The sequence below is a fragment of the Cygnus olor genome, chromosome 14 (genome assembly GCF_009769625.2).
Source record: "Cygnus olor isolate bCygOlo1 chromosome 14, bCygOlo1.pri.v2, whole genome shotgun sequence".
In the NCBI taxonomy this organism is placed as follows: Eukaryota; Metazoa; Chordata; class Aves; order Anseriformes; family Anatidae; genus Cygnus; species Cygnus olor.
In genome coordinates, this window is record NC_049182.1 from 4,524,347 (window position 1) to 4,771,777 (window position 247,431).

The 247,431-nt window shown below is 44.0% G+C and overlaps 10 protein-coding genes and 6 long non-coding RNA genes across 45 annotated transcripts; 7 read left to right on the forward strand and 9 right to left on the reverse strand.

Moving 5' to 3' along the window:
- Positions 1–338: 338 nt before the first annotated feature.
- Positions 339–41,628, reverse strand: KLHL3 (kelch like family member 3). Of its 3 annotated transcripts, XM_040573269.1 has the most exons (15): positions 41,493–41,628; positions 34,130–34,246; positions 31,137–31,243; positions 26,096–26,217; positions 18,663–18,825; positions 15,525–15,634; positions 10,984–11,100; positions 9,871–10,020; positions 6,822–6,939; positions 5,862–6,059; positions 4,970–5,071; positions 3,197–3,325; positions 1,517–1,657; positions 1,169–1,312; positions 339–983 (listed from the first exon to the last, which is right to left on the reverse strand). In XM_040573269.1, the coding sequence occupies exons 1-15, from the start codon at positions 41,504–41,506 to the stop codon at positions 955–957; spliced, it is 1,761 nt and encodes a 586-aa protein (XP_040429203.1). In that variant the 5' UTR covers positions 41,507–41,628; the 3' UTR covers positions 339–954. The 3 variants fall into 3 exon arrangements, with proteins under 3 accessions (XP_040429203.1, XP_040429204.1, XP_040429206.1); XM_040573270.1 differs by lacking the exon at positions 4,970–5,071; XM_040573272.1 differs by lacking the exon at positions 31,137–31,243 and having other exon boundaries at positions 41,493–41,627.
- LOC121077772 (translation initiation factor IF-2-like) lies at positions 34,131–48,688 on the forward strand. 3 transcript variants are annotated; one of them, XR_005824305.1, is made up of 5 exons: positions 34,131–34,246; positions 41,493–42,494; positions 42,728–42,882; positions 45,980–46,314; positions 48,522–48,688. XR_005824305.1 is itself a non-coding variant. In XM_040573273.1 (3 exons), exons 1-3 carry the CDS (start codon positions 34,244–34,246, stop codon positions 42,755–42,757), a joined length of 1,035 nt encoding a protein of 344 aa, XP_040429207.1. In that variant the 5' UTR covers positions 34,131–34,243; the 3' UTR covers positions 42,758–43,627. The 3 variants fall into 3 exon arrangements, 1 of the variants encoding a protein (XP_040429207.1); XR_005824306.1 differs by lacking the exon at positions 45,980–46,314; XM_040573273.1 differs by lacking the exons at positions 45,980–46,314; positions 48,522–48,688 and having other exon boundaries at positions 42,728–43,627.
- Positions 48,689–53,083: 4,395 nt separating this feature from the next.
- On the reverse strand, positions 53,084–55,345 carry HNRNPA0 (heterogeneous nuclear ribonucleoprotein A0). The gene has a single exon (XM_040573274.1). The coding sequence runs from the start codon at positions 54,989–54,991 to the stop codon at positions 54,047–54,049; it is 945 nt and encodes a 314-aa protein (XP_040429208.1). The 5' UTR covers positions 54,992–55,345; the 3' UTR covers positions 53,084–54,046.
- Positions 55,346–61,099: 5,754 nt separating this feature from the next.
- LOC121077656 lies at positions 61,100–76,573 on the reverse strand. Its single transcript, XR_005824225.1, has 5 exons — positions 76,205–76,573; positions 75,269–75,430; positions 73,688–73,798; positions 70,338–70,541; positions 61,100–66,778 (listed from the first exon to the last, which is right to left on the reverse strand). It is a non-coding gene; the product is annotated as an uncharacterized LOC121077656 (long non-coding RNA).
- Positions 67,890–72,962, forward strand: LOC121077652 (neuropeptide Y receptor type 6-like). Its single transcript, XM_040573034.1, has one exon. It carries the CDS (start codon positions 68,025–68,027, stop codon positions 69,147–69,149), a length of 1,125 nt encoding a protein of 374 aa, XP_040428968.1. The 5' UTR covers positions 67,890–68,024; the 3' UTR covers positions 69,150–72,962.
- A 3,144-nt stretch (positions 76,574–79,717) lies between the features above and the next one.
- Positions 79,718–110,808, reverse strand: LOC121077654. Of its 4 annotated transcripts, XR_005824223.1 has the most exons (10): positions 110,118–110,808; positions 107,600–107,688; positions 107,047–107,227; positions 104,138–104,239; positions 101,670–101,795; positions 97,313–97,497; positions 84,108–84,220; positions 82,566–82,648; positions 81,227–81,655; positions 79,718–80,875 (listed from the first exon to the last, which is right to left on the reverse strand). It is a non-coding gene; the product is annotated as an uncharacterized LOC121077654 (long non-coding RNA). The 4 variants fall into 4 exon arrangements; XR_005824221.1 differs by lacking the exon at positions 101,670–101,795 and having other exon boundaries at positions 84,133–84,220; positions 110,118–110,803; XR_005824220.1 differs by lacking the exon at positions 101,670–101,795 and having other exon boundaries at positions 110,118–110,803.
- MYOT (myotilin) lies at positions 92,897–124,378 on the forward strand. Of its 2 annotated transcripts, XM_040573028.1 has the most exons (16): positions 92,897–93,369; positions 102,993–103,066; positions 104,368–104,430; positions 104,935–105,076; positions 105,684–105,707; positions 106,255–106,374; positions 106,974–107,232; positions 113,740–114,339; positions 116,443–116,593; positions 118,040–118,138; positions 119,974–120,023; positions 120,575–120,707; positions 121,865–122,072; positions 122,546–122,711; positions 123,239–123,372; positions 123,789–124,378. In XM_040573028.1, exons 3-16 carry the CDS (start codon positions 104,368–104,370, stop codon positions 123,959–123,961), a joined length of 2,322 nt encoding a protein of 773 aa, XP_040428962.1. In that variant the 5' UTR covers positions 92,897–93,369; positions 102,993–103,066; the 3' UTR covers positions 123,962–124,378. The 2 variants fall into 2 exon arrangements, with proteins under 2 accessions (XP_040428962.1, XP_040428963.1); XM_040573029.1 differs by lacking the exons at positions 92,897–93,369; positions 102,993–103,066; positions 104,368–104,430; ... (2 more) ...; positions 106,255–106,374; positions 106,974–107,232 and adding an exon at positions 111,872–112,250.
- On the reverse strand, positions 111,243–120,009 carry LOC121077657. Its single transcript, XR_005824226.1, has 3 exons — positions 119,952–120,009; positions 116,943–117,063; positions 111,243–111,494 (listed from the first exon to the last, which is right to left on the reverse strand). It is a non-coding gene; the product is annotated as an uncharacterized LOC121077657 (long non-coding RNA).
- LOC121077655 lies at positions 122,546–125,464 on the reverse strand. Its single transcript, XR_005824224.1, has 3 exons — positions 125,063–125,464; positions 124,463–124,544; positions 122,546–122,663 (listed from the first exon to the last, which is right to left on the reverse strand). It is a non-coding gene; the product is annotated as an uncharacterized LOC121077655 (long non-coding RNA).
- Positions 124,450–140,453, forward strand: PKD2L2 (polycystin 2 like 2, transient receptor potential cation channel). Of its 4 annotated transcripts, none has more exons than XM_040573033.1 (14): positions 125,284–125,461; positions 125,575–125,676; positions 125,975–126,108; positions 127,485–127,564; positions 128,404–128,625; positions 129,294–129,522; positions 130,022–130,192; positions 131,724–131,905; positions 133,196–133,313; positions 134,064–134,165; positions 135,512–135,585; positions 135,684–135,753; positions 136,557–136,663; positions 137,144–140,453. In XM_040573033.1, exons 1-14 carry the CDS (start codon positions 125,422–125,424, stop codon positions 137,259–137,261), a joined length of 1,749 nt encoding a protein of 582 aa, XP_040428967.1. In that variant the 5' UTR covers positions 125,284–125,421; the 3' UTR covers positions 137,262–140,453. The 4 variants fall into 4 exon arrangements, with proteins under 4 accessions (XP_040428964.1, XP_040428967.1, XP_040428965.1 ...); XM_040573031.1 differs by having other exon boundaries at positions 125,285–125,461; positions 127,308–127,564; XM_040573032.1 differs by lacking the exon at positions 125,284–125,461 and having other exon boundaries at positions 125,594–125,676; positions 125,823–126,108; positions 127,308–127,564.
- FAM13B (family with sequence similarity 13 member B) lies at positions 139,226–199,491 on the reverse strand. Of its 14 annotated transcripts, none has more exons than XM_040573016.1 (25): positions 199,425–199,491; positions 175,613–175,779; positions 174,525–174,715; positions 173,891–174,103; positions 172,057–172,234; positions 171,319–171,463; positions 168,451–168,608; positions 161,641–161,682; positions 160,447–160,602; positions 158,528–158,663; positions 158,265–158,294; positions 155,801–155,868; positions 155,032–155,086; positions 154,468–154,615; positions 151,960–152,025; positions 150,576–150,786; positions 148,605–148,734; positions 148,051–148,132; positions 147,535–147,764; positions 147,088–147,171; positions 145,842–145,937; positions 143,508–143,591; positions 143,237–143,409; positions 142,727–142,828; positions 139,226–141,544 (listed from the first exon to the last, which is right to left on the reverse strand). In XM_040573016.1, exons 3-25 carry the CDS (start codon positions 174,679–174,681, stop codon positions 141,421–141,423), a joined length of 2,868 nt encoding a protein of 955 aa, XP_040428950.1. In that variant the 5' UTR covers positions 174,682–174,715; positions 175,613–175,779; positions 199,425–199,491; the 3' UTR covers positions 139,226–141,420. The 14 variants fall into 14 exon arrangements, with proteins under 14 accessions (XP_040428950.1, XP_040428949.1, XP_040428948.1 ...); XM_040573015.1 differs by lacking the exon at positions 199,425–199,491 and adding an exon at positions 187,604–187,760; XM_040573014.1 differs by lacking the exon at positions 199,425–199,491 and adding an exon at positions 185,811–186,071.
- On the forward strand, positions 191,967–197,141 carry LOC121077653 (thymosin beta-12-like). 3 transcript variants are annotated; one of them, XM_040573035.1, is made up of 3 exons: positions 191,967–194,211; positions 195,676–195,783; positions 196,800–197,141. In XM_040573035.1, exons 2-3 carry the CDS (start codon positions 195,684–195,686, stop codon positions 196,835–196,837), a joined length of 138 nt encoding a protein of 45 aa, XP_040428969.1. In that variant the 5' UTR covers positions 191,967–194,211; positions 195,676–195,683; the 3' UTR covers positions 196,838–197,141. The 3 variants fall into 3 exon arrangements, with proteins under 3 accessions (XP_040428969.1, XP_040428971.1, XP_040428972.1); XM_040573037.1 differs by lacking the exon at positions 191,967–194,211 and adding an exon at positions 194,240–194,776; XM_040573038.1 differs by lacking the exon at positions 191,967–194,211 and adding an exon at positions 194,808–195,358.
- Positions 199,492–209,890: 10,399 nt separating the features above from the next.
- Positions 209,891–216,042, forward strand: WNT8A (Wnt family member 8A). The gene is made up of 6 exons (XM_040573641.1): positions 209,891–209,961; positions 210,048–210,081; positions 210,292–210,430; positions 211,341–211,466; positions 211,628–211,770; positions 212,795–216,042. The coding sequence occupies exons 1-6, from the start codon at positions 209,891–209,893 to the stop codon at positions 213,353–213,355; spliced, it is 1,074 nt and encodes a 357-aa protein (XP_040429575.1). The 3' UTR covers positions 213,356–216,042.
- Positions 209,954–216,250, reverse strand: LOC121077960. The gene is made up of 3 exons (XR_005824388.1): positions 216,049–216,250; positions 212,082–212,220; positions 209,954–211,743 (listed from the first exon to the last, which is right to left on the reverse strand). It is a non-coding gene; the product is annotated as an uncharacterized LOC121077960 (long non-coding RNA).
- Positions 216,251–230,871: 14,621 nt separating this feature from the next.
- On the forward strand, positions 230,872–232,083 carry LOC121078061. Its single transcript, XR_005824444.1, has 2 exons — positions 230,872–231,585; positions 231,627–232,083. It is a non-coding gene; the product is annotated as an uncharacterized LOC121078061 (long non-coding RNA).
- Positions 231,256–240,543, reverse strand: NME5 (NME/NM23 family member 5). Of its 4 annotated transcripts, none has more exons than XM_040573789.1 (6): positions 240,127–240,543; positions 239,087–239,253; positions 237,034–237,239; positions 236,554–236,654; positions 235,423–235,541; positions 231,256–233,013 (listed from the first exon to the last, which is right to left on the reverse strand). In XM_040573789.1, exons 1-6 carry the CDS (start codon positions 240,494–240,496, stop codon positions 232,927–232,929), a joined length of 1,050 nt encoding a protein of 349 aa, XP_040429723.1. In that variant the 5' UTR covers positions 240,497–240,543; the 3' UTR covers positions 231,256–232,926. The 4 variants fall into 4 exon arrangements, with proteins under 4 accessions (XP_040429723.1, XP_040429727.1, XP_040429725.1 ...); XM_040573793.1 differs by having other exon boundaries at positions 240,443–240,499; XM_040573791.1 differs by having other exon boundaries at positions 240,076–240,127.
- Between the last annotated feature and the right edge of the window lie 6,888 nt (positions 240,544–247,431).

Here is a 247,431-nt window from a genome sequence, read left to right on the forward strand (position 1 = left end):
GGCAGAGGGTTCTCATTGCACGTGGTGTCTACATTAATGGCACTGCAAGGTATTTCTTTTGACACATAAATGCTCTATTATGAAATGGCATTGAAACGCTGGACAGAGTTAGAACTGGGGCTTTCAGCACAGCTGGCAACACTAGGAAAACACGGGGGTAAGGAATAGTTTCTATTCAAGCAGTATTTGTTTCACAGGAGCAATAAACCATGTCAGAGCAGCACACTTTCTGGGGTTGAGATGTTTTGTGTGGTGGAGTTGCTGAGACGTCAGCCCCAGTGAAGACAGAGCCCGGGAGGTCCCAGCATGTACAGGAAACATCATTCATGGCAAGTAGAAAAATCACATGGTATTTATTTCCACCATACGACAAGTATTTCAGGGATACATACAGTAGTCCAGTGGCATACACAAACATATGACTGAGACAGCGTCACACTCAAGCCAGAGCACCCTGTTCCAGTCCGTTTCTGCTGACTGCTTTTCTCAGTTGGTACTCAGAAGTTTCCACTGTCAGTAGTAAAGTCCACCCTCCAGGCACAGTGAGCAAATAGTTCAACCAATAATGTGAACGGAGCGTCAGTAGTGAAGAAATCCAGAAGTGTTCATTTTTTACTCACATGCCCAAACGTAGCAATTTTGTTTCACACAAGAAATTCAGTGCCTGCAGTTCAAAGCACAGTCTTTATCTCATGACACAAGCCATTGAGAAAAACAGTTGATTGCACCACATATAACAAGCAACACCTCGTGTCTAGCATGGAACACGTCCCCAGAGGGATTTTCACTTTGCTAAGCACTCCACTGCAGAGCAGATGATGTTTGTAACGTATCACTTGTCATGCGAAGACTGTAACAGCAATGAGATGGGTCAAGTCAGAGCTCAGTCATCTTCCCAACACCACCTAGCTGGATCCACTTCACTTCTGCTCCTCGCATTGGCTTCATTGTGTGTCACAATGGTTTGTGAATCACAGCCACACCTGTTTTAAGAAGGGGCAGACACACAGTTATCATAGGAGCAACTCCTGGGTTGCAATGTGGCTAAGAACATGCTGCAAAACCTAGGCCACATAAAGCACACACAAATTTAATATTTAAGCTTCAGAAGGCACAGACCTCAAGCTTATGAATGGCCTCACAGTCATGTCTCCCGCAGACTATTTACCTGCGTAACTCCTCCCCGTGCTCATGCTGGTTGGCAGTAGCGTCCACTTGTCCGTGATGGGGTTGTAGTACTCCACAGAGGCCAAGTTGCAGGAACCATCATCTCCTCCCACCACGTAGAGGAGACCATTCACTGCACACACACCTCAAAGCAGAGTGCAGACAGTTAGACGTGGGCTAACTTCTCCCCCATGACATTGCCTGCCATGTTTTGATTCATTCCCTAGCAGATACCTCATCTTCCATTTTTATTACTTTTTTGCAATATTGATTACTTATAGCACAACAGTCACATTAAAAACCACAGACAACTCCAACTAAGCACCGCAGAAAGGTTTATTGTGGTTACCTGCATTTCTTCTACACATATTCATGTCTGCTACTTGCTTCCAGGTGTTTGTTCCTGGATCATAGACTTCCACGCTCTTCCTGACTAGGGGACCGTCGTGCCCCCCGGTGGCGTATAGCAGCCCGCTGAGAACACCAACACCTGCCAAACAGAGCCCAGCGTTAGCCAAACATATAGAGGAAGCGGTTGCAAGTCCCTGGATCTGCTACTGGGTATTCCCTGAGCCTCTCCAAGGCATTTCCAAAACACTACATGTGTCTCAATACCACCCAGCACATAAACAACTCTCCACTCAGCTGCCAAGCTGCAGGTACGGCAGGGTTGTGCAGTAATCCTGGAAGATGCCCTGTCTTCCAGGGCTGAGCCCCTTCTCAGATCTCAGTCTCACAACATTCTTCCACATTTATTTCATTTCTTTAGACTGACTCGCTCTCTCTTCCCTTTGCCTTCCAGAGAGCTGCCATCTTCATCCCCACCTGCCTGACATTTTCTGCCATGGGGCAAACTTGCTTTTAATCTGATGGCCATTTCCAGCAGCTCTATTTCTGCTCTTCCGGTTGCCTTTGTGCCACTTGGCATTTGACTATATTCAGCTTTTAACAACAATTTAATACTTTAAGAAGTCCATAAGCTAATCTAATCAAGTAAACACTCTAAGGCTTCTCCACCTGAAAAGCCTCCCTGTGTAGTGAGACAGGGGCACAGGCAGAGTGGCCATCCCTGCCGGGAGAGGACTGCCATTCCCTCCAGCACTGCCTGCACTGGGGCCACCGCCGGGATTTGGGGACGCTCGTCCTCTCCTCCGCTAGATGTCAGCATGAGGACGGCAATGCCGGGAGCTCCGAGCACGGATTTCCTTCACCGAGCTGTACGACAGCTCAAATCATTGCTTTTGGTGTCATTATCAGCCCCTCCCCGGTGCCTGCTGGAGGGGCAAGTGCTGTGCACTTGGGTCACAACCAGGCCTTGATGTGCTCACCTTTCAGTTTGGGAAAAGCAAACTGTAAGGCTACTTGGCAGGCAAGGAAGAGCATTCGTAACACTAACCTTGCCACTCGTAGCTGTGCTCACAAAGCAGTGCTCAGAGCAGAGTGCTTTGAGCAAAGAAAACTCACCGAAGTCTACCTCAGTACAGGCATCAAGACTACAATCCAATCCTTTTTTCCAGCCAGCAAGGATACAAAAAAAAGTTTTAGCAGGGGCCATTTGAGTTTAATTCTGTTGCCTTGACTTGGTCTGCAGGTCAGCCAGTGCAGATGTGCTGCACCAGGAGAATCAGGGAAGATCCAGAAGGAAAATCCACCTGACAACCCCCAAACGACAGCAAAGAGAAGGCAGAGCAGCTTGACTTTCCAGTCCCTGGCTAAGCCTGCAGCTGGCAATTTGGAAAGACGACTCTCTGCTTACAAGTGAGATGCATCTGTTAGAAAAGCTACTTAGAAACACTGAACATTATTTCATTAATCTAGAAATTAATTTCAATTTGGCAGATTTTAATGAAGTCAGAAGAGCTGCTGAGAGCTTCCAAGCAATTATGGCTCTTCTCCTCATCAGGAGGGGGTGGATAACAGGTTGCACTTGCCAACCCAGCAATACTGAAGCATACTTTTCCTTCCTTTCCATGAACAGAGGAGAGCCCAGTGATTATCCACTTTTAAGAACACATCTTGGAGCCAGTACCTGCACCACTGCGCCGAGTGCTCATGTCAGCTACGTAGGTCCATTCGTTCGTGGCAGGGTTGTACTGCTCTACGGTACTAAGGCACTGACGGGATGCTCCATCGTAACCGCCCACGGCATAGAGCTTACCTGGAAAAGAAAGACATGGGCATTATTAGCTTTACGGCTACGACTGACAGCCTCGAGTGAGGACAGATCCTTGCTGAGGCCCTGGGAGACCTGCCCAAACCTGCTGGCATGTCTGGGGAAAACCCTATTGAAAGGATCTGAAGTAGACTCACAGACAGGCAGGCCTGGTTTTAAAGCTGTAAAAGCTGTCAACTAAGTCAAGGAAACATCACAACAGCAGCTTAATTAGAAGCCAAAAGCCCAGAGGGTTTTCCAAATGACTTGTTGGCCCTGGAGAAGAGTTAATATCAAAGCACGTTCTGCTGATCAAGCGTTTCCTCCTGTTCAGGTGCCACATAGCAAGGTGAGCTGTCAAAGGTCGATACTGTACATTAATTACAATATCACATGAGCAATAAATACACAATAGCTTCTTAATATAATACCTCCATGGAAACCTAGACCCAATTTTGAAGATTCTGGGCCAAATCAAAACAAACCAATGCTGCTAGTACAGCTGAGGCCAGCCTGTTTACTCGTGCCAAGTGATCTTAAGACAGAAGAAATCCCAGGAGACCTTCACAGCACGGTATGTTTATCCCCCCTGCAACTCAACTCAGTGAAACCTGGACAACAGCTACCTCATGAGAATATAAAAGCATAATCAGATGTCATGGGACTACACCATACACGAAACAAGACTGATGCTACACCAAAAACCTTGTTCACAGACCTGACTCATACGCTCTCCTCGTCTTCCTTTATCACCTACCAACTTTGTACACAGCTCCACTCACAGCCGCCTCGGGCTGTGATCATCAGATGTTTGCAACTGTGCTCCTCCTGTGCTGTTGCCTGCTCCACACCGTACTAATTGGAAACTGTTATGCCATGCTAAAGATAAGGTCAAACAAAACATTTCGTTTGCTTCAGAACTGATTTTGCTAAAGGAAGCAAAAGGTTCCTATCTAAATTGCTCCTTCTCCTGGATCCAAACCAAGTTGCTCAGTTCCAGCTCGTTCAAGCTGGGTGCTGACACATACGTGCCAACAGCTGCTGCTGCGATCCTCAAAGCGCCCTCCCTGCTCACCTCGCCTACTTCATTCCCAGGCTGCCGCAGTATCAACATTTGCTATCGTCAGTCCCTGGTCATTTACGAACCCAACTAAATTATGCCATGCATGCCTGAAAGCCTGATGTCAATAAACACAGGTTTTAGTATTCCTGCCAAACCACCAGCTTGGGCTGTGGGATGAACTATGCTCCTGTTCTCTTGCTGAGCAGATTTTCTGCAATGGGTGCTTTATCCACACACTGTCTGCTGATGGCAACAGTGTACACTGCATAACAGTTTGCTTTTATCAACCAGCAGCAGCTCAAGAAGAATAAGATTCAAAGAAACCGGCACACACCTAATGGCACGCACAGAAGGCATGGGCTGGTCTCATACAGGCCTGAGGTTCTTGGAAAGCTACACACGATTTTTCACCAAGATCAGAAGAATGGAAAAAGCTACAAAGATTATGTCATATATAATAAATCTTTACCAACTGAAGACAACTTAAAGAACAGATCCTGCAGTTGCTTCCTATTGCACTTAACCATTCAGGCCCCCGTTTGACGCAGTAACATTTGCTTGATGGAAATGGCTGCTGATTTTCTTACCCTCCACAACTCCAACTCCAACACTGCTTCTTCTTGTGTTCATGGGAGCCACAAAAAACCACTCATTGGTTTTATAGCTATAGGCCTCAACTGATGCCAGACCTAGTTAAAAAGGGGATACACAGGTTTTCTAATTAAAAAAAAAGAGAAGAGAAAAAGATTGGTGTTGCACTTTTCATCTGCCTTCTACCTCCTCCCCAGCCTGTAATTCCCCCCACACTCCTACAACCCAATTTTGCAGTCCCTTTCCTTTCGGACCGGGGCCAGCATGTTAACGCCACTTCTCCAGCAGCTGGAAAAATTGTTATCACATAGACCCTGTCCCGGGACACCAAAGTGGAGCAGAGTCCAGATTCCAAGCCCAAAAGTCACATTCTTTCAAGCATTATAAAATGTCCACACAAAGGTTTAAAAATTACCCCAGACCCTGTTGTATTGTACTCATCACCAGCTGAGATAGTCAGTTTAAGGCTAAACCAAGTGGCAAAGCTCTACAGCAGAGGTGTGAATCTAAACACGCCATTTATGCCAAACTCACTCCCAGACGCACATACCCCATAAAACGCCTTGTTCACATTTCATTCATGTTGCACAAATTTTAACTAAAACTGGGAAAAATCCCTCTTTTAAGAACAGAGTAAGAATGTTCGCATAAAGAACAAGACTGAAAGAACCGTATCACTACAGGAAAAAAGCCTTGGTGTGACATTCTGCAATTACTGAAGGGTCAGAGTGAGCATATGGTTAGGTATAACACAATATGCCCAGTCTCTGGCTCATTCTCCATAGAGAAATTGCTCTGGAGCCTCACTAAAGCTCTGCAAACTTTGCTGGGGACTCTGAAAACATTGTTTTGGATCAGGCACTGCCTGGTTTCTGTTCAGTCACCTACCTGTGCTGCCATCAAAGCCGCCCACTGCATACAGGAGATCGTTGAGCACAGCTGCGCCTAAAGTGCTTCGTCTTTCCTGCATGCTGGCTATGGAGGTCCACTGGTCCTTCACGCCGTCATACACATCGACCGTGCGCACCCTTAGCGACCCGTTAAAGCCCCCGACAGCATAAACATTGCCAGCCATAAATACAACACCTGGTAAAAGAGCAGAGGGATTTTATGCAGGTTTTACAAACATGTTAGGAACCAAGTATCATCAGATGTCTGCCAGGGTGTGTAAGACAGCAGGGAAGAGCAGAACGTGTGCAAGTCTGGAGCATTTTCTGCAGGTTAGGAGCTCTGGAGCTGAGCATGATAAAATACATATGTCATAAGGATAGTGAAATGCACATAAACACACAGCAACATAAGGCACAGATGGATTTCAGATCTGAATGAAAGGTTTTTCTGAGTCAGAGAGGATACCAAATGGTGATCCACATTCACATCCATCTCGCATGTCTTCAGATGAACACTCAGCTTACAGATCCAGTCTCCATCATCCTGTAAGCACACCGAGGGCCTGACTCAGCTCCTGTGATTTTCACTAGGAAACCAGCAAGGAAAACTGGATGCCTGTGGGCTTCCACGGCCAGTGGAACAGGAGGAGGAGGGGAAACGGATAGAGGAACAACCAGGAGAAAGAGATGATGAAGCAAGGGGACAGGCAGAAACAACCCCTATAAAAGCGGGATATCCACCTGAATGTGAAGGACACGTGCATAACGACGGAGGAGAAGGAATGGCAAAGAGCTGTTTGAGGCTGGGGGCAGAGAGGAAGGCGGAATCATAGAATATCCCGAGTTGGAAGGGACCCATAAGGATCATCAAGTCCAACTCCTAAGGGATTGAGAACACAACTGTCCAGCCCTGAAGAGCTGCACTGGGAAAATGAAGAAGGCTGTAAGTTCCCATTACCTGCTCTGCATCTCCGGGAAGGAAGCTCAGCGACCTGATCCCACCGTTCCTCCTCAAAATCATAGCACTCCACACTGCGAATGGCTTTGGGCGCTTGCCCGCCCACCACAATCATCACCTGGAGAGGGAAGATGAGAGCTGGGACACCTCAGACATCAGCCCAGGCAGCTGCTCTCTGAAAAGAAACCATCAGCACAACCTGGTCTAGAGCACCTGCCACCTAAACACTGCAAGGCCACCAAAAGCCTCCGCAGAGAGGGTTATTTAAGTCAGTTCTATTCTTGGGGAATAAAACTACCTACCTTTTAATGCAAACTAAGTGTGGCAGCCCCCATTAACCCTTCCTCACTGTTTCCGGAGTGGGCAACCTGCCCTATTTCCCCCCGAAACACAGAATTGCTTTGTACCACCGTGCGTGTAAGGCTCACTGCACAAGTATTTTTAAGTGAAGAAGATTCCAGCGTAACTTCCACAGCCAGCCCACTCTTTAGTCATTATCTCCATGGTGGTGCTAAAAATAATCGATGCCACTTAGCAAATAAAACCTGACAGCTGTATTGCCACCTGCAGGGAAGATGACACTTGGGGAAATCAGGACTATTAAGACCCAGGGATGCTGGACTGCTGAAGGAAGTGATTTGTCAGCTTCATTAGGGCCTTTGGCTCCAACGTGTGTTGATGCAAATCTAGTAATTAAGCCTTAAATTCTTCACATTAGGGAAGCGAAAAATCTACGTGAAGGTAATCAACAGCAAATCTCAGGGGCATAAGAAATCCTCTGCTGGGTCCGTCTAAGAGCCCACCTAGACCCAATCCCCATTTCTAGCAACAGAAATCAGCGGACACTGGGGGAAAACAAGAAGACGTGGACCACGTGCAGTGTGCTCCTTCCCAGATCTGTCCTGCCTGCCACCAGCAGCCAGGGGCTCTCAGCTCGAGGGCAGCCCACCGGCACATGCACAGGCAGCTTCCGAACCTCCAGCATTTACAAATGTCTCTACCTGTACTTTGTTCTGAACACGTTTCCTTCTGCCCCTCCACAGCTATGGAAAAGGAGGATTCGTTCCCTTATCACAGGGAACAGCAGGAGCAAACACTGCCCAAGACAACGCGATTTTTACAAGGCCGAGGAGCTGGAAGTGAGATAAGCGGGCTTCAAATATAGTCATAGACGATACTGGCTTTAGCCTCTGCAAGGCGCCTGCGGGTAGCTGAGGGGATAAGATCAACACCTGAGGTCACTCAGGTATGGAGCTCAACCCCCACCACAGCTGCTTTAAAAGCACAGGGCCAGACAACCGTCTGAAGTATTGCACGAGTATGAAAACAGTGAACTGTTTGATCTAGAAAGATGAAAACACGACCTTAGAAAGCAAATTCAGTCCAAGTTAGCAGTCTAACTACTAATTGTGTAACAGTCTCCCATGGAAAGCTACAGAACTTCAAACAATTACAGACTTGAGAGATTTCACAGCAAGACCAACAGATGAGCTCAGACTCTCAGCACCTGGACTGCTGGAAGATCAGCACCTTCTCCCATCTCTTTACAGTTAAAAAGAAGGGAGAACAGACCCACAGAAAATTTGGGTTTGTACTCAGGTCATGCTAAAGAATATGTTGAGAACCTCTGCAGTCACTCGATCACTGTTCATTTTTCATCCTTAACTTCTTTAGTCCTTGACAAAGGGTTACGTGGCCCTTCATGAAACCCCCGAAGCTATCTTCTACCAACGTCACTTCAGTACGAGCAGGTAGAATAGACAACACACTGACATGCTCTACAGAACTGCAATTTCTTGACAAACCTTTCAGCAGCTGAACATCTGAACACTCCCTCATAGCACAGATCTCATACACGATGCCACAGAACAGGCTCCCTATTATTTGTCCTTAGAAAAATAACACAGTATGGTTTTGACATCCTACAATCTCTGAAAAGCTTGTTAATAACTTCAGTGACAGTCTGGTGATGAACTGCATTTATCTCTGGGGCATGGGTTAAACAGTTTCTGTTGTCATTTTCTCCTCACTAACAAAGCAGAGGCCAGAGCATCACATGCCTCTGGGACAAACGCAGGGAGTAACAAGGATTATTTATTCAGTAGCTGCTTTGAGTCTATTGAAATTTGCTTCAGACTTCCTGCTCACATGTCTGGTTGCTGTTGTTTCCTGCTTTCCTGCCTTCTGATTAAGGAGACAGAAAAATGACAGGCACCGATGGTGATCCTCCCCAGCAGGGCTCCACCACAGCACTAGGAACCCGCAGAAATCTCAGCAGCTCTCCAGGCAGCTGCCTGCAGCCGCTGTTACCGCGGGTCACTGATCCTCAGGCCATAGCTCCAGGAGCAACAGTCGCTCCCCAAACCACTCGGGGCTCACAAAATGTTTTGAGAGCAGAGCCTTGTCCTTGGGAGCAGAGATACTGCTTCCTCTGTGGGCTTCTCGTTTATCAAACTTAATTATACATCCTCAGTGGGTATAGGCAATACCAGAAGAGGGAGTAAAGCGATTCAAAGAATTGAGTAGCATTATTCAACCAAGATCCGTTTTTCCAGCTGATTTCCCCAGCAGGTGATGGCACGCTCCCCTTCCACATCAATGACTTTTGCTCTTTAACAATACTGATGTAAACTCCTGTTATCTTCATTGACTGTATTAAGATCTGACCTCAGCTGATTTTTGCTTGTGTCTGCAGCCCTGCTCAGCCTCAGCAGATGATAGCTGCACATCCATTAACCCCTAGTATCCAAGCAGCACCAATTATAAAAAGACAGGGCCCATTCTCCGAGCAGTTCCTTCCCCTGGGCTGCTCACCCAACAAAAGGATTGAGGACTGGCCATAATATATAGGAAATACAACACACATCCTGCTGTCGGACTTTCCTCTAATGGGCTCAGAGCAATTGAAAACAAAACAATTAGGAGTTAGTAAAAGTACTGTGGTAAGCACATAAGCTCCTTTCAAAGACAGAAAACGCCACCAGTTATACTGTGAGAGGTGTCATGAAGTGACATTTCCCTCCTGTTTTTGGAAGGGAACTCAGCTTACCTTTGGCAGGCTAACAGGAGTCCTTGGCTTCGTTCTGGGATTCTTGATCAATTGCCTTTGATCCAGAGGAAGCAAATGGTATTTCATGGCCTCGATAAGGAAGTCTTTACACGTGTTGTTATTTTTGATTAAAGCTTCTTCTTCAACTGTCTGAGAACATGCACACACATGAAAGATCATTTAAAGTTAAGGACTTGGTATCTCGGGTCAAAAGAGAGCTTTGCAGTAAACACACTGAAACCAGAGCTTCTTTTCTGAAGCACCAACACAGAAAATGCAGAAGACAGAATGCCAGTTCTTTCCGAAGAAACAAATGCATTAACATCCAGGCTCCCCTTCTTCGAGTATCACTAAACAGCAGCAGTTCTCCCTCTATTTTATCACCCCCTGTCAAACACCTAGTATCTCAGCACAGGAGAATTTACCAGGAGTTTGGGTGCAAAATAATTTGAGTAAGAACTTTTAAGGAGAGGCAATATCTGTTACCGGATAAGAAGATACAGCTGAGACAGACATGGGTGCATCTCATGTGTATCAATTTTATTTCAATTGTTGATTTTTTTTAGACATACGCTGAAAGCATAGCAGTCAAAGAACCCACCAGCCTCTTCTTCGTGGATTCTTGGCTCATTATCGAGGCCCAGATCCCAGGAATTAACTTGTCAAGAACAATCTCTAAGTCAGACAACGTATCACCTGCCAGTCACACAGACCTACCTCCATAGATCCTGCTCCTGCACAGAGCACTTCTTAAGCCAAAACTATCACACATGCACTAGGGAAAAAACTGTACAGCCCTGTAAGAGCATGACCTGAATATTTTCTGGGTGAAAAATCCTGAGATATTTACTTTTAAATGCTTCCACCAAGACTGGCAGGAGCTTAGCTCTCAGCACTGCCAGGCAGAGCACAGGTCACATTTTGTAAGAAGGCTTCTGTGTGCATGCATGTGCACACACACAGATTTCAGATTCCACCCGGTTTTTCCATTATTCCTGTTTACAGACTGAGCTACATGCCAAAATACTCATCTCAGAAGCAAAGAGCCAAGACATTGATCAAGGAGCTACCATAAGCTTTAGTGCAATATTAATTACTTATTTGCAGACTAACCTGTACAAGATAATCTCTGGGCAAAAGGGGCAGGCGAACATGCTCCATCAGTTTAGCCATGTGCTCTAAGCGAGACTCCTTCTCATAATTTATCCAAGAAATAACCGCTTCAAAGACCTACACAGATAAAAATACAATTAATGTACAAAAGAGAACAGGCTTGCAGTCACCTTCCCAAAATCAGGAGCATTGTGATTTCGCAATGTCAAAGGAAGGAGATGCAAGATCCCTATCAAACAAACAGATGAAAAAGTCAGGACAGTATGCAAAGAGCTCAAGCACCACAGTAGCCAAGAGGCGAGCTGACCGTGCATGCTAATAAGCAACTCCGTATCTCGATGTGCTGTATCGCTCTCAGAGCTGAGCGTGTGTCCAGGACAATCATGCACCTCTTGTACAGTAAGGAGTACTGGAAGGCGGCCAGGAAACTTAATTAGCCTTTTGACATTTGCGGTGGCCATTATTCATGAAATCAGCCACAACGATTACTACTGATAAGAAAGATTGCCCCTCCTGAAGGAGCCTGCTCTCATGGCAAGTCGCTGCCCCACCATCATATTTAATCCATGCACCAGTTCCCCCCAACCCAAGAAACCCACAGGACAGATTCACCCCACTCTGCGCTGCATTTATTTCACCGCTCAAAATGCCCGGATACTACAGGCAGGGCTGCGCTTCCCACAGGGAAACAAGGGCACGATGGACTTCTGGTCTGAGCCCAAACGTAGTTTTATTTCTGGATGCAGCCCGCGCAGATAAGGACCCAAACTTTGGCTCCATGACACGCTGCGCACAAACAGCCCCCTGCAGCAGAGAGCCCTGTGCAACGGATAAACGCGTACGGAAGTGTCCTACATGATCCATGCATGAATATGCACGCACTTATATAACTGTCAGCCACACTCCTCCCCAAAGAAAGGCCTAAAAATGTCACTGGGAGCGTAAAAGGCTTCCTGAGAAAAGGCACAAAGGCAAGGGGGTGGTGCAGTCTCAGATATTGCACAGCAGGATATTGATCCTCGCGGTGGAGTTTCCTCACAGAGTCAGAATTAAATTCTGACACTTAACTCGTGCCTACGCGCAAAATGATGCCACCGATCCTGCTCTCCAGTTACTGGGGAGGGCCTGGGTGCATCCCTCCCGCACGCAGCCCGCGGTGCCGCTGCCCCCTCGCCCCAGCGCGCCCAGCCCAGGCCCCTGGCTTCAACTTCCCTCCGGGGTCACCGCCTGGTCAGGCCAATTTGCAAAGCTATTTTTTCCTTCTTTCCAGTCCCCCCCAGCAAACCATTCCTTTAGTCCAAGGTCAGTAATTTGACAGCATTAACTTGAACCTAGGGCACTGCCTCTCGGTCCCCAGTTGTTGCCGGCAAATGTATTTGCAGGAGGCACCGACGGCCGCTTCCTCGCACAAAGGAGAGGCAGAGTGCAAAGGGGTTTCCTCCTCTTTGCTGAACTATACACTTAAGAAAACAAGTCAGCAGTAAAGCAGGAGCCTCATTTCCTATGCCAACAAACGCTCTTGCTGAACTGCTTGGAATTCAGGAAGCTGCAGCAAGGATTTCAGCAACGCAACGGGGAGCCCTGTAATCAAACCCCAGCGAGCGCAGAGGAAAATAACTACTCCAGAACCTTGAAGTATTTTTAAGCACAAATAAATAAACAAACAAACTATTTCACTTTAGCTACAAGGCATTTAAAATGGAAACTAGGTTGTTAAGAGATTTTTAATTGCAAATGAGCATGGTAGGAGCATAAAGCAATGTTTAGCCTACAAACATGCTTTTCATTAACCTCTTCCGCACCAGCAGAACAGGTCACTGGACTGGAATATATCCAGCTGCAGATCAAGATGACAGTGAAAAATCGTTAAAGGGAGGTAAAGCAGTGGGTATGAGGAATTAACCCTCTCCGCAGCGCTGGAGACCATTCCAGAGGTAGGCACACGCTGACTACCCCGCTGTGCCTACTCCAAAAATAACAGAAATTTTAAAAGTCACCCACTGGCATCTCCTATTGGCTCTGATTTTAAGAAATGGGGAAAAAAAAAATCTGAATCTGAGACACTGATACATTTTCACAAAACATTTTCCCTCTGCAGGGAAAAATCCAGTTGTGAGATGCTCCCAGCACTGAGGACCAAATTCTGCATCAGCTCCTACTGCATGCTAGGATGGGTCAATTAATGGGCTCTGTGTAAAGTCCCCAAAATAAAAAATCCCAACTCTCTCAGAAGTTTTTCATCACTATTCTGAGCTGGCAGAAGCCATTTCTTGAGGGCTGGAAGCCCCTCCATTTCACTCAGAGTTAGTAAATATGAGCAAACATGATTTTTTAATAGTTTTTCCTTGCTTGCATACACTGCTATAATTACAGAGTAAATTAGGTCAGGTGCAGAAAGCACCAATAAAGCTGTCTTCAAAGTACTTAACTAGAGCAAAAGGAGCAGCCATGGACCAAACCCAACTTTTGTCCTAGGCCAGAAGGACCCGTGCAACTGCAGAGACTGACAACAGCAAGGGGGAGAAGGATAGAAAGGACAATAATCTCTGATTAAAGGGGAAAATTCCTCGGAGTAGTCATCTTACAATTATATCATTTCTGTGGCAGCAACCATTTTTTGTAGTCAAGGAATATTGTTATTGTTTTGTAGCCTAGGGATATTGTTATGCCAAAATCTGTTGAGGTAAAGAATACATTTTATTAGGTCAATTAGTATTAGTTGGGGGGTGGCAGAGGAAGGGGAGACGGTACAAGCTTTTGGGCACACACCTGGTCTGGAAGCATATTAGGGGCAACTCTGCCCTCTGGGGCTTGCTGCCTTCTGGCCCTGCTGGGACTCAGCTGTAGCTCTTCCACCTCCGAGAGATGGGAACGCCCTGGCTCATGGGCTGCACACATGGGACATGGCAAGAACAGGAGCCCGAAAGCCTCTCACGAAGTCTGGTTGGGACGATTTAACCCTCAGATGTTTGTAGCATTTGCTTGCTTACTACATCTTACTGCTGAAAAACAGTTATCCTCTGTCATGCACACACGCATATAAATGTGTGTGGAAATGCACATATAGATACACACCAAACGCATTAGCAGATAGGAAGAATAAAGGTCAGGAAAACTGCTCGTCTGTCACACCGAAGCTAATACAAAGCAGCAGCCTACCACTCTGCCCTCAATTTTCAGCAGGTCTTTGGACTCCAGCACATATTTCACGTTTATATTCAAATCCCATTCTCTGCCTATCTCCTGTTACTGGTAGCTGTTGTTTTGAATGTACAGCTTACGCTTCCATTTCCTTGCACTGACTTGTATATTCAACTTTTAGAACCATCTACAGAAACTCTGGCTTGATTGTATAAAGCTGAGAAGAGGGAGCAGACACTTTGATTTCTCTGGGCTCAAGGCCAATAAAAGCCTTTTAACAATGCTGCACAGGACTGGAAAAAGTGGTTACTAAACTTGCACTTCCCTTTGCAGACGGCTTGGTTCACGCAAAGCAATTCTGCCGGGAGTTCACACTATTTGTTTTTTCCCTTTTGGCCCTGCCTGTGTGGCACAGAGCAGCACCCCACCGAGACACCCACACTGGCCCAAGCCCTGCGGAAACGCACTCCCAGAGCCTCCCAGTTTGCTGGCTGTGGATCTGAACAAAGTGTATCTGCATCCACACCTCGTGTGCTGCAGGTTTCCTGGCAAGCTTCGTGACCCGTATGGGCCCAAGCACATGCACATCTGCAGCACGGATGGACTGGGCAGGATGGGTGCACATACCTTGGCCAGCTGAGGACACAACAGCAGCACCCAACACACCAGGGTCCAGCCCCACCCCATCAAAACTGGGGGCCTGAAGTTACAAGACAAGTGACCTTCAAGCTCTTCTGTAGCCTCTACAGGTGTCCACCTCCTTGTAGTGATGATTCAGAGGGGAAGACTTGAAGCACACAGCCCAGAAACCTGCTGCAGGTCATGACAAAGAGGACCTGGAGTTCCCTGAGTGCCACAACCACTGCTTGAGCCCCTTTCCGGGACTACAGACAACATGAGTTGGTTCGCCATTTCAGCCTCAAAACAACCAAAACAGTGCCTTATTTCCCTCTTCCATTAAAAAAAAATAAATATATATATATATTCATGATGTTAGAAAAATGTTTCCTTCCTTCTCAGTTGTGGACCTCCTTTACTCGTTCTGTTCAAGGTGCAACAGAAGGCAGTACTCCTCCCTGGCCTAGAGCAATTCACCTACTTTTGAGGTTTTACAACAGGTAATATGAGCTTTACATCAACAACAGATGGGAGGTTCCTAGTTGGAATTCAGTTCTGTCCCCCAGGGCTTTTGGAAGAGACACAGATCTGAGAATCATTATTTCCTATGAAGAACAACCAATTGAAGGTCATTTTAAGGAATTGCACTATTTTAAATTCTCCTTTCGTAAGCTCTGTTAGAAAATGGCCCCTAAAGAGCATAACACGAGAACAGTTTCCAATGTAATATCTAGAAACATTCAGCATTCTTAAATTCACTGTTGCTATATGATTTACTGTACCTTTTCTTCAGAGGAGACTGTGAGCTTGTCACTTGATATTAAACTGCAAACCTGGTCCAGACTAAGGCTAAGAAATTCTTCTCCTAGCATCACCTCAGGAAAGTGCTGCTCTGTTCAACAAATGAAAAAGGGGAACACAAAATTATAATGAAATCCATGTTTTAAGTCAATGGAAGGGCTACAGCATTCAGAGAACTGCTATCGTTACAGCTCTGGGCAACCAAGACAAACAACACACTGCAACTGAATGGCCGAACAAAAAGAAAATAGTCTCAGAGGAGGCTAAGAAATGAGATGTTATTTGAAGTAACACAAGCTCCATGAGACTCTTTTGTAAATGGCAATAAAACATAAAATGGAACTTAACTTTCTGCAAAGCCACGAAATACTTTCCAGTGGCAGATATGATCACTAGTGGCAATTGAGAAAAGCGTCGATACCTTCCCAAAGCAGTAAGTAACCTGGCTACCTTGAGATTCAATTCTTGCCCATTTCAACAACCTACTCAGAAGCAAATCTGCTCAACACTTAGATGAGAGGCTCCATCAAGGGTGTCTGATATTTGCAGTTATTTCAAGCAAAGCCCACTTTCAACATGCACCAGCCGAACACAGTTTGGTGCACACAAGCCAGCAGTGAATAGTGAAGGCTCCCAGAGCACCCAGCTGAATCTGTGTGCACGAAGGGACATAACAGAGAGATAGGCAAGAGGGAAGCCTCGTCCCACGCACACATACGGGATCAGTTTTTCTCCCCTTCCAACTTTTTATTTTTCCCCAAAAACATATAAATTTCAGCTTCCCCCTCTTCCAAACCCTCAGCATCTATCTTCCCAGGCAGCCTTGCCTCTTCCTACTCAGACTGCAACCATACACATTTCTTCTCCCTTTTTGCCTCCAAATTCCTCCATGCTGTAACTTCAGGAGCCACCTGAAAACAAAATACAGCCATTCACATCTCTGGCTGTAATCCCACACTGGAAGAATTCAGTTTGCAGCACAAGCCCAAAAGGGATCATCAAATCTGTCATGCTTTACACCTAACCAAAGGGCAGTAGGAAATAATTACTTTCTAGGAAAGAATTTCTAGGTCAAAATGGCCATTAGCTGGTTGAGAACAATTTTAGTTTTCCTAGCATTTCTTAGAAATACACATCAATTTAAGCTCACCTGCCATTTTCTATGTCTCATTTACCTTTGACTGAAACACAATTGTCAGCCACTTGATCTGAAGCAGCTTTTTTCAAGCCCTAACCCCTTTAGCTTTGAGAAGTTCAGACTCATATATCCAAAGAGCTCCCTCTGCAGTAAGATCTGCCTTTTGATTTCATCTCTGCAAAGTGCTTTTCCTGCCAAAAAACAGCACTGCAGGGACACAAGCTGGCACAACTTCCCAAGAGTATCTCCTTGGAGATCTCGCCCGAACAACTCCTTACCAATGCCACTGCTGCAGAGGGCACTTGGGCTTCCCCAGCCACAGACCCCTTTAGTCTGATGGGGACCAAAAACACCACAGCTAAGCCAAAGGCTCTGATTAAAAAGATCAATAAAGCTTAATACTGTGTTATGCTGGAAATCATATGAGATCTAATGAACTACTCTAGCCTTAAATACTTGAAAAACAGGAAATGCTCCCGCCACAGTAATCTGCATGCACTCTGACTTCTGGACACAATCTCCTGTTCATTCTGGATTGGCATCTGGCAGTAGAAAGATATTTGATCTCTTGCTATTTGTTGGAAGCGAGTAAAAATATTTACTGATTTTAATAAAGTAACTTGTGCCTGCTTCTATCAAGGCAGCTCCCCTACCTACTGAGGTTATCCATTGGCCAGAACCAAGCACTTCTCAAGGAACTGAGCTCACGCACGCAGGGGCTCTTGAGCCTGGGACCTCTGTCTTTGTTTAATGCTGTTACATAAACAACATAGCGAAAAGAATTTTAATGGCATTTTTATTAATGGAGTTCCATTAACATTACATGGGCTACTGTACTAACTGGGACTTATGAAGGCCAATAAGACAACAAAGCAGACTTTCTAATTGCCAAACAACCAAATAAATATACAGTGAATGCGCTGCTTGTTGGGTTAAAGATTAAACAGGGCCTGGAAGCAAGGATAATGAGATATTACAAGCAAGCCTTTACAAAATTAACCATTCCATCCAGGGTACCTTTTCCTCCAGGGGATAATACAGCCAAAGCAGCTGAAAAAGGTTTTACTTTTATTTGCAGGAGAATAGGGGAGGACTCGGTGGGCACATTTTTATTCCACTGAGCCTACTTATGGTCCAATTAAGGACAAAAACATACCCAGGAAAATGGTGCAGGACAGAGCAGGTGCTCTGGGAGAGAGCAGGTGTATTTTTGCCTATATAAATAGACACAAAAGCAGAAAAACAAACTGAGTAGAGAAATTCTGATCAGAGTTCAAGGGCAACTGTCCCAGAGGAGACTGGAAAGTGCAGGGGAGTTAGGAGTACGGGCCCACTTGGAACAGCTTTACATTTACAACGCAGACGAGGAATGCTGACAGCCATTGCCTGCGCCTACTTATTGCAACCAAGCACGCCCACTCTCAAGGAATTAAGGAAATAAGAGTTTATCTACCCATGGTGTAAGCTACCATTGCTCCACAGATCAGAGGCTCAAACTGCATGACGATTTGTTTTAGCTGAGTGTTCCCATTCCCACCCACAAGATTTAATTTTGCCCACTGCCAGTTATTCCTAGAGTGCACAAATCCCCAGCGACTGCTTCCTGCACTCAAAGGGCAGCACACCCTTTGAGAGGGCAATGGGTGAACACCAGCACTCCAACACCGTGCTGTGGAGCAGGAAGCCAAACAGCTTACTAGGAACCCTCCAAGAAACTATTTTGCAGGCTGGGATCCAGAGGATTGTACAGTTGGATTTTTTGTGTTTTGCTTTTTAAACCTTCTGTGCATTTCCCTGCCACCAAACTACATTTCACAATTTTACAAGAAGTCACAAGTCTACAACACAAAGTATATTCCCTTTCCTGGTCTAATACTAGAAGCATGACGAGACCAACCACTACACACTGACCTTGCTCAGCCTATGAGTTGCTGCACCTGCAAGCAGGTTTACCTCGACAAACAGACGACCTTTTCCTCACCTGCGTAGGCATTTGCCTGCTGCAGCAGCTCGGTACACGCATGCACATCTGCGAAAGCTCGAATTCCAAGGCAGTTCGTGGGATGCAGCTGGGATTGAAGAAAGTCACAGCAGTTTTTTCTAACATCCATCAGCTGCAATAAGCTAGCAGCCGGCAACAAAACCTGGAACAACAAGAAAGGGAAATCGGAGATAGCAACAGAGAAAGTTTAATTCCCAACTTGCACGAGTTAGATGCAACCCCCCTCCAGACAGGGACACATCACTGTGGGGTGTGAGAAAGAAGGTTAACGTTTCAGCAGTATTTATACACAGAATTTTCCATTCTCAGAGATGGAAATGGCTATATTGTGATGGGCTGAGAGCAGAGCTCTTCTCCTCAAAGGACTTCAAGTTGTGTAAGGGGAGGACAAAATGCAAATCTCTGCCTTTGCTGCAGCTAGGTCCTGCCCACAGATTTGATTTCGCCTGAAGAGCTTTATATTATTTGCATGTTTTACCATCACATTCAAAGCTGACACCACCCCAGCACCCTCAAAATCTCGAGCCTTCATATTTCCATCAAAACCATGCTGGCTTTTGAGCATGGTGCCCAAACTGCCCCACTAGAAAGGGAGACAGCAGCAAGCTCAAGCAGGTTCTGGTAACAGCAAGGCTCTGAGGAAAGATGGGGCCAACTATTCAAATCAACAGCCCCCGTTCTCAGCCACACAAAATCTGTGGACACCAGTGCTGTGGTTCATGACTGCATCTGAAAATGAGGTACTGCTTTGTACCTACAAAACCAAGGGCAGAAAAGAGAGACAAAACTGGGTCAGGACTGCCACATCTGCTGGAAAGACCATCTTGGAGGTCAATGAGCAAGGATAGGAAGTAGAAAATAACATCGGTCGGGATGTTACAGCCTGTGACATCAGCTACTTCCTTTCTTATGTCTTACAGCAACTGCAGACGTTTCTGATCCCAGCTCTTCCGTAGCTCTGGCTGCTTCACACATGGTCTTCAAACCGGGCATCTGTGCTCACCATCTGAGCACAGATTTCCGGAAAACTATTTCCAACCCCCAAAAAATGTGGCTGTTAAACAAAACAAGCAGGTTAACAGCACTCACCTCCTCGAATCTTGACGGCAGAGAAGGGAAAAAGACCTCCCCTCCCCGCCTGCCTCCCCCCACACTCAGTTTCCCATCAGGGCAGGACACTCACAACTCACTCACCCCAGGTGTTTTCTAAGCCTCTGACACATTCCAGCTCCAGCAGAGACCTACAGTACCTGACTGCTGCCAAGCAGCCACCTCAACAGGCAACAGTAAAAAAAAAAAAAAAAAAAAAAAAAAAAAACAATTAACCGGGGAGCCCATTTTGCCCCAAGCCTCTTGACGCCAGGAGGAGATTAGTTTGTGGTTTTGATTAAATCGAGATGGCAACGCTCTTGCAGTTTTGGAACCTAGCCGTGAGCAACTTTCTACCTGGCTGAACGAGCTCCTTCCAGCAGCAGAAAGGTGAGCGCCTGCCTTGCACGATGGATGGGAACTCCCTGCAGACTACCTGTGACCAGCCAGAGCTTCCTCCAAGCACACCCTACCATCAAGCGTGCCTGCAGATGCAGATGCCTAGCTGAAGCGTTTGGGGATATTGCCTCTGAGCTACTGTCGGTGATACCCACATGCCACATCCCCTCGGACATCCCAGTACTGCTATCCTGCAGCCTCAGGCTGGCTTGACAGGGCAGCAGAGAAGCAGCCTCACACCACTGCAGTTATTGTGAAAGGAGCATTATCATATAATGCTTTAGAAGTAGGATAAAAATAGCTTATCAACAGATGAGTGGATTTTCTCTTTCTTATTTCCCAGCTGAACATCTTACCACTCTACGTTTTTTTCTTTTTTTTTTTTTTTTTTACCAGGGAAGGCAAAAAGCAAGCAAAGGATATCCGCTAGCACAATGTCTGTTTCCTTTAGAAATAACAAGAGGAAATGCCCTGCCTAAACGTGCAGCAGGACCAAGCTGCAACCCCATTAAAATCCAGGCAAGTTACTCACTTGGGTCTGGATTTGGCGTTTAATATTTGAACTCCGACTACTGTGAACAATTTAGAGCACGTACTGTTCATCTGGTTTCTCCACCAGATCAGCCTCCTCACCAGATCCAGTCGTCTTTCAAAACTCTATCAAAATTACCTGCTATTGCTACCGAGACTGATTTCTTTGCTAAATAAATTATGTCCAGACCTCATCTATGGTACAAAACAGCAATAACCATCCATTTCTCCAGCTGTGCTCTCACTCCGCAGACTCTGTACCAGCCTCAAGTGTAACAGAACATCGTCTGTGCAATTAAACACTTTCATAAACCTTTGATGTCTCTGAACCAGAAACATCTTTCAGCCAAAAGCGATCTGTGTTGCCGTGAGGTTCATTCCATATTCAGGGCATTAACGCTAGGCTTCAGAGACTGGGGTTAGTTCCCTCCTCTGCCATGCCTTGCAGGTAACCTCAGCCAAGAGGCAACCTGCACTATTCCTCTGCAAAACGGGGCGAGGAGCGTTCCCCAAAGCAGAGACATTAAAGCTTTTAAGCTGCTTTGACAATTTAGTCAAATTGGAAGCCAAAAAGGGTGTTGGCTGTAATCCTCAGCAGCACATCCAGGGCCACAGCTGGGACCGCACATCTGCCCAAACAGGGAGACAGCTCCCGGGGGAAACCACGAGCAGAGAAACAAGCACAGCTCACATTTGCAGGGCAGGTTAAATGCTCGGTTTTTACTTAATAGCTCAACAGTGCACATGGAACAGAGATAAAACGGCATTATTGTAATGTGGCTTTCCAGCGTAAGGAAGGCAATTAAGGCTTTAACACTCCCCAGTTGCTACCAGGCAGTGCCAAGCGTGAACAATGGTGCTTCTACTTAAATGCTCCACCTGGGGTGAAATAGCCAAGGCAGCGGCACGCGTGGCAGGATCAGAAAGCCACAAACCTCTCCAGGAACAGGCATAAGAGGGGATACAGGGATGAGAGAGAAAACAGGGGAGTAGCTTGCAACTTCCCTCCTAATCTACCTTCTCCAACTTCACTGCACAGAACAGCTAAACCGTCTCTTGGTAAACAGTTGGATAAAAAAAGTGGAGGAGCACCTGCCAGGCTTCCAGCACAGTCCTCTGATGCCACACACGAGTTTCTTCTCACCTTTCTGTAAGGCCAATCTCATCTAGATGACTTCCTGAAGGCTGAAAAGGTCCCCCAGCCCACAACTCTGCCTTGCTGTTGGAGGACTCTCCAGCACCCCAGGAGGGTGATGCAAAGCAACGAGTTATTACAGCAGGGAGAAAACAGACCTGATTTATTGCATCTCCTAAAGCTGAGCTGAAAGGCGCTCTGCAAACTGTACAGGCTGTAGTTGCAGCTTTTGGAGCGCACAGAGGGACGGGAGATGAAATGACCCACTTAGCACCCTTCATCATTGCAGTACCCAAACTTCTTTTCTGCCCAAGACTCTTCTTCCTCTGTTTTGAAGTCCTAAGTCCTTTGGGAAACATGAGGTGGGGAAGCACACTTCTGAAAAGGAAGCGCTACAGATGCTAGCGAAGGTTTTTTCCTCCTTTCTTGAGACGTTTTTTATTATGATTATTATATTTGAATGCTGACAGTTTCAACATCTATTTCCCCCGGTCAGTTGATTTCTAGACATCTCTTCATTTTTCTTTCCACGAGCCATACCTCAGACTGCAGTAGTGTACAAGGACACCACACATGTGGTATGCTGCACCTCATTAATAGGAATTTAATCACGAAATCAGGTTAATCAGGACTTTTCCCAGGGAATCATTACAACCCTAATGGTAGTGACTTTCTTAATTGGAAGGGTAATTCTCAGGCTGCAAGTAATTAAGTGCCATCACTGAGGATGGGTACGAAGTGCTGAAGGAGGACTGTATTCACTGTCTACAGACAGAGGTTCAGGTGTCTTTACAGGAGCTCCTAGGAGAATGAAAGGCCTCCTCCCAGATCTCCATTCAGTGTCACAGCCAGCCTGGACACACCAACCCCATGATCTCCGGCGGCTTCAGCACTATTTCTTTTCCAAGATAAGCACACCAAGAACCTTATGAATGCAGATGTTTACCACACTGCGCTTCTGCGTGGAAAAGCGCTTTTTCTTTGAAGTGGAAGCCCAACTGGATCATTTTTATAATTTCTTGCCTTCCAGAAGGATATGGATTTCCACAGGTGCAGAAAAGTAACCTGTACCTGGAGAGGGAACTCCACACACAACTGCTCCAATTCTTGTGTCACTCGTTTCACCTTCAGATCAGGGACAGCTGTTGACTTCTGTCATCAGTTTTCTGCACTTTCCCCCCATTGTATTTGCTCACGGATGGAAAACCTTGTTGTTCAAGTCTGAATAAAACCTTCCTCCCTGAACGACAACAGCTCTGACCCACCTCGCACTGCCAGCCCATCTGCAGGATGTTGTGCTCCAGCAGCACGGCACTGTTGGCACAAGAGCACTGGGCTCTTATTTGCAGTGCAATATGTCTCCTGCCAAGCACAGAAAACACCAAACAAAGACAAAGCCAGCCAAAGCAGCCAACAACTCACCTGCTTCAGCAACGTGAGTGTGAGCATCTCTAAGCCTTCTAATACATGGCTAAATAATTCTCTAGCATGCTCTGAGATAGATTTGCTGGTTCTCCATACGCCAGCACCAGCGGAACAGCTTCGGGACACCTAACAACCAGTTAATGTCATATAACAATCTTTTTTCTTGTAATTTCTATAATGGAATTAACTGGCACGCATACCCAGAAATCACTTCTTCCATCTGCTGAAGAAGTCTGAACAACTGGGTGTCAAACTGCACAAAAACCCTTTGATGCACCCTCTTCCAGCTAGGAAATCGGAGCTCCGGACATGAGATAGCTGCTGGGAACTGAGGAAGTCTGACGACGAGATGGTGAAGGAACATTGCTGAAACATTGCAGACCGGCACCACCGAGGCACCCTTCCAGCTGGATGGCTGACGGAGCCGTGCTGCAGGAGGACGTGACAACGTAAAATACCAAAACTGCTCATGTCTTCCTAAGGCTGCCATTGTTAATCCACACCGAGGGCTTAATTGTTCACTTCGGTTTGCCTTTACCTGGGTGAACCTTTCTGAGGAATCACAGAATATTCTTTTATGTAGACTTTTCTCTCTGCGGCCATTAACCTGTTTATGGCATTCTGTTCAGTGGTTAAATACCCACAGATGGTATGGAAATTCCTCTTTAATCTTTCTATGGGCTTCATCACAAAATTCTATCAAATTCCACAAAACATTTTCAAGACAGACATTTTTAACATAACAAAATGGTCTAGTCAGTTGATCTTGCTCTAGATGAGCCTAATTTCTTATGAATTAATTTACCTCCAGACTAAAGAGTTATTCACAGTGTGCTTATTTAAATAAATCGTGAAGAAAAGGGAGTGCTTTATTAGACTGGGAAAAAGCTCATTGCCTAAATCTTAGTATTCACCAAACATATTTTTGATCATACTGTCTGAGAGATGTGAGCCAAAATATGAGGACAGGCACGGCTCTTAACTTCAACTCTCTGTAATCCCTAGGCCAACATAAGGCAGAATACGGTTAGGTTTCACTAAAAAAAATTATTTTTCTGTTTGATTGGAAATGCAACACCTGGACTTCTTGGGGCAGGTCTATCCTGCCAGTGCAGAGCAGGCTGGAGCTGGCCGTGCAGCCACCCTACTTATATGCAGGTGCAGCTCTACACGAGCACCGAGGTGCTCTCGTGGGGGAAAAGCTAGAGCACGTGCAGTAACTTCAAGCAAGCCTCTCTCCATGCAGACTGATAGGATCCGGCACGCCAGATGGCAGCTGGAGCTCAGCACATCCCACGTGCCGAGTGGGTGCTTGTGGGCCACCTAACAACCAGAGCAGGGAAGGAACGCATACGTTTCTGAAAGCACGTGGATACAGTCCTCACATTTCCCCCAGGAAGAGATGGCAGCTTGACAGGGTGTAAATGTCATTTCTCCTCCAGCAACAGGAGACCCCAGAAGTCCAAGAATCTACTCTGCTTCCCCACTACGTGCTACTGAAGTAGTGCAGGAGCTCACATCCTTACAACCTTTGCTACACACTGCAGTTAAGCACAGGACCTTGCAGTGGACAGGTAGCTCAGGGGGGTTTGAACATCAGCTTCTTTGCTGCAAAGGCACCTTGAAGGTCTCCTCACCGGTGGTCCCCAGGGGCCTGGCTTGCACAGCCTCACCGCAGGACAACCAGGGTCCACAATCTGATGTGATAAGAGCCCGATGTGACAAGAGCCAGGTCGAGAGCAGGCCAGAAAGACAAGTTTGTACCGCTGGAGGGCAGAAAGAAGACACCCACAGGCTTGGGTCATGAAGGATGGCCCAGGGCTTAGACCGCAAAGCAGACATACGTCAGGTTTTGCAGAGTTTCCTGCAGGAAGAGCCACACGCTACAGCACAGCAAGAACCTGTGCCCTCCCTAAGGGACCAGAACAGGCGAGCGTGTCCCATCCACAGCAAGAACTCAATTTCACGCAGTAAAGGACTTTGTACCAGTCTAATTTTGCCGTCTTAATTAGGTCAACAGAACGCAGGCAGCAGCATTTCCCCTCCCTCTCCCTCTCCAGCGAGACAGACACCGGCTGCTGATACCCTGCCCGATGCCCACATCACCGAGAGGACAACAACAGGCCTAAACTACCGCTTGCAAACAAAACCAGGGAACAACCAAAAAGCACGCCTGCACACAAGCTCCCAGCATCCCTTCCAGACATCAGTGGCTAAGTGCACAGCCGTTTTCTTACAGTCAAAGAAAGAGAAGAGAAAAAGCTTTACCAGCAGCCACAGCCATGTGACACAGACAACAAAGCACTCTTCCTTGCATCCTGCTTTATCTGTAAGGCTGCCTTTCAACTACCCCTTCCACTTTCAGACAAATATTTACCTCAAAGAACTGCAAGACAGAACGCACACAAAGAAGGGACGAATGCCCTCATTTTAACAACATATTCCACTCAAAGCTCTGCCAAACTAATCAAACCCCCCAGAAGAACTTAAAAACTAACAGTCAGATTCCTCTGCCAGGACCTTAAAACCACATTCGACTCGCTGCTTGTTTGACTGTCTTCTGACCTTTGACAGACTGACCCACAAGTCAGCAGCTTCTTGGAATGGAAATGCCTAAGCTCGTTATAAAAGCTTGATACGAAAGCTAAATGCAACATGACGTACGCGCAGGGAAAGCAGCAAAGTGCCTCAAGAGTGAACAAGGCTGGAAGGAGCTCTTTTAAGCTCAACCTTTTACTTCCTGCAGCCTGAAGAGATCACTCACCCCTCTCCAAGGCTTTTGAGTTTCAAGCTTCTGACTTGGGTTTCCACGGAGCAGCTGAACCAGACTCACCTGCACGTTCTCTTCCGTGACCTCTATCTCGGCTGTGTAGATGTAATCAATCAGCTTCCTCAGCGTCTGCCCGTCAACATCTTTTATCTCGATCTTCTTGGCTTTACTTTCAGACATGTCTCCTGAAAAGCATTTCAAAAGGACAGTCAGAGTTCGCTTGGCAGGAGCTCTTTTCAGCCCTTGCTCCCCGCACATCCAGCACATACTCCTGGTATCTAATAGACTGCCCTGACGCTATCCCTGACTATCTAAGGACAACTAGCAAGGCTCTCAGAACCTCTTAATGCAGCCTAAAGAGCACCTCAACATTGGAAGACACTAGTGTAAGATAAAAGTCATCAACAAATGCAACAAGGAAAAGAAAAAGCAGGAAAAGAACCTGAAAATTCACCCGCATTCAAACACATATAGGGGCTGAAAAAAACAATACAGCCTTCAGCCGTGTTTCATCACAGGGACAGACTCAAAGAGACCATGGACAAGCCTCAGGAGGGCTTTATTAATATATTTAAATATATATGGGTAGATGAATCATCTGCAGCAGCTGAGTTAGGGTGCTTTATGGTATACCCTATGATAAAAGAGTGCCACCCTCTTTCTTGAGGAATAACCTGACACCTGCTGAGGAAAACCAGCAAAGATCCAGTGTGCTGCACGCTTCTCCCCTAAATTATCTTGCTGTAACCTGTCCGCACAGCTGCACCTTATGAAAAGCATCTGTGCAAAAAGATGTCCTTGTCATCGCAGGCACCACGCACGCAGACCCTGTGCGTACAGGAGCGCATCCCGGTAACAAAAGCGCGGTGGGAAGGAGGAGGAAAGACTCCCCAGGGCCCCTTCCAGCATTCACACGCAGGGTGAGATCACCCAGCCCAGGCTTTAATCAGCAGGATCTCCAGGAACCACAGAACAGAAAGAGCAAGCTCCAGAGCAGAAAGGAAACGACAGATGAAAAAATACAGACAGACAAAGGACAGCTTGAAGAAACGTCAATTCTGAAACCAGGACATGAATAATCACTACTGTAAGAAACCTGGTGACTCAATACTGCTGTGGGATTAAGAGGAAAAATAGTTTCTGCAGCCTATGTGAGAAGTAATTACAGCCTACATCCCCACACCGAGCACAAGACGTGGCCGGGCACATTTAGTGCACAGCACACGGCACGGAGTCAGATGCCAAGGGGGGTCCGAGCCCGAGCAAAACCTGGAGCCTGGAAATTAAACTTCTGGGGCTTCACTTATGCCAATAAGGAGGTAAATAACAGGAGTCAGGCCAGACCATAAGTATTAGGAGGGCCAACACCACCCAAAGGGAAGTGGACTGAAATAATATTTGCTCCAACTTCTATTTTTAAAATCAAATAACATTTTATTCAGAGAAGCCCGTGAATACAAACGTACAAGTACAAAGGGATAAATGACCTACATTTGGGGGGCTTTCAAAGAAGGTAGGATTTTTTGACTGACAAAATAAACATCTCCCAGCACTTCTTCTCCCCCCCAAAAATCCATCTCCAGAGATGAGAGGAGGATTCTGAGAGCAGACCAGTGCACACCAGCCTACGCGGAGCTGGCGCTGCCTGCAAGGAGCACCCAGACAAAAACCCTACAGAGGCGAGGGGCAAAGCAGAGCAGCCACGGCACTGACAGCGCTCGCTGGAACCAGGGGCAGAGGAGAGGCTGGGATGCTCTCACCCATGATCGATACAGAAATAGCTCAGAGGGACCGATCCGACAACATCATCTGTCTCTGTGGCGCTCATGTGACACAGCCAACAAAAAATAAAGGCAGTGTGGGCTTCTACACCCACCAGCAAGCTGCCAGCCCTGCATGCTAACGTCCCCCACTGGCTCTGGACTGGCAACGTCCCCGTGCACCACCACCGAGGGGAGGCTCACACATGATGTCCCAGCAGTGAAGTTGGGACCGGACCCTTCCAGCCACATCCTCCTACCAAAAAAATAAAATAAATAAAACCCCCAAACCCCACACCCCTTTCCCAAGTCAGACCCAAGCCTCACCCAATACCCTAATGACAGAGTGATTCAGAGCATTAACAGCACCTCCCCTGGATGAGGGCTGTGCTGAGAATGAACCTAACGAGTGCTGGGCTGTGCTGCACATACCCTGACCCTGCAGCCAAGCAGATACAAGGGACAGAGTAACGGGGCACAAAGATGTGAAAACAGGCAGCGTGCCTGCAAGCTGAGCTTTTTTAGGGGAATTTACCTTACAGACACGAGGGCCTTGTGAAGACAAGTCCTTCATGCCCCATACACAACACCAGCGCTGCTCTCTCCCTTCCTCCTTGTACTTTTTCCTGCCGCCAGCCTGCTCAGCTCTTCAGCTTTGTCACGAGAGGCTGCTGTCAGAACTGCAGCAGCTCACAGCGCCTTGTTTACCCAGCACAGCAGCTTGCCCTGCCTCAGATTTACTGCGCTCGAGATGCTTCCCAGCTCCCAGCTTCTGTTGTTTCCCAAGTCAGAGATGTGCTGAAGGAGGAGGACTCACAAGCGTACTGACTACCAAGGCCACAGCCCCTCATGCACGGGGGCTGTTACAGATCTGAAAGGAAGACTTCTGCGCTGCCGCCTCCTCACCCAGCGCTGCCAAGATCTCCCCCCGTTTCTCCCAGGAACGGTCCCAGCAGCATCTCTGCAGTGTCTGTTGTCGTTCCTGAAACTATCACGTTTTATTCTACACTGATGGAAATTACTGCCACCAATCATCCCCACTCGGCATGGTGCCAGCAGGGACCGTCCATCCGAAATGCTCTAAAAAGCAGTAAAGAATTAGGAGGTGCTGGGTCCCATCTCTCCTTCAGTGGGGGAGGATACAAATGGAAAACATGCCTTTTTATTTTAGGACTTGCCAAAGCTATTGCCAAGAGACGTGCCTAACCAGAGGACACCAGGTGGTGTAAGATAGATCCCACGGTCATCACAAGGTCATCCACGAGTCCAAAATCAGGCCCAATCTACAGCAACAGCACCTGCAGAGCAGGCGTCAGACACGGGGGATGAGCCGTGGGTCTCGGTTTGGCTCCCGCTGCTCAAGGCTTTACACTGACCGTTCACTACCACGTGGCTGCCAGCACTGCCGGGGGTCCCCCCAGCTCCCCAAAAATCATTTCCTCCAGCAGGGACTCAGCACAAGCTGCTGCTGCCCCGTCCATCCTGCACCCGCCCTGCAGGTGCACGCACAGCACAGCTGTCAAGCCGCACTGCTGACGTGCAAAGCAAAACTGAAAAATAAAACGCAGCTAATAGCCAGGCTGCGATGTTAAAATCTCACCCTCCAGAGACTGAAACAACACACAGCTGGAAGCAGATCACACGCTCAGCCTTTGCAAGAGGAAGATCCGGGCCTCAGAAATCTAGGAGCAGCTGGACCGAAAGCGAACGGGGAGTTGTTCTCTGCCTGCCCTGCTGCACCCGGGACGGGCTGGGGGCCCCGCAGAGGCTGTCACCCAGCCCAGGGCAGCGCCGAGGCAGCCACATGATTGCGGCTGGTGGTTAGCTGATTACTGTTTAACTCACAGCGTGAGGGATTACACGTCCGGAGAATTCCTGCATGGAAACATGAGCGGCCCCGACCCCGCTCTGCACCACCGCGTTCCTGCTCAGGTGACCTCTAAAGATCAGAGGGCTTTCCAGTAATTTTTTTTTTTTTTAATTCTCATTAGGAATGAGCATCGCAAGTACTCCCAAGTCCGCTCCGAGGTGCCCTCTGCCAACAGGTGCTTCTGAGCAGGGCTTGCTCCTCTGCCTCCTCACCACAGCCAGCACCCACCCGCTTCCAGCTCCCTAGAAAACACGAATGCTTCCCCCTTCGCTCACCGCACAGGCAAGGCCACCATGGCAAACCTCACATCTCATCTAACATTCAGACATCGGTTTACACTTCAGCATTACATGCTTTTTTCTCCCCTCCATTAAAGAAAGGAAGAAAGGATTCCCAGATGACAGGCTTTCCTCAGAAATGCTGCATTCTGCTTCCAGCGAAGCAAAATAAAAGCAAGCCTAACCCAAAGGCTTGTAGGAGCAAGAAGCATCCACGTGGCCTGTTTCCAAACAGGTCCAAGAGCTCCTATCGAACTTGGCTTTCTCCTCCCCAAGGCCACAAACCAGGGAACATAAAACAGTGGGAAAACCTCCCAAAATGCTGAAGCTCTGGGACTGTAACCACCATTCTCTGGAGCATACAAATGTTTTATTTCTATTGGGTTAAGTCAGTTTCTATCCTGGAAAGGAGGGGCAAGGTAAAGGAAGAAAGCTAAGGAGCTCCTGACCAAACTGATAGTACTAGAAGGACTTAAATAAGCTGGTCACTCGCCTGCCTTGGGACTGACACAGCTCTTCTTGCTGTTCTGCCTGGGCACAGCCAGTGACAAGCACAGGCTATAGGTATCACACGAAAAGAGCAAGAATTTCGTCCTCTCCTTCTCTTCTCATTGAGATTGCATCTGCCATTACCAAAATACGCTGGAGTGCAACAACACCCCCTGCAAAAAGGCAGGGCTGCTAATACATGCTTGGATCTAGAGAACAACGGTGTTATTTCAGGCAGCAGCAACAAGTGCCATGGGAGATTAAACATCCGTGACCGCGAATAAGCGTCTGCAGGGCTGGGCCTTGAAACTACAACTTTTACGCCAGCAACTTCTTTGATGTGCACCACAACCATTAGGGCACTGCACATGTGCTTGATGTTAATGATGTGTGTTTTCATGACCCGAGCTCTTGTTAAGGAATTAAAAAGCATGCACCCAGCAAGTCGAGCCTCCTAATAATCTTCACGTGAGCCCTGTGCTACGCGCTCCCCCTGTAGCCACGCACCACTCCCAAGGCCACAGATTGTGCCTAAAAGAATTAGCCAAGGATGATCAGCAACATCCATCACACGCAGCGAAGTGCAGACCGAGCCGTACTTCTCTCTCAAGGCCATGCCTCCTGCCTCTGCTCAGCTCCTGCCGGAGGCACAGCAGAGCTCCCAGCCCCTTCAACCCGAGCGCAGGGTCTGGTGCAGAGAGGGGTACCTGTAAACATCGCACAAAAATAAGGGCTGCAGGCCGCAAGGACCACGCGGTGGGCTTCCATCTCCACAGTTTCAGCCACAATCACCACATCGCAGAGGAGCCGCTTGCTGGAAAAACACCAGAAAAGACAAAGATCATTTCAGAACTCCTGGTCAGAAAAAAAAACTACATTGGTAAAGCCCCAAAAAAGTAAGCAGAAGTCCTACCATTACAGACAAGGCACCTGAGCTCCTGCCAAATCCCAGTGCAAGGTCCTCCTGTCCTTCAGCTACCAGCTCCTACCAGTGCTCCCCTACAAAGCAAAGCCTGAATCCTCCTGACACTGCAACATTGACCACGGTTCTGTTGTTTTCCAGAAAAACTATGGAAGCCAAACAAGGTCTGGATGGGAAAGGGACTCCCTCCACCTCTCAAAAGTAGGGCTTAGAGAAGGTACAGAAGAGCTTAAGAGTTTGGGCACCACCTGGAGCCAAGCACCGGCAGATCTATAAAGCGAGTACCAGTCATGCAAGGAAACACTAGCAGTAATTTCATCTTTCCACAGGAAAAAGGTAGAGTGGAAAAACGACGTTATTTCTATACTTTCTTCCATGTTTGGTCCTGCAGACCGTGACCAGCAAAACACCTTCTGGTGCTGACCAGTGCAGAGGCTGCCCCAAGCCCAGGGAGGAGCAGCCCATCAGTGAAGTCTATCTGGGGGCCTGAGGACTTCATTTACAACAGGAATTAGTCTGGAATTAAGAGGCACCAGGATAAAAACAAGGGGCTCCAAACGAAAACCAAAAAACTTCGGAGCTCCCCCACTGACTCACTGTACGTCTCTGGCAAAGCCACTTCATTAATCAGTGACCTTTCCTACCAGCCCCACGTACATCCTTCGAGGATTCATTAGTTAATGTTTGCACAGGACTTCAGAGATGTAGACAGCTAGAAGTGCTCAGCCTCCCGATAAGTTGGTTTAAGATGTTTGAGCATACAAATGCAAAATAAGGGTGTTCTTTCCAAATGTCAAGCCTAAAAAAAAAAAGTTCCGTGTCTGTAAATCTAGATGTCGCCTTCTCCTCAGAAATGTTTATCACGATGCTCTGCTTTCTCTTAGGAAACCGCATATGAAATAAATACACACGGATCTTCTAATGGACTAGGTGTGTCTCCTTCTCCTCCGTATGTTGGAATACATGAACAAAATTATTCACGAAATGGAGGGCTACAGTTGGAAAACAGGAAGAAAGTAAGTAGGAACTGATAACCTTTGTTCTACTTTCAGCCCAGTTTGGAAGGATGACGGTGGTAATGGGAGCTCTTTAATAGTCTGTTAATGGAAGCTTCCCCATATCCTTCAGCTTATGTAAAAGATGCCCTATTCAATTCTTCTTTGGACTACAGTTATTTAAAGTACCACTCATGAAAGTTAATTTAATTTACATTTGAAAGCTACAAATTCCAAGTGAGCAACATATTGCAAATAGGTTAAAGGCTTAGCAAGATTCTTCTAGACCCTCTGTATGGGATTTCTTGGTGCATTTGCTTTAAGGCACTATTATTCAAGGTAGCTATTAACACTGATTGTTGATGGCTTAACGGATCACAAGCTCAATGCACAATACAATGGACACGAGAACTGTATATTCCAGAGCAGCAGCAGGGGCTGAGGAGGAGTACCCAGAAAAAGAAAACATCAAACAGGTGCTTAAGGGAAGCTTTTAATCTTGTATTTTTTTATCACTTGACCATAGCACAAGATCTAGCTAACTACAGGCACTAAAAAAACCTTGTCAGTCTCCAGCTATTCCCACTATGCTTCAATTAACAAAGGAATAATGGTAGCACAATAGATTTCTGAATATAGCTGCACAAACCTCTATTTTCAGATCTTTTGCTTTCAGTACAAAGAGAGGACTAGAGGGATACCAATATTAAAAAAAAACATACTCTGCTTCATTTAACTGTTACAAAGGAAAGATATTTCCTTTTTCTGTTCCTTATGCAACTGAGAATCGCTGTGTGACATCTGTGGAAGGAGACATTTCTAACCCTTCTCCATACTGGAGAACATGTATATTGGGAAACTACTTAATCTGCAAAAGAGAGGTGGCTCCTACAACATCTTCTAAGCACTTTAAGCATGCAGGAAGAGTAAATGATGTTATCTGCTTTCATCATACCATCTGGAGAGAGAGGGAACACGTACATTCACTTGTATGACACGTGTCTTTTCCACAGGAATTCTTTTAAAAATTGTGAGTCTGTGTTTGAATGGTAAAGGACTCGAACTACCTATAGAAACACCTGCTGAACTTGTGCCTGGTTGGGATAAGAGCCAAAAAACAATTCAGACTTGGCCACTGTCATCACATCAGTGACGCAGTGGTTCTTAAAAACTGCATTCTTCTCAGCCCCTATTCTCCCTGTACCTACACAGTTATTTAAAGACACCAAGGTGTTCTCTTTTAACCAATAATGGTATTTTTAAATTTGCAAGTAGAGATCTGAATTGTTGGGGTTTTCTTCCTACTTTGAAGTGCTAAGCCCAGACTGAATGACACTGCTAGTTAAACAAAATAAGAATGGTGCATTAATAATCTTTGGTCTGTAATTATGTGTAGGTGTCTTAATGTCTGAAATGTTCTATTACTGGTTTTCAGACCATTAGCTCAGCTAAGAGCACAGTTTACAGCTAAATTTGCTGTAAGTAATGGAAAATGCTAAATGAATTATCATCTATAAAAGCAGGATATTGTTCAGATAATGTTTTTGAGCCATAGCTGGCTTCCTTCCGACTGGAAGATAGACAAGTGTGAGACTGGGTACAGCAACCCATCGCAGAACAGCTGTATTGTAGCTGCCTCTTCCTACTAGCTTATTAATACCCTCCATGCAACCATTAGCTGTGACCAAGATGGCGGATATTTTCATTTATTTATTACGTCTCCCAAACACTTGTTTTAATCAGCATGGTCCCACTAAACCAGAGAGGATGCCCAAAAGTGTACCTCCGTAATTCATTCATGACCTTGAATGCCTTTCTCATGTGAGAGGGGTTGACTGTCACTGTGCGCTGGTCCTTTTCATCCTCAGCTGCCTCAGAGGATCGGGAACTCTGCTTAATGCTAAAAACAGGGACAAAAAAGAAGTAGAAAGTTTGATTCAGCAACACACAAAAAAAAGTATCCCAAAACTGCAGCACAGGGCATCACGCATGGAGTTATTACTTGCACGTTCGTTAGTCCGATCAGGTTCGCGCATGAAGAGCATCACAAAACGCAGCTACCTCTGCACGGATGTTGAGAGCCAACCAGCCCACATTTCAATCAGCAGGGAAGAAAGTGAAAAGGTGCCAAACACTCGAGGACAAAGCCCAGTCTTGTAGGCTGCAGTCCAGGAAAGCAGTATAAGTTGATATTCAAGCCAGAACATAATTGCCTTACCGAATAGAAATAGACTTCAGCACTGGGAACTGCAAGAGTACCATGGATACTTTAACAATCACACAGAGAAAGAGAAGTTGAGTTTTCCACCTTTGATCTCAAAAACCTAAGCATAGAATATATGCCTTGTATCTTCTGCTACAGAGGCAAGTAGAAAAGGACTACGAAAACTACCTGCAGATTTCCCAAGCGTTAGCTTTACAGTGGCCACATCCAATTTCCGTTCTAGAAATAAGTCTATTTAGTGCCACTGTAATATATAGAAAGAATTACTGAGCTAGACTTTCCTAGCAGAACCACAAGCTATATAGGTAATGTAAAACCAAACGCACCCAGTTATGTGCTGTTTAACCAGGCCAACAGGTGCCTAAGGCACATACATGTCCTCATTACTTTGTTCTGAGCGCTGGCTCTCTGTACAGCATTGACATAAGGTCAATATCTACCTCTATGATTTGAAAATGTGTGAAATCACTCAGAACTAAAGGTTTCCACCTGTGAAAACAGCAGCATTTTAGCGCAAGATAACTGTGCCGCTTAAATCCACAGCTCATTCCTCACACCTTCCAGCCGGCAAAAGCAAATAAGACAAGTTGAGCAAGGTTGTCCTTGCCAAAAACCAACCCCAAGTGAATGGCAGCCCTTGGGAGGTAATCTCATCGCCACCATCCACCAGGCTGAAGACCTACTCAGAGTTTTCCTTCCAAAGGACGGTCTCCATCAGCTTTGGGTTTGTCCCCACGTCCTTGTAACCCTTCTTAGCTGTGCTTGTATCATGATAAAAGAGGATGAATCAGGTTAACACAAGAGCCTAGGCAGCCTGGCTTTACCCGTAGATCATCTCTGAAAAAGGGTGCAAAGCCAGGGAAGCATGCAGGATCGTTCCCCAGAACAGTCAGATGGCCTCTACTCATGTAGGTATTCATGCACATATGCACGTATATACATGTGTACTCACACGCAGTAACTTTTCTGCTGAAAACCACAATTATTCATGATTCACTACCCCTTGACAATGTGCAGCCCTTACTAAACATTGCACTCTCCCCACTGCCTGCTCCTGACCGCCTCCTGCTACCGGTGCTGCATCCCCAGGCCCCACGAAGCTTGTTGTGCCCCCGGCCATCCTCAGGAGGCTGAACTGTCCTCCCCGAAAAGCACCGCGCTGAGTGGCAGCCAAGCTGCAAGCAGCTTGCATGCACGTCTGCATACTGAGCGGCCTCCAGCTTTGTGCCCGAGACAAAGGTTAGCCTGTAAACGCCAAAATCCGGCCAAGTCCAATTCCTTCACTTTGCTGAGCAAGTTAAATATTTCCAGCCATAAGCGAAGCCGCGAGGCTGAGCACAACACAACTCAGCACTTGTCTCAGATGAGGGAGACAGCTTCCCCGCCTGCACCTTGGTTGTCTTCCAATTAGCCTTGCACGGCCAGATAAAAAACAGAAAGGAGTGTACCTCTTGTTAAACATTTAGTACTCACGGGGCTGGCACCAGGCAACAACACAACCAGTTTTTCTGTCCCTGGAGAAAGCTGAAAGTGTTCTGTGCCAGCGGCACCCCAGGCATGGAGTTTCAGCAGCCTTCGGCTCTCACCCAGGTCTGCACGCCGCAGCGAGGGAGCCTCCTTGCCACAGGGACATAGCCTGATTCAGCTCAGCCTCTACGCTGTATCAATCAAAAGCCTCTGCTGAAACCTCAGGCCAAGTCAAGTTTGACCACAGCTTTAGAAATCCAGCGCAAAGCCTTGCTTTTTGAAAAGCCAGGCCTTCCCTTGCAGCACGCCAGGGCCAAGCCAGGAAAAGCAGGGCTCTTACAGTGCAGGCAACTTCACCAAGCTTTCAGTCTCCAAAGCTGAAACACCTACAGGAAGCAAACACATCAAGAAAAAGAAAAAGAAACAGAAAGAGGTGACAGCAGACAGCTGGGGCAGGCACGGCAGGGCCACCGCAGGGCACTGCTTGCGGTCATGGTCAGAGATCAACCTCACAGGATCCAAAATCAAGCCCTGCACGCAGACATCACGAGGCTTCTTGAATAGGGAAAAGCACTCTGCTGAGATTTATTTGTTAGCACTCCAATGCCAGAGACCAAAGATTCATTATTTTCAAACTTTTCAGCTGGCACAAGATACGGATCAGAGGGCACAGCAAGTTTCATTGAACACCAACGTAAATGTCAGATCAACAAGTCTCCATAAAGCCTTAACTCCGCCACCATTTGTCTGTGTATTTTAAAAGCAAAGACCTTACTTCTTTTGAAAAAGATCAATCAATTCTTCCTAAAAAGCATGAAAAGTAACTTTTTGAAAAGCATCCTGAAAGACATTCTCAGATTTACTAGCAGGGGTGAATTTTGCATTTTACCAAAGAGCCAAAGGTTCACCACAAGAAAATACTGCAGATTATCCGGTTAACAACTTGTTTCAAAAAAAAAAATTTCTTTTAATCAAGATATGCTATTTAAAGTTCTTTCCAAATGACTCATGTAAGAAACATTAAAAAAATAAACAGCCAAGAGCCTTTAACTCATTTTTGAAACTGAGTCAGATTCCATAGAATTTCTCTGCATTAATGTATGGAGGCTGATTTTTGTCTGGGAGAGAGATCTCACACCCTCATGCACGAACTCGCAGATATCACCGACACATTTCCAACATCGAAATGCAAGAACCTACATGCTCCAAGCAAATGCAACCTGCCACAAAAAAAAAAAAAAAAAGCTACCCCTGCGAAGACCAGAATAATGCATTACATAACCCAGACCTGAGGCTTCTCCCACTACGCTGAGAATTGTTATGCTTCAGAATTACTCCGTTATTTTATTAACGGAACAAAGACAAGGAGAGAACAAAGTCCTCGGATCAAAGGCACTGAGCGGGGCGTGCGGGATCCCACAGCCCGGCACACGGACGCTGCCCCCAGCGCCCCCAGTTCGAGGAGCTGATGTCCCACCACCCCAGCAGGACCGGCAGCCCGGGTGCCAGGAGCAATTTGTTCTATTCCTGGGCTATCTGAGGCCATGCACCGAGTGAATGGACAAATGACTTAATTTCCCTGGGCCAGATGAACAGCCTCGTTAGGGACACAGCAGGACTCTCCTCAGATGAGCGAAGAGGCCCGTCCTTTCAGAGCGCGCCAACCCCACCGCCGCTTCCCGTGTGGCTTTTCAACGCCGTCCCCGAGTCGAACAAACGCACCCCCATTTCAGAGTCCCAAATTATGTCAGCCAACTTAATAGCGCCCCATTTCCACCACGGTTCTCCTCTCCGAGGCTCACCAGCAGGGCTTGGCTCAAGCCGCCCGCAGGCTTGCCGCAGCTCCCGCCTGAGCGCGGCCGCATACCAACCCACGGCAAGGTATTTTAAACACCCATAACCCGCAGCTCTGCTGCGTGCATGCATCAACTATAAAGTTGGGTTGCCTTAGTTACCAGCAGTAATTACAGATGTCTTTGTAGATTATGTGAAAGAATAAAAGCCCTCCTTAGAGCTAAACTGTCCCCTTGCAAGATCATTGCCGCGTGGAGAGCTGGTAAACCCCAGGAACAAAAAATCAAGGCTCTGCCAAAATCAGTTCTGAGACAGGCTTTACGGGAGCCAGAAGTTCACCCTAAAGGAGGGGCAGTTTCCAGACAAGCTTTCCTTCAGAGCAGAAGGAAACCACCACACAGCACTGGGGGGCTCCGGGAGCCGCTCTCGTCTCCACAGGCCCAGCGCTGCCCTCACGGCTGGCCCCGTCAGCCCCGCGCCCCCACGGGCGCTTCGTGTCTCTGTGCTGAGATGAGTGGCATGTTAGCTGCAAATTTGCAAAGCCTTGGGCGCTTCTTTCTGGGATACTTTACAAACATCACTGTAAAATGTCACTCTTTAGTTTTTGACAGGTTTGGCATAGCTCCGATCGAAAAATTTGAAAGGTTCCTAATAGCAGCTACTAGTCTTCAAAGCTTAAACGCCACATTAAGATAAATTAGGACTAAAACATTAATTTAGTCCTGAAGTATTTTTATTTCTTTACTGTGATAATTCTTTAGAATCAATGACCAAAATCATGGAGCCAACACATTATGCCCAATAGTGTTATTCCTCAAGTCAGACACACAGTAAGAAAAGGAGGTCAGTGTAGCAGCATATTTATGAAATCTTAATTTCCGAATTTTTCTTTATGTATATCCAAGACAGTAAAAAATGTGATTGAAGGAGTTCAAACGCATGGATTTTAAGAGGATTTCAAAGAAACATTATTATTAAAACATTTAAGATAGAGCATAATGGAAAAGATTTTTAAATAACATTTTTATCCTATTTAGTTGAACTTTTTCAGTGCCTACATCAGCACAGAGACGTTAACTTAGACAAATACATAATTGGCACACAACTTACCCCCAGAAGTACATATCAATGGAGACAGGAGACCTCAGGGGAAAAGCAAACTTCAGGAACTACTGAGGAAAGTATTCATTGACAATAATGGAAGCAACAAAAAATAACGCAAATGACAAGAATACCATATGCTTTCTCCATATTTCTCAGAAAAATACTGTGAAGAGGCTACCACCACTCAGAGAGATATTTAAAAAACACAGATTTAAAAAAAATATATATTTTTCCTTTCCAAACTCAAAAATCTTGCACATAGAGACTCAGAGTACCAAGCCCAATCAGACACCATTATGTATTTTCTCCATAAAATGAAAGTCTCCATCAGCACAGTAAAAAGAATCAGGATTCTGGGATAACTTGTTGCCAGATGTGTACATTCAGGTTAAATCCCCCTTGCCCACGGCTGCTTCTGCCCCTGTGCAATGACATGGGCACATGACACCACTGAACAACTCAGATGTGCAAGCTAGCAGGATATTTGAGTCCTGGCAGGCTTGGGACCGGAGTCAGAGGTGATGCAAGCACCAGTAATGTGTTCCTCATGAACTACAAAAATGGCAAATTAAAAACCGGGGGAATTCTGCTGTCATAAAAGCCACAGAGTGTAAAATTTAAGGCCTAATCTGCATGACATATTTTTGAGTCGAAATGCAAGGCAAAAGTACAAAAACAGGAGCAGAACCTTCCCACAGAGCTGCCAGCCCACTCACCACCACAGCACTTATCAAGCAAGGTCATTTTCTAAAGCCTCCTCTCAAGTCTCGTTCAGAGCAGGCAAAGCCGCTTTGCTGCGGTTCTATACAACATGCCCTTTCCAACGAGAAAGCAAATTAATATTTCCAGCTTTCCTTGCCAGGAGTCAAACCCCACTTTGTTACTGCCTGTGACTACCTCCAGGCTTCCTTCCTCTTCCCAAAAACTAGAAATGAAAACAGCAATTTGGATAAGCATTCTTCACTTCCAGAAGCAGAAAGCATGCCAATGGGGGCAATCAATCCTTCGTGTCCTAAAACTGGACAGTCTAGAAAAAAAGAATGAGGCAAAACAACCCAGGAACTTTCCAGGTGACTTCTTCCCCGCTGAATTCCCAGCAAGAGGGCCCCGTGCAATATGGGGCCCAATATGTGACAGTGCCAAGGATGAGCACAGCCTGGGGGTACCAGAACAGCTCCTCTCCACTTCCTCAAACACTAGGCTCGTTTACATAAAGGAAAAAAAGAAAAAGAAAAAAAGAGGAAAACATTCTATAGCCTAACATCTAACATGCCAATATAAGATTTCAAGGCACTGGAAATTAATATCTGGATATTAATATTTCAATTTATACCAATAGCTGGTTATTCATGACCTTGCTGGAAATGGAAGCTGTACAGTGTAATTTAGAGAGACATGACAGTTGTGAAAGGGTGCATTGCACATTAAATACTCAAAGAATTGCAACTGTGGGGTCGCTTAAGGGTAGAAAACTGCCCTTCAGAGCCTGGGAAGTGACTCTGACAGGCTGCAGCAAGTGCTGTCCTTCAACAGAGGGAAAACACCCAGAATTTGGGGGCTGACCCCGGTTTAACTTTCCAATGTATCATATTTAAACAAAACTTGTGTCAAGCCCTGAGGATCAGTGCTACCAGCAGGTCAAGCCCCCTCTCTGTTCCCCTACCCCCTACAAGGTCACCAGCACAACTTGAAAAGGAAGCGCTCAGCATATCCTGTTTAAAAGAAAAATACAAAAAAGATACAGCTTAGTGTTTAGCTTGAAGCTGTACAAGTGTGCTTCTGGTGTACGAAAGGCACCCAGACAGCAGGGAGGAAGAAGGCATGCAGAGAAGGCGGCGAGTGCTGACCACCTCCCCGGGACCTCCGTAGTCCCTGAGCAACAATAATCTCTTTTATGCATTCAGCGGGCATTAGGTCGACTCAGAGCATTTCTGCACGCAGGTCTTGGAGCTAAATCGTCACCTTGCAGGAAATAAAGTACATATGGCCCAGCAAGGGTGCGAGGAACGCACAGGATCCACTCCTGCCTGCCCTACCACTCATGCTGTCTTCCACGTACACACAGGTACATCGACCCCCGAGGCTTCACAGGCGTTACAGACTTTCATTCATTAGCCAAAAAAGCACCATATACCTGCGGGTATGCCTCTGATTTAATTACCAAGTCAGCTGCCGGAGGTCCAAGCAACACACAAGGCAAACACAAGCCCAGCGCTCCGCGAGGTGTACGAACCCCTCCCACAGCACGCCAGCCCCGCGCCGCTTGTGCTCCCGGTGCAAAAGGCATAATTTTATTATTATTGATTTTTTTCTTTTAACCACCGCCCGGAGCAGTCTGCCTTCCCTCGCTGCTGCCTTCCAGCACGCATCTTGCCGACAAAAGCCCCGCTCCGCGGCGAGGCAGCCCGTCACCGTGACACTGCAGCATCCCCCGGGCGGCGCAGGGGGGATCCCACGGGGGGGGGGGGAAAGGAACCCCACCTTGTGCGGTGGATCCCACCCGAGCAGCGGGGCCGGGGCCGCCGCTGGAGCCCGCAGCCCCCGAGGCGGCACCTACCTCTCCTCCTCCATGGTGCGGAGCGGCCGGGCTCAGCGCCCCGGGCCCGGCATGGCTGCGAGCGGCCCCGGGCCGCGTCCTCCGGGCGGCTGCCGAGCGACGCGTCCCCGGCGCGCCCCGCCGCAGCCACTGCAGCCCGCGCCGCCCTCCTCCTCCTCCTTCTCCTCTCCCTCCTCTCCTCCTCCTCCTCCTCCTCCCCCTGCTCGCTCGCCGCTCGTCTCCGGGCAACAGCAGCGGCGGGGGCGGCCGCAGCTCCGCCCGGCCCGGCCCGGCGCTGGGGCAGGCCCCCGGAGCAGGTGGGGGAGCCGGGAGGCCTCAGGCTGCCCTCAGCCCGCCGCTGGGTTCCACACGGAGGTAGCGGCGGGGGGGGCTCTGGTAAGGCCAGGAATAGCCTCCAGCCCAGCCGGACGTGGTTCTTGTACAAATGGAGTGCTGGCACGCTGGAGGAGAGATTCCAGGAGTGTGGGCGGCCTGGTACAGGAGGTAGCGGAGCAGCCGAGGGATCGCAGCTCTCTGGGCAGTGCTCTGGGGACGCGCTCCGCTCCCTACCCTCGCTGGAAGAAACCACAGGCAAGCAACGAGGGCTGTCCTCAAAACTTCCCATCTTCTCCTTTCCTACATGAACAGCAGCCCCGCTTCACATCATTTCCAGTTTTGCCAATGATGATGATAATCCAGATAATGGGGAGGCTTCTGGATTTGGGCCTTCTACGAAGTCCACAATCTACCAGGCCAAACGCTTGCTGCTGTGTAGGGAATGTGGGCCCTTCTAAATTGCAGGTGCTGTGCAGCCTGAAGGACTGGGCCCAGACTTGCTGTTCTTACTTTCATCAGTATAAACAGAGGGACTTTTGCATATACTTTTTTTTTCATTTTATTAAAATAATTTCCTCAATCTTATTCTGCTACAATGAGGCCCTAGAGGTTAATTATAAAGACAAGAAACAATTGCTTTCTTCATTACTTTTCCATTTACAAGATGTGCTTGTGCAGTGGAAAGAGGTAAGCAGAAGTGCCCAAGAGATTTCTACTGCAAGATGCCCTTCTTTTTTGTAAATAGTTATCACCCCACCCTTTTACATTTCTCCTCCAATCCTTCTTCATACCAAACTAACTTCCATACATCCTTTAAAATATATCAGCAATAATGATTTCATAGATTTTATTGCACCTTCCACATGAGAATTTAAAAAGCTTGTTGAAAAACTTAACTGGTCATCATTCACATTCTTCAGATAAGAAAACCCGAAACACCTGGAGGCTAAAGGACTTTATCAAAGCTGCATGGGGATGGAGAGTCAAGAGTCCTGCTGTTTAAACACCATTTGGCAGTCCTCCCACAAACAGAAGAAATACAAGGCCATGAAGTCAAACCTCATACAGGTTTCAGGTAAAAGGAATGATTCCTGCATTTCCTTTTGAGAATCCTGTTAAACTAATTGGTTTAACACATTAGATCCTCAAGGACTTCCCAAGTGTCCGTGCAGTCTTACAGTCCTGATGCACAACGTGCAAAACTATAAGACAAGTTCAAATCAGAGAAAAGGCAGCAATACTAAAAATAGTAGTAATTTATCTAGAAAATGAGGGCTGGAACTTGTTTCCATTGAATAAGTCCCTTGACAGTCATAAAACGTTCAAATGCAAGAGCAAGTCCTGCAATTGCTGCCAAATACCTGTCTATTTCTATTAACACAGTTATTTAATAACAAAATAATATGCTTTCACTATAAAAATCTACACTTCAATCAACAGCCCAGGGTACGAGGCACATAGGGTGCACCAAAACAGCAAACCTGCTTTGTCCAGCCAACACTGTGCTCTACAAATGCCCACAGCAAACACAGGAAGGTAAATCCCAGCAACAGGAAAGAGCAAACCAGTGAATAGTCACAGCTGCGATGGAAAAAATGCACGTTCCAGTAATCAGAGATTACCTTTATAGTAGCCTCACAAAATAATCGTGCCTGGATAACACCACAATGTAAACATTTTTGGCTTGTTTTTAAATACAAAGAATGTTATCTTGAAAAAGAAGCTTTTTAAAAGGAATTAACAGCACTTGATGGGTGGAATTGTTCAAAAAAAAATCCTACTAGGAAGAATTTAGGACTATTTGGGATATCTAATCTATTTTCAATCACTGGCAACCATATAACTGACACTCAGTTTTGAAAGGTCCACAGAACATCCATGCAGTCAGTACTATGTACCATGGCCTACCAAAACCTTCCCAGATACCCGTGACAACCTTCAGATCTACAGTAGAAGACCAAACCCCACAGCTCTAATGAGCTGCAGGGAGAGATGAGGAGAGATCAAAGCATTGCCAGTGACCCTACAACAGTAAGGAACTACTTCAATAAAAATGCCAGAAAGGGAGGTAACAAAAACAATCCCTGCCAATCCCATACAAAATTCTCACCTGGACCAAAGTCTGGCAACTTGCTTTAACTCTGAGTTTGTCAGTAAAGCGCGCTGAGTGTTTCTAAGAATTTAATTCTGTGAATAGCACCAACATGTTCAGACAACACCCTGTCAAACTCCAAAGCTTCAGCAGAAGCCAGGAAGACCTCCCCTCCCAAAAATCCAGCAGCAAGCACTCTTTTTCTCTCTGCATCAAGGTGGAAAAAAAGGCCTGTCTGTCTCTGCAAGGTAAACTACAGGAGCAATGAATCACAGGATCATAGTTTAAAAAACAGTGCAAACAGTGATTCAGTAACAAAGGTGCCTCAGCAGAGAAGCCCTGAACATATCTGCTTCCAAATATCAAAACCCAAGGCTGTTACTTTTAACTGGATCGTTCCCTTCTTCCTTTTATGATATTCCTAACATACAAACAGCCATTCATATTAGTAAAGCACTGCCAGAATTTGAGCCCACCACTCTTATATTAAAAAAAAAAAAGAAAAAAAAAAAAGCTGCTCAAGTTTAGCTCCTGCAGCAACCCAAAGGGACCCAAGGCTGAAAACGAAGCTCTAGGAGACCTTCTAGGTAGGGACCTATCCTGAGCTGGAATCACCAATGTTTTGAAAGCTGAAGAAGTAAAAGACTCCCGCCGAAGCTGTGCTTCCTGAAGCATGCAATCTGTAAGGACAGAGGCCAGGAGCACCCACCCGAGCCCCCTCCACCCGCCGGGCCCCAGGAAGGTCCTGCTTGCAGCAGAGGTGCTGCAGGAGCTGTCACCGCTCCCAGACTCTGAGACTGTTGCCCTCTGCTGGCAGATATGCAATTTCTACACTCCTGTCTGCCACACTCCATTGAAATTGGGGTTTATGAAACATGCTTTCCTTTAATCTTTAAAATGAATCACCATACCTATAAGGATAGCGTTCTTTCTCCAACAGTTTCATCATAAAAATACCAGCTATAGAATAATAACCTGGCCACCTTCACCCCCAGGCTGTTATTTCTGGAGCACAAGGCATTAAACTGCTCACCCAACCCGGCGGTAACAATTAGCAGAAAACGGGTCTTCCTGCTCCTCCTCTGACTCTTTCCTGTAGCATAAAAAACTGATGTCACCCGCAGGCAGCGATGTCAGCAGCACGAGCTTCCTGCAGGTTATCATATTACATATGTATCGGAGACTTGCTGGAAGATTCTCAGACAGATGACTTAGAATTGAGCATGCAAAAGGAAAAAAATAAAATGCAGGAAGAAAGCTGTAAAAACAGCTCTTGTGGATGCTTGAACAAAGGTAAAGGTATTCAGGTGGCCTAAATGCTACGTCCTTCTGCCTAATGCTGCCTTAGTTTTGACTCCCATTTCTGCATCGTCTGAAGCATCCTGTTCTCACCACAGGCTGGACACGGGGACTTGAGCAAAACTTCAGGCTGTAATCCAAATGTGGGTCATTTTAAAGTGATTCTTTTTTTATATATCCCTTAATTCTTTCACAACTGCCTTTGGTAATAAGGGGAAGCTACCCATACGTTTCATAAAGATGCTGCATGGCTTCATGTCTGTATGCAGTAACTCAAACCAGCATGAAAAAAGCCATGCTAGTTCAGGACCTCCCTGCCTCAGTCCAGGTCCATTCACTGTTACTCCTTGTACACTTACTGCTTCGCTCTCTTCTTGATTTTTTTCTTCAAAAATTACTTTTTGTTGTTGTTCTCTGTGAAAGCCAGGAAGCAGCCCACCACCCTGGTATTGGAACACAACGTGCTGAATGTTAATGTGAAGGAGTAAATCACATTAATGACACTCATGAAAATTTTGGCAAGATTGCTTCCCATAGACACATTATTTCACCTGAACAGAAAAGGCTGTCTCATGCAGCATGCCTTCCTGGCAGATAACATTGTCCCTCAGTGTTTTCTGGGCAAACACCTTTTTTTTTTTTCCTCTCTTTTTCTCTCAATCTCCATAGCAATTCAGAATGGGAATTGTATGCCAAGGGTTCAGCTCGGTTTTCTGTTCGCTTAGAGAACATTCATAGTGCCCTTTTCAGGGCTCAACTTTCTCATCCTCTCTCCATGCAGAAATACACTCTGTGGGGAAGAAGGAAAACACGCTTAGAGAAGGCACCAGAGAGCACGGGGCACCAGCTGCTTGCAACACTTCTGGCCCAAAGCAGCACTAGCGCTAAAACAAGCCCAGCTCCTCCTTCCCAGCTTTCCTTCCAGAGGTGGCATTTCTCAACTCTCTCTCAGTTGGCTCCCACGTGCATGGAAAACAAGAGCTCTGCGTTGCCACCGGCTACACACAAACCCAATCCAACGTTTCCAAAACACGTGTGGTGCTGATTCACGCCTCAAGAGGCTTGAAAAGTAACGCGATATCTCCGAGCAGAAACCCAAATTCAATCCGGTGCTGGGTGAGTAAAAGAAAAAGTAACCGTTTCCAAAAGACACAATTACAGAACAATTACTTGCCTGTATTTAAAGTTCCAGAAAATAACAGACAGGTGAGCCTAAAATGAAAGAGGCATGGCAGTTGGCTTCAGGTTACTAACTGCTAAGGCTTGAAGCTTGATCCCCTTGCGCTCGTGGGGATCTCTCTTTTTCAGGAGCATACATAACCATGAAAATACTCCAGCAGCAGTCTAGCATTACTTCTCTTTCAGGATGTATTTTACTAAATATCCTTTGCCAGAGGCATTAGAAATTACAACTACAAGCAGTGATCTGGGGTGAGAAGTCCTGAACTTGCCCTCAGGACACAAAGAAGCTCTCTTCAGTAAAATAAGCATCATTATTCCAGCAGCAGTGAAAAGAATTAAAGAATCGCAAATCAAATCACACAGTAAAGGATTTTGTCACCTGGCAAACTTAAATGACAACTAAAGCCTGAAAAAGATACTAGATTACGACTGGAAAAATAAGACTGGAAATCTTTGAAGGCTCTGCAACCCAGCCAGGGAGCAGTCAGCGAGCCTGAAACCAGAGGACATCCCGTTTAAGGAGGCAGGGCACCTGAAGGATGAAATAGGAGTAAACTATTTCAAAACACAGCCGAGAGCACTGTGCTTTTATACAATAGCTAGGTGAGCGCAGCCTCCTCCCAGAGCTGTGCCCTGCCCTTGTTGCTGTAATTTGTTCATCAGGGTGTGTGGTTGGGAGAAGGAGGCTTGCCACTGGACCTGGGTTAGCATGCGGTAAAGAAAACAAGGTGATTGAGCCATAGAGAAAGAGAACAAGTAAAAAGAGCGTGAATCTCCAGCCCCAAACACTGCTTGGGCATTTTATCCAGCTTTGTTTTAAACTAAGACCATTCTGGAAGTCAGGACCGGACTCTGATCTTTCTCCTTCCGAATCAGTGCCTGCAGTCATTACACTCACGCTTCTTCCCGCCAGGATTTTGTGGAAACCAAGTTTTCTTACAAAGTAGAAGCAGACAGTTGGAAAACTGTAGAAACCAGCCAAAGTTACAGAAATGGCAGAGGTGACTAAAATGTTATTTATCTTTCATATTGACTGGATTACATACCAACTGGCTATTTTCAGAGGCACCTCTCCACATACCCTCCAATTCAGAACAGCGCATTTACAGCAAGTGCAGGGCTTCTGAGAGACCTAAACTAGTTGGCAATTGCACGCAATAAAGCAACATTTTAACAACACAGGTATTTTCAGATTCACCAGCTCATTCTATTTCTAAGGATTTTTTCCTGCAATGTTCATCAGTGATATGTACTTTGATGTTAGCAAGCAAATGTGCATCTTGCCATGTTTGCAGCTAGAAACTGAATAGCTTTCTAAATTGGTATTGATTCCTTACTGCATTGCACATGAGAGATATTTATAGTTGTATAATGAATGTAACGTATCAAAATTATAGTTGTACACGCTGTAGTTTTATTTTATTTTTAAGGAAGAGCTGTTCTTACCAAAAGTATCTTCCATTTGTGAAAGCATTCAGGAGCAACATGTTACATATCGGACTAAGAGGGTTAATATCCAGATGCCTCAGACAGATGGCATTATTAGTCTGCCTGGGCTTGGCATCTAGTTTTCAAAGTTAAGGAGCTTTGGTTACTTGGATGTCTGACAATCTGAGAATAGCCAGGGCTCTAAGCCCGATGCATCTCTAATAGCAATAGCCACCAGCGCCTACGGGACTTGGAGCGCAACTGTTTTCTTGTTTGCTAAGATCAGCTGCACTCAGAGTACTTAGCAAAAACCCTACTGCAACTTTTAGTTTAGGACTCCTGCTGGCAAAGGCTGACCCAACAACAGAGACCGCTACTTGAGGGTTTTTTTCTATCTTGACCAGCCCAACCTAGACCCGAAGTGTTTCATCTTTTTAACTATGTTCAGCCTATTCAGTAGATACACTTCAGGAAATAAAAGAATCCGAAGAATGTCTCTCTTCCTCACCAAACTACAGCTTCTTTACAGCCCTTGCTCTCTCAGCATTCCCATTACACTACATTACACTTCTTTCCTTTTTTCCTGTTTTCCCCACGAGATGGATTAGATGTTTTTAAGGGGAGCACAGATATGATTAAAGCACTCTTTGAACCATACAAAGAGAGGTATTAGCTCAAAAGTGACTATATTTCCTTCCCTTTGTATATTACAGAAATCAAAGAGCTCTGGGAGCAGAAAATGCAGAAAGGACCAGGATTTGTCAAAGGAACATCAAGGAGGAAAGCACCTAATTCCATCAGCTCCTTTAAAAGTTGGGGTATACAGGTAACTGAAAGAAAATTCCTAGGTAAAGATACATAGGAGAAAGCTTTTCATTTTGTTATATATATTTATATTCATTTTGTTATAAATACACCTCTTACACCAGTCAGCAGGCACATTTACATTGCAGTAGGAATAAATATTCATTAAAGGTAAGCAGAAGTAGAGGTTCTGTGCATGTGTGCATACACGCACATACCAGAAATAATGGAAGTGTTACTACTTCAACAGGAGACCTAAAAAAAACCTCTTCAACAAAAGCGAACAGTGCTTGTTGAGGCTGGCTCAAAACTCCTGCTAATGTTCTTTTAATTGTGAAAAACGTTTTAAAGCAAAGCAGAGATGTAACTGTTTATTTATGAAATACAAAAATAAGCCGAAAACTCATCTTTAAGAGATGCATACATCAGATGACAGAATCCATTAAGCTAAAAAAATTTTTTAATTTTTTTTAAAAAAAGATTTTTTTAAGGTTTTGTTAACTGCACCTATGGCTAAGGTGAAAGACTGAAATTTTCATAGTTACACTTTCAATCAACTAACATTAATTAAAGGTATTATATATAGACATACTTTGAAAGACATCAGAAATGTCTCCTCCCTGTTTGATAGCTTACAAAGCAGCAGTTCACAACAAAATGTATACCACAGGAACTGTTGATTATGTGATAAACTCCAATCCATAGCAGCTACCCCTCAGGAGAGGCAGCCCTTTTTAAAACACTTCGGTGAGCTGCCTCCTGTTAGAAAACCAATTATCTCAGACTGTAGGAGCAAAATCCTGCTCGCAAAAACATACTGTGGTTCTGTTTACCATGCGCACAACAGAACTCTGTCCTGAAGAGTTTCGTTGTTATTTTTGTTGTTTTTCTAAACCAAACTTCGGCATTTTAGAACATTCTGAGGTACGCAGAAAGAAGCTGCTCTATTTTCCTACTTGACTGGGAGGTTGGGGTCCCCAGCACCACTCGGGCTTAGACCCTTTTCAGCAGCAGCAGGAATGCCATTATATTGCGACAATAGTATCGGCTGACAGGGCAGGATAATAAACCTCTGTTCTGACCTACCCACTTTGGTCTTTGAACACCAAATGAAAGCAAAATTTGCTTAAGGGATCGGTCTAAGTGGCAAAAAAGAACACCATAAAGCATTCTGAGAACCTTAAATTACATTTTTAACCACCTTCAATATTTCAGTTGCACTCGTTTTTAAGGCCACTGTACGTGCACACAAGGTATCTGGTTTGGTTCAATCGCATCTCCTAAGCGCTCGCTCCCCCACCAGCAGGTCCCAGGCCCCTCTTCCCTGTAGGCAGAACCGGGAGCCCGAGAGCTAATGCGCAGCAGCTGCACCACTTGCACCTACTTCAGGACACAAAACAAAGCCGAAGCTTCAGTTCTGGAGAGTAAACATTGCCCACTGAAGTCTCCTACACAAGCCTGAAGGTCAGCGCACAGCTTTTATTTTGTAAAACTCTCACAGCTGTACCACACTTAGTGACCCACAGAGATTTTTTTATTTTGTCAAAGCTGTTTCAGCTGCTGCTTCTGTTCTAAATTACCTTCTCATCATCTAATGGTGAAAACAAAGGAGATGTGCTTCTACTGATTTGTGCGGATACCCGTCCATTAAACACACAGGTGTCGAGCATCTTTTTAATGCAGTAGGACTTTAAAAAGTGTATAGGCTAACGTTAATAATAAAAGGGTGTAGGCTAATTTTACTAGTCAAATAAAATTTACAAGTCATACCTGATGCAGGATGAAGAACAGATTATGCTTTGGAGTAGAGATGAATACTCTTTACTCTTAAGAAAACCACGTACACATCACACCACAGCTGTACTGCGATATTGCAGTCTCTGAAGAGCTATCTTTTGGAGAGTTTCTTTTTGCTCATGCAGATCAAAGATAAAAAGAACATCCATGTTTTAAGAAACCTACCACACTTTTACTTTATTCAACTTCAAAAGTAAACCAATTGCTCTCACTTCCCGTTTCTGACAGGTGAAACGAACAATCCTTAAGGGCCTTCTGTTCAGGAATGAACGAAGTTATTAATTTCAGACACCTCTATGCCAGAACTAAGCTACAAACTAAGGAACAGCAAACTGAAGTTAACCTTATTTCCATCTCTCTAAGACCATCCCAGAGCAACTTTGCAGCCTAAAGCTTTGTTTACGTGCCAGCTACCAGGTCAGAAAGTTACTGTCATTAAACACGTAAGCAAAGCTTTAGCACCAAATTTCTCCCTTTTACTATGTCATGTACTAGAAACAGATACATATTCAGAGAGATTCTTTTAGTCGTTGTCTCTTTAATGCTATCAAGTACAAATTTGTCTCTCTATATTCCATGCTACAACCCAGCATTACTGCCCCTTATTAAACAACCACTTACATGAGCCTCTGAAACATCCCCGGCACTGTCACAGCGGCGTTCTTGCTCCCTTGAGACAAGAGGTCAGAGCAGAGCAAGTCCCTCCCAGCTACTTGAGATGCTCACCACAGAACATTTTGGAGGACACCTTTGAAAGTTAACATAAATGACAGCCTTCTGAGATACACATAGCATGCTCCCTAATGTAGGTGCAATTTCTGGGATCCACTTTTTATTCTCTAAGACATTAGTCCTACAGGAAGACCGCTACTTACAATCAAATAGCATGCTTGAGCATAACTCTTTAAAATCAAGCTGTAACTTGGCAAAACTGTCAGATTTCACAAATGAAAAATATTTTTAAAATCTACTTGTTTCTAGTATCAACGGGTCCTTTTATGGCACACGTGAAAAAAAAACACAAAGCTATAGTTGGTGACCAAATCTCCATCCCCTGAGTCAAATGACAAGCCACATCACGAAGTGAATTTAACTGCCTCACTCAGACCAGGTTGTCCCTTGGTAAGATGAAGGCAGTCCATCTGACAGGGACCACATCACACACCCAGACTAACAGAACACCTGGAACTCAGCAGTCCACTTCAGCTACAAAAAGGAAAGCTGTGCTTCAGGTGAAGTTCAAGGATGACTGTCCAACATGGATTTAGAACACAAAGGTACGGTAAAACACCTTCAAGCTCAGTGAACTGAAATAAAACCAACCTCCTGCAGCTGCTCTGACAAGAGCCGGCACTTTACCAGTTGCAGTGTTTCACAAATACTTCTCCGAGGCGTCATGCACTGTCAACAACACATCAGTGTTGCTGGTTCACAACTGAGGCTGACAAGTGTTTGAGATAAAAAATATTACAATATAAATGCAAATTACTTGGAACCTACTTACAACAGCTAAGCCAAAGAGAACCAGTTTCACTGTGTAAGAGCCACAAGTTATCACACTCCAGAAGAAACTCGGCTCTTGGTTTAAATCCCAACGATACCAAAGGGTTGTCCTGTTCACTTAAGCAGGTAAGGAATTGAGTTTACAGTAGTTTTATTTCTAATAGCAACAAAACCACTCATTTCAACTAAAAATCAGTGTCAGGTTAGCCTGACATTAAAGACTGACTCTAACTTGAAATTTCATCCAAAATCCTTCAGCCCAGCGGCGCAAATCCCTAATTTCACTTTCCACTGGAATCAGAGGGAATTATACACCTAGTATCTTGCACACCTGGCACAAACGAAGATCAGCTTTTAAGATGCAGTCCCATGAAGTATCTAAGTGCTTAGAAACCTCAAGTCAAAATAACTTTGTACTTTTTAACTCCATGCCCGGTATCATACATACTCTGACTCAAGCATGTAAGGAATTCAATTCTTTATTTGATATCCATAAACCCATAAACGTTGCTATTCTATATTTCTATGCAGGAAGGCAGTTTTCCCCTAAAACATTATGCTTTTTAATAAACAACAAACTTTAATTCTATTGCGTGAAAAGGGCTACAAATATACATTTGTTAATCAAGCAGACTACACAAATATTTTTGCTTTACAACTGGCACCTATGTTACTGGTACACTTAGCTGGCTCATTTGTCATAGCACTTTGCCCAAACAGCTTCGATTATCACTTTTGGAAATATATGGGCAATTGCAATTATTTTAAAAATAATAATAATGTGCTGAGGCAGGTATTGCAAATTCTTTTTTTTTTTTTTTCAGTTGATACTCATGGAGCCCATCTTTATTCGCATGCAGATTTCATTTCACTCTACACCAGTCATCTAATGGCATAAAATAACTTTCGAGTGTCTAGTACAATCGTTAGCAAACCAATTTTACTCCTGCCGTAACGAAGCCTGCAGCAGCGGGTCTGCCATCCTGCCGGTAGATGGTGCTGCAAGAGATTCTCAGGGAACTTTAACGTAGGACAATAGTTGAGAATGAAAAAGTCTGTTAACCCGGTACTATGAAAACAAGAATGCATTTAATAGAAGGGATAAATGTCGACCCTTTCCTGTAAGGAATCATACACAGACAAACCAATAAGAGGACTTGAAACTAAGCAATCGGAAATTCTGAACATTTTATATGAATGAAGCACATGCTTAACACAAACTATTTCTTCAAAACTACACAGTACATACGTTGATGGAAAAGTCCTATAGAAAAAATTGACCAACCATGTCAGCACGTCAAACTGCCTAGTACAAGATGGTGGATGCACACAAACTGTGTGAGAACGAGTAATTAAAAAACAGACCACATCCATGGATTAGTACTTCAAAAATTTCTCTGTCGAGTGTTTGAAAACCAATAAATCCGCTAGGGGGGTAGCAAAAAAGTCGATCAGGACCTTTACTGGCAATAAAATATTTACTCTGAATACATAGAGACTTTAAAGCAGAGGAACACTTGCTTCAAACCTAGAAAAGCCTTAAACCGTACGGAATGGATCCTAGGAAAAAAATTAGACATGTAAAGGTCAATGAACACAATGATTTATTTAAAAAATAAAAAACGTAAAAACGATTTTTTTTTCCTCCTTTACAGAAATGTTAATTTCAGTCATGGGATCCGAGTAGGTTTTGTAGAAAAAAATGTAGTAGCCAGGTATCGAGTCCTTACAACAAAGAAAATTCCCCCGTAACCCTCCCCAGTTTTTACTCCAGATCAGCAAGACGCTTCCCACCCCGTACCCCACCCCAAAAAAAAAAAATTAAAACAAGACATTTTTCGTTGCTAGTATAAAAACGACCAAGGTCCAAGTAATAATAAAAAAATAGAGTCCATCAATGACTGTAACACAAAGTATGTGTGTGTGTGGGGCCCAGTCCATCTTCCGAGAGAAAAGAAGTGGCACAGGCAGCAGAGGCGACCCCCAGGGGGCATTTAGGAGCTGCTCCCACAGCGGGGAGGCATTTAAAAGGAGCTGCCCTTCGGCGGGCGAGGGGAGAAACCATTTCCAAGCTGCCCCGTGCCGGAGGGAGGACTCTGCACGCCGCCCCCCCGGCGGATACGGGCGCTCCGGCTCAGAAGGAGCCGCCCCCGTAGCCTCCCCCGCCATAGCCTCCTCTGTACGGTCCACTGTTACTGCGGCCCCCCCAGCTGCCGCCCCCTCCTCCGCCTCCTCCGCCGCTCTTCATGGGCCCGTAGGAGGACTGGTGCTGGCTGTAGCTGCCGAACCCGCCGTACCCGTTGCCGTAGTCGCCGCCTCCGCCGCCTCCTCCGTAGGAGCCGCCGCCGCCGCCGCCGTAGGAGCCGTACCCGCCGCCGCCTCCTCCCCCGCCGTAGCCGCCGTAGCTGTTGTAACCGCCGCCTCCCTTGGCCAGCCCGTTGTGGTCCCGGTTGCCGGATCCGCCGCCGCCCCGGCCCCGTCCTCCTCCTCCTCGGCCTCCCCGCGAGGGCCTGGCCGCGCCGCCGCCCCCCCCGCCCGCCTGGATGTCCTCCTTGGGCACGGCCTTCTTCACCTCCACGCGGTGGCCCTGGATCGGGTGGAACTTGACCACGGCCGCCTTGTCGGCCGCGTCGTGGTTCTGGAAGTAGACGAAGCCGAAGCCGCGCTTCTTGCCGCTCTGCTTGTCGGCGATGATCTCCGCCTTCTCCACGGGGCCGAACTGGCTGAAGTGCTGCACCAGGTCCCCCTCGGCCACGTCCCCCTTGAGGCCGCCCACGAAGAGCTTCTTCACCTTGGCGTGAGCCCCGGGCTTGGCCGAGTCCTCCCGGGACACGGCCCGCTTCAGCTCCACCGCGTTGCCGTCCACGGCGTGGGGGGACGCGGCCATGGCGGCGTCGGCCTCCTCCACCGCCGAGTAGGTGACGAAGCCGAAGCAGCGGGAGCGCTTGGTCTGCGGGTTGAGCACCACCACGCAGTCGGTCAGGGTGCCGTAGGCCGCGAAGTGCTCCCGCAGCCCGGCCTCCGTGGTCTGCACGTTGAGGCCGCCGATGAACAGCTTGCACAGCTGCGAGTTCTCCATGCCGCCGCCGGGAGCGGGGCCGGGGCCGCGCCGGGGCCTGGCGCCGAGGCTCCTCCTCCCGCCGGGGGGCAGCGCCGCCGCCGCTCTTCTCCCCCCCGCCTCCGTCTTGCCGCCTCTTCCCCCGCGCGGCGCCGCTTCAGGGCTGCGGCGGCCGCCGAGCGCTGCCTCCCGTCGGCCGGGCCCCGCGCCTCGCCTCGCCTCGCCTCACCTCACGGGCACGGCGCGGCCCGGCTGCTGCCGCCGCTCCCGCAGCGCCGGGGGGGGGGGAATGAGGGACGGGGACGGGCTCGGGCACGCACAAAATGGCGGCGGCTGCTCCTCGGGAGCCTGCCCGGCGACTGGTGCCCACACAAAGGGGACGCCGGGAGCCCCGCCCGCCCGCCCGCCGCCGCGCCACGCCCCCTCCGCGCCGCCGCGGCCAATCGGAGCGCGGAACCGGGGGGCCGCCCGCGATTCGCCGTCGGGGGCGGGACTAAGGCTGCGATTGACGGGCGTAACGGCGAATCGTAGAGCGCGACCTCCGCCGCGCGGCGGCAGAAGGGGCGGGGCTCGCCGCTGACGGACGCGGCGGGCAGCCAATGGAGCTGCTCCGTAACGGCCGCCGGCGCCGGACGCTCTTCGCGCGCCTCGCTCAGGGGGAGGGAGCGGGAGGGGGAGGGGGCGGGGCCGGCCCGCGCTGCGCCACTGCGTCAGCCCGGCGGCGGGCGGCCAATGGGCTCCCTCCTGCCCGGCGCGCGCTTTCTCCCCGGCGGCCCCGCCCCCGCGGGCGGGAGCGTTTGAAAGGCGGGGCCGGGGGGCGGTGGCTGAGGGAGCGGGGCCGGGGCCGCCTCAGCCCCAGCCCGGCCGCTTTGGTTTCCTTCTCCCGTTCCCATGAGTCCGGCTGCCGCCCCCCAGCCGGCGTTTGTCCCTTCTAACCGCTCCCGTGCACCTTTGCTCCTTTCCAGTCTCTCAGTCTGCAAGAGTTTTCCTTGAAGTCCCCGTATAATACCTGCTTTATGCCCCAGTTCTTGGCTTTCAAAAGCCTGTCAGCGCTGTCTCGTTCTCTACATCACCCAACAACGTGGGCATCAACACTCGCCACCACGCTGCTGGGACTGGCCTCGGAGGCCGATCCCAGGCTGCCCAAGAGGCAAACCACTGCTGAGCCTGGCCACCAACCAGCGAGCGAGTCGGGCTGTGGCAGCTGGACAAGCTGGTCACCCACCTTACCTTACCTTACCTTACCTTCCCGAGGCACATATGGGAAAGCCAGAGAGGTTTTCTGCAAACCAGAAATCCTGGGGACTGGGTCAATCAAAGCTGAGAATCAGACTTGCTTTCCAGCAAGTTCACCCCCTGGATTGCTGTCAGACACATTACAGTCTCCTGCTGAGAGAGGCTAGAACAAGCCTTCCCTCCAGTTCAGCCCCTGGTAACAGGCTGTAGCTGCCTCGGTTTCCTTGCTCGATCCCCTGACTGCCAGTGTTGGCACGAGGGAAGCAGCAGAACTGCAACATCCCCCGATTCAGATCAGCTGCTGTGCAAAACACACTCTTGGAGACTCAGATACCAGCACAACACTGACTGTGGCAGAAGGCTGAGTTAAGTACAGCCCCAAATGAAGGCCAGAGAGGCTGAAAGTTTCACCACGAAGTGCGATTCTTCCTTATTCCCCCTTCAGACAGTGTCAGCTCCTGAGGTTAACCCTGACAGGAAAATTCTGGCCTCATTTCTGTCAGCAGGCCAAGCTTTTGGTCTTTAAACTTAAAGGCCATGATTATCATCAAACAGTTCAATTAATATTTGCAATATAGTAATCCAATTTTTATTAAATTGTGGTTTTCTGCTATAGCCAAGTCTTTTAAGAGTAACATTTACATGACAGCAATATTAAATCTCCATGTTTGACTGCCACTCACAGGGAAAAACATCATGTGTTTAGATCCATTTATCTCAATGCATGAACAGACACAATCATTGTAGCTAGTTTAGAAAAGAGAATAGGCCCATAAAATCACTGAAATATTTGTGGTTTAAAAATAACCATACGCTACTCATTTAAAAAAAAAAAAAAAAGTTTTCCTAGAGGCTGTGTAAAAGTTCCACACAATTACAGGAAATACAGAAATATGTTTTGCCTACTCCTTATCGCAAAAACTGTGTAGCCCTTCCCAAGCTAAAATAATGTCTATTTCATGTAGAAAATAACCCATGAGAGTTTTATAGACTGTTAATAATTTACAGCAAAAAGGAAGAAAAATTAAGAAGAGCTAATTATGGACACCGTGGACACCAAGGAAAACGGAACGCTTTGTTATGGCTCACTTTTCTCCCTGAAACAAGAGGGACAGGTATGCCAAGGAAGAGATCAAAGAAAGAAGTCCCTGCTTCTGTCAGCAGGAGGACGAAATGAGGGTTTTTAAGACGTGAACAAATCACTAGGGAAAATTAGTAGCTGACCACATTCAAATATAACCCAAACATTTCCTCTTCATTTGCACTTCTCACTGGTTGATTTATGAAAAGGAACAAGTGATAAAAACCTTTAAAATATATATACCCATCTCTTGCAGATAGAAGTGTCTCCTCTGATACTACAGAAAGCCTTAGTGGGTAGGACCCATTCCTATGAACTATGTGCTCCTACTTGCTCCTGAAATGAGCCTTTTCCATCCAGTTGCTGTGAGCCACTGCAAACGTGCGATACACAGCACCTATGCAGGGGGCACAGAACCAAAAAATGACTCTCACGCTGTGCATGTGAGACGTCCCCTGTCTAAACCAGACAACACTCCTGCAGCTACCGCAGTTTCCCTACCTTTTTTTTCCTTATTTTTTTTAACTGTTTGTAACTACATATGATTAAATACCTAATACCAATCTATGTATTTTGAAGTTCTTAGGCAAACACCACTAAAAACAAATACATGCTCTTCCCCTCCTCACAGGGCAGTTGCAGCATTAAATCGTTTCAATGCTGATAGCAAATTACAGAATAAGAATGCATTGTTTAAGTTGTTCGTTTCGAACATAGGCTAATGCTGCACCTGCAGCACTACCTAAAGAAAATGCGTTTCTCAAACAAGAGTCACTGGTCAAATAAAGCAGTGTGTTAAATGTCCTTATGGGATATTTTAGTTAGTATTCGAATATTAGAAAGAAGAAAAAAATATATTGTTTTCAGGCATAAAACATTCAATTTATTCCAGTAGAAAGCATACTACCGAGATCCACAGGAGGGCATCACTGCTTAAGAGATCATAAAACAGGAATTTGAAGAGTTCATTTCAGGCATTGAGCTTCCGACCTTACTATATATTTTCAGTAAAAGCTGATACAAAATACATCATTAAGGAAATCATTATAGCATTTTTTATCACTAAAGACATATCCTTCTGTGATGCTGTTTAATGGGTCCAAATTTCTAAGACAGAAAAGGAATACTGAAGGAAAGATCTTCAGGGGCAATAGAATGATATTAAGAAGTCAAAAGCAACTCTTAAATTCTAAACATTCTGATTATTTAACACCTTGTATAAAAACAAAGTAATTGCCTTTTAATTTGTTTCAACCCCTTTAATCTCGTTTTTATCAGTGCTGTTGGCTTCCATAATCAACATGTGTTGTTGATTTGTTTGTTAGAACAATTTAAGTTTATCGATGGATTTTTTTAAAAATGAATTTAAGTACGCAGGTTTTTAGTAATGTAGTGCAATCCTCTAGATGTAGGTTTAGCTTTACCTTTCGGCAGACAGAATGCATATTGAAACCTACAGGATTCCTTCATGCAGGCTGTTTGCAGAATGAGTTCTGCATTGACATTATGCTCTTTGAAGACTATATTAACATTATTTTAATACATCCTGGCTATATAGATTTCATCCCAATTTTTTCTAAACGTGCATAGGACAAAATGGTCAGGAATAGAGGGGACTCAACCATAATTTCCTAGATCACTTGGAGATCTACACACATTCAGACAAGGATTTTTAATTTAATCGTATCAGAGAGGTATTATAAAAGACTCTTAGAAGTTTCACTCCCACCAAATCAGCACCCCAGGCAGAGAGTAATTTTGCAGTTAATAGGAAGAAATTTTTGATAAAACATGCAGCAGCAACAGAAACTTCCTCATCCTGGCCCCTTGCTTAAGCTATGAGTGTGAAGAACTTAAAAGAGATAAAACCTTCCTTGAGAAAGCTATTGTGTTTTTGGTTTTAAGGCAAAATATTTATCTATCTTTCATCCTGTTCTGCTGTTTATACGTTAATCTGCAGAAACTTCAAATCTGTGATCTTACTTTTGAGACTAGCATGAATTACCACTGCTTGGGACAGGGTTTGCATTGAAAAGAGTGATTAAAATGCACTGAGAGGGAACTAGACACTTTTACCTATCTGAAGTTTCAACAGGACACTCCTTGGGATAAAAATTTCTGTGCTGTGCAAATTCAGATGGGGAATAAAATACTTTACCCCTCTCCTTTATTTGCTTAATGTAAAATAAGATATTCTGCAGATAAAAAGGTATCTGTAGAATACCCCACAGGAACCATTTATTCAGTAAGCACTATCAAAAGTTTACCTTACTGAGCAAAATCTTCACTGAGTGCCTTGTAAGTGGACTGTGCTGAAAGAGAGAAACACATCTTTGTGAAGGGCGCAGGGGAAAGTCATCAGATAATCGAATTTGCATCCTCTTCTTTGGACTTATATTACCATTTTTCCTTAAATCCTGCCCTCCCTCTACTGTTTTCTCTGAAGCTCAATTTCTCTTTTCCTCTTTCATCTTTCCACTCGTCTGTCATAATTGATGATTTCCTTTCTTCTCCTTCCTAAAAGTTTATATAAGAGCTGGTCATAATTTGGAGTGATGGGATGAAAGTAAGACAGGAAAAGACAGTCTGAAAAGTCAGAAAAACATGTCAAGGATCAAAGAGTGTGGCAATGCTGAGACAGATGTGAAAGGGTAGATCTTTCACTATATCCTGGGCTAAGACAGACCAGGATCATAAGTTTTGCCTAAGGAAGAACAAATCCTGGAGCCAGCAGCAATATTGTCCATGCTCTGATCTTTTAAACCTGCAAATCTTTGTCTGTTTTATATATTTTCGGGTAAAATTCAAATCTAGTAGCTTTTTTTTTTCCCTTAGCTATTCGTAGCCCCCATCTATTTCCTGTTCCAGAGGAATCTTTGTAGGGCACTTTTTTGTCTTTCTTTTGCATGTCTGACATTTAGCTGTGTTTGAAAACAGCACCAGGAGTTATGCTATGAAGTTCAATACTTACCTGCCCGAAACCTGCTGTAAGATACCCATGCTGCTCAAGGAATTTTAAAATGAGGTGTATAAAAAGTAAGGCTTTCTAGACCCAATATAGCAATCTAGAATTCATATTTTCAATTCAGAAAAAAATATGTATATTACAGCTTGAAACATGCACAAAAAATTAAACAGAGTGATGAAGAGGAAAAAAACTTCTTTTGATTACTTAAGTATTTCTTAATTAACAATTAGGACAGTAAAAAATTTCATGGCATCAGAAATGAAGGATTTGATGCTCACAGCATTGTTATAAAGAGATTGTAGAATGGAAGGGAGCAGATACAAACGATCTTATTCCCCTCAAATGTGTGAGCTATTCAAGTAATCCATTCTTTGGCAGAGATCACTCTTGGAAAACATCAGCTAGAGAAGGTCTAGAAAGCTACAAAGGATTGAATCAGGGTTTGGAAAGTGGAAACTATTATAAAATAAAAATTAATGCAGTCACACTCCTATTACAATTACTCACATATCTTATCTCTTTTTCAGTAAGAAAATAGAAAAGTGACTTGGCTGACCCAAAAAATAAAGATGCTAACCTTAGAGCCAGAGAAGTGTATCAATCTCCATCTCAATTGTATGCCAGTTGAATAAGGTCCAGAAATTAGCTGAAAGTTCGTGGCATGATATCATTGTAAAAATGAATAAGCTATTATAAGTAACTCATTTAAAGTTAAAGCAGATTTTAAAACAGTTGACTTTTCATTCTAGGCATGACCTAATTGAGAGGTAAGGACCAGAATGAAGAAACAAGGATATTGTAAGGCTGTTCTTTAGAACTATGCGATACAAAGAGTGAAACCTAAACTCCAGATAGTGAACTTCAGTGATTTTTTGTGACAATTTCTTACAATTATGAAAAAAAAAAAATCCTTATTATGGATCAGTGTTTCAACTGACACGTATATATCAATCCTTCCTCATCTGCATTATCATTGCAGAAAAAAAATACAGTAAAAACTTAGTTGATTTTCAGACGTTGCTAGTTTGGTCAAATCAACCTATTTGCTGAAGAGATCTTATTGGCGGGTGACCACTCCATGTCCTCTGGCATAGCACATTAGAACCTAAAGAACTCTTTCACCTAGGAAGCTGATAAGTTGTGTGCATCCTTATGCGCATGCATACTTGAGAAAGCTACTAAGTGTAGCTTTCTCAAGAACGGGGATGCAACAGGTACAAAGACTGCTGCACAGCTGCACGCAGAAGCAACCAAGCAAACTAATGGGAAGCAGAAGGCTGGAGTGGTCAGCCACCAGCAAAGTCCCCTGCTGGGCAAGGAATCATGTAAACACCAAAGGAAAAGGTGAGCTTTGCCTCAAGGGACTTCTATGCTAGAGAATTCCTCAACAAGAGGCTGTTGCCACTACTACAGACATTATTACAATTTTAAGGCTGGAAATACTGTTTCTTATGGCTTCTGGTCACTTACCCTGACCTTCCACGCTGCCCACGGTGCGTATGCCATCGCGATAGCGTGTCTTCACTGTACCCAAGATGAGGCTTCGTATACGTGGACCCCGGTTAGCGATGAGCTGGCTGGCTCAGAGGGCAGTGCCAGGGCCCTGTGCTTGTCATGGTTAATTGCCACCTGACTTACAACTACCCTGGGAACATCCACCCGAGCTGAGGTCATGGCTCCAGCTGCAACAGAACAAGCGGCTGGGAAAAAATGTTCCAACTGGAATCACGATTCCAATATTATTATTATAATTGCAATAAATCTGATGAGGTGATTATCAGTATAATGACTCACATTCAGTATAATGAGACTCGGTACACTGATTATTTTAGAGGGGTTTTTGTTCATTTGTTTGTTTTGCAAACTAATACTGCAAACTAAAATCCCCCAATAAAACTCAAAAAAACACATCCAAACTCCTACCAGTTCCTACAATATAGAGGGATTTTTGAACCGTTGAAAACCCACAAAGATAGAGTTACTAAATTTACACTTGACTGGGCTTTACTAAGCCAGTCACAGTCTTATCCACAATGTATTTTTAATATTTTGTTATCAAGTTACATATAAAGGTTGCTTCTCACTAGTTGCAGTCCTGCCTTCCAGTTAGTTATCAATGTCTACAGATAAAGGACATTTTCCATTATTTTTATTGTGCAATTTAGAAATAACACAATAATTTACGTAACGTAAATAACATTCTGCTATCCATTAACCTTTTATGCAAATAGACACTACAGCATTTGGGTGAAAACAATATACCTGGGTCCCTTCACACACAGCCATCGGGTTCCAGTTAGCAGATCTACCTTTGACCTCGAGCACAAGCAGACCAGGAGCAGCTACACCCATAAGCCTCCGATGTCGGATGTGAACTAATTCACAACAGGTTACAATAAAATTAAGTCCACAGAAGGTAGCAGATTGACATGATTGTAAAATAAATGGGATCACACGTTAAACACTTCAATCCTTCCACAGATGGAGGACTGCACACAGTATTATATTAGAAACAGATGCCTATGTAGATAAGCAGTCTGATCTTTGTTTGAAATTTATAAATAGAATCAGAATATCTTTTAATTTGACTGACTTATTTCATTTATAAACAGATAATGCACTTTTATGGCTTGTTCTGATGCTCGTCTAGCACATTCCGTTTTTAGGTCTTGATTCACTTCCCGGGTTACTCTACAACCAGAAGCAGAAACTCTAGAGTACTTTGGAAAAGCTTTAGAATTTTTTTTTTACATAAGCAAAATCAGCAAGTGCTAGAAATATTTTTAAAAAGGTACGTTCACATTGCCCAGTCATAGCAGTTTGGCTAAGATTTCAGAATTCAGAGACCACTCTTAGAATAAAAAGCAATAGCCCAAAATAAAGAGAAGGAAATTTTAGAGGGAGGTGTTAAGTCAGTCTTCCTAACAGTAAATTTGGCACTTGAACACACAAACTAGGATTATCACTGATGTTTACAAAACAGGTTAGGCAAATGCATCACGAATAGATAGAAATATACTAGAAGCAGGGGATTGATCTGGCTGATCTCAGAGGCTCCCTCCACCCCAATTTCCCACAAATACCACAGCACAACCAACAATATGTTCAGCTCACGAGTTCCAACCTGCACTCCAAGCACAGCATCAGTCTTGCTTACCCCCAAATCCTACTGCTCTTCAAAACATTCTCTCCAAAAAACAGCAGCAGTAAGACAGGCTCCGGTACTCGCACGTTTTGTCTGCAAGTTTCGACTTCTCTAATGAACAGGGACTCCTCATCTAGTTTTCCTGAGCCTGCCCCACACAAACTCTGGCCCATTTCCTATTGCCTCTGCTTTTTCTAGCTCTGGAGAGCCCCAGGCTAGGTCAGCGTAAGAGACCGGGATACTGGGGGCTAAGTGGACCCAGGCAGGAATTGAAGAGTGCAAAATCAATACACCAAATACCACGTCCCAAGAAAGACTGGTTCATTTCCTGTTCCATAAACATCCACACTAAACATTTACTAGGCAAATGCTGAATGCTAATATTTGTGAGCAAGTGACTGTACAAAGTATGGACTTTTACTGGAAAAAGAGTAAGAATAATAAATCCCTTTTTCAACACGTCCCAGTGCAATGTGTCAGGCTTTGCTTTTCAGGAAGATTTTTACAACTGGAGTAAAATTTAAAATAGGAATTTAGAGTTAAAAATATGATGAACTTAACTGCAATAGAGCAAACGATACACTTAATAGGACGTGCATGCTCTAAGAAGCTTACTGTATTTTCATATCTCTGTCAGCTAAAAAAGCAATAAGCCCTCTGCAAATGTTTATGTATGAAATCCATTGTAGGGAAAACATTTGCACTACAGAGCAGATAAGATAATTGAAAATGAAATTGCAAGATAAGGTGTTTGACAGGGCGGAGGGAAGCAGCACAGTGGAGGAAAAACCATCCCCATGACTACTGGGCTTTTCTCCTCCCTGCTCAGTGCTGTTTGCCTCTTCTTGGATTCCAGAGCTTGTTTTATTCCTCAGCAGCCCTTCTGCAGCCTGGCGGATTCAAGCACAGTTGGAAATAGCGGAACTGTGGCTTGTTTCAGAAAAAGAAGAAAGGAGAGTTTAAGTATAGCTTTAGCAGCAGATGGCTCTGCTTTGGATCCTTTCATACACAAAGGAAATGCGTTTGCTGGCTTTGTAATCAACTCGAAAAGGGAAAAGAAATTTTGTTAAAGACAGTGTGGATATGACTTGAATTTTTCATCAGGTAAGAAGTTAGAGAATCTATAAACCTGAGAGAAAAGTTACTGAAATATATATTTTTAAAAGCTTATTATATTCTGTGCATCCTCTATTTAAAATTGAATGGAAAGTTTCATTCAGCTTTTATCTGTGCAATATTCTGGAACTTAATAAGCAGATGATATTTGCAACCAAAGTATTTACTGCTCACTGCAAAGGGATGGAACTATGTATTTTTAACATCAGTAAGAAAATACTTAGGAAAAGAAAGCTTTTTTAAGACTTATTCTATTATAGACTATGCATTCAACTTTATTTTGCTTACGCATGTTTTAGTAATGCTTCTGCATTTAGAGGAATGAAAGAACTGGGCTAAGTGGATTATCATTTCTTACATTGTTAAACTCACTATTTATGGTAGAGAATCTTTTTTGAAATGCATGGATTAGGGACTGAAGAAAGCAGCAGAGACATCAGGTTCCCTTGTTAAACACTGCAATCCATTTCTGACATCAGCTGGAGTTCCGGTTCAGGGACACTGATTCCTCTAATATTTGTTTAAAAAAAATACCAGTAGGCATTACAGCCGTTTAACTTTTACGCTGCAGTGAGTACTAGTGTAATTTATTTTCTAATGCTGTTAATACTCCAGATGTTTAAACAAGACAGATATAATTGTTTTATTGTTAAAGGAAATGTTTGAATTGCCTTTCAGAATGACACGAATTAAAGTGTCCACTTCTTAACTCAGAGTACAAAGCAAATAGAGAAAAGAAATTAATCTTTTTCCTGAGAAAAGCCTAGCAATGTAGATGATCAATGTGCCCAAAGCAAAAAACTGAGTGAACTGACCAGCAGGTCAGTGCGGGGACTTTTCCTTACTGGTAGGAAGTGCCAAAGAAGCCCAACTGTCCACAACGAATTCTTGGGAGAGGACATGCAGCACTTGCCATCAAACTGTTGGGCAACCATGGAAAAATAAGCGAGCAGAGCAAATAGCGCATAAAATATTACAAACCTGGCTCAGCCTCATGTCCTCTGAGTCCCCACAGCTTCTCTGGCTAGCACAAAAAGCAAGGAAGAGCAAAGCTTTCTTTGAGGGTATCTGGTTTCCAAGCCAGATGCCCTACTAACACCTGATCTTTGCTTAAAGGGCAGGTCCCAGGTCCGGGGGAGCCAGGCGAATACCCCAGGCAGTGCAAAGAGAAAGCTCTCCACTGGGACAAAGCAGCCAGACTTGGGACCCTTACACCTCTGGAAGCGGCAGCAAAGCTCATGGGGGCAGCATTTACCACCGGCTGGCCCCTTGCCTTTCCAGCACGTGCATCCTTCCATGTGATAAATCCAGCCAGGCAATTAGTGCTCCTCTAGGGAAAAACAGCTTACAGCACATTGCAGGAAATGTGCTGCCTGGAGCTGCCGTTGCCCAGGCACATCGTCTGGGTCTGCAGGTTACGACTACGCTAGCTTCAGAAACCCTGCAACTTTGCCTGGACTCGGTAAGAGGAGTTTTTGCAAGTTGGTGCACTGAGTAGGGCACACAGCTCCTGTTCCTCACCTACCAGACTCAGGACACCTGTAAGAGGTCAATTTGAGCCACAGGACTTCAACAGCTCCTGCAGCAAGGTTGACAAGGTTCCTATGCCATTCCCTCACTGCAGCTGTAACAGGGCCCAGCTGGGTTATTTAGGAAGACTTCAGGGCTTAATATTATCCCCTTACTACAAATTGAGTCATATTTGGAGCATCAACCACATATGGTTACATAAATCTACAGCCATTTCTCAGTCCAACATGACTACACTAAAATACACTATAAAAATACGTTTTAATCAGATTGACAGTGGTAATAGATTCTACAAAGGTTTGTTGGTGGTCGTTGTTTTTAATCCTAATTTAAAGAACCCAAACTGATGTCAAGCAGAAGTATGAGAATAAAGCAGTACAAGATCTAACTTTATGTGAAATATTCTTTGTGGGACACCAAACAGTTGTAAAATCTTAGTTCCCAGTTTAGCCTTGGACTTGCATTTAATCTTGAACAAGGCACTAAATAGTTCTTATTCCCTAGTGATTAAATAATGGCAATCATTTGTGTAAAAAGGCTGATGAATCATCTACATATAAACTTTATTTCTAGTAATAATAAAACATCCACCCATCCCTTCCTCTTTTTCTGCATCCTGTAACGTTCCTCTGCTCCTTCATCCCGTTGTCTCCACAGGACTCACAATACTTTGGTATTTAAGACTAGGGGTGAAGAATGACCTCCTTCCCACCAGTTCTCCAATAACTCCTACTACAAAAGAATTACGGTGAGAGTTTTGAAAGGTATATGTATAGAAGGTATTTACCCATCTTTAAATTTTAAAAGTAACTCTTACATCCTTCTTTTTTCCTTTCCCAGGTTGGAAACACAGTCTCTTTCTAGCCAGAAAGCTGGTGAGTCTTTGATTTCAGATAAACTTTTTAATTCAATGATAAATTCAAACCCATCAAGATTTTCTGCTGAAAATATTTCTTCCCATTGCTGTTAGTTTTATAACAACAGGATTGGGTTGTATCAGATTTTTGCTTGACATCTGTTAATGCTAGAACTGAAAGAAGAATCAGCTCTGTGTCTCTAGAGGACATGTTGCATTTAACCACAGAAAATGTTGAGGTTATCATTTGTCAAACTTGTCCAACAATGAACAGTGTGTAGAGAAATGAAAAAGATGATCTTTGGCAACTACAGGTATGGAAATGATTGGGCATACAACTAAGATGTGATCTTTGTTTGGTTTACGTTTTTCTCAGACAAGGTTGAGGAAAAAGGATATGCTACCTTTAACACATAAGTGAAACAAGAAACTCCCTTAAAGATGTCATTTGTAGAGGTGTCGAATATCACTTAAGCTCAAGCACACATCATTCTGGATTAAACCAGAGGGATTTGGTGTATTTGTTCACACCGCTTTGTAGTTTTAGAGAAAATGTAAGCGTGATGCCTAAGCTAGCAATGTGATGGCAAGTCCCAATTCTTCATTTTTTCTGATAACAAAAAAGCATCTGACTCTTCTCATTGGAATTCCTCAAACCTTGCTAAATCTTTGTCTGAGACGGATCTTAAAACATTTCACTTTGAAAAGCAAAATTTATCCAGTTAGTAAAAGAGGATTTGTATGAAAACATTCATGCAAGTTTAAACAGAGCTATCACTGCTACTTCTCATACACCACAGTCTGTTATAGCTCTGTAACAGTCAGTGCAGAACCTCAGGAAAGGAGCATCAACCTCCATTCACATTTCTATCGATACAAAACCACTAATACCAGACCACTTGCCTTTTTTTTTTTTTTTTTTTTCCAGAATTCTTCAGTGCTGTAAGTATTTATAACAGATTTGCTCAAACCTTCAAGGAGACCAAACACAAAGATAGAATCATGGCAATCACTGCCTTGGAAAGCTCCAAGCAAAACACCTTCTGAGCTTTAAGGGGAGGGACATGCTCATAGATGCAAAATCTTCATGGCTAAGTTTTGGCACAGGCTGGGAGATGCTTCATGATGGATAAAGCCATTCAGAATCCTAGTGAGATTTTATCTAATAGATCTATCTCAAACAGCAGCTATTCCCAGTTTTTTAACTTTGATACGTGCCAACCTTCCTTCCCTGTGGTATCCTTGCTTATTACAGCCTACACAGTGGTTACAACAGTGGGGCTTTTTGGAAATCTTTGCCTCATTGTTATAATAAAGAGACAGAAAGAAGTTCAAAATGTTACAAACATTTTGATTGCCAACCTCTCTTTATCAGATGTCTTGATCTGCATCATGTGTATTCCCGTCACAGTTGCATATACTTTAATGGACTACTGGATATTTGGGGAAGCTGTGTGTAAAATAAGCTCCTTCGTACAAAGTATATCTGTCACAGTCTCCATTTTCTCACTTGTCCTGATTGCTATCGAGAGATACCAGTTAATTGTGAATCCACGTGGCTGGAAGCCTAATATTTCACATGCCTACTGGGGAATCATTTTCATCTGGTTTCTTTCCCTTGTAATATCCATTCCTTTTTTAATATTTCACCAATTAACTGATGAACCCTTCAAGCATCTATCTTTCCATAGTGACTTCTATAAGAACAAAGCGGTGTGCATCGAAGCCTGGCCCTCTGTTACAGAACGACTGATTTTCACCACTAGTCTGCTGGTTTTCCAGTACTGCTTGCCCCTGGGGTTTATTTTTATCTGCTATCTCAAGATTTTTGTATGCCTCCGGAGGAGACACAGTAAAATAGATAGGATGAGAGAGAATGAGAGCAGACTGAGTGAAAACAAAAGGATTAATATGATCTTGATATCAATTGTTGTGACCTTTGCAGCTTGCTGGTTGCCTCTCAATATATTCAATGTTGTTTTTGACTGGAACTATGAGGCACTGATGAGCTGCAATCATAATTTAGCATTTACACTGTGCCACCTTGTGGCCATGATCTCAACGTGTATCAATCCCATCTTTTATGGGTTTCTCAACAAGAATTTTCAGAAGGATTTGATAGTATTAGTTCACCGCTGCAGATGCTCAACATCACAAGAGGAATATGAAAACATTGCCCTTTCAAATCTGCACACTGATGTATCTAAGGGATCCCTGAAATTAAACACTCCCCCTGTGGATATCTAAAATAATCCAGCAGCAGTTTCCAAAATTTTGTATTTTGTTGCAGATGACCTTTTTCTATAGGTCTTGATCCTGTTACCACTGAAGTTAAAGGTGGTTTTTGCCATTTAATTCAGCAAAACTGGGATTACGCTCCCAAAGGCATACTGTTAGCAGGTACTTTATGATATCATTAATGCTTAAAAAAAAAAAAAAGAAGAAAAAAAGAAAAAAAAAAAGCCCGCACTTCCATGAGTCTTAAAGATCAATAATAAGGAATTATCAACAGTATTAACATCTTACTTTTTAATCCACAATTTCCAGGTCACTGACATACTACCTTAGACCCACTGATGATGATCCCTAAGCCTCCACCAATATCTTCCTTTCAACCACCACACAGTTTACTTGGGGTTGATACCAGTTCAGACTAGAAATTGAACCTGAACACGAGAAAAGGCTAGAGTTGGATTTTTTTTTGTTAAATGAGCACTAATACAGGCCCCATTTGATGTTCAGCAAATTCACCTCAGATAGCTGCTGTTCAAGATGAGATACGTACTTAGCATTTCTCCTAAAAGCATTGTATTCTCCTCCAAACCACCAGAAGAGATCATTGCTTTTTCTGTTATCATCATCACCGGCCTTTAAAACAGACCTTTTAGGATCTCCATTATGAAACAGACATGCTATGAATTCAGAGTAACTCATTTGTTTCTTCTACTTATTCAGGTTATGGGTTTTTCTTTGAATAGAAAATTAGTTTTGTGCTTTAATTTCAAAAGTATCTTTTCCCACATCTCTGCACTAGCAAGAGATCGCACTTGAGGCAAATGCGGTTGTTTCTGTTTGGCCATGTTTGAAAACAGCTTCTCCTGTAATGCAGTGCATGGAAGTCCAAAGATGTAGCATTGAATACAACTTCTCTCCAACGAAAACATATTAAAAATCATTTTCCAGTTTGGTCATAAAAGTTAAACAAACATCCTAGAAGTCAACTTGCTTTCTCTCGTCCAAGTCATATAAATGTAATTGTCTGCATTGCTAAAGCCCTTTTCTCTTCTGAGTTTAAAAACAAAAAGCCTTGTTTTAACATTTGTGTGTAAAATTCCTTGCAATTTATTCCTTAACTTGAAAAATTTACTTAAGCAAAAAGAATTAATGTTCAGATTAAAATCAGATCCTTGATGTTTCAGCTACGACAAAACTTACCTTAAGGATACAGAATTCCCTTGGATAGGGACCAGCCTTTTCTGTATTCATAGAGTCCTTAAAAGATTCAGTCAGGTCATAGTTCCCTTGTTCTGCTTCTACATTAGTGCAGTCTGTCAGCATCACAGTACTCATCAGAGGAACTGTGAGAAGAGCCTCACAAGCTCTTACAAAAATGCTGGATTGGCAAGTGCTTCCTGATTCCTGCTGAGCAAGAAGACCTCACTGAAACCTATTAGGGCCTGATCCCACTGAAGTCCTGAGCCAGTGGTACTCACAAGAGTCAGAGTGAAAGAACTAGTGACAAGGTAATCAAGTATTTGAGTTACAAGTATGAATTAGTTTTGGAATAAAATAGCATGTTTTTTCTAATCAGATTAAATATAATGCATGTGAAGTAGAGTGCATTAATACACAGCTTAAACACCTGCTTTGTGTGTTACAGAAAGAAAACCAGGAGACAGCTACAGACCTCGTAACAATGATGATCTGACTATTAAGTGTACCTTAGTATTAATTATTTCCATTAACTCCAGCCCTCAGTCAGTTAAATCACTGGGCTCCCTTTACTGCTGATGCCCACCATCTGCTTGCCCAGCGCAACAGGCGTTTAAGCAAGCAGCAGGCAGCGCCTCGCAGCCAGCGCCGCTGCTGACACGCCGTGCGCAAACAGCGCGCCTGCTGCGTGCTCCTGGTGATGGGGACGTGATGGAGTTTGTTCCCTGCTACACAGGGTGGGACTTCAGGGTAAAGTAATTACCTCCGTGCCACTTGCTTAACTGAGAGCAAATGTGATTCAGGAATTTAAATTCTCTTGGAGACTCCAGTGCCCTACAGAAAGCCATCTGATATAGTCAGATCGCTCGCTGAACAGAGCGCTGCAACAAGTTACGGCAGCACAGCCGCTAGAAGCTGGGTTACCAGCCAGCTTGCTCTGAATTTGGGACACCAGTCTCTGTCTACCACAGTCTCTCTCATACTTGAGCACTGTTTACAGCTTCAGGACCCGTGATTAAAACAATTCACAAGCACATGACGTTCACGATATACTCCAATTCATCAGTATTTGACACGAAAGTTAAGATCACTCTGCTCTCCTTGTGGCAAACAGCTCAGACAGGATTTAGTGTTTGAATGAGGCCCAGCTGAGATTCCCGTGCCTGAACTTGGCCTAAGTGGCTCCCATACCAGTGCTGCCATCCCACCGACACGCTCAAGTCTGCTTAGATTTACAGTAAAGGTGTTTTTAGTTTCAGGCCCAAAAATGGTTTAAATACAGCCACGGAATAAACGCTACTCTAAATTATATGGTCAGAAGGCCAGCAGAACCTCTTGTGACCTCAAGGCCAGGAGTGCTGCTGGGTGGCCTCCCCTCACTGTCTCTCTGTAAGTGCTTAGGCAGTGCATTTCTGTGACATGAAATGGTTAGTGAAAAAAAAGGTTACCATCGCTTTTTGTGACATCACTTGTCTATTCCTGACATCCTGATCGGAGTTTAAGCAATCAATTTTTCCAGTCTGATTCTTGGCATAAGAGGGTTCTTCGTTACCAGGTGGAAGCTCTCTGAGCAGCGAGCCTGCTTCACAATCCAACGCGAATAATAACACTTGTGCCTTGATTTCTTGTCATTTCTTCCTTACACTGTCATTTGACTCAAGTGCTGATACTCCATGTTTGTTCTGAGCTTTCAGTTATCAAGTATCTCTTCTCTTAATGCTGTACTTTTAAAATTCACGGCTAAATGAACCGAGTACCATCACTGCGTGAAGACGTCACCCTCCATGCTGTACGTTCTCTTATTACATCCACTCACTTTATATGCAGTCTGATTTCTAATTTCCAGACAAATCAATGGGAGCGAATTGACTTTAATAGGAATAAGATCAGACAAAAAGTTACTTATTTTTAATACATAAGCATTATGGACTCCAATGTGACGTGTGACAGTGACACATGTACTGTGCAATATGAAATACTTAAAATGGCTCAAGTCACAATGTTGAAATGGCAAATGTTGCCCCGTACTAGGGAATGGTGAAAAAAAAATTTTCCCTTATGTTATTGGTATAAAGAGTCGATACCGTTTTAACAACCTTGCTCACCAGAATGTTGTTACTTGATGTAATCTAGTGGAGCTCTGAGAGCTTCCTCGGGGGAGCAGAAACATGGAAATGAATATAGGAAGCTAGACGGGGGTACCTGAACTCTCAAATGCTCTCATAATGTACAAACAAATTCTTAGCAGTGATGTTTAAAAAAAAAAAAAAACTTGCATCAGAGCTTCGTTCAAGTGGTTCGGTCAGGTAGACCATAACCATATATTTATAAACATCCTTGTAAATGAATATATCCTTATGTGTATTTGTATTTTATGGTTGATTGGTTTAACTGTAAGCACATGTAACTAGAGTTAGATACGTGGAAAATGACGTTTATTGTGAAAATGATTCTGTAGAACAGAGAGCTCAGTTGATTATCGATTGTGATTGTGTATGTATGCAGTGCCAATGATGTGTTATTTAAATACATTGATTCCTCCTGTCTACTGACAAATAAATATTACCCTGTATAAAACTGCTGCATTACCCAGCTGGTAAATATTATTGCTTATAATATTACTAGAACACTTCTTATGCAAACAGTTCTGGAAACTGCTTTAGCATTTCATATGTTCACTTGTTATATAAACAGAGATCAGTGAAAAATGAGGTACACTTGCTGTTTCCAGACGAGAAAAGGACTTAAAAGCACTTTAAATTCTTAGTGCTCTAAACGCTTAGCTAAAAATGATGCAAACACGCAAACAGCATTCTCAGGGCTCATGGTGCTGACAGCCCTTCTGGTGAAGAAGGGCAGAGTCATAAACCTGGGAGGCTTCAAGAGAATTCATGCCTCAAGGGCAGAACAACTTTTTACTACGGTACCTTATGATTTGTACTGAAATATGACCAATGCGTTTGGAATACTGTTTTACCAGACGTTTCACAGCTACATTAAATAACGTTTGCAATTTGTCAGAGTGGAAGTTTCTCTCCAGCAGATCAGGAAGTTTTATCTGCAGAACAAATACTGAGAGAACTTTTCGGAGTGCTGTATTGCAGCCCAATTAGTACATATTTGTTAAAACACAGTGGTAGAGGCCAGTTCTATAATTCATTCATCTCCACACACGGGAAAAAATCTTTTGCTTTTTCGTGTTTAAGCCAAAATCTTCACACCACATTTCCCTGCATTATCACTATTTATTTCCAGTTATGATAGAAACTCCCAGCGTGCAACAACGGCACATGTTACTGGGACCGATTCTTGACAAATTCTTGAAAATTATATATAAATAAAGCAGAACTAACCTCAGAGCAAGAAAGAGATGGCATAATTGAGACAGGACATGCTGTTGGTGGATGTATGGAGAAGATCGGGTAACAAAGAGTTCAGGGAGCTTCAGAAGTGCCAGAGGAGCTCTGATAGAGAAAGATGGACAAGCAGAAATAGTTGCGCTTGTCAGCAGAACTCAATATGACTTCTATTTTGTGTGAAGTATTTATTAGACTCGGTACCAAAATGTTTCATAGAATATAGAAAATAACCGCATCAGAGAGACACTAAACCAAATACAGCACATCCCCCAAAGGGGAAGGGCAAGCTCAGGCATGAGCCTGCTGCCAAGGAAATATTTTAAAACATTATTTTTAATAGTATTCTCACAGTAGAGCTAATCTATAACAAAGCTCTGAGTAACCTCACAACAAAAGGTCAGATGGACTGCGGATGTACTCAGAGGAACCTCAGACTCCACAGATGTCAAACGACACTGTCCTTTCAATTCTATGCTAATAACACACTTAAAAATGCTCCACAATGACAACCTTAGAATTATCTTGTCTACTGTTGCTCGATTTTAAACAAGGTTCCTTTGGCATATAGCTTGGTTTTCATGAAAATGCACTGACTGATGTCTTTTATTTCATTTTATAGGCTTCTCTATTAGTCACAGGCTATTTACATAATGTGATGGAAGTGGCACCTGTGTGGAGCTATTCCCTATGCAGAATTCATTTCACCCTCATACCTAGTGAGGAAAACTTGCTGCTTCATGTAGATGCTCAGGCTATAGCAGCTACTGGGAACTTGAATTAGTTCTTCCAACCAAGAACAGCTGCTACAGGAAGAAGTTCTCAAAGTTTGGGGTCCCACTATATAGAATTGCTTACACAAGACTGCCAGCTCATTTCAGACTGGAAACATCTGCAATGTTTATCTCCACAAAGGAAACAGGTGCCGGAGGGGTCTTGGAGGGGCACAGACTTCCCAGGCACACACCACACTCCTGCCTGCTGCACTGCCTCCCACTGCCACAGACGCCCGGGCCACAGCTACTCAGGTTGTCCCAGCACATTCAGATCGTTCTCCCTAGTCACCAATACAGGCTAACAGACCTATCCATTAACAGGCAACAAAAGACTGCTAGGGGGCTAAAATCATTTGGGTGGTATAGGTGTATCAGATGGTCCCATGCTTTAGATTCTGCCTGGAAGCCATCTCAAGACTTACCATCACTACCACTAGTAAAAACCATGCCATGACTGTGTGTGTGATCGTATTGCTATGTTTTCTCAAGTAGTTGACCAACGGAGGCCACTTAATCCACATGAGATTGTTGCATTGGAGGGGGGTTGTTTGTTTTTATAAACGCAACCGCTGCTTTCTTACTCATGAGAAGTGAATCTAGGCAAAAATAAAATTCAAGAATTTTGGTGTGAATCAAAACAAGAAAAGAGATCCCAGAACAGTCCTCCTACTCTCTTTGGTCTCTGCAAAGCCAACTGTAACAGTCTGTCCCATTCTTCTAAAATCCTCCTTAAAATGATTTAGCTGCCATCCCCTCCCCTTTCAAGCAACTCTGCAGGAACCAACCACCTTGCAGGCCTTACCTCTTCCTGCTGCCTCTCCGATGGATTCCACTATGAAAGGAGCTCTCTTCGGCTGCAGAAACGAATGCTAAACTGCCCAGATTTTGAGAAGGGTCTTGTGGGAATAACGGGGTAGAACAGGGCTAAACCAAATACATACAGGAGCTCAGACCCAGAAACAGTCTGCAAGAAAACAAAGATACGGGTTACAAGTGTCAAGAGTAACAGCATGGAAATATACACACACATTTAATTCAATACACTGTGGCAACTATCTGGGCTTTCAGTGCAAAAATGCTGTTTGGGCATCATTATCTTCAGAGAACATTTTTATAAAGATAAAAAAGCAAGGGACTATTTCATATTTAACTCACACGAGGGGGGAAATCCACACGTACACTGGAGTCGTGCCTGGAGAGGTACGGAATAGGGGCTCTCCTTGCAGGAGCTCAAGGCCACCAGGAATCTGAGATGTCAGCAGGGGACCCCAGGACTCCTCATGCACAACTTGGCTCTCCCAGCAAAGAGCCCGAGGCCACGGACTCCCCAGAGAATACCCCTGAGCACAGGCTTTACGGCAGGACTTGTACTTGACATTTGCACTGGGGGTCTCCAAGTTTATTTTGTTTTGAGGAATTTCAACACGAAGGTCAGAGGGACCTCACCACACCCACGGGACAAAACTTTGGGAGGATAATTAGTCCAACAGTCCCTTTGAAGGTACCCAGGCCTGATACCCCACTGTTTGTGCAGAATAGCTCCTATGAGTCAACCTGGCAAGGCTGTCAGCAGGCCTGATATCCCATCCAGTACACATTTACATTTTTGCATTTCAGATGGCTTGAAGTGTCTTATTACTTCCAGCTTATTATTCAGAGATCTTTCTGACAGTGCGAGCAGGTCAAGTTGTCACTCCCACCCAATGTGCCGTGCTGCTTGGGAAGCAGGCTTACATACCTCCTCCTTGGGACTCACAGAGCTCATTTAAACCAACACCGAAGATCTTGAAATCACAGCCTAGGCTTTCTCCTGAAATCGGCTCCCATTAGGATGAGTCCTGCAGGCGCCGTCTGTCTCCAGCTCTTTGTTCGAGGGAAGCGCCGGGTCGTGGGGCTCGCTCCAGAGCAGAGAAGTGCTTTCACTGGCCGGGCTGGGAGGAATCGTGGAATATGTCACACTCCAGCAGCTCTGAATGCTGAAACCTGGGTTAGTGACCGTAAACGTTATTCTAAGACGGCATTCTCCAGAGGCATCCATAACCTTTGAGCAGTTCAGAAGCTCCTGCCAACCACCCTTGTCAGGCAGAAAGCCCCCAAAATGAAGCACACCAAGTTATAACCATATTTTCAAGGACTCTTTATTAGGTAAAACCACCTAAAACTTGGCCTGCGTTTAGGTGTGCACACAAAACCACAGGCACATTACATCTAATTGTCTGTCTGTACTGCAGTTGAAATATCTGATGTCTTGTGCTGAGTAGGGACGCAAGGCTACTGGCTTCTAGTTAAAAACTAAGTCGGACCCCTAAAAAGTTGGCCACAGAATTAGTATTGAATCCAAAAGCAAAATCTGAGTTGACTGAAAGGTCATCAAACATAGGGAGATAATTACTGGTTGATGTTCCAGGAAACCCAGGCTCTGACACTAAATTAAGAAAAAAAAAAGCAGCACTGGAAGCCTTTGATGAACGTTAACAAAAAGATTCTTTCTTTCCCATCCCCACCACGCAAACAGACGAAGCATGGAGATACTGAGGGCATTATACAAGAAAACACCAAGAATCGTGTAAGCCTGAGCATCCTGTTAAACTTCAAGTCTTTTTTTCACTGACATACAGAACAAATCAAATATTTCAAAGTGAAAAGTCTTTTTATTTATTTTTTGTTAGTATGATTTACTTTGCTGACTAATCTGACTGTAAAACTTACAGAGTTGATTAGCTTTTTCTCATGAGGATTTGGGTCCTTGCCTCATTCCGAAATGACAATTTACAACGTGCTAAGATTCGAGGGGTGCTCAAGTTTTGGGAAAAGACTTAGTGGGGTAAGTGTTAAAAAAAAAAATTCAGTATGTTTCTGCATGGAGGGAATCTGCAGCAGCTGTACAAAAAGCATTTGAAAATAGCAACAAGATTATGAACAACGAAAAATTACGAACCATCAAATTAATATAATCAAGAGTCACAGTACCTCTATTGCTAAGAAATAATAGCTACTTGCATTCTTGGAAAAGATGAAAAAAATCAACTGTTAGTTTAAGAAGGCTTTCAAAACATGCAGGACCACAGAATCGCTGAGGATGGGAAGAGACCTCTTGAGATTATCTAGTCTAACTCCCCAAGCTCAGTAAGAGTATGATTATTCTTTTTCTGAAGCATAATTATAAGTTTACCTAATTAAAACTCAACAGAAAAAAAGGCTAAAGAGCTGCAATTCCTTTCCATAACATCCAAAGGAAAATAAACGTTCTCCATCCGTTTAGCTAATTTTATCACATTTTTGATCTGCCCTTAGTTAGTGGGGAGTCTGGGAAAAACATCAACTACTACTGCTAAGCTATGGGAGAAAATTCCTGCGCCTGGATTCTGCAATTGGTGCCAAAACCTAAGTTTTAGAATGCACTTGGATCAAACTGGCTAAAATGCCAAAAGCATAAGAACGGAGAGCAGCCTGGTAGCAGGGCTGGAACAAGCCAAACTCAACAGCGCCATGGAAGAAGATCAAAAACCTCAAGCTTCCATGCCCAGGCTTTAGCTGGCACTTCAAGAAGTGAAAGACTCATTTCATTGCCTAGAGTACAGGTTTGCTTTCTTTCCAGCTGGAGAAGCAATATCAGATTCAAAGCACATACAAATCCAGGCACACGGGTTTGTGAGAAGAGCAGCAGAGAAAGCAGCACAGGTAAAAGTAGGTCTTTGGAATAGGGTAAGGAAGAACACGGTGCATGAACCTGCAGAATAGTCGTATTATTATTGTTGGCTGGGATAATCTGAAGGGTGCATGGCACAATGCTGGTTGGACTACCAGCAAAAAAGATCTGTGGTGTGGTCAGCAGACATCTTGGCAGGATCAAAGGCTTGTTTTTATATCTGTCCATTCCAATTGCAACGTTTGAAGCCAGAAATAGTGCAGGCATAGCAGGAGCACCATATGGAGAGCCCACTCCTCTCAAAGGCCGGGCGAGGGAACGGGGGTCAGGCGGTGAGCTCTGCGCAGACAATCTCATTTCAACGCTGAGCGCTCGCTTGGGCGCTGCACCGAGGCTTCGGCTTTTAGAGCAAACACAATGCTAATCTGATTGTGCTAAAGGTGGCACACAGCAATACCTGCCTCAGGGAACAGCTCGATTGCTTTAAAGGTAAAACAAAGTCAGTATAAAAGGTTGACACACATTCCTTAAGATCAGATTTGACAGCCATCCTCCATACGTATTTAATACAAAACGTAGATGCCAGTAAATCACAGAACCTCTGGATTCTCATCATCTAAGGAAGGTCTTCTGGTCTTTTTTCCTGTCTCTCTACCATGTACCTTCGGCCAGGTAGCCAGAATGGGCTCCCCAGAGGGGTTTTTGGTTTTCTCAGAAAATTCTGCAGCATGAACTGGGGTGGAGAAAAGGCAGGTGGGGCTGGTGCAAAAAGGCAGCTGGAGAGGGGCCGGAGAAGAGCAGGGCTGCAGAGAGGCAGGAGCATCCTTGCAGCGGTGCTGGGCAGAGGGTGTGTGTCCCGGTGCGAGGGCTGGCCAGGCAGGGACGGGTCCTGGAAGCAGCAGCAGCCTGCATCACCCGGCCAGCAGCATGGGCGTGACAGCACCCGAGCAAACAGCCGCCATAAGGACAGCAGGAGAGGTTTCCCCCACACCTCCCATCCGGGTGAGCAGGCTGACCTTGGGCACGGAAATGTCACGGACGCATCGGAGCCCTTTCCTGGTAATTCGTCCGGACATCATCGCTCCTGCAGGCTGCGCCCCAGGACAGGCAGTACCTGCTTATCAGAAACTGGGGCTGACGTGCCTGGGCTGTTCTGAACCACAGATGGCTTAGAATGAACCTCACATGGAAAAGGAGCTCAGGGAACGTGGCCCCTGAACACAACCCCACCTGCCCTCCCTGCAGACCCAAGCTGATATTTATGGCAGTCTCCACATTTCCTCCACAAGTTACACCAGAGCTGCAGGATTTATTTGCTCGTCTACTTTTTTCTCCTTGTTAGTTGCATGACATCCTCTGCCTGACCCTCACCAGCAGCACAGCGTGCCCTTCAGAGCCCAAATGCACATCCTGAGGACTGGCTGCCCCAGGCACAGGGAGCTGGAAACAGCTCCCAACTGGCAAAGCTGGTGGAAAACCCAGTGCTCGTGAGTCCCCCACATCCAAAGTCGCCCACATACCAGTGTCAGCTTTAGGTGGCACTAAAAATAAAACAACAGCCTACCTAAACATATAAATTTCTACATAAATTGCTGAATTTATAGTTAATAGACTTCTGAGGATTTTTGGTGGACAGAACACATTTCAAAGCAGGTGATTAGGGATGTATAAAAATATCCTTTTTACTGTTCAGCATTTAGATTAACATACTGACTAGTTTTAACATCTCAGCAGCCATCCTCCTGCAAAAACAAACACTTTCAGTCCCAGTATAAAAGCCTTGAAAGGCCAAGTATTCACAGGTGGGATGACAGATGCAGAGGTTATTTCCTTCATATAGCAACAAACCACCTTATACCCCCTCAGCCGTAGGGAAGACAGAAATCTGCCCTAGGTAGCACTCACCAGCACACTGAGCACACCATAAATGAACCACTTGGCTTGTAGGATCAAAGGTAGGAAACGGGTCATTCTCTGGGGCTGTTAGGGATAGAAAAAGGTTTTAACCCAGGCTGAGTTCCTGAAATACACATAGGAAATGGATCACTCCTGTTTTAAAGCTCTTAACCTTAAAACCCATCACCTCATGGCCACTTCTAGCTCCACCAGGGCAGACAGCCTTCCAGAGCTCCTCTTGCTCTGCCTGGATTCTCAGTTTCCCTCTGCCACCTCCTCCTCTCCACCACTCCCTTGCTGGGAACGAGCAAAGATGAAGCTTCTCACCATATTTGGCAAGAACACCTACATGATGCAACTGCCCAGAACCAGGACTTAACAACCATAATTCACGTTTACCAAATCAGGACAATGCAAATTAAGATTTGGGGGAAGCAGGGAGGGCAACATTTAGGGACTTTCAGCAGCTGGAGTCTCTAGGTCAAACAAGTTGTTTCCATTCACTTAGGTAATTTTTAATTAAAAAAAAAAACAACAGCTACAAAGCAATGGAAATCAAAGGCCAGACTTTGGCACCATTAAGAAACCCAAAGGATTTTACCACCCTAATCCTCAAGTCTTGGGCTACCAAATACCCGAGGTTTCACCAGACTCATCCTTTGCCTTCCCAGGACTTTTGTCTGGGTAGAATTGGAGATTTTGTCCATCTGTCTGCACTTCCCAGTGGGGATGCTCAGATCTCTTCCGGGAAGGGTCAGGCTGACCACGTGTGCTGTAAACCAACTGCACCTGCACAACAAATCCAACTCTGGAGCCCAGCAGTTTTACTGCTCAAGCACAGGCCATCTGCTTTCCACAGCACACCTGACACAAGAGAAAAACTGGTGTCAGCTTTAGGATATGACAACAACCAAGTGCTACACTTAGTAAAGAGTGACTTGAAACCAGAATGAAAAAGGTGCTGCGTTCCCGCCCCCAGTCTCTGATTTAGGTAGTTCAGCAGGAGTTTACAGTCTGGACAGATTAAACAACTCGCACAGAAGACGCTCAAGCTTTCAGGTTTACACTATGAAGAACTTTAGATTGTGATAGCCTGTGCTTCTGGCATGCTGAGGACTCCAGAAGTTATAATTTGTCAAGCATACAGGAGGAGTTAGTCCCAGGAGCAGCAATAACCCCAGGTGAGGCGCTGATCACGACAGGGACATAACCAACCTCGGGGAGTTGAATAGGTGCCGGGCCTGGATTCGCATCACTCTCTTGGAGCCAAATTCAAGTCTGCTTTTCCTCGTCTACTGTTTATTCCACGTAAGTGCCAAATGACATTAACATGAAGGCTCCCTGAAATTCCATCTCAGTAACATTTAAAAACACGCTATTGATTTGTGTCTGTCTTGTGTCAAGACTTGTCAGCAAGCTGCTGTGAAGGACACGTGAGGAGAGCAGGGCACTCTTCAGAGACGCTCAGCAGCTAACTGCAGCTCCCAGAGGGATCCACACACTTCGGTAATCAAGATGATTCCATTTTCCCAAGCCAGATGGCTGATTGATCTGATATTATAGAGCACATGGTCAGACTAAAATGTTTTTTCACACTCCATTACGCAGTCTACTTCCAAGTCTAGTTAAACGTCTTCAGATCCTCTGGAGAATTGAAAAAAAAAAAAACAAAACGAGAAAAATAACAAAAATACATTACTCTCAAAATTGTCATAAGATACAGTTACGGCAATAGCATTGTTAAAAAACTAAGTCTTGATCCTTCTTAGGGAAATCAACGCAACATACAACTTTTCCTAGGAAGTATTTTGCTATTGGAATACTTCCAAAAATTTTGGATGTCACAAGGAATGGGCATTTGCAGGACAACTGCCTCATTTTACCAATAATGAAAGGCCAGGACAAGCTCAGCTCTAGACACCTGCCCAGGTCTGCTTGCTCTGCTTTGATTCTCAGAGCAGCAGCCCGTGGTCCTCAGGGCAGCCTGGAGGACCAGCAGTCTTGTTACTGGGAGCACTGCAACCCACACCACTCAGTTTGCCCATTTACCACACCTTATACTGACACTACTATAAAATACAGTGAAAGTCTTCAGACACCCTGTTATCAAGGAGTTTATGCAGCTGCATTTAGACAAAAACCCCAAACAATCCAAGCCTGCAGAGCTTTGAGCATGAGCTGCCACGCTCACCACTCCGCTAGTCAATCTGCAGTGGCTGCGTGTATTTTCTCCTTGGAGCCTCTGTGTAAATATGCAGAGCCTGGATTTATGAAACAATCCTTTTTCTTCTTTGCTCAGTTTTGAAAAGAAGGAAGAAAAATAACCAAGACTCTTTCCCTGTCTCACCCTTTTATTATATTGACATTTTGTCTTTTCTTTTCTTCCATCTCTGGAGACCAGGGTTAAAGTTTCAACTCAGCCACAAGTACAGTGCTTGATGGAATTGTTTCAATGCCTAATAATTATTTGTCCACACCATAAAACTATTATCTCCCAATCTGTCGTCATTCACCTTTACTGTTTGGCCAAGGCAGCAGGTTGCATTGGTCATACCTGAAGTACATGCTGGGCGGGTTAGAAAACACGGGAACTGCCTGCATGAAGCAGACCTTCGGCTAGGAGTACTGCTTGCTTTCCTGGAAGGAAAAAAAAAAAAAAAGGGACCAATTCAACACAAACATTAAGAGGAGTGATTACTTTATTGACATATTTCCTCCCAGCAGTTTATGGGTGCAAACTATTTTTTGCATTGAAGAAAAATCAAGGTCATATTATGCTTAGATTGTATCTAATTAATTTTTCATATTAGAAACATTTTCAATGCCAGATGGCTGATTTGTGGTCATTTAGAAACCAGAAGGCATCAGTCAGGAAAAGAAAAAAGCCCTCAACTTTGTTCACTGAACAACCTTTTTACCTTGCTAGTCAAATTATATTACATACTTTTGAGCAGGGAAGTCATTTAAGAGAAGCATGAACCTTTATGATTTTAATGCATCCATTTCCCTAACCTTTAGAATTATTCTTTCCCACTCAAGCCAAGACTCTCCCGGGTAAAATTCCCGAGCACAAAAATACTGACCTCTGCGCTACCTTTCGCTAGGAAGAAAGATAGCAAAAGATCTTTGGGTCACTGTTATCATCATCCCACTTGGTGACACTGAGAGAGATGCACAGGGAAACCTGGAGTCTGGCTCTCCTGTGGCTCCCGTTGTCGCCTTCAGGGTACAGTTTGCTAACTGGCAAACCAGGAGCGTCCCCTGGGGACAGCGGAGCAAGGACAGAGCTGCTGCAGCCCACACAGCAGCAACCAGACTCCAGTTTGTCAGTGCTGGGGCAGAGAGGAGCAAAGCGCCCAGCTCCCTCCTGTCCAGGTGAAGCCCAGGCTTGCACAAGCAGTGCAGAGGCTCTTCTGTCCTGCTTATGCCAGGCTACCTGCTGCTTAACATTTGCCAGAACATCATTGGGAAAGGAAAAAAAAGCGCTCCTTAATTATAGCCCTTCTGTCGTTCGACTCAGGGGTTTTATTAAAAGGGAGAAAGCACAGAGAGCAGCTAATCAGCTGCTCCAAACAAATGAAGTTCTGGAGATTGATTTTTCAAGTGATTAGCGGTGCAAACACGCGTTTTTCACAACTCAAAACCTTCGCATTTTCCTCCAACAGCTACTTTTATTAACCAAGAAAGGATCAGAAAAGGACAGTTAACAGCCTCAGATACAAATGGTTTTACCACCAGAGCACACAGATTTAAAAACCTATTTTGCAGCTTTGTTTTCCTAGTCCCAACAGCTCCACAGGTTCCATGCGCAGCTTTAATTAGAAGCCAGAGCCGCTGCTGTACCTTTGCACATACAATTCTTGCATGACAAAACATCCCTTGCTGGACAAAATGCCATTGAGCTTCGCACAAGCCATTCACTGTCTTCAGCAGCATCTTAGCACCGCTGCCCCTGCGCTCACGTTAGAAGCTCTAAAGACAGAGCAGAACAGCTGCCAGTGCCTTACAGGCTGAAACAGAGACTGGAGTAGCTTCGAGACAGACGATACACCCTGAAGTGAGCTAACACTAAGTTTGGTGGCATCAGGCAGCTTACGTATTTGCTGTGCTTTTTTCCATACCTGCCAGTCCCAAGAGGTATCGAGCACCTGCAGCTGGCAGCACCGCTGGGAATGGGAGCGCCGGGTGCTTGGCTCTCACGCAGTACAGCTGCAGGTAAAGCCGAGCCACGGAAATTAAGGTGAGAGAACCTGTTCGATAGATCACAACCTAGATTCAGTTCAGACATCCAAAAAAGGACAGCATTAACAAAATCATCATTGGTTTACCATTCATTGCCTGATTTTATGAAGGTGAAAGTTGTACAAGTTTCAGCAGCGACTTAATACCTTTCTGAGCAAGGGACTGGCTGGGGAACAATTTTGTTTGCATCCGCAAACAATTAACACATCTCCACTCCCTCCCTGGCTTCACACGTGCAGCTGCCAGAAGACAGACTTTTTCCTCCACGCGCTCTGTTTCACCATACCCAATATACACCCATATACTCCCCGTCCTGCCGCAGAGAAAAGGAATTCATTTCATCAGACGGATGAGAAAGTCCAACATGACCGCTTTCTGGCAGCGCGTGGCAATAGCATGTGGCCAGCTGGACCCTTGCCATACTGCAGGGAGGATTTTCATGAAATTAAATTGCCCCTAGCTCACAGTGGAGGAAGCATTTTCCACAATGAAGGAAGCACATAGAGACTGTGGATCCCTCAGTCCCCAGTAGCTGGAGGGGCAGGAAGGAGAGATGATGCTCTTGCTTCATTCTCACCAAAGCAACCTTTGCCAGATAATTCCGGGACAGGGTTTATGGCAGGTGTTAGACTCCATTCCTTTGACCTCTTACAGCTTCCAAGATGCAGCAGCAGTGTCCCTGGGAGGGAACAGAGCTCTGAATTCAGGGCACCGCTGCCACGCGAGTTGCTGCAGCGCTCCTTTCACCCACCGTGCTCTCATTACGCAGCACCACGGGGCATTCACTTACATCGGCAACGGCAGCTTCGCAGCCCTCCTGCAAGCAGGGGGACTTTGCTTCCAGCGAGATCCAGGATTTGCAATTAGTGCAGTTGTGCAGGACGCTGTTACTGAACCTGCCATTAACAACTACAGTTAACTGTTGGTGAGAGGACAGCATGAATTAAAGCACTGTCTGTACATCATACAGGTAGATAGAAACTACTGGCCGTCAAGATACCGCACGCTCTATCTCCAAACCCAGCTTTTTTGGTGCACTGCTTTTCATCCAGACCTGCGCGGTGATTAAAGCACACCAGTGGGACCAGGGTAGAGTAAGACCATATGGGTTCAAGATCTCCTTCCCTGCCCTCCAGGGTGAGGCTGTCTCATAGCAATCAGGGAATTCCTTCCACTCTCAATGGCAGGTTTGTTTTTCTTCCCCAAACTGCCAGCACAGGAAGCTCTTAGACCAAAATTTCACTCCCAAGAGAAGTTTTGTCCCGATGTGGAGCAGCTGGAAAGCCACCCACCGCTACTTTCTAAGAAGTGCTCTTTCAAAGAGAAAACTACTGGCTAACTGAGGGCTGTCACAAAACCCCACGTGCCTCAACCTCCACTGTCTGGCCCTTGGCACTGCTAGTGGAAGCAAGCACCAGCAACAGCCACACTGAACATATAGGGGACCTGAGAGTAAAGGTGGATTCCTCGTGCTTACATGGGCTCAGAGATAATCTCACCGCAGTTCTCAGTAGAATTAATTCATGCACTGTGTGCGCAGTGCTATCAAGATACGAGAAGGAATGGATTACATAAATACACATTTGTCATGGGGAGTGGAACAGCTGAGACCAATTTTCATTTTCATTTTTGCTTCTGCACTTAGATATGCTTTGCAGATATTTTCTTTCAGCAAATGATTCAATCCATCACAATTAAAGTAACACAATGTAATCTTTCCTTTAATTGTTCCCTTTCTGCCAGATATACAAGTTCAAAATACTTTCAAAATACGTTCAAAGTAACAGTTAAAATAGAAAGATTATTTTCAAAATTAGCACAAATCTCCTAATGGGTTCAGAATTACATGCTGGGAGTCTTGCAACGCATTGATTTTTGGTACTTAATTTTAAAAGATTTCCAAGGTACGCCAGCATGAATCTGAGCTGATATTTCCCAGGAAACTCTAATGGACTTGGGTATTCAAACCTCTCAGAAGATCAATCTCCTTTCTGGTGCGCTGCTGCAGCCACTCTCCTGCCCCACGTGCTCGGAGCAGCGGGGCCCAGCCGCGGCAGGGATGGATGGAGCAAGCCCTGCCTCCTCCTGGCAGCAGCCCACGGGCCCCACACCTCATCCACTTCCATGGCTCAGGAGCAAAGCAGTAGGGAAGGTCGCAAACACAAGATCAAAAGGACAAATACAGGGAAAGACGCCAAGCAGAAATGTGGACGGTGTCTATTACTTGCACAGCAGTGCTCAGGAAGAGGGAACGACCAGCCACGCTGGTCTGCATGCCCCAGCAGCTTTGCTCACTGCTAACTTGGGCAGGTTTGACCCACAACTTAAAAGCTTTTCCTGACTGTTCATAAGCTTGCACAAGTACATGTACACACAGCTAAGCCTGTCAAACGGCAAGTAAGAGCTATGCTCAGAACGTCTGCCCTCTCCTGTAACCAGGAAACGGGTGAAAAAGAGCAGTTCGACATCACCCTGGTTAATGAATGTGATTTCTTCTATCCCCTCCTTCCATCTCCTGACTTGTTTTCAACTCCCTTCCTTGCTGTACTTCCTGAATGATTGATTTCATGTCCAAGCTCCGCAACAAAGCAATGCCAGCACTGATGCTTATCAGGTGAAGAGCTGAGGACTTCCTAGCGCAAGGCAGACCGACGCTCTCAGCAGCAGCTGGGGACACCAAGCGATGGCGTGCAATGCGCACACGATGCCCAAGGAGCTGGAAAGCAGCAGCAGGTTTCCTCCCCGTGCTTCCCCAGTGCTGACAGTGGCCACCTGCTCTCGCACATGTCAGCTCAGGCTCACGCAGCACATTCTGGGAAGCAAATACACTAAATTGTCAGCGCTGCCTTAGGAAATTATGACGTGCCATCTTTGCAAGTGCTAGAGTAATTGTGCTTTCAGCGAAACTTGGCTCCCCAAATTGCAGAGCTGCTGGTAATAATTTTAACAGAAATGGCACGCGCCAGCATTGTAAGGATTCAAGCTTTCATTAGCTGTCGAAACAGGGTTTCATAGAGGCAGCACTGTTGTTTCAGGAACCCTTCCTCAATAAAGGATTCAGAGGAAACCATTACCCACACCAAGCTATAGATCTGCACGTTACACTAAAGCACTTGCCCTGCTCACCACAGCCATCCAAGAGCTCTGTAAGTACTCAGCGACGTGAAGGATGCTGAAGTAATCAGCACATTCAAACTCTTACCGGAGCAGGTATGCAGCTGCACCTGGAAAACAGCCTTAGAAAAGCAACTGGTGTAAAAGGAGTAAAAAATTCACAAGTTACACCTTTTGCAAATGCCTCAGCACATCCACCATGGAGCAAGCAGCGTGTGAGCACACATAAGCTTTCGTTGGTCAGGATGGGTGCCAAAACCAGTAACATCCTGCCTGTTAGGTGTCCCCCAGCTGAGTCTGCAGAAAAAGCAATGCTGCTTGTCCCCGCTGGGCTCGGGTATCCCTACATCGTGCTGCAGCACCCAGCACTAAGCTAGCCCAGAAGACACCAGCCGTGCCATGCCACACATGAGCATATGCTAGGGATGAGGAAAGGAGCAGGGGGACGGGGTGATAGCCCTTATCCCAAACCTCTCCCTCTCCTCCTCCTCCGCACACAGGACGATGCAGGTGAGCCAGGCTGGCAAGGCAGCAACGGGACACCGGGCAGATGGAAGTGGGGCTGCTTTCAGCACACAGCAACAGGCAGTGCCTTGCTGAGCTCAAACCACAGCTTTTGGAGTCGGTCCCCAGCCCCAACTGGTCTCAGCACAGGAGGAAGCTGACCGGTTGTGCAGTAACCCATGAGAAAACGCGGCTCCCTGCCTTCACGTAGGAGCTGAGGACCATTCTGCTCAGAACCACCGGATACAGTTATTTACAGCAGTATTGCAGAACCCAATTCCTGTGTGGCCAAACAGAGTTACTTCACATGGCTACTCTGCGCTGCAAACCTCCATAACCCTTTACTTACATACTCACAAATTAATACACCAGAACTTGTATTCTTACTTCTCATGCATACATTATTATTATTAGTCTACCCTATCTGAAGATGCTGGAGCTGAATGCAACGCATGTTTAAATCAATGAAAGATCTTTCCATCATCTTCAGCAGAATTAAATGACAATCTCGATGCCAAGATCCTATCACATTGTGATACTATTAATATTACGCGTATTAGTACGGGCAGCAAAACATAACATTATATCAAATCCCGTCTGAACAGAGTCTTATCAAAGACACGTCTGACAGAAAATACATCCTCCCAAAATAACCGCGGTATTTGCTAGTGGCACCCACGCAGTGAAGCACTGAAACTTCTCGGCTGCTTTCCAAGCTCCCAGAGCAGCGACGTCCTCCCGAGAACCCCGAGGGCTGCTCCGCTCTCCCTCCGCGCAGCCACAAGCAACACGTCCTTACTCCAGCTCTGTAAAGCTTCCCAAAATGAGCCCGGTCTTACAGGACCCACTTGGACACTTGTCCTGCTAAGTTTTGCCAAGCTAAAAGCTACGAGGTTTGGCAAGGTATTTGGGATTAAACACATTCAGCAGGTCCAACGCATCCCTGCTTTCCACACGCACTGTGACACTGGAGGCACCGCACATCAGCAACCCAGCTAGGATGTGCAAGCACGGATTTGTGAACTACAGGGAGATACCAGGCACTTGTAAACAGTAAAAATAACAAATTTAAATGTCTCTGCTGTGGCCTTGTTTTTACAGTTTAAATGCTGAGTAGCGTTCAGCTGCTCAGCTGAAGCAGGGCGCTGGTGCCACCTGCCGTTTGCTCGGGGCTGGCAGGTGAGCACCGGCAAATCAAATGACAACGTAACAAAAGAAAATGACATGATAAATTGAAATCTGGCATAAATGAAAATTCTTCAGATGCCTCGGGGTCTCCTGTGGCTGTTTAGGGATGAGAGTTTTAGACAAGATTTATTTACGTGGGAAATACCACAAGTGAATCCCTGCTGACACAGTCCTTAATGCCACCTGAAATTAGACAAAACGCCCCCCTCGAAGCAAAGGGCAGGATAAAAACAGATACACACGCCTACTTTTAGGGGACTGGGGGGGCTGGCTCCCCCTGCCAGGGGTGAGGACAGAAGGCTGTTACCTTGGGACAAGCAGCCAGGGGCCTGAGGGGCTGCAGACACAGGCGCTCACCCCGCTGGTTTTTGAGACGCCCAGTCTGAGCCCAGCCCTTACACAGAGACACCAGCTTGAGTTTGACGAGCGAGGATATCGTTTTGCTGGGGCCCAACTCACTTAAGACTCATTCACACCGTCCTTCCCAAGAGCTATTTTCCCTGACAATTGTGCTCTGCCACAAGCATTTAACCCACTGCCCAGCCAGAAGACGGGTTTCACGCCGACGCCGTGCCCCTTCCTGCAGGTACCAGCCAGCGCACGCCGAGACCGGTGCTGCACCGTGCAGAGGAGGCAGGTAGCACATCTCTGACACAGCACGGGCAATGCTGCTTTTAAATGGAGCCGCTGAGGCCAGCAGCACACGAGCAGGGTGCCTGGGGGCCATGCGGGGAGCGGCAGCTGTCGGGGAGGCACGCCGAGCACGCACAGGGAGCTCCTGCGAGAGCTAAAAACAGAGCGGGCAGCGAGAGCCAGGCGCACGCGATCCGCCCGCTGCACTTGTCGCGGCCGTCTCTGGCCGAGGCACACCACAAGTCCCTGCTCGGAGCCATTTCCCTGCCTCAAACTGCCTCCCGGGCACCCGGGGGACAAGCCAGTTGTAAGAGCAGTGCCGTGAGGGGACGTGGAACGAGGGCGTGATGAGCGCGATCCTTCGTGCTCCAGCAAGTCGCTTGCTGAGGGCAAGGCCAGGTTGAAACATTCCTCTCTGAAATGCCTTGGCTTTGGTTGGATGAAACCTGGACCCACACCCACTGGGAAGCTCTCATGAAATTCGGACACATTTTGTAGAGCTGTATCACAACACAGTCCGCAGAGGTTTGGTAGGACCCAGCTTGTGTGCACACGGTCTCTGTAGATACCAAAGTGTCCTACCTAGGGCTGGCAAACTTCCACAACGTTCCCCACTCCTCGAGTTACCTATACATAGGTCTGTATAGCTCAGACTGGCACAGCTTTAAGTTACAGTGGAAAATATATCAGATATGTCAAAACATCTGAAGTTAAACCTGAGGGAGTGGTGCCAGAAGGCATAGCTGTAAGATCATCCAACACGTGGATGCCTTAAGGCATCGTATAATAACTTCTCCATTACAACACTGAGCGAACTTTAATTTGAGACCAGTCAGACTAAAACACTGCTCCTGGGACTCAGTGCGTGGAGAACGAGCAGCACCTCTGCTGAATTGCTCACAGAAGTTAATACCAAAAGATGATTGAGGACATCTGCCAGCAATGCCACTTTTGTTACGTAAAGACACATTTCCAAATTACTCATGCTCATTTGCAATCTTTTTTCCACCACGCTTGCTCAATCCCCTTCAAGTCTTCAAACACGTGCCAGCATAATTTAGAAGGGCATTTGCCTAACAGTGACGTCACTGGAGATAATCTGAATTTACACCAATATGCTTGTGATAAACATCCAGGCCGGCTTATCGAGAGCATCACACCTTCTGGAGGATGATGGGTAACAGCAGAAGAAAGGTGAAACGTATCCCACTGTCCTGATGCAAACCCACATCACTCCTCCAAAGACAGAGGAGCCGTACCAACCCCAACGTGGATTTGGGGCAGTACCCCAGCAGGGATGGAGGCAGCCCAACAGTTGCTGGTCTCAGATGGGTTTGGCTGGGTTTAATCAGACAGACTTGGCTGAGCCTCCTGGTGAGTTCAGTCTCAGACTGGTTTGACCAAGTTTCACCAGCCAAACGTGGCCGAGCCTGCCAGTGGTTACCACCCACTTGGAGACCTCAGCAGTGAGAGGGGAGGGAGGAGGGCTTGGGGAGCCTCGTTGGGGAAGCCTCGTTGGGGGAGCCTCGTAGCACACACACTCGCAGCCTCTCCGCTGCCTTTGGACCACGGGCAGGCTGTGACACCTTCTGGCCGTGACACCTCTGGGTGACTTAAACCTCCCTGAGTTTGTCGGCGTTTACTTTTAACCTGCGATCTTGTCCACTGCACTTTGCTGAGGACCTCCTGGAGGAAGAGCCCCAGCTGTGCAAGGGGCACCGCCGAACACGCACCAGGTGCAGACACAGAAGCCTGTCCCCGCAGGCCTGCCTGCTCCGCGTCCCCTCTCCCCGCAGCTACCAAGCAGTTTCAGGCCTCTGACTGCCCGAAGTCAGTCACTCCTTGGGGAAGACCGGCTGGCACCTGCCAGCCTGCCTGGCGCTCCCCTCTCCCCCAAAAGTCCCAGCACCACCAAGCTCCCTCCCTGTCCCCGCTTCCCTTGTAGCTTCAACATCAGCTTGAAATCAGCTATGGCAAGCACAAATGGGAAGATGGGCTCGACTTTCTGGAAGTTTCTGCCTGAATATTAAATCTAAATGTCGGCTGTAAGAATTAATTTAATTCTTACCATCAAACCTAGCCTAGGCACCAACTCGGCAGTGAAGCCACTCAGTTTCTCCACAGGACAGGTCCATTTCTTTTCACGCTAAGACCACTTGTTACCCTGTTCAGAAACCCCCTCTGGAAAAAAAATTTAAAATTGTTCCTCATCTGTCTCAGAGCCTGACGTGGTATCAGTTGAAATGTCACTTCAAAAGCTCCTGACAAAGCCCTTCAGGAAGAAGGGCCCCCAGCATTTGCGACCTTTGCGCCAGCTGCTTGTCCATTTTGAGAGGGGTTTAGGATGGCTGGAATAGCCAGTTTCTTCCCACCACCCCTGCCTTTAAGCTTGTATCAAAAGTTCATCTGATAATTACACCATCGGGAGGTGAATAATAGTCTAAATTCCTCAGGCTAGACTGTCTAGCTGCAGGACCCGAGTCAATCCTGCTGGCTGGCAGCGGAGGTGCTCGTCCACAGGAGCGCAGAGCCGCACTTCTGGAGTTTGAGACACCTTCCTCGGAGGTCTCCGAGCACAGAGGAGAACTGGAGAGGCAAAAAGTATTCAGAGGAAGCAGGTGCAGCTCCCAGAGCATCCCTGCACCGCAGTCTATGATGGCAATATGATGGTAAACATCCACCCAAACTGAAAACCACCCAGAAAGCCTACAGGTGGCAAAGCTGCATCCCTGCCACAGCATTTAGAAAGCAACAAAATGAGGGTGGCTGTAAAGCTTTGCTTGGGGACATCTCGTCCTACCCGTGCACGTCTGCCCAAAGCGATTCCCCAGAGCACTGTGAAGCAGTGTTTTGGAGCACGGGAACGTCCCGGTGAACTCGCTGCACTGACACTGGGCCCAGACACAACCCAGGGCTGCAGAAATGCCCCGGCTCCAGCTCCTCACCTCCACGATACCTCACTGAACAACACACCTTGCTTGATATCTAAACATGTAATGGCAACGTGCTTCTGCGACAGACATTACTTCAGCTCCCAGGACTTTACACAGCTTCCAGACTTGGTAGAAGCCTAACACGAAACTGCTGGAGTCAGCAAGGTGTGAACTGGCTCCAACAAACGCGAGCTGTCCCCTGCATTCCTCGGCATTTGGAGAGTGGGAGCAGCTCCCAATTTCTTTAATACCCTGAGTAAATAGGAAATTGTTTACATTCCAGATCTGTATAAAAGCTATAAAAGCAGCCTGCTTCTAACAAAGTTTTGTCTCGCTTCTTTTTTCTTCTGGCCCCCTTTCAAAGCAGAGAATCGCAGTCAACCTGAGCTGGCATCCTTCCAGCACTCAGGAGCACTAACGGGGTAAATTGTAAGCGACTCCAGAGCTGGCCACTGTTGTATCCCAACACTGGGCCTGTTTTGTTCCAGCTGATGGTGCGGCTCTGCTGACTCTCAAACATGCTGGAGAGAATAAATTGCTGCAGTTTATTCCCATCCAGCTGACATTCCCGCCATGCCATCACTCACGAGCAGGGATCTGCACGTTAGAAATGTAACCCACTACCCCAGACAGCCTTCAGTCCTCAGAGAGGAGTGGGAGGAGAGGAGGCTTCCCACTTCAAGACTCAGCATTGACTCAATCTGCTGGCAGCAAGATCCCCAAACCCAAACTGATGGCTTAGAGGTGAGTAATACTTTAATTTCTAACATACTAATTACATTCTCAAGTTACGCGATAGCTTTTCAGGGGGTGGGGAGGAGAGGCAGGGATGTGATTTGCCATTTCTGATCGTGGTGCTCCCCTTTCTGGCACGCTGAGCTCTGCCTTACCTGCAGACCCTTTGAGGGCTGGCATTCTGGCAAACCAGGCAAGCCAAGCCCTCAGCGTGCCTGCCTGCACGAGCAGCTCTTACCCTCGTGCCCAGGAACCAGGCTGTCCTCCAGTAAGACTCTGGCTTCCAAAGCACAAGTGGACTCTGCTGACAGCCGAGAGGCATCCCAGCTCCAGAGCGTGTGTGCACGGGGTGAAGCCATGATGGGCTCTCGCCTTTGAACACCTCACTTCACTAACAAGTTACGTTGCAAGCAGCCAGTCCACCAATACTTTTAGTGTCTTGGGCTGGGAGAAGAGGCAAACGGTCCCCAAGGCGTTCAGCTGCTGCTTTACACTCAGCTGTGACGCAGGCTCAGGTGTGCAGCAGAGCACCTGCTGGGCTCCACAGCTTCTTCCTAAAGGTGACTCACCAGCAGCTAAAAAGAAAAGAGCAGGGACAGAGATGCTACAGGGAAGAGGGTGGCCAGAGAATATAATGCGTCTTTTCAGTGAGAGTCTTTTCATAGCACTGAGAACTGTGTGGAGCGGGGTTCCAAGAGCCACAGGCATGGGATTTGGATTTAGTCTTTCGCCCTGCTCCACCTTTCAGCAGCAGCAGACTGCTCTGATCCTCTAACAGCACATCGTTTGCAGCCACAGATGTTCACAGACCAGCAAAGTATCTCAAAGGTACCGGCATGAGCCACGAGAACACCTTGCCTGGGTATTCCCCTATAGCAGCCAAGGAGGCAGGACGCCCTGTTCCTGCCCTGGCCATGCAGCAGCCACAGCCAGATCATAACAAACATCTCGCACGCTCTGGTTAGGTCTTATCCAGAGGGCAGGGAAAACAAGGGACAGGTGGGGATGGGATTTTTGAGCCTTCCAAGTCCAGATGAAAAACCAGCTGAGGATCAAGCATTTCCTTGGCAGAGCAGGGAGCGAGGTGTACCTGAGGGTAGGACCAGCCTCTTGGCAGGACCTTCATTCTCGCTGTTGCCTGCATGGCAACTCATCCTTTTCAGATTTGGCTTTTCAGTTGTTATCAGTTAATGGATATGGGGTATCCAAGAGCTTTTTCCGTAACATTGTCTCATTGTGCTGTTGATTCAAAAGACAGTGAGAACATTCACTGGTTTGTCTTCACTGCCTGAGAGAGGAACTTCACGCATTCACCAAAAACAGTCAACAAGAACTGTAACTTGTCTCTACCTCTATTGCATGCTTAACTATAAAACTTTAAGCACATTTACCAACCAGCTCTCTCAATAAGCAAACTTTTGTGAGAGAGGGGAGCAGGCAGAGACAATGCCCTGGCTTTCCTATGCCTTGCACTGCAGGCAAGCCTTCAGATTATCATCTCCTAACTTCCAAAGGCTACGGCTGATGGGGACAACCCCTCGCTGCCTGCCGGGGCTGCTGGCAGGCTCTGGTTGCAGCTGGAGTCCCCATCCATCGACACTGCTGTAGGTGAAGCGTTTGCAGCACAGCTGGGCACCGCTGCCCCCACCCAGCAGACGCTACATGGGGCATTTCTGTTTTCCTGAGACTTTCCAGCCATTAAGCATTATAGCTTGCTTGCAGGACGCTTGAGCAGGAGTTTAGCAGACAACCTCTCTCTGTCCTTCTCTGGCAGACACAAACTTCAAGCCTTGATGTATTTTTAGGACTTTTCTACCTAGGAAGTTGGTGTGTCAGCTGCCAAAAAGACAGAAACCTGAGCACCCACTGAGATCACTTCCTAGATAGACTCTTCAGCAATCAGCACGACGTCTGGTAGATCAAGGGACCACCAGCAGTTTAGGCTCAGACCACCGGTGGCTTTCATTAGATGAACTTTTTACTGTAGACACCTTTTCACAAGAGGGGAGCAGAAAGTATATGACCAGAAAAGCTTTCCACCACTTGTAAACAGAAACAGGTACATGCTAGCATAAAATGCTATCTGGGGTGAGAAAAATAAGTCATGCCTCGCTTTTCTAATGAAATGGCACTAAAATCTGAGATTCTGGGCACTGCACCATCTGTGGTTACAAAGCTATTGCTCTGGTTTACATGGAGTCAAGCGCAAGCTAAACCCAGGCCTGGCTTTCTAGCTTGCCTTTGGGTGGAAGTGAACAGATTTGCTTTAGCAATGCACTCAGGTTGCTTGGCAGGCCAACAGGTTTGCACGACACCAGCTGCTTCCAGCTCAAATGCCCCACACGTAGCTAAAATTAGGCTGCTCAGATTTCCTGGAGGGGACTCTGCCGCACAGCCCGCACCCAGCCTTCACGTGGGCTCCCCAACAACAGAGCTCGCTTCTCAACACGAGCCAGGCACACACGGCATTGTCGAAGCCCACATGCCATTGCTCCTTGCTTAAACTAACCTTTTGCTCCCCTTGAACCTAGGGAATGGCATATGCCACTGTCAGTAGAGCCGATTGTGAGCGCTGAAACAGGCCGGTCTTCAGCTTCCTAGTGTCAAAACCAGAAGACACAGAGCAGGTGTGCCTTTATTGTGCATTTGAGAAACATCTGTGCAAGTTACTTAATTTTATGGAACACTTTGCCAGCTCCATTTTCTATGAAATGGCTTGGGTTTTGTAAAATTATTTCCCTTTAACGTTTTCTTTGACTGTACAGCAATGGCTTAATTTAGGCTGCTCGAATAATGACGACTTGGGGAACTGACACTTTCAATTACGTCGTCTAATTCTATAAACATGCCTCTAAACTAGTGATATTCTTATTATTTGCACTTTGCATGCATGATTTATGCTCTGTATAAAAGCTCTGGGGCTGGAATGGATTTAAAAAATCCAACACCCTACATTTTACAGCGCAAGAGGCCCCTGTTCTGTGCGACCCTGCAGCACGTGTAACGGGGAGGGCAGCACCAACTGCTGCAGCTCTCCCAAAGGTGGTTATAGGATGCACCCTGGTCACTGCAGTTTCAGATGACCACCAGGAGCCCTGCTGGCAGAGCCAGAGCTGCTGGCACAGACTCAGGCTCTCAGACACCAGCAACTGCCCCAGATTCTCTGGTGAAGGGATCAGAGACAGGGCCCAGCCCAGACGTTGGACCAAAGCGAGCAGTTACCAGCCCCTAGCTCTGCCCCTACCCCTCCAGCCTCTGCAAGAGTCTCACAAAGCCGAAATGACCCCAAAATCCCCTCCTCTTCCTGTTGCCAGTGCCAGCCACAGCCCCTGCTTCCCTCCGGCCACACAGCGCTGGTGTCCTGCTCTGCCACCACTTCACACTAAGTCATCCAAGACAACTCCACTGCTGGGGTGCAGCATCCGGCAGTGCAGTTCTTGCGCCCACACAACCTCCCCGGCCCCGGGACAGTAGCACGGGGATGGCTGTCCCCAGCAGCCAGACGGACACCCTGCTGCTGGGAGGCCAGCGAGCTAAAAAAAAAAACTCCTGGCATGTCAGTGAAACTGGAGACAAGAGAGCTTTAAATAACACTGGCCTCACAACGCAAACACTCTCAAGGGAAAACCTAGGTTTCGTGCTTAATTTAAGGGTTTAATCTCACCCAGGGAATTTGCTCCGTGTGTGGAAGCACTGGCACTGCCAGTCCCCACTGCTGGTGGCTCCACGGGCTGAACACGTGCCAGCATCACCGGTGTTGGTGGAGCTGACACCAGACGAGATTTAATACCAGAAATCACAGCGGGCACAGAGGTGAGGTGACTCACCCAGACACAGGGCGGTGCCTGGTGGCCTGAAGGCCAAGTGCCGCTGACCCTGTGCGGTGACTTCCCCTGTCCGGGGCACAGAAGGCAGCAGGGACAAGGTGCCAGGGTCAGGGCACAGAACTCACCTCTGCTTTCACCACGACTTTCTCTGCTGCACAGCAAGAGCACGGGCAGCTGGGTAATAGGGCAGGCAGGGTTCAGGAGGTTTGGTTCATCTACGGCTCCACCAGCTGTAAAACATCAGGGCTGCAGGGCAGAAGGATCTGACTGATGCTCAGGATTCGCTGTGGGATGGTCACCCAGGGCACACCTGTGTGACAAGAGATGACAGAAGCTATAGCAGGAGAAAGATATCATGCAGGTTCTGCGAAAGCTACCCCAGCTTAATATTGCTTCTGAGGGCAACTTCGCTATTGGCATCAGTCTACAGACATCACGTTTGAACGTGTTCCCACCCGAGGCCATGCTTTCTCTTGGTTCCTGTTCAATGCAATTTAAATGCTAGGTAAAAGAAAGAGGCTCTGGGACTGAAGAGGCTTTTTTTTTCCTCCATTTTTTCCATTTTGGTGATTACTAATATAGTACTGCCACCCCATGATGTGGCGGTCACAATTCATTCAGTGCTGTTCACAAAAATTTTCTTCATAAGTATCAGGTCTGGTCTGGGGAGAGCAGAGATCAGAACACACCACGCGCTGCAGAAAGTGCAGATGTAATGCAGAGAAACAGCAAGTCATCGCGAGCACCGGATAGCAAACCCCTGAGTCATGCACAGTTCCATGCGCTGACCACACGATTCAGATCTCCTAAGCCTGCTGGAATGGGATCTCCACCTCTTTGGAAGGTGTGCCCACATGAAGCACCGAGCTGGCTAGGCTGCGCTCTTCCTTGGCCCCGTTAACTTAATCCTCCTGATGACTCACAGCAAAGTCACCACCGCGCTCTAGGGTGACAGGGGCAACTGGCTGGCTGAACAGCCTACTGCAATTTTTTTCTACTTAAAAAAAAAAAAGCACAGGGGGTACAAAACCCCCATTTCTGGGATGTAGAGACCATTCCCACACGAGCATCACCCGACAGGAGCTGCTGAGGCTGTGCCCACTGCAGCGCCCGAACCACAGCTGCAGGCTGTGTTCACGGCACGAGAACCTTCCTGCTGAAGAGCCCCCTGAGACTTATTTTACCCCCTTTGGATCCTCATGATTTCAAGTGGAAGCTTAGCATCTCTTAAAATAAGCTCTAAGCGTCTTAATTTCGGTGCTTAAAAGGGGATTTGGTCACTTGGTTCTAGGAACTGTTTGACTCCAGTTTGACTCAAGTGTCCGATGTCCGTCGGCAGTTCAGCTGTCGCCCGAACAAGGGGTGGGACAGCCAGGATTTTCCAGCCCTGAGAAACAGCTGTACCCAAAGGAGGCGTGTGACAGGAGGGACAAAGTTAATTCACTCCCAGCCCTCGTCTGCTGCCCATTCCCAGCCGCTGGGTGAGAGGCCTGGCTCCTGCGGGGCGAGCACCCCGCTAGGCGGCCCCCGAGCCCCGCCTGGCGCCACCGGGCTCACCCCTAAGGGCTGGACCTGGGAGCCTCGAGGCAAGCAGAGGGCGACGTGGATGGAGAGGTGATGAGAGCCCCTCTTCTTACACCACACGGTGAGCAGGACGTGTACCCTGAGCGATAACACGCTGAGTGCGCGCGTGGCAGCACTCTGCCCACTGACGCCAACATCCCACAGGGTGGGGATGTGACATTCCTCGTGACACTCTGCTCTGTACAATGGTCAAACTCGTTTTAAGCTCACAGACTTCCAGGTATGGAGGCAGGACACACTTCTCAGCAGCTGTGCTGGTCTCCATGCTTGGAAGTCTTTGCTAATCCCACAGCAAACTTGTCCTTGGGAGCCAGCGCACCTTTTTGTCTTTCCTGGACAGCATATATAGAAATCCCCAAAGGACTTCCACCTACAATTTTTCAGATGCCAATCTAATGTCCTACCTGCTTAGAGGAAGGCATTAAAAACCTAACACACAGAACACGAACCTCTGAAATAGCACACTTAAGTGCTACAAGTCCTGAACATACGCTACAAGAACTGCCTTGGTATTGGGCTGCATTTCTATGATTTAGGACTCCCAACAAGCTTCAAATCCAAGCAGGACTTCGCAGTTTCTGTAAATACCTTACTGATGGCCACAATAACCTCTTCAGCTGTTTGCTTATTTTCAGAATATCTTAGCTGATGCAAGCCCACCCACCTCCCCATCCCAAGAGCAGCCATTAGGAATTCATTGCACAGCTTGAAACTATCACGGATTTCCCTGCCACCTAGCCTGTCATCTCAGGAGCCTTGCTGGGTTGGAAATGAAACCAATAAAAGTGCTCTTTTCTCACGTCCTACAGAAGCCTGGGTATTCACCACCACCCCCCAACACGCCAGGAACAACAGAGAAGCCACTTTCATTGCACGTAATCATGTCACCAAGTAACTTGTAACTAGAAAGCTCACTGCTGAAGTGGTGACGATTTCCCCATTTAGCCCTCTAGCACAGAAGACAAGCTCAAAACAGTGCTTTTGCCTTCCCACTGCCTTTGGGAAAACCTCATTCTTTGTGATCCTACTTTCAAATCCCTGTTAATTTGTATAGGGCAGTGCCACAAGACATCCAAGCGTCTAGCGTACGCTCTCAAAGTTTGAACAGCTCTATAAAAATAAGCAACACCCCCAAGCGCATGCAGACGGCTTGCAGAATGCATCACTCAAACTGACTGAAGGTTGCTATCCTGTATTTCTATTTCAGCCTGTTTTCTAAATAAAAGGCATGCCACTACATTAATATGCTGATGCAGTCTAGGCCTGCCCTCCCCTCTAAATGTAGATTCAGAATTGCACTCCTCCCTGCTCCCCACACTCTTTATAACGTGGTGTATTTCAGATGCAGCAGATGCTCATTTTGATCCTAAAACAGATTTAATGGGTTTTCCATGATATAAACACCTGGCAAAAGGGCTTCATGCAGCCCTAATACTTTCCTAACGCGATGTTAAATTTGTCCTAGTGTTGCATATAGCATAATTCTGCAGCCATGTCAACTATTCAGGTAATGCTAAAATGTCGTCATTATGGTTTATGTCAGCAGCATGATCTGTATGTACCTTGTAATCATTCTGGTGTTGGGTTGCAAAGGTCCCCGGACTCTTCATTTGGCTGAGTCTAATTCCATCCTCCTCACAAAGATCTAGGGTTACACTAAGTAAAGGTTGACATTTACAGGAGACACTAAGACTGCTGGAACGACTCGCCAAGGTAAAGCCCTGGCTGTGTATTCTTTCAAGGGCGTAAGCTGTGCAGTGCCAACGTTTCCGCTAGCCTGCTGTGCTCAGCGAGGCAAAACGGGCTGGGGGCACGGCATGCGGGGAGCCCAGAGCTGCGTGTGTCACCGCAGTGCTCCGGCAGCGCTCAGGGACAGCACCCCAGGCACCTGAGAACAGGGAGCTCAGGAGGGCCTGGAGCGATCGCTCCCCACGTAAAGGAAGGGAGGCATCAGGGTCCAAGTGCATTTACCCTCCTACGCTCATCCCACCCTCTAAAGCAGCACCTGCCAGCACATCCAGCACACCTGGAAGTCTCCTGGCTTACCAAACATCCTGAGCCCCTGAAGCATTAGGTCTCACGGGCAGCTTCAGACTAAAAGCTGCCTTTTTAGGTGATGAAGCTTATAAGTGTTTTGTGTTTTGTTTTTTTAAATCTATTCCCTTGAATTCTTCATTATCCAAGTCCAGTATTAACAGTGAAAACATCCAACACACTCACTAGAAGCAAACTGAAAAAGAACCACACAATGTGAGACAAGATCACAGCATCTAACACAGACCGTGCACAGAAGGATGAGTTGGTCTACAAAGCAGGGTGCTGCAAGCAACGTGATCCTCACGGATGGCTTGTGCATCAAACTATAGACACTTAGAGCTTGCACAGACAGACTTCTCTATCATGGAGCCTCCTCTCAATAAAACTAGGAGGACCCTGCTTTGGCAAGAGATTAGCTTGTCCTTCCTTGAGCTCGGTAACTGCAGCATCACATATGTAGCTTCTGGTATTCACTGGGTGAACGCTGACTGCTCTGAGTGCTGCATGGCACCAGTCCAGTTTCACTTGCAGGTTTGACAGCCATCATCTTTGGCCATGGTCTCTGCCACGTCAGGAGGTCTTAGCTGCAGTCGCCACGTTGTGAATAATGCCACACAACTATTTGTCTCAAGCACAAGCGCATAAGCTAGTGCTGGCATTAGCTGTTCAGAGCTAAAGATCAGAGCCCATTTTATCAGGGCTGGAAACTTGCCACAAGTGGGCCATCCTCTCTCTAAGATCTTGCCTCAGCTTCAGATAAGCCACAACCCACTTCCCTGAGCAAGCCTCCTGAAGCACCCCACCATGCTTCAGTCTTAAACCCCAGCCTGCCACAGCCTCGCTTCCTACCACTTCACTTACCCTTGCTCAGGGTACATCTGTTCCTTCTGCTTGTATGCACGCCTTCCTCAATTGAAGATCGATCATGGATTTGGAACAGCCAAAGAAGTGTTCCACAGAGTGGAACAGCCAGCAGTGACAGCGTGCCTACAGGACAATCAAGTCTTTCGTTGTACAGAAGTAAAGGGGCCGTAGGTCATACAATGCCGCTTTGTTAATGCTGTTTCAGTTGTGTGGGAAGACCTTTAAAGCAGATGTAAGCCCAGAAGTTCCTTTCACAACCTGCACATCTGATTTTTACCACCCTTTTTCTTTGGAGGAAAAAAAATCAGCCCATTTTACAGGTACTGAAAACCGACTACACTGCCCACCACCTGACAGACTGCAAGGAGGCAATGCCAACCAACACGGGGATCCAGGGTGGACTACAGCCAGCATTGGTTTGTGGCGGGAGCCCAGGGCAACTCAATAACATTGGCTTCCCTTGCCCTCCCTCCCACATCCAAGGATTTAGGATTATTCAGCAGTCCTTGCATCATAGCACAGCCCTGCTGATGGTTGTGTGATACAACCTTGGACAGGAGCCATCCTCGAACTGCTTGAGGGATACTTATAACTCAAGAGCAACAGACAGAAATATGAAGGCCATGGGTGGTCTAAGTACACGTGTAATTGCTCTGCTGGATCAGGGCCAAGGGCAGTGCCGCAGGTTTGAACGAGGCGCACAGTGACATGTTCTCATCAGGGATGTCCAGATGCCTAGAGCAGCCCATTGTCTCACGTAGCTGCCTACGGTTGTCAGGTGGCTGCACCAGGCCACTTCAACCAGAAAGCAAGCAGCCTTCTCTGTAATCTCTTTTGATTGTTTTGGAGAAGGACAGAAAGCAGGGAAAGAGAAGACGTCTCAGATAAATTATTTGGACCAAATCGTTTTGCAAAGCCTTGGAACAGTTCAAATGCGTACACTCATTTTGTTTTTATAGCCAACCGACCTGTTAGAGGTGCCTAAATCCCAGTCTGTGGAGGCACCACCATATCTCTGCACCGTGCTCCTATCTGCATCTGTTTAGACACTTCAATCAAAACACAGAAAAACCCTAACAGAACCCTGGAGCTCGATCTCACAGGTTAATTCTGTTCTTTGCAAAGGTGGCCTTGGTTAAACATCGCCGTGCTCTGGAGGTGACCTAAGCCTACTCTCAAATACTGAAGGATGCTATTATTTTCTTTGGCACGTACCACTTGCTCTCTGAGCAGCATGCTTTCTGTTCACAAAGCATAGCCATCGTGTCATAAGGAAAATGAGACAGCTCTAAACACACTGACTTATGTTTGTCTCTTCAGGTTCCCAGGGTAAATCTGAAGGCTCAGCCTCCTTGCAAGACTCAGCATCCTGGCAGGGCCAGGGGAATGTCACAGTAAGTGCAAACATTGTTGTGTCAACTATATTCGGCCTCTTAAAGTCTTTGTCACCATCCTGCCTTATTTTTCCCCCCCACACACACTAGGAAAAAGTAGAAAGCCACCAGCGTTTTGCTGACCACTGGTTCCTCAGCCATCTAGCAGCTGGTCAGTCCACCAGAGTTGCACCACCTTAATTCAGTCATTATCTATTAATCCTCAAAGAACAGTTTACACGTTTTTTAAATTATTATTTATAGTACCTCAGAGGTATTTTGTAAGGATCAGCTCACACACATATATTCAACAAGCGACAAAGAAGCAAAGGTCATCATGAATATCAAGATCTGGACCCTAAGCCCTGGAAAAAGAATTTCTGTCTTGGAACATTTCCTAGCTGGAATTGCTAAGAGAACTGATGGAGCAGGGGATAAGGCTGGAAATACTTGAGTGGCTGCCACACAGCTTAGCCATTTGTCAGCCTCCTTCAAAGATTCACTTCAGAACAGAGAGTTGATTTAGAGCACATACTCAGTCAAGAGCTGGGGAATTCAGACTATCTGGAGACCGACTGACATCTGAACTCAGGCTGGGAGGAAAAGAGCTGACCCGGGTTATTTTGGAGAAGAGAGAGATTATAAAAAAAGACCATTACCCCAACAAAACAAACCCAAACACTTCAGTTGCACGTTTATACGTGAGACACATGGTTCAAAAGTTGAGAAGAATATGAGCAAACATCAACACTCCACCATAGAACAAGGACATATCTTGCTCTGCAAGTATTTATCACATTAAAACTGCTGTTCTTGATTAATCAGAGACCTTATTCTAAGCTCTATGTCAGTTGAGCTCTAAGGAAAATGCCAAGACAGAGTAGCAACATTCCTTCTCATTTCTCTACATTCAACCTCATTGCAGTTACCAAATGCACCACAGATGACAAGTGAAACTAGACCTGGAAACAACTAAGTCAGGTACAGATCTCCGTAGAACAGGACAATTACTAGAAAGCAACACGGATCTTTACACAAACCACAAAATGTGGGCATTGGACTGGCTTACAATGTAAGACCAGCAACACTTACCAGTTATCAGCTCTTCTTTCTACTGATTTGGTGGTAATGGTCCAGTGACGCATTTTCTCTTGGAGCATTTAAACAGAGACTCTCCACTGGTTATGTATTAGGCTGGTGCATGAACAACAGAAAAAACACTGTCATCTTCTTCTGTTTCAAATAACGTGCCAGCAACACAACCAGGTTTCTGCAGATCAGAAATTCAAGCTAAAAAAATTGCTTTTCTTCACTATATATAGATGCAGAGTCCCTCGGCAAGCCTGATTGGGTCTTCCTATGGAAGCACACCTGTGTTTACAAAGGTAAAGAGCATACATTGTCTGAGCAATGCAGCCTGTTCTGTGACTTCAACTGCTAGCATTACATCTTGAGTGTTCTTGTTCTATCAGAAAATATTTATAGCTGTAATATTGGCTCATTCACATTTCAAAAAAGCCAACGCACTTAATTAGGGATGCTATCAAACTAGCATTTTAATTCGTAGCTGATCCAGACAGAATTACTCACATAAATTCATCTCATTTATTTCCTACAAAGAAGGCTGAAGTGGAAATCTCTCACAGAAACCTTTCTTATTGTGTTGTATCCAGTGGAATAGATTTTTTTTCCTGCATTTTTATAAGCACTGGTCTACAGGTGAAAAAACCTCCACTCACAAGCCTCTTCAAATACATTTAGAATTAAATTATTTTAAGTAAAATAGGGACACCAAATCATCTTCACTGAAGGGTGTATTGTTCCATAATAGTTGTTCCAGTGTGGAAATACTTTTGTCAGCCATTTAATGCTGATTTCTCCTCCCCCAGGGTCTACAAAACATAAGAGCTACAAAGGGTCAATTAGTGGTATTTGAATGTCGCATTCGTGCTACACCCACCTTACACGTTCACTGGTACAGAGAATATGATCAGATAACAGATTCCGCAGATTTCCGAATACTACGAAAAAGTAGGTATTACTATGCCTGTCTGATGCAATTTTACTGGGACAGGGACAAAACAGGAAGGAGAATTGCTGTAAAAATTAGGAGACGGTACATGTTCATAGAGTCTTGAGTTAAGGTTAAAAGTATCAGATGAAGTTGCAGGCAGCTGTGCAGAGTCTATGCTTCCTTTGACAATGCGTGAGCAGAGCAGGAGCAATGGGAAGAGACTGGCACAGTGACAGGGTACTGCTGAACCACAAGGGCACTGCCACTGTGCATTATAACTAATGATGGATTCAAGGAAAAAAAAATGAAAACATTTTAAAGAATTTATCATATTCCCAGGCATGAGGTCATAGCTCCAGTGGACCAAGTTCACAGCTGGACTAATTCCAAAGTCAGTGGAGCTGTTTCTATACCACCTCAGCGGAGGGGTGTTTGTACCATCGGGTCCCAGCCAAACGTTTCCCTATCCAGATGGTATTCCTTCTGATGGACAGAAAGGGAGATGTTCCCTTTTGTAATCTCACTGACAGCTGAGCTGGGAAAGGGAGAAAGGGATGAAGGTCTTTCTTCCAGTCTGGCATTATAACCATTTAATTTTATTTTTTTCTCTCTTATTTTGAGCAGAGGCTTGTTCATCATCAGTTCCTGGTAAGTACGCTGCAAATTTCTTTGTTAGACAATTCACTGGTTTACTACCTCAAGCTTAGTTTTCCCCACCTCATCCATTATGAAACAACCATGTTCAAAGGGTAGCCAGAAGACAGCATGCAATGTCAGGCAAAGAGTTTTGCTTTTGACAGAAGCACCTGAAAGGCCCCCAATTTATTCCACAACAATGAAATATCATCCCTTTTACATTCAAAGACACGTACCCTATAGTTAAGGGAAAACATATCAACTATGTGGCTTTTCTGGGGTTTAAACCCATGCAAGAGAATATGCAATTTAGCAAAAAAAATAAAAATATATATATATAAAATTGTGCCTTGTTTCCTTAAAGTCCCAGGAAGAAAGATCCTTCCTTCTCCTTTGCTCCTTCTGAATCCTTTGACTTCCTATGCTCTTTGCATCACTTTTTTGCATTTCATTGCTGCCAAGCCCCACCACATATAACAGTCCTTCTACAATGACCGATTCCTACACATTGACATATAGCTTTTATGACACAACAGCATGCCTGAATTTGTCATTTCAGAGGAAGTCTGCACCCTGGTCATTACAGAAGCTTTTCCCGAGGACTCTGGAATATTTAAATGTGTTGCTGAAAATGAATTTGGATCTGTAGCATCCAGTGCACATCTCTCTGTTTCCGCAGGTGAGCATATATGCATTTCTGAGCTGAGCAACTAAGCACAAGAGAATTAATTTGCTGCTGTTCAGTGTCAGGCAGAGCCACAGACATCTACCAACCAGAATTCAGACCCAAACACTTCTGTAGGCTCACAGAGAAATGCCCCCAAAATGCCGTCAGCTTGGGTGCTTCTCAAAGCTGAATGCAAGTTATTCTGCATTTCTGCTCCTGGCCCTTCCTCTTCATAGGTCAGGACAACAAGGTGCAGATGTAGATCTCTCTGACAGAGGATTCTCATCCCTGAGCTTCATCCCTTCAGGAATCCTAACTTAGCCCAACACACTGGTTGTATCTACACCTTGCTTATTGTAACACACAACTTGTCTGGCTTGCGCTGTCTAAACAGAACAGCACTTTGTGTGTAAGCCAAAGCTCACCAGCCCCAGCGAGGAGACAAGTTTGGCTAACGCAGCTGTGCAAGTTTTGGTTTACGCAGGGCACAGCCAGGTTGAACTCTCATCCACCTGCCCAGACACACTAGTTTCACTCCCTGTAACTGCAGCGTGCTGTACTAATGAACCATTACTGTTTTCTGCCTGACCTGGGAACAATTCTACTTCCAGGAGCAAAAGAGCTGGAAAGCTTTGCAGGTGCTGCCCGCTTGCCAGCTGTGCAAGTCACCATGAAGAAACCCACCTTCGCGAGGAACAGCCAAGCTGCAGGCAAGGACCGTGACGCACCCAGCCTGCCATCCTACAGCACGGACACCCCGGGGCTGGGGAACCGAGCGGAAGCCACAAACTTCGGCCAGATGAATTCAAAGAGTGAAGCTGAAGATTTTCACGGCGTTTATGAGAATTCACCTCAAGCTTCTCCTCTGCGGTAAGACAAAGAAAAATCACATCCCTTGGTTAGTTTTACACCGTACTTAGGGAATTAACTTTCTAGTCATCCCAGCAATACAACTGCAAAGCTCCTGTGTCCCATACCCCAACAGCTGAAACACACAGGCATGCAATAACCTGAGTTGTTTTCCTGTATGACAATAGGAGCTTGCAACACCAGCCTAGCTACACAACAGCACAGGCTCCGTTTGGCAAAGTATATAACAATCTAAGGCCTCGAGTAGGTGGATAATGGTATTTGCAGAAACGCCTATCTCTAAGTAACTTTAAAAGCATAGCCCCAAATAATTATCCTCTAAAAGGCCTTTGGCTCCACAGCAGAGAAAAGGGAAAGGTCACAGTACCTGGGAAATTTCAAGTAACTGCTCTCTTGCCACCAAGTTCTTCTGTAGCTTTGACAAAGTGGCCTCACCTCATGTTTCCATTCGCCACTCTGTAAAATAGCAATAAAGCTTGAGATGCTGTAAGTGTGGAGCAGATTGTACCTATAAAGTGCTCCACAGGGGACAAGTACCAAACGAGTAACCCACCGAATAGAAAGAAGACTGTCCTGTGTCATGGCAGGGCCTTTTCCTGCTCAGGAGATGGGGATTTTCCTCAAGAAAAAACATTTATTCTTATATCAAGACTCAAGCCAATTCCTGTCCCAAATACAACTCTCAAGTAACTATGTACTTCTGGCATTATTAGTTATGTTGTTTAACTATTCCAGAGAAGCCAAGCACGTTAGAACTTACATCTTCACAATTCCACCCCAAATTTTAGCAGTATTTTCCAGGTGTTTATTGGCATTAACATAGACCTCAAATAGCAAGAGTTAAGAGGTCCAAGCTCAGCGCTGCAAAGCAATTTCTTCAGTTCTGTTTGTGAAGCTACGAGGCAGACGTGTGCCCCCTCTCCCAGCTGAATGCCAGTAATGCATTACAGGGATACTGTTACATCGTGTGTAAACGGCTGGCTGTGACAGAAAGCATTCTCCGTGCTATAGATTATTTTTGGATGTGCTCAGCCACTTTAAACCAGTTGTTTTAACAATTCTGAATGCTCTCCTCCAAATTCACTACTGGAGAGACCATACTGCAATATAGATTTCTCTGTGCACAGGAACTTTTTACTACATTACTGAGTAAAAATGGGGTTTGCTTCAATAACCTGCAGATCCCCGTGTTGTCCATTTAGCCCCAAGCTCACCCACGAAACCCAGGCAGTCGATCTCTAGTGAAATCAGCTGGGACCCTACAGAGAGCCCGCTGCAGAACCAAAAGCCAGGCTGAAGCTAACTAGCACAGACTTCAGAGACTGCAGCACTGCCAAGCAGCAGAGGGCTGCCTGCCACCTGTGATGGTGCTGTGCATGTGCTGTCAGTGCCTTCACACATCACAAGCCAAGCACGTGAACGCAGCTCTGTATTCGAGTCAACTCACACCCAACCACCCCAAATCCAATCCGAGACAGAAAGGTGAATTTGCTTGGGAGTACCTACTGCAGACTTGCATCCCACTGCTTGTAATATTTACCTGATGATTATTTGGAACAAGAGCAGACTGTTAATTGTCTGCCAAGCAAAAATGAAAGCTTTTTTTTTTTATATATATAAAATCTCTGGCATAATTACCTTTGGGAAGGAATGGGGCAGTTGCAGACATTTGCTGACTCTCCTTTTACAACAGGACTAATTTTTCCATCCTCTCTCCAGATTGCTCAAAGGCAGCAGGCAGCCTGTACTTTGGCATTTCTGACAAGCAACACGTGAGGAGGCTCTTTTAGATGATACTTCAATGCTAAGGTTATGGCTTGCAGCACTGCCAGTGAGCTGTGCTTGGGTTTTCATTTTTAAAGTTCTGGTTGGTTTTTAATGCGATATCTGATGTCCTGCATGAAGGGATATAACATATGACCAAAATCTGCCATGTAATAGCTTTGAAAAAATGTGGTTTATATAAAATATTGACTAGTGTTAACTAAAAAGGCTAAGTAGTGTACAGAGCTGCAGAGTGCTTTCAGTTGGCAGCAATACTGAACCGCATTTTGGAAGGCATTTACATGCCTCAAGGTACAAAGAAAAAACTACTAGACTTTCTAGAAGTATCCAGCTATGAGCACTTAAATATTTTTGAAACACACAGCCTCATTGCCATGTGCTTTGAAATATTGTGAATGGGACTTAACATTGTTGCTGTTAAATTAAGCAATCATCTCTAATGATTAGCTGTTATTTTTAACTGCCTTGGTAGAAAGATTCAGCCATATAACTCTATCACGTACATGGTTGAAACTGTTACTGAAGACAAAAAGAAATACTGACAAATACCACGATGAATGAATGCAGTCCTTGTATTCATACTTCTCCAAACTATTGCTTAGCAACGGTCACTCTACAAAAGCTAGAAAATGCAGTTGGAGAAGACCGCAGCTACCAGCTCCTTCTTTCAAGGCTTTTGTAGCTACAGGTTACAGCATCCTTCTCATCAGCATTAAAAAAGCAGAGCAAAACCAGCCCCTGTTTGACTCTGTACAGATCATTATCTTTATTAAAGCCAGTTAACCCAAGCAAAGAAGAGGTTTCATGTGCTAAGTATACTGCCAGGTGTCTTAGGTAGTTTTTACAATTACTTCATAAATACACAGAAGATTCATAGCTTTTTCTAGACCTTTGTTGCTATATCACTCAAGAAACTAGGAGAACCTGATCAGAGGCACTGCGTCACCGTTCACAGAAAGGAAACTGAAGCAGTACAGAAAAGCTAACTGCTAACAGTGCTGCTCATGGTACTATTAAGTTACCCCACCATAAGCTAATAGATTCAGTCCTCTGCCTTTTTTATCACTTGAGCTTCTAGTTCTTTCAAGTTTTTTGCCTACCTTCTGGATGTCACTTTTTCCTGTTCCTTCTCATTCATACAAGTCTCCCGGTCGCGTTCAGCCTTTTGAGTGTACGAAGCTGTCCTCAAATTGATGTCTTGCAGCCAACTTCAGTTCTGAAAAGAGTGCACTGCACCCTCATTGAAGTCCCTGGGAAGCCAGAGAGCCTGTCTGAGCACAGAGCCTGACCTTTAGCATGCTCACAGCTTCCTACACCACAAGCGATCATGCTACACTTACTGTCTTTTATTTACTTTTTAAAGTACTCAACTCCCTCTGGACAAACTACACAATTTTTGTTCTTTAAAAAAAAAAAAATTAAAAAGCAACAACAAACAAAACAACCTCTCCAACAACCAGGGCCACACTTCCTCCCTTAATCACTTTCGTCAGGAGGAATTTAAATTAGCACTCAATTAACACCTGCTGTGTAGATTTAGTTCGCAAATACTGAGTTGATGTTTAAATACAAACCCTAAACGTGGATTAACTCTTGAAGACGGCTGTGCTGAAAGACTCACACGTACAATGAAGGGAGAGAAGAGGAAAGTTAAAGCCCACACACAGCCTGAGCTGCTGTACTTACAGGGCTGGAGGTTTTTTAAACAATAGTGTGGATGTTAGGCAACAGTTGCTAAAGTATAATTAAGACACTTAAACACTATAATGATAATTTAAGATGTAATTAAGCACTAAAGCCTTTGATCAAAGGGATACAAATCACCTAATCTACCAGCAGGATCTGTTGCTGTTCTGGTGAAAACAGCCGAGCTGGATCCTTAATTCCAAGTTAACACACATAATAATACCCACAAGTAGCAATATACCACCAAACAACATTTCACCATCAAGTATACCTAATTTGTGTTATTCATTGAAGGACTGACACTTCAGGCACACTTCTGATTATTCCACCCCCACGAGTGATGCCACAGCTTTCCATTGTGCAAGGAGGCCTGGGTACCGCTGTGCACTACGGCCAGCGGGTGCTGCTGCGGGGTTACTTCACCTGCATTTATGTCGAGCTTTCAGTATCTGCTGCCTTTAAGCCTTAAAAGCAGTGCCAAGTTTTATCACTACCGGGGCAATTAGCTGCTGTAGCTAACAGTTATGGTATATGAAGAAAGAAGGAGTTTCACTGAGATGCTTAACAAAGCAGGATTCGGGGGTGTCTCAGCACATAGCAGCAGCCCTCTGCTGCTGCCTGCTACAGGCAAAAGCTGCTCTTCTCTTCAGCACCTGCAGGACTTCTTCAGTTCTTTGCTTTCTCCTGCTTAGTCCCAGCATGTCACAGGGAGCAAGGCTGACCCTCAGCAGTTTGATCGGTGGGGAGGGCCGGGAGCTCCATGCCCACTGCTGCTGCCAGCCTGGGCAACCCTGGAAAACCACAGACTTCACAAACAAAGCCTCAGCTGCCGACTGCGTGGAGCGAGACCAAACAAATACCTGGGCTCCGGGAACACCCACGGCTGCTCCAAGTTGTGGCCCGACAGTGAAGCCACTCATCCCACAGTGGCCATGCAGGGCTGAGCCCCAGGGAACCATCCCAGCACCGCTCCTTTAGGAGGGGCCTGTCTCAGCTCCCCAAGTGAGCGGGGTCTGGGCCTCACTCCTGGAGGGGCTCAGCTCCTCCGTGAGCCTTGGAGGCCCAGCCTGGCGGTGGGGCACGGACACAAGGACTTGGGGATGCTAGGGCATGGGGATGCAAGGGCACAGGGATGCTAGGGCACAGGGATGCAAGGGCACGGGGATGCAAGGGCACGGGGCATGGAGATACAAGGGCATATGGCACGGGCACAGGACACGGTGATGCAAGGGCATGGTGCCGCCATGCGGGCAGGTTTTACCGCTGCCCACACTACGTGATTTGCTGACCACAGGCACCTGCCAAAAAATGAGGCTCTGGCCCTTAAATGAAGTGCCCCCAAGAGAGCTGGGCTGGTAGAGACTCTTATTCTGACACTGGTGTAGCAGGAGGACAGGCAGGTCCAGCGGTGTCATTTGTTGGCAGCACATTAAAGTCTCTGGTCTTATAATGCTACGCAGAGGGCTACTATGACAGTCTGTGTCAGTGAATGACAGCCCCTTCCCAAAATACTGGTTAAAGCCCAGGTGACAACTTCCAGGCTGTAGGTAAGGTCCTTTTTTTTTTTTCTTCCATCATTTTTTATTTCAAATCTGCTACTGAGCTGGCATGAAAAATTGCAATGCGACAACTAATGCTGAGATAAAAATGTACCTTTAAGGTACTGTGGGTGCAGAGAAGGGAAAAATGTTTCTTTTTTAAAGAAAGCAAAGGTTTTCTTACTGCTCTTTGTTTTCATCTGGTAAAGTCAAAAGTTTACTGTTTGTTTTCCAAATCAAGGTGGAATGATTTGAGGGCAATGTAACTTATCCCTTGCTGTGACGGGTGGATCTGTGCATCATGGGGCAGTGTTCATTTAGTATCTTATTTTACTGCGGTATTTTAGAAAAGAAAGTAAAGGTCACTTGCTGTACATAGCCTGTAGATGAAATGAATGAACCGGTACACAGGCAGTGATATCAAAGTGGTACAAAAACAAGATTCAACAAGTTTTTTGCACTAGTGAATGAGAACGTAGTTTGGATATGCTCCAAAAATTTCAGCTGGCTTCAAATTCCAAGAACACGACAAGGGGAAAACCAGGGAATTTTTACTACAAAACCTGTTTACTTACTGTTAATTTACAACTACTATTCGTAACTACTTTTAGGAAATGAAAGCTTTAAATCTTCATAAAACAAGAGCAACGTCTTCAGCTGATCTCCCCCCAAGGAATTTCTGACCCCGTGGATCCCTTCTTTGGGCTCTCCAACGAGAGGAATACAATATACTGTGTATATATAGCAGCAAAACAGCTGATCTCAGTGGGGCAAGATTACAATTTTTTCCAGCACATGTAACTGTGTGGATTTACATTCTCATTTTTTATTAGTAGCTTTTCATTTATTTGGGGGCGGGGGGGGGGGGGGGGAGGGCTGGTACTTACTTATCCTGGAGCTGAAGTTAGTTGTCAGTCTCAACAAACTCAGTAAGTTTGCTTAAATGAAACATTCCCCTTCTGTAAATTGGTGAGATACCAGGTTTAGATATCAATGACTTCCAAAATAAATGGAGGACCTCTGAGCTGCTTGGCGGGCCCTACTTTATCCTGGGGCTATGTCATTCTGGCAATTATTAGCCACAACAGCAAATCTCAGGAAATCTCTTTGAACAGAAAAACACCGTCCTCGGCATTCCAATCCCAAATCTCAATTTGATATAAAAAGATCTGAATTCAAAAATTTGGTGATGGGTTGTTGCAATAAGCCAGTTGCTATTTCTTTCAGAAATTACTGGGCTCTTGCAGATAAGATAGCCATGGTAAGCACTGCAGCTGGGTCTGATGGAGTGCGTGACTTGTTCTTTTAACCTGAAATGTTTGTATATTTTTGAAATAGCTCTAATCAATCCTAAATCATCTTATTTTAAGCTTAAGCTTTAACTGTCAACTGCCTGAACATAGTATTCTTTGGACTGCTAATGACTGCTCACAACATGGTATTTTTGCAACTTAAATTGTGATGTACAATTTACTTTATCTGTATTGTCTTCCTTAAGGGAAAATCCACACCAAGAAAGCCTCTATTCTGCAAGGCCAGGGTTCCATTCTATCCAGGAGCCCAGCCAAGACAGCTTTCGTGGCCTACCAGCTAGTTTTTACCCGTCACCTATCCAAAGCCAGTTATCACCAACAAAAACCCAGGACAGTCGTGAAACTTCTCCTATGAGTGTCCATAATTTCCCATCCGTTTCCTCTATGTGCCAACCAACCATGTTTAACTACGAACGTCCAAAACACTTTATCCAGTCTAAGAATGTGTGTCAAGGGCAACAGCAGCCTCCGGGACCTGCAACCTCTACAGAGCCGAGCAGACAAATCAAACAGTCCTCCATTCTAATACAGCCTCGTAACCCTAGTGGGCAGAAATTCTCCTCCTCGTCATCGCTGAGCTCTTCAATCACGCTCTCCTCGCCTTCCTGTAGTGCCCCTAAGGAATCCACATATCCCGTCACGCCTGCGTCTGCGCAGTCTCCTGCTAGCTCATCATCCGGGCAACGGCTTATATCCATGCCTAACCAACCCCCCGCAGCATTCCTGTGCTCAGTGCTACCCTCGCAGCCTGATTATAACAGCCAAACTCCTCCTGGGGAACCTCAGTAAGTATACACAGGCTGCTAACTTCCCCTTGCTTTAATCGGGCCTGGCCTGGCCTCTCCTGCGCACTGACCAACCCGACCCCAGCCCGGCCAGCTTGGCCGAAGCCAATGGTCCAGCTCCCATTGACTTCTGATGCGCGAGGCAGGGCTTTGCATGCGTGAAGTGAGGCGGGTTAGGAGGCTGAGTGCTTGCCCTTGGTGTCTCTGTGGGAAAGAAGGGTATAAATGAGGAATTGAACTGCCCAGCAGTCACGCCACTGGCTGTTGCACACGTTTGTCGGGCTCAGTTTGAACGGTTTAGTGTGATTTGATGGGAATCACTTGTTTAACGGTATCCAGAACAGAAGATAGTCGGCCATCTCAAATGAACTTCTCTCAACAAACATGCCTTGTGAACAGCGAGGAAGGTAGCAGTATGTTTCACATACTGCTGTTTCACAACATTACGATTCCTAGTAAGTCTCAGCAGAATTTTCAGGCTCTACATCATGATAGGACTCTACACTTCCCTACAATACAGTTTTCATTAATCATACGTACTAGCAGAAAGGCAGCCGCTTCAAAATTTTACCCCTTAAGACCAAAGACCAAATTCTTTCCTGAATAAGTATTATATCATTTTGCCTTTGGGCTGCAATCCAAATACCTCCCAAGGTCAGTGAGATCTCAAAGGGAGCTGGGTCTTGCCTTCTCACCAACTTGTACTCCTGCCAATATTAGCTGGAGGTCCCAGGGAAAGTCAGTGCTGAATATCCAGCAAAGGGTATTAGAAAGGTGATAGGGGCAGGGGGCTCATGCTGACCTGGGTATAAATATAGGTTTCAGTGTCAGTTTGTATTCAGGAAACCTGAACGTTCCTGGGTTGGGTTTTTTTGCTATTTTTTTTGGGTGGTTTTCGGAGCACAGCACTGTGGGAAGGTAAGACCAAGAGGGGTAGCTGGGACACTGAGAAGAGCTTTTTAAAACTCCTGCAGGAGTCCTTGTGGGTTAGCTATGCATCTGGAGTAACTGCTGGGATTTGTGTATGTGGGGGGAGGTTGTTTGTTTTCATAGCAAAGGGCTTTGGTACCTCACTATGCCTTTCACATAAGCTGCTCCAAAGAACTAAATGCAGCATCCTGTGAGTTGAGAAATCATTTTCCTAATTATTATACAGACGGGTAAATGGGGCATGAGACTTTATTAATCTGTTGGGCAATTTATTAAGTTATAACTTGGGCAAGCTATTAAGTCCAAGTAGTTCTGGAACACACATGAGAATTATAACTCTTCTGCCCTATTGTAATCAGGGGACCAAAATCCTAAGCGACCAAGGCAAGAGGATTTAGATACAAATAACTATGAGGCCCTGCTGTGTTTAAGGAATGGGGTTAGATCCTGTCAGCACAGAGTGCTGTGACCTCTTGTAGACCTTCACAACCTGGTGAGGGATGCTCCTCTTTTCCTAGCACCTTTCAGAATCAAGTCTACTATCTAACTTGCTGCCAGAGCCAAGACTTGATCGTCTCTTGACTATGGATTACAGAAGCAGGCTATGTGGGGATTGTAGCATGGCACCTAAAGACCCCTGTGGGATAAACTTAGTTATTGGACATCTGAACAGAAATACCTTCTGGGGCCCTGAAGAAGAAGATAGTAAATCATTTGTCCACACATAATGAACTAGTTTGTAACTCTGCTGTGGATTTGCAGCACCAAGAGCCTTTTTAGCAATCGAAATTGTACAGGAGTGAAGTTCTTGAGGGAGAACTTGCTCCTGGAGAGACTCTCCAAGCTCAGTGGAGTTCTCAAAACACCGCTAGCCTGGCTGCATGCATTCAAACCAGGACAGAGGCCACAGCAAGATTTCGGGATGCTGAATGGTGACCCACAGCAAGCGACTGTGACAGTGCTGTGGGATGACACTGAATGACTTGATTAGACAATGATGCTTCCCCCTAAGTTTTCTGTCCTCAGTCATGCCACCTAGCCTATCTATCTCCCAAATTCTTTACAGGTTCCTTTGAACCACAGTTTCTAGGTAGCAGATTCACATTTGTGTCTATAGTGAACAGCCAAGCAAGCCTACAGGAATAACTTTGTTTCCTCTTCCTGCATGAGTAGTTACTCAAAGCCAATGTATAACAAACAAGCTAGCATCAACTCTATGCAGAAGACGTCTGACCAAGAAATTCGAGGAACAAAAGAGGCCCTCATCCAGGACTTGGAAAAGAAACTCCGGTGCAAAGACAACCTTCTCCAGAATGGCAACCAGGTAAGGGAAAGCTGCTGACTAAAGAACCAGTTTGCTCTGCCCATGTTTCACCCTGCATTCCAATCCTGGAGTTAATAAGCTACCCAAATCATTAGAAACTTGGAGAAATACCGATACTTAAAAGCTTACTCTAGAGAGTATCTAGAGAGTATCACCAGATGTGGTAAACCTCTTTGATTTCTTTTTATACGAACCATAACCAATCAAACAAAACACGTGACCTTTTATGATAAAGTCTGTGAGCTATAAGAGGGTCTTAGACTCAGTGCCTATCTATTCATTCTGTGAAGGGACAAAATATAATCCTCTTGATCAAGAAATCGAAACCTTGGAGACAAAAATTGCTTACCAGTTGGGAAGCGCATTGCAACAAGCTCGAGTAAGCAGGTCTTTAATGCAAGTTGCAACCTTCCTGCTGGTTGGAGGCAACTAGTAAAATCCCAGTGTTTATAGTTCTCATCTTCTTTTCCCTGAAATAGAAATGAGTTTTGCCATTACTATCAGTGGAAAAAGGCTTGTATCATATATATATATATATATATATATATAGTCTTAAACATTGAAGGAAAAATAATGTCAGGTCAAATATGAGTTAATATGTCCCTGACAGGAATGTCCTATCTGCTGTAAGAAAGTTTGCCATTGCAAGCCAGCCTTTCTTCCCATAGGAAGCCAGGCTAAAAATAAGGCTTATGCAATCACCACTGTGTCCCCTCCTCCCCTTGTCCTCCAACAACGTCTGAACCAACTGGCCACTCTCAGCCACACTTAATCTTAGCAGTAGTGATCTCAGGGATATTATGCTCTCGCAGGTTTTGCAAAAGGTCTTGCTCTCTTCTAAGGAAAAGTCCCCCAAGCCTTCTCAAATTGTTATCCACACAGGAGTAATCACATATATATCCTGTACATGAGGTAAATTTAGTCAGTTTGTCCTCACCTCATAAATCCAAACCCAAGATAAACTCTTGGGAAGCCAAGTTTCAGGTGTTTTGGTGCTTGTAGGAATAACACATGGGAGTAGGGGACAGTAGCATCTAGCCCCTAGCTGCTGAAGTAAATCCACAGCTGAATGACTTGGGAAGTTTTCCCAGTGCTAACAGAAAGGTACCCTGGGACTTACTCTGGCTTCCGAGATAATGCCATCAGTTACCCATAAATAATCCCAGCGTGGAAAAAAAAAGAGGCGTGGAAGGCCACAGATGGCATTAGAGAGGCTTTGATGAACAGGCAGTTTAATCTTTTATGCATTTCAGTGCTGTATATATTGAGGCTGACTTCAGTAGGCATCACGGACTGCAAACACGCTGTAACAGAAGCAGGGTTTCTATTCAGCCACTGCTTTCATTGACAACACCCTGACTTTGTGGCATATTAATGCGTTCTTACAAGATGAACTGAAATAGTAAATGGACTTACGACAAGAATTCCGCTCTGCTCTGCTTTTAGCGATTAACTTATGAAGAAAGAATGGCTCGCAGGCTGCTAGGACCAGAAAACGCTGCATCTGTGTTTGAAGCACAAAGCGAAGATATGCAGAACGCACAGGTAAACGGGGCCTCTCTCTAGAGCAGTAATTTCCTGGTGGCGGTGCTGTGAACTGCTTATACTTAAAGAGGATGGAAGGAGAGAGGGTGTTTTCTTGGTACCAGTGCAGGAGAGGGAAGGGAAGAGCTTTTGCTAGCAGATCTCTGTATAGCTGGGATTTGGGTTTGGGGGAGATGATGTTGGAGGGGGGGGCAGTTTAAGCACCGAATGCTGGCAGTACTTACACCATCCCCTTGCTGGGCCTGATCTGTAGGAATGACCTCTCTAGGGAGGAATTGCAACAGCTGCTACCCAGCACATTGCACTCTGCCTGTGACAGGCAGGGAGAAGCACAGCGAGGGATCCAGGTACCCACTCTAATAGCCTGAGTTCTGCCTTGGCAAGGACAGCAAGATTTACACCTGTCACTGTTTGGAGTCAGTGACATTGACTACAGGAGGTCAGGGCTTCGGGGTGGGATTGGCTGGATTTTATCCCTTCCAGAAGCTTGCAATTGTTAACAGAAGACAAAGCAGTTATTTTAGCAGCCCACATGCTGATAGCCAAGAATCTATTACTACTGGCATGTTCAAAAACATTTTAGCTGGGGACTTGCATCATTCATTGGTTATTCAGAACGGGCCAGTTAAAAGCTCTCTCTGGCACTTCTTTGATCAAAGTTACTGGAAATATCTGTGATGTGGCACTGGACACCTGTGCTGCCAAAGAAAACATCCCTCCTGCTGCATGCATGCAGAGAGCCAGCAGGCTGGCATTCATCTTTCCAAATGCAGTTAGCAAAACTCTTCAATACAAGAGACACTTAAGATCACAGCAAGGGTGGAATACACAGTTTGAGCTATTTCTCCCCAGCAATCACCTGACAAAAGCAGACAAGAAAGGAATATGATGGATGTCAGAGAGGATGGGAGACCTCATTTTATTTTGCATAAAAATGCTCCATATAAAGTGGAAGGAGAAATTGGCTTATGTTTAGATTTATTTTTTTTAATTCAGTATTGTATTCACTGATTCATTCAGGGAATGAAGCTAAAACTTTATTTAAATCTAAACCTTTACTTACGTGATGCTTGCCCTGAACTGAAGGCTGATTCTGTGTTTGAAGTTTAAACCCAGGCTTAAGTGTTCCACAGGAATGGGCTACGGAGTGCAGAACCAAGCACCGTAATGGCAAACACCCCAGAAATGTCCATGTAGCATTTCCTCTGCCTGATTCCATTGCTAAAATGAGTCACTGGTGATAAACTCTGCTTATATTTTCCAAATATCCAAGCTCCTATCAGGAATCAGTCCTGGGTACTTCAGCAGATTTACTCATGTGATTGTGGAGCTGTCAGTAAGCTTACTTGGTGCTGTGATGTAGAAAGAAAAATATTTTCCAGCTCCGCATGTGTTCTCTGCTACTGGTACCATATTTAAGTGGGCACAATACTATGTTCTTGCCAGTGATTCCACTTCTATTCCTGCTATTGGGAAGGACATTCTGTACTTAGTTCTCATTTTAGATACTGCCAGTAGCATTACTCCCCTCTAACAAAGGTTATTGGCTTGCCAAAGGCCCAGTGTGCCAAACGAAGCTGCTGCACCTATCACCTGTGCAGAGTGACAAGAAGCTGTTCTATTAATAGTACTTGTTGCTAGCACAGCAGAAAGTCTAGCGTGAAAAGAGAGCATGTTAGCATACGATGCAAGTTCCTTTACATCTTAGCCCAACAACTCCTAAGTATTCAGTGTGCTTTAAGGAGCAGTATACTAACTCAAAATGGCTTCTCATTTGGTTTATAGATTAAACTTCCTCTGTAAATTAATTCACCTTTTGTCTTCCTCTTTCCAAGCACCAGAACGCAGAGAACATCAGGCTGCAGGTTCCTACAACACATGTAAGGTAATGCATAAACCTGTGCTGCGCTACTCTTCGAGACCTTATTTCAGATATTTCTAGACAATGCTAGCATTCCTTTGCTTTTCATTTTTCCTGAAGTAGTAATTACTAAACTCATTTACTTCAACTAAAATGCTAACATTAGAGGATGGCTGCTGAAGCCTGTGGTGTTAAAGCAGTCAATTCTAAGTATAACACTAAATTTTGAAAGACTTGTATCTAGGGCAAATATGTGCCATAGTCTAGAATATACTTTTCTAGTCAAAGCAAGGCCCAACAATGTAAATGATAAAACACAGCATGATGAAACACAGCCCACATTGTTCTTGTAAATTCTTTTGGATATTAGGCCAAAGATGAGTTTTGCTATGTTATGCTTCTGTGTTAAACTGAATAACTTCAGCAAGATGAGTGGTTCATCAGTACTCATGCCTCACAGCTGAAAAACAACCAGAACTGTAGTGTTGGGTTCCTAAGCCTCCTGAGTGACTCAGCACTGCAGTGAGATCTGTGCTATGGTAACTTTTATACAACCGCTACTGTCCTCGTTTTAGGAGCAGACCATCCTCAAGAGGAGATGAACGTGGACATGATGCAATTCAGGAAAAGTTTTTTCAACCACGTTTTACACAAGTGCCAGAAGATGTCATTATTGAGGAGGGGCGATTCTGCAGGCTCGACTTCAAAGTAATACCAGCCTTTCACTTTCAGTCCCCTTAGCTGTGTGGTGTGTGTGGCATGAATAGCTCTCTGAGCTGCAGTGCCTTTGTGGCTTGATGAGCCAGAGCACTAACAGCAGGTTGCACAGGGTCTCTCCAGGCAGTGTAAAGCTGGTAACAGAAGATGGGTAAATGTGTTGACGTTTTCCCTTGGAAAACATAAGTGGGATTAGTTGCATAAGAGTATGGCTAAAGCTAAATGCTGGTAAATATGGACCACCACAGAAGACTCACTAGAGCTCAATGCAAAGACTGAATATTAAGACCTTGCTTCAAGAAACCTTTTAGAGAAGTGACCTTGTGCTCTCCACTGGGACACCCGCTGGCTTCAGTGGAATGGAAACCCGTCCAGCACAGCCTATGTAGGAGAGGACTGCCTGCTTTTAATGAGCCCTCTATAAGGCTCATTAAAGTGTGCCCTGGCTGGAGCAGGTATCTGGCAAGGAAATGTACTAATTACAAACAAATAGAACAGCAGAGTGGCCTGAGACTGCACAGTAATTGTGCCAACCCTAGGGTAAGAAAGAACCTGGTGCTTGCACATACGCAGCTTTACTGCAAATATTGTTTTCTGATTGTGGCATGACTTGTTTTTTTCCCAATTGCATCCAGAAGGACTTCAAATCCCTTGCCTTAAATAGAGTCAGGCAATACCTTAACGTGACCTTTAGCCATTTTGCTGTGATGCGATGGACAGGGATGTTTCTGACTGTGATGGACAACCTAGAGCATGTCTGCACGATACAGTTTATTTACATACTTTATCAAAATTGCACAAATTTTGGCACTGCTACAGTGCTAGCTGTGAGATTGATTAGACGGGTGAGCTCCCTCCCACCACGAACCCACAATGAACACCTTTGACTTAATCAAACCTATTTTATGGGATGGGAACAACAGGGGTTTGCAGGAACAGCATCCACTGTCTTGCAGCTAGAGCTCATCTCTGCACAGCACTCCACGAGCCTTCCTCTCTGCGCAGCACCACATTAATATTCAAAAATTAATTTTTTGTAGTATGACCATGACTTGATCACCCATATACATCAATCTCTATACAGCATTGAAGAGTTTGTATCATCTTAAAGCTTTTTAACCCTTTTGCTGCTTTTCTCCCCTTCACAGGTTAGTGGGCTGCCAACCCCAGATGTGATGTGGTATCAGAACGGAAGGATGGTACATCAAGACCAGTTTCATAAAATGATCGTGTCAGAAAAGGGATTCCACTCATTTATTTTTGAAGCAGTCAAATCATCTGATGCAGGGACATACGAATGTGTGGCTGTCAACCGTGCAGGAGAAGCATCTTTTGCAGTAAAAGTGGAAGTAATTGGTAAGACAGAGAAAACTGATGATTATCAGACACAGAGAACCTCAGTCATCTAATGCCTTCTTCTGTGTGTTTGGGATATTAAAGCAATTACAAAGTAGAGGCAGATCTCCAGATCTTCAGGCTCAAAGTATAACAAACACTTTACCTTTTCCAAGACTATTTTAACATACACATTTGGGATGAAACATTTCTTCAAAACCCTTGTAGTGGGGGATTTAAACTTAGTGTGATATCCAGAATTTGGGACTTGCTCATCTCTTAGAACTGACAGCAACTCTCCCCCTAAAGTGGGTTGTGGCTGCTACACCCCTATGCACATGAGAATGAACTACCTGTAGGCTAAGAAGTTCCTGTACAGAATGTGCCCTCCTAAATTTAGCATTTTGAAATCTTAAAAAAAAAAAAAAAAAAAAAAAGCCTGATAATAATGTTCAATACTTACAGTAACTCCTCATCTTTCCTCTTTAATTTAGCAAAAGAACATCACACGCCTCCAACTTTCATCTTTAAGCCACAAAGCAAAAAGGTTTTTGAAGGAGATACAGCCAGACTCGAATGCCAGATCTCTGCCATCCCAACACCTCGGATTTACTGGAAAAGAAACAATGAAATGGTACAATATAATACAGACCGAATAAGGTATCCTACTAATGAGTTGGCTATTAGTGTGTTAGGAAAATAATAACCAGTGTTTAAGTCAAATTTGAATTAGCTGCTTAATAAAAACAGCAGCTGGGGAGCTAGATACACCCCTCGTTTATGAGGCATGATGAACCAGCCCATGTGCTAGGCAGGCATGATGCTCAGAGTATTGTTTTGAGGACACAGTGAGAAAATGCTGTGACCAGATAGATGCCACAGGACTCCAACAGCAGTTACACAGCCCAGTGAGAAGCATGGCTATGGCACCAAGAAATGCAGCATTCATCACGCTCTGAGGCTGTGGCAGCTGCAGAAGGGTTGTGGTGCCACCAGAATGCTACCAAGATGTGAATTATTGGCAGCTTGTAATAAAAATGCAATGTTTATATTTAAATAGTTAGCAGTGCCCTGCAAGAATCGTTGAGGGCTTTCTCAGCTCCTCACATTTAAACAGACTATTATTTCAATGTTTTCTCGCCTTCCCCCTCCAAGCACTCACATGTAAATACCCACACTTTTTTCAGCTTGTTACATGACAATACTGGAAGGATTTGCCTCCTGATTCATAATGCAAACAAGAAAGATGCTGGTTGGTACACAGTGTCTGCTGTCAACGGAGCAGGAGTGGCCACATGCCACGCCAGACTGGAGGTTGCAAGTAAGTACCACTTTGCGGTGCCGTAACCACAACTTGGACAGCCACTTGCACCTGTATTCCAAATGGACCCTGAAGGTTAACCTACCAAAGCTTGGGCTGCTGGAAGGACTTCTTTCCCAGGATAACGAACTACAGAAAAAGTAACTAGCCCAAGAAAATCTCACATTTGTGCAATACTATGTGATGAGTCTTTTGCAAATGGTCTGCATCTGCTGCCTGCCCTGCTAAAGCCTACATTTTGACAGATACCAAGGAGGGTGAATGTTGTCCTTCCCATAAATTTCCAGCTTGTCTAAGTTCTTCCTAAGGGTTGGCTGTTCTATGTTGCAGATTAAAAAAACACAATTGGGTTGCTATACCCTGGGTCTTTCCACAGTCTGGGAAGACACTGAAAGAGGCTTTTTTCTCTCTTCCAGCACACGCAAACAAGCCAGTTCCAGCCCCAAAGCACTTACGGGTTCGACCAACTTTTAGCAAGTATTTGGCACTTAATGGCAGAGGACTGGACGTGAAACAAGCTTTCTCACCAGAAGGAGAGTTTCAGCGTTTGGCTGAGCAGTCTGGACTGTATGAAAGTGATGAACTTTAACTGGAAATTAAGAGGAAAACTCACACCTATAAGAGACAGTTACTACATAGACGTAGTTAACCAATGGTTGCTCTGATTAGCAAAATACCTATCTACGTACTTCTACTTTGACTCTTGCACATTCTGTTGTTCTCCTTTTACCTGTTAGATTTTATTTATATGGGTTGGTGAATATAGCCATTTACTGAGTATTGTATTTTAAGCCTAAGAAAGCAGGGCAATTAGATTTTACAGGTGTAGGTGGTTTTAGCTCCACCTGTTCTTGGTTACTTGCTAAAGTAGATTGGTTTGTACTGCTTCTCTAATATCACTCTTGATAATATCAGAACTCTGTAATGTCTGAATACTAAAACCAAATAGACTAGAGTGTTTTTATGAGGACTACATAGAGGCAAATAAAACTTTAAATATCCACCACGGGCTACGACTCTTCCTTGATCTGTTAAAATGCAGCTACAGCTGCCTGGCACCGCATCCAGCCCAGCAAAGCCCAATTCTTACCCTGCTGGCTCTGGAGGGATTCCTCCTGTTCCTTCCCCCTTCCTTGTCTTCTGCCTCCTTAGAGCTACTGCAGCTCTTAGCCCTGAAACACGGCAGTGAGGCATCACCAAGATTTTTCCTTCTTGCACGCTTGATGCAGAAGCTGCACTATATAATACAGCACTAAGGCTGCCACAACTTCCCTTCTTCTAATAAAGGAGCGACTGGGCCTTACACCTCTGACTCTCAACAAGATCTTGATTTGACTAACACAATTTCTATGCTGTTATTCACAGCCATCTTGCTCAAAATACCCCCAAAGCCATCCCAAAACCCGATTTTGCCAAATTCCAGCAACCTAATCTGAAGGTTTTTCAGCCCTGATCTCTAAAGGCAGATGCGTGAAGACAAATCCAGCTTGAACTCGGTCTGTTGGGGCGCACAGTACCCCTGCTGCTAGCCAGCTCCCCTCAGAGCACCATAAGGAGTGGACAAAATGAGGTCTCAGCTTCACACCACACGGCTGTGCTGGTTGATAACCCCATATACCTCAGCTGCCCGGCTCCCACCACCACCCTGCTACTCCACCTGGGCTGCTAAAGCAGCAATAGCTGCTGTAACCTGCAATAACTTTGCAGCTCTGAGCTCAGCCAACGCCGATTTCCACCCGTGGGCTTCTCCCGAAGGCGAAAACGCCTCAGTGCTAAGGGAAGGGCACGGTGCCAGAGCCGGACACCAGCACCCCCAGCCCGCAACCATCGCTCAGCGCCCGTCGCCATGGCCGCAGCCCGCGTTCCTGCCGCTCCGGAGGGGCAGAAGGGAAAATCCGGGGGGCGGCCGGGCGCTCAGCCCGCAGGCAGCCCCGCCGCCGGGACAAGCGGGGCTCTGCGGGAGCCGGTCCCGGAGCGGGAGACGCCGCCCGTTGCGATTCAAACGAGGGGAGCGAGCGCCGGGAGCGGCCCCGGTCCGGCCCGGCCGCCATGGCGGCGGCGGCGGCGGAGCAGAGGCTGAGCGGCGGCGGTGCGTGAGGCGGCCGCGGGCCCTCAGCGCGGGGCTGCCAGACGGGTGGCTCCGGCCTCTCTGGTTTAAAGCTCAGCTTCTGCCTTCGTCGTTTCCCTCCCCCCCCCCGTTAGGTGTCACAAAACCTCGGATAAGCTGCAGCGGAGAACTGGAGCTGAAAACGACCCTGCGGGAGCTGGTTGTCTACCTCATTTTCCTTATCACTCTCTGTCTAGGTAAGTCAGCAGGTGAAGGGGGTGACCGCGCCTGTTTACGAGCAATTAATTTGAAGCCTGGCACTGGAGGAGCCGTCCCTCTTCCAGTATGCAAGAGCAGGCGAGGAGAACGTAGTCATTTAATCCTTACTCCACCTGTCTTCCAGCCAGAAGCGTTATTTCAGTCAAAATCGCTCCGAGTGTGTTTTCCTAGCACCATGACTGGTGCTGATGATTGAAGAGGGGACAGCGTGCTTAGAAGTTGATGTCAACCTCTTATTTCATCTGTGAGCATCCCTATATTGCCCTTTCTTCCTAGTGACATTTGGGATGGTGAGCACCAACATGTATTACTTGAACGAAGTGATGTCACGTCTCTTTCTGGAACAGTCTTCTGCTGAAGATCACGGGATTGATTTTGAGAGTATTAGGAACATGGCTGATTTCTGGAAAGTAAGGCTTTCAGTGCAAATATTTTCTTATATATAGCAACGAGGTAAAGAAGCTCCTAGTGCTAATACAGACTAATAGAGTCTCCTGGTCCACCCAAAATCCCTGCACTAGATGTTGCGGCTTCAGTTGAAGAAAGATAAATAACTTCTTAAAATGTAGAAAGTCAGAGTACAAACTGTAATATTTGTACTTCTGATAAACAGTCTGAATAGACAGTTAAGGAAAACAATAGGTTAACTGCAGCATCAAATTCGGAATGTTAGTTTCAACAAAAACAAAGATTTGGGGTTTACAGTTATTCTGATTTTCAGCTGTTTAAAAAAAAAAAGTTAAACCATACTTGGTGTGATTTTCACTGGAGTCACCAGGAGAATATGCTGTCTCGGTTCACCTAGTTTGCTATTATATCACATCTTACTGTGGTTATAATTGCAAAACAGGTATCTCTATTTTCACTACTAGATGAAGGACCTCCCAACATTGCCATCACTGCCCAGCTGACATCCAAAGGGAAAGTTTTTCATCCTACCCTTCCTTAAAAATGGAAATGCCTGGCTATAACAATTCATTGGGAATAATTGTACTCCCTCTTATCATCGTGTCTGTTATTGTCAGTCCATAAAACAGTGAGCCCTTGCTATACAATTGCATGCTAATGTACTAAAGCAGTTGTAATACATGTTCCAAACCGTGGGGGCATGTTGTTTTGCCCTCTGGATAATGTTTTTCTCAAGTTCAGTGCTCTTCATCTGCATCTAAGAAACATACAGAAGAAGAGTTTTCAAAGAGCTTCAAAAATAAATACTTTTGTTAGGTTCAGATGACTAGAAGCCTAGTCAGAAATGCATATTTCAAAACAGATCTTCAGAGAGTAAGATTATGTTAAAACAACATGCAATATTTTTGTGTTTGAACGTGTTTAAAACTCATTTAATGATACTTCAAACAACTGTGTGCCGTAGTTTTGCCCTGAGCAAACCCATTACATATCTCCGATAGAATACAATGTTCACCTATGCACTGCCTCACTTGATAGAGATACTTACATCTTTTTCTTATGAATCCATTCTACTCCCTGTGGAATTCTATCTTAAATTCCCATAAGTAACCTGGGAACCCTGTAAAGATTTGTCTTTTAAAAAGCAGGGTAATAGTGATATTTAAATCTTTTGAATCTTTAACCTTGCTTGTATATATAGTTTGCAGAGGGACCCCTCTTGGATGGACTCAGTTGGGACAAATGGTATGGCAACACAACATCAGCCCTCCAGGAAAACACCAGCCATATTTACTATGAGAATTTATTGTTAGGAGTAGCCCAGGTTCGCCAGCTGAAAGTACGCAATAACACCTGTTCCATCTACCCATACTTCCAGAATTTCACAAAAGACTGTTACTCCACGTACCGTTACAAAGCAGAAGACAAGTCTGACTTTGGTCTAAAGAATGGATCTGAGTAAGTCATTCTACTTCAGATTTTCTTGTGGCATCTTTTGGATATGTATTTATAAGAGATTTTCAGATCTGAAGTACTTTCAGTTAGAACCAGACAGCAAGCACAAAAATGTTTTTGAAAATCTTACTAAATCCTTAATACCATTATTCTTCAGTAACCTACAATTGTGCATGCCATGAGCTGAGTTTTTCCCTTGTTTACAGTGAGATAAACCATAGATTTGTTTTTATGCCAATACTTAGACAGGAATTTGGCATGGGAAATTTATAGTGGAGAGACAGGAAGAACTGGAAATTGCGAGCCCAGGTCAGCAAAAGTACGCGTTAATGGTTCTTTTGCCATTAACATCTCCAGAGAAATGCTCAGTTATATGAAGCCTTAATTTAAATCACATGTTTATAAATTAGAGTCATGCTAAAGTGTTGTGGAAACAGAGCCAAAAGGCCTGTTTCACACATTGCATTTAGCATTGATTTAACCCAATGGGAGAATATGTGAACATGGCACAGTAACAATGAACTACAAAAACCAGAGACATTCTTTTTACCTATGAAGATTTTAAGGTAATTAAACCGTCTAGCTCACATTGGGTGAAATCCAGAATCATAAGCACTTGCTTTTCTTGTGAATGTACTTAGTAGATAAACAAATGGGAATATTTTAAGGTCATAAGTCTCATGCTTACTTCTTGTAAATAAAAGTATTATTTAAAGGCCTGACTTAAATTCAATTGCGGATGCAGTGGAACACAAGAACTAAGAACTATAAAATAAAAAGTGAAAGCTTACTTCGGTACAGTTTTCATAGGCTAAGCTGCTTTCTTTTCCTATTACTTATAGATGGAAATATACTTCTGCCCCTTCTTTATCCCCATGGTACTGGGGAGCTGCGGGCTTTTACAGTAGCGGAGGATTTATGTTCACCTTACCGAAATCAAAAGAGGAGAGCAGAGAGAAGTTGGAGTTTCTCAGGCAGAATGGTTGGCTCACTAGAGGAACCAGGGTTGTATTTATTGACTTCTCAACATATAACGCTAACGTAAACCTTTTCTGTATAATCAGGTGAGTTCCTACCTTTACTGTGTGTCAAATCCAATTTACTAAGGCATGATGCTTCCTGAAAGACACAAGGAAAGGCTGTTTGCCTCAGGCATACGCAGTCATGTTTCTCAGGCAGTAGCTGGCAAGACAGTAGTAATTCATTAAAAAAAATGCAGAAATTTAGTTAGAGCAGGGAACAGACCTACTTCCTTCATTTCCAGTTTTTTTAATGGTTGGTGTCTGTACAGCTGGTTGATACTGTCGATAGGAATAGATTCCATAGCCTTTTGCAAAGTCAAAATCTAGATTATTCGTACTGTTGTCAGCTATTGGAGGGAAGAGGCTCAGGGTGGGGTGAATATGTGCCCTTCAGAGACACAGTTTCTTTAAAGACTTAACCAAACAGCAGAGTTTGGGTGTTTATTTAAATAGATCTGTTGTCCTCACCCTTCACTTCCTTGTAATACTGTTTTCATGGGGAAGTGAGCATCACCCTCAAAAGAAGATCTTGCAGATGTAGGAGTCATCCAGTTTTCCTGTTTTGCACAAATGTTTGGCCCAACTACAGTCTCAGCTAGGTATTATTACTGAAGTAATAATTAATGTTAGACTAGTAAGGGCTGAGACAATTTAAAGGTAACTGAGATAATTTAACGGTAATAGTAACACCAGTCCCCAATTTTTTCCAGGTTGGTGGTAGAGTTCCCTGCCACCGGGGGTGCTCTCACCTCCTCACGTATCTACTCTGTGAAGCTCCTCAGATACATCTCGTTTTATGATTACTTCTTGGCTTCTTGTGAAATCGCCTTCTGCCTCTTTATCATTACATTCATAGTCCAAGAAATGATAGAAATAAAAAAACTGAAGATGGAATATTTCAAAACTGTCTGGAACTGGCTGGATTTGCTGCTGGTAGTGGTGAGCTGCTCCTCGACCCTTCTGTGCTTGCCAGCATAGGCTAGCACTGGGTAGACGCCCATCAAGCCAAACAGCCCGACCCCATTCCTGGTTAGAGTCACTCACTGAAGAGGCCCATCGTGGCTCAACACACCTCAACTCTTTCCTAACCTTACCGTCAAGGTGCTGTGGCTCCATGTCCTTTCCACTCTTCATCCACCTTGTTTGTTTTAGCTGTAATCTCGGCACAGCTGGGAAGCACTAGCACACAACTGTTAGCACAGTAAAATGAGAATGTACGCAGTAGGTTATATAGTACAAATCCACCACTGTCACAGTACAAGTACAAATAAATTGGCCAGTAAGGTCTCGTACGTACAGTTTACGACCAAACATCTAAAAGGTTCTTCAAATCTCATCAAGGGCCTGCTGAAATCAATGCAGTCTTTCCTGTGCAAAATAAGTCTGAAGAGAAGGGGGTAGCTGGACTTCGGTTTCACTGTCTTCTGCTTTCCTTCAGGTATCCATCCTTGCCATTGGCTTCAATATCTACCGCACCATGGCAGTGTCCCTGCTAATGGAAAAGCTGCTCTCTGATGAGAATGTTTATCCAGACTTCTATTTCCTTGCTTTCTGGCAAATCCTTTATGACAACATGATTGCCGTCAGTGTCTTCTTTGCTTTTATGAAGGTATTGGCTCTTACTCCCTTTCTTGTACTTGAGAATAGTGTTTCTAAGCTTATTATAAACATTCATTTTTACCTTGCTACAAATGAACTGCAAAGGTGGGGCTAGAATGGGGAATTTTGTTTATAAGATTCCAGAAGTGTTTAAAATTATCTCATTCTCGTAAACATGGGTCACACAGATTCCAAGCCCATCTAAAAAAAATTGCGCACATAGGCAGCTGTCTCCACTGGAGCAGCTGGGACACAACCATAGCCAAACAGCCTCCTTAAACTCAGTCTTTTCCTAGACTCAGTATTATCCAGGTCACAGCCTGACCTATACAAATGGCACGGCTGTAACAGGTGAAGCTATTCATAGTTTTCGTAGCTAGAAACTATGAAAACAGTAGCCATTTTATAACTGTTTGTGAAACCAAAATGTATCTGAAATTGATTCAGAAATGCCTTTCGGCCAGGACACCTTTAATTTCATTTTTATTTGCAAGTGGATTTGCTGATCTCCAGAGTAGCAAACCTCCCCAAGATTACAGGCTACTCTTATTCCTAACCAGGTGCTCTGGGACCAAACCAATCCTGTATCTTTGCATCCAGTGCCCCTACTACACCAAACCCCAGTGGCCATGACTGAGGCCATCCTTTCACCTGTGCCCAGCACACATCAGTGACTTTAGTTTGGTCGGCCTCTGTGTTCCCGGGGACTGGCTGAAACTTCCCCAAACTTTGCCTGATCTCAGTCTGCTTACAGGCCATCTCTCCAAAGGTATTTATTTGTAAAGCAGCCAGCACAATGTGGCTGCAAAACAGGAAGGGGAGGTGGTCACATCTGGCAGAAGAGATCGCGCCTTACACTCATGCTCCATACAATTCAAGTTCTTGAACATACTCCACGGGGCTTTCTGGGTTGTGTCATTTGAAAATAACAGGCTTTTGGCCTTCCTCCACCTCCCAGGCCAAGGCTGCATGAAGCTGCTGTTTGGGAGCCCTGGCTGTTAACTGGCTGCGTGGAGTCTTCCTCATTACATCCTTTCTGTACCCCGGTTGCACATTGCCCCGCGTTATCCTCCCAACAAACTCATTACTGTCAATTTGGTAGCACAACTGTGCTTACAATTAACAGCTGCCATCGAACAAGAGCTGTGTTCAGGCCTTGTTTCGGGCACAGAGTAATAGAGCTCCTTACCAACTCAGCTCGGCAGGGAATCCTCAGGTGCAGGAGGGTGGCGTGCCTTCATGTCTCCTTGCCCAGGGTTCCGCTTCTGCCGGAGCTGACTACTCCTATCAGCACCCATCAAAGACCTGGCTACACGCTATCAGCTTTAGCACGTATGCCCTGCGGAATATTCCTTTTCTCCAGAAACACACCCAATCCTTCATACTCCTTATTAACATCTGGTATGCAATTTATTTCCAAGTAAAACTTAACCTATAAATTAGGATTACAGATAACATTCCAGAAGTTCTGTTAAGATGCGATACATTCTGACACTGCCCCCCCCCCCCCCCCCAGTAAAATATGGTCTGTTCTCTTGCAGATATTTAAATATGTAAGCTTTAACAAGACTATGACACAGCTATCCTCCACTTTATCTCGCTGTGCCGGTAACATCTGTGGATTTGCCGTCATGTTCTTCATCATTTTCTTCGCCTACGCACAGTTAGGCTATCTGGTCTTCGGGCCGCAAGTTGAAGACTTTTCTACTTTTCTAAACTGCATGTATGCAATTTTCTGAACTTTTTTTATGCAAAATCCCCAGTTAGTGCAGGTACAAACAGTTTCTGCTAAGCAGAACTTTTAAGAGTACAGGTCTCCAACTCTTAAGCCTATTTTTGTTGAGTAAAACCAATTTTGTTGGCCCTACAAGCTGCTTCCCAAAGCCATCATATGTCCTAAAGAGACAACAAATACACTAAACAGGTCAGAGAAGCGTAAGAAAGAGAAACTCGGGAGCAGTTCACCCAACAGAGACAGGAGACCGTCCCCACAGCTCTCAACACAAATTTGCAGTGTGTGAGCAGGCCCCTGGGCAGGCAGGCAGGCCTGGCAACAGACTGTCTTGTTTTGCCTCTTTCAAAGCAGGGACTTGAAATTACCCAGCAGATGTGCCACTGGGTATGCGGTACAGTCCCCAGCATGAAAACCACATAAGAAATGCTTCAGAGACCCAAGGGCTCAGAGCACAAGCTGAGCATGTTCAGAAACTGGAATCACAGCTCTTTCAAGAAACCATCCAGCTGCACGGCTGGGAGTCCCTTAATCCCATGCACTGGCTCTGTTGCTTGCTTCCCCCAATTTTTTTCAGCCACTCACCATAGCAACGACATCAGATCAGTTCCAGGTGCCAGCTGGAGCTGATTGCGATGGTCCTTGCACCTTTTGGCAACCTTAACCTGTCACCCAGGGTGCATTGTGTTTCAGCCGACAGCCACATTTCTCAGGGAGAACTTTAGAGGGATATCTTCAATGTACTGGATTGTTTGAAAGCAGCTTTTTCATATATAATTAAGGCACTTCTAAAGCCATAAAACAGCTCATTCTGGATCCACTCAAATGCAAAACAGTCCTAAGATGCTGCAGTATGGAGGAATAAATAAATAAATGTCTTACCTAAGAATTAAATCCCCTATAGGGGGTCACAGGGGCCTATGCCACTACCTTCTCTTCTATACTAACAGAAGATAAGGGGTCCTAGAACAAAAAGGAAATCTTTTTTTTTAAAATGTAATACCAAGTGCTTTATTCAAAATGAAAGTATTTCCTCATACAAGACATTTTAAAATTTCTTTGCACTTTGAAATTTTCAAGTATATGCTAAATGCCCAATTTATCATTGCAGTGTAATACTGGCTTCCTTTTTGATTGCAGTGACTACAGTAATAGCAAATCAGTCCCAATTACATCTGATTGATCTTGGGGTTTGTTTGTTTGTTTAAATAATGCTTAAAATACTTCTCTTTAAGAGAAACCAGTCAACCTCAGTCTTGTGTTTTTTTTTCCTCCTCCCAGCTTTTCGCAGTTTCGTATTGTGCTGGGAGATTTTAATTTCCAAACCATAGAAGTAAACAGCATCCTTGGACCTATTTACTTCATCTCATTTGTATTCTTTGTGTTCTTCATATTGCTGGTAGGTAAAAACACTCACTTTTGTATAAGCAGTAGAGAAGAACTACAAGGTTCTGTTGCGTAGCACTCTGAGGCAGTCTTTTCCACCCAAAGATGACGCTGTGGCCTTTAACAGCAGACTCGCCTCTGTCTGCCCATCACTACAGCTGGGCAGAAAGACAGTCTGAACTCCTTTGCACAAGTTCCCAGCTAGCAAGGCATTTCACAGCTCTGCCTTCCTCCAAAGAGCCACAAAAGGGGCTTTTGCACCATGGAACGAGGATGTTGCACCTTTCACTATACTGCACCATCAATTTCTTGACATTTTAATTTCTGAAAACTTCATTGAGAGCTCTTGAAAATTGCATGATTTCAGCCTTGTCCAGTGGGAAGGTTAAAGAGAGACTTTGGTGGCACTCTGTAGTTGCAAGGTTTCTCGATCAGTTGGATTGGTGCTTTCATTAGTTAGTTCTGATTGTAAAACCATCTGAAAAAGGTGCAAAATAATACAAAGAAAACTGTCACTTCCAAGGAACTGGGCCATTTAGCCGATACTAAACATGGGAAATAAGAGATTCCTCTCACAAAATAGTCCCTAAAACCCCAAGGTTCTCAGAGAATTTAAATGCATGAGAAGCATGCCTGCACCCAGCAAAGCTCCTCCAGTCCCATTAGTTCCATGCCCTAGCACTGAACAGCCCCCAAAACAACAGGACCAGCATAACAAACACAGTTTCCAGAAAAAATACCTAACTGCTTCCTTCCTGTGCAGAACATGTTTTTGGCTATTATAAACGACACCTATTCAGAAGTCAGAGCAGATTTTGCAGGGATACCCAGTCAAGAAATCCACATCAAAGACCTCATCAGACAAGTAAGTAAATGCTTCTGTAATTACCTCATTTAAATAAATACTAGAGGGGGAATTCTATGCTACATCAGTAGCAAAGAACCTTAAACAGCTGAGCCATAACCATTTAAGAATACCCAATGGTTGATTTTTTACTTTCAGCAAATAATTGACAGATATAACCTTCTATCAAACCCACAGGAGCTCTTAATGGTTATTATTGATACAAGTAGCACACAAATTAGGGTGCAAAGAGCCTACCTTTACTTCACCCTTTCAAAAACAGTATTTAAGACCAGCCTGGTTTGTGGTATTTCATGAGACCAACTTTCTTCAGAGCTTACTGTTGCTGTTCTTCCCAACCGAGAAACTGATCTTCTCTGCATGCAAGTTTAGGGATATTGCCAAGCGTAACTGAGGCAAAGGGGCCACGCACCAAAAGCACTTGTAAGGATATAAACCTTAAGAGGTTAAGAGCAACGAGGCCTGTCTGTACTGGTGTAACTATATGAGAGAAGAAGAGCAGGGAAAGGGAATTACAACGCTTCTTGAGTCAGGGCAGTCAAATGCAGTCAGTTAAAAGGCATGGAAAACTTTGAAATAAGCTGCTGAGACAGACTGGGAAGACAAATAGAAATATGTACCTTTAAAATTCCACAGTTCAGACCATTTTTATGTGCCAGAAAGGAGCAAAAAAGGGCAACAAATCTTTTCCCAACTTTTCAGTTCAATTTGAAATTGTGACCTCCTTTCCTGCTAAAGAGGCTGCATACAGTTCTGTTGCTGGGACACGTCAGTACCTCCACCTAGAAACCAGTCTTTAACTGGGAAATGCAGCATCACCAGTAAGACTGAAATACACATGGGATGAAAAACCTACCCATTCAGGCCACGTTTCTCCAGGCTGGCTGACATTGGTCGCTCTGTAGAGGAAGGCTGGCAGCATTATCTACTTGAAATTTTCCTGTAGGATTTTACACGTTGCGGACACAAATTACTTTGCTTCTACAAAGCATAGCCTTTCATACAGCCAGTCCGGTCAGCAACAGCACAGCTTAGTTTCCTCCACCCAACCTTATTCCCCTACTAATCCTGGTCTAAGTTAAGATTAAATTGTATATACCAGAAAATCAAAACCCTCATTGGATTTGATTGGATATTACCTTCAAGGATTTCACGACAAATTTGAGATATAGCAGATAAGTTTCCCTGAGCTAAGGGAACCAAGAAAGCAGTAAGGATGGTGGGGTTTCTTTTTGATTGCCAAGGCAATCACACGCGTGTTTTGTTCCTTGTGTCCAAGTCCTTGTATGGAGGTGTCTGGTTAAATACAAGCCAATTAACATGCTCAACATTCTGTCTGTGCTCAGAGTTGCAATAAGACCCTTGTCAAGCTCAAACTGAAGAAACCAGAGATGGGTTCAGGAGATGAGAACCTGAAAAGGTAGGATCTCAACCCAGACTTCAGCATTTACTCCCTGGACCTAGAACAGACCTATTCTCACAGGACTTCTGTCTCTTCTTATCTGTGTGAATGAGAAGCAAGGAATTTTCATCCACTAAAAGAAAGGATATTTCCAAGCCTTCCAAAAGAGGCAGCAGTAACGAAAAGGTATGCTTTATTTTCTCCTGTACTCTTACAAACTGGATATATATATTTCAAAAGCTGATTAATGCCAGAGGAGTCACAGTTGTCCCCATTGTTACTTACAAAATCTATTTCTCCACAGAAAACTTTTTAACATGATAGGAATAACAAAAGCTAGAGGTGTAAATAAATAAAAATTGCTAGCTATGCCCCAAGCTTTAAATGAAAGCTTGTTTGAGCTCTGTTCAGACAAGGTCATGAAATACAAGAGCAGAGCTGGCAGTAGTTCCAGGTCAGTGTCTTAGCAGTGTTATGAAGTTGTGAGCTGGGCATTTGCCCAAATGTTAAACTAAAACAGATGTATGGAAAAAGACATATTTTAGAGCAGTTTGTCAGGTCATGGGCTGCATTTGCAGCAAGAATCACTGTAGCTTCCACTTGCTTTACAAAAAGGTTTCCAACAGTCCTTGGTAGACCCATATCCGGGGTAAAGCCAGTGCAAGCGCTTCTAAAACATCTTAAAAAGGAAAAAAAAATCTACAAGAAAGGGGAGGTACAACAGCTAGCTGTAAAAACTACTCCAAATAATGCTTGTGGTCTCTCACTTCTGAAGAGATGTGTATTCTCACATCCTGTCTTTTTCGAAGAGCCAGAAGGAAAATTACTTTCAGATGGAGAGAGGACATTTTTCTCCCCAAAAATGCATACATCTTTTCCTCCTCATGCATGCCCCCCCCGGATAAGTGACACACTGATATGCTAACAGGTACCCAGGTAAACAGTGTTGGCTTTTTCTGATTTTTAATCCCTCTGGTGTGGAATATAAGTCGAAGTTACGGAAAGGGAGAAAGCATCATCACAGGATTCCACCTACTGACAACGCTGACTCAGGCGCCGCTTCTCAGAGCTATGTCTCCCCTGCAGAATTTCAGCAGTAAGTGTTTGCGAGAGCCTGTTCTTTGAAGTCTTATTCCCATCCCTAGGCAGTTGCAGCAGCCCTGACTTGAATTAGCTAAAACCCTCACAGAGTGGCAACTTGAGAGACACAAGATCAACACAAAGTCAGTGATCTTAAGATACTATTTTAAGTGCTCTTACACTGGCTGACAACAGCTGCCCTCAGAGAGGGAAGAAGATGGAAACAGAAAGGACGTTTAGTAGAACAGTTTGTAAGAGCATTAGTCAAGAATGAGGTGGGAAGAGAATTTAAAATACTACTGCTCTTCCAGTACATCTCTTTATGGCCGCCCAGAGAGGGTGGACAAAGACTGTAAGGACTTGTGCTTGTGGTGGGGTATTTCGGGACTTAAGACTCTTTGCAGCCGACACAATGCAAGTAAGCAAACAGGAAGGTTACAAATACAAGTTCAAGAGGAGCCCATCTCAAGGATTTGTTGCTGTATGTGTGTCCTAGGCTCCTCGAATATACAGCTGAGTTGGAGGAGGAATTAAACAACGCTAATGCAAAACTCAACAGAATTATGAAAAGCATCCAACAGCTGAAGGAATCTTCAGGCAAGACAGAAGAGTAAAATGGCTTAGCTCATCTGGTAACAGAGATGGCTTTATTCTTCACACAGTTGAAATTCAAAGTCAAGAAAGAGCAATTCTTCCCCTGACACCTTTTTATATATTTCTGGATAAAAGATGCAGAAATGTTAATAAAGGTATATCATTGTTACTTCACAGTCTTATCTGTGAGTTTCAGGTAAGTTCTTCAACCCTGAGAAGAACTCACCACCCTTACCAGCGTTCTGCATAGGAATCCCTACAAATTCCTTAATGCCATTTATTCTGCTGCCTCGTGTTGTGAGACACAGACATAAGCTAGCTGCTCTTGTAACTAAGAGAGCTGATAGTGAGCAATGACATCTTCCTGGGCCCACTTCGTATAATTCAATCTCTAGCTACGTGGCCCAATATAATCCTCAATTGCCAAGTACAGTCCAGCACTGCTCCTCAGCCCAGACTTCCCTGGACCACTTACATATACTAGTGCACCTGCTGGCAATGTTAATGCTTATTTCTCAAAAAAAATCTTGTTTCAGGCACCCACTGTTTCCAGAACAGGTTTGTTTTTCCCCTGGAGGCAAAATTCTTCTTTCAGGAAAAAACAAGCACATGAACAACAACAAAACCCTTATCTCGTCCAGGGCTTAATAGCTGGAACCACTAGAGGGCGATTTCCTTTCAACCTGAACTCTCAGAACATTTATTCCTAAATCCATTACTACACATAGCCTCAGAGACAAGGTGTTATGTTCAAGCCAGAAACTGTCTACTCATATGTAGCCATTAGTATTTGTTCTTTGTTGGGACTTCACCACAGGAAGAAACAAAACAGAAGGAATAAAATGTGTCCAAACAGCATCTGAGCATGCTGTTAACACCTGGGGTCATCACTAGGCTTCAACACCCCACCTGCACTACACAGCCTCTGCATGCAGTTCTTCAGCTGTACGTCTCAGCTAGTGCATAACATGCAAAGCCCAGCCTCTAAAGTATCCTGAAACTTGTATGAACCCTACAAAGATTCGTAGTATTATAAAGATGAACTTACGTCTTGCAGAGCAAGCTACTAATCACACTGTGGAGGATCTGCATCATGGGCAAGGGGACAGAGAGCCATTTAAAAGGGACCAGAAGGAGACTACTTGAGCCCAGCAGCACAAGGCAGCAGCCTTGCACTGCCTTCCTTGTTCCCTCAACTTCCTAGTTGTTTTTCCCATTTTACCTGCAATGCTACACATCCGCGAGCAGAATCTTCAGTTCTTCTATCACCTGCCAGGCCTTACACTGAAGAAAGGTATGGTTACACAAAATACAAGTCAGTTTGAAAGACCTCAATCACCTTTAATATGATTTTACACCAACATACTATTAATAACCCATTTGTCCAGAGGAAAAGCATCCTCTTGGGTTTACAGAAATATATGCACAATTACAGGGTTTGCTGGCCACTGATACTGATTTTAATGCTAAGAGATAATTACAGATACAAAGGCACAATCAAATACTGCTCGTCAGCTGCAGGTGTATTCAAAAGCAGTGAATTTATTAGCACAGTAATGGCTGAATCAGCTCTCTGCCCTGTCTCCTCCCACAGTTGCTACCATTGGAGTAGACATGAGTGAGACTCACACTTTGCTCCTGCATCATCACACACCAGGCTGGAACCCTAGCAGGAGCTGAAGCCCCCATCATACAATCCATCGAGCTGTCAGTTCAGGACCCGATCTGGTCACTCTCCTGCTGTCTCTGCTGAGAGGCACAGGCTTAAGAAGCAAAATAAAACTTAAGCTACTGCAGCTTCATCGAGGGCTGTCTAGGCACCAGAGCTGCCACCAGTTCTGGTGGCTCTACTGGCAGGCTGTGGAACTCAGGCCTGCCTGAGCAACACCCTGAAACTAAAAAAAAAAAAAGGAATACTAACAAACTCAGCACTTGTTTTTAAGGTGGGGGGGGAAGCACAAGAAGAAACAAAGATATATGACAATAAAGGTTAAGGTACTTTTATTATAAAAGTCTATACAATGAGCACCAGACATAGCAATGCAATTACATCTGGTTTAGTTATATATATATTCCATATCTATATATCCATATAGATATATAGGTTTTGCTTTTACCAAAGTAAAACTGTTATATCACAAAATGCCTAGTTCTACCATTTATTTATTGCTCAACAAGGATGGCACAAAACACACTCATAGCATAACTGTTGCCATGCTTATCTACTATACTGAATAAACAGCCAAACACTGCATAACAAACACAAAGCAGCTGTTAATTCTGAATTGGAACCAGTCTGATCACTCACTCACTTATAAAAATATTGGAATCATATAGATTTAAGCATTATAAAGGAGGAATATATTATTTAAAACATTTAAATAGTGCATATTGACATTCTGCATGTGGTATATAAAACACAAACATTCATGTACAACACTATACAGTACACATTAGTTTCAATGTTTGGATACACCCGTGTCTGCAGACTGATAGAAAAGTAACTGAAGTGTACATTGCACAATGAAACTGAATAAAATTGATAAATGGTCTCGAGACTAGTTTAACCTCATTATTCTCTAAGGTCCCAGATCATTTTGCTGTTTAAAAAAAAAGGCATACCACCAGTGCTCAATAGTTTTAGTGCTTTTTTTTTCTGAATTCCAAAATTACATGCCTACAAGCAGAGTAAAACAAAACGGGAAGTATTCTACAGTACTCAGACGAAATCTGAGCACTAAAACCCCTATTTTCAATCTATTTCATATGCTTCATGGCAGAATAGCAAGTCTATGAGGTTACATGCTAGCCACTTTTTTCTTTGTGAGAAAGTTCATTTTTGGTCTTTCATAAAGCAGTGTGAGTAATAGCTATGTTGACATCAGCCAGTCATAAAAACATGCAGTGAGAGGAGGTGCATGCAAAACATGGCCACAATCAAACTGATACACTGAAGAAAAAAATTGAGAAAGCACCAGATAAAATTAACACTTGGATTTTGCCAGATCAAAAAACAGCTGCTGATGGCTGCTGCAGAGCAAAAAGCTAGCTAAATCATCATTCAGCACAGCAGATGTGATGCTCAAAACATTATTTAGTTTCATCTCTGAAGCTAAATCATGCAAGGCCCATAAACTGTTTTGCTTACATCATAAGAGTTAGATAACTTATTTTTATTCTCCAACTGTAAAACAAAACTGTGATAAACACCAGTAACTTCTTCACTCAAAACCATCAGTTCACCCTGTGGTGCGCATGAACTACGCTGATTTTAGCCCTTGATACCATACCTGTTTCAGGTAGAGTGGATTTTTAACTGACCTAAGCCAGCTCTTTTCTGCTAGAGCTACGCAAGTCTGAGCAACATCAGATTTCCCACACACTGAAATGTTCATCCTGTTCCTCAATATCTTCTGGAAGTGGAGATGCAGTATCCAATTCAGACAAAACACTGTCACCACTAGCTGATAAACAATAACCAATAGAATGAACGACAGTAACTAAGGTAAGTCCTGTAGGCAGCATGTGATATAACTTTTCAGTTTTCCAAGTTTTAGAAGACACTAAGTAAGGTCACTTTCTTGTTTGTCCACTGTAATCTTTATCAAGGAGGAAACGTGACCACTAACAAGCAAAATCCACAGATAGTAATTATTACTATTATAGATGCAATTTACTAAAACTTAAAGTTGTTCCACAGCAGTTCTTTGGAAGGAATTTCAGGCTGGTTTTTAAACGTTCCTGGAAAAAGAGCTGCATTTTTAATTTGCTGACTTCTTTCCCACCCTACAATAAAATAGGCAACAGGAGTAGTTCAGTGTAGCATTATGGTTTAAATAATTTCTTCTATAATGCAAAAGCTTAGTAACAACAAAAGTCTCTGAGTTCTTGAATGCTAAATAACAATGCTACAGTTGTTTTGGAACAAGATGAATGCATCTAATACAAAAACGTTGATGGAAATTGTGTTTGCTAAAGTTGGATAGCGCAGTCTCAAACTTACCAATCTTATTTGCTCCCTAGACAGGACCTACTTACCGCTCAAACGTGTTATAGTGGCACCACAATAAAGTGCACAAACTGGATTCTTTCAACAGTGCATGACAAATGAACATAAGCACCCGATAAGTACAGTGGTAGCATACGGAAACGTTTTTCAATGTTCTGGAGAAACGCAAGTTAAATTGATTTTGAAGAATCTTGTTTGCTGATTAGGACTTCTAACAGCCTAAGTTTGGCTTTAATTTTCTTGTACTCCCTGTACTCCTCAAGCATTGGAACACGATCTTCTTTCTGTACATTTCTGTAAAAAGAAACACACCTAAGTTTCAAGAAAACCCTCCACGATGCAGCAAGTCAAACACAAGAGCAGCCATGTGCAGTTATCTTAGGACAGAAAAACATTGTTGTCAGGCAATTCACCAATAATAGACTGTCATATTTTAGTTCCTTGCACTTAAAATTGCCATCACCTAAAAAAACTGAATGGAAAGCCCAGCAGCATGTATTCAGTGCAACCATTGCAGCATAGTTTATAAATCAATCATTCTCCTAAGTTGTTCTGGACTTCTTATTAACAGGATATGAAGATTTCAGATCCTGTGTATATGTTAAACAAGAAGACAAATAAATTTAAGTATATCTCCATTTTCACTGTATGTAGACTGACCCACAAACCGATAGCAGAATATTAGTCTTATTTAAGACTGGATTATAATAAATTAGTCATTAATATGTCTTCCTTTTTACATGAACTCTTCATTATTAACCTCATTATTTGCCATTTAAGTCAAAAGGAGTTATGTCCCAATTTCAGCAAGTGTACAATGAAGCCCTGTCAGTCGAATTTGTATGACTAATGGTCCGGGAGTTTATAGTTACAAAAGAAATACAATAGAAAGTGTAGTTAAATGGGTCAAGAAAATGATTGACCTCTTAGCATGTTGTTATTTTTGTTCATGATATGATACACCTTGAAAAATCTCCTACAGCATGAACAGGGAAGCAGTTCGGTTGAACTCATAACACATTGAAATAAGAAGCCTAAAAGAACAATACAGGAAAGAGTAAAAGTGATACACCCCTGCAGTGTTGAAGCAAATACCCACTGTCTGGACTAACTTGCTGGAAAAGAGAGACAAATAGGTGTTTCTTGGGCAGGGAAGTTTGCCTGTGTATCTAAGTTTGGTTGGGTTTTTTTGTTAATAAAAATACTTCTAAAGAAATATTTAAAGAAATTGTATTTTTAATAAAAAAATATTTTCCTTGTTATGCTTTACAGACTGTAACAGAGGAAACAAAACTCTAGAGCAGGCTTCCTCCACTATTAAAAATACCCAAGAATGTTATCTCCTTCGAGATATTATTCATAGTAAAGATTAAAACAGATCAGATTCCATTTGGTAAAATTCATATAAAAAGCTGAAGAAACACTTGGCTACAAAACGAAGTTGCTGTCCCACATGTACTGTTATGCTAAACAAACCTTCCATTCTGCTGATAGAACTCCTCTTCAAATTCTCGTAATGTCTTGCGTAGCTTCTTTTTTTCAGCTCTGGCCTTCCACAGTTGCTCCAATAACTCAGGCCTAAAAAGAAAAATATTGTTGGCCATAAAATAAAATTTAGATTCTTCAAAGCATACTCAAAAACAACTGAGCTAACTAAACTAATACTAAATTTATCTTGCTTATAAGGAATATGGTATCTGATCGTGAAATATTGAGAACAAACTAGTAGTTAATAAAAGGGTATAAATTTTCTGCTGTCTACACAGCTCAAGTGGGTTGATGAAGATTTAGAAATACTAAACAATTCACTTAAACACAAAAAGATCTTAGGCATGTCAGAGGAAAGAATGCTCATTCAAGCCAAACACCTCCTGAGAAATGCTGAACACGTCAATCCTTTCCACACATCATCAAATTTGGTATCATGACTAAGTGCAATCAGTACAACTTCTGTAGTAGAATTAGTCATTTCTTATTTATACACACATAGAAGCAGCTCGGGTGCTTGACAGCCTAAGGTCTCGGGTCAGTTTCTCTTGACCATCTTCAACATCAGACTCTGAGTTCTCCACTGGGCTTAAAACAGACTGTGTTTGGACAGCAGTTTTTAAGATATCATTCAGGTCCGCAGACAAACCATCACTTTCCTCCTCTTCTTCCTGAAAGTCAAAGCAGAAATTCAAAGTAAGAAACGCTTCAGTTCCCTATTACAAGTGCTTGGCAATACATTTTTTAAAAATGTATTTATTGTACACACCTTAATTTCTTCAAAAAAATGTGCAGTTTCACCTTCAATAATAGGCTGTAACACCTGCCCCCGCCTCTTGGTTGATGGTGAACCCTGCAATATTACAAGTTTGATTATGTGCAATTAGACATTAAATGCTGGTCAGAGTTTTGTTCAAGTTGCGTAACACTTAAAGGTGGTACTTCTTTCAGAAAAAGGAGACTGCAAACAGATTTACAGAGCATAAACAAAACAAGCTTAAAGACCAAACAGCCAAGATGCCCAAAGTGTCCTTGAAACAGAAGAAAATGATGTAGCTTGTAATTTATGTAAAAACAGCTGAAACGGTAGCACTCTTTGAATTTTCAATAAAAACACTCTACATGTTTTGTATAAAATTTGTAAAGCTCAAATTCATATTCATTCTTGTTCCTCCCAAACCATAGGCAGATTACAGAAATGAAGTTATATAAGGCCAGAGACATTGCGTATGTTCTGCCACGCACGCAGCAGGAATAATTCTGACAGCTTCTCTTTCTAGACTACCTGAAGCCCAACAATTGGAAGTGCTACACCAAAGTCACCTATTACTCCCTCAGAGTCAATATCCTTTGAACTTCAGCCTGAACAGGTATCGTTGTGATATACAGGTGTTGCTGTTAGCAGCCTGTTACACACATGCTATTATGCTCTGCTCATCCATTATCCCTGGATAGCATAAACACTTTCAACAGATAGACTATTTGAACAGGAGGAAGGTGAAACATGAAAGCCACACGGACAATGACCTGTCAAAGAACTTCAATTAGAGGAGCTTCCTGCCTCTTCGAACAATGCCATACAGGCTTCAGCATATGTGATTAGTATACCACAATACCTTAACAGGTATCTCATGAAAGCAGTTGTCATATAATCCAAAAAGCAATTCTTGAAATACCTGGCATAGAATACAGCCTACCTAGAAGCTACCACTGAACGATCCTTAGTAATTAGAGAGTTCCACTCGTCTTTCTTACAGATTTCAAAAGCAGAGGCCTGTGAAATGTTGTGCCTGTTGCCTACAGCACAGAACAGGAATTATGTTACTAAGGGCTCTTCTGAATTTAAAATTCTTTTGGCTGGATATCACCCATCCCTTTGTTTCAAAACTTAAAAAAGAGATTGATATTCATAAGGCTATTGACAACACGAAACACATCTCAACTGAAGAGTCAGATTTTTGAGGTGAGAAATGAGATAAAACCCAACCAGTCAAGGACACCAATAACAACCTGTGTCTCACCAGTGCTGGAGAAAGATTTAAGAGCAAATTCTGTGTGTACAGAATTCAGAAAGGGCTACTGACTTAACATTGCCCTTAAAATGAAACAGGACTGCCAAGTAAATTGTTTGTCTATAAAATCAGCTACTCACAATGTATATGGAAAAAAGGAACAATCTTGAGATGTTTTTTGTTTTCAATCTCAATGTTCTTCAGCTTAAAGTGAGTAGCTAAGAACAGACAGAGTCAACGTAGACTGTAGATTAAGTTGCTGCTGAGTAAGCCACTGCCCAGTTACATAAATCTGATAGAGGACTGTTTATATGTAAAGAGATTATTTCATGTCAGCTATGCAGTTCCTTCCTTCTAAAAGGGTCAAATGGCTCATATCAAAACTATGTTTTGTTCCAAGTCTGGGTCAGCATTGCAAGATTTTGATCATAGTTCCTGAAGAACAGACATCTAGCTGGTTGTCATTCCACAACTGCCTTACAGATCACGATAAAAAAGGTTTTATCCATCTCCTTGCACAATACGGACACTTTTCTTCCTCATCACTTACAAGAGGGGAAAGAAAGAAAAGAAAGAGCACTACAAGCTAGAAGGAAATGAAGTGAAGACACAATGAAAGCGCAGATGTTGTACAGATGCTGCAGACATTGGTAACATCTCACACTAGGGAAACAAAAAGGAATGGAATGGTTCCTGCAGCCATCCTATTGCTCGTGCCTCTGGTAACACTAATCTGCACTACAGAAGAGAGGCAAACTTCATCGCAACTGGTGTTACTATTCCTTGGAGAACTAGAAGTACAATATGTACTGTGGATCTATACCTAGCACAGTGCCTTGAGAACGTCAGCCAAGGAAAGTTATAACAGCTTATTTACTTCCACTGGGAACCATTTACTTCCTCAGAGCTGTCAAGGTCACAGAGCTTTGAACTGCGCTGCTCTCAGCAGTAAATCAAATGCCTCAAATACAATGACATCATCTCATATCTTCCAAAAGAAAGATGTGTTTTATGGAACAGTATTCCTAGCTTTTCTAAAGCCAGACTAACACTTGTAAAGTGGAAAAACATAAATAGCATGTTTTACTCACAAGAATAGGAGTAATGCTTGCTCTAGTTAACATTTGTTTTACAAGTCTGTATCTGTCATAAAGTGGCTTCACAATATGTCTTTCTTCTCTAGTAACCTAAAGGCAGAGAAACCACAGAATTAATTATACACCAGTCACTCAGTAATATACAAAAGCAAACACAAAGTGGTATGCTTCTCGTGCCAGGCCACAAATTCCAATTAGGAACATAAAACTAGTTTAAACTGTGTGTATGAAATGGGATTTATGGAGAGAAAGGGAAATTAGAAGGTGCTTCCCCCCCTCCCCGTCTCTTTTCTCACTTTAACCTTCTTCCTGAAAAATATATAGAGTTAAGACTTCCTAAAAGTTAGGGGAGCTTAAAGAGAAGCAGACCCTCTAAAGACCTGTAGAAAAAAGGAAAAAAGGGACCAAGAACCACAGAAGACTGTGTAACTAGCAATGATGATGACTCTACAGAAGTGACGGGAAAAAAAGATGAAATTATAGAGAGATTTTATCTGATACCTGATTTCACTCTTATTTCTTAGCCGCTATGTTTACTAACATAATAAATCTTGAAGGTTATCATCAGCACTTACTGGCATTTTCTAAGGTGATTCCAAGTCCAGTGCCAGTACCACTAATACCATTATTCTTCCTTGGTTTTCAGCACTGAAAGACTTGTTCGGATACATATATGGTGGTGCTGATTATAAAGTTAGTGCGCCAAGTCCAGAAGGCTAGCAGAATAGTAACTGGAAAGATCTTGCAATTGGACTAGTGATGCTGATCACTGCCCATGATTCAAAAACCCAGAATTTTAGGCACTAATTGCTGGTCACTGCCTCTAACTTCCATATCTCCGATTATATAAGATACGTGCCACATACTTTAGAAAAAAAGTGCCTCAGCATTTTTAGTTTTGTGAAATCCAGAATAACCTTTCAGGAGTTTTCCTGGAAATTCAATAGTGCCATTATTTAGTTCGTTAAAGATTTCTCCTTGTTTCACAAGCATTGCACCAAACTATTCCAATCACTTTGCAAAATCCAAAAACCTACTGATCTGCAGAAAAGGGCCTAGGTAATGAATCAATACCTACATTCTAACTTTCAGAAGTCCAGTAATTTCCTCTGATGGCAACATGGAAACTGTCAGATAACTTTGTGTTTGGGAAAAAAGCAGCATTAAATTCTGGTATTACTCCTGCACAAGAATTACTGTTATTTAAGTGCACAGCTTGAAGAAGTAAACCAAGTATTACCGGCCGTCCATGTTGACTTTCATAATACAGGAGGCTTTTCTGGAGGGATGTTTTCTCTTCTACCAAATGGTCCTTTGTCATTTTCTGTCAGAAGAATAGTTCACATTAATCAAACACAAGCCACTTCAACAGTTGTTCTACAGGTGGTATCAGCAATACATGTGCCTTCGCCAAACTTAGCTTAGTTAAGAGCATAATGTCCTATCTTAATCCATTCACATTTGTCCAATATTGTAAGTACTTGTAAATATTTTAATAAAGACTGAGCAAGGAAAATGTGGTTTATCTCGATCATTTCCCTACAGAGTCTGAAATGGGAGAGCTTGGGAAAGTGCTGCTAATAAAGGCATCTTTTTGTTGATGAAACAACATCTAAACCATCTGACCATACTCTCTGTCCCTCCCTTGTTTTCTTAGAAATGGCCAAACCATAACCTTCATGTTTACCTTTATATCTTCTGGCAAACATCTCTCAACTCGTTTTTCCTTTAATCTTTTCAAAATGAGTTCAAGTGTAGCTTCCTTGGTGGGCTTCTTCTCTTTCTGCACAACACGCATCTCATCTCCATTTTCTTCATCCTCTTGGTCAAGAGAAGAACCAAAACTTTTTGGAAGAGTGTTACTCCGTGGACGTGCTTGAGGTATGAATTCTCCATCTGAGCTCTTCTGCTTTGCATCTGAAAATAGAAAAAATTATTTAATCCGAAGGTTTAAAAGAACTTAAGTCCCTCAGTTGGTTTAACTGCAAACCATGGAACACAGAAGTTTGCATGGGCAAAGCTTCTCTTCTAAAAATAAAGCCAAAAGAATAATTTGATTTTGCTTCTGCAATGAAATAAGTCAGAATCTAGAAATTAAAGATTTTTACTGTCCTGTGGAATTCTGCTGAATGACTTAGCACTTCTATTTCAGTCACGTAGATAATTTGTGTTTGTACAAAACCAAAAGTATAGCATCCCTTACCTTTTATTTGCTTTCTTAATTTGGTAAGGTCAGTCATCCATTTTAAAACTTTAGGATTGGCTGCAATATCACTATAGGAGGGCTGAAAAATAATACAAACAAAGTTTTACGTAGACAAGCACATTAAAGCTTGTTTATAAACATTTCATACAAGATTTGGCAATATTTATGACAGCAAAGGTGACTAGTAACATGGATGCCACTCTTAGAACATGGTAAGATCTCAGTGCCAACTTAATGAACAACACTTGTGAAAATAAGGTTGAAGCAAAATATCAGAGGCTGAACTAGAGTAGTAAAGACACTTTTGTCTCCATGCCTCATCAGATATCCCTTCAGTCAGATCAAACATCACTGCTCTTCTCTGGGCTCAGGCATTACGGCATGTTTTCTAATATTGCTGTTGTTCAGTTCGCTTTTGTAAACAGCAGCATATAACAAGATTATTCTCATTTGAGAACTCACGGTTAGTTGCTCAGTGATGAAATACAAGAAGTAACTTAGCTCTACCGCGCAGTCGTTTGTCCTGAATAAAAGCAGAAGTGGCAACTTACCTTACTGTTTTTCTCTTTTTCAAATTGTTCTTCAAATTGCTTTATTTTTTTCTGTAATTTCTTGACAAGCTGATAAGGCGTCTTGTCTTCCCTTTTGTCATCTTTTGAGCTGAAGGATGCTCTTCGTGTTCTGTATTAAAAACATTTTAAAATGTCATTTAAAATAATTAAACCAGTGCAAACAACTGTATATTTGAGTAGCAGGTGACTAATTTCTGTATTTTTTCCTCCAGTTCATAATCCATTCTTTTCAGGTTTTCAGTCAGAGATGTTTACCTACTGAATCAAAATGCTATCATCCACTGCCTTCAAACATGATGCATTATTTTCTCCTCTCTAGTTTCAATAATACCCCTAACAGAAATAGCTCTTCAGTGAAAAACAGCATTTGAAATTCACGTGTAATAAGCATTCCAGCCACCACAAAGATCTGAACTGTTTTAATGACAACGTAACTGACAGTACTTTAGTTTATCTAAATTACCTAGATTATCAGTACTTCCTGAAATACCTGGCAAAGAATGTAGCCTAGTCTAGAAGCTCCCACTGAAGAATTCTTGGTAATTCGACAGCTCCACTTATCTGTCTTAGATAAACTACTAGATGCTTATCTTAAAAATAGTAAGAATAATCTCCATCATCTAATCTGTTTGATTTACTAATACATTTCTGCAGTATGTGATTCCAGTTTTGAATCACCTTTTGCACTTGTTCAGCCCCTTGACATCTGCTCCTTGTGAAAACCGTTTTCATTTCAAGACTAACCATAAGAATTTTCTAGTACATGCATTATACAAGGTGCCTGAAAGATCTCTCAACACAGCTAGTAACATCTACGTAATTCGAGATATTAGATGCACTAATCTAATAATCCACTACTGTCGATCCTTATTAGTTTTGGAATGAGAACAGCTATTATAATCAGCACTTTTCTGCAGGTCAGCCTTCTGCATCATTTTAACAGTACTCATCGACCATCTTCTGCTGCTAGCTGGGGAACACTCTGAAGAGTATTTTTTTTGTATCAGTTTGTCAATGGAAAATTAGAGATTCTAAATTTGGTCTTTCATGTTCCATTTTTTTTTTTATTTTTAGGGGATTATTTCTTCCTTAACAAGCATGGAGATTTTTCTCAAACTGCTTTTCATAGTAGTACTATTATACAGTACAGGCCACAGGTTATATACAATTTTTGGAGGATCACACTCTCCAGCGTCACACAAATAACTTCCAGCTTAATTACAACTCAGCTTTCACCCACTGGGTTAAATGGGCTTGATCCTCTAAATCCGCAAGAGAGGACCTTCATTAAGAACCCTGTCTTCACTGTACTGCTATCCCACACCTCTCCCTCAAACAGTTGATTCTTTCCTATAACCCTTCTGAATGAAGGCTTTCCACAGCCCAAGTGAAGAGTCTTCTCAGATTATTACTGCATGTTTTCGTTGCAAGGATGGGTGTAACTTGGCTCTTTACTGGAAGTGGATACGTGAAACAGATCTGAAATTACGCAACGTGAAGATAAATACTCATGCTACTGAAAAAAAGAAAAACTTCCATAAAATCATAGATCAGCAGTCCAGTAAAGACTGGTAAAAAAAAAAAAAGATATAACTAAAATCTATATCTTCAGCCCAGGAAGTGCCATTACAGTAGGCTGCCAGAAGCCCTGACTAAATGCCAGGGAAAGCTCTGCAAGCTTGTCCTATTTTTACACTCTTTCCCTCAGCACCTGAGGGTGGCCCCTTTGGGAGAGACGATACCGTCCCAGAAGAACCTCTGGTCTGACCAGCTATGGCAGTCCCTGGGTATGCAGAACCACCAAACGGCTATACAATGCTACATTGCACCTTGGTCTTCAATTAATTCATCATACTATGAAAACTATGAGGTTGTTAATCAGCTGAATTTTCATACTGGAAGTAACATCTCCTGTCCCAACACCGTGCAAGTTGCATTAAAATACAATACCTAACAAAAGAAAGTGCTTTGGATGAAGAATCTAGCGTTTCTGGATCATGTAAAAAACGCTGGCTTTGCCCAAAATCCAAACTACGATGCGACAGTATTGGGTGACAGTCCTCTTCCAATGGATGATTTGTCATTCTTCCAGCCTGTGGGGAAAGCTGAGCTTCTCCAGATTCACTGTCTTCCTGCCAAGATTTGAAAGCGGGAAATGGATCTGTAAGATAAAAAAAGGAAACAAAATGGTACTCATCTGTTAACAGTATTACAAACAAGAGTCAAAAGGAAACAAAAATGTGTACCCAAAGCTTAGTCTTGTATGCTATAAAGGATGTGGTGTCATACACAAAGTGAATAAAAACAGTGAAATACATCAGAAAGCTACAAATTCTGTCATATAACAACTGAAAGAAGTATGTACTGAAATGAAGTATGCACACTAGGATCCCTTTTTCAAAGTGTTTCTTACAAGTATGCATTTCTGAAAAATTCAACAGTGTAAGAGCATTATCATCAGAAATCTGAAGTTAAAAGAATATATTTACTGTCCATTGCAATATATTGATATGGAATTTAAATTTCATACCTTACACATACGCTTTAAAAGACTGTCCTCTTGATTTTGAGCAAGATAAGCCTACAGTAGTCATTCATTTAGTCTTTTTAAAGAAGTGTTGTTTGTTGGGTTGGGGGGCAGTTGGTTTTGTTTGTTGTTTTCTTTTTTTAATATATAGTTTAAATCCATCTTGACACCACTAAGAAAAAGAGATTTCTTAATTTGTGGAGGGTGATTTCTTTTGGGCAGGGGACTCCAAAACAATTATTTTTAACCCCTCTGAAAAGTTACTTGCTAACATTCCTTACAATTCTCAACTATGATTTTCTTGCCATGTAACAAAAAGCTGGCAGAGCCTTCCAAACACTTTAGTTTAAAACTCACCCCCTTCCCTTTCAGGACTTTGCCTGTATTTTCCACAGTCCAAATCAGAAATTTTGAAAACTGGGTTCAAAGTGTGCAGAACAACAATAAAACCCACAAAGTAATCTTAAAAAAAAAAAAAAAAAGTAACCCTTGTACCTGCTTTCCAGTGGACATTTACTAAGTATTATGGGGGGGTTGTTTTGTTTTGGTGGTGGTAGTTGTGTGGTTTTTGTTTTGTTTTTTTTTCAAGCTAGAACCTTGCCTGTTTACACAGTACAAGATACGTGAAGGGGACCTTTGGGAGGAGGGGGGGAGGTAGGGAAGGGGGAGGTAGAGGAGGAAGGAACAAAAAAAACTTGCAAATCAGAACATTCCCAAGATAAGGGACAGCAGGTGAAGGGTTAGTTAGAAAGCAAACCATAAACTATCAAAAGGCAGATAACTGAACGTATGGCGAACCATACTTACCCTCCCCTTCTCTCTGCAGATGCATTGTTTTGAAATCAATGAGGGGGAAAGTGATAGGGCATGGCGCTAATAAAATGAAAAAGAATGGCAAAAATACTAAAGTGAACACACAGCACAGTCAGAACAAACCATACATAACATGTAAAGCAGGAAGATACAGTACCAGGGAAAAAAGTCCCACATTATAGGCCAGGCGCTGAGCACCCTCGACTTCCAAGCAATTTCAATGGCACGTAAGGATGCTCAGTCCTTAGCAAATTCGAACTGTTTACTGAAAAGGTTTACAAAGAACTGACACAGGAATAGTAAAGACTTACTGTAGTTTAATAAGAGTCTCATGCATCTTCATGTTCACAAAAGATAAGTTCTAAATACAGTTTTGCTCACACTTTATCAATAAAAGATGGTAGTAATTTCCAAGAAGCAGGACAAATGCAGAAAAATACATTCAGAAATGTAGATTAACTGATCTGCATTTTCCCCCTATTAAAGCAGCAAGTATTTAATGCTCATTTTCAACAGCTCTATTGGCTACAGGCCATTAAAATTGCCATCACACAAGATTTAATAATCCAAATATCATGGAAGAGTTGGACTAGTACAGAGTTCTTTACAAAGCCAAGTACTTAAATGGAACACCACGAGGAATTGCAATGCCTTGGAAGGCTGCGACCCCAATAACCATTCTAAAAAGGACTGAAGAATAGCCCAAACTGAAAAGCTTCACAGTGAAATATCATGTCTTGCACAATACCACGATTTTACTACTGAAAAGCATTTAATATAAATGTATATATAGATATGCTACATTCTCTTCAAAGATCATAAAGCTAGTTGGATAAGCAAAAACAAAGCAACTTTTATGAAAATATTTGAAGAAATAATGAAAATGGAATCCACAAACCTTCTAAGAATATGTATTAAACAGATAGAAACTGCAACAAAACAATGTGCAAGTAAACAATTAATGTAAATAAAAATTGAGAACATATGGCAAGTATTTCACAACTATAAATAAATAATCCAAATTCCAAATGTCATTTTTAGAAGGGTTAAAAATGAAGTATGGATTCACAGAGGGAATCCATTTGGAAATTTGTCACTGAAGTTGACCATTTAACAGCATTTTTAATTATTATTTGAGCTTCAATACAAAGCTTTACGTGCAGACACTCTACAACTACATGCTGAGCTGTTAAATACATACATTTGAGGTATGCTTCACTGACTTTAATATTTCTAACACAAAGTAATCACATTCACTCTTTGTTACTAATGCGTTATTAATGTTTGATGACGACACTTACAGGCACCCCAAAGAATAGCTGCCACTACAACAGTCTGTTGAAAGTAAAACCTAATCCTTGTGTAGTAAAACAACCCTAAATCTACTGCTTTGTATTTGCCATCTTTAAAACTTGGAAATAAGTAGACTGGGGTCATCCTGTTAGTGATGGTTCGCAACATTTTAACGGACCAACACTTAGATTTATTTATTTATACTTTTTTGGTAAGGTGTAGTTGATGATTCAGAGTATCAATACCAGGCAGAAGAAATAGGATGTAAGGAACATGTAAAAAGACAAGTACTTTGAAAAGAAGATATCAACTAGAGCATTTTGCTCTTGTTAGCGTACAGAGAAGTTATGTTTCTACACAAGTAAAAGGACAGTCTAAACAACCATTTCCACACATTTGAGCAACAAAGTTCAATAAAGTCACAAGTTCAGAGGCTTGCTAAACCTGAAGGCCATAAAGAATAATGTCAAAAAATACAGTTTTGCCTCAGATAGGATTCCTTATATTATTCCCTATATTTTCCCTTTTCCTAAGATCCAAACAACAGAGGGAAAGGGGCACAGAAATCATCCCCATCTGCACCTAACTTTTACTTGAAAACTGGCTGTTTCAAGTTGTCCAGTGACAAGGAAACCAATACTGGACATTTCTGATGTTTAAAACAAAACAAACGACAGACTTTTCAGACTAAATCAAATATAAATGGCTGTGTTTAGTAGCTTAGTGATTTTAAGTCAAACAGCTAGTATTAGAACTTCAGTAGCTTGCATTGAAAAAAAAGATCACAAACATGATACGACATGAATATCAGCTGCATGATATCATCAGATAAAGCATTTATAAGGACTCAGGTAAGAGACAGTCATGGGAACACTAAGTCACTTTTTTTTTAAATTAAAGAAAAGCTCTTGTATGAAGCTTAGGCTTTTTTGCTTTCTTTAGTTGCTTTTTAACTATTTTTTTCTTCTGTTTTTTTTTTTTATTTTTTATTTTTAAGGTCCTTTCTTAATTAAGTTGCAGAAAGTTCTGAAAAAAGATGGGACCTTATATCATGACGTGGCCAACCTTATCACATGTACAGGAAGATTTTATTCGTATCAAACTAAAGAAAAAAAGCATAAAGTTGTCAAGCCACTTCTCCTACTTTGAAAAGTGTTTTTACGTATTTTTGTTATCTAACTATATTGTGAGTTAAAGGGTGAAAATTACCTTCCCATTTGTCACCACCAGATGCATTCTTCAGATCTAGACGTGGTATTTGGACACCCAGAGCTTCCTCAGAAACATAAACATCACCATCCCCTGACACCTCTGAATCAGTATTTGCATTAAGATCACAAGTCTTGCTACTTGAATCCTGCATTTAAATAACATAGAACAATTTTATTCTTATTTAGCAACTGAAAAACAGGTAACTATTCAGGACTATTTCCCACACTTCTGGAAATTCTGAAAAAAAATTATTTCCTTACTCAAGTAAAGATGCCCCCATATTCCACAAACAAGCTTCCCCCGTCATCCTCTCCAACATTAGTCAAGTATTGGCATAATGAAATATTCCTTATATAAGATGCACAAGTATAAGCTTGCTGTATTGCCAAAAGTTTCTATGAAGCTAGGTGAAGCGATCTGATAAGGATTTTGCAAATCTTGTGGCAGACCAACCAACACAACATAAATTAGTAAAAGCTAAATTTATTTTTAAAATATCTGCATTTAAAATAAGTTTATAAGATGTTGTGTATCTGCATATACATGAAACTGTAAACTTACCAGAAGCATCTCTGAAGATCCTCTATCACTGCCACCAGCCAAAATACTATTTTGCCTAAAAACAAGACAGACCTGGTTATCACTTTAAACACATTCCATTCTTACATGCAGCAGTCCAGTTTTAGCAGATATGCAATATATTTCTTTAAAGTGATCAGTAAAATCCTGGGGACCAAACATTACGTTTTTTTGTTTCCTTCATTTTGGGGATAGGGTTGCCTCTGTCATTTCCAACTGAAGCATGTGCACCTGGACTAATAGACTTGAACTACGATGGAAATGGAAACAGCTCAAACCCTTATTCTTGAACAGCGAATAGGTACTTTGAAACAACTGAACAAACAGAACTTGAACTAAAACTTAAATCAGTGCTGAACTCAAACTGCAAATGAACTTTACAATTTTCTGGCTAATCACTATTACCAGCATTAATTCCAAAATCATTAAGAGTGATACAGATTGCCAAAAAAATTATAATTGAATAACATTTTTCTTCTATTTCTGTTGCCTAAAACATAGGGTTTTTGACAAAAAAGATATAAATCATAGGTTTGTACTTAAGTTTAAGCGCATTAAGTTCCATGTCTTTTATCCTATCACCATAAAAAGGTAACTCCATCTTGTTCTCTGTTTTCAGAGAAATTTTACGATTAGTTTCCCCTCCCTCATGCTATATACTGTGTTGTCAGAAATTGCCAGTTTGGTACGCATGTTCTCAAATCTGACGATATACATTCTGCCATTTCAGTGATAAATAAAAGATTAATACCTTTCAATATTATTTTCTCCATCAACATCTGCATCTTTATCACATTGCTTCAATAATACGTCTGCAGCCTGTTGGCAAAAAGCATGCTTAGAAAGATTTAAGAATGGCATTCTCAGCTGAAAACATTTCCATAATCAATTACCACAGAAAAGCCCTCGAGAACAGAAAGCACAAGTTTTTATGCATAGGTGGAAATCATACTATTTAACCATGCAATATTTTTTACATTTAAAGTGAGGCCAGGAACCAGGCGTTTTATTCACTAGACCAACAATGACCTTCCATCTATGGACAAACCATGATTAAGGTGCTGTTTTGTTTTTAAGGAAGAAACCAACACTTTCACTACAAGTCGCCTTAGCATGAGTTTGGGGGTAACTAGAGTCATGGTAGTCCTGCTCCCAAAGATAACTGAGTTAGATGCAGACTTGGGTTCAGCATTTATCAAATGAAACAAGTCTGACAGACTTTCTAAAAGGAACTACTAATCCTCGTTACTAAATAAAGCAACAACAGAACTGGAAGGGTATGGAGAAATGCTGGCATTGCCACGACACCATCTCACAAAACAAGTTCAGATGAATTTACATAACCGTTTTGTGCACTAAAAGTTGGCAAAGGAAGACTACTTTAAGTAGTCTTTTGGCTTAGATAAAGCCAAAGCCCAGCAACTGCTTTCCTTGAGAAGTTTCTCATTTGGGAGAATGTAAGTAATTTGAATTATAAAATATATCCTTCTTGAATATCAGATTACATTTGATTTCAGATTTTAAGAAGGTCTCCCAAACGGTCTTTAAAATGTCTGAATAGAATATAAAGAGAGTCACTCTGAGTTTAAGTATACATAACATTTGACAATTTTACATGGCTATGTAACATTTGCCCTTATCAGGCATAACTCCATTCTTCTCTTCATATCTTCATGTTATTTCAGTCCTCGTGCCAAATTCCAATTCAGGAAAACAATTTCTAATTACAGGGCATTTCATACTCCAACAGATAATTTCCACCCTGGAGAGGCACATTTACTGCAGTTGCAGAAGCAGCTGCTTCTGTTTTCATTTCAGACCCGAAGGAAAGTTTGTGTGTACACAAGTTCATCTTTTGTTTCCTACAATCCTATTTGCCCATCAGCAGAAAGCACATTTATACACAACCATTTAAGAATCACATTCTCCCTTCATATTCTTAGCACGGTAAGACACTTCTAAATCAGAAGTGAACATACTTCTCAAATATAATTCTCATAAGAAGTATAATTCTCATTTCTCAGCTGTTCTTTTACTGGAACCACTAGAACTGCATAAAATGCAATGAAGAATGACCAATTTGAAATTTTTGTCGTCTCTATCTACATTTGTTTTTTTTTGAGTTTTGATTTCAGGAGCTCAGCATATATTTTAAATATGGAGTAATGGGGAAGTAAAGAGTTAGGAGTTAGCATGAGAAACCCACTCTTGAAGGTTTTCCTTGTCAAAAGACCAAAAGTCTAAAACATACTACACATAAAAGATGACTGATGACCAACAGCCAGTCAAAAAATGCAGATGGTAGAAATATGCCACTCCACCCTGTACTTTTCAGCACAGTTCTTGCAAACATAGTATTCACCTAGATTAAATAAAATATTACTTAATTCTAATATCATGCTTGGGGCATTTTGCCCTATAGGATACCAATCCAATGAAGATTTTATAACAAGACCTGGCATTAATGCATCAAAAAAGAATCTGGACAATCAATACATCCTGTAAAATTTGAATTTACAGAATATAAATTTATAGAACTTCTTATAACAGAAGTTTTTCAACTAAGTGAGGAAGAATAGAATTGATTTTTTCATTAGAATTTCTTATTTAACAGCTGCATATGTACCATTTCATACAAGTGGTAGTAACTGTATTCTCTCAAGGGTTTTTTGTTTGTTTTTAAAGATGTATTTTACAGCATTGCCTGCTCACATAAAAGTGCCCTGAATGAGAGACTGATGTCTGACTGTAATTTCTTTCATTTTCTTTTGCTTAACACCACATGTTTAAAACTCCTAGCATGTGTACCAGGATGGAGGGGCACAAACGATCAGCAAAGCAGAAGTCAAATACCTAAGCAGATAGGTTTAAGGAGAAGTACCAGAACCTCTTTCAAGTAGACAGGAGATGAAGATGTGTTGAGAAGAACATGACAACTATCCCTACTGCAGAAAACAACAACTGTGGAAACAGTGAGAAAAGGCTGAGAAACAAGCTTCTTATGGAAGCTTTTTTTCTTTTCAATAGGCCAGTTATAAAACCATACTCTCCCTATAAAATTCTCATACTAACATTTTCCCACTGTTTAGCACAACAAAAGGCACAACTGTGGGCTACTCTATAGTCATAGCTCTAGATCCTTTTCTCCTCACAAAGCCTTTATTAACACCGATGCTATTCTAACTAGTGTATCAGCAAGCATAGCACTGACTTACCTTTACCTGAGCAGAAGGAAGGGCCAGCACCTGTGAAAGAGAGAAAACCCTTAGTCAGGGTCCAAACAAGCTGCACAAAAGTACATAAAAATTTCTCTGCATGTCTACAAAGTGTGCACAGCAGAAAAAGGCAATTAAATGCAGAAAGCAACAGAATCACGTAAAGCTGCATCAGAGCTATTAGGTAGACTCGGATCACTAAAGTACTTTGCTCAAGTTGCTGCAATTTACAATTTTCATATACAGGAAGCTCCTCCTCTCACCTGAACGCCTTCTTCTTCCTCGGTTACAGTATCGTGTTTCATAGCTTCACTGTCTAAATCTGTGCTAACCAATACTTCAGAGCAGCCTCCTGTGTTCTCACTGCTACCAGTGTCATTATCTTCAATAACATCATTCCTACAAAGAGAAACAGAAAGACTTAGCAGCCTGTTCTTAAACCTTTATCAGAAAAAAAAAATCCTTTAACAGTATCAAATGTTAGGTTGTTTTTTCCTCTTGATAAAATTATTCTGACTAAAGATACTGGGAATACATAAAATTTCAATCACCTGTTGTAGTCAAATTTATTTATGTAGTTTATATACACTTCTGAGGTTTTCTGTAACAGTATAGGATAGATATATACAAAATTATTTCCCTGATTCTCCTGTTAAGGGTCATGCATAGATCCCTCACTATGGGGACCTAAGGAATGCAATGACGTATTGAAACTACCACATCTAAATGAAGTTGCTTTGCTGTGACTACACTCCTCTCAAGCTAATTTAAAGCTGGTATCAGGATGTTCCCCTCACTGAGAAACCCTGTTATTTCTAACATTTTATCTTCCTAGTATTCAAGTTAAGGCCTGTAACAGTATTCCCAAATTAAAACTACTTAGACCATAGGTATGTCTGTCCACATATCCTTTATATGTCAGCATGCCAGTTACCACATGATATTCTAATTCATCACAAGCCTTTGACTTCTTTGCCTTCCTTCTCCTCTCACAAAGAACTCCAAACTACTTTTAAAAATGCTTCTTTTCTCTCAGGTGTCTAAACAGGATACTGTGGAACTTTAATTTTATTTTTTCTAATTTCTGCAGTTATTTTGTTATTCCTAGAAAATGTACACGATCACTGTGGTTTTTAGTTATCTGTTTAGCTGCATATTTGCCTCGTGCATAGTCTGTTGACTGCACTGCTTTAAAGAACCCAGATGACCTCTTTCAAGAACACTATCATGTATCATCTGTTACGGTTAATCCGCAATGGAACGATGATCAGAAGCATTTGAACTAGTCACCATGCCAGAAGAGTATATTGGTTTCAAACCTGCAGTGATGTACTTTTAGCTTTTGCTCCTGTGAAGCCTGCCAGACTTAAAAGCGCTTATGCTGTGACTGAAGAAATTCAGCTACAGGAGATCTTTCAATGTTTACCCACTTACTTATAATTCACACAAAGAAATTAGATCTTGAACACTGAAACTCAAGTTATAATTGAACGTTTATCAGCACTTATTGTTACTTTTACAATCATTTGTTAACTTCAGCCCAAACTCTTGTCACAGATAAGACTCCTAATGAACAGTCGAGACAGAACATTTAGAAAATATCATTTCAGTCTCTCAATATTTCACAATGTTTCAGGCTCTGAGCCACAAAGCATCTTACATACCGAAGTCCTTTGGAGTTTGGGAATTATTCATGATTATTTATTTATACTTAATAAACACCAGAAAGTATCAGCTTCTCAGTTCTGCCCTGGCAATTGCTACACCCATAACCTAGTACAATTTATAATAAAAGCTAATCAAACAAGACTGAAGTCCTACACAAATAGACCTACAGTGTTCATTCTACCTGCTGTTAACTGTTTTGTTGATACTGCCAGCCCGAGTAGTACAGTAACTATGTTGATGTCGAATGATATGGTAAAGAAACTGAAGTAGTACGTACCATAGCTTTTTTACATGGTAAAACTAAGTCACAAGTAATATAAATGAGATAAAGTGATAAATAAAAGTGATATAATGGGGGTAAATTTAAGCTCTTGTGCTACTTCACAAGAAAATTTTAAGTTAATAGCAAAAGTCATAACTTTTGCTTTGAGTTGAGATAGACTGAGGTAGTTTGGTTTGGAAAAGCTAAAATACATAACCCCATACAATTCAGGACAGATTCAAGAACTCTTACTGGTTGTTAGATCCTTCTTCATCCCCGCTGGGATTTTTTGCTTCATTGTTACAGCCCAGTCTGTGTTGCTGTATATGTTTAAGATCGTTATCTAAGCTGCTCTGCAGGTCGAAAAGGTGCTGTTCCACAGCTGCTCTAATTGTTCGTTCTAAAATGCTAGAAGGAAAAAAAGAAGCCAAAAAAATCATATTAAGAATCCTCTGTTGCATTGATCAGCTATGCAGAAAGGTAAAAATACCAAAGTACACAACAGATGATGTCAAGTACTTCAAAGAAAAAAAAGCAGACTATCTATTCCAAAAAGACAACGGGAAATACTGAAATTCATAGAACGAATCACAGAATGGCTCGGGTTGGAAGAGACCTTAAAGATCATCCAGTTCCAACCCCTACTGTATTAAATAAGACTTGCACAGAAAGTATTATGAAGTCTGTTAAGAGTCTTTTAAGTGACCAACACATTACAATGACTATGGTAAGCAAACTAAAAACTACACACCAGCATATCCAAAATCTTCTAAAGCCTAGTACTGTAAGTACGTGACAGTAAAATTCTGTGTCTATGGCAGGTTGGCGTCAACCTCGGAGCAGGTACCATTTCAGCACAGCTGGCTGTAGTGCCTCCTGAACAGGGCTGTAATTGTGAAAGGCAAAATCCAAGAAACAATGGAGATGATGAATAAGTAACTGATGAGGGACACAGAGCACACCCAAAGGTATGTCAAATGAATATCAGTCTTTAAAAAATAAATAAAAGAGTAGGCTGTTGAGTGCTTCTTAAGCGTCTCATTCAAAATAAAAAAAAGTTAGGCCTGTAAAATTGATTTATTTTTTCTCCATGTTTGTATATGTAATTCCTATGAACTGCACTATTAACAACTATAAGTGGTACTAAAATTACATTGTGAAAGCTGTTATAATTTTAGAGTCAAACACCTATGAAGTATCTAAGCACAAAAACAGACGCATTTTCAAATCTCACTTCTACCATACTGTGCTCTCACACTTCTGCAGTCAACAACACTGACACACATTAGGTTTTTTTCTGCATTAAGTTTCTTAAGTGAAATATTTCACACTGGAATATGTCTCATTTATACCTAATCATCAAACCTACTGCATTGCTTTTTCTTGAAAGACGACATATCAATGTCTAATAACAATTCACAAATTTTACATTGTCATTATACTTACTCTGCAGAGGCTGGCAAGATACTTATGGGAGAGATATGAGCACTGCAATAAAGAAGAAATAAGTTAGTGTAGTGCAAAAAATCACCACACTAAATAAAAGTCTTGAAAACAACAGAAAGCAACTTAGAAAATACTAAAACATCTAGTGAAGCTAATAAAAAACAAATATGTAAGAAAACAAACACTAATTTGCAGCCCCCTTAAGATTTCTCCACCTAAATAAAAAAGAATGCCATCATAAGACAAAGTTGTAGAAGTAGCATCGCAGGTTTCTGTCTCTCAAGAGCCAATACTCAGTATATTATGAAGCTGTAAGCTCTCAGAGGTATGGTCTTTCCCATGGGAAATACTAATCACTTAGTCTCAAAAGACTTCCTGACACCTTGCTTAAGAATGCAGATTTTAACCTTGCTGCCTAAAGCAAGTTCCAAATTACTTTGCTTTCCTCCACTGTTGCAAGTTCACAGAGATTTTCCCCTGCCTGTCAGATTGCTGCATGATTTTATTCTGCCATGTTTAAAAGGTCGGCAGCATTCTCCAAGGACAATTACATTTCAAGTCCAAGGCAGGTATTCTCCAGAGGTTTTGAGACACTGTATAGCCACTTGTAAAGCACTTAGGAATCTCCCAGCACAAGACACTTCAGTCTAGAATATTAAACTCTTGAGGAAGGAAATAAAAAAAAAAGTAACTAGTAAGTTAACTCAAGCACATGTTCTCCCTCTCCGATTTTCCATTAATATGATCAAAATTCTCTTATTGTAAACATAATACTTAAGTTTTAGCCAAAGTGATAGTAAATATGCTAATGTCAACATGAAAAATGCACAGTAACTGACAATGAGTTGCAACTTACATGTCTCATTCAGGAAAACACAAACAGAAACTTCATTTCAACATGGGATGTAAACAAATGCTTTTCCTTCCTAAACCTACACCTAAGCTCAAAAAGCTGAAAAAGAATATTTTAAACTACTCTTTACCATGCAATACAGCAATAAAGCAAATAAAGCAATACTGTTGGCAGCCAAAGTAGTTTTTAAAAATGATTTTCATGAATACGTTAAGTAAACCTAGAAATATAAAGGAGCATAAGGATATTGCAGCCTCACTAGAGAGCTGAACAGGTACTTCTGCAAGATGGTTCTGGCTGATAACAGCCCTGCTTGTGCTCAAAAAATCATTTAACAGTCCCTCTGCTTACCTAAGAATAATTTTAATACAGTGAGGAGTATCTTGTTTAGATCTTATCAAGTGTATTAGTAGTTTTACATCCACCACTAAAGTAGTAAAATAATTAGATCACCTGAAGCAGACTTGCTGTTTCTTCTTCCTTTAAATAGATGCAACAAGCCATAACGGACTTTCCTTATCAGGTAGTGTTTAATTGAAAGTAGTTAAAATATTTGAACATAATGATATCTTTTTTTTCTTAGGCATCTTGTAGCTAATAGTGATGTGCACTGTATTTAAACACCATCACAACCAAGCCGGCGCTCACAGAATTTTTAAGGGACACAATTCTGAATCCAGCTCATTTTAAGATTCTGGCGTTTGTTTTTCAGGGCGAGAAGGAGACAACACAGATCTATTCCAAACACTGTGACAATAAAGTCACCTTTAAAGTCCTGTTCCACAGCAGACATTGCCACATAGCTTTGGAAAAATGGAATACCTGTTGTAGAAGCTAGATCTTGTAACCACTAATTTCAACGCTGCTGGATCACCTGAGCAAGTCTGAATACACCAGCATTTCTGCTTTCTATCAAACCCAGAAACAGTAACAGAAGTAAATATCCTGAGTTGTGTACCTCAACTTTTTTCACTGATATATCTGTGATTAGAAGTTCTGCATAGCCCTACTACTTCTGCAAAGTGTTAAAGTCTTCTGATAAACAACTTTTGCTTTGACACTACTTGAAATAAAAAAACAGAGACAAAGCTGTCAGTAAGATCAGCCCCATGAACAAGATAAGAAGCATGAGCAAGAATCTCAGAGAAAAAATAATGAGATTTCAAAACAAGAAAAATGTACTTTTAAGTATCTGGTCTTGATGTTTTTAATGAGTTCTACAAGAGCTGCATTGCAAAATGTATGGTTACTTTCAGAAAGTTCTAATTTGCAATTGCATACATTAAAACCAGTTTACTATTCAAACAGGAATTCCTAGGACAAACTGGAGAAAAAAAAGAGAGAGGCAATCAGAGCACAGAGCACTGCAACACTAGTTGTAAAAGAGAGCAAAAAAAAAAAAAAAAACAGTCAAGGGCACAAGTACAAATACTATTTATAGGAAACTCTGATGGCCTGGAATCCTTTTATTCTATCACTTGAGACAATGAGGAACTGTGTCAAGAGTGGGGAGAATCAAGCTCATCTCCAAAGAATCTAAAAGATTCCAGATACGATTCACAATAAAAATTTTCCATCTTACTGCATAACCTTCAGCCCCCCAAGCGGAGGACTGTTCATCAATGCTTTTAGTAAACAGCTTCAGATGCATTAGAAGTACTCAGTAAAAGATGTGCGTAAGTCAGCAGTATTCCAAAGCTCCAACAATCCTCTTACTATGCAAAGAATATCTTACGTCTTCCGCTAATCACTTTAGCAATTAAGCACTTTTTGAAAGAAACGTGTCAACCGCTCTTAGGTGAAAACATTACAACTTGCGAACCAACACACCACAGTTCCAGGATACTTATTTAAAAGCTGTAATTTATACTGCTACACAGTCTTAACGCAGCATGACACAGCAAGACACACAAAGATAAACATCTTTGTTTCATAATGCTAACCCACTCCCGAGAATCCCTTTTGCACCTTCTCCCTACCCATAAAAAGTCCCGGTAAATATCCCCAGACAGAAAAATACATTAACTAGATAAAACATTTCAAAGTTTTTCTTGCTAATTTACTGACTGTACGCTAATCCTATTTTCTCACTAAAAACAAAAGCAATCGTGACAGTATTTCATTTCATGATATCCCCAAAATACATTAATCTCATGTCATTTTTTTTCTAAGTTAAAAAGTCTTATTTCCTATCAAAGCAATGTTTTTCCTTCGTATATTTACCTGTGCAGCAGAACTTTACAGGCCATTCTGATTATTTTTGCTATCCCAAATGAGCACTTCATGTAAAAATGCTTCATCTGAGAAACAACAAAGTGGGATGGTGGCTGCTGGTTATGCATGCTGCTTGCTCGGCTCCGATGGCTGCGTGTCAGACAGCACTTCTGGAGTGCTGCACTAAACCCTGCAGTCTAAATAGAAATAGACTGCAACATGAGGTCACTCCTGACAATAAGCTGCCCAATCAACACTTGAAAGCTTTTCGAACATGTTGTTTGCAGATTTTCCAGGACGGGAACAGGGACACGTATTTGGATGTTAAAGAGAGAGCTAAACAAAAGCAGTAATATATTTTCTAGTATTTCAGGCACTTGTTATAGTTGGTTAGCCTTGCTATAGGGAAGTTGTGTTACTTTGAAACTGTTATCTCCTCTCTCTCACTGCCGAAGCTAATTAAGACAAAAAATGGATAATATACCCCACAAGGAGCGAGGAGCTCACCCTTGTCATTGAGTTTATTACGGGGGTATAAAAGCAAACTGCTCACCGAGCTTACTACTTCTATATCTCACCTGGTATACATACGATCCTGAAATGCCCCAAGAACATATCAGGGAGTTTTACTTTAGGCTTGTGACTGACAATATTTGAGATGAATGTGAAAAGTAAAGCAAATACTATTTGACAAAGAGCTGCGAGGGGAAAAAAAAAAAAAAATCAGAATAGTGACAGATAAGGACCCTAAAGCGATTACTACAACAGCACATCTTAAAGTCAGCTGCAATGCTGAGTCAGTAATTCTCTTCTACGGAAGTCGGGAGAGCAAAACTGACAGAGCCATGCTGAAAAGGCTCCTGAAAACAGAAAACACATTTCCTTCACATACACAATGTCAGCTCGTGAAAGAAACGTTCCCTGGCTGCGTAACAGACTGAAAGATCACTCAACAGGTTTATTTTAAATATCCTTCTCAAACAGTCACGAACTCAAACTGCATTAACGATTATCCGTATTCTCACCTCACCTCTCACACTCAAAGTCAAAATAGCCCCACGCAGTGCAGGAAGGTCATACAGTTTAGAAAGAACGAGCGGAACGAGGAGAGAAAAAAAGGTAGTGAGAAAAATTTTAAGTTATAGTTCAGGTAACTAAATGGAAGGTCATATGCCCTATCAGATGAATCAAAGTCATCCATCAGTAACGTGACGAACACACAACCTCAGTCTTCTTTTCTTTACTCCATAAAGAGACCAAAGCTATACAGATACTTGGTTCTCAAAGCCCAATAACAGCAAGAGAACTTCTGGCTCAACATGACTCTTACAATTCCTTAAGACTTCTCTTTTCTTTACAAACTGCTGCAGGCCCTATGCGAAGACAAGCATCCCAATAAATCCACATTAACATTAGTTTATTTATTTTTTAAATCAAGGAAATAAAATGCGAAAAAGCCATTAAAGGAATATAATGAAAAGTTTTACATCTCCAAAAATATTTACAGCATTTACAGTAATTAGAAGTTTAATAAAGCATACTTCATTCAGCCTGTAATTATTGTTATTTGTAATGTTTAGTGCAATTATTCTGGTTTTACAGTCAAAATTGTCTTTCTGCTTCTATAGTATTCTTCCTTATCCTTCCCCACAAATTATGCAAAATGCCAGCCATAATTAATGCCTATTAATTTTTAATTAACCCTAAACATCATGTAAAATGATTTTTCTCTTCAGGCTATCAAATTTAAACTTTTATACTTGTTGAGTTTGTCACTACTGCTGCATTTGCACATTCCACAAGCACCAAAGGAACTATAAACAGTAGAATTGCTTAAAAACTTCAACTGGAACAAGGAACTTCTGCTGAATTCCAGTTTAAGGAAGGTTTTTTTTGTTTGTTTGAATTTAAGTCAAGCTAAAATTAAGCAGCTGCCTTATTGCCAAGGATATAATTAAAATATGATTTTAGTTACAAAACAACGGAAGTATGTTTTTTTCATTATTTTACATTTTACAAATTCCTGCAACAAGGCAGAATAAAGTGTGAAGCAAAGCAGCTAAACAGATTTCAACCTGAAATCCATGCCATCTTACGATCTGTCAGTCTTAGGCACTACACCTACTCCTGAATCTCCCTGCATTTGGCTGCTTTTAGTCGCTCTTCTCTTACAGATTCCCCGTCACCCTTCCCTACAAGTTGCTACATGTCCATACTGAAATACGTGCTGTAGAAGGGAAAAAGTAAAATTCCATTCATAAAATGTCAACTTTAAGTACAAGTAAAGCAGACCAAAAAAACCTGTGTACTACAAGCAAATAAAATATGAACCCGCGTATTACAAGCAAGCACAAATAAGCTCTCAGACAAGTACGATTTTAAGTTTATGCATCACCTTTTATGAGTATACCTTAATTAAAAGCTGACTCCCACTCTAATACTCCTGCCTGTATTAGACTTCGCAGCTTCCAAACTTGCTCACAGCTCTTTACCAGCACAGCCTATCCAAACACAGCCCTTTCCAGAGTCGGGCTCTTCAGCAGGTAATACAGGTCTCCCAGCTTCAGCAGTAGTTACACCCGTTTAGATAATGTGAGACCTTGTCTTTCTATGTATTTTTCTAAAAAACTTTTTCTAAAAATCGGTTAAAAAATTAAACCTCACCTTGTGCATAAGTGTTAGTCATGTTGCTCATATTGATATAACGAAAGCATCAACCCTGAGTTAAATTTAGCTAGCAGAGTTTAAATGAACTGAAAAAGAATGCTCAGGTGTTTTACAAGTGTATGAAGGAGTCAACTTTTTATAACGCTGTACTTGAATGGCGCATCCAGAGTCTTCTTTTCAATTCAAATTAAGAAGATTTTCTGGATCCTCAAATCAAGTTTTCTGCAGCTGCAAGCAACCTCTTCTATGAAATCTCATTTAACCTCTCAAAATGCCACCTTTAAACTGCTCAAAATTTCCTCTGCATTACGCCTACTAATAGGGCCATTCCAGAACCTTATTCCCCTAAATTCCAAGCTAAAATCATTAACAGTCACTATTAGCTCTCCACAAACATCGTTCTATTGGTCATATTTTGATCCCCTTCGACCCTGGTGATTCTTCTTTCTAGAATATTTTCAGGAAGTAATCACACCTACAGAGACTTCATTGTAATTGTTTATGAAATACATTCTATGTACTACAGTAAAATAAGAAAGCACTTTCATTTAACACTTGACAAAACTGAGCATTACAAAGAAAAAAACTGACCTGGATAAACAAATCTTCATGGGTTTAGAAATGAATTAGGGTCGTGTAAGGACACTTATGCCCACTAGCATGCGACAAGAAATAACACTCGTATTTCTTATTGGAACGGAGTAGGAAGAAAGGGAGTGGTGGAAAGATGACACAGAAGGGTTTGTATCTACTAACATTCAGATTCTTTGTGTTTCTGCTACAGAATTTATTGTTTAAATACCACTTAACAATTTCACTAAAATAACGGTCTTTTTTCCCCCCCTTTCTCTGCATAAATCATCATCGTTAATCCAATCTGACTTCTGCAGGCCTTCTACTGAATTTGGGAACAGTTATTTTATTCCGCACTTTACTACCATGAGAATTGCACCTACTGTGTAAGCTTTTGAGGTACATTTCAGTGTCTACAAACAGAAGTCTGACAGCTTCACTCTCACACAGAACAGACTATACTCTGTATTTTAAACCCAAACTCCAAGGCAGAAACAAGTTACCTTGTTGATGCTGTAACGCTCCTGGAATCCGAGATACTCCCTGTCATATCTAGATGCACCACAGCTGGCCTTTCAACGGGTTTCTCTGTGCCGTCTTCTGGAAGTTCTTCTGACTGCTCAAGCTTTACATCTTCCTCCTCTTCTAAGAGATCATTTATCTGCACAAAGATTTATTCACAGTTAATGGCTGGTAAGGCTCTTTTACGAGGTCCAAAGAATTAAAAGAACATGAGAGAGATAAAAGCATCTCCTTTATAAAAGGAGAAAATTCTTCAATTTCAGAAAAATCGGGAACACTATACCTCTTTTATGCAAAACATACACTCTACACCCTAAAAAAAAGGGCTACATAACCCGCTTGAAATGTTAGACAAAAACTAAAGAGAGAAGCACCTTTAATGCAGTAAATGAACACAAGCAGAATCAAGAAACAACAAAACCCTGGCCACACAGGTCATGTGGCACAGAACCTTTCTTCCTCTACCCAAAAACAGGGACTGATAATTCTCCTCTTATTTGTATGTAAGAAGCATTTTCAAACCCTTTTATGGAAGGCAGTACAGAAGTCCAAAAACCTAAACTTTGAAGTAGTAAATGAGTATTTATGATGGCAAATGTAAGAGCAAGGGTATTGAGAACTCCCTCTGTGAAGCCATTGTCTATTTTTGTTTCTCAGTTTCCAAATGCAGAGGATGTTTTTACTGAAGCAGCAAAACATAGTCACTTTAAAAACTAAAACAATATGGCCAAATGACAAATTAATTCAGACGCTTTTTTTTAAAAAAAAAAGCAACTATGTCTAAAGCAAACACAAAAAAAAAGTGATTCTATTTGTTTCATAAGAATCCCTCTTTGATTACTGACCTCCCAACCCCACAAATCCAAAAATCAAAGTATCAGCAGCAGTCTAAAGAAAACACGCTTTATAAAATCTGCCATGTGAGTATAAAACAAAAACCACTGACCTAAGAAAACTGAAACTTAAGAAAAGTTTAAGATTATAAAGACAGCAGAGGAGGGTGGGTTTTTTTGTTTTGTTTTTGTTGTTGTTGTTTTTTGTTTTTTGTTTTTTTTTTTTTTTTGAAGGGGTGTGGTATGTTATATTGCACTACATTCAGGAGAAGTAATTTATTTACTCCTGATTTTCCTCTGTAATTGCAAGAGGATGTAGCAGTGAGCCATGTGGAAGCCCACCCACACAGTTAGCTTCAAGCAACGCTGTGTCCTGTATGGACAGGAACCCTTCCGTGCTGCAACACCACCCCGCAACCCCTCGTACCAGTCCTGCAGGGAGCAGGACCCAACAGAAGTGCACTGTTGACATCTGGTGGAGACACCATGAAATTATAGGGACACTCTGCCAGACCTCAAAAACTTAAAAGAAAAAAAAAAAAAAACAGCACAAAACACAACAACAAAAACCACACAAGCACACCACACACACACACAGTTTGGGAAGCAGTTCTGCCAAAGTATATAATGAATCAGAGATAAGTCAGTAATTTTAAAGCATGACAGCATAGACCAGCTAACTATAAAGAACAGCCATCGTAACCTAAGGCCATAGTTCTCAGCCTTGGGTGGCAGAAGTTAAATCCAGCTCAGCTGTATTTAACAGCTTCCTGTATGCAGCAGGACAATGTCAGCTCTCAGTGCTAGCCATGCTCTTGCTAAGAGTTGAAGAGACATCAAACATTGCAAAGTTGCAGCAATCCACTTGAAGAGCTAGCAGAGCAGAAGCTGCTCGATCCAGAACTTGCTGCCCACGCTTGGCAGTCCAGACCAACGGGTGAGATATCTGCTGCAGCAAAGAGGAAGCAACCAGCTGTACTAGTACTTGCCTTACCCGTCTTGCTAGAAGAGGGCTTTGTGGGATAGTTAGGGTTTAAAAACTCAGCATTTCCTATTACCTTACTTAGCAACTGAAAGTTACTCACTCTTTTTTCTTTTTTCTCTTTAAAGAAAATACACCATTTTAAGATAACTGAACAAGAAAAAAAAAGTTATAGTTTTTCACATTTCTGAGCAAGTGTTTGATCCAGGATTTTATTAACAATCCTGGAACCTGGCTTTGATTAGACAAGCTTCCATGCATTATCATTTATATGTCTTGTTACAACGAAAAATATTTGCCATGCTGAAGAAGGCTGTATCACAACGCCACATTGTCATTTCCCTCCTAATAGACTATCTCTATTTTCCTCAGCACGACATAGTATTTTACCCTACGAAGTTAAATTTGCTGCAAAGAAGGCAAAATGGTGATAATGGATACCATCAGTACCATGAACAGGTGAATCTGGCAACCTGATGGTTGAATACTAAGATCCAGTACATTTCTCTTCTACTCAACTTTGTTTCGCTGATTTCAGAACTTTTCCCCACTAATATCAAAATATTTTAAAGTCTTAGAATCAGAAACACCACTCCAAAATTTTAGTATAGGGAACCACCACTGATACCATCAATAAGTGGAGTGCAAGACCCTGCATGTTTCTACACATACTACTGACCAAGACCAACAACGGTGTGGTTCTGCTTTCACTTAAAAAGTTCTCCACTCCTAAAAGGTAATTAAAAAGCTATACTGTTTGTATATAGCACATACATCCATATTGGGCAGGATGTTACTGTTGGTTTAATTCATAAATATTTTCCTACATGGCGTAGGTATGCTTGCAGAATTGTTGCTTGGTAGGGAGTATATCCATGTTAAGAAAATGCATTTAAAGAAATACTCGTTTTTGTCAGTTTGCGTGAAACTACCAAAAGACATTAAAAAAAACTATTGCTATATACCTGTCATACACATAAACTGATGTGACAGATACTTAAGGGATAAAATACTGCCAATTAAAATATTCTTACCTGCTCAGTTATTGAGCTTAAATCATTAGTAGATGAAAAATCTTCCTCTTCATTTTCAAAGAATTCATAGTAGTTCTCCAGAAGTCCCGCCATTATTCTGCTAACTATTTCTTGTTCTTTCAGATCCTCCACATCTGTGTAAATGCTAAAGATTTCAACACAGTTTTAGTTTAAAAATCAAAATCCAGCCCATTCCCCCCCAAAACTCCTGAAAATGGCTTCCATGACTAAGGGCTACACTTCACATTATCCCTATTCCATTCTGAACACACAATTTTAAGTGCACCTTCACACTAGTGTGCATTACAAATCTTTATACTAGTTTATATTTAACAGTGGTGAAGTTACAACTATTTAGTCAGTTAACTGTTCATGAGGAATGTTCACAATTTAATTATTTGCCTGTAAGAAGGAAACCCCATTATACACTTGAACTTTAATGGCTTCCTTCCTGAAACGTTTTGCTGGAAAAAATTAAAATTAAAAAAAAAAAGAAATTGAACCTTGGTGTAATTACACTAATATGACAATCAAATCTGTGGTTTCCAATACAAGCTGTGGTTCAGATCCAAGCAAAAAATTGTAACGTGGTGCTGGGGAAAGACACAGAAAGAATGTTCCCCAAAGCAAACTGCATACTCGCTGCTGTTACTCAGGAACTAGGAAAGACTCTAGACTACAAATTTACACTGTCAAATGCACATAAAAACACTACATAAACCTTTATAACCAACTTACTGAAAAACATCTGGGCCAAAGACTGCAGCCAAAGAACTTGCTGACCAGATTTCTTCATGATGCGATGCTACATTGGCTAAAAATTTACACAGAAACTTTAACAAACTGTAATTAACAGGTGGAAGCTGCTGCAAGAGGAACCTCAATTTTCTTCCAAATTCATCTTCATTATTATAATCTAGAAAAAATAAAAATATTTTAATCACAAAATAAAATTTGGAAAAGCATGTATTTTAAATCAATCAACCTTTTGATTTGGGCAACAATTACTTATTTCTGAAGTTCAAGCACTTTGGTCAGCCCACAGTCTCAGTGTCAGAAATTGAGGTGCATTTGCACAGTCAGACTTTCATGCTATATCTGTCTGAAGTGGGTGGAAGAAATCCTTTCACAGTCACCTTATTCAAAGACTGGCGTGGGACACAAGTTCCACACTGTAGTTTACGTGTCACGGACACTGTGTTCCCTTGTCACGCCAAAGGAGTATACCACAATCCTATTTCCAGTCCTGATAAGGTAACACTACAAATCACAGTGCATAGCAATATTAGCTGACAACTGAGCAGCCAGCTGCTTTCTGCATTACCAACTTAACAATTCTTTTGTTGTTCATCATCTTTTTCAGATGAAAATAAAAAGTTTACTAGCTACTCAGTGAACCATGACTTCAGCAACGCAAATCAAAGAAACATATCACTAATGAAATTTCATCTACTGATAGCCACGTCAGTTTCCCATTACTGCACACAACAAATACATGAACAGAATTTCAAGTTTTAACATGCTTTTCTGGTCAGTAGCTTCCAAAAATTGTTTCCAGCAGCAGACTATTTGGTGCTGTAGAAGAAAGACATCAGCATTCAGCCTCTGCTCACTAGTTAGCCAGGTAATGACTCTGTGTTCAAAGTTTCAGAACCTATGGGTTACCGTGGGAGCAAACAGAAGCACCTTCACACTCACTGTTGGAGATGACCCTCCAGTTCACCACTTACTGGATGTAGCATAAATTCTACCCTGAACAGGACTAAACACAAACGAATTCACCATAAAATCAAAACAGACAGAAATGTGACTCTTACTAAGCACAAGCCCAGCAGATGAAAAGTACTAGCCAATACTGGAAGATGAGCAAAACTCCTGCAGGGTTCCAACCAGTAAAACCATCCGTTATGTCACAGGGTGTGGAACTCTGACGTCTACCTACCTTTTGAGGTTGCATTAGTTAAAACATTTGTCTTGCGGCACTGTGTTAGAGTTGATTCATTATTTGACTACTAATACCACAAAACCCAGCAGAGGTCAGAAGACCCAGGATAGTGGAAACACATAAACAAGCTGGGAATTGGCAAAGAAAATACTGAAGGAATACAGGCAGGAATTTGAAAGTGTAATGGACAACAGGGTGGGTTTTTTTCCTCCTACAAATAAATTTTAAACTTAATAATAATCCACAGTGGGAGAGCAAATATGACATGAGTACAGGGCTTGAGCTTTCTTGTCTTGTAGATACAAAGCCAACTTGAATCCAGTGGCTTTGACCAGTGTCCCAGGATTCATGCACAAGCACATGGAATACATGGAATTTATCCTATGTGGCAGCTTCACAGTCTTCCTACCTGTTGGATAAATTGTGTCTTCTAAGGAAACTCAGTGTGGATTCAAAGGCCTGTTTATTTGGGGTTTTGTGCTTAGAAAGGGTGTTGTTTGAATGCCTCCTAATTCACAGGCTATTACACAGAACAACAAAAAAATCTGTAGTGCCACTACACATCTGAATTTTATAACGTTTTTTACTCTTAAAAAGAGAAAACGCTCCATCAAAAATAATTTTTACCTTGAGAAAGTTGCATCAAATGTGCGTGCAAGCTGCCTGGGATAACTGGCTCTGGAAGTTCTTGAAGAAAAAATCTAAGAAGGCTAATAGCTGAGGGTACATCTGCTTCTTTAACCAGGTCCACATCTTCTCCATTATCATATCGTTGCCGAAGCCACTCCACTGTCTCAGCATTCCCATTGACTTGAAAAAGTCCTTCTTGTTCCAGACCCCCTGTGTTAGAAGGAAGTTATAAACTTTTGGATCTAGTATAGATAAAGCTACTGATAATCAGATACGCACAATTCACATACTGAATGACTTTGTTGCCCACAGTTCTGCAAGCCCTTTTCCCAGCACACACATTCTTGTACCCAGCTAACGATACAATAATAAGATAAATATTAGCAGTACCAAAACCAGTTTTCTATAAAGTACTCTATCAAGGTGATTGGATTAATGTCTTCTAGAAAACAGAAGTAATCAAGCTTAACAGAAGGAATAGAACAAGAAAACTTTTATCACCAAAGAAAACACAAAAATCCAAAGCCAATTAAATAGAAGTAACTTAAAATAAATACTTTTCAAATATCAGCCTGATCTGTAATAACAACAGATAAGCATATTATTTTAAAAACAGAAAGATAATACATACCATGTTCCTCAATATAGTCCACTACATGGCGGACTATGAATGGAACCTCATTGTCTGGTTGCCCTTCTTGCTGCAGCTCATCAAGTGGAATTCCAAATATTTTGTTAGCGAGAACAGAGTTGCAGTTACTCAAGGAAGGGGAGGAGCTCTTCCTCATATCTTTTTGCAGCCAAAAATCAAAGCTGTCTTTTCTGTCAAATAAGAGGAATTTTAATTAAAATTGTACTTCAGCGTACAGTGTTGAGTGTACCAATCTGTAACACAACGTGTTTTAACTACCTAATGCAAACACACTCCACTCTCTCTCAATTAGGGCACTGATTCTGTGAAAAGTTCTGTAATGACTCCCAGTACAGCTAACTAGATGAATGACTACTGCTGAGGCATTCTGTTCAATCCTCAGTGAAGGACTGAGGAGAACATACACAGTAGCAAAGGAAATTCAGAAAATTTTAAATACCGTATTGTTACTCAAGTAAGCTTTAGGATGCTTTTGGAGAGACAGATTCTTCAGTATGGTTTCTGAATGTATTTACCAGTCAGGCTTTGAAAAAATCTACCTCAAATGACACTCCAGAGGAAATGAAACTAGTGGATCACACCAAAACAAAACCTCAATGTTTAGCTACATGAAAGGAAGTAAGTATTTGGTGATACAGAACTGCACTGCCATCAGTATCTAATAGATTTGGCATTTTCTGTTCTACACAATAAATCTTTCACCACCTGCATCAAATTCAAAACTTTGCTGAACATAAAAACCTCCAAAACAAGTTTCTAGCTGCTCAGTGATAAAATTCTTATCATGCAGAAGCTTAAACATTACTTGCAAGTCTTTGCTTGATACAGGATGTAGTTAGGTAAAGGTATTACCAAAGGCAGTATAAGTCACTCAGTTAAATTGTTATCCTGTCAAAACCAGAAAAATTCTAGCAAAGAAAAAACTGCTCTTTCAAAACAAAAGAGAAAAAGGAGGTTGGTAGTAAGCAACTTAATGCTTTGCTAATAGATTGACAAATTCTAATAGATCAGAAAGACTGAAACCCATACTATTTTTTTTAATGAGTTAAGTAGTTTAGAAAACTTACCTCAGAGTACTTAAACAGCCGAGTTTGAAAAACGTTTTCTGCGCCAGCTGCCCTCACTGACCAAGCATTCTTTTGTCATTTATGGTTGTTTAAGATTATGGCAAAAGATCAGCCTGTAGTTCCTCATTGAAGAATAGCAGAACTCGATCAGTACTTCAGCAGTTAATCTGAAAATAAGGAAAACGTTATTAGACCTTAAGGTTTTCAACAGTTTTAAGCTCAGTCACAAGCCTAAACATCACATTTGAGGCATTCTTCTCATCAAATCATCAATTTCCTGCCCCGAGCACAATGATCACGTTAGCACATCTTACATGGGAGCATGCAAAAAAGCCAATCCCCCTTTTTTTACTTAGGAGTTAACCAACCTTAAAGCAAAAGTCAGTACAGGACATCTTCGTCTTAATTATGAAATAAAAATTCTGTTATTTTTAGATTCATTCATTCTTCTTCCTAAGTAGGCTAGGTAAGTACGTTTTAAAGTACCCACCATACTAAAACATTTAACAGCTGCACAATTTTTTTAAAGGATCCCAGGCACTAGTTTAAACACACTATCTTTAAATGTAAGCTTGGCACGAATGAAGTCAACTAAGAAGCAACATACAAAGTCAACCAGTTTCCAGTGGTACAGATCATCTTTTCTAGAAGGTTGATAGTCCTAGCTGCCACTTCAAAGTCCAAATAATTGTCAGATCCAGATAAAAGGTCACATTCCCTAGAACCACTTTTTTTTTTTTTTTTTTTTTTAAAAAAACACCTTTCGGACTCCAGATAATCTGGATATTTTCTATGTTCTCAGTTCTCAAGACAGCTGTGGGTCCAAACAATAGCTTTTTTTGTTTTCTAAGGTATTAAAAATTTAGATTGCAGCTTCACGGCACAGCGGAGCTGGTCTAATATCAAAGGGTCATCTCACTCTTTTTCTCATGTGGTACAGGTTCTATTTAACTGAAGCAACTATAAATGGGTTGGGATAACCAGGCAAAACTAGTTCGTGACAAATATGTGTACACGCAAAGACAACACACCACCAAAACTAGACAATAAAATGGCTTTTCTTGGCTTTAAGGTACAGGTAGTAAAACCTCACGGTTTCAAAATTAGAGATCAATATGTGAATTCATCTGACTGACTTTTTAGAAGTACCCTCCCTTTGTTCCTCCACCCTGGCTCTTGCTTCCATTCCGTATCAGCACAAATTAACTTCATCTTCCAAGTTCTTACAACCTGCTGCTCTCATTTCAATACCAAAATGAGACGGCCACCTACTAGCCTACAACACCAGGAACCCAGTGTTCTTCCTGCTCTATTTTTGAGCAAATATCGCTTTCCAGCTCCCAGTCCTCCCCAAATAGCAACCATGTTTCGGAGGAGTTGGGCATAAGCTCTATACAATACTGTTTCATCCTGGTCCTCAAAACATTTTTTGCAGTGAAGCCTAAATGAAAAAAAAATACACATATTTCAGGCTTACAGGTGTTGAAATCTTTGCCTATGAAAGCAAGCAGCACCGCCCAATATCCTTTCCTGTTCTGTCATCCGTCTCTAGCTCCCTGCTGTCTCACATTATGCACAGGCTGTAAATGTGTCTTGCACAAGTGATCCTGCTCTGAGATCAGGACTCCAGGTGTGCTGACAACAGAAAATAAAAGTTATATTCTAGTCAACTAGCTTTACCATTTTTATTAATTATTTTCAAATCTGTCATTGGGTATTCGCGGTTACTAAAGGATACTGCCAGATTTCAGTGGTGAGTTGCATCCTTGACTCTCCTATGCTTTATGAAGACACTGCCCAGCCATTCTTGTTATTTTGGTGTATTAGGTGATAATCAGCATAATCTTTGTGTGCAAGTAGATTTTAATCAATCCCCATACACCATGCAACTTTTAAATACGGAGTTGCAAACAGCCTATTTTCTCACGTCCTACCAAAGTCAACCCGTCCACAATGAGCCAGAAAGACTCACATTACCCAACTCTGGGGTTAATTGCAGCTGGGAAAAATCTTTGATGGATCTGCCACAACGCTCCAGGCTGCCTTGCTAAAAGAAACAAACAAACAAACCCTCAAAACCAACATCACCTAATAAAAAGAGCAAATTAGAAGCAACTACTTCTTTGTACCACAGCACCAAACAAACAATATGGAGTGACAGCTCTCGCCGAGGATAACTTTGTGCTTAGTTGGCTGGCATGAAAGCATAAGCCATTTTTACCAGGTGCTGAAGATAAACACGCTGCCTGAATATTAATTTCATTCAGGAGGCATGGAAAAAAAAAAGAAAAAGACTTCATTTTAACTAGCTTGGCAATGTACCAATGAAGTTGAAACAGCCTGGTTGTCTCACATTTTAGAGCAAAACCAGATTTACAAGCCAAGTTTATACTTCAAATGAAGTTTCATACAGCTCATCACCACCTAGATGAATTAGTGACTTTCACCCGCACAGATGCGAACATCCTTATACATGCATAACCGAATATATCACAGGCATTAATTTATTTTCGGTGCATTCAAGTCTTCTGCCTTTTAGTACAGGCTTTGGTGTGACCTTCACAGGCTGTGATATTTGATATTCCCCAACTCAAGAAAAAGCTAGAATTTTTTTTTCAGCTACCTGATTTCCATCAAGTTTTATTTCCTGCTTTTTCTACCATTCTACAACTGAAAGGCAGGCTCAGAAACTGTCAATAATTACATATTACGTCTCCACTTCTTTATATTAACAGCTTTCCCATGCTTTGGCTCAGGATGTGCATTTCCATGGAGACAAGTCTGAAACCTTGGATATGATATCTAGCCTTCAGTATTTCTAGAGTCTGTACTGAGCTTTTATTGCTTTTACTAAGCAATACTGAGCTGGTTGTTTTCATGATCAAACATCTCAGTAACCAGAAGCTGAACCATTCCTTCAACTATTCTTTTATCCGTGTTATCCAGACCTTCTAGAACATGCATTTCCACCCAGTTCACAACCTAAATGCTTCATAAGTCCTACAGAAACACAATAATTTAAAATAAAAAAAAACCAACTACTTCATTTTTATTATAAATATTTTCATTACACCCTTCTCGGTCTCCTCCCCTTGCTAGTGCAAACGTTTACACAGATCCCCTGAACTACAAAATTTTCTAAAACCTTACTACAGAAAATTGAAAGTACTCCTTATTGTTACCACACTTTATTCCAGAATTTTTCAAGAGGCTGAAAAAAAAGTATGTCCTATGCAACATCTTGAGCTTAAACAGCTTAAATGAGGGTAAGACAGTTTCATTCTGTATTGCACACTTCATTGCTCTCATCTGATTTTTATTTTTTTTTAAATAAGGCAAGTATTTCATGAGGTCTGCTGGGAAAACCGCCCCAAAAGTCTCATTTGGCCATCATAATAGCACTCACTTATCTTGGCAACTAAAGCAGTATTCACACCCACATATGAAATGCCACTAAAGGAAATACAGAATACACGGCTAACTGTCAATATTTGAGGAATACGTATGAAAGTTTAGACTTAAGTTTAGTTCGTGTTTTACTTTAGTAGCTGAACTACAAATGCATGGGTGTCATTTTAACTTCGAGTCCTCAGAGCTCCAACAACTTTTCTTAAAATAAACGAATGAAAAAACAAGAAGTTAGAAGTAAAACAAACTAAAAAGGCTACAAACTGAAACCATGCTACAGGAATGAAAACATTCATTCTAGACTTAGGATTTTGGCCACGAATCTCAACTAGTTAAGCCATTCTTTTATCTGCTTATTTTCTTTATCTAGCAAGTACTTCACATCGCCTGTGAAACCAAAACCAAAGCTAACAGTGACTGCAGTTCTGCTCTACTTTTTAATACACCCTCTTATAGTTAGGCATTTTGTGGGATTAGCAAACACCGCCAGTGACTTTTTGTAACATGTCGAAAGTAAAAAACACAAGAAAGATGTCAGATGGAAGAAGTGTTGCAGTTGTTGTGACAAAGTCGCCTGTCCCTACCTGTCCGGAAAAGCACCTCGGGTTCAGACTTGGGCTCTGCAGCCCACGACGCTGCTGTCCTGTGAGGTGCCCGTACCGAGGGACGGAGCAGGCCACTTGCCACTCACCGCCCTCCGGGACAAGGAGGATCCATGCTTTAACTTTAAGGTGCCTCAAAAATTAGTCTTTTGTTTCCTATTTGATAACCAAGGAGAACGCACAGAGGCTAACCGGCCTGCCTGGGAAACGCCCGCGCCCCACGCACCCTGCCCGGCACCTCCCGCGCCGCACGCACGCTGTGCCAGCTCATCGACAACCTGCACTCTTCTCCTTGCTCTTACTTTTTATCGAGGTAAAAGAAAATGGAGAGCTTTTTGTTTAAACCTCATGTCCCACTCATAACAGTGGACGCTGCTGATTCTATGCCATTTGTAACTGCACACCACTGCTGGCATCCCCAGCTAACGAAATGCTTTGGGGCAGAAGAGCTTTTGCTCCGCTGATTTCCAGCTTTTGTTCAGCTAACAAATCTGAAAAGAATATTTTGCTCATTTTAATTAATTCAGTCACAACTGAAAAGATGGCCAGGTCAAGGCTGGAGAATCAGCACGGAAAAAAGAAGGGGGGAAAAAAAAGGAAAAGAAGGAGCTTTAAGCAAACAAACAGGCCCCCACCACCACTCAGGACACAGAAAAGGACAAATGATAATTGTCTCAAGAGCACAGTTAAAAGCATGTTAAGCCGTGTAAGCGCCTGAATATAAATAGAAACAGTATTTCCTCCATGTAAAAAGAACGTTCGATTTAAAAGCTGCGCTGAAGTACCCAATATATTTGAGTAGTCAAAACAGAAATTATTTAAAGAAAAGTTTTATAACCAGCAAGTTGAGGTTAAAATAGATTCTTACAAGCAAGATTTCCTCTTTTTGACTGTCAGCAAAATCAGCCATTGAATGGCATTATAGCCAGAAATCTGGATCGGCAAATCTGACAGTCGAGCTTATTATTTTAAGTTTAGCAAGACATTTTTCTTAAGACCTTTTCCATCCCCACACAGGGGCAATGTTTAAAAAAAAAAACAACAAGTGTAAGTACAGAATTCCACTTGCAATGTTGAAGGAAACCATGTTAGAAGAAATGTCTTTTCAAGCAGATGTGATCTTCCTGCATTTCTTAGTGTGACGCTGACAAGTTCACTTTCTGGTTCAGTAGGAATCAAGAGGAAACAAGCTTGTTGCAGCCTCGCACACAATCGCAGACGCACTGAGCAGAAGCATGCCATAGCAGCACTTTAATTAATAAGCTCTGACCACTCGCCTGTCTGTGCCTTCACACACACCCCAGCCCTCCACTGAATTAGCTGAAATTCTGCCACTAGCACTTCTGAGATAACCTCAGAAAATACAGGTTATACTGACAAAACCAAAGCCAAAAAAATATGTTGGATTTAACAGAAAGCAATTACAATGCAATTTTTGTTTCCTGGAAATAAAGCAGCAAGCCTTCTAATTTACAAATTAAACTACATAAATTAAGCCTTTACATTCTTACCATGGAAGAAAGGCAAGAAAGCAACTCATGAAAGCTCATCGGAAAGATATTTAAATCCAACATTCCATCCATTTTATTATTTTTAAAATTTACAAGCTAAGAAGCCATGTATTGATTAGTATTATTTTCCTCTCATTAAAATTTAATCTGCAGTTTCAGCAGACGAAACCGAATTACACTTTCTCTGAAACAGCCCATCAACAAAGACAGACCTTCCTGAGGCATACCCCAACGTCCAGAAACAGGGACAGGCATTAGCTAGACTAAACACAAAGCTTAAGAAAAAAAATACATAGTTTCAGACTTCAGCCAGGCCAGTGAACCATTCAGCAACTCCACTGCAGTGGCATTAATAAAGCATTGCATACAACGACTGATTTAAGCAACATACAAAGAAGTAAACATTTTTTGAAAGAGAAAGCCAAGATCCCTGAAATCTGATGTCTGATTTTCCCAGTGTTTAGATATGCGATGATAGCATTTTATATTCACTTACTAGATAAGATCCAAAGGCTTTTTAACTGCATTACAGCAACTCATGATCCTTCTGTAACTGTATTTTAGCAAGAATTAAATAACACCAGAGATGCCTGAAAAAATAGATGTTTGCTTGCTGCTTGACACCCACCACCGAACGCTGCCAGATTTGCTCTCAGCTGCCGCCGCCAATGCACATGTGCAGAATTATAAAGAAACTTCCTGCTCGCACAGATCCCATCACATTCTTAACAACTGTAGTTAATAAATAAAAAGGCTTTTGTATCTTGTGTAACAGCTAATTATATTCATCCAGCTTGCCCCCCCAGCAAAGCTTCCTTCACCAACCACTCGCATGTACTTGCCACTACATCAGATAATACAGAACTTGAGTGCAGTGGCGTTATAAAAGCGCAGTACGGTAACGAACAGGAAGAAATTATCAGCAAAACTGCACAATTTGAGAAGTGCAAGTTATAAAACAAAACGAGTTCAACAATTATCATTGCTGTTAAGACAGACTTTGGAACAGAAGTCAAACTACCTCAGGCACCAGGGGGAAAAAAAAAAAAACCTATAAATATATAATGCAGCTAATTTATTATACATAAGTTATCCTATTACATACAAAATCACCAGCTTGTTGCCCAAACAGGTAGGCAGAAAAACCCATTGGAACTCGGCATCTTACAAAACGTAACACAGAGCCCACTTGCTGCACAAACGCTGCCTCTGTCATAACGCTGACCACATGCCATCAAAAGAAAGGGCAGTCTCAGCAGCTCCACTGAAGGAGGAAGACATCTCAACGAAGAGCTCAATTCTGTAGCAATGACTCTTTGAATTGCAGGGAAGAAAAAAAAGCAAAAAAAGAAGAAAAAGGACTGCTAATGAAGTCTCCTCCCCGACCAATTCTTGTCACAACCTGACCATGACCAAATTTGACGATACCACCAGAAATCACAAGGTTAGAAGACACTTTATGGAGTAAAATTAAATAAAAAGTAACCTGATGACATTAAAACACCAACAAGACAACAAAAGATTTAATGAAATGTGAAGTTCAGCAACAAGGGGAAAAAAAAGAAGCTTTCATATATACACACTTAAGAGTACAAAGGAAGAAAGAACCACATTCATAAGGTTCCAGCTCTCATTTTTTCAGTTTTGCCCGACCATTATTATCCCACACAGCTGAGCACAACTGTTAATCCTGAACACGCTGCAGGGAACACGGAACAGAAGAGATGCAGGCAGAGAGCAGCTTGCAGGACTGAAACCTGGTCAACCCGCACAGGGCTCCCACCAGATCCCTGCTCCGAGCCAGCAGCTGCCCCACCCAAGCAGCCTTACAAACACCCAGGCAAGGGAAGAAAACGAACCATTTAAACCTCCCAATATCAAACAGCTCTGCAAACCTATTTACTTTTTCACATGAATTCAACCACCGTCTTTGTTACAAGCTGTTTGAACACAAACATAATGCAGTATCTTCACTTTAAGCTCAATTTTGTCACCTTTTTCTTCTTTTAGGACAAATATATTGGATAAAAGGTATTTCAGACATTCAGGAAAGAGTATAATTATTTGTCACTATCACGATAAGCTGTTTATTTCACTATAATCACAATAAGGTCCTAGACCCAGCTGCAAAACTAGTACCTTTCAAGCACTGAATGACCCCACCCATCTACTGCAAATCTAACAGGTTTTCGGCAAAGCAGCCGCCTTCTAAACTAGGCTTTTTAAGACTTCACAATAAATCAGCTCCACAAAAGAAAAGAACACACCTGGTAGAAGATGCAGTATAAAACACACTCTCTTTCATGCTGTAATAATATACAGACTTCACCTGAATTGACTGAACTTTCCCAAATCCCAACAGTTGGCTATGAAGTCAATACAAAGCTACAGACCCAATTCTGAATTTACCAATACAGGGACAGCCAGTCATTATTCTCAAAGTTTTTTGCAGGTAGAAGTGTGTAACTTACAGCAAAACAATACAGTCAGCAGGAGACTCGGAAATTATTTGCCCAATTTTACTAACTTTCTAGGGAGCAATGCGAAAACCTTTTATTCTCTGCCCGAATCTAACTTTGACATGAGACACACACCAGACATTCAGAGAGGCTGCATCAGTCACATTAGAAACTGCATTACAAGCAACGAGCCTCACATTCTTCAAGGATTTAATACTTCCTTCGATATTCTATTTTTTGCCCAGATTTTTCTGTTCTTGAGTACCAGTGCTCCTATCTCAAATGATTAGTAAATATGTAACTGGGTCTGCAACACAAGACCAGAAGTTAAAAAGATTTACCTCTTTCATCCTTACAGATCCGAATGGCAGATTGCCTTGCAAGAAGCCAATTCACTCTCCCTCCAATGGCTACTGAATTTTTGTTGTGTGCTAACACAGCAGCAAAGACAATCTGGCGTTATGCGCAGAATTTAAGGACAACTTAAAGGCATTCTCTGACCAACCTCACTTCCTCTTCCTTTGAGTTGCTGCTTCTTTTAGAGAAGAAAAAAAAAACTGGAACAAGAAACACCACCTCGGACTTGGCAGCTTTTGCTCGCTTTCTAATGAGCCTTAAACAAGGGCATTGCTGCCGAGTTATGAACATTTGACCTGAGATCAAAAGGTTGAGTACTCGAGAAGGAAACCTCGCAAAACCAAAAAACAAACCAAAACAAAACCCTCCACACACAGAAAGCAGGGGCTTTCGCCGAACTTACTCATGCTTGTTCAAAATGCACGGAACGTTTCTTCAGCCTCACCTGCTTCTGCAAACATGCTGTTATGTACATTAAAAAGACAAGCTTTACCGCACGCACAAGTCTCATATTATGAGCTGTACAAGACAAATATTAAATCAAGCATTTTAATGGGCTGTTGGGAGGTTCTCCAATGCTATCAGCAGTGTGTACAGCAAGAGCCCAAACTGTTTAAGACTCTGCAGACCAAAACTATCCTTGGCCAAGCTCAGATGTTTCAGCACATTGTTTGCGCCAGAAACTGCCAGCATTAGAAGTTATCAGGCATTCCTCACAAGCAACATCTCTGAATGTATCATGAAACACTCTACTTGACTGATCTTCCTAAAATAATAAGTAAGTTTCCAGAAAAATGCTTTCTAAACAATGAGACGTTTAATTTCAATACTGTAATGTTGTAAAGACAAGGAAGGGACCCCTACGGTGCTGTACAGGGTACAAAACAGAAAGAGCAGATAAAAAGAGACATGCTGAAATGTCTTCAAATCTATGCAAAAAAGAACCCACAAAGCAAATTACTTGTAACGAGCAGTAAAAATAAAACAGGATACAAAACAGAGGAGGGCCAACAAGACAGCTGAATTTGTTGCAGTGCAGGCCAGACTGGCTTCTTCGTTCCTTTTTTATGCGAGCAGATTACACTGCACAGAAGACAGAATAACTTCTAACCTAAATGCTAATCCAGCTCGCCAATTTATTCCAAAGTCGCACACTAACTATTCCAACCTTGATGCCACTCAGGAATACAAGCAAAAAAAAAAAAGAAAAAGTGAAGGTTTTGATATATTCACTTTCTTTTTCGTTGTTGCTTTTAAACAGGCAAGGCCAGAAAAGAGCGATCAAGAGAGATTTACTTCCTTCATTCTTTTCCTTTTCTCCGCCTTGAGCCTGACAGCAGTTCCTTGTAAGAATTTAACACCGCAGCCAGGCCAAGAACTCGAAAGCGAGGCAGATCTGCGTTAGAAGCTAAAGATGCAGCGTTTTTTTCCCAAACCCGGCACAAACACCTTCACCCTGCAGCACCTCCCGTCAGGGCAGCCTTAAGAACCATTTACGCACAGGCGCCCAAACCCGGCGGAGCTCCCCGGAACAATGGCAAGCCACCGGGGCGCATTCCTGGGGCGGCACAGCCGCTCGGTGCGGGGCTGGAACCGGCGGGGCCGCCGCCAGCGCTGCCTGCAGGCGGCAGGGAGCAGCTCCGGGGGCAGGGAGCGGCGGGGCCGGGCTGTCAGCGGCGGGGAGCCCCGGGGGCTGCGGCCGCGGAGCCCCCAGCGGGAGCTGTCAGGGGCCGCGGCCCCTCCCGGGCGGCTCCCCCCGGCCCCTCCCGCCAACCGCGCATGCGCCCCGCACCCCCCCCCCCCCCACCGCCCCTCAGGGCCCCTCAGGGCCCCCCCCCGGCCCTCAGCCGCCGCCGCCTACCCCGGGGCCCGGCGCGGGCCTCGCCTCTCGCCGCCCCGCCGCTCTCCTCCTCGCCGCCCCGCTCTCCTCCTCGCAGGCCTTCTCCTCAGCCGCCTCCTCCTCCTCCTCCTCCAGCCGCCGCCGTCCGCAGCCGAGCCGGCCGTGGGTGTGCGCGTGTGGCCGCCCGGCCGCCCCCTGCCCGCCCGTCCCGCTCGCTGCTGCCTCGCGCGCCTCCGCCAGCGGGGGGTCCCCAACGGTAGCGGCGGCACCGGGCGGAAGTGACGCGCTGACTGACAGGTGCAGCGCGCCCCCCTCCCTCCCTCCGGGTCACGTGGGGAGGGGAAGGGCGGGGAGGGGAGGGGGAGATGGAGGCGGAGGGGTGGGGGGGGCGCTGAGGGGAGCGTCCTCGCTGAGGGGGCGGCTCGGGAGGAGCCGGGGCTGGGGCTTGGCAGCGCCCTGAGGCGGCCTCCCCTCGGTGCCGGCCGTCACGGTGCCAGCCGTTGGGTGACCGCGGGCTCCTCTGCTATTGCTTCACCTCCCGCAGCCGCCCCCGTGGGTTTCAGTAAGCGTCCGGCGCGAAGGCCTCAGGAGCAACGGCTCCAACCGTCCCCAGGCACAACGGCCAGGAGCAGCCCTGGGACGAGGAGCTGGGTGTTGGGAAGTGCCCGTTCAGCACCCTCACACCACGGAGCTATCTCATGCTGAAATACAAGATCCAGCACCCTCACCCCAAGGAGCCATCTCGTTCTGAAATACAAGATCCAGCACCCTCACCCCAAGGCGCTACGACGTTCTGAAATAAAAGATTTACACCCTTAAACCAAGGAGCTATCGCATTCTGAAATACAACATTCAGCACCCTTAAACTAAGGAGCTATCACGTTCTGAAATAAAAGGTTTAGCACCCTTAAACTAAGTTAGCATCAGTCTGTGCGGAGAGGCGCCCTCGCACCAGAGGTGCTCGAAGCCGTGCCTGGCAGCCCACGGTCCCCACACGCCCCGCCAAAACTACAGCGGGGTTTTCTGTCATGCAGTGCCAGCAGCCAGAGGTGGTCGGCTTAATAAAGCATTTACGGAAATTCAGGTTTAATTAGTAAATATCCCCGTAGGAATAGGAAAGGCTTTTTTTTTTTTTTCTTACCCCTGGAAAACTTACAAGGGATATATGAAAGGAGAAAAGGATAGAGGTAGGATAGGATTAGTTGAAGCTTCCACATTGCCAATAGCTGGGAGGGTTTTGTTTCAGGTTTTACAAAATGGATTCTGAATTTCATCTGGAGATACGTTTATAGGACTCATTAGCAGGGTTTACATTTACAATTTGAAGAAGGGGAGTCACAACCCCACAGGAAATTAGCCTATTTTTAATCAGGTCTGAACGATATTTTTCGTCTAGAAGACTTAGTGCCATTAGAAGATGCCATACAAACACGATAAAACGCGCAGGGTCAAGGGAAGCGACCCTCGGGAGGTCTGTGCTTTCTGTCAGTCTGCTTCCACAGCAGATTTCTCCACTTGAACAGCTAATAACATTTCCTCACATCAGGATGAGGTTTCCGAATTTGTATTGTGTATACATAGCTGTGTTCGTTCTGATTCATTTAGCCTCATCAACAACAATAAAGATACTGAATCAGAACAAGCTGGCAATTTTGTTGATGAAACATGGGAGAGAGCGGACTCCAGCTGGCTCTTCAGCAGATACGTTGGCCAATTGACAGGAGTAAAACTGCAAGAAATCTGACACACAAAACGCGCGCAGAGCGAGGAGACAGACAGCAGAGGCAGGCAGGTAGGTAGGCATTGCACAGCACCTGTTCAGTGGTTTTCAGTCCAAGACAATATTCCCTCCTGTGGACTGGCTCCGAGTACGCCATTTCGTGCCAGCTTATCCTACCTCCCTTCAAGCACTTCCAACGTTCCTTGCAGGGGGCAGGCATATGCAGTCCCAGGCTGCCATTTTAGACTTTTCTGCTCATTTTGCATTCTCACTTCCTCTTTTTCTGAAAGTTTGAGGAGAACCTGGCAGTCCTGGTGCTTTAGCCACTTTTTCTAAGTCAGTAAAAATAGAGGGGAGGGAAGCGGCGACTTGGTGAGCGGCCGCATGATTATACCCCCAACGCACAGCTATAGAAAGCATCAGCCTCACAGACCACAGTTAAAAATTACAATGGAGCAATGTGGAAGCCATCACCGTCCATTTTCTGCTATCTCAGTCCACATCTCATAATTTATGATAGCGTTTTGTAATTCTCCCACTTACAGGATACGCAGACTGCAGCACAATTTACAACACCCAACCCGGTTTAAGCAGTCTCGACGTGGCAGTGTGCAGCTTGCACAGGCTCGTCTACCCGCCCCGAACCCTCTGGCATGTGCAGAGCAGCCCCAGCGTGAGCAGGGGTTGCGCAGGTGCACGACTGCAGTCCCACAGCGAGGCAGAGGACTGTCGCCTGCTCATTAGGTTATATGACAATGCACCTTGCATGGAGTCGGTGCTAAGGCTGCAGCGTGGGGCTTCCTATGAGGAGAAGGACCCATTCCCCAGCTGCTGCACAGCTCCAGGAGCTTGGCAGCAGCATCTGGTCAGCATCTGATTCCTTGGACCAAAAAGCAAGAGTGCTGTGGCATCCCAGCCTCTTCAGTAAATCCACAGACACAGCAAGCCGTTTCTGTAGCTCACTGCATTATCTCATGAGCCCCCCTAAGTTATTCAACCTAAAAGTTTTGCAGAGATTCTGCTGGTAGACATCCTCAAAGTAATTCAGTCGATCTGAAATTATGCTTGCATAATTCCCTTGTTTTCAGGAAGAATATTCATGTGCAGAAGTCATTATTACCAGTGTATGTCACAAAAGAACTGGAATATTTTTCATTCATGTGCCTGTGATTTCAGTCCTGACCTAGTGTGACTTTGGAATAAACACTCTCTGAAAACTTTAGCTTCCAGTTGAGTCTAGTTCCAGCAACAGCCTTGAATTACTCCTCATCAGAAGTAGGAGCAAATGAAAGAAAAACAGCCTTATCCCAACCACGCTCACTGTTGTGCAAGACTTAGTACAAGCTGAACTATAATACTCCAGAACTTAAATACATTTTGCAATGCCATTTCATCCTTTGAACTTTGATAGCACTGCCATGCAATTCTTTACCTTCGTATTGGGTTTTATCTTACCAGAAGGGCACGGAAATCCGATGCATACCAAAACAAGACATCATCTGCCGTAGTATCTCTGTATTATGTACCAACAGCTTGTACTTGGGACAAGTTATCCCTGTGTTAGCAAGCTATTTGCTTTTGGCTTTAATTGTCCATCTACAAACAAATTACTTGATATACTTTCCTGGAACTTTTTGTCTTAAATGGACCTTATCGATGCCTTGCAAAATATTGATAAACACGAGCCCTTTTAAAAATAAAGAATTAGCAAACAGCAATGCTTTTGAGCTGGTTGCTGTGCAAAATGCTTTCTTTTACTGTGTATTCCTTCCAGAAACAGAGATGTGTCCCCAAAAGGAGTTTTTACTTTGTTCCTCTTTTCCAGCATTTTCAAATTCTCTAACAAACATTTTGTTCCAGGATGCCCAGCACAAGACACTGATGAGTGCTGGATACCCATAACTTTCCATGGAGGCTGTCAAAGCAGCACGTATCCAGTTCTTTCATCTCATGGTGTCCAAAAGAGCACTGAAGAATCCATATATTTTTTTAAAAAAGCTTTGCCCTGTATTAACAAATGAAGCTTCACAAAACTCAAGCAAACAAGTGAAAGAATCTATTTTCTGGAAACAGAAACTCCAGCACAGAGAAATACATTCGTCTTTTCAAAGACTGTCTGCCATTACAAGACACATATGTAAGGATTTTTTTTTAAAGCTGAATTCAACATCAAAGGCACATATTCTATGTAAATGTCAGATATTTTTACTTGGTTTTCTACCAGAGTTTTGTGATTACAACATAAGATTTTTTCCTTGGGTTTGTAAGATCTGTCTTTAAAGTAGAGATCTAGGAATATGGGGCAAATGTGATTTTTAGGGTTGTTCAGATTTTAATTGCATGGTTGCAGACTTAACAGGAGATAATTCTTCCCTTCTTGAAATTCAAGACATTGAAAGGTTAATTCAGTCTTCTCAGTTCCATTTCCTTCCTTCTGTTCTCCTTCCCACACTCTCTCCCCCCCCACCCCCCAATCTGTAGACAGCTGAGTTATTTGAATTTTATGCAAGCTTGTATTCATCCAAAGGGAAAAAAATCATTCAATGTATGCATCAGACAAGCAAAAATTACAGCATCGCTCGCTTTCATTTTTCACTTCCTATTTGCTTTTCTCTGCATTCACCAATTTGGGCAGTAGACAGACAAATTCATGCCCTAAAAGTGGTTTCCACAGAAAAGTTAACTTGAATTAAGGATCAAATGTCCCAGTTCACTTAGATTTCCATTCTTTGAACTTACAAGGAGCTAGAATTGAACTGCTGTGGTGCTTTAACCTTAAATTGTGGAAAGGCTACAGTGCAAGTTAGCACAATTTGTCTGCTGCCAACACAATCAGTCTCTGCTGCTCCGATGTTATTTCATGGTGTGGTCACTCACGCTCAAAGTATAGTAACTCCAGAGGAGTTGATTTGAGTGTACAGAGCTCGAGTTAACCCTTTTGTGAAGGCACAGCCTTAAAAAGACTGCAGCTGATTTCCGTTCTTTGTATATATTTGCAAGGAACAAGCCACAAAGATAGTCATTGAAAACTATCCAATTTGGACAAATTCTGAAAAGATAGCTATTCACCTTAGATGCTGCAAGGAGGAAATAATCTAATCTTTTTCCTTTACATCTTAGAGAAGAAAAACTGTTTAATATAGTATATCACTGCTTTCTTTCAAACAGGCAACAGATAACAAGTGCGGAACTTACTGACTACCACTTTCTTCGGTAATTCTTGACCTTGTACACAACCTGTAACATCTCTTTGTTTGGCTTACAAACAAACTTATAAAATTGGAAAATGATTTTTCAAAAAGATTGTGTATGAATCCCTTAGTAGAAATACAAGTTTTTATTCTGGAAATTGCTCACAGAGACCAGCTAGAAAAGCTGTCTAGTCTGTCGGCTTCTCTGCTTCAGTAGCCTCGTTTCCTTAGACATTGAAAAACTTCAGGGTTTAATCTTCTTTTCCCCAAAATAAAAAGCATACTTAAGCTGCTAGGAGGTCCCAGGCTATTGAAACTGGGATGATTTCGCAACACTGGTGGTTAGGCATCCCTCAAAGCTACGTCCACAGCTCTGTGTCCCTGAAGCCAAGGACACCACACCTCCATATTTCACACAGAACAGAGCACAATGTGGATTGCAATGACAGATTCACCTGTTGTCCTTTTTCCTCTGGACAAAAATAAAAATCTAAATACTGTATTAGTAGAGCTCTGGATTCTATTACCTTATCTTTGATCATCTTTGATTACCTTAGTTATCTATTTGCTACTCCAGCTGTACGCTAGATGCCACAATCTAATCCTCTTACAGAATGGTGATTTTCCTTTTTTTTTTTTTTTCTCCAGGTAAAAAGAGTGAGAAATTCAACAGTGGACTGTTTAATTCCAGAGCAGTCAGCTGCACTGAGAAGAGCCACCTTTGAGAACACTCCCAAGGTTCTCCCAAAACTCCTCTTACTCTTTCCCTGTGCTTGCAAGAGATGCTACTGTTACTAGTGTACAGGGACAGAAAGGAGATAAATATATTAAAAAATAAAAAAGGTAGTTAGTAAAGGGTGGAAGTCATGCTAAACTAGCCTTTCTAGAGCAGCATTCATCACAAAGCATCATGTGCTCCGTAGCATGCTAACTGATATGACTAATACATCACGTGCTTCTTTCCCCACCCTTTCTTTGGGAGAGAGGCATGCACATGGTCATCTTGTATTAATTTTTTTTCCTTCAATAATGAACACACGTCACTGCACTTTGCTAGAGAAGGCAAGACCAAAGCCAAGTTTTGTGCTGGAAGATACGGTTTTGGGTCAGTCCTTGAGAAAGCTTTGTTGCAGGAATCTCCATCTGGCTAAACTTTGAAAAATTCACCCCCATACTGAGTTTTTAAGACCAAAAAAGAGGGAGAGAGGAAATTTCCACTCCCACTAGCTTATGTTTTCTTTTTTTTTTTCTGCATTGGGACTCCTAGTATAGACCAACTCCAAAGCTATATGGGAAAGATAGGGCTGGAAAAAATAGCCAGAGCAGGAGGACTGTCTACATCCAGCTTCTCCTCCGCTGTATGTACCCGCCCTTAAGGCTCAATGGTCTAGAGAAGGAAAATGAAACACCTCACGTAGTGATAAAACACACACGAGAGGACAAGAATCAAGTGTTTACACACTAGCAGCGCAGTGTTACAACAGACACCCTGCCAAAGAGAGATCATTGCCTTCCTTACACCCGCGGGATTCATTGTCTCTTAGCCTGGGAACCTGTCTCCGTTCCCAAACATGGATATTTTTTTTGGCAGCAAGATGGAACAAACAGCACAAAGAGAACTAAGAAAATCCTTTCAGTAGAGCTGTAGGCTTTTTTCTGTTCCCCTAAGGACGGGAAACCTTCTAAGGCTGGCTTACAACACACCCAATCCTGCCACCTTTCTGGAAGGTGCTCAGTTCTCACTGGAATTGGAAGGAATTTGGGTGCTTACAGAACCCAGCCCTTGACCTCGGAAAATTAATCTCCTACCTTTAGCACCAAAAATACCACAACATTTTGAAAATGAAATCACTGTTATATTTGAGTGGGTGTGTTATTTCGAGACAGCACTAACGTGATTATAAAATCAGTTGTGTCAGCTTATTGGCTCAGCTACAGGCTCTGATCTGCTCGCGCGTCTGTTCCCCTCAGCGGCTGCTCGCGTTCGGGTGCTTTGTCCCTCCTCGGTTCTACACAGAAACGGGCGCAATCTCATTCCCAGTGTTGAACCCAAGAGAAAGAAACCACTCTCCTTGTAAGTACTTCACGCAACTCGGCATTTCCACAGCCCCTCTTGTGCCAGACATGGGGGCAGGATCCCCAAATTGTGCGGGCTGAAGTCCCACGAGTCCCCACAGCCCAGCCCCACAGACACTGGGCTCGCTGCTTCCACAGGACAGCGGCCCAGGGGAAAGCTGAGCGGCAGCAGGCTCCCGGCCTCCCTCTTCAGACTCCCCTCTGAATTTTCCTTTTCACTTGAGCTCCCTTTAAACCTTTTTTCTCACCTACTATGGCAGTGTGGTAGCCAGCGTTTGTTTTCCCCCGTTTCTCTGTGGGTGTCTGACAGACAGACACTCGGTGGTGTGCCGCGAGCGGCCGGTGACTCACTGCCATCAGAGGTGTCAGGCCTGGCAGGATTGACTCAACCTTCATCCTTTGGCAGGAGGTTGGAATAAAATGCAATTTCCATGGCATCTGAGGCAGCTTTTCAGACATGACTACCAACGCAGCTTTGCGCACTTGACATGTACAGGTTCTGTAAAGATCCTGTGGCACTCCTGCTTTGCTTGCTCTGTTGGCTTGCTGTTTTGTCTCATCGTTATTTGCTAGACCATTCAGCTGTCTCCATGCTCCCCAAATGCTGTGGTTCACTGCTCCCAGTCATCCCACGACCAGGTAACTGCTGCCTTCCCCTTGCTGAAGGTAGAGCCCCTGAAACGCCGCCATTAAACTTTCTGTCAAATAGCTGCCTGGCTGCTAGGAATAGCAAGAACGGCCCAGTTCCCAGAGAAAGAAAGAGGTGTCTGAGGGAAAACATCACCTACCCACCTTCCCTCCTGTGGCCAGCCTCATCTCAACGCAGTGTCCAACGCCATCAGGACAAACTCCACACAAAACCTTCCACGCGGTACCTGCCTGTGCTGCACAGAGCACGCAAACGCAAGGATTAGAAAGGGATCGGGTGGCTGGCACCACAGAGGGCTCTGCTTCTCCCTGCTGATATCGTGGAGTCCAGACAAGTGACTCCGATGGAGACATCTGAAGTTGTACAAGTGGAAACCCACACCAGCACCTGGGAGGATGCACGCAGCGCTTCCCTCCCAAACCTGAGTGCCTTGAAAAAAGCAATTCCCCAAAGAGTTTGGTACTGCAGACCAGGAGCACAGCCAAAGCCACAGAGATGTCCAAGGCCCTGGAGAGCAGCAACTCTAGGAGGTACCTACACACGTCCACGTACCACACAATCTTGTCTCCATCCAGTTTCCCACCTACTACAAGACACACACAAGGGCTCCAAGCCATTGTAAAGGTTTTTCTGAAATTACATCACTGGGCACCTACAGCATGCTCTCCCTCCACCAGCAGGACGGGCGAGGCGGCTCCTCGCAGAGCTGAGGCAGGAAGGCCAGCCAGCGGCAACTCCCTCACAGAGGGAGGCACCGCCAGGTGGTTTTGTAGCTACCAAAACCTGGTAGGATTCTGAAAGATTCTTTGTTGTTCCTTTCAGGACACATTCCTGGCCACCAGCTTGTCTCTAGATTTGGCCCTGGACTGCAGCAATGCCACCATGGCTGTACGTGGAGTCCCCTTCAGCCAGGAGCAGGGGCTCCCACCCACCAGACAGCTGTAGGATATTCCCCCAAATTTCTCTAAAAAACAACCCACAAACAAATCCTGCAGCACCAGCCCTTAGGTGAACTCCAAACCTCAAACGAACTCCGAGCTTCAGCATTACAAAAGAAGGGCAGGAAGGGAAATTCAAATATTATTGTCTCGGTGAAGGAGGAGGAAAAAAAAAAAAATCAAGATGTATTTTGGCAGTTTTCCATGTCAGTTTTTCCATCTCCCTCCCTGGTACACTTTCTGCAGCAGCAATCTGTCCCTTCCTAAATGCTGAGCAATCCCGGCACCGAACTAATCAATATTAATAGCGATGGGATCGGGGGGTGGGGAGGAGAGGAGGGATTAACGTGACCTTTTTAAACTCACACTGCCTCAGAAGGGGACCAAGCAGCTGAGGAGAAAGCAGCCAGACGGTAATGCCATGTGGTTTTAGTAGCTTTCCTTTTTTTTTTTTCTTCTTTCTTTTCCTGTGAATATTTACTTCTGTTGTCTCAGGGCAGATAGCAATGAAATCAGGTTGTCTTAAGGAAGGAAAAAATATATTTCTATCAGCAGGCTGCAGGCCAAATCGAGCCTTGACGGAAACTCCGCTGAGAGCAGTGGAATAACACACAAAATGATTTTTAGCTTGAATTGCTGTTAAAAACAGGAACTAGATTAGGGGCGTTTTGACAGGTGAGGTGTTTAATGCTGTTGTGTTTCACGGATTTCTGTTAGAACAGGGTGTAATCAGAGCCACGGAGCGTGCGACTCGGATATTGAGTGTGGGAGCAAACAAAGGATCCTGCGAAGCAGTCCTCCCATTGTTAAGCACAAGTGCACACAGCAGCTAATCCACCTACCAACGTGGGGACGTACTTAGGGCAGTGCACTCAGACTTAACGAGAAAGCCTATTAATTAAAACAAAACCATCATTGAAACTCTTTGTGCATATTGGATTCACAGCTTATTGCGGACTTTCTGGGTATCAGCATTCCTTAAAGCAGTGTTTCAGGTCAGGAGGCACCATGGTTCCTTGTTAGTTAACGTACTGTCTTTTCTCTATTCTTTCTTTTTTCCACGTTCAAATTATGATTTTTAGTAATTTATTCTGAGAAATCTAGATAAAATTCTGTTAATGCTTTTTCTCTTTTGCTTTGCGAGTGCCAAGCCTTGGGGAGAGGTCCCAGATTGAGGAGTTAGATTTGTGTTGGTTTTTGAATAAACATTTTTATGGTGTCTTCATTTTTACAGCAGAAATTGCTTTGCAGATGGCTGATATCGCAGCACTAGCTAATGAAGCCACGGGTGTGTTTTTCCTTTCTTTGTCAGGACCCATCATGTCCGACAAACCAGATTTTGCAGAAATTGAAACATTTGACAAGACCAAGCTGAAGAAGACAGAAACCAGAGAGAAAAATCCATTGCCCACTAAAGAAAGTAAGTGCTTATGATGCTGTTTGGACTGAGAGCAGCGTGAACGCGATCTGTATTGCAGCTAATATGCAAAATGAATACTAATTGTAGCATTACTGCCTCAAGCTGATCCCTGACTTTAACTGGGTGTAATACTAAGACTTGCACTGGACGTTGGGCTTCCACAGATACGACTAGCTGTGACCAGTTGTACATTTTGTCTGAAAATAATCTGATGGGACTGATCCTGCTTCTGCTAAAAGCAAAAGCAGTTTTCCCACTGCTGGAGGTAAGAGGAACAGCTGTTTGCAGCTGGCACACTGTCCACCTCTCCAGAGGCAGGGATGCTGGGGGAGCCTTGCCTGCACCCTGCGGGGGAGGCAGCGTGCCCGGGCTCAGGTTGGGCACGCTGTCAGACAGAGGAGCCGATGCCCCCGGCCAGGAGAGCTCCAGGCACTTTCTCTGGGAATAAAGCAGCGAGAGAAACCCATCATCCTCCTCACCAAACAGGGAATCTTCCTTAGCAAAGGGCTGCACCCCAGGCTTTTCTCATGCAGGGTCTTCCCCAATGCCCATGCTTGTACACAGGAGCCAGGCACAGCCTGCGGTTCGCATTCAGCTCTGGGTGTGAAGGGGGCACTGCCCTGCTCTTGAGCCAGACTTTACGAGTCGTTCCCTTCAGAAGAGCCCTACTGGCCAGGAAGGGAGCCCAGGGCTCCTCTGTTCTACTGGGTGGCTTCTACTTGGGATGTAGAAATGGGCAGCCATGGAAATACACTGATCCCCCACATAAGAAACCTGGTTTTCCCAATTTATTATCTCTGCAGACGCTCAAGAGGAGTGTCTTGAGGAGGATGCACATCATGAACTACCCCCCAGTAGCTTTACAGACAAGAACGGGTTGGCATTTTGGGGCGTCCAAGGAAAGCCAGTGGGAACTTGATGCCCCTGGCTTGAAGAGTGACCACAGGAACCTGCGTTGTGCAGAGTCCTTGCAGTGGTTATTGATGATGGTTTTGTTTCCTGTGTTTTTCTGGCAGCTATCGAACAAGAAAAGCAAAGTGAAAGCGCATCCTGAGCGTCAAATGGATGATGCGACTGCTGCTTCTTCAGTGGGGTTTGGGCTTCTGAGCTGGGTTGTTTTGTTTTGTCCCCCCTCCCCTCTGCCCTTCCCCCCATGCTTGTTGTCCATTTAATTTAGCAAACACTCCCTCCTTTCATGTTCCCTGGGAAGTCTGTTTTGTATTTGTTGGACAAGATACTTTGTGTTTGTGTTCTTAAAACTGTAATTCAAAGTTCTGTACCACCCCCATTACTTGCCAAAAAAAATCCGCATAAAAAAAATGTTTTCCTAAGCCTCACAATAAACAGGTTTCTTCTGACCAGCTGTGTTTGAGACTCGCAAAAACAGGGTTTACTCTGCAACTCCTACAGCAAACGTACACGTGAGCCAGGGGGACACCAGCACCCCTCCGCCTAGCACAGGGGGGAGGAACGCTGAGGCAGTGGTAAGACAAGGTCTGCCTTTGCCTGCCCACATCATCCCTCCATGGGGAGTGTGCCGAAGCTGGGGGACACGTGGGAAGCCCTCTGGGGCCTGCATGGTCCCACAGCAGCACCAGTGCAGCCCCAAGCTGCTCCCTATCACTCCCAGGATGGCTCTGCACCTCTGCTGCAGCCTTTGTGCCCTTTCCCCATCTCTCCAAAAAGGGCTAAATTTTCATACTGTTAGCTCCTAACCTTTCAAATCCACCTTGGTAAGAGGCATGGATAAGCTGGGAAGCTGTTGGCCTGTTTCAGTCCTATCCGACAGCAGGTTAGAGGTCCTTGAGACAAGTACCTTTCTACATGCTCCGTGAAAAATTGGTGGCTGGGCTGAGGAAAGACTCAAATTAGCATCCAGATGGGAGAACAGCTGCAGCCTCCTCTCACCAGTTTTTCACCCTCATTAGCCTGACAAAATGTAACCAACCCTGGAACAACCATGGTGTGCACAGCCCTTTGCTCACCTGATATCAAGCGATATCAGAATGCAGGAAGGAAATTAGTCTTTTATACACATATTATCACATCAGTTTTCTGGGATGAGAGAGACCTTGGGCAGCGCACAGGTGTGCAACAAGCCCACAAAGCAAACGAGGCTTCCCAAAGTCTTCATTACTGGTGGTGCAGTAACATCATCGCCGGGCTGTGGAGTGCTCAGGCAAAGCCAAGCCTGGTCCCAGTTCTGGTCCCAGTTCCATGGTATCGCCTCAGCTCCGGAACTGATTCGCAATCATATCAGAAAAACAGATGCGTACTCTGGGAAGATAAACTGCTGCCACTGGAGCTGCAGCCTGATCCTACTTGCACAGGGAAGTGGGAATAATTCTGCGTGCAGCAGGGTTACTCTTATAGGACTTAGAGCTGCCTGAAGTCTACAGGCTTCAGGAAGCAGAGCCGAGTGGTGGTGTGGTGTATAGAAAGCTCTCCTTTACTCAGGAGTTGTTTGACACTTGACATTGATGGTGAATAGCAAGAACTGTAACTAAACAAAAGCAGCACGGCCACAAAACAGGGGACTTGCACTGGCACCAAAAGGAAAACAGAGGTGACCAAGAGACCAAGGAAAAGCAGGTTACATGCAGGACTGGTGCTTTCAGTTAGAGCTTCATTAACTCCAGCGGTATCCAAAGGGCTACGACTGCAGTTTGAGTCACTCCTCATCAGTTAAATGTTATTTAAATATCTGCTTTGATGGCAGCTCCTTGGTGGAGGCAGCCTTCCGAGCTGGTACCAGCAGAGCAGCCCCTCCTGGAAGCTCGCACGGCTAATAGCATTCAGCCAGATTAACTGCTGCTTTTCTGTGCAACGATTTTGGCAACCAGCACGCCCTGTGATTGCACTCGGCATGCGAGCCCGCAGACTAAACTTTCCTTTTTTTGTGCCAGGAGACAGCATTTTGCTCCACGTGACAATCCCCCTTGCTCCCTGCCAGCTCGGAGCATCTGCCAATTTGCTCGGCACAATAAGTTATAAATCACCCCAAACTTCTTTTGTGTGGCGGAGCTGGTGGGAAGCGCCCGCGCCCTGCGGAGCCCCGAGGTCTGGGCCGAGCTCTCAAGCAGGAGGAAAAGAAGCAAGGTCTGGCCAAAGCAAGAAAACAATAGCGATGTTCTCCTCCTTCCTTCACACAGAAGCAAAGGATTAGCAGCACAGCTCTCAAGACAGGGGAGAGAAACTAGAGCAGCCTACAGCTCCGGAGACACCGAGTTTGTCCCAGCCACCTCTCCTGTTGCTGCCACTGGGCTCACTCTACCACCCTGAAACCTCCTCCTGGTTTAGCTATTTGCCTTGACACCTGACACAGTTGGATCATGAAATTAAAACCCACAAAAACCAGGGCGAGGTCTGGCTGCCTGTTACCCTAATCAAACAGCATTACAGCACCCATCTGCAGGGCAGGCTGAGGGCACAAACCAGGAAGCTGCGAGTCCTCCAAGGCCAGGAGGGTGAATTTTGTTCATTCCAGCCATTCTGTTGCAGGAGCGCCTGCTCCTGCTGCTGGCAGCGAGCTACGCGATGCCACACCAAGCACCTCAGGCACACCTAGGAAGCACCTTCTGGGGGACAAACCACTGCCAGCCCCCGCTGCCCAGAGCACCCCCCCCAGCCCCAAAACTCACCGACAGCACCAGCTCCAGCACGAGGACCTTCCCCAGCCAACATGCCGGCGGGAGCTGACCCAGGCCACCTTCCCCAGCAAGCTCCACCACCTCCAGGTGGGAAACTTAAGGTTTTGGGCTAATTAGCAACAGCCCTTTGCTATTTGGATGCTTTACATAACGAGATGCTCCTCTAAAGGAAAAAACACCTTACGTGCTAACCCCGTCACAGCGAAGAAATCACTACATGCAGACAAATGGAAGCTTTCTTGGCATTTTCATAAAGCCAGCCTTGTCCCCTTACCCCCGTGAGTCACCGCTAATTGCTCCGCACGGCCCCAGCTGAGTGGAGGAAATCCGTATTCCTGTTGTTATTATACAGAAGTTATTTGATTTAACAAGGCTCGTTAGGCAGGTGTTTGATAACAGGGGAAGGCAGGGAGGACAGACCCTGAACCTGTTGAGTTTCAGCTTGAGCTCAGCTAGAAGCCGCTCAGGAAGCCAGCTAACCCTGGCTCAGGTGTCACAGACCCAGTCCCAAAATACATGTTTTTTTCCAAGTTATGGTTGGAGGCTCTCTCTTATTTCAGGCATTAGCTCTGTGGTGGCTGAGGCTTCTCGTAGCAAGATGCCCATGCAAGGCTAAGGCTTGAGGAGCCAGGGCTTTGGGAAAACATCCCTGTGTATCCCTCGTCTACTGCTGGTGGTGCTCCTGACCTGCCAGAGACCTTTCCTGCTATGGGAAGAACATGGGAGAGGAAAACAGGGGAGATGTGGGGGAATGAGGACTCTGACACTAAGCTGCAGCTGTGTGGAAAGAGATTGGGGATCTGAACACAGGCGTGGGGGTGCCCAAGGCAGCCGAAATCCAAGCCACAAACGGCAAGGGCAAGTCTTGTGCCTCTGCCCAGCTCTCCCGTTGTTTTTTTTTCCAAAACCATAGGCTGAAAACAACGGCCTTTTAGAAAGCACTAACCTGCTGGTGCCAAGCTGGGAGCCTCCTCCGCAGCAAGGACGGGAACAGAGCCGCTGCCTTCCCCCGTGTGCAGCTCCGACCCGGGGCACTAGCGCTCAGCCTTCCCCACGCAGCGCTTGGGCCCGATCCAGGGTACGTGGGCGCAGGTACGAGTGTGTGCGGGGGTGTTTCTCCCCATCAAATCCAACGCCACTCAAACTGACAGCGGGCTGATGTCTCCTCTCATTGGGGCTCTGTGCCGGCGAGGCCTGCTCCTCGTGCTTGCTGTCGTTTCAGAGGAGATCGCTTGGGAAGGAACAGTTGCTGGGGACAGTTCTTCGTGCACATCTTGTATGCTGTGCTGACAGCAGCTCTTGACAACTCCTACAATAAACTGCAAATCTTCCGATGCTGCATGTTTTCATTGAGGCCCTGCTCCAGAATTCATTTGATTGATGGAGATCAGGAAAAAAAAAAAGGGGACAAAGCGGGGAGCAAAAGGGTGTTCCCAGTCCCTTTGGTCACACAGACATGAAAATGGGGTCTTTCAGGGCTCCAGCAGTAGGCAACAAACAAAAGGAACAAGAATTTCAAAACAAACCAACAATCTCAGGAATTTGAGGCTGGTCTCACAAATTCAGAGGCCAACTCAGTATCAAAATTTTTGGATTTGGCAAGTTGAAACAATCAGGCAGGGAAAAAAAAATATGTGTGACTCCAAGTGGGTGTTTTCAAACAGCATCTTGTTTGGGGAAAATAATCCCTCTTGGTCTGCTTTGTTTTCTCGTGATGCTGGAAATAATTCTCCTCCTCAGTGGGAAGAATTGGGTTTTTCTTTTTCTGTGTGCAGCTGGGAGCCACCCCAGGTCACGCCTGACTGCAGCTGGTTCCCCCCATCCTACTAGCACTGGAGGTGCCACCTTGAAGTGTTAAAGAAACATGATGGGACCCATATCACGCTTCTGGCTTAGCAATGAAGAAACCAGGTACACCCAAACTCCCTTGCCTGGGTGACCCTCAGCCCCGCAGGGCACCTGGGGCAGCAGCATTGCTCCAGGAACCCCTCTGCAGGGAGTAGGACCAGCCATATCTAAAAGTATTGTAATAACTCTGTAATAGCTCTGTAATAGCTGCAGCCTCCCCTCCACTCCTCCTGACTTGTACTGTTTTATTTCTGTTTTATTTCCAGGCTCCTATTTCAGCGGCAGTCAGGTAACCAGAGCCCTTGGCTCCCAACACATCCACTCTGCACAGCCCTCACCTGGCAGAGGCGCGAGTGGCAAGGATGGGGAGCTGAGAGGAAGGCAGCGTGAAACAGCTTTTGTGCCAGCTGCCATGCTCCCACGTGGGCATGCATCCCCAGGAACACAAAAGACTTTGATGGCATAAATCCAGAGTGAGATGAGGGCAGCTAAAGTGATACAAGCCCCTGCGGGAAAGCTGCAGTCACCACTTGCCCACCTAGTGCTGACCACGGCTTGGCCAGGTGGTGAAGGGATGCGCTTGCTTTCCGGAGGGCTTCGGAGCAGAAGAGCCTTTCATTTCCCTGGAGGGCAGTGCTGACTGCGTGTGGGTAGGGATTTGCTGTGCCCATGTGGTTAACACGGGCCTGCCCAGGCACCCCGGGGCTCAGTGCTCCCTCCCCGCCTGCGCTGCTCTGGGCCGCCTGCCACCAGCTCACCCGGAGGAAAATCATCGCTCCTCTTGTGCTGCTTTAATAGTCCAAGCACATCACGCGTGGCCAGGGCTCCCATTTAATTGTATTTCTCTTCTAATGTGTTTCAAAAATAGCCAGGGACTTGGAAATGTGAGGGCACCAGCCTGGCTGTACCTCATGCAGATAGTGGAGGGCTGTGTCAGCTGGGCGCTGCCTCGAGGCAAGCCTCAGCCCCTCAGGGTGCTGACCCCAGCTTCAGCTACCCCCCACTGCCCAGACTGCTGATAAAGCTTCAACTTTCCTGCTTTTGCAACCTTTGTGTCTGAAGCATTCAGTGCCAAGAAGGAAATAAAAAAGCTTAACCTAAAACATCAATCCCGGAGCCCTGCTCAAACAGTAGGGCAGCTGTTCGTGACACCGGGGTGAAGGTGCCAAGCGGCAACACCCGTCGGTGACTTTGGTCTCTGCCCCAGTGAGCGCCGAGTTCATAGGTGGGTGCTGGCGGTGCCGCGCTCAGACCTGTCGGAAAAGCGATTTATTGAGCCTCGAGATTAAGCCTGGTGCTGTTCACTCCTCAGCAAAGTAGGAATTGGAACAGTGATAGCAGCAGGGCCGGGAACCTTTCCCTGGTGTCATTACTGGTCTCAACGAGTTCAAGACCTTCCTCTGCACCCCGGTGCTGTGCGTGCCAAGGGCCTGGGGCCTGCAGAAGAGGGCAGGGGGCTCAGTGCTGCAAACAGGCAGCTGGCCTGGGTGCTGGCATTTGTGCAAACCACGGAGATCCCAATTTTCCAAGGCTGCTGGTGCCTGGGGCCGGACCCACGAGCACCCAGAGCCCCAGCAGCACCGGGTGCTGGCAGCCCCGTTTGCCTGGTGAGGGCTTCGAGCCAGGCCGGCTGCTTTGGGAAGCCAGCACTGCAGCCATGAGTGAGCCTGGCCATCTCCTCACACTTCGGTTTCACCACGGGTGAACAGGGAGCGAGGCAGCTCCCTCCGGCTCCCCAAACCGGCAAAAAAAAAAAAAACCCGGCCTATCCCCCGAGGCCCAGCGCGGCCCTGCCGCAGGCTGCGCGGAGCGGGGCCGCCCCCAGGGGGAGCCGCGGCACCGGCCTGAGGGGGCCCCGCCCGGCCCAGCCGCAGGAAAAGCGGTCCCAAATGTCTTCGGAGGGGGGCACAGGGACAGAGTCAGCCCCCAGAGGGCCCTAACGGCTCTCTGTGCCCGGAGGATGCTGAGAAGCCGTACCCCCGGCCCCTGTGAACCACTGGGCCAACGTGGAACTGAACAGCGAGGGCTTAACGCCGGTTCTGTGAACCCAGAGAGTTTGCCCCAAGTTGTCACCTCACTCTGTGCTCTGGTAACGCTGGAAACATCTCCTCCCACCTCAAATATTAATAAATGCTTGGCCCTGGCTTCATCTGTGGGCTGATTGAAGTGTATACGTGAATGTGATGCCAATGCAGCGCTCATTAGGGAATGGAGATACGCAGCTAGACACCTGCAAGAAGACAGACAGGACAAGAAGAGCGTCCTCCGGGTGGGGGAGAAAAGCAGCTGACAACAAAGGGAGCGAGCCCACAAGCAACCCAAATCCCTGCCACCTTCTTCTGGGAAAGCGGGTGCCCAAAGCAAGTTTTCTTCTTGCTTTGCTTTTCTTAGCAAGACTCAAATCTCTTTTCATGTTGCTCTCCGGCCCAGGCTTCCCCAAAAGAAGTCTCAGTTTTGTGCACTTAGACTCTACTCTGTTCAAAGCAGGGCTGCAATGGAAATAAAGGTGAATTTTAAGAAAATACTCATAGCTCAAATCACTATTCCCTTCTGTGACACTCAAAACCTCCCACACTCACTGTCAGAAACACAAGCTAATGCCCAGCACCATCACAGGTAACAAATTACAGATATTTGGGCTCAAGTTTCTCCCCAGGACACCAAGCATATTGGGGGCAAAAGTGACAGAGCCACAGGCACTATGGGACAGTGCAAAGACTCATGCTGTGAAAGGATGGGGAGCACCGTGCAAGCAAGGTTATTAATCCGTTAATTTAGCTTGAGTTTGAATGGGAATGATGAAGAAGGAGGTGATAATTTTCCTTCATATCAAGTGCCCAATCTCTTCCTGGACAGGCGTTTATCTGCTGAGGTGCCGCATTTCCAGGATGAGAGATACCCAGGCAGTAACCTATCTGCTGCACTAACACCGCTTTGCATGACACTTCCTCTAAAGAGGGAGAGAAAAACAAGACTCTCGGCCCTACTTTATCATGCTGCTGTGTAAACAGTCCCATGGGCTTTGAAGGGCACACCTAAAGAGGCAGGTGAGATGAGGCTGATGAGGTCACGGCGCTGCCCAGCTTCACAAGGGTGAAATGGGAAACTGAGTCCTCTCAAGAGTCACAGAGACCTGAAGGTTGATGAAACCTCAGTATTTTATTCTACCCTAATTTTCATGGCAGCTCAACCAGTGGCAGGACAAAGCCCATTGCCCCAAAGTATCTTTGCCTCCTCTTAGTATGCTGTAGAGACAGAGGCACAGAGCAGCCACAAGGGTTTAGTAATCCATCCAGCTCCAGAAGGATGGACAAACAGCCCTCAACAGCCCTTCCCTAGGGGTGGCTGCTGAGGGAGGAACAGCTTCGCACTGCTGGAGGCAGTGGGAGATTTTGGGTGGAGAGCAGGATTTCCGTGCACAGTGCAGGCGTGGTGACACAGCAGGGCTCTTACCCAGACGTTTGAGCCTGCAGGCTCGTCTGCCTATTGCCCCGTGCTGGGCGGGAGAGGGAGCTGCCTTTGGAAGCCTGGGAATGGGTGAGAGAGGACGGCAAAGTCATTAGGGTGAGAAGGTAGCGGAAAAGGACAGCTTTAAAACATGCAATGCAAAACCAGGGGGAAGGAAGGGGAAGAAATGCCCTTTATCTGCTTGCAAGTGAAATAGCCTTGATCTTGCCTGGAGCAATGTCCCAGCCTGCTCCTGGGCTGACGTCTCCATCTCAGATGAGCTCCCACCACGGCAGGGTGCAGCTCACCCGCACCTTCCACCCCTCCTGGCCAATTTGGGCAGAGGTTGCAGCCTCGTATGTATCCCAAATATATCCCAGCCTCACATATATTCCCAAAACCAGCCAGCCCACATGGGCTGAGCTCGGTGCCTTGCATTGCTGAGGGTGCAAGGGATCGACCCTTCCAGTACCACCTTGGAGAAAATGTCTGCACCCACAGCTCTTTCTGCTCTGGCAAGGCAAGCAATCAAGCTGAGCTCTGCAGCAGTCAGGGCCAGGACCTGGGAGGAAGCACAGGGCTTTCTCCATGGCTGACACCAGGCTGCTGCAAGACCGGGACCCTGACCCATCTCATTCCTGACACATTATGGTCCTGCAGCTAATTAAACCTTCCCTGATGCAGTCTGAGCCTGTAATTCCTTGCTCTGCCTCTTGCTAATGAAAAAAAAAATTCTTTCCTCACTTGTTCAATCTTCTCTTTTCTAGCCTAAAGCCAACGTCAGGGTCATTCCTACAACCTCCTGTTAGGACATTGCACTCTTTCCGAACTACTTTCACAACCCTTGCTGGGAAGCGTCCATGCTCCCAGACAGATTGTGACCGGGAAAATCAGAATTTGGTTTCCAAAACTACTTTTTTTTTTTTTTAGTTCCTGAAATTAAAAGAAATAAAGCACAAACTGTGCAACCTCAGGCCTCCTGTGGTCTTGGCATTTGGCATCCCAATGGTCTATTATGTTCCAGGAGGTGTTTCCTTCCTTACCTTGGAGTTGCTCGTGGCTCCCCTGATGAATTTCACTGCTTGCCCCATCACGCCATGCATGAGGCTGTGTTGGAATCCGGATTAAAAGTAAAAAAGCAGAACTGGTTGCAGTGGTAAAACCGAGGGGGCACAGGCTGTTGCATGGAGGCAGGAGCCGGGAGCTACTTGAGATAATTTTCGAGGGTCACTAATAAGGCACACCCTAACGCTGCACTGTTGGACTGTTTAGCCTTGTTTTCAGTGAACATTAGGCCACCTCTAATTATGTGCCATAATAGGAATCAAGAGGACTAAGCCCGTCAGATAGGTGTGGCGTAAAAGCTGATTTCAGTTTCACCTGATCTTCAATTAACATTCATTAATCAAAGTGTATTCGTTATACAGGCAAAACTCCCACCAGCACTGGCAGGTCCAGGGCTCGGGTCCTGCGGGCTGTTCCTGCTGCTGGGAACTGCAGCAGACAAAGCAGGCAGGAACCTATTTTCTCCAATATGGGAAACTTAGGAGTTGGGAAGACTGAAAAATGAGGGCTGACCATAGCAGAGGCTTTCACAGTGCTCTGTGATGGATTATTTTAAAGCAAAGTGAAATATCCCCCTGGCTGAGAGGCTGTCTGGGTACAATGCAAGGGTATGGCATCACCCATGGGGGCTCAGGCGGCTTCCCGGGGAGAGCACAATAAAATGCAACTGCCTCCGACATTGCTGACGAGGGGGTGTCTTTCTAATTACCCAGGTGGATTTTATTGTAACGAAGCCAGCAATGCAGGATTTGACGCTAGGGGTCTGAATGTATCACCTGCCCAGGGCAATTTAGCAAGTAGTCTATGCTTTATTTTCTTGTTTTCTGTGCTGGTGGCGCTCACTCCCTGCATTTGCGACCCCCGCACAGACCATCATTCCTGTTTGCTTGGGTTTCTGCATGCACCACTTGTATAGACTGATTTATCTTGTGCCTGCCTTCCCTTAAATGCCATATTCTGATGTGAATAGGGTTTTATGGGTGTAGGGGTTTGCATATACACTATTAAAGCCTCTTGACTTAGGGCAGATACCAAAATATTTTAGGACTCCAATCATCCCGTGAAAATCACTGGCTGTTTGGTCGCGTAGCAAGAAAATAAGAAACAAAGCATCAACATTTGATCAGTAAAGCCAAGGGGCTCTGGCGGACATCCAGGACACCGTTTCCCAAACAGCGTTCCCTGCTCAGTTGTTTGCAACAGCGCGGAGCCAGCGCAGCCTCCGTCGGTGCCACTGAAGCCTGCAGCTCGGGGCTGCCAGAATGCCTGGCCGTTCATTTTCTGCATAACCAGGTAAAATCAGGAGAACTTTTGCTTTTAGATTTTTTTTTCCTAATCCAAAACCAAACCAAAAGCAAGTTTCTAGGGAGTGAGAAAGCCAAAGGACAACTCCTTTGGTGTTACACAGATGAGCAGTGGGGCTTGATGAGCAGGGCTACGACTCACAGGCTTGTCCCATGGGTGATGGAAGAGCCAGCACCGCGCTGCAATTTAGGGAGCAAAACACTGAAATCAGCGTCAGAATAGCTACAGCCAGTACAGCTCTGCCATTTACTGTGAAATTTCATGCATGCTGGTCTCTGCGCCTCAGTTTACCCAACTGCAAAGCAGAGACTGCTACATTTAATCTCTCTTACTACAAGGACATTGAATGAAGCACTCTATAAATGGAAAAATCATCAACACAGCAAGAACAAAGTCTGCTTTAATATAAGGTCTGGATGGTGGGAAAGCCCTGCAGCGAGATGGCCACCCCAGTCCCATCTGTCGGAGCGGGCCGGACACACATCAACGCTGGTGTTGGTGCCTGGGCAGCTCCCGTGCCCTGGGACAGAGCTGGGACTGCAAACAAATCCCCCAGAGCAGCAAGGCTCGTCCCAGCACAGCTCTCTGTCCGCTGACAACTAGCGTAAGTGACAACGTTACAAGTGACTTTTAAGATTCCTGTGACTTTAATTGGAAAAGACATTTATAATAGCCTAGGCAAATAACTGTGTGATCCTGCCAATTGCAGTGACTGCTCGCAGCCGCGCTTCACGCCCAGAGAAGCTGTTATTTTTCTGGCGTGTGATAGGAGGATCATGTGTGAACTGACATAACAGACACGCCAAAATTGTTCAGCTGTACGGGCTCTCTCAGACAGAAAAAAAATAAAACAAAACCACCAATATGCCCCCGGGGACAGCCAGACACAAACCCCAAAATGACATGCATGCATAGAGAAAATGCACAGCAGATTTCCAAGTCATATGCATGGGCTTTAATCAATGAACGTCGCTGATACATGGGAAACACTTCATTCCCAGTAATTGTCCTTTGACAGCTCTAACAAGTAGGATCTGCTCAGGATGGTAATGATTAAAATGCTGACTCACAGAGGGTTTTGCCGTGCTGGCAGGAGTACACCAGCGTGGTGCTCACTTGGAAGGTATTTTGCATCCCTGCTTCTGAACCAATCTGCATTTTTAATCCTCTGACTGCAAACAGTTGTTTGTGGCTTTGCCGTGCTGACTCCAGGTTTCCCTTCTGCGTGGGCTGGCCGGGGAGGTTCCTCTTGCCCGCTGATGGACACGGGGAGCGGGGCAGGGGGGTCCCTGTGCTCCCCAAGGTCAGAAGGGGCACGGAGCTGCTGGGACGGGGCTGAGGCGCTCCCAGCACCCCGCAGAGCCGTGCGTGTGCAGGGCCTTGGGCACCCAGCGCCAGGATGTGGAAAACCATGCAGCTGCTCACCGTGCTCGCACGCATTTCGCGGCAGACCACAGAGCACTTTGCAATCACGTTTGTGGCACAAGTCTTTATTCCTGCTGGCTCCTCTGCCCCTGACCAGCACAGCAGTGTGTGGCACAATCCAAGCTGCTGAAACGTCCGGGCTGCAGGCCCTTAGTGCATCACCTCGCAGTTACAGCTGTTAACAGCAGGAGACCAGATGTCACCATCTCGACGGGATAACGAGAGCAGTGGGACAAGGACGAGCCCTGCGCAGCCACAGGAAAACAAAACGAGAAGTTTCCATGAACAAAGTCTTGCTTCTACTCCATTACAGCCTAAAGGATGTACCACAACTCTTATGGATGACCATAACCATTGATATGTAACACTGATATATAACATATGAATGACCATAACTATGGAGAGGCTTTTTGGGGTTTCCTCTGATAAGGATTTTCCCCTCCCAAGCACAGGGGTATGAAGCAGAGGGGCCGAGGCCCTCGCTCGGCTCACAGCAGTGCTCACGTGCGTGGAGCCAGCCAGAGCCCGGCTGCTGCCGGGGCAGACCTCACTGCAGGGAAATTGCTACCCCCGGAAAACTGTTCCCCTAATTACAGCGTTGAAGCATGGAGCAAACCACATAAGTGATTCACACAGTGTTCCCAAGCTGCAGCCGCGTAAATTAGAGAGATTTCCAAACACTCCCGCGACGTGCACGCTGTTGTTATCAGGATGGAAATACAGAAACTTTCATCATAAGGAGGCAAGGAGGGGGGAAAAAAAACGCCGTTAAACGAATCTCGTCAAATCGAGAAGAAGTGGGAGGTCTACCCCCGGTGGATCTGTATAGGAGTGCTGTTAAAACTCCTCGGGGAGCTCTCCTGGTAGGGAGCAGGCGGCTGGCAGGGGAACCATAGAAATGCACCGGTTTGTTATTGCAGGGCGCGCAGGGGCCTGGCCTCCGCTCGCAAGCGGGGTGTGAAAGGGAGAAGGCAAGTGCACTTGGGGCAGAGAGAAAGGGATGGCGCTGGTGTGGAGTGGAGTTAAAAGTCGCCCATTGTTAGGGAAGTTTGCTCTCCTCACATCATCACAGCTCCCGGTGACACCACTCTGCCTTTTGAAGTGCAACATTAGGCGTTTCCTTGTCACCCATTGGCGCAGGAGCTTTTTTACCACATTAAGTCATTGGGTAGCAAATGAATGGGGGGTTTTGACTATTCAGAACTTCACCTTATAAATATCAGGGTTGTAGGTTCCTGCAGCTTTCCTGGACCCGAATATCTTGAGATACGTTGGGACTCGGTGCGGCAAGGCGGCCCTGCCCAGAGACCTGCGGCGTGGGAGCTGCGGATCAGCCGGAGGGACCCAACTCCTGGGGTTTGACAGCCATGAGCAGCACCACCTTCCTCATCCTCTCCATCGTGGGCATCTGCGGTGTCGTTTTCAATGCAGCAGCATGGTAGGATTCAGCAGAAGGGGCATTTCTGGGGGATGCTCTTGAGCCTGTGTTAAATTGTGCAACTCGTTTTCTTCTCTTCGTTTCAGGTCTGTGAACAACTTTCTGATGACAGGACCTAAGGTAATTAACGCAGTCACTATCAGCAATTTAAGTAAAGCAATTTTGTTTTGCAAATGGGAAATATTGCTTTTCTAAAGAACCAGATTTCCCAGAGCGTATCGGCTCCAAACCGGGTTGAGTAACAAGGGAAAGGACTCGCAACCCTTCTGTGTCTGTTTTCATGGATAAAAGCTGAAAAGCCGAGGATCTCACACGCGCTTTCCTGTGCAGGCGTACCTGACGTACTCCAGCAGCGTGGCGGCGGGCGCGCAGAGCGGGATGGAGGAGTGCAAGTTCCAGTTCGGGTGGGAGCGCTGGAACTGCCCCGAGAGCGCGCTGCAGCTCTCCACGCACAACCGCCTGCGCAGCGGTGAGTGCCCGCGGGGTGCCTTTGGCAGGAGCCGGGGCGTGCTCTGAAGAGAGCAGCCAGCCGATGGGAAGGCTTTCTGTCCCTCAGAAACCATGCTGGCTTTTCTCCATCTGCGTTAATTGGTCTCACAAACAATGCTAATATTTTTTCTATGATCTATATCCATGCTAAGGTAGAGCTCAGCCCTTCCTGCAGTGCTGGTCCACGGGCTCGCTCCTGCTGCTTTTGTGCCGCATCACAGGGAGCACAGTGATGGAGGCACCTGAGTTTGATATGGGGAGAATGATATGGGAGATGAAGGGAGAAACCAGGGGCGAGTGCTAATAAACTGCTCTCAAGAGAAAGTTGTGGATATATTTGAATGCTATCTACTTCAGCCAACATAGATTTTTTCCCAGTGGCGTTTCTATTTGACTCTGTTAGGAGAGCCAGAATAGACACTAAAATAGAAGCGTGGGTCCGGACTGCTATTAGCACAGGTTCAACCACTGACTGATGCAAGATGAACTGTAATTTTCCCCAGCAGGTGAGACCAAAGCAGGAACAAACCCCCAAGCAGAACATGGCAGGGACAAACCAAGTGCCAGGTGACATGAGGGATCACCAACCTTGGCGAGAGCAGGATTGGGATATTACTGTACCATCCTACTGTTGCCAAGAAACTCCGTCCCATGCATGGACACCTGCAGAATATTGTACCAAATTGCTGAAACTATCGATGCTGAAGCTGGAAGAGATTCCAGTCATGAGCATTTCATTTCTGTAGCACCTTACCTTTTGTGCAAACTGCTTTGTTATTCACTTCTTGCACCTTTGCAATGCTGAAGGTTTAACAATAGAGCTCCCTTCCCAATAATCCAGGACCGGTGCGTACGTTTACATGTGACAGCTTTTTTCTCCTCTCCCCCAGCTACCAGGGAGACGTCCTTCGTGCATGCCATCAGCTCCGCCGGCGTCATGTACACCCTGACCAGGAACTGCAGCATGGGCGACTTTGAGAGCTGCGGCTGCGATGACTCCAGGAACGGGCGCGTCGGTGAGCTGCCGGTGTGCTGCCTGCCGCGGCTGGGCTCCAGCCCCCTCCGAGCTGACAACAAGACGGGCTGGTGTCATCCCAGCCCTCAGCTCGGTGCAAGTCCTGGGGAAGGATTCGGTCCGCCAGGGTGGTTCTGTTCTTACCACACGTCTGTCTTGCAGGTGGCCGCGGCTGGGTCTGGGGAGGCTGCAGCGACAACGTGGAGTTTGGGGAAAGGATTTCCAAGCTCTTTGTGGATGCTTTGGAAACAGGACACGACACCCGCGCCCTGATCAACCTGCACAACAATGAAGTTGGGAGACTTGTAAGTCAAATACTTAAAATAATAATAACAATAGTAGCAGTAATAATAATAATAATAAAAACAACAACGTCTATATTGAAAACAACAACAGAAAGCCTGGTAGACTGCTCAAGTCCCCTTCTCTGTCTCTGATAACCTAGGCACTGTGCTATTTGCCTGGGGGAAAAAAGCCACAGCCAGAATCCGACCATAAACCTGAACGTGAGGAACTCGTGAGGAACTGCAGTAAGATTCAGTTCCAGCATCTGTAGCTTTGTGCAGCGCAGTTATCCATGAACACTTATTCAGAAATATGCCAGTTTTATACTCACATCTTCTGGTCTGTAGCACAAGTACCAGCCCACATTCCTGCAATGGGCATTTCCAAGATACTCAGCAGGGGAAGCCAGGTGCGAGGAAGAGTGTGGTACCCGGCCCACAGAGGCCGCGGCTCTGGCCAAACCTCCTTGTCTGTAAAAACAAGGACGGCAACATTTAACATACCTATCTCATAGGGTGTGTCGAGGCGTAATCTCACATAGATACCAGTGATTGGGACCTTATAAATACCAGAGGGAGATGGGTAGATAATATCTGTGAAGTGCTTGGCCTGGAGGAGACGTGTAGAGGTTTGGTGTCATTACGCCGCAGCGCTGTTTCACACATTTTGAATGAGATCTCTGTGCGAGGTGATGGGTTGATATGCCGATGAGAGAGGTGAGCTGCAGACCGGGACGCACCAGAAGGGCACGACCTTGCACACACACCTTTACCCTGGCCTGGAGAAAGAGCTCCTGGAAGGGCTGGGGACAATAGTTTGTGCCCACTCATTATCTCTGTCCTTTAATTAGTGACAAGGACAGACAGATGTTTGCCTGGAACTGAAATAAAAGCATGAGTTCATGTCTTGGAAGCACCTGAGGTCCTGTCCAGCATGAGCCACATTTGACCCACTGTCCCTGAAGTGGAAGCACCATGTATCCCATTTTTGAAATGTAAATGGCAATGATCTGCCACTTCTAACTTCTCCACCTTTTCTACCCAGGCTGTGAAAGCTACGATGAAGCGAGCCTGCAAGTGCCACGGGGTGTCGGGCAGCTGCAGCATCCAGACGTGCTGGCTCCAGCTCGCCGAGTTCCGAGAGATTGGGAACTACCTCAAGATGAAATACGACCAAGCCCACAAGCTGGAGATGGACAAGAGGAGGATGAGAGCCGGCAACAGCGCCGACAGCCGCGGGGCCACGGCGGAGACCTTCCACCACGTCCACGCCACGGAGCTCGTCTTCCTGGAGGACTCCCCTGACTACTGCACGAGGAATGCCAGCCTGGGCCACCACGGCACCGAGGGCCGCGAGTGCCTGCAGACCGGCAAGAACCTCTCACAGTGGGAGAAGAGGAGCTGCCGGCGGCTCTGCACCGAGTGTGGCCTCAAAGTGGAGGAGAGGAGGACGGAGGTGGTCACCAGCTGCAACTGCAAGTTCCACTGGTGCTGCACGGTGCGGTGCGAGCAGTGCCGGCAGCTGGTGGCCAAGCACTACTGTGCCCGCCGCGACACTGCCGCCACCAACCACATCAAGCGGAGAAACAAGGGCCACAAGAGATAGAGGAAGGTCCGACGCTGCCGTGCCCGGGATCACGAGATGGACCTTTGGGTTTCTTCACCTTTAGTGGCCATTGCCGTAGCCGAGGTTGGGAAGGAGCCTTCCCTAGGGCACAGCAGGGATCTAAAAGGGGTTTGGAGGTCCAAGTGGACAATGAGACTGGACCTTCTCTGAATTAATGCTGTGAGATCATGAAGCACAAGGTGTGGGCGCTGAGGGACCACAGTCCTTCTGGTTTCATGGTTTCTCCTCAGTATTTACTAACAGCTTCTTTCTTTTTGGGAGTCACTTTGTGTATCTGATGGAGGGAAGACGTTCACCTTTTCGGTGGCTTCAGCTCATCGCACCACCGCCAGCGGTCAGCCCAGGCCATCAGCAGTGAGCGAGGGTGGGATGGGCACTGCAGCCTGAATTGGTCCCACTGGGCAGCTCCGTCACTGCCACGGGCATCACAGCCCGGGGCCCCCATGGTGTTCCTGCACAGGTCATGCTTGTAAATACTCCTGGTGGAAAATTTATGCACTTTCTGATGTGAGAGGAATTTTTGCAGCATTGTGATTTCTATTAGCACAGCTGCAACTTTTTGAGGGCTTTGATAGGTTTACAGACAGTGTTTACAGTTTTTCTCTTTTTATCTTTTTTTTAAACTTTTGTGATTTGGTACCAGAACCCCTGCCCTGAATGGACAGTAGCTTCATGTATTTGTACCAAATGAAATTAAGCAGTTTAAAATTCCTTTACTTTTTTTTTTTAAACTAGCAGATAAGAATTCAGAATTCTTTATGCCTAATACTGTTTATTAATAAGTTGTATTATTGCTTAGCACAATCTGTTTTCTCTATATATTTTGAAGGCATCCCTAAAGAGTTAGATTTTGGACTGTATTTTGCAATAAACACCATCATGAAAACAATTGGCTTTTTCCTTTCAGGCTTCCTAGCAGCACGCCTCCAGGTGTAAAACCACCCATTTCTATGCAAAGCCCAGCACTTCCAAGATTTCCCATCATCAGTCCAAAAGTCACTGAAGTCAGCGAGAAGCCTTTTCCTTCCCAGACCTCAATGAAACTTGGCCCCAGCCTTCAATCCCCGGAGGGTTTGCTTTAAGACCTATCGCTGCAATATCTAACCTTTTCCAAGTGCTGAGTACGCAGGGTCACACCCGCCAGAGCCCATTTTGAAGCTCCCGAAGCCTCTTTAGTTCGTCTGCGGCCTCAGTCCCCCAGACAACTAGAGGCTGCCCTGCTTTGATGTGGAAAGCATCGGCACTTGCTGCACAATTCTGCCAGGCACGAGAGGAGCCCTTTGAACTCCGGGCAGGAGAGAAAACTTGGGGACAGCTGCGAATGCGTCTGCTGGCTCCCTGCTGCTCGGGTGCGGCGGCAGGGAGGGCGGGAGGGGGCTGCTGCCATCCCCAGAGGGTCCTCCTTTCACCTGGGGGTCTTGGTGTCACCACAGGGGGAGGCAGCCCTGCCGGCACGTTGGACCCACACTACCAGGGCTTTGATGCTAATGTGTGCCGACATCTCAATGTGTGCCGACATCCCATCGGCTTCCAGTGCAAACACAGCCGCCAACACGCGCGTGAGCCACGGCAGGAAGCTCAAGGTGTAAAACGCAGACGTCGGGAAGCAGAACTCTTGCACATGCATTTCTTTTTTCCAGCAGACGATTTATTTAAAGGGGGAAGGGCTACACCAGCCTGCCACCAAGCTAGGGGCCTTCTTTGCTGCCCTCAGAGTAGCTGCTTCCAAAACTTCCATAACTAACAGGCCACACTACCACAGCTAAAAATAAATAAATAAAATTTTGTCACTGTTGCCACAGCAGCATTTGTTTGCAACCCCCCCCAGCATTTAGGCTGAACTAGAAGTGATAAAAAACAGCAAACAAAGCCCCTTTCCTTCACCGTGCCCACGGGCCGGCCTACGCACACAGCGGTGCGGGCTCCATTTTGGAGAACCGGGCCCAGGCCCCGTGGGGCTGCCCAGGGGCCCCAGGCTGAGGCTGCAGTAGACACAGCACAGCGCTGCCATGGGTGCCCAGAGGCAGGAAGATGTTATTTCACCAGGGTAACGGGTGAAATATAGAAACTGTGTTACTGCATGGCAGGATCAGGGTTAATAAATTGCCCAGGTCAAGCCTGGCGGACGAGGGCTCCCCATGAGCTGCTCTTCCCACTTCCCCCAGCCTGGGGCCAGCATCTTGCTGAGCCAGCACTCGGCTCTGCTGTGTTGCATTTAGATGTTGGAGATGAAGTCTCCTTCCCTGAATTTGTCTAATTGCCTTTTTAACCCATTTATATTTCTGGCATCCAGACTATCCAAGGCAATGAGCATATCTCATGCAAAAGCCAAAGACCACACACAAATTGAGGAGGACTTGGGGGAAAGTTAAGTACCATCTCATGATATCAATTTCCCCTCTTTCTATAGCTTGCTGAATTAATACTGAGCCTGAACAAACACAAAAGACAGTGCTATGCCTTAGAGCTGCACCTTGACAGAGATATCACAGTCCTTGAGAAGCTGAAGCTCTCTCTTCCTCCCCTTGTTGCTTGGATACAATAGTCATCAATTCTCACTACATTCACTACGAAACAATAGAAATTCAGGATCATCCTAATCCATCACGTGCTGTCAGGGAGTCACTGTACCCCTGAGCACCATTACTCATTTTCGGGAACCACATGCTCACCACATGCACGAGGGCACAGGGTAAGAAACCCCAGGCTGCTGGCAGGGCATGATCCAGGCTGATTTCACCACCTCAGCAGCAGCTTTACTGGAACAGCAAAACTCTCCGTATCAGTTTTCAAAATAAATAATGACACACAGGAAAGCAAAGTCCCATCATCTGCTGGCTTGCAAAGACTTGCTCTCTAACCACAAGCAAAGAGCATTTGAAGGGACCAATGATGTCTTTAAACCTGAATGTATTTACTCTTGATTACCTGAAGTCAGCTCAAATCTGGGACACTAATCCCAACCACCTGTAAATCACTTCATGCTTGAAAAAAAAGGATGACCTGGCTTTATAAACCCTTGATGAGGAATCTGACTGCCATCCCACAGTCGTAATAATGATCCTAAATAAAATGAACAAGTAAAAATCTTAATCTGAACCAGGTGCAGCAGGTGCCGCATGAACTCAAAACAAAATCCTGATGCCTATCCCCAAAGGGCTGTCACCTCTGCCTCTCCCCTTTGAGGGCAAAGGCTCCTTGGATCATGGCATTGGGTATCGTGGGGTGTCACCCAACGGGGACACTTTGGCCACAGTTGTGGCCTAAACTGCTTGGACAGTGCTGGAGCAGCCCCGGCAAGGGTAACCTGCTTGCTAAGGGACACCCAGGACAGAAGCTGCCTTGGCCTGAAGTCACTGCTCTTGCTGTGTGGGTTCACCATGTGAAAATCAAGTTTATTTAAGTCACGAAACGCTTCACTGCTGACTGCAGGGGAACGGGACAGCATCTGCTTGATATATTGACAAGCATGGGAGGAAAATGGAGCCGAGAAGGCCACGCACTGACAAACCACTTGTGTAGGTGGTCTTTGCGAAGTGCTTGGGAGGTGGCTGTGCTTTGGCCAAGCTCTTCTCAATCCCTGCAGGATCCCAATCCAGCTGCATGATGCTCTCCTCCCTCTGAGCCCCACCACAGCCCCGATTGTGCAGCCCAGCCACTGCTCGCAGCAGCCCTCCTCTGTCCAGGCCTGCTTTGCCTCAGCTGTTACACTCTTTGCTGGGTGGATTACCTTTAAATCATGCTGCCAGTGCCCTTTCATGGATTATAATTCTGTATGAGATGTTTGTGCTGTATCCTCCCCCCATATTAAAGTGTCAGGAGTACATCCCCGGGCCATCCATCTTTAACACTTCCGCATGGGCTTGGCAATTCTCTGACATGAATATTATGGCTCTCAATGCCGCGTCTCCATCACTCAAGCTGACAAGTGTTAGATTCTCCTCTCTTCAACAGGGTAAGTGACCTTTTCATATGCAGCGTAGATTCCCGGTCACGCTGCAGCTGGTGCAGCAAAACCAGTGAGTGCCAGCAATTCCCTAAAGTCTTGAAAAACAAGTCACAGGTCCTTTTCGACTTGCAAAACCAACTCTTAGCATGACAAAGTTAAAGGGCCTTAATCAGCCCCTGGTTAGCCCCTGCTAATGCCATTCCCATAGAGGAGGATGAAAAAGCATCTGTGCAATGCCTTCTGCAGGATTTATTAACAGGGGTTTTCAAGGAAAGATAGGGAATTTGGGTGTCTGGCTTGTTGGAGTGTATGGAGGTTTTTGTGAGCAGTTAGTGACTTTAAGACCAATTCCGACCTTAAGCAACACTTTTTAAATTGAGGTGCTTAAAGTTAGATCCCTAAACCTCCCCAGCTTGATTTTCAAAGCTGCTAAGCACCTGTGCTTCCCACCCTGGACACGGGAGCTTCACTTCAGCAGTGCCTGGGAGAAGCAGAGGGAGAAGCCCACCCTCCACAGCCTCTCCGGCCCATCCTTCATAGCTGTGCTGCAGCGAGGACACACCAGTCCACATCATGAGGCAGAAAACGAACCCACTGAAACAGAACTGCCTGGCAATTCAAGTTAAAAATCACGTTACCCTGGGTCTTTGGCTAAATTGGTGCCTAATACTTTTCCCTCTGCAGAGCAAAGGTAGTTTCACAGCAACTTTGCCACCTTCCCACTACGAAGCCCTGTGCAGTGGCTCATAGCCAGCACAGCCCAACAGAAACTTGTTAACACCTTTTCAGCTCAGTCTTATTAAAGTCAAGGCAATTAACAGCCTTGCTATTTACAAAACAAATCCTCTCTGCAACACCTGAGAAAAAGCATTACAAGTGTTTCCCAAACATTTCTCAGCTGGGGAGAACACCTACAATAACTGTCTACAGGGAGGTGTTTCATCTGCTCTCCCTGAGCAGAGGACAGCTCCAGGTTCACCACGAGTTTGTGTTGCACCCTCATTTAGGAGGCCTGGCCGGCACGGAAGGTCTTCCTGGAAGGTTTATAATCCAGGGGGAAAGACGCCTACAGAAAGCCAGGGTGGGATTTTGTTGCCCACCTGCTGGTCCTTCCTCACATCTGCTACAGGCAGAGGCGATGGTGTACAAGGTCTGCTGGTGGATGAGCAGGTTGCTCCCCTCCAAAAGCATCTCCGCAGGTGGCTGGGGAGCAGTGGGTGACACGCTGCAGGTTTCCACCTCTGCCGAGTGATTTGCAAGCTTGTGTTCTGCCCTCTCCCCCCAGCCCCCTGCCTTTTCCAGTTCCCTGCTTTCTCCTAGGATACATCCCATGCCCCCGCTTGGTGAAACAGTGCCCTGGCTTACAGTGCAGTAAATTCCCCCTCTTCAAACAATCCCCAAGGAGATGAGCCATTTAACAGAAGATTGATGGAATAGATACAATCAAATAAATGTAACCTGCAATGTACTTTCAGAATTAATTCCTTCCTCCTTTTCTCTCCCATCCCACTCCCCAAACACACAAAGCTTTCCTTGTGGCCCATAACTTATGAGCACAAAAGGTGATGGAGCCTAAAATATTATTTGGGTGCAGAGGTGACTGCTAGGACAAGAGCACTCCCAGTCAAAAAGGACTCAGTGCAAACACTTCAGGGGCTTAGAAAAGATCCTGTCTGAAGCCTGTATCCTGTCCTGGCCGCAAGTCAGCTCTTCTAGGGGCTCTGAAATGTGGAGAGCAAAGAGGGAGTTGCTGGTAACTCCAAGTGCAGTAGGGAGCACAGACTGATGGCTGCAGCTGGGAAACGTTCACCAAATGCAGGCAGGAAGTAAGAAGAGCACCAGTTGTGTGGGACATGGCCAGAAAATGAACGTCAAGAAATCTAAATCTGATGTAGAAGGAGAATGTAGAGTTTTACAGGAGGAAGACATCATGGGAAATCTTGGGTAGTATTTCAGCTTTTCTTGTCTTTCTCTTTCTAGTCTTTCATCACTGTCCTATGCAACATTAATCGAAGCCACTTGTAGGCACGTCCAGGAGAGAATAGCTCGTCAGGGGACATACACAGAGCCTGGACAGTATACGGCCCTTAATTTCCTCCTCTGATGCTTTCAATAGCTCATGGGATGCCATAAAAGATGATAATGATGAGGCCAGAGGAAAGACTGTAAAACAATGGGGCATGAGCAGTTACCTCACTTGGGCTCAAACTCAGGCCATGCAGGGACCGAGTTTGCTGGTTGCAAGCCCTGCTGCTGGGGACAGCGGCTGCGCACCACGTCCCACCACAGGGCTGGTACCAGTGCTCAAACCTGCGCTGTGAGGAGTTACATGGCCTGAAACGTCGGGTTATGAAACCCATGGGACTCTTGTCATTGATTTAGATCTCACCTGATGGTTCACTTGGACACAGACAAGGGTGAGGACAGCAGTTCTCACGTTTCTTCCCAATTCCACAGACTTTTCTAACTTACAACACTATGGCTCCTGGCCCGGCTCTTCTGGGTGCTTGTCCCTCATGAATACAGCTGACAGCTTTAAACACAATAGTTTATTTTTCTCTCCCTTTTGCCCAGTGTCTTGGAGCCAAGCCTCCTCTGACCCAGCTCTCCATCCCCACTCCTGCCACGCAGACACTTCTGCTGGCCAGCTGCCACCAGCTATTACAGGGACAAGGCACCTCCTCCCTATCACTAAGTGGATTTTGAAGGCAATAAGAAAGAGAATAATTAAATTAACTCAGTCTCAAATACCTCCCGAGGTGCTGAGCATTCCCAGCACTGCAGCAGCACGGCAAGCAGGTAATACCGGTCGGAGGCAGGCTGCAAACGTGGCTCCAGGGCACATCTGGGCTGGAGCGGGAGCAGGCCGCAGCTGATCCTGGCTGAGCGCTGGGAAGCGCAGCACCGAGACTCTTGGGATGGCTGTGCTCAGGTCCAGAAGTAAACCAGCTATGTTTCTACTTCGATGTGCTGAAGCTAATAAGCCCTATCCCAGAGCAAACATGGTTGTACTTCTTCCCAGCTTGGCCTACTTTATCCTCACGGTTGTTTCTTGCCCCAAAGGCCCTTCCCCTGCGGGGTGCCAGGGACGTAATCTCAGGCAGCAATCTCAGCCTGTTTTACCCAACAGCCTGCTACTTAAATTCCCTGTGAAGCATCTTTTGACAGCAGCACGTTCATTTTTTTTCCTCCACCTACCACAGACAGACTCGGGCTGCGGGACTTGATTCTGGATTTGAGACAGCCCACCCTTTGGGAGCGCTCGGGTCACCTTCGTCCAGCCCTGTCCCCAAGGCCGAGGTGTGCCCAGGAGCTCGGCTGGGCCTGGCCAGGATCAGCAGCAGGACAGAGGACGTGCCTGCTGCGGAGCTTTATCTCGCTGATCACCAGAGGGGCCACAAATCACCATCCAGTCCCTTTCAAGCAGCTGGGAGCTCGGAATTGTACCTCTTGTAGCCAGGCACCGTCCGCTCCAATCTCTCAGAGCCAGGCCAGGTACATTGATAAGGAGATAGTGTAAATGGTCACACAGGATGGAGCCCAAAATTCACAGTTTCCTGTGCTTTAACCCAGCAAGTGCTGTATCAGTGGGAGAGTCTTGTTTAGATCATTTTAGATTATCTCCCTTTCCAAAGGGGGCTGTTCTGGCCAAGGATTTGCCACAGTTCTGGGTAGGGGGCCCCAGACTTCATGTGAAACTAAGTACAGAGTGCTTTGTACATTTTCAGCACAAATTTGGTAAGAACTATAATAAAATAAATATTTTGGATGAATAACAAATACTGCTACGAAGAGTCCTGATAATGGCCATTAGTTCCTTCTAATAGAAGGCTGAGCTGAGTTTTAAACCCCAGCTGGCCTTTGGGGCACTCCTACTTTCTCTGTCCCATGAAGATGTCATTAATTTCCACATCTCCATGATTTGCTCAGTATTGTATTAACCACCCTACCTTGTAACCAAGCTAACCACCGAGAAAAACCCTTCAATTCATTCTTTTGAAATTTGACTGCAAAAGGACGCTGACCTCACCCCAGGGAACTATTTTCCTAGAGACAACATTTTCTGGCACTGAAAACACAGTTAAATCTTCCTAGGCCATTAAATCCACACATGAAAATAGACTTGTGAACGTATTTTTTTTAGCTTCACTTTAAGGAGACATAAATGCATCAAAACATTCCATTAAACCAATTCACACATCTTGCTTATTTTCCCAGACAGGCCTTTTCTTCATTGGAGATACCTGCTTTTGGGTAATTTTTACCTGCTAAGGAGTTGTGGAATAACAGAACTGCCCTTCAGGTATCACTCTCTAGAAGAAATGCCACCCTGGCCTGTGTTTTGGATGACAGACGGCTTTTCACACAGATCTGCTCACCCTCAGATACTTCTTTTCCACAGCCATATGGCAACGAGGAAGAAAGTAAGGCTTGAAGGCTGGAAAAGAAAAAGCAGCAACGCACTGCTGGGAAAAGCAAATCGGTGCTTACAGGGTGCCCGAGAGACTCGCCGAGGAGCCGTGGCCCATCGTAGCTGCATTCAGCAGCAGTTTGTCAGCAGGGTCGCAGGTGTCTGGACTGGGAAGGGCAGCGCTGGCAGCTGGCCGCAGGTCTGCTCCCTGGGTTTTAGCTCCCCGCTGTTCTCTGCTCTGCCAAACCAATGCCCATCAATCATCGTTCGGTCTCTAGCTAAGGGTCTAGGGGCTTCTCGACAAGAGCTTGATGGCAAGAGGCAGACAGCGAGCAACAGGACATGAAATTTCCAGCCCTCCCGTCTCACCAGCACGTAGCTGCTTCTGCAATGGGCCAGACATATCCTTTTTTTTCTGACATACCAGAGAAAACATGTGCACTTCTCTGCTTGCTAAAGGACACAGATTTCCCAGGCAGCTATGTAAAACACACCAGAAAAAGGACTAACAGTCAAAACCAACAGGAATCCTTAAAAAAAGATGTGGATCCCTGACATAAGGGACAGAGAGGCTTTGGGCCTGTTTCTCAGAGGTCAGGCTGTTAACCCACCCAACATCCCTTGAGGAACTGGAAGAAATGACCTGGAGATTTCACCTGGGTTGGAAACAGGCCTCGCTTCCTGAACACAGCCCAGCTGCTAGCACCATGCTTCATGGTCCTGGCCTGTTGCTGCAATGGAGCATTCCCCATTGCAAGTCCTGTCGTGACAGTGTTCTTTCACTGAAATGGCTCCAATAGTATTTATATTAAAAAAACTCCAGGTTACACACATAAGGTAACTGATGACAGGCACTTCTCGCATTTCAAGTTTTTAATTTTTTTTTTTTCTAAACCTCTATGCATCATTCCAAGCATCTCTTGACACCAGTCAAGAGTTTTGTTTGTTTGCTTCCTTTACCTTTTTGCATGAGGTAACTGTTTCCAGCAGAAAGCAATTTCTGCCTAATTTCACTGCAGGCCTGCTATGCATGACATGCAAGTGATACCACTGCAAATATACAAACAGCTGGGGAAAAGGGTGAGTAATGCAGTTGCTTGGCAAAGAATCACAGCAGCTCGTAGTCACACTTCGAAATTTTAGCCTGTTGCTTGCTCTGATGCTTACAGATAGGGGATGCTTAATTAAAAAACAAAAAACAACAACAAAAAAACAGTATTGGGTGCCTCCCCTGACAAACAGCTTCACTTAATGAAGGTTGTGCACATTCCCACCCTCATGAGACTCTCATAAACCCGTTTCTACTGGGGCTCTGAGCTCCAGGGAGGTGGCAGGCACAGAAAGCAGCACCCAGCCCTTTTCTCAGACAGGTGTGGGCCCCCGCAGCCTCCCCCAGGCAGGGCAGGCGAGGGGGATGCTCCACCTCACCGAGACAGTGCACACTGTAAGGGAAAGCCCTGGGAGCTGAAAGGCACCACGGAACTGCCCTTGGGACTTTCTGGAGAAATCCCAGCAGGCCCAGAGTCACCTGGCTTTCGCTTCTTGCTCCTCTGCCCTACCAGCAGTACATATTCGGGAACACCGAGAGGCCACCTGGAAATACCTCCAGCCTGTGGACAGGTTGGATTGTTTCCTCCCAACTACAGTTTTATCCTTTTTGGGATGTCAGAAGAATCTGGCGTCCTCAGACCTGGCGGCCTCAGTCTCCCATTATCTCAAAACATCCTGCACAATGCTTTTAATTCCCTGGCTGTTTGTCTGGAAGAGCAGACAGTCTGCTTCCTAGGCTCTGTCACACTGGATGGTGGAGAAAAACAGATGTAATCTGTTTTGGCAGTGGTACACGTTTTCATATTACTTTGCTGCTACGTTTATCTCCACTGATTTTTTTTAAAGTACTTGTGCAGGATTCTACTCATTTGGTGTACTTGCAAGTACTCTTTCTCATTTGATACTTGCACTGGAGAACCTTTTTTTTAGGGAGTTATTTGCTCCATGACATGGAATACATGGGCCAAGTACATTGACATGCCAGAGCGAGATAATTATGTCAGACTTGGGCATCTAAGGGAAAGATGTACAAGAGAAGGTTGTAAAAGAGGGAGCAAATTTATGCTTCCTGCAACGGTGAAAACAAACTTATTGATTGGGCTTGAGAGAACATGAGAAAAGAAAACTTGGTCTTTTCTACAGGACAAACGGCTAGAATTAAGAGGCCTAAGCCAGACGCAGAGCCCACAGGGAAGCAATGGCTCAATTTAATTCATAAACCAAGTCCAACTATTTTAGCAAAAAGCAAACAAACCACAACAATAACAACAAAAGCAGGCAGGAAATCAGTTTCCAAGTGTTTCAGCCAAGGAAAGATGCCCTACCCATGGAAGTGGGTAGTCAAGCAGGCTTAAAGTACGGCTCCAAGTCAGATAAGGGTCAAGCCCTGAATAAACCACGCCATGAGCTTTCACTGCTGATCACACGGGCTTACCCCCTTTTTATGCGGGCCACCACATTACATCCAAAGTGGGGATCTAGGTACCTTCTCAGTAAATTGGCTCTGTATTCATGCCATTCAAGAAAGCATTAGCTCTTTGAAACTAGAGAGTGATGACAAAGGAGCTTGATTTCCACAAAGGAAAGTCGGGTATAACAGCACTGACAGCAAGGACTGGACTGCCCAGTCTGCGTAGAGACCAGAATACCCCAAGGCAAGACCTCTGCCTCTCTCTTCTGCAACCACGCTTGCAAGACTTCAGTCTTTCCTCATCTCCAAGAGCCTCACTGATTTAGCAGAATGGGTTAATTTTGAGTCACCTTATTATTTCTTCCAAAGAAAAGATCCAAAAAGTTACTGCATCCCCATTAGGTGTCTGCACCCCCTGCTGTGGCTTGAACTTAAGACACCAGAGGAGCTGCAATATTAGCTGCACTGGAATGTTTTGGTTTTCCCTTGCAAAACAGGCCCATCTCTCCAAGTGTGAAAGTGCTTCAGTTACCAAAACATACTCGCAAGGGGAAAAAGGAAATTTCCATATTTTGTATTTAACTAAAGAATTCCCACTTTTGATGAAAGCAAACAGAAAAAGACATGTCTCAACACGCTCCCCTTACACTATCTACCAAGATAAGAAGAAACGTTTAGAAGACTTTTTTTTTCCCTTCTACATATTAAGCAAATTCCCATCAGCAATTTGTCATCTCTGGATCACTGTGCAAAACCCACAACCTGTGTGAGGAGAGACAAGTTAATGCTACATGCATGCACATGAAAGATATTTTACTTTTGGAAAAGCCTCCTGGCACCAGGTACTGCTATTTCACATGCAGAGGTGGGTTGGCACATACGAATGGTGATTTCTTTGTGTGTCTGTGCGTGTGCAAGCTTTCTCAACCATAAGGAAGAAAACCTGTAGCAGAACAGCTAATTAATACTATGTGACAATGAAAGAGTTGATTTTCATTGAAACTGTACAGATAAATAAATATCCAATTTCTTGTCACTACAAGGGAGTAAAAACCCAAACCTGCCAATTTATACTGCCAGAACTTTACATTCTCGGATCACATCCAAACTGACGTAATATCATTCACCTTAGTAGAATTACGCCAGATTACAGTACTTAAGGATGTGGCTCAGCATCATTATGTGTAGTAAATCTAGAGGAGTACATGTAATACAGTTCATTTCATTTAGAAAATATACTTTATATTATTCCCTTTCCCCCATATTAGCTGATGAAGGTCACAACACTTGTCTGCACCCAAGAAACAGCAGTTACGGAAAAACATAGCTAGAACATTTAATTGTTATTGCAGAGTGCAATAGGGATATTAACACTTGCAAGGTGGAGGCATAGGGAAATATTTTATTTCAGTATTGTAGGAACAGAGAAAGACGTAGGCAGTTGAAGCTGAGTTTGCAGAGAACACAAACATGCCTATCCTTATTTGGCCTTTTCTCTACCTGTTCTCTTTGTTTTGCAGCTCCAAAAGATGGCATAAATGAATGTGTTGTGTGGTTTCCTCCTGGATCTTTGCCTTTAGTGGCTGTAGACAGCAACACAAAACAGTCGGAGATGCCATTAGAGCATGGAGACATGGCTACTCCGCGTGGCAGACTCATCTGTATCGCTGGAGCTGAATTACTCCAGCTTAGGAGTTGCACTCCAAATCTCCCTGTTCAACACAGACACTAAATCAGAACTATGCTGGCTCTGTTTATTTTCACTTCCACAGCTGAAGCATGACTTCTCAATCTCCATTACAGATCCCCAGCCTCCTTCTCCCAGAACTGTGCTACATATAAGTTTTTTTTTATGACTATTTTCAGTTGAAATGTTGTTTTGGCTTCAATTTATTCCCACTAAACTGAATTTACATGTAATTGTTAATGCAATGCCTTAGCAAGAGACATGCTAAAATACCACCTTTTCCTTTACTGTAAGAAATTCTTATAAGATGTTAGATGAATTGAATCTTTAAGGTTACTTTGCAATACGTTATTTTTAAAAATAAGCCTTGACTGGACGCAAGAAAACTGTATTTTCACTAATTTTACACTAATTTCTGATCGCTGATTTAGAAGGTCCAGAATTCATTAACAGATTTGTCTTCAGGCATTACTGTAGTGATAGCAGCTTCCATCATTCAAGCATCCTATCACCCACACAAATTCTCTACGTATATTCAGGTAATAGGTATTGCCTACGAAAAAAAAACATTTCAAAACATGATGTGCCAAATGATCCCAGCCCCAAACAATTGGCAAACCTTGAGAACCCAGGTGTTAACTCCCCATTTCTGTGTGCAAGTATACTTAAACGTGCACATCGCAGCAGTGCGTATGCAATAACCACCTGCTTGTGCAATTACTTGTACTTCCACTCCAAAGTCTAGTGTAGGTGCACAAGCAGTAATGCTCTGACAAATGGCCTGTTCATCCTAGCAATCCACTAGGTATCGGATCATCATGTGAATATTTGCCCACATTGAAGCAGGAAAATTGAGACACTAGGCACACTAGACAAGAGGACTGGGGGACAAGCCCAAATGACAAGTCTGGCAGCTTTAACTTGTGTTCTGTTCCAAAAAAGACAGTGAAGAGATTTCTTCCACATTAACTCAGAGGACATCAGATAGGGCTAACATGGTGTTGAATCTATTTAATTTTGAGTGGGCATTTTTCATTGAAGAGATATACGGATACACTGCTTAGTTGTTATGACACAAAACTGGAGCAAAAGAGAGATGGAATTTATTCATGATTATCCTGCTGCTTCAAATGACCTGAGGAGGGGTCATTTAACTTCTCTGAATGTGACCTTCACACTTGCACCATTTGTGTCCTGCTAGTTCCTTTGTACAGCATTCTGTCCCCCAGTTAGAAGAAATGTAATCAAGAAAATAGGTATTGTAATTAAAAATACATTGATGAATTATTTAACTTTTTTTTTTTTTTTTTAAATTCCAGGAATTTCATGCGGTCTTAAAGAGGAATATTTTGCAGGGGGAACGAGGAACTGGTAAAGATGCATCATGGCTGCTTTGTAGTGTGAAGACTTTCTTTGCTATATGCAATGATGAGTTAATAGCTAATATAACACTAAGTCTGGAGAATGCCTCAACACTGAGTCAGTGTTCAGGTGAGGCAATGTTTTACTGCAGTTCATAAAAAAAGGCAATAAAAGGCTTAAGAGTCATCACTGATCCTAACTACATAAACCTAATAATCAGTATGATAAACTATCATTTACATGAATAGGAAATTGAATGGACATTTCATTTCCTAAGCCTTTGTTGCTCCCTTTCAATTGCACTGATGGTGCTATTCAGGGAAGTCAGCATGGTGCCTGTTTACAAGAGAACTTTGCAAAACAAAGACAGTCACGGTCAAAACTTTGTTGGTCAATTCAGTATATTTACATGGAAGACCTCAGAAGGGAAAAAAAAAAAAAAAAAGATTCTCAAATAGCTCGTGGCATAGTTTAGCTGGAAGTGGTAAGTTAGGAGGGAATGATCTCACAGCTATCTAGATTCATGGTGGCCACAGAAGAAAGCATCTGGTTTTCAGAGAGGCTCAGACTTTCCTTATCCAGGCAAAAACACCATTGCAAAACTCCCTTAGCAAAATGGAACATGACAAAGTGTCCTGCACGCAGAAAACAGTGTCGTCCATGTCCGACTCCAGAGAAATCAGGCACCAACTCTTTACTCTCAGTCGGAGTGCAGGATGTGCCATGCCAACATCCGACAGAGCATTTCAGATGTAGGTGTCACGTACCAGCTGAGTAGCTCTCAGATTTTCCTGCTTCCTTTTAAATAAGAGAACGGAGTTGCTCTGGAGAGACAGTGAAGCAACTGAAAGCACGGTTGGGACCAATGCTTTTAAGGAGTCCTTCCTACACCATAACTTTTCACAGTTCAGTTGCTAAATTACACATTATAAAAATAAGTAAGTGCAATCGAGAGACTGTGTTAATCTCAGAAGTTTAAACATCACCCTGTAATGACTGCTTTATATTGGCCTGTAGTAAACTACTTTATGGGGCATGCAGGAGATTTATCCGCACGCGTACGTTAAATACTCCTGGGAATTTTCTCACATAGAGAAACGAGGACTGACACAAACCCAAATACGTACAAAACATTGCCGTCATTCACACTGCAACAGGAATGCCACCCAGTAAGAAAAAACTTTTACAACACCTAAAAGAGATAAGAACCGAGAGCCAGCAGGGCAGTAAGATGTTGCTTTTGGAAGTGCAGAATTTCCTAACCTGACAATCAGTGCAGATTCTGGAAACGTCACAAAAAACAACCGTCTCCTTGCAAGGAAATGAGAACTTAGGCACTGCCTATAAATAGATTATAAAGAAACATGGGTGGTTTGCAGACTAGTTTATAAAAGCCAAGAGAATTTAGAGCCAAATTAGCCTCTTGCACATAAAAATTCCCTGGAATTTAGGGTGAGTTCATATGTGAACACTTGCCCAGGCAGTCTGGGACTGACAGACTGCACCCAACCGCCTTTAGCAATTTCTCTCTCTAGTAATACAGAAGATCCAGCCAGGCTGACTCAGAAATCCCAGGTGAAAAGAATTTTAAATAAAGTAAACATGATGGTAAAGAAGCTGCAGACATGGTAACACTTTTTTTTTTTTTTTCTTTTTTAATAACCTGATTTCAGAATAGTACTGCAGCTAAGCAAGAGTGAGTGAACCTAAAATCCATCGCTACGCAGAGATTTTCTCAGGGGAGAAAATATAGTGCCACACAAGACAAATGTAAGCATACCCCACAAAGCACTACATGAAGTCCTTTGTACAAGAGCATTCCCTCCCTCAGCTGTAAAACACTCACAAGCAGAAAACTGAAGATAACTCTTAATCCTTCAGCGTTATCATTAATAAAGTATCATTCACCCACTTATCTGCAAGCTGTCTTCTCCCACCAACTGCTTCGGCTCACAACAATGCCTTATTTCTGGCTCAGAAGACCAACAATAGGCTCTCCCCTGAGCTCAGGCAGCATCTCCACGATGACCTGGCAGGAGGCAGCATAACAATAATTTGACGGGCACCTTCTCAAGGAGACTCAGCATATCAGTCATGCTGCTGACACTCTGAGGAGCACCCTGAGGAGCTTGTCCAGACTACAGAAATTTCTAGGTACAGGTAGCTGCTACTAGTGCACCATCCAAAAGATAGCCATTTATTCCATTTCACTGACAGCATAACAAGAAAGTACCTATTTCCTGTGATGCTCACTGCAACATGAGTTTAAGCTAAGTCCGTTTGAGTAAAGCAAGTTAGGAGGCAATCAGTAAAGGGGACTGAAGTCCTATTTCTAGTCCATGAACAAATCTACCGACAGTCATCTAAAAGGAAACAGCGCTGGAAAAATAATTGAGAGTTATCTTTTTTATGATGTGCAGAGTCCTTTCCAGCAAAATAAAAAATTATTACTCTTCAGATTTCTACTCAAAAGCATTATTATATATATTAAAAATATATATATTATATTATTATATATTTTAAAAGAAAAAAAAGGGAAGTGGAAAAACAGCATTTTCACCACAGAACTTTCAAAGGGTGCGCTGTTGTTAGGTAAACCCCAAAATGACCAACAGTTAGCGACCAGAATAGCATGAATTATCCCGATCTGACTGCTCTGGCTTAACAAATTTCTGTTAACTAAGGCCCTTATGAATAAATAGATTAAAAATAGACTCTGCTATTCTAATATGGCACTGAAAAAAAGTAAGAGACTGAGTCATTCCTTCCCTTCATATAGTGCCATGTGACAAACACCCATCAATTTATCATCAATCTATGAATTTTGCTTAGATCACTGTTGTTTGAAGAATTGTCAATGAAGGAAGAAAGACAAATTCTCTCCTCTTTTCCTAAGTGAGGAAAGATGAGGGTTTGCAAACGTCCATGTAACACGCTTTGTTTCAAGCTGCTGAATGAAAGTCCTGAGCTGCGTACAGCAACTCATTTCTGAAGCTTGGCATGCTGGAATGCTCTGACTTACAGGCAAAGGGGAGCTGGCTTTGATTGAGGTTTCTGCTATCTTTAAAGTATGTTCAAGGTTCCTGGCAGTTTAACTGGTCTATTCTTAAAGATAATGAATCCCTTATGAGACAGGAAGGCTGAACAATGATACACTTCAGACTAGCTCAGTCTATATAGTACCAAGAATAACTTCCAGGGCAGGTGATAGCAAACATATGATAAGCAAATTTCCAGAAGAAAGTTGAAAAAACAGAATTATGGGAAACAGACTGAACTGCTGGTTTTATGGACATAGCTCTATTCCAGCACCCAAGCAGTAAAACTAAAATGAGCTCCCTCAAAGTTAAAAATACCTAATAAAACTCAATAGGTAAGATAATTATTTTAACTCAACGGAGAAAGGACAGGTCACTAGTTCTCACAAAGAGCAGCCTGCCTTGCTGACACCAAATTTTAAGACATCTTTCAATTCATCTGTTTTTTCTAAGGCTACACTTTCTGTGATGTGGATTTATAACATTGGCCAAGCTCTGTGCCAAATAAAATCCTAAAGACCAACTGAAATGTAAGCAGCACTGCCTCAAACAGCCTCTCCTATGGTGTCACAGCTCCCCCAGGGGACCAGGCTGGTTGTCTGCTCGGTATCCCTAGGACTGACCTGCCCACATCCTATGTATTGATGCAGCTTCCCTCGAGATCGCAGCTGTGAGATTTTCTGGATTAATACCTGTCCGAGGTGTATAGATAAAGCGAGTAGAATGGCATCCAAGGGATGAATGCATCTCCTCTCTTTCCCTTTAAAAAATGGGTTGAATGACTTTGAATGACTGATACTTTACATTGCATAGTTATAAAAATAACATTTATAACTTTAGCTGGTTTTGCCCTTGCTCCTACCCTCTTGGTATACCACAGAACCCACATACTCGCTGGGGAAGTTACGAATCTCGTATAGGTATAACACAACACAGGTCTGTCACAAAAGACAAACTAAGAACTTCAGCAGTAACTTAAAGGAGATATTTATTGTCAAGCTGCAACACATCAAATAAGGAAGCAAATACCGTCATAACTGACAAAAAATGAAGGAGAATGCATTGTGAATTCACTGAATTTTAGTTTCTGTCTTGTTCAAAAGAGAAATTTCTTGGTTTGGCTGACAGGAAACAACAATGCACAACTGTCCTATAATCGCAGCAATCAGACGCTTATAGGGAACAATAATAGTAGGCGAAATAAATTAGTTATAAAGAGATCTGTTCAGAGAATTTCTAACGACCTCTTTCTTTTTTCTTCATATTTGAGGGTTTGGGCCTTTTTTTTTTAAAGTTTTAAAGTTTTAAAAGTTTTTTAAGTTTTAAAAAAAAAACTCTTAAGAGTTTCAAGACTTGTAGATCTCACTATTGTAGGGATTGCTTTTCTGTATGTTTATTCTTTGGGGTGGCAACAGTCATTTACTCCACTGAAAAGATAAACAATTAGCTTTAAAAAAAAAGTTTAATGTTTCTGGTAATTAATCAAGCAAGGCTTGTCATAAAATAAACTATGAAGTTGTTTATTTATTTAGTATTAGTCAAGAATACTAATATTCCAGAGTTGGGAGAACGACATCGTTTTCTCCATGCAAAGCAGGAAAGCCACAGGATGCAAACCTTGAAGTTAACAGCGCAAAGGCAACACTTAAGAAAACAAAAAAGCCCCCCAAGCATGTCTCACCCCCCAAAAAAAAACAGTCCAATTACATTAATAATAGATAATAGCTCATGATTAACACATTGTCTGTTGAACAACGTGGACCCTAACCCATTCTCTTGAAATTCTCAAACAGAACACATTAAAGTCCGAGTGTAACCAACAATACAAGGAAAACAACAGAAAGCGGCAGACCTTTTAAGTGCAGTAGAACACAAAAAACACCCTTAAGGTGAGCTGTTGCAATTAAACACCTTTCTTCAAACAAATGTAGGAAGATATCATTAGTCCTTGACTAAAGTAAACCTTCTTGTGATTTCTAATGGAAATCTGAGACTGATTTATAACAACTGTGTTTTTTTTTTTCTGTCGAGATAGGAAATGTACATTCAATGTAGCTTTAATTAAGGCCTTCAAATTGTATTCTGACAAAATACATCAGTCTTGAGTGAATCATCTGTAAGAGTGACCATAGCTCGGTGATGTAACCAACAACCAAATTTTCAAGTTGCTAATATGATGCCAGTAACTGTTTTCTAAGTTACATTCAGGTACCTCTCCTTCATAATGGGATTTGCAGCTCTTAACAAGTGCTGGAAACATGTCGCAGTTTCACAAAGGATAGGCCAGCTGTATGTCATTTAGGAATCTGCAGTGGTCTAAATAATTTTGTTTTCCCCAAACAGACAAAACAACATGACTGGGGAAAGCAGCAGTATAAGTAACACTACAAGATCATTTCATCTTTTTCTAATCACCTGACACAGTAAATTTATCATGTAATTCTACATTCTCCAAGTCAACAGAAAAGCTACTACAACTGTTAAATCCTTGTTAACTGAAAGGTTTATCCCATAAAGACATGGGTAGTTAAGACAACATTTACTTCAGATTATATTAATTGTATAGCCAATGGATACAGTGCCAACGATAATATACATATGTAATTTGAATGCTTGAGATGGTTTCCACTGAGTGATGTTTTTCACTCCCGATGCTCTTCTTCTGTGATTTGATGTTGTAGCTTGGGTTTATTAGGGTTGTGTTCAATCAACCAGTCAGCAAGCCAAGTCTGTATGTATAATAAAGAAAAATTAAACACACATTTTCAGTTTTGTTTTGTTGTTGTTCTTGTTATTTTCTTTTTTTTCTTCCTACATAGTGTATAGAAAACTATTTAGAGCCTTGCTTGAAGCCTCTGATGCACTCTCCTATTGTGTTGCAAAGTGAAGACCTTTCAGAAAAAAAATGAACATACAAATAGCCTGATTTTTCTAGATGTTCTTTTAAATCTTCACAGTTTGCATTGATTTGAATAACTCACGCTGATGTTTAGAAGACAACTTTTCCTGGAAATGTCTGTCTTTGTGTATAAGAATATTTTGGCCATACTTCAAATAAACTGAACTCTGTTTTGGAATGAAGCTGTACAATATGCATGAAAGTGCTTAAAATATTATTCCTAGCAACACTTACAGATAGCCTATCTAGTAATGATTCATTAAAAGTGCCACAGTCTTCGACTTTTCCAGCATATTGTACTTAAGTAAGAATGTGAGAGGTAGGAATGTCTTGAGTCCTAACTTTATCTGCCAATGTCTTGGCCTGGCCTTAGGCAAAGTAACCTCTGCTTCAATTTCTCCACTTGTGAAGAGAAGATTTAACACATCCTTATTTACTTCACAGGGCCGTCAACGATTTGTTTCTGGAATGCTATGTAAAACAGATACCATGAAGTGAAGTGAAAGAATTGATAGAATAGTAGACCAGTAAGGTAAGCACCACTCTCCTTTAGTTATCAGTTACAAAAAAGATAGGTTTAAAAAATATGCTAGAAAACTGTGCTGAAAATGCAGAGATTAATTGGAAACAAACAGATTTAGAGAAATGTGGCCTACAAGGTAAGATAGAAAAAATAAGAGTGTTTTTTTTTTTAATGTAGTGAAGAAATAACTGAAGGGAAAAAAAAAGATGGTGGCACTGTGCAAATATGCAATAGATTGCTTAAAAAAAAAGCGATATTACATTGGATGCAATGTCCTCTGGGGCTAGTAAAACAAAACAAAAATTGTCATGGGTTTAAAACAGGAGCAGAGGAGATTTAGGCTAACTTTTAGTGAAAGGTTTTCAAGTAAGTGTAATTAAGCACGGAAATAGATTGCCTAGGGAGACAGTAGATTCTCCACCATTTGGAGTGCTAAAGAACAGGCCAGACAAACATTAGTTAGGAATGGTTACATACAATTGGTTGGGCCCTTCGGCAAAGGGGTGGATGAAACAACTACTTCAGGAACCTTCCATCTCTATTTTCTAGATTTCTATGCTAACGGTGCCAGACATACAGATAAAGTGAACAGATTACAGAACTGGAACGATCAGAATACATTTAATCTGACCTTATGTATATCATACAGGTCACAGAAACACCTCTGAATTATTTTTAAGGCTACTTTCTTTTTCCCTGCGGCATCTTTCCGAAAAATGCAATGTTGATTAGAAAACTGATGTTGTAGAATCCACCACAGCTGCCAGTAAATTGTCACACTGACTAATTATCTGTATTCTTAAAGAAGTACTGGCGTGAATTACTTGAACTTTAAGAATACTACCAATAAAAAATAAAAATAACAAACAAACAAACCCCCCACATTTTCCCAGATGAGAGAAAGCCAATTTCTGTAGAGCCTGAGAAGAAAAATGCAAGAAATGAACTCTAGTCATTCCACTAAGAACTGCAATTTGTATGAAATTCTTGGTTAAAAGGAATAACTTGTGAAAGAAGTGCAAGATGCAACAACTTGCTAAATAGAAAGGGTTAAGATGACAATTTTCCATAGGTCAGTTTGATTATGCAAGATAGGTTTCACTCAGAAGAATCATAATTAGTTTTCCTGGTGAACTGTGGAACAGCCCAAATAAATCTTATCAATGCCATATAGTCAAGGTAATTGTTTATCCTAAAGAAGGACGAAGGTAATATGAAATAAAACGTAACAATGACAAAATACAGGCAGCTTTGCTAAGAACTCTACATTGTTTTACTCAACCGCATAACTACTACCAGTGTGATTAGCATCTAATCTCACCTAGAATCTATTATTAGAGATATTTCATTTCAAACGCACCTCAGAAACATTAAACAAAATAAAAAATGTGTATTTGGCATCATATGATAGCACTCGTTTACCTTTCCAGATGTCTATAACAACTACGTGTTAGCAACAGTTTTATAGAAGTCACCTAAAACAACTGTCATTTCATCAAAGCTGATTTCATTTAGTCCTGGCCCTCATTTCATCTGTTAACAAACAAATCAACTTATTGAAAGGCAAATGTTATTTGGCTACCTCATTAGCAGGTAGCTGAAGGAGCACAGCTCTTTAACAGAAGAAGAGTTTTCCTACGTACAGAGACCAGGAATTCTAACATAAAGGAAACGTATCACAAAGCACACAACGTGATGCTGATATACTGTACATACCATAGGATCTGCTGGCTTCTCTTTACAAAGTGCAGTGAGCCCTGCTAGTAAGGTAGGATTTACACAAAGGTTCAAGTAATCCCTAGCTCTCTGCCCAGCTGGAACTGGCTCCAAGATCACTGTAAAGAGTAACCACATATTTGACAGCAGTTTGTAGAACGATCAAAAAAGGCATTCTTTCAACAGTAGTTTATAGGTAAGCAGAGGCTCATATAAGTTAATAATACACAATGGTTGGTAGAGCTTCTCACACAGCCAACTGTAAAGAAACTACTTAAATCCCTTTACAATGTCCCTGAGGTAATCTTGCTAATTATAGCCAATTATGAAATGAGAGGAACTTGGATCATCTGGGGAAACACCTATATCCTTGAAGATTCACTGGGGGTAGGAGAGAAACAATATATCCCGTGTTTAGTACTTCCTTCTTGCAGTGTGAAGCTGGTTTCTGAAAACTCTAAATCTCACATTAAGTCTATCTTTGTCGTCAAGATGAAGAAAAGTCATGGTTCACAGGAGGTATGGTCTGCAGGGAAATGTAACAACTTTTCTGACACTGAGGGATCCCGCTAACAAAACAGACACTTTTCTAGTCAGTTTCCCTTGCATCTTTCTGTTAAAGACCAAAATCATCTTTCAAATGTTACAAACAAGAGATCATCTCCCAGCCTATCCAGGTGCTATGGCCCATTTCTCTGGCACTTAACTCTGGAATTGCACTGTAATGTGAGCATTCAGCTACTGTTGAACAGGAATTACTCATCCTAAACCCAAGGGAGTCAGTCTTCTCGAGCCAACAGGAGTCCCTGGGCTGACAGTGCCAGAAAAACATGCTGGAGTATAACAGCTTCCCATTTCCTCTCATTTACCAGCCTTATTCGCTCCAATTCCCAAACTACAGAGTTTGAAAAGTAGAGGCAGTCTCTGTAACTATAATAGCTCTTCAAATTGATTTTGGTATGCACTTTGTAGCAGAGAATATCAACTTAAAGAGATACACATTTGCAGAAAGCAAACCAACCCAAGCCCTTCTAAATTGAATTATATTTAGAGTCTGAACAGAGACAATCAACAACTGAGGAGAGCGCTATCCTCCCAAACACTGGCAATATATTGTTTGCACCATTTTACCTTCTGGAAACATGAATCGAATTTCTCTTTCTGCTGAGAAAATGTTGAGACTACCATGAAGCGCATTCCTCAGATCATCGGTCCCATAGATTGCTCTTAAACTAAAATCAAGAGAAAGAACTGTTTGGTAGGCAGCTGCAAATCTCTTTCAGATCTCAACAGTCTCAGGGTATAAAAGCAATATACATGGACTAGTTAACAAAGCAGTGGTTTGATTTTGTTTTTTAAACAAAGTAGCAAAAAATAAAAATTTGTGTTCTCACACAGCATTATTGGAAAAAGAGGTTAACTGTACCTACTCCAAAAAAAAAAAGGGTGAAAAGTTATTTTACACATAATTTAAGATGATAACAGGCCGATCTAAATCTGCATCTCAGCTGAAAGAGGCAGAGAAGAAGAGGGGGAGACAGAGAAATTCTGGTCTCGTTTAAGAGAATGAGAAAACCCTCCTGACTTCACCAAGGCAAATCAGTGAGTTACCTGTGAGGGTGAGTCCTCCTAGCTTTTATGCTGTTTGATGGTCCAAGCAATTCCTTCCAGTACGAGACTGCGCAATGTCTGGCAAGAACCATAGCAACTAAAGGTCCAGAGCTCATATAGGCTGTTAAATTAGGAAAAAACATTTTTCCATATTGTTCTGCATAAAAGTTGCTACATTGCTCTGGACTTAACTGGAGCTTCCGTTTCTAAAAAAACGAAGTGTAAAATAAAAGAGAATTAAAAAAAATCTCGCTAAATTAAGATAGCTTGCTACCACAGATACCACACAGCTCTCTGGTGCAGTCACATTTTCAAGTGCAGGCCTAACAGACAGAGTAACTTCCCAACCTAATCAATTATCCCAGACCTGATCCTCTTTGAGGCACAGAGCAACAAAAAGCGAGAGGTTTCCGTGTTAATTAAGCAGACGAACATGCCATTTGAGTAAGATGTGATTTCAGTGTACACAAACTACAGCATTTAAAACTGCTGAATGACTTCAAGTACAGTCAGGGCACCGTATAGAAAAAGTGAAAAGCATTAGAACGACAGTATTTAATTATTCAGCTGTTCCACAATAATGTTCTACTTCTGCATAGATTTCAACCCACAACGTTAATTATGCAATTGTTCTGTTTTTCATTCAGTACTTAGGCTTTATGGTTTTCACAATAGCTGCCTAGCCTGCAGGTAGCCAGGATTACAAGTTCAGTAGGTTATCCATCAGAGGGCATAGGGCAGTCACGAAAAGAAAAATAAATGTATTAAAAAGTGCTTTCTTTGAGCCTGATCTTACATGATACATAGTAATACAAATTCACATTCCTAACAGCTTCAGTGCCAAAAGTTACTGGCGGCATCAGATGACGCTAAAAATGTATTCTAATTAAAAAAATATATAAAACAATCTCATCTCTGATGACTTTCCTATAAATAAAACAACCAGAAATGTAGGGAAAGAAATTAAAAAAAAAGTGTAGGAAAAAGAAGCATTTACAAGAATGAAAGATTACACTTTTAGGGAAAAAAAAAAAAGATAAATATATTGTATAAAGAGATAGGGAGATAAAGTTATATCTAGAAGCCCAGTCGCTGCTCAACCGGAGCAAAGTGCCGTGACCGAGGGTACTACCGCCCCAGCACAAGGAGGAAGAGGAGGAGGAGGAGGAGGAGGACAGCGGCACCCAGCGGCCGCCCCGCTGGGTAACCTGGAGGAAGGGTTTTTGCCTTGTTACGATCTGTTTCTGGACAAAAGTTTAAATGACTTCCTGCCAGGCACGGAGCTGCATTACTGGCTGCTCCTTGCCGCAGATCCTGACGTATCCCTTGCTTCAAAGTGATCTAGTGAGTCTGGCTTATTTTAATACATTTTTTTTCATCTGCTCTTACAAAGAGAGTGTATGACGAGCCCCCTAAAAGAGGGCCTAGAGAATACATTTCCTTGCCAGCTAAAGGCAAATTTTTCCCTCAACACAATCTCTGCTGAAAATCACACCTTAGAGTCTTTCCAAGTAGCAGAAGGGTTGCAGCAATGCTCTAGGCAACGTTCCCATGACCACTGTGTCAGATCCAAATTTAAAAAGAACTCAGCAAGGCCTATTTAAATGAAACATTTGTTATGAATTTAAACATTCACAAAGCCTATTTACAAAAACAAAAAAAAACAACAACAAAAAAAAACAACACTGGAAACCAAAAAACATGTCAGACCACAATTGGACACCTACCTAGGTCACCTAATTCTGGAAGCACTCACTTGGCAAATGGGTACAAGAAACACTGTGCTGCTGGAAAGAAGACGCTCCAAAGAGTTACTTTGGAGAGTCCACTTATCTGCTACATATGTTTGCTAAATCCCAGTTTATTAACAAAGTCTGTGTTTTCCCATGGTCAGCAAAATTGTTGCTCTGGCAGTTGTAGCCAATAGCATGAAAAGGACAAATGCTTTCCGTACACATGAGCTTTTAGTTACTGTCTTGATGGCTGAAAGTTAAGACAAATATTGTTCTGACTTACAAACTACAGTTATTTTCTCTGGAACACAGTCTGTTACCTGAATGATCAAAAATCCTGATCTGAGAATGACATCCTCTATTTCTTCCTCTTTATCAACGACATCTGGTTTGATGAGGGCCAGAGTTCTTTCCACAAAAATCTGAGGTTCAGGCATTAACATCTGCATCTTCGCTTCTAAGTCAGAACTCAAATGCTTCTTTTGTACTGCAATGACATAAGTTCATGATATTTGGGGTTTCTCTACCATTCAGAGACCAGCAGCGACACTTGTGGTGCGCTCTAGGAACAAAGCAGGTCATCCCCATTTCAGAGCATCCACGTGAGATTTTCCCTGGACTAGTGAGCACCCTGTAATTCACGTTCCCATTTTCAGTAGAGTAACGTTTTGTAGAAAATAAGCCAAAATTAAATGTTAGGTAATCATGAAATATAAATTACTCTTAAATGTCACTAACTCAGACAATGCACGAGAGAAACGTTATATAGACTGTACTACCTACAAAAAGAGCCAGGCCCACTGCAGTACCCCAACATCCTCCATCTAAAACCCGTGTGTTCCACCAAACCCAAAATTTGTATTCTTATGCATGAAGAACGCTCTACGGGATTTATCACTTGGACCTGATCCATCTGCAAGCCCCGGGGTATTTCCCAATTGCTATTTAATTCGTGTATTTATGGACTCGAGACAAAGTGCCAGTTTCCTAACTGATTGGATCAGGCCATTAGCAAGCTATTAGACTACGAAACTGCTCTGTGACTACTGGAAGTGGTGCGGACGGGTTTCCTAGGAACTGGGACCACTTTCCTTCTTTTCACCCCACCCGCCCGGGGTAATATTTTGCCAGGAACAACCCCGGACCCCCGGGAAGGGGGCTGCCAGCACAGGACCACCGGTACTGAGGAAACCGCGCTGAAACCACCCGCACACGGCGAGCCTGGAGCCGCAGCTCCCTGCCGCGGCAGCCCCAAGGATCTGAAGCGAGGAAGCGGCTCCTTCGCCCCCACACCCCGCGGGGCCGGCACCTCGGTCCCCTTCTGCCCCGGGGCGGCCGGGCCCGCCGCCATGCCACGCACCTTCCCGCTGCGCCGCCGTTGCTAGGCGACGGCTCCGCCCGGCTCGGCCACAAGATGGCCTCCGCGCCCCAGCGGCGGGCGGGCTCCGCTGCCTGCGTGCGCGGGGGGGGCTCCGAAATGGCGGCCGGGCAGCGCCGCCGCCCGGGCGTGGGGGGTGCCGCCGCCCAAAGCTGGCTTCGGAGCCCGCGCTCGCCCCTTTCTGAGTGCTTCGTGTAATAAATACGGGAATAGGGAAGGGGTGGTGGATGCGGGTGGGGGTTTCGGGGCCCGCTGTGCTTTTTGTTGTTGTTGCGCCCAGACAAAGCCCGGGTTTTACCTCACGCTCGGGACCGCCCCGGGAGCCGTGAGCTCGCAGCGGGCTGATACCCATCAGCAGAGGGAAGGCGATTTGTGAGAGCTGATGGGTTTGAAAAGGGAAGGAGCGTTTCAGCGCGCAAGCGCTCTGCAGGTTATTTAACTCTCGGTGTTTGTCGTAGCAGTGCACGGCGCGCCCTGGTTATTTCCTTGCCGGATCTCCGGAAGCTCACAGCCCCGGCACGGCAGGCAGGCACGCCGCCCCGAGCCCCCAGCTCCTCAATACCGTCATTCTGCCTTTTTTTTTTTGGAAATACAGCTTCCATCCAGTGCTACTAGTTTTATCGCAGACATGTGACGAGGAAACAGCAGTCTCCCCGTTCTGACTGAAGGCGCACGCCGGGCCGGGCCACGCGTCCCGGGGCTCCCCGAGCCTCGTCCCCCGGTTTCACCTCAGCGCCCCGGCGGGCCCGGCCGCCCCCGCCCCGCTCCCCCCCGGGCCTGGCCCGCTATCGGGGCGTGCACCGGCCGGCAACGCCGATAACGCCCGCGCTCCTCTCCCCTGGGCCTCCGGCGCCCTTATCAAAAATGGTGGGAGCCCAGGAGATGGCTGTCACCGCCAGCGGGAGCTGCCCCGGCCTTCAGGAGCCCCTGAGGTGAAACGGGGCCAACACCCGCGTATTCAGGCATCATTTTTTAATGAAGTCTGGCTGAAAGGTGACGCAAAGGAGAAAAAGCAAAAAGGCATAAATGCTGACATCGCGTACCCCTGGTTAGCAGAAGAAATGTAAGTGTACTGCAAAAGCTGGTTTTAGTGTAAGAAAGACACACCGTGCCTTAGTCTTATTTTTCACAAGTAATGTAAATAGTGTAAAAATAGAAATGAGAAACAAAATCACACCATCTCTTTCCAGCCAGCTTGAAGCATGTTTAAAAAAATCAAAGATTGAAATTGCTTTTATTCTCATAACTTGAAAAACAAAGGCTCCAAGAAACTAAAATGCACAAGACTTGATCAGACAGACTTTCCTTCATTAATACAGACATACGATGTTTGTTTCCTTGACAGAGATTGCTTATCCAACAGTTAATCTGAAGACATTATAAGCACAGCAACATCTCAGATAATGGAGAAACATGTTTTATGAAAAATAGGCTGGTAGAAAGATTTGCAAGTTCATCTGCTTTTTCATTTAGTTCAGTTAGTGCAGCAAGAGTCATTTTTCTTCAAAGTAAATGAGTATGTCTCACAGCCCGACTTCAGATTTAGCAGCTCCAAGACCTCCTGAGCCCCAGTGAATACTTCAGATTATTACATAAGAAATGTTGAATTTACTATCGTTGTAAAACACTAACTTTCTTGCAGTTTCCTTTTTGTGTGCATTTTTTGCCAGTTGCCCAAGTTAGAGAAAAATATACGTATCCTTCTGTGCACCCTTATATGCTGAAGCTTCTCCACAAGCAGCGTCCTGTGCACTTTGCTCCTTCCCCCATCTTTCTGTGTCAGAATTTCTCCTCCTTGCTGTTTCCAGAAGCATTTCTGGAGGGCGGAGATTGTCTAATTTTAGCATCTCAGAGAATCCTCTGCTCTCCAATGAGCAGGCTGCTGCATCTAAAGCTGCAGCCAATTACCCCGCATTTCCTCCTGCTACACTTCCCACGACAGTTTAATAATGCAGCCTTACACATTTAAAGTGGCCCCATATGTTAAGAGAATAACATTATGTGTTCCTAACAAAGACGTATCTTTTTACAGAGAGAGCATCTCAAAGGTTTCTCCAAAATCCTTGGATTCTATAAACCCAACTTTACAACTCTGTCTTAATGTCATTATTGTATGTATATTATCTTTATAGTGCTTGAACAGATATTTCAGATAACTAAAAGGCTGGTCTGAATCATTTTCCCTAACTTCTGTAGGCCAGGAATGTGATTTTGAGTTAAAGAAAAGAGAGAATCAGACAAAGAGTAAAATTTTAATTACGATGTAATGAACCATTACAGTTCTGAATACTTCTCCAGGCATAGCTTTGCTGCTATATCTTATCTGTTAAGCGGTTTAACAAGCCTTGCTTGTCTTATTTTTAGCTGGCACGGAATATAATAACACTTAAAGATTGGGGCTGCAGGTGTATTTTCACTCTAGTAGCAAAGATATGTAACTTTTTAAGCGAAAAAATACTGTTTCAGAACTTTGTACTCTAATACTGCAAGAAGGTGGACAAAATAATTCCTTGTGGATTGTTAGTTTTTAACAAGAAAAACAGAATGATGTAAAATTGTATTGGATAACAATAAAAACTACAGAGTACTGAGTGGTTGCACTGATTAAAAATGAAACTTGCACATATTTTAGCTTTACATGCATTTTGATGTCAAACACAGAAAAAAATAATAAAAATTTACTAGCTGTACATTTGCCGTATACACAGCTTTCACCCACCACTGACTTTTTTGCTTCTGTCTCTCATGATAAAGTCTGTCATACCTACCCACAGCACCAGCTTACCTTCAGCACCTGCTTCATCCATGCTTGCTTGTGCAGTGCAAAGTGTTTCTGACGGAAATCCTGTGATCAAGCTAACTTCCTCTCCTGCAAGCCTGCTCCCTCCTCCATTTCTGCCTTCTTACAGCTAAACAATTCTACTTGTGCAGCTTATCTGCATGCCTGTAATCCTAGCTAGCTTTTTATTGCTGCTGACTAACCCATTTCAAGCCTTTCTTTCTGCTTTCCTCTATTTGCTATCTCACAATTTTCTTTAAAGATAAAATTAACAAAATATTCTCATGATGCTTCCCCTTTCTACAAATCTCCAAGTGATAACAAACATCTTATCTAAATTTCCTCCGTAACTCCATCGCTTGCCCTATTGACCTCATCCTATTTAATTTCCTGATCACCCTCACATTCGCTCTTCGATTTGTTCACATCTTCAGTCATTCGCTCTGCTCTGACCCCCCAGCACCCACAGAGACACACTTGTCTCTTTTACATAAAAAGTAAAAATTAAAAATCCTTCAGTAGAAGTGCTTCTCCTCACCTCACTTTTAAAAGTCTTCCAACCACATCTCTTGTCTGGTTCTACCCTAAATCCACTTCAAAAATAGTTTTGCTTCCTCTAGCCATCTGAAAGTTTCTCAACAGGTCTTAAACTGATCTCCTCTTTTGGTCAGTCACTTTTAGCACAGCTAATTATCCACCTATCTTAGTTTTTGCAATTATTCTTGCCGTTGCTGCTTCCCCAAATGCTGTTTCAGCCTGGCACATCAGTAGGTTCCCCTTGTGTTTCTTTCCCTCATCTGCAAGAGCACTGATGAGCTCTGATCTCAGGTCTCTCCTCCCTTTCCTTCTCTGTCAGCCTCATACTACTGTCTCCTTTCAAACTTAAGCTGTCTCCATTTAAAGTCTTGGTAATGACCATGTGCTAGACAAACGATCTAACTGAAAACCACCACTTTTTTACTGAGTTATTTTACAGCCAGCTGTGCGAAGGAGGGGGTGGAACCTCACTGCCAGGAATGTGAGGTTCAAGCTCAGATTGATCTAAACTGCTGTGGAGATGTAAATCAAGGTAGGGAGATGTAAATCTGTGATTTATTGATGTGGCTGGGACTCTTGCACAGGTTCTCCTAATCTCCTGTATCGCTGACATCCTTTTCTCTGGCCTCAACAAATAAATCATTCGTTTCCATTCAGAAAGCTTCTGCAAGACTTTTTTTTTTTTTTTGGTTCATCTGTTTATGCTAGTTCTCCACATCTTTCCAAAGCAAGTCTTTTCTATCACACACAAAACTGTTAGTCTTCAATTGCAAGCCCATTCTTACATCGATCCAGCCCTACTTACCTTTTGTTCCACAAAGGATAGCTCCTACAATATGAGCCAGCCAATGCAATTGAATTCTACTAATGCATTTTCAAATAAAGACCTTCCTGCTTTGTCCCATGTTGTTGCTCAGGATGAGCTCATGTTGAACACCTGTAGCATTGATTTACCATTTTCTATAAAGCTCCTCCCAGTTTGAATATAGGCATTGCGTAGAGATGCTGCATATAGATAGTAGGCTTCCACCCAACCTTTCAGAGCACCACCTCTTCTCTCTCTTTCTTGTTGTTCTACATGATGTGTAACATCATAGTGCCTTGGGTGATTGAGACCACTAAGCTCTGGGATTAAGTACGCAGTGTGATACTATCCACAATGAATAAATGACTGTAAGAAGAATCTAATAGCAATATTATTATTATATGCAAATGGCAAGAGACAAGCAGTTAAACAAGGTGCTTTTTTAAGTTATATTGTAAATACTTGCTTAAATGCATCTTCATCTTATTTCAGTGTAGCGTAAGGCATCCTTTTTGCAGTCTTATTCTGACCACTTACTTTCAAAAATTATGTTAAAATCTACAGGGCTACTTGCATAGTTATTACGATTATTAAATCTATTTATTTATATTGTGCATAAGAACTAACTTGCGGGTGATATTTTGTGTATAGTAGGCCACCTGTGACCTGAATGAGATGCTTACCATCAACTTACACAAGATAGACAGAGTCTTGGGAAAAGGGATAAATTACTTCAGTATTTTCAGACCAGTTAATGTTTTTTTTGTTTGTTTGTTTGTTTGTCTGTAAGAGGGAAACTATACAAATCAATGCAATGGAAATAAAAAGGAAATAGGATAAAGAAGAAAGGAAGCAATGAAGATGGGTATGGCACAAAACTCCTACGAGCAGACAGCAAGGGCAGGGCTTGGAGTAAACAAGTTTGGTAGACTGGCAAAATTAAGCCCAATTTCAAAAGTTCATACACAAGTAAAATTCAATTGAACTTCAGTCAACACCATTAATAACAACAGTAATTACAGGATTAACAAAATAGCAAACAGAATGCTAGTTTTTTTCTCAGCAGTAAATGTGTCACGTAAGGATTACTGCCCAACAAGCTGTGTGTCTATTTTTCATTGACTAACCACAGGCTTTGAGTGTGGAGTGAAAGTCAGGACTGAAACCCAGGTTCCAGATGAATTATTTTAAATAACCTGTGTCATGATGGGGCCTGGTGAGAAAAATATTACTCATTAACAGCTCATAGTATCACCTCTCTCAGTCTTCAATGCGTAGATATGCAAAGAGTGGCTCTGTTAGTCATGCAAGTCTTCGGTTTCCAAACCAGATACACAACCATGTTGTTATCCTCTTGTTGGATATGGGACATAAAAAGCATCAGACATTGAAACGGGGCAACTGGGAATCACAGATAAGACTTGACAGTTGGGAACTGCTACTTAGAATTGCCAAGCTGAGAGATTGAGATGGACCTAACCAGAAGAAACGGGCCGCTGGAAAAGAGAACTGATTTAAAGAAGCACTGTTAAGCAGGAAAAGGATAATGTGCCAAAATATCAGTGCAAGAGCTATGAAAGGAAAGATGAAACAAGTTCAGCAAAGTAAGAAGGAAAAGTGAAAAAGAGAAGGAAAGGGAAAAGCATACGGAGAACGCCAAATGAAATGACAATCATGCAAGTCTTTAGCAAGGCTTCATGAAATACAAAGGGGATGTTCAGAGCAGAGGGAGATTAAGTAATAAATTATATAATCGAAACCACTCAGGTTCTCTCCATCAGCTGAGCGTGATCTCCATCACCTTACATGACAGACTCACATAAAATGATGCCCATTTCAGTTTACTCTTACAAGCTGGTCTGTGAACTTGTAACTTCAGAACGCGCGTCTCCATTCAGCAGCTGCATACATAGAAACCTGCAAAAAAGAAAGTGGCTAGTGAGGAAGGGAGGTAGCATTCACCGTGTCAGCCCCCACATTTAACTGAACCTGCAAATACCAGTCTGATCTTAGCTCCCCCCGTAGTGATTTACGCAACTGCAGGATATTTTCCAATTGAAGCAAACTGACAGCACTGTGTAAATTAACACATGCAGTTGACACCGTGGCTTAGCTGATTCTAATCAGAAACCATACCTTTTTGGTATAAACTGATTACAATCTTAGCCAAGGCTGCCTAAAAGAACTCAACAGAAGTTCTCTTGCCGGATGTGGGGCAAGTTCTCTGAGATGACATAAATCAGGATAAAGACCATCTTATATTTGTTGTTGTTGTTGTTGTTTCTAACATTTTATTTAAAGTTCAATGTAAGAAAAACAGTTTAAAAATGTAGTCTTGTAACAATAAGCATCTTTATCAGATAACAGATACAACCTGTCCTACAGGCATTACAATCTTCAAGCATGCTGGTTAGGTACTCTTCATATTGTTGTAACTGGACCTGACCTCATATGACGTTCATTCACAAACTTTAGCCTTAACAGCTAGTTGTAGGGCTCGTCCATAGCCTGCCCTACTCTGTCAACAGACTAGGTTGAGATAAACATCTCTAAAGATAAAATTCCGAGCTATTATAGCTTGGGCTGAAAGTGTAGCAGAATATTTACACATTAATATCCTTCATGAATAGAGCACCTGGCTGACAAATCACACATCAGTATATTATACTATGCTCTTACATTCTTGAAATTACTCATGTTGATCACGTTTTTAGACTGCTTTAATATTTTTCAGTTCGTGGGCAGTAAACATTTGAGGAAAAAAGGATTTACAAAAGCAAATAGCCATTATGTCCAACAATTTAAACTCTAGAAATTATATGCAAAAAACCCTGCAATTCCAGTAACAAATATGATGACAGTCTTCCTGCGCGTGTGCATGGGAATCCAAAGCAGCTTGGACCAGTTAAAATGGCTCTTGTGGCAAGCCACAGCACCATAACAAAAGAGTGGCTTCAAATTCTTGGCTGTAGCAGAGGGCTATTTTTCATATGATATTATAACACTGATTTCTTTTTTTTTTCCCCCCTCTCCTTTCCCTTAAGAGGTCTGGCTCATAGCCCGAGGCAGTGGGCTGTTTTTAAGTTTAAAAAAGTGGATCGAGCCCTTAATCCAAACATACTCTGTTGATTTTATTTTGTGCTCATCTTTAGTGATCTGCTGCTTG

Coding starts and splice junctions, on each gene's coding strand:
- LOC121077772 (XM_040573273.1), top strand. Junction 42,495..42,727: donor TGCTTGTGCAGTGGAAAGAG/GTAAGCAGAAGT, acceptor CACATTCTTCAG/ATAAGAAAACCCGAAACACC.
- KLHL3 (XM_040573269.1), bottom strand. Junction 10,021..10,983: donor CCAGAGATTATCTTGTACAG/GTTAGTCTGCAA, acceptor GCATGTTCTCAG/ACAGTTGAAGAAGAAGCTTT. Junction 5,072..5,861: donor CGGCTTTGATGGCAGCACAG/GTAGGTGACTGA, acceptor CTTTTTAACTAG/GTCTGGCATCAGTTGAGGCC.
- HNRNPA0 (XM_040573274.1), bottom strand. CDS start 54,991: ATGGAGAACTCGCAGCTGTGCAAGCTGTTCATCGGCGGCCTCAACGTG.
- LOC121077652 (XM_040573034.1), top strand. CDS start 68,025: ATGATGGATAAAGCCATTCAGAATCCTAGTGAGATTTTATCTAATAGA.
- MYOT (XM_040573028.1), top strand. CDS start 104,368: ATGCAGAGTCCCTCGGCAAGCCTGATTGGGTCTTCCTATGGAAGCACA. Junction 118,139..119,973: donor AAGATATGCAGAACGCACAG/GTAAACGGGGCC, acceptor CCTCTTTCCAAG/CACCAGAACGCAGAGAACAT. Junction 123,373..123,788: donor CGCCAGACTGGAGGTTGCAA/GTAAGTACCACT, acceptor TCTCTCTTCCAG/CACACGCAAACAAGCCAGTT.
- PKD2L2 (XM_040573030.1), top strand. CDS start 124,938: ATGAGGTCTCAGCTTCACACCACACGGCTGTGCTGGTTGATAACCCCA. Junction 125,462..125,574: donor GCAGAGGCTGAGCGGCGGCG/GTGCGTGAGGCG, acceptor CCCCCCCGTTAG/GTGTCACAAAACCTCGGATA. Junction 136,664..137,143: donor TCCCCTGCAGAATTTCAGCA/GTAAGTGTTTGC, acceptor TGTGTGTCCTAG/GCTCCTCGAATATACAGCTG.
- FAM13B (XM_040573016.1), bottom strand. CDS start 174,681: ATGAGGAAGAGCTCCTCCCCTTCCTTGAGTAACTGCAACTCTGTTCTC. Junction 172,235..173,890: donor TTTGATGCAACTTTCTCAAG/GTAAAAATTATT, acceptor TATTTTTTCTAG/ATTATAATAATGAAGATGAA. Junction 152,026..154,467: donor TGGTGGTGACAAATGGGAAG/GTAATTTTCACC, acceptor TCATTTTATTAG/CGCCATGCCCTATCACTTTC.
- LOC121077653 (XM_040573035.1), top strand. CDS start 195,684: ATGTCCGACAAACCAGATTTTGCAGAAATTGAAACATTTGACAAGACC. Junction 195,784..196,799: donor TCCATTGCCCACTAAAGAAA/GTAAGTGCTTAT, acceptor TTTTTCTGGCAG/CTATCGAACAAGAAAAGCAA.
- WNT8A (XM_040573641.1), top strand. CDS start 209,891: ATGAGCAGCACCACCTTCCTCATCCTCTCCATCGTGGGCATCTGCGGT. Junction 209,962..210,047: donor GTTTTCAATGCAGCAGCATG/GTAGGATTCAGC, acceptor TCTTCGTTTCAG/GTCTGTGAACAACTTTCTGA. Junction 211,467..211,627: donor CTCCAGGAACGGGCGCGTCG/GTGAGCTGCCGG, acceptor TCTGTCTTGCAG/GTGGCCGCGGCTGGGTCTGG.
- NME5 (XM_040573789.1), bottom strand. CDS start 240,496: ATGGGTATCAGCCCGCTGCGAGCTCACGGCTCCCGGGGCGGTCCCGAG. Junction 239,254..240,126: donor AACGGCGGCGCAGCGGGAAG/GTGCGTGGCATG, acceptor ATGTCATTGCAG/TACAAAAGAAGCATTTGAGT. Junction 237,240..239,086: donor CAGGATTTTTGATCATTCAG/GTAACAGACTGT, acceptor TCGTTTTTTTAG/AAACGGAAGCTCCAGTTAAG.